This window comes from Mirounga angustirostris, unplaced genomic scaffold (genome assembly GCF_029215605.1).
Source record: "Mirounga angustirostris isolate CCGP_5_RB_7025 unplaced genomic scaffold, mMirAng1.0.hap1 SCAF_1, whole genome shotgun sequence".
Taxonomy (NCBI): domain Eukaryota; kingdom Metazoa; phylum Chordata; class Mammalia; order Carnivora; family Phocidae; genus Mirounga; species Mirounga angustirostris.
In genome coordinates, this window is record NW_026991709.1 from 200,574,440 (window position 1) to 200,818,232 (window position 243,793).

Here is a 243,793-nt window from a genome sequence, read left to right on the forward strand (position 1 = left end):
TACTGATTTTTAAAAATAATTTCCTTTAGGACTTTTAGATAGATAATCACATTAGCTGTGAAACAGGGCTGACATTAATTATAACCTCCTTGTTCATATTCCTCCTTTGTTTTTCTCACCTTGTTGCTTTGGATGAAATTTACACAATGATGTTAAGTAACAGTGGTTCCTGATTTTAATGGGACATGATCCCCCCCCCAGGTCTTTCAAAGACCCCGAAGCACAGACTAATTAACAGTCCCTTCATTGTCCTCTAGGATGTCCTCTAGGATGGTCTAATGTTGATCAAAGCTCTTAAGAATTTCAGTAAGGCTCTCCAAGAGTGGATGGCAATTTAAAAACTAAATCACTGGACATAAGCCTGAAAAAAAGTAAAACCAGGAGGCTTTCTGAATACTTGGGGCCTTTAGGGGATGAGAAAATTAACATTTCTTTTGAGTTATACCTGTTTAATATTTTTCCCAGAAACTTATTTCATATGATTTACTTATCACGACAGCTGTGGGAGGTAGATGTTTTTATTATTCTTATTTTATGGCTAAAAAAAAAAAACTGAGTTCAGGAAAAAGAAAAACTGAGCTCAGAGCAATTCCATAACTTACGATCACATAGAGAGCAAATGGCTGAGTTGGGACTTAAACCCATGTGTTCCTGACTCAAAGAAACCTAGGCTCTCTAGAGCCACACCTACCCGTCAACATCCACTCATTGGGTGGGGACCTTCGGTGAGACAGTGAACACCTTTCTCAGTTTCGGCATCACTTCCTCACTGTGGACGTTTACCGTATGTGAAAGTCATGACCCCCCAAATCTCCCCCAGTCCCACATCCCTGTAGCATCAATGCTACAGCCTGGAGTCTGTCTATGGCAGCCAAAGCCAGAGATACTCTGAGCTGATCGTTTGCAATATTTCTCAGGCTTGTCTGAATGCTTTTAGAAGTAAATATCAACAAGCTCTAGTCAGATAGGTGAAAAAAGATACTGCTAATTTAAGATCCATTTTATAACAAAACTCCACTAAAATGGAAATCCATTATGCTGCTAATGGAGAGTACTGATCCTTGACAATAGGGGGAGTTTGGTTAAAATCAGGCATGTCTGATAGAAAACCACAAGCTGAATGATATCCCAGTTTAGTGAAGTCACTAATCTGGATTGTATGTGCGTGCGTGCGTGTGTGTGTGTGTGTGCGTGCTCTTGCGTGTGTATGTGTGAGTGCTTTGTCTCTTTGAGGGGATCAGCCTCTCAGGGGAACTTGATAAATCATCCAAAGAATATAGAGAAGAGAGCAGGTGTAAAGTCACTGCCTGTCACTCTGACTCTACCTGCCCATCTGGAAGAGCCCTGCCCACAGATGACTCCTAGTGGTGATCATTCCTGCAAGAACCACCTGGTGTTAAGATCAAGTCCTGTGCCCAAGACCCTAGATACTTTTGACTTCATTGGTATCTGGTGCCAAGGGAATCCATAACTATAAGATTTTCTTTCTGGGGCGCCTGGGTGGCTCAGATTGTTAAGAGTCTGCCTTCGGCTCAGGTCATGATCCCGGGGTCCTGGGATCGAGTCCCGCATCGGGCTCCCTGCTCGGCGGGGAGCCTGCTTCTCTCCCTCTGCCTCTGCCTCTCTCTCTCTCTCTGACTTTCATGAATAAATAAATTAAAAAAAAAAGATTTTCTTTCTTATGTATCCCTCGTCCTCTTCAGTGTAGGATAATGATTCATTACTGTGTCTGAAGAAATGACTATGTGACCTAGAACAAGTAACCTCTCTGTGTCTCAGAATTCTTAGGTGCAACATGGTAATGAGAAGAGTTACTGCCTCATGGGGCTCCTCAGCCATTCATATTAGCACCTATGATAGGCAAGGGGACACAGGAAACGTCACGGAACAGAACAGACCAAACTTCCTGACTTCATGGAACTTATTTTCTAGTTGGGGACACAGAGAATAAATAACTAAAAATTACAGGGTCTCAGATGGTCATGAGTGCTACAGAGAGAGATAAAGTAGGAGATGGGGAAAGGGAATAAGGTGGGGTTGGAGGTGGGCACTTTTAAATTGGACGGGGGGGCGTCAATAAGGAGCCCACTGAGAAAAGACTTGGGGGAAGTGAGAGAATGAATTGGAGAGGTATCTGAGGGATGAGAGCCCCAGGCAGAGAAATAGCAAGTACAAATGTCCTGAGATGGCAAAGTGCCTGGATATGTTCTTAGAGGAGCAAGAAGCCTAGTGTGGCCAGAGGAGGAGTGAGGGGTGAGTATCCAGAGAAAGTGTCAGAGAGATGTGGGGGAGGGGTGGGCAGGGGTTCAGTGTAACTGTGCAGCCACTGAAGAATTTTGGCTTTTCTCTGAATGGGGTGAGGACCAATGGAGAGTTTCCATTGAAGGTGTGACATGATCCAATTTACATTTTATAAAACTGCTCTGGCTGGAGTGGAGGAGAGACTATGGAGAATAGTCTATGGAGGAGAATAAACTATGGAATTAAATTCGGAAACAGGGGACCAGTAAGGAGCCTGCCATGATAATCTAGGCAAGATGTGATACTGGATTGGACATGGTAGTAGGAGTAGAAAGGCAAGAAGTAGACAGATTCAGCATAATGCAGAAGGTAGCACCAAAGGATGTGTTGACAGATTGGATGTGAGTGAGAAATGGTCAAGGCTTAGAGGCTCCAAGAGTCTTGACCTGCACGACTGGAAGGATGGAGTTGCCATCAGCTGGGATAAAGAAGGCTGGGGCATGTCAAGTCCGAGACGCCTGTGTGCCATCCAAGTGGAGACGTCTAGCAAGTAGGCAGTTGGATATATGGCTCCAGGGGAGAGCTCTTGGCTAAAGATCTAAAGTTGACAGTTGTTGTCATATAGATGGTGTTTTAAGTAATGAAGTGAGTATGGATAGTAAAGGGTGGCTTTCTCAGGTATATCAAAAATCAGTGGTCAGAGGAACAAGGAGGACACAGCAAGAGAGTCTCAGAAGGAGTGGACAGTAGGAGAAAAACCAAAAGAGCTGGTGTCCCAGAAACCAAGCGAAGAAGGTGTCAAGGAGGGAAGAGTGGTGCGAGGATAACATGAACTAACACATGCGAGAACATCTAGAACATAGAGACAGGCAATTGTATGTCAGTTCTTCTCCCACTCCCACCCATTGACCTTCTTTATCTTTCAAGTTCTCAGGCCTTTCCAAAATTTCTTAGGTTCTTGTCCAACGTAATATAATATGACTTCAGAGGAACAAGTGTCTCTTCCACCTAAACAGAAATGCTTATCTTCCTACAAATATCCAGTCGGTAGTCCATTACCCAAGGTTCTAGGAAACCTACAAAGATTTGGCATCCGATAATTTGTTTTAACCAGACTTTTCAGCCTTCATTAAAATCTTTAGTTACTCTAAATGAGGAGTTTGAATTTTTACAAACAAGTTTGGATCTCAACCAAATTACAGAACCTAATGGGAACCCCGAATTATATTAATCCATTTACTCACTGACATGTCCAATGGAAAGATAATCAGAGGTCGGATTATCTTTCACAAAGATGACAGATAGTGATAGGTAGAGATAGATGATGATATAGATAGATAGATAGATAGATAGATAGATAGATAGAAAGATAGATAGATAGATAATAGATAGATGGATGAATTCCCAGAAAACTGAGGACAACCAGGAATCAGGGGGAGTTCTACTGGGCACTTCATTCTGACCACCTCAGGATGCTGAGAAATGATCACTTCCCGTAATCTGCATACAACACTTCCATTAACTTAATCTATATTTATATGAAAGAAATTGTTTTCTTCACAAGGGTAACATTTTTATTTCAAATTACATGCTATTTATGATTGAGTAGGTAATACACACAAAGGGTTCAAAACATAGTACTATGAGAAGATACACAATAAGAAGTCTCATCCTACTTCATCCCTGTACACCTCTTCCACATCAAGAACTGTGAAGGGTCTAAGATCTTACCCTACCTGCAGGCTAACAAGCAAGACTGCCACTTTTTCACAGATACCAGAGGAAGGCACATGACAATTAGATAAGGACAAAGGACTTATAACGGCACAGCAGGCATGTGGCTGGATGTCCTCATTGGTTCTCCATGCTGCCAAGTTGCAGGGGGGCCATGTGGAGTGGCCCAGGAGGCCCCTGCACACAGCAGGCTTGCCTCACAGCTGAGGAATGTGAGTGTAGGAACCCCCAAAATTTTACACTGGGTTGACCACAAGCCCGCCCACTCTTTGCCTGGGAGGGAAACATTTCCATATGCAACTATAATCGAATATAAATATATTTTTTAATCTTACCCTGTTAGTTGCATAAAAACAGAACATTACATTCATCATCATGCACCTTGCTTTATCCACCTCACAACATAAGCTTTTCTTATTCTTTGTTACAGCTGTCGAGAATCCATTGTGTGGATATACCAGTTTATTTAGCTAATCCTCTGTAAACAGATACTCTTTGTTATTTCAAATAATGCTACAATTGATGATCTTACACAGGAAGTTTTTTTAAAAAAAACAAAAACCCAGGGGCACCTGAGTGGTGCTGTAGGTTAAGCGTCCAACTCTTGGTTTCAGCTCAGGTCGTGATTTCAGTGTTATGAGCCCTGTGTCGGGCTCCACACTCATCTCAGAGTCTGCTTGAGATTCTCTCTCCCTCTCCCTCTGCCTCTCCCCCTTGTGCTTTCTCTCTCTCTCTAAAATAAATAAATAAATCTTTAAAAAAATAAATAAAAATTTAAAAACCCCCATCACATGCTAACTTTATGGTCAACTAGAATTACAGGTTAGCACATGACGGGATTTTCAAGTGGTCTGAGACTACATCCAAAGCACTGTGCTAGGTCCCAGTTAAGACATTTAATGTGAAAGTTGCCCGACTGAAATGTAGGGGAGAGGAAACCCTACCCAATAAAGATGAGTTGAAGGAGACAGAGGCGTCCACCCACCCAAGAGAAAAGACACTGCACGTAGGAAAGAGAGCAAGATACTGGTGTGTAGATGAGAATCAGAACGTGATTCACAAAAAAAAAAAAAAAAGAACGTGATTCACATCAGTGCCCTCCAGAACCGGCAAGAGGTCATTCCAAGAGGCAAGTTCAAACACTACATAAGAAAGAGCTTGAATGGGATTACCCAAAATGAAATGGGTGCCTTATGAGTTGCTAAGCAAACTGTGCCTGGAGGCATCCAAGCAGAGGCTGGGTGACTGCCTGGCAGGGACATTGCAGAAGGGGATTTCCACAGTGAGAAGAAGTTTGACTCCAGTGGTGGTTATCAGCCCGGGCTGCACATGGGAACCATGGGGGGGAGATTTTGAAATCCCAATGCTAGGCTGTACCCCTGAGCAGTTAAATCAGAATTTCTGGAGGTGGGATCCAGGACCCAGTGATTCTTCAAGCTCCCCCACTCTTGGATGAAGTGACATGAAGTCTCTCCTAAATTTTATGAATCTGCTTTCTGTCTCTGAGTTACATACCCTCCAACCTCCTTAAGCTCAGGTGAGAACAGGGGGAATTTAGGACTAGACTAAAGATTGTCAACACTGTGACACAGCAAGCTAATTCAATTTTAGTCTGTATTAGTAGATCATCCAGAACAAGAGAAATCTACCTACCTGATTCTCCATCCACTTCTCTACCCAGCTCCCCTTCATTTATCCATCCAATTACCCATCCAACTAGCTACTCAAATTGCTTCCCGCTTATACAGTTAAGCCAGGCCTCCCTCCCTTTTCACTTCTTTTTTGTTTTGTTTTGTTTTACAGAGAACCTGGAGTAGTCAGAAAAAAAATAATTATCTGGCACTGTGCTGTCCAATAGAACTTTTCAGCAGTGATGTAAATGTTCTGTATCTGTATTGTTCAACAAGGCACTACTGGCCAAGTGGCTGTTGGGCATTTGAAATGTGGCTAGTGCTATTGAGAAAGTGAACTTTTCATTTTATTGAAATTCAGTGAATTTATTTTTTTATTTTTTATTTTTTTTAAAGATTTTATTTATTTATTTGACAGAGAGAGACATAGCGAGAGAGGAAACACAAGCAGGGGGAGTAGGAGAGGGAGAAGCAGGCTTCCCCGCGGTGCAGGGAGCCCGATGTGGGGCTCGATCCCAGGACCCTGGGATCATGACCTGAGCCGAAGGCAGACGCTTAACGACTGAGCTACCCAGGTGCCCGAAATTCAGTGAATTTAAATTTAAGTAGCCACATGGGGCAGGTAGTCACCATACTGGACAGTGTGGAACCGGTGACTAGTGTCCATATAATGCCTGACAATTAATAGCTGCTTAATAAAGACTTCTGAAATGGACAGAAGGATGGACCAGAATAATTTTCACTCTGCTTTTTACTGTGCAGACTGCACATTGGAAATACGGTGTTTTGTCCCAGGTACCCCATTTTAAGAGGGTTAGTACCCATCTTGAGTACGGGACAGCCTAGGATGATAAAGGTCCAGGAACATCAGAACATCAGCTATAGTTGACAGAACTCAGAATGTTTTGTATGAAAAATACAAGTCTTCTAATTCTCAGATTAATTTCAGTTCCTCTTTTTTTTTTTGCCAGTATTTGTATCTCTTTGGTCTGGACCAAAGTTTTCTGATCTTTTTATTTTTTTAAAAGATTTAATTTATTTATTTGACAGGGACAGAATGTGTGCACAAGCAGGTGGAGCGGAAGGCAGCGGGAGAGAGAGAATCAGGCTCCCCGCTGAGCAAAGAGCCCAACTGGGGCTTGATTCCAGGACCCTGGGATCATGACCTGAGCCAAAGGCAGACACCCAACTGACTGAGACACCCAGGCACCCATCTAATCTTTTTAATTCAATTTAATTAATCTTTGAATTAGGCGATGTTTTAGGTCCCTTTGAGATGGAAGAGTCCCTTTGAGATAGACTGATGTGATAGCTTTTCCTGCAGAAGAGGAGGTAGACTCCCCAGAGCACAGCAATCTGACAGCATTGGAGGAGACCACATTCACATGGGGAAGGACTTGCCAGGAACTACCAGGTTCAGAATGGGCTGCCTGGAGAGCCAGGAAGCTCCCTCCCTGGCAACACACAAGCACCTCCCAAGCTTGAAATCATGATTAATGCAATCTTCTTGCTAGCTGCAGACACATCCCAGCACTGTATATTAGGGCAGCAGGTAGAATTTCACAACGGCCCATAATTATCATGAGTTACTAGAGCAAAGGCTACACCCCATTCTTGGAATGTGGTCATTTCGTTTTAAGTGACTTGGTTTTATCCACCTGCCAAATGATTTTGGATATTTTTACCAACATCCTTGTAAAAGATTAGATTTACTCCTTATATTTCAACATCAGGTGTTTCAAATGTGGTTGAATTTTCATTGGATACAGGCTGACATGTTATTTAGTTGAAAGAGATGATTGTGAAGAGTATGTTTCCATAGGTAAGGCATGACTATGTGGTCAAAATAACGTGGTTGGGGGGTGTTCAGCATGACCGGAGGGCTCAGCTTCCTGGCCACTGGTACTACCATCCCTACCTGGGTCATGGAGAAAGAACTGCTGACTCTTGCCTCCTTTCTAGGTACCACGTTTGTTAGAATGGATATCACACTTTTATATCATTTTTTTGTATTCTGGTATTTTCAGTTGTATATTCTGCACCTTGTTCCATGTGGTCAATAATTGTTGGAAAATGTAATTTGTAGGGGCACCTGGGTGGCGTCCAACTCTTAACTCTTAGTTTTGGCTCAGGTCATGATCTCAGGGTCCTGGGCTCCATGCTCAACGTGGAGTCTGCTTGAGATTCTCTCTCCCTCTCCCTCTACCCCTCTCACTCATGCTCTCTCTCTCCCAAATAAATATTTTTAAAAATGTATAATTTGTAAAGACTCCAAAATATTGTATAGATATTCATGGTTATATAATCATTGTCTTATTATTGTGTGACCAAGTTGTTCCAGAAATACACTTTTATAAATAATGCAATGAACATCTTTGTTATTTTTAAAATTATTTCCTTAAAGTAGATTTCCCATAGCACAATTTCTACCTGTGATCATATTTCTAAGTCTGTTGATGCATTTTTGCCATATTGCTTCCAGAAAGTGCGTAGCAATGTATATATTCTTGGCACTCATAGATGATGGTGTGGGTCTCAGCAAGCATCCATCAACACCAAGAAGACAGAAAAGAAAAAAAAAATTGGCCAATTATATGGGCAAAAGAAATGTCATTATTTTGTAACTAATATTTATTTAATTACTGAGAAATTTTTTTTAACTGTAATTAGTAGCCATTCATATTTCCTTTTCTGTGAATTACCGGTTTGTGCCCTTTACCCATTTCATTCTGCTAAATACATCTGCTTTTTTCTTATTGAGTCATATAATTCTTACCCCAGGAGAAATAACTCACCCTGCATGGTTCAATGTCATCCTTACCACCTTCTTTAAAGAGTGACAGACTAATACCCCTATCACTTCCACATACCAAAGACGCCATTTTCCCATCACCGTTCCTGGAGACACTTGTCAAACAACAGTTAACTTCCATCCCCATCAATCCAAGTTTTCCCAAAAGATTAGGAGGGATTTCTATCCCTGTCCTCTAGTTACAGGTCCAGGAAAAACAAACAGTCAACCTTGTAAATCCAGACACAAAGACCAAATCCGTTGATTAACTGATTCATCTCATAGTCTTAGAGTGGATTTTCAATGAACACTTTAAAAATACACACACACACACAAACACACACACACAAATTATATACAAATGTAATGTATAAATGCATATACACAACACATACATATGTAAATTCTATCTTCACTGACTGTTTCTTACAAGTCAATATCCATAAACACAAAACTATTTAGTGTAATCCTTTTGGAGTGGTCACCTTCTCAACAGTTGAGAATTTATGAAAGCACAGGGAACACACCGGGGGCACAGCCACGTGCATGTTGACTAAAGAGGTATAAAGGGCCAAGTCGGGATGACTGGGAGAAGCAAGCACATCATGGTAATGGGTGGGAGAAAAGAAAGGAAAATGGGAGAAAAGCAATAAAAAAATGGACATATGTCACAACAAACTTTCCCACTCTGGCCCCACACTACCTACTAAATTGCAGTTGGGCCCCTCTCCTCTGCCTCCTCAATCCAAGAGCACTTCTGGGAGGTACTGCTCCCACCTGCCTAGACCCCTCTCTCCAACTCCTTGTTCCTAGAAACCTGACAGTTTACCCGGAAATAACGTCTAAACTAACATCTATTGCATTTAATAAGTTCTTGCCCAGATGAGAAAAGAAGACAAGCAGTACCTGCTACTTTAGCAAAGTCCGTTATGCATCCAGTGACAGCTAAGGTCTCGCCACTCATGAAATGAAGATACCATCTGATCAGAGACATTAGTAAGGTAGGAAACAATACAGCTTCCTCTTTTAAACAGACTAGCTGCTCAGTTTTGCAAGTTTTCAGAAGATATCAAGTTTGGTACAGTTCTTCTTTTCTACCATTGACATGACATTCTAAAGCACTCAGTTGAGTAATCCTTGAGATGAATTCTGTTGATGTTCAACAGCTATTTTAAGGGTTCTGCATTCTCTTGGCATTGTTCTTTTTCTTTTTTTTTTCGGAAGGTGGAGATAGTTCTCGAATAAGCATTGCCTTGACCCAGGGGAGGCAGGGTAAAAAGTAAAATCAATCGAATGACAGATGGTGACTACATCTGACAGATGGTGGTGAGCATTATAACATATAGAATTGTTGAATCAGTATGTTGTGCATCTGAAACTAATAGTATGTCAATTGCTCTTCAATACTAAAATGAATTTTTTTTTAAGATTTTATTTATTTATTTGAGAGCGAGTGAGTGAGAGCGAGCGAGCACGAGCAGGGAGAGGAGTGGAGGGAGAGGGAGAAGCAGACCTCCCCGCTGAGCAGTGAACCTGACGCAGGGCTTGAGCCTGGCACTCTGGGATCACGACCTGAGCTGAAAGCAGATGCCCAATCAACTGAGCCACCTGGGCATCCCAATACTAAAAGGATTTTTTTTAATGAAATCAGAATTTTCCTGTGAAAGGAACCATGTAGACTGCGGGATAACCGAATTATTCTACAGAACTCAACAGGAGACTTCGATGAGTCAAGGTGGAGATGACCCAAGAAGAGCCAAGAATACCTTTCAGCTGTGGCCCCCACAGCAGCATAACCTTGCGTTCATCATTAGGTCTTGCTGGACCTCAGCCTTCTCATCTATAAATCATAGGGTAGACATGGAAACAACTAGAATATGGGAAAAGGCTCTGTGGAATATATAGGGCTAAACAAACATAAGCTCTGGGTAGAATACCACTGTGACACATGCCTGCTCTGTGTGCTGGTGTGTCTAGGGGACCTGTTCTGATGCTGGGCACAGAGAACATGTCACCCAACATTTGTGGGAAGAGCTCCGATAAACTGGCTAAGTGGACATGTCAATGAAGTTCACCAAGTGTTTATCACGTATCTGTTATGTATGCAGGGCTGTGCTACATGCTTCAAAGGATAAAGATGGGGGGAAAAGCAAGGACTCTGCCAAAGAGGGCTCACGGGCATCCTGGAAGCTGGAGTTTGAGGGAGCTTGACAGCCAGCATTCAGTGTCAGGTGGGTCCTAGAAGCCCTGCCAGAGAAGAGTTAGAGGAACTGGAAGCTTCTAGTCTGAAGAAGAAGATAGGAAGTTGTTTTACATTATAATGGAGTTGGCCTTTCCCTTCAGCTCTCTGAGGCCAAGGTGGAGAGGCTGCTAGGAGGCAGATTTCTGCCCCAGAGAAGTAGAGGTCCCTACAGGGTGTCCTGCCAGGGGGGCCCATCCTAGGAGCCCCCTGAAGGAGCTGGGGACGCATAGCTTGGGTCCCTGGAACCAGGGGCCAGGCCCCCCCACAGCTTACCCTGCCTCCCCTCGCCTGCACACTAATGGCCTGGGTGAATATCCATTGAACAAGTCAAAGAGTAAAGGAAGGACCTCATTTTTGTAAATGTTCTGGGGAAAAGGTTCACAACAGCTGTGTTTTCGCTTTTGAAAAGGAAAGAAAACTGTATTATTATTATTATAGAAACCTAATAGAAACAGAAGAGGAAAAGAATCTACACATAGATGAAGGGAATAGCAGGTAATAAATGAGAACAAGGCAAAGTTACATCAAATCGGGTACTTACTACATCCCACCTCATCAGCTGAGGAAGCCAGGTGGAGACAGCCAGCCTGGAGTCCAGATAGAGAGGCTTGGGCGGAGCATCCTCCCCTCAGGTGAGACTTCCCAGTGACCACTCCCAGAAGGGCCATATTTATAGGGCAAATGAGAGGGTTTGAAGTTAAACATTTGTTGGCCTACTTGCAGTTTGGAGCGAGCTGCCTTTCTATGTTATCATGTTTTTATAGTTTCAAGGTGCCTGGGCTCTGTGTGTCTGCACCCCACTCTTGGATTCCATTCTGTGGGGGCCAGCCCAGCCTGGAGCAGGAGGGGACATGAGACCAGATTTGTAGTTCTTGGCAACGAGAACAGAAGAGCCAGTTCTGACCTGGAGGCCAGATAATATATTTTAAAGAACCAGGCCCCCAAGGTCAGTGACACAGCACGAGTCTCATAAACAACATTGCTCAGCCTGCTTGTGTACGTGCAGGGCCAGGTGGTCGGTTATGCGGGACAAATCACAGAAACAGCCATCCATGTAGAACAGTCACGCAAATTTTGAGAATAAGGACAACTCTCTCTGCAGATGGGAAGCTGGACTGGAAAATGCCAGGGTTTCCAGCGGTGTTTCTCAGATCTTTCTTTCTGCCCCCAAATCTCCCATTCAAGCCCCATGGGGGACTCAGACCTGCCTGAGGCTGTCCCGCCCTCTCTCCCCTCTGCTGGTCTGCACCCCCTCTTGCAGTCAAGGTCCAGCTCCCCTAGGAGGATGTCCCTTTCTGCTTAGAAAGCCTGGACTCGGAGTCCAGGTGGTTGGCACTGTGCTTGGCTTCCTCGTCTGCAAACAGCACACATGGACAGGAGCTTCAGGAGAGGTGGCCCATGAAAGTGCCTTGCACGGTGCCTGCTTGTGGGAAAGGCCTAACCAGTGCTGACCAGGACTACAGTGTCTCACCCCATAGCAGGTGCTTGGTCCTCACCTCCTCCAATAAATTTCTGCAGCATTTATGGCCGACCTAGTTTTCTGGTGCTCAGCATCATCTGAAGAGAAGTCAGCACCCCTGCACTCCCCACCTGTCCCCTTTTCTCTTTGGTTCTGAGCAAGTGAAGACATCGAGGGGCCACAGATGACCCTGGTCGCCAAACCGCAGAGCTGAATGCTTTATCTACTGAGGCAAAGGCAACACCAAGAGCCACGGGCAGCTCCATGGAGCTGAGCCAAGGCTTCCTTGCTGTTCTTCCAAACTTTCCAAATTCAAAAGTCACTGCACCTCCTGCACCGGGGAGATGGAAGCTGGGTGTTCACCCAAGTGTCTTTCAGGAGGAGGCGGGTGGGTGGCAGAGATAGGGCTGGGTAGGGAGTGGGCCCTCTGTCCAGTACGCGGCCAACCACCCCTGAGCTCCGTCTTCCCCCTTCACTGTGGACTTAGAATTCTTCTGGAATGATTTAAGCAACCGAAGAACTTCCTTACCTTGTGGAACAAGCCGAGTGCTGGCAATGGTGGTAGAGGAAAGCTGACAGGAAGAGGTCTAAACAGTTTGGGGGCCATTGCTGGGGTGTGTGGAATCCAGCAGTGGCTTGGATCCTCTGGGGAGAGACCCCGCAGCGCGCTCCATGGGCAAGAGACGAATCTTGGGAGCCCTTCCACTGGGGGCTCTGGTCAGGGAACTGTCTCCTCATCAATTGAGACATTAAGCTTTAGAGAAAGTTACGATGGGGGTTAATTTATGTGAGGATAAACACAACCACATATGATGTTGATGGAAACAGGACTTGGGAGCCTGTGTGGGCTGTGGAAGGGCACGTGGTGACTCTGGGAGAACTCGGTCAGATTCTTCACACATCCAGGATTCTCCTGGGCTTGTTTTGGTACCAAGAACCTCAGGTCCTACAGGTTGTAGCTCCTCATTACCCATCTGTTGGTTAAACTAACTAATCTCTCTCAATGTGTTTGATGTCTCCTATGGTCCGGCATTAGCGTGAGAGCTGGCCCCAAATCTGACACCTATGTCCTCCAGGAATCGCTGTGTTATCTCATACGGCATTTCCACTAGAGGGTGCGAAGATCCTCTCATACACTATTGGAAAACACTCATGGAGATCCGCAGTACATGGAAGTCTCTGAGAAATCCTCTAGTGCAGAACCAGTTTAAATTTTGTTAACTGAGCATTTCCCAAACTTATTTTTAATGTAGAAAAAAAATTGTTTTCTTTCAAATAACACCTGTTCATATTCTTTAAGACTGGGATTCCTTGGAGCTCTGGGAGATGCTGGTCTGATGATTGTTCAGCACAAGGACACAGCACAGGGCAGCTAGCTGCAAACTGCTTTCTGGCCCATTCTATCATTTTGACAGGGAGTCTCCAGAGCAGTCCATAAGGCTGGCAGGGATGCTCTTGTTACCCCACGTTGTAGATGAGAAAACTGAAAGATGTCAAGGGATTTGGCAAAAGCCACAGGGAAGGTGAAGGGCAGAGCTGGGCTCCACCCTAGAGTGTAGACTACCCACTGAGTACTCTCTCTTCCTGCAGTCCCACCATCTGAAGGACAGGTGCCCACTGCACTTCAGCTGACCACAAGGATGACATTGTGACCAAATGTACAGGCAGAACCCAAGGAGGTTTCCCTGAGGTCCACAGGGGCTTGCTCTGTCTTGACTCTTCCCAGGAAGGGCAAGAGACTTCTGGTGCGTCCTTCAGGCCACTCAAGGCACTAAACTCACAGGAAAACCTAACCCCAAACACTAATGCCCTGTGATCATCCAGATTCTCAATGTCACATAAACTAAAGCAGAAACATTTCAGAGGAAAAACAATCCAAACCACCACCCCCACCATAACAAACCCAACAGAGGACAGCTTAGGAATATAGAAGCAAGGGCGGGAGAAACAAACAAACCAAGAACCTTCAGACACAAGGAGAGGGCCAGAAGTGTCTCGCAGGAGAGGTCAGGTCAACCTCAGCCAGGAGCGTGTGAAAGGAAGTGATTGCCAGAGCAGCAGAGAGCGTGAGCTTCCTTGAATTTCACCCAGCTTCCAGTCACCAGCTCCTGGGTACAGGGTCTTGGGGCCCACCTGGGGCACGGAGGCTGAGCTCTGACCACACACCTCTTGTCGCCAACATTTTCCCAGTGGGGTTGGTGGAAGGGCTGAGGTAGACGGCTCGCTGGTGGTCCAGTGTTATCTCCGAGTTCCCTCCATCCACAGCGCACCACCCTTCTGTGAAGCTCAAAAATCTACCGAAGCAAGCCTTCACAGACGTGACCTGCCCCTCCTAGACAGTTCACAAGAAAGACTGGAGTGAGCGCGTGGAAGCTATGATTTGGGGAGGCAGTGGACTTGGCGGGATGTGCAGAAAACAGAAAAGCAGAGTCTAGCCTCAGCACTGGCCTCCAACTCAAATCCAGAATTAAAGCAAAGCTGGAGCAAACCCCACCCCAATGCGGTGGCCATGAGCATGCCCCTGGCGCACCTCTGACTGGGGGATCGACCACGGCCCCCTGCCAGGCTCTGAAGCCAGTGCTGTGCTTGCCCCAAGGCCCCACGTCCTATGGTCCCCATCTACCCCTCACCTAGGGCCGTGGGGATGCTGAGGCAGGCCCATTCCTGGGACACCTTTCTCCTCTGGGCTGACTTCAGAATGAGGGCTCCCCAGTGGGACGTTAAACGTCCCTCTGTCTGCGTCTACATGATGGCCAGAGCGCTTCTACCATCCTGCCCTGCTCCGTGGGGGGCCTGAGAGCTCTCCCAGCCAAACCCCCCCTCAGTTCCCCTCATGGCGCCTCCCCTCACAAACCCTAACAGATATAAAACCTCCTTGGTGTCCGCTTTTCAGGGATCTGGACTAGCACTACCTGCGTATTCCGATTAGCCTGGAAACAGACCCCGGGGCCCCGACAGGCCATTCCTGTGAGGCTCTGGGGTGCCACGACTGTCCCTCTAACCATTTTGTGTGTTTCGCTCTGTTCTTTTTTATTCATCCGTGTAAACATCAAAACTCTAATGTGAAAATGAGTAAATAAATAGGATGGCGAAGAAAAAAACATGCAATGATTCAGAAATGGTGCAGAAAATACAGTTTTCTCCCCCCACCCCCGAGGTATGGGCTACAATACACCCCTGAATAAGCAGGAGCAAACTTGCATAATGTCAGTGGAGTAGAAAGTGAAGTCCTTTCTTCCATGTTCCCTTATACTCTGCGATGGGCTGCCCTTGGAAATGTGAGGGGGGAGGGGAAGGGGAAGAGGTGGAAGGAGAAGGAGGAGGAGGGAGAAAATAGATAAAATAGACAAGAGAAGCAGGAGTTAGAAGGGATGGTAGATTATAGATCCTCGTGCTCATTTCTTTCTCCCAACAGCAGCCGGAAATGTTTCTCCCATTCGAGAAAAGTTCATTTCTGCTTTGTTCACGACCCAGGAGTATGGCATCTGGGGGCGTCTAGGCACCCCAAGGGCTGCAAGGACACCCGAAGTGGGACATCAGAGTGGAGAGGACTGATGGTTTGCTTTCACAGAACAAGATTTATCTGGATCTATTTTTTAAACGTGTTGAGCTTCTGTTTGGCAAGGTGCGAATCCTGCCTGAGTTAAAAAATGTGCCCGAGTCTCTGCTCTGGAAATGGAAAAGATAAAAGAGCCAGTGTGGGGATTGGAGGAAGGGCCCATCAGTCCCGAATGCAAGAGGACATAAGGGACTCACAGTGGCCATGAGTGACAGGGCTGGGGAGCTGTTGTTCACAGTGGGGAAGTTGGGGGAGGGGAGGAGGGGCAGAGAAATGATGATTTAATAATAAAAAAAGCTTTTCCTGAGCACCTGTGTTACACCAGGGCCTCTTCGAAGGACTTCATGCGCTTGGTGTTGAGTAAAAGGTCTCTCCTTGAGCCTGTGAGGTAAGTGAGTTTATTTTTAATATTTCTCAGAGGAGGAACTGAGGTGAATTGGTTGAGCAATGAGCCCAAGATCACACAGCCAGAACACAGTGGGGCTGGGCCTGGACCCCCTTGCACTGGATCCCAGCCCCCCCCCCCCCCAATTCGCTGCCTCCCTGGAGGTCAGGGTGTGGCACAAGGCTGGGCTGGGGGAGTGTGCACCTGGCCTGGACTCCCAGCCCACTCCAGCAGCCCATGCCCAAGATCCAGCCGCTGACTTTTATATCCGAACACCTGTGCTTTAATTCTATATTCCTTAAAAAACAATCGGAAGAAAATGTGCACATTATGCACATGGGGCGGAGGGGGTGCTTTGCCTGTGGTCACTCATGCTGACTTCCTCCTGACCTGTCCTGCTTTCTCACTCCGTTGCTTTCTGGTTGCTTCTGAGAGCACTCAGAGAACAAGCTGAGGGTTGATGGAGGGAGGTGGGTGGGGGGTGGGCTAGGTGGGTGACGGGGATTAAGGAGGGCACTTGTTACAGTGAGCACTGGGTGTTGTATGTAAGTGATGAATCACTGAATTCTACTCCTGAAACCAATATTGCACTCCATGTTCACTAGAATTTAAATAAAAAAAAAAAAAAATTACTCGCATGTGAATCCTCACCTCAAGGGTCTGGGAACCTGACAGAAGATAGGGAATTTACCACAGATGGCAGTTGCTTTTTTGCATCAACTTATTAAGATACCATTTTTGGACAATAAACTGCATCCATCTGTTGAATTTTGACACTCGTATGTATCTGGGAAGCAACTGCCACAGTCAAGATATGGAACATTTGCAATCACCCCCAGGACATTCCTTGTGCCACTTTGCTGTCCATCCCCCCTCTGCCCCCAACTCCAAGCCACCACATCTTTCCAGTTCTTAAGATCATATTCTCTGCAGCCCGCCGCCTGAACATGAAGCCAATACGACATATTTGAGGTATTTGAACGGCACTACTTCAAGGTACCAATTTCCACATCAGTTAAGAAAATGCTAGTTAGGGACGCCTGGGTGGCTCAGATGGTTAAGCATCTGCGTTCGGCTCAGGTCATGGTCCCAGGGTCCTGGGATCGAGTCCCACATCGGGCTCCCTGCTCGGTGGAGAGCCTGCTTCTCCCTCTCCCTCTGCTTACCTCTCTGCCTACTTGTGCTCTCTATCTCTGTTAAATAAACAAATAAAAATCTTGAAAGAAAGAAAGAAAGAAAGAAAGAAAGAAAGAAAGAAAGAAAGAAAGAAAGAAAGAAAATGCTAGCTACTCACAAACATACTCCAAAATGCGTAATGAGCTTAGACATGGATTTCTGGATCATGTGTAGCTAATCAGGATCACTCACTGGTGGCGGTCTGCCTCCAGTCATTAATTCAGGGAGGGAGACACCTTACATATCACTCTAGCTGGCACCAAGATCACAGTGTATACAGCCGTCTCACCCAAGAGGTAGGGGAAAGAGTATGAACAGACCTAGAGGTTGCTCACATCGTGTTTGTCCAATTCCACGGGCTAGAACTCAGTGATAAGACCACACGTAAATGCAAGAGAGACTCGACGGGTAGTCTATCAGTGTGCCCAGGAGTTACTAACTCTCTCGGGCCTGCATAGAGCTCTCTGAAGGTGAAAGGAAAGCGAGGAAGAAGAAGGAGCAAGAGATACTGACGCAAGGTGTGACAACAACACCTAAACAGCACACGATGAGAAGAACAATCCTCTTTTGAACAGTCTCATGCCAAGTGTTTAGCATGGTTGGTCAGGTTCTCGTCACGATTTAGAGGTGTCCAAGTTACAGGTGAGGATGAAAGCCATGTGAGATTACATGACCCACCGGGGTAGCACGGCCATCCAGTGGCAGAGAATAGGTTTGGGGCCCAATCCTTCTGGACTCCTAAGCCTCTGCTGTTAGCATGAGGAGAACAAGTCAACAACAGCCTTTTCCCACTCCTGTGGGAGCTATGAAATAGCAGCAGCAGGTTTCAAAATAACCCAGATCATCAAGAATATCAAGATTCTGTTGTTGTTCAAAGATTCTAGAAGGATTCTAGACTCTAGAATAAGCTTCCCACAACTTAGACCTCAGGGCAGGTGGTCAAGAAGACAAGTGCACCACAGCCCCAGAGGTGGGGAGTTTTATTCGCTACTTACAGTCCCCTCTGCATTCGAAGGAGGATGAGTCACAAAGAAGGTTCTTAATGAGATGATGGGGGCGAGGAGGGCACAAATTTTTTAATTTGAGAGAGGAAAGATTTCTGTAGGTAAGAGAAGGATCAAGTGGCACGGGGAGTGGGTGCGATGTGAGGTCTGGGAAGAAAGATGCAGCTTGGCACCCCGGGGGATTGGCAAGGCCTTGTAGAGCCCAAAGCGAAGGGACACTCAGCAGTGGGGCAGCAGATTGAGAAAGAGTTTGGGAAAAGAAGACAGAAAGTGCAGAAGGGATTTCAGGAGGGATTGCTATGTGGTGTGGGATATAACCATCCTATATCAGTCAGGGTTTGCTCATGAAAAAGGCCTCTGCATGTAACTTTGGCCAGGAAGGGAATTAATATAGGATTTCAATGCCTTCACAATTAGTCAATATTTTCCAGTGCCCATGGAACATTCCCCAAGATAAACCACATCCAGGGCCTCAAAAATTTTTTTTAAAAAGATTGAAATAACACAATACATTCTCAGACCAAAATGGAATCAACTAAAAATGAATCAAGGAACGTTTCTAAACATTTGAAAATTTAAAAATGCACTTCTAAATCATCCATGGGTCAAAGAGGAAGTCTCAAAAGAAATAAAAAAAACACATAGAGGGGCGCCTGGGTGGCTCAGTTGGTTAAGCGACTGCCTTCGGCTCAGGTCATGATCCTGGAGTCCCTGGATCGAGTCCCGCATCCGGCTCCCTGCTCGGTGGGGAGTCTGCTTCTCCTCTGATCCTCTCCCCTCTCATGTGCTCTCTGTCTCTCTCATTCTCTCTGTCTCAAATAAATAAATAAAAATCTTTAAAAAAAAAAAACACATAGAACTAGATGAAAACAAAAATATAATGAGTCGAGATCGGCGGGGTGCAGCTGAGACAGCTTTGAGGGGCCAACATGCAGCACGAAATGCTTAGGTTAGAAAAGAACAGTCTCAAATTGGTAATCTAAGTTTCTTTCTCAAGAAAGTAGAAAAAGGGCAAAAAACCCCCAAGGAAGTAGGAAGAAGGACGAAACAAATTGATAAAACTGAAAATAGAAACAACACACAAAATCAATGAAACAAAAAGCTGTTTTTTCCCAAAAAATTGTTAGAAGTGGTAAACCTCTAGCAAGACATGAAAGACAGAGACAGAGACAGAGAGAAAACACCAATCACGAATCCATGTCCGGACTGAAGAGGGGATATCACTACAGATTCTTCAGCCGAAAAAGGGATCAAGAGAGAACACTATGAACAACCTTATGCTCATAAATGCAAAATCTTACAGGAAATGGGTCCATTTGCCGAGTAGTAACACAGAGAAAACATTTGACAAAATAGTTCACCCATTCATAGTAAACAGTGAACTATGAATATAAACTTCCTTGACATGATAAACAGCAACTACAGAGAGCAAGCGACTACATCACACTTGCTGGTGAGAGGCTGAGCACCTCCCTCTAGCATCTGGAATGAGGCGAGATGCCCATTCTCACCACTCTTACCCAATCACAGATCCTAGCCAGTGATAAGGAAGAGGAAGAAATAAGAGGTGCATCAACTGAAAAGGAGAAAATAAAATGTAGTCCCTGTTTGAAGATGACATGGTCATCTGCAGAGACAATTCTGAAGAATCTACCAAAAAACTCAGAACTAATAACAGAGTTTAGCTAAATTGCGGGGGGCGGGGGGAGCCCTAACAAACAAAAATCAATCACATTTTTATATATTAATGGACACTTGGAAACCAAAACTGAAAACACGATACCATTTACAATTGCTCCAAAAGGCTTTAAGATTATACTTGGGTATCATTCTAACAACACATTTGCAGGACTTGGTGCCGGAAACTGCAAAACGCTGGTGAAGAAAACCAAAGACCTAAATAAATGGAGAGAGACAGACTATGTTCATGGTTTGGGAGACTCAACATAGTAAAGAGGTCAATTTTCCCCCCAGTTGATCTATAGGTTTAAACCAATTTAGATTAAAATCCCATCAAGGTCTTTTTGTAGAAAAAGACATAGATAAGTTGATTATTCTTACATTTACATGTCAAGTCACAGGACTTTGAACCGCTAAAAACAATTTTGGAAAACGAGGACTAAAGCCAGAGGAATCACTTTATCTGATTTCGGGGTGTCATACAGAGCTACAGTAATCCAGGCAGTGTGGTTTTCACAGAGGGACAGATAGATGAATGGAAAAAAACACAAAATGTAGAATTGGACTCACAAAGATGCCCGACTGCTTTTTGACGAAGGCGCCAAGACAGCCTTTCCAACAAATGGCGCTGAAGCAAGTAGATATCCATGGGCAGGAAGAAAATAATAAGCCTCAGCCTCAACCTCACATCTTACACAAAAATTAATTCAAGTCTATCACAGCCTTCATTGTAAAATGTAAAACTAGAAGACTCCAGAAGATGACAAAGGAGAAATCTCTGGCATCTGGGCCAAGGTCAAGCGTTCCTAGACTCAATGCCCAAAGTGCCAACCGTAAAAAGAAAAACCGATAAAATTAGCCTTCATCAAGATGAAAACCTTTCCTCTGTGAAAGACTCTCTGCAGCAGATGAAAATAGAAGCTCCAGGGCGCCTGGGTGGCTCAGTTGGTTAAGCAACTGCCTTCGGCTCAGGTCATGATCCTGGAGTCCTGGGATCGAGTCCCACATCGGGCTCCCTGCTCAGCGGGGAGTCTGCTTCTCCCTCTGATCCTCCCCCTCTCATGCTCTCTGTCTCCCATTCTCTCTCTCAGATAAATAAATAAAAAATCTTTTAAAAAAAAAAATAGAAGCTCCAGACTCAGAGAAAATATCTGTAAACAACATACCCAGCAAACTATTTGTATCTAAAATGTATAGCACTCTTAAAACTCAAAAGCAAAAAATCCAGTTAGAAAACGGGCAAAGACATGAACGGGCATTTCTAGGAAGAAGACATACAGATGGCAACTCAGCGCATGAACACATCTTCAATATCATTAGGCATTAGAAAAATGTAAATAAGGGGCACCTGGGTGGCTCAGTTGGCTAAGCTTCTGCCCTCGGCTCAGGTCATAATCCCAGGGTCCTGGGATCGAGCCCCGCATCGGGCTCCCTGCTCGTTGGGAAGCCTGCTTCTCCCTCTCCCGCTCCCCCTGCTTGTGTTCCCTCTCTCACTGCCTCTCTCTCTGTCAAATAAGGTCTTAAAAAAAAAAAAGAAAGAAAAAGAAAAATGTAAATGAAAACTACCGCGAGATATTACCACCTACCTGTCAGAATGCCTGAAATAAAACACAGTGACAAAACCAGATGCTGGATCACCCACACATTGCTTTTGTGGATGTAAAATAACAAAGCCACTCTGGAAAAGAGGATGGCAGTTTCTTACAAAACTAAAACATGTGCTTACAGTGCAGCCCAGCAGTCACATTCTGGGTGATTTATCTCAAAATAAAAATTTAAGGATTTTTAAATTGAAATGCAAGATCCATCTCGTAAAATGCCTGAAGCACAGTGTAATCTTAGTTTTTTGCAGACGTATACACCCTTGTAACCACCAGTCAGGACATTGCCAGAAGCCAGAATGTTTCTTGAGTGGGTACTTCCCAGTCAGTACCCACAGAGGTAATTGTTATTTTATTTCTATCACCATGGATTAGTTTCGACTGCTCTTGAACTCAATAGAAAGGTAATGTAGTACAGAGTAGCAACAGATTATTCTTTTATATTGTTGTGTAGCATTTCATCATATGAATATACCACAATTTACCCATTTATTGTTGATAGGAATTTGGGATTTTCAGTTTGGGACTCTCCTGAATAAAGTTACTAGCAATATTCTTGTGCATATCTTTTGGGTTCATATGCACTTCTTTCTCTTGGGTATATAGCTTGCAGTAGCATTCCTGGCTCATAGAGAAGCCACATGTTTCGCTTTACATACTGCTAAACAGTCTCCTAAGTGGTTGTACCGATTTATACTTTAGCCAGCAGTGCGTGAGAGTTCTGGTTGACCCACGTTCTCGCCAACACTTGGTATTGACTGTTAGGAATCCTTCTTTCCTTCCCTCCTTCCTTCCTTCTTTACTTAGTCATCCCAGTGGGTATGTGCTGCTATCTCTAAACTACTTATCTAAAACTGTGGTTTTAATTTGCATTTCTCAAATGATTAGTGATATTGAGTACCTTTGCCCGTATGTGTTGGTTAATTAGATATCCTCTTCTATGAAGTCTTTTGCCTATCTAAAAGAAAATTAGATTATCATTTCCGTACTGACTCCTGGAAGTCTGTAATTTATTCTGTCTCTGAGTCCCTCCTCCAAGAGAGGTATCCTGGCCTGTTTCTGGATATGGGCACCCCTGCCCTTTTCTACCCAGCTCCTGGCATCCCCAGTCACACTTGATGCTGATTCTAGTTGCAACAATGCCCAGGCTGAAGCTTCTGGGCCCTGCTGGGGACACCAGTCATTCTCTGCCAGGGTCTCAGCCTCGTGCCCACCCCTGCCCAGCTAGATTCTGGGCCAGTCACGGGACACAAGTCTCTCCCATTTGTTCCTTCTCCCCTCACCCTCTTTCTCAGGAGCAGGAAGATTTCTCACTCCCGACACTGAGGCAGGATGAAAAGGGAAAATGAATTTATTCAAGCAGATGCCTGACAATGTCACTCTGGACAAGAGATGTCAAACTCCACCCTCACCTGTGGTCTCGTGCACACACAAACGCCTCCATCTTAATGAGCAGGTTTGGATCTCTAGCACCTCTTGTGCGTGCAGCTGGGTGCTGGGCACCATGCAAAACCCACACGGAAGGACGGAGCATGGGTTCAGCTGCTGAGAAGCCCACAATCTAGTCGGAAAGAAAAGACGTAATACAGGCTCCATGATATAATAAAATCATGTGTCTTAGTCAATACATAAATAAGTTCAGAATCCAAGTTTTGAAACAAGGCATGCACCGCCATAAATGCTAATTTGGGCTGATGCAGGAAGGAAGTTTCTAAGGTACTTCCTTGAGATACTCTCTCCTTCCCCTTTTCGGCATGGAGGTGGGGGGAAGGGGGTCTTTGGATGGTTTTTTTGCACACAGGAGACACTCCACCCACGTTTGCTGGTTTGATTGAGGCTTGGGTTGAAGACAGAGAGCTACATAGCTCCCATCGGCCGAACACCCACCAAGTGCCAGGCACATAGTAAATCACATTTAATTCCTTGCAACAATCCAGAGAAAGAAATACTATTATCCCTGTTTTACAGATGGGGAAACTGAGGCTTGGACAAGTGGTAAAGAAAATTGTCCACGATCACACGGTTGGCATCTGATAAAGCCATCATTCGAATCCAAGTCTGGCATGCTGCAGTGCTTATTGCTCACTGGGAGATGCTTGGACAATGAGGGGAGGCAGGAACAATGTGCAGTCAGAAGGTAGAACCTAGGCCCCGGGGAGCCAGTTCTCTGAGGCAGGGGCCCAGGAGAAGGGTACCCTGCAGACTTTTCTCCTGAGCTCTCCGCCAGCCTGGTGGCACCCTTCGAGGGGAAGCCGAAGGCTGCCTGACTGGTGCTCTGGATGGCAAGGCAGCAGCAAGAGAGAGACAAATGAGATGAGAGCAACACAGCCAGGCTGTCAGTCCCTCTCCCTGTCACATCCCAGACCGGAATGCCGGATCCCTCACGTGCCCAAACAGGCTAGAAGTCCATCTGTCCCCGTGACACCCCCATCAACTCCCCTCTACCTTGCCCACCCAGGAATGCCTGGGGCCATGCTTTGGGGCTATGGGGAGGGGGCAGGGCTGCTGCGTTGATGGGGATCCGTGGTGATGGCCTGGCACACAGTCCAGCCCTGGTTCCTCCAACCTCACCGTTCTGAAACAGGAATTCTCCTGCCCAGACCTCAGGAGGACCTTCAGTGTCAGGGCGCTGGAGGAAGCCTCTGCCAGGGTCCAAGACTGCTCTTGAAAGGACTGGATCTTGGCGGGCCCGGGAGGTCATGGCCCTTCGAGGCAGAGCCACTGTCCTCTCTACTCTTGTACAGCTCTGGGGAGGGCAGTCCCTTGACTCTGTCTCTGTCTCCCAGTGGTAATTTGTTTAGACCCCCAGTAAGCCATATTGACAGACTCCCCCCTCCACCTTGAGCTCCAGGAAGAAGGATTGGAGGTCTTTGCCCCTTCTTCCGGGGAAAGTCCCTCCCCAGAGCTCCGTATAACTGGGACCACTAAAAATGAAAGCCCAGGGTAGAAAGGCCCAACGGGCCTCAAGTTCACCCAACCTGGGGAGGTCCCCCAACAGCCATCTTTGTAAAGGCCTTTGAAGGGACTCTGGGTCCTCCTTACAGAGCCATCATGAAACAGGCCTGACTGGAAGCATCTGAAAGAGGATAGGACGCTCCAAGTGGGAATTAAAGATCAGAAAGTAGCGCTGTGAAGTGCAGAGACCCTGGAGCAGGAGGTGGAGGGCATGCTGGGTGGGGAGGAGGCCCTGGAGAAGGAGGTGGGGGGCATGCTGGGGGGGAGGAGGCCCTGGAGCAGGAGGTGGGGGGCATGCTGGGTGGGGAGGAGGCCCTGGAGCAGGAGGTGGGGGGCATGCTAGGGGGGAGGAAGCCCTGGAGCAGGAGGCCAGGGGGGTATGCTGCGGGGGGGGGGAAGGAGGCCCTGGAGCAGGATGTGGGGGCATGCTGGGGGGGGAGGAGGCCCTGGAGAAGGAGGTGGGGAGTGTATGCTGGGGGTGGAGGCCTTGGAGCAGGAGGGGGGCACAGGAGGCCCTGGAGCTGGGGCTGGGGGGCACCCTGGGGGCACTCTGGGAGAGGAAATGCTGGTGCAGGACAAAGGAGGACGGAAGATGCTTCCCTTCATGGACCTTCCCTTTGGCTGCCCTTGGGGACCTTGGGGAGGCGTGGTCTGCAAGGGGTGAAAGAACACAAGATTCGCAGACGAGAAAACTTAAACATGCTCTTCAATGATAGGGAAGCTGGCAGCTGGTGCTGGTGGGCAGAGTAAACACCAAAAATGAAGGCCAGAAAACAGAACACAATAGCACCATCCCCTCTTCACTCCCCTGCAAAAACCCACAGAAGAAAAAGGAAGACAGGAAGGAGACTAGAAAGTCCAGAAAAGGGAAGTACAATATGGGTACAAGATATCTTGACCAGAGGCACAAACCCAGGGCTAGAACTTCTGTGTGTGTGACATGACCCAGAGCCCCTCCCCACCCCGCACAGGGCAGTGGGCAAGGCCAGGGCCTCCCTCCACGGAGATGACCAGGCTGATGAGTGGTAGTCTTGCGGTGTGGGTGGGTGCACCTCCAATGGGAGGGAATCCCCCTGCGATTAGGGAACTGGGCCCCAGCTAGTTGTGCAAGGGGCAGACATTCAAATAAAAGCTAGTTTCTGCCCAGACCAAAGGTCTGTACGCTCTCAGATACAAAATTTCTTATTAGGTCCCTATGCGCTCAAAGAGATATGATTAAAGCCCCGCAAACATTCCCCACCCCCCGCCCCACCCTGTATGTGCATGGCTTGTCATTGCCCTGCAGTGGTGAGCTGGTTCCGTATCAGCTCTCTGGCAGGGAAGAATGCAAAAAGCATTGACGTTGTAGTGTTGACCAATTCCCAGTGTGAAGGCTCTCAGTGGGGTCAAGGTCAAGCTGCCAACTTAATGTCACTGAAAGTTCAGTTGAGAACCCTGAGTTGGCTGCAGGGTTTAGGGACCCGTCATAACAGTGTTTTTTGAGTATATACCATGTGTTAAATACTTTATGTGCATCATCTTATTAATGCACACAGAGCAAGGCTCAGAAAAATAGTTAACTTGCCCTGGGTCCCTAACTACTAATGGGTGGAGTCAAGGATTCAGAAGAACATAACTGTATCGGTCTGCCCCGCACCTGCACCTGGGGTTCTGTCTCAGGAATGTGTACGCTCTCCAGTGATTGCAGATACCAAAGAGCTTTTTGTTTACACGGGTTATTAATATTTACTGTCACAGTAATCAAAACTGAGAACTTAAAAAGTTTTCAGTAATTCGCTTAAAATAACACGAATGAAAACTGTTACATAATAACATAAATAATACTTTCATGAAAATAATTATATTTTCCCAGACAAAAACAAAATGTCAGTGGGAAGAGTGGCCGGATCCCCAAAGCTGCTTCGGCCCCCGTCTGTTGTGATTGCTTCGGCTGAAGTCTGTGGAGGAAAACCAGCTGCACACAGCTATATAGCTGGAAAAAGGAAAGCGTTAGGGGCCCCTTGGATGGGTTTGGGAGACCCCTAGGGGTCTTTTGAGCACCTTTTGAGACCTGCCAGGCAGATGCAAGCCAAGAGGTACAAAATAACATACAGTGAAAACGAAGCTTCGTCTCTCCCCACGTCACCTGTTTCCCTCACCAGAGACCAGGAATATTAGCGGTTCTCTGTGCTTCCTTCCAGACACATGGCACCTGCCCTACCGGCGCCTCCCCCACTGGCAGCATCCTGCCCACGACCTGCACTGGGTCCCTCCAGCCTGGGAGCATTTTGTACCAACACAGAAGTTTGCACAATATTCCTGAACCAGCCCCCAGGGAACATCCTTGTCACCTGTGTCTTCTGCCACCAGTGTAAATATTTGTAAGATGAATTCCTACAAGTGGAATTAGAATGAAAGATGCACACATTTCAGTTCTGATAGACATGGCCAAACATCCCTCCCTGGAGAGGTACCCGATTTCTACTCCCGCCAGCAATGGGTAGGCATGACTTCCTTCCTCAAACTCACCAACACAGTGTAGGGACCAGATGTGAGGTCAGGACCCAGGGCGTCCCACTAAGCCTCAGGGTAGGGCTCGGAAGTCATGTCTATCTGGGCAGCCCAGCTAGCGTGTTCCTTCTGGGCGTCAAGCAGTCACCCAATGTTTACTGAGCGTCTACACCCTGAGGGTCATCCTTCACCCATCTCCTGTCCCTGGTCCTGCAACAGACTCATTTCTCTAGCCTGGACGAGGTGTAAACGTCTCTGTAGGATGCTTTTGACTCCATCCCCCTTCCTCTGTGCATCTCTTCAACCCTACACAGATACCCCACTGGACCGTGACGTCCTTGAACCAGGGTGTCTCACACCGTGATGTGCAAACAAATCTCTGGGGGGATCTGGTGAAAACGCAGTTTCTCCTTCAGTGGGCCTGTGGTTTGCATTTTTGGATGCGGGTTCAGGTCTCGCCATCACATTAATCAGCAAACGTCCAGCAACGATTCTCAAACTCCAGCATGAATAAGATGCCCCAGAGGGCTTACAGCTTCCTGGGTCCAACGCCAGATCCTGGGGATTCTGATTCGGCAGGTCCGGGGTGGGGTCTGAGAATCTTTGTTCTTAACCAGCTCCCAGACCTCCCCTGGAGTGAACACGAGTTCCAGGCCCTGCCTCACTCATCCAGGGCCCCTAACCACCCTGGGCGTGACAGAGACAGAGGGCACGTCATGGGTGGGGCATAGATGAAGGGGGGAAGGAACCAGTGCCAGCAGGAGCCCACCACAGGGTTCAGCTTTCAGACGAGATAGAAGAGGCGACAGGTACACACACCTCACTGTCTGCAGCTTCCATCTGAGGTACGAAGGGTTATGATCGCCTTCTTCACGCCCCCCTGCCTCCCGACAGTGAGTTACTACTCAGTTCTCATGGGCGCTCAGCCCTGCAACCTGCCGTGGTCTGGTCAGCAGCTTCTGCAGGCCCAGCGGCCAGGCTCCAGGGGCTCTCGAGCAGCCTCCTCTCCCCGGAGACCTGGCGGTCGGGTGGGCGGGACGGGGCGAGGAAAGAGGCTGGGTGGGGGATCATGGGCTCTTCCTTCCCATTGTTGGGTGGTTCTAAGCTCTCAAACTCTGCCCTCCAGTGTTTGCTTCCTGCTTAGCATCGCCCTGTGACAGAACAGCGAGGAGGCGCTCTCCCTCTTGTGGCCTGCCTCACCCAGGCCCTGCCTGGAAAAGGCCAGGGGAGGGGCTGCCCCTGGTCGCCCTGGAGAGATTCGACCTCTCCAGGGGCTGCTTTCTCACAGAACTCGTCAGAGCTTCCTTTCTCTTCTAAATTGACAAAAGGAAGAGGCCGCCCTGTCTTCTGGTAGAGGTCATGATGCCTAGAGGGGACACCAACAGCCCTCTCCAGGGCCAGGAGCAGAGCTGGTCTGAGCATGTCAGAAAGTCATAGTGCCACCATACTGTCCACGGGTGACCGTGGACCCTCCCGTGGGGCCGGTCATTCCTTTAGCACAGTCCCGGGCAGGATGCCTGCGGGATTCCCTCCGGCTGCGTTCAACTTTGTGGGTGGGGGTGCGGAGCTGGCTCTGCCCGGGGCCTGGATTTTGCTGGACGGACACCACAGGGTCAGAAAGGAGCCCAGGACAGGATGGGAGGGAGGGACTATAATGATGGACAGCAAGGACAGGAGGAGGCGGACAGTCTGTGGAAAGCTGACAACCCCCTGGGGTCCAGGAACCACGGGAGCCGAGTGGCAGGAGGGAGGAAAGATGGGAGTGGGGTCAGAGGCTGGGCTGCTGGGGACCGAGGTATGAAGGGCCGCGGATGGTGTGATGGTGAGAGCCAGGAGTTAGGATCACGGGGGTGAGCAGCTGGGGAACATGGAAGACATGGCCGAGGGGGGGGGGGAGTTCAAGGAACCCGTTGGCCCCAGAGCTAGAAAACCCGCACTTCGGAGGAAGGTAAAACAGGGCTTCCAAGCCCTCCTGGTCCTGGGGCACACATGGCCTTCTACAGCGCGACCCGACGACTCCAGCTGAAACAGTCCTTCCATTCCCCGGCTCCTTGGTTGCGGCTGGGCTCTGTGACTTGCTGTGACTGGCGGGTGCCTGCCGAGGAGACATCAGGTAACTTCTGATGTTGTGCCTGAAGACGCTCAGCAGTCCCTGCATATGCCTGAGACACCCCCTCCCCCCATGCAAGGAAGCCAGAGGACAGGAGGCCGTGTGGAAAACTGGGGCACCCCCATGGAGCACCAGCACCTACTGCCACAAGGGGACACCCATGAGACCCACAGATTCACACCCACAATGTCATCGTGATGTTTAGCTCCTAAGTGTGAGGGCATCGGGCTGCAGACAGAGACGTGTGGATTGTGAAATCATCGACAATTATTACAAGGGAATGTTAGAGACTAATAACAAATCAGAGCTAAGATCTAGGTTTGTGAGAAAAGAATAGTTTCTATTCTTTTTTTAATTTTTTTTGAGCTATTTTGAGGGGACTGCCTTGCTGTTTATTGTCAAAAGTATCCAACATATGCAATTAGGCGTAAATAAAGGGACCTCCACCCCCCCCCCAAAAAAAACACATAAAACTCTCAGAGCTCAAGCATCTGCCCCTTCTGGATGACGTCTTGCTGCAGAGTGGGAAGGCTTCAGGGAGGAGGTGACGTCTTGGATGACTCAGGCAGGACGAGAAGGGTCATGGGTGTGCTCAACACCCTCGTTGGCGTTGGGACATGACCCAGCATAGTGGGGCAGCCAAGCAGAACAGAGGGGAGAGAAGACGACACGTTGGGCAGCAGAGAGAGCTCTGTGGTCCTATTCCCTCTGGAATAGCGCTGCTATTCCCTCTTGGAAATTCACCTACAGGTGTAGCACTTGAACCTGAAGGGTGAGCCTCCATGAGAACCAGGCTCCACGCAGTCAAGGAGCCTGGCCTTGCCCTGTCTTGATTAAACAAAGCATGAGATTTCTGGGATACTGAGGTTGAGACAGGAAGGGAGCGGCAGGAACGGCCGGGTCAGCATCAGATGTCAAAATTCCACACAATGGAAGCGTGCGAGATGAAAGAAGAGGGTCAGCAGGCTAGGTCAGGGGTTGACACAAATTAAGGGGGTGCCAAATGAAGGAATCAGAGACCTAGGCGAAGTCAAGGTTAGAATCTTGGGGTGTGCGTCTTACTGATACTTCTACCTGTCCCCACTACATCTAGGGCTACGGCCACTGCCTGAATGGTCAGCCCTGCACCCTGGTGGAGAAGGATCTCCTGGGGATGATATTCAGTGACACAAACCAGCGAGAAGCAGCCCTCCGCCGGTGGTGGGCAGGTAGAGATTTGATAGATACATGCCCGGTCTCCTCACCTCTGGCCCCACAGTGGGGGTGTCTCTGGGGGGCTCCCTGAGCTCCCCAGAAGGCCCGGGTGCCACTTGCCTTCTTCAATGCTGCCCTCATCACCACATTCCCTTCCCTGGCCCACTTTCCCCTCCCCTGCAGTGCTTCCTGGGATCCCGTGTAAATACACTACTTGCATCTGCATTCCCCTCCAGGGTTTGCCCCTGACAGGGAAACCCAAATTAAGACAGGCATCGATAACGTCTCAAGCACTCCACCAAATCATTCATTCATAGGCATGTACATATCTTCATTTAATCCTCTATAAAGCTGGCATCATTAGCGTCGTTTTACAGAAGAGGAAGAAGACGATCAAAAGCGTAAGTAATACACCCAAATTTACCAAGAGGTGGACCCAGGACGTGAAGCAGGACCATCTGATTTGCTGGGTTCATCACAGTGCTCTCCTCGCGCCCTGCTCTCTGCATAAAAGCAGCAACTTCTTAGGCCCGTATCCCTCTTTGTTGGTCTGGTCACCTTTGGCCTCCCTCTTCCCCCATCTCTCTGTGGAGACCCGAGCCCAGAAAACTCATGGGATATTCCTTTGAAGACCTTGTCTAAAGTTTTCATTTTACGGGTGAGGAAACAGCCTTGAAGGGACAAGGGACGTTTCCAAAGCACATGGGCATTCCTTTCTGAAACGGTGCTTTGCACCATCTGTGAAGAAGGCTAGCGGGGTCCCATGTTATGGAAAAGAAGTGGAATCCGAGGGGTACGCAAGTGGCAGAGCAGGTGTGGGCGGCCGTGGGGAGAATCAAAGGAAGCATCCTTTATCAGACAATTTCCCTTGGGCCAGGTGCTCTGTGACGCCCTTCACCTACAAGCTGACCTTGGGCATACGAGCGGAAGTGTTCAGCATTCTATGGAGCGCCTGGGTGGCTCAGTCGTTGGGCGTCTGCCTTCGGCTCCGGTCATGATCCCAGGGTCCTGGGATCGAGCCCCGCATCGGGCTCCCTGCTCCGCGGAAAGCCTGCTTCTCCCTCTCCCACTCCCCCTGCTTGTGTTCCCTCTCTGGCTGTGTCTCTCCCTGTCAAATAAATAAATAAAATCTTAAAAAAAAAAAAAAAGTGTTCAGCATTCTCATTTGTTGGAGTGGGAGCCCAGACTTATGAAGGCATAGTGATCTGCTCTTATCTCCAGGACAGAGCTGGGATTTGGCCATGGCCCCTGGTTGGACCAGAGCATAAAACAGGAACCTGCGATCAGAAAGGAATGGCTGGAGTGGTGGGGGGTGGGAGGGATGGGGTGGCTGGGTGATAGACATTGGGGAGGGTATGTGCTATGGTGAGCGCTGTGAATTGTGTAAGACTGTTGAATCGCAGATCTGTACCTCTGAAACAAATAATGCAATATATGTTAAAAAAAAAAAAAAAAGAAGAAGATAGCAGGAGGGGAAGAATGAAGGGGGTGGAAATCGGAGGGGGAGACGAACCATGAGAGACGATGGACTCTGAAAAACAAACTGAGGGTTCTAGAGGGAAGGGGGTGAGAGGATGGGTTAGCCTGGTGATGGGTATTAAGGAGGGCACGTTCTGCATGGAGCACTGGGTGTTATGCACAAACAATGAATCATGGAACACTTCATCAAAAACTAATGATGTGGGGCGCCTGGGTGGCTCAGTTGGTTAAGCGACTGCCTTCGGCTCGGGTCATGGTCCTGGAGTCCTGGGATCGAGTCCCACATCAGGCTCCCTGTTCGGCAGGGGGTCTGCTTCTCCCTCTGACCCTCTTCCCTCTCGTGCTGTCTCTCATTCTCTCTCTCAAATTAAAAAAAAAAAAAAAATCTTAAAAAAAAAAAATCACAGAAAACTGATGCAATCCTTTAAAAAAAAAAAACTAATGATGTAATGTATGGTGATTAACATAACAATAAAAAATTTTTAAAAAGAAAGAAAGAAAGAAAGGAATGGGTGAAACCCAACCCAGAGACCTGGGCTCACTCCAGGCTGGAGGTTCCCTGAGGTGAAACTGTTCAGTGGCGCTTGGTGCGGCAGAGAATGGGGTGCAGAGAGAGACAGCAAACGGTCAGAGGTGTAGGACTTAGGAGGCGCCAAAGAGAAAATGTCGCCTCTTTTGGGCTATCACCTAGCTCATTTTGAGGAACAGGATCTGGGGTTCTGGTTTAAACCCTTCCATTTGCAAACTTTAAGAAAAAAAGGCTACTCAGTGACCACGAGACCTCCATGCCCCGCCTTCCTTCAACCCTCAACACACACGCATAATCTCAGCCTTCAATTGCTTCACAAATTCTGGGAACACCTCATACCACCTCTCCCCCACTCAACTCCACCCAACCCCACCCACCCCAGTCCCCTTAAGGCAGAGCTCCCCAGGGAGAAGCATAGCTGAGTGAGCAGAGAAAATCCTTCGAGCAAACCCAGCCTCAAGGAACAGCCACTGGCGGGTGTCGTGGCCACTCACGGACACCCAACTAGATACAAAACGAAGAACTTTGTCCCCTTCTTGTCATTCTGAAAGACTGTGAACCCTGGAGTCCTCAATCATCACACAGGAAGCTGAGGACTTCCTGATCAATCAGGACGTTGAACCTTGAATTTATAAAGATTCTAAAAGCTCCAGAAACAAAGACTTCGTGGACAAAATCCCTAGAGACCAGAGTAAGTGGCACTTGTCTTTTCTGTCTTGTTGGTTACTGTGAGGGCAAGCTGGTTTGCAGACATGCATGCAGCCAGGTGGGACTGTGGTCCTCATGTTGCAGGACATTCTTTACCTGTCTGTCTCCCCAAAGGTGAGGAATTCTTCAAGGCCCAAGCAAACACCTAAGTAGCCCATCGATGCATCTGTAAGGTAATTAATTGTATAGCAATACTGACAAGGGGTGAATTTATAAGACTGGGTGCTCAGATGTAAAATGGGTTTTTTTGCTAAAGAGGGGAAGCTTTCCTGAATGGTTGTTGGTGACTGGTTGAGAAAATCAGCCTTTCTAAAGTCAGTTAAGAAACAAGAGGATCTCTGTGAAAAACCATTCAAGAGGAAATCACTTGCTAAACTGCCCTGTGTAAGCAAAAACCAAACATGGTGTATGAAGAAATTATAGCAAAAGGGAAATATTAATTAGAAAAAACGTTGCAGACGCCAGGATGATTTGATACTGGACCAATTTCTTGAGAAGACTAGAACCAAAGAGCCTCACAATCAGGCCTGATGATTTGTCTTTGGAGGAGGTAGGATTTTACCCTCCCGAAGGCAGGGAGATGTCCTCTTGGGATGCAACCATTCTGTTCTACTAACAAAGAGGCAGGTCAGAATTTGCTCTGAAGAGAGAGGGGCATGGAGGCTACTTGGAGGTCTCTATTTCAACTGTTCCTCCATAAACTCTGGAGTGGCCCACATTTTCAGAGTTAGAAACTCTCAGAAGTTTGCATAGCTTGTCACCAGGCTGTGTTATCACTTTCTCACCCTTGAGTCCCCACTCTGACTAGCAGGACAGCTCTAGGCTATGCATACTGTGGGGAGTGAAGGGCCAATAAATGTTTAACAACTGGCTCTCTTGAAAAAAAAAAAAAAAAAAAAAAAAAGAGCCCTGATTTCTCATGTTTGTCGATTTCTATGGTGTAAATATCCGCACTGTGGTTGATTTCAACCTACCTACCCCCTGAATGCAGAGTTGGGGAGAGATGCACAGGATTGGTCTCTATAAACCAGGATGAACCAGCCCCTGTACACCACCAGGCTTGGGTGTCTTATCACTGCAGACTGCTTTTTCTGCTTAAAGACTTCACCAACTCCCAGGCTAGAGGACGCTGCCACTGCAAGGTTCTGGGGGGCGCCAGGGCTCCAGCTGACCTATGCCCTTGGGGCAGACTTTGCAGCAGATTTCAGCGGGGCTAGGTGGCAACAGGGTCCTTCTGCCTCCCTCCATGGCCCCACACCAGGCCATCTCTCTCCCAGAGTTGTTAGGTGGTGCCTGGCAAGTTGGCAAAATAGTCAGTGGAGTTGGAGGTGGACGGGGGGAGGGAGCTGGTGAAGGCGATTCTCTGTTCAAATGGCACGAGCAATGCTGACTCAGTTTGCCTTCACCTTTGCCAAAATTCCCCAGAAACCGGGCTCCTGGGCTCAGTCATGCACCAGTTGCTCTTTGTGCTTCCAAGCTGCTTGGAGCTTCTGCTATAAACCTGCCAGCCCATCCAAAAATGCTGTCTGCCAAGCCGACCCGTCCACACCGGCAGTGGCAACAGAAATCAGAAATTGTCCACACAGTTTGGTTAAGTAACTGCCAGCCTGGGTTCCTCCAGAAGGAGGGCTGGGGGGCTAGAGGCAAGTCCAGAGCTGGAGGAGTCAGCCATAGGGATGGATTTGACTGGAAATGACAGTCCCCCAGCCAGGGTGTATGACATTGCCCCCTCCCCCACCCCGGGTGCCTTACTTTCCAATGGCCACTGCAGAAATGTGAATTTTGTAGGAAGGAAACATTCATTAAGCAATTTAGAAGGAAGAGTGCTAGAGACTCCAGATTCAGGGTGGGAATTATGATGTAGGTACCAGCTACTTTTCGAACTGGTGGCAACCTACTGAAAATTTCAAAGTGCAGTTCGCATGGAAGGGACTGTCCCGGTCCACCACTGTTGAGCAGAATTCGTTTTCCAGATTAACTATAGAAAGAACTGGTGGGGGGACTTGGGGGAGCAGGTACATCAGCCAGAATAGGATCAGAGCCGGGGACTGGCCTCAGAGAAGGGTCAGTGCAGGGAAGGAGGAACCCTAATATTTACTGAGGCCCCAGCAGGTACTAGGGGGTGGTTTTTCTCATACATTACGTAGCCCTGCAAGGTGTTACTTTCTCACATTACAGATGAGGAACTGAGGCTCAGAGAGGTAGGTTAACTCATCCATAGTCACACAGCTGGTAGATGGCACGAAAGCCCATGCTCCCTTCTGGGAGGTGTCTGTAGTAAGTGGAAAGGATTGAAAAGGAGTGCTGAAAATGGGAGGCTGGGGAGGTCCTATGAAGGCAAGCTCTCTAGTGGTTGTTTTTTGTTTTTCTTTGTTTCAAGGGAACCCTGGTTAAAAATATCTAAGAGCATTTCTCAGCAGAACTCCAGCTACCACCTGGTTGCTTCACGATACCTCATGGCTCGAGGCTGTCCCGAGCTCTTCCCCTTCCCCCCCATCCCTTCTTCTTCCCATCAGGTCACCCCACTCCTCCCAGACTGTACTGTCCTCTGAATCCTCCTCATGGCCCTCACGGGAGGCCTACTGAGTGACCTGTAGATCCACGTGTATGGCGTGAGCCAAGCTGACCCACTCTGGTGCCCTCAGGGTCCTCATCTACTAAGGGATGGGGCTAGCCTTCTAGAATTTCACTATGACAGCCCTATGGATCTTTGGGGTAAGATAATTTTTGCATTACAGGACATCCTCGGCCCTGCCTACTGAATGACCCGACAGTAGCATCCCCTAGTCTCTATGGCAACCAAAAAACAAAATAAAATAAAATAACCCTACACATTTACATGTGCCCCCACCATGCTCCGTCATCCCTGGCCATGAACCTTTTTAGCCCCCCTAGCCCTGAAGATCCATTTGTAAGTTTTGGACTCTCAGCTTCCTTCTGGAGACCCCACAGTGCAAAATCGTTGCTCCATTATTGGCGGCAGGGATGCACGTGAAAAGAAACTCCAGCTCTCATTCTCAAAGATATGTGTCCTTACCATTTCAAACTCCCGCATCATCACCTCTAAATTGGGGAACAGCAGTGGCACCCCCTCTGTGGCGGGGGGTGGCCGGGGGGAGTTGTCTAGCACTAAGTCCAATGCGAAAACCGTGGGCAGGACTGGTTCGGAGCAGTGTGGCGAGGTCTCCCTCCGTCTGTGCCAAAGTAATTGACTTAATGATCGGTGGGCTCATATGCTTACTGCCTACGCCCTCTGTTAGACTACAGGGCCCATGAGGGCAGAGAGGACCCAGATCTCCCTTGCTCAAGGTTGCATCCCAGGGCCTGGTACACAGTCGGTACTCAGCAGACAGTTGTCAGGTGGTTGAGGACCTATAATCACTGCCTCATCTTTGTTGTCCGCAGCCCACTGCCTTTCCCAGCAAAGTACACAGAAACCATCTTCCTTGACTCATGCAAGAAACCAGGATGGCAACCTCAGCCCCCACAAAGGACTATGACATGACAACAGAATATGACTATGAGGGCATAACCCCATGCCAGAAGGAAGAGGTGAGGGCCTTTGGAGCTCAGCTGCTGCCCCCCTTGTACTCCCTGGTGTTCATCACTGGCCTGGTGGGCAACATCCTGGTGCTCCTGGTCCTCATGCAGTACAAGAGGCTCAAGAGCATGACCAGCATCTACCTCCTCAATCTGGCCATTTCAGACCTGCTCTTCCTCTTCACGCTGCCCTTCTGGATTGACTACAAGCTAAAGGATGACTGGATTTTCAGTGATGGCACCTGTAAGTTGCTCTCGGGGCTTTATTACACAGGCTTGTATAGCGAGATCTTTTTCATCATCCTGCTGACCTTCGACAGGTACCTGGCCATCGTCCATGCTGTGTTTGCCCTGCGGGTTCGGACTGTCATCTTTGGGATCATCACCAGCATTGGCGCCTGGGGCCTGGCCATCTTGGCCTCCATCCCAGGCTTCTACTTTTCCAAGATCCAGCAGGAGTTCTCCCATAGCACCTGCAGCCTCCACTTCCCTCACAGAAGCCTCAAAGCCTGGAAACAGTTCCAGGCTCTGAAACTGAACATGTTGGGGCTGGTTCTGCCTCTGTTGGTCATGATCATCTGCTACACAGAGATCATACAGATTCTGCTCAAACGACCCAACGAGAAGAAAGCCAAAGCCGTCCGTCTGATCTTTGTCATCATGATCGTCTTCTTTCTCTTCTGGACCCCTTACAACCTGGCAGTGCTGGTCTCTGCTTTCCAAGACAGCCTCTTCACCGATGAGTGCAGACAGAGCAAACAGCTGGACCTGGCCATGCAGGTGACGGAGGTGATCGCTTACACGCACTGCTGCGTCAACCCCATCATCTACGCCTTCGTCGGGGAGAGGTTCCGCAGGTACCTGAGCCAGCTGTTCAGCCGGCTGCTGAACAGGCTCCCCTTCCTCTCCACCGACAGGCTCGAGAGGGCTAGCTCCGTGTCCCCCTCCACGGCGGAGCATGAACTCTCCGCTGGGTTCTGACTCGGGCCCCTGGAGGCCGGTCCGGGACCCAGCAAGGGCGACCTGCCCGGCACGCTGACCCAAGCCGAGGCACGTTGGGACACCTGGCGCAGCACGGAATTGCAGACGCGTGGGGGTGAGGAAGTTTAATGGCAGTCTAGACTAAATCACTCCCGGGGCGACTGAGTCCTCTCCAAGAACTCCTCCGTGGTAGGAAGGAGGTGAAGGAGTGGAATGGGACATTCCAGAAGACCGGGATGGAGGGTGCCAGGGAAGCGCTTGGGCCCAAAGGGGAGTTCAGACTTGTGAGCATTACCATTTGTAAATAGAGCCACCGAGCATGGGGGGGGGGGGGGGGGGGGGGGCGCCCCTGCCCCCACCGCCAGTGAACTTGGAAGTATTGATTTCCTGCTGACTCCACTCTGAGCGGGGAGCCAATCAGGAGCCAGCAGCCTCCTCCCCAACCTCACCTCCCCCCCACTCCCCCACCCCCACCCCCACCCCCACCCCCACTGCAGGGTTTAGGCTCTTGGAAACCCTGAGGAACCAGGAACTCTCTGATGGGACAACTCGAGCCCTAGTGGGAAATAGGATTGGGGAACTGCCCTCGGCAGTGGAACGGAGAAAGCCCTTGGGGAGAATTTTTATATTTGCAAAAATCAAAACAATTCAGGTGGTGGGCTAGACACAGATTGGGCGAATAATACGTTTGATTTCTTGAAATAGCCACAGAGGGGAGGGAGTCTTTATTTCCATTTACCAGTTTCTTCTTTCTGAGTATTTTCCCAGAGTCTCCCTTCCTTGTAAGTTGGATGAGGCGGGAGTACATTCTGATGGCTTTATTGCAGAAATTAATATCAGGCAAAAGGAGACAGGGTCCATGTCCCTGTTCTGCTTCCCCACCGAAGCCTTCTGGTTTTAAGGATCAGAGTTCTGGCTGTTAGGTTGGGCCCATCCGCAGGAAAAATGACCTGGTGTGCAAGCTGACAGTGTCTGAGGCTGAGAGGGAGGGGGGCTGAGGTGGGGACTCACCCACCTTAATGTGGAAGGTTGAGAGGACCCTTAATTAAAAGAAACATATTTCCCCTAAATGTCCTTAACACTTGATCTCTCACCAGGGACCTCCTGGTCATCACATCTTTCTTCCCTTTTCCCTAGGATGTGTATTTCTTTAAAAATCATTTTCCCAATGACAAAAACACAGCTTAAAAACTCAAAGGGAAAAAGAGAACACCCAAAGCACCAATTCTCACTACCCAAAGACAACGACTGTGCGCTCTTCTATGTATTCTCTTTTAGTTTGGTGTTTGTTTTCTCCTGTGTGTATTTACAACGATGACAAATACGGACTTCGACTGTACTCTTGTTGTTTTTGTTTTTGAGTAGCAGTATGTTGGGGTCTCTTTCCCAGGTGAATAAATCATGTTAAAGCACTGTTTCTGAAGGCTGCACTGAATTACACCCTCATTTATTCTACCCATTTCCCCATTATTGCTTGCACAAATCAATTCAATCTAGCAGTGACCAGTGTCGACTTCTCTGAGTTCTCTGAGCCCTGGGAGGCACGCAAGCATAGGGACGCACGGAGACCCCGGGCGGGATGGATGGAGCTGCATTGGAGCCCATGGCCCTGGGCAGCAAAGGGGAGGAAGGACCCCATCAGTCAGAAAGTACCCTTAGTGAGTGGATGTCCCATCTTACACATAGTGACATCATTGGGCTGACTGTTCTCTTTTTGGACCCTAGAATTGTGCTTTTATCCAGCCACCCTCCCCTTCAGTCAGGGACCTACTATGTGTGCACGCTTTCTTTGTGTAAAGAGGCTGGTATCATGAAGGTTTGGACAGTTTTTGTCTGGGGAAGGAGGCGGTCACACTGCCCTGGGCTTACGTTTCCACACAGAACATGGCGACAAATCCAGACTTTGGGAGTCAAGGGGGAAGTCAGCTTTCCACTCGAAAACCTGCCAGTTCGTCTCTGCAGTGTGGCGAGAGGGCATAACGGAATTAGGAAATATTTGTCTACCACTTTGGTCAAATAAGACTGCATCAAGAAACACTTTGATCCCCAAAAATATCCTAATGAGAAAGATTGTCATTATAATGTCCTCCAGGTCCATTTTTGAAATAATGCTTATGTTTTAACTTGTCACAAAGGCAATAATGTTCAGTGTAAAAAAAAACACAAAAAACTGAAAACAGATAAAAAGGCCAAAGAAGAAACTGGAAACATTTGTAGTCACTAGCCACTACCCTCATGCAGCCTCTCTTAGCACACTAATGTTGCTGTGCATCTCCTTCCTGTGTGCATTACACACACACATCTGCAATCACATTTAACATTTTTTGTGTAGCCATGGTAAAACTGGACTGCAGTAAGCACTTAGTAAATGCTGGTTGAATGGATGAATCTCTGAGCCCCCAATTTCTTTATAAAGTGAGGATAAGACAAGTATCTACCCCTGTGGGGCAGATTTAACCTGAGGATTAAATGAAGCAAAGCAAGGAAAGTGGGTTATTAAGTTTTTATTTTAATTCCAGTCAGTTAACATACAGTGTAATATTAGTTTCAGGTGTACGATAGAGTGATTCCACACCTTCATACAGCACCCAGTGCTCATCCCAACAAGCGCCCTCCGTCATCCCCCATCACTTATTTCATCCACCCCCCACCTATCCTCCCCAGCAGTGTGTTCTCCATAGTTAAGTCTGTTTCTTGGGTGATCTTGCTCCAAGTCTATCAGATAAGAGATCTGATGCCCCCTGACAATGCCTCTCCTCAGTTACTCCAGCCCTTCCTCAGTTATACCTCCAGCCCTTCCTGAGCTGCCTTCCTGCCTCCAGCTCCGCTCCTTGCTCCTGTGTATGCGAGCCATGCCACGCCTCCTTGTTATTGCTGGTTCTAGCATTTCATCCTTCAGAAAGGTTGCCAGAAGAGTGCAAAGAACTTTCATATCTCATCCAGATTCCCCAGCTGTCAGCATCTTGCCACATTTGCTCTAATTCATCATTCTCTCTCTCCCTCCCTTTCTGTCTCAAAAGATAGACAGGCAGACAGATAGTTATAAATGTACTATTTTTCTCCAGGACCACTTGAGAGCAGGGTGCAAATATGATGTCTCATCAGCCTTTTGTAGTTCAGAATGATTTTACTAGCAACAAGGATGCTCTCCCACATAATCCAAGCAGAAACTAACTGACACAATATCACCAGGTTATCTGTAGCCTTCTTTCCAATTTAGCCCGCTTTGCAAATAATGTCCTTCATAGTCCCAAGACCTAGAATCGTTTACTTAGTTGTGATGCCTTCCTTCAATCAGGAACACTTCTTCAGACTTTTCTTGTGCTTCCTGACCTCAACATCTTGAATGCCACGGTTACCTGGCAGATGGTTCCTTGTTGTGGGTTTCCTGATGTTTCCTGATGATTAGGGTCAGGTTATGCAACTAGAGCAGGAATCTCACAGAAGTGATGCTGTGTTGTTCTCAGTGCATCATGTGGGGAGGCATTTGGTGCCAACCTGTCCCATCACAAACGATGTTAAACTTTATCGCTTGCTTTAGAAAGTCTCCACCAGGTTTCTCCACTGTAAAGTATATTGTATTTATGAATTTATAAGTGCCCATTATTAGTGGGCATTTCACTGTATAATAAAAGCATCTTTTCTCCTTCACTTATGTATTTATTCATTTATTTATTTATATCATCATGACCTCATAGATTCCCTTTTTACTTAATGGGATAAAATCTGATATTATCTTTACTGCTTTGACGCACAAATTGTCCCAGATTTATCTAGTGGGAGCCCTTCAAGCTGGATCCTATGTCCTTTTGCTGTTCTTTCTACCAATTTTTGAGTCCTTTCTTACTTTTTGGCACATAAGGTATTAGGTTCTGCACAGCACAAGAAAGCATCAACAAAATGAAAAGGCCACCTATGGAGTGGGAGAAAATATTTGTAAACCACATATCCGTAAGGGGTTAATATCCAACATATAAAAGGAACTCATACAACTCAAAAGTAAAAAACTAAATAACCCAATTTAAAAATAAGCAAAGAACCTGAATAGACATTTTTCCAAAAAAGACATACAAATAGCCAACAGATACATGAAAAGGTGCTCAACATCACTCAGGGAACATCATCATCAGGGAAATGCAAGTCAAAACCACAGTAAAATATCACCTCACACCCATTAGAATGTCTATTATCAAAAAGACAAGAGATAACAAGTGTTGGTGAGGATGTGGGAAAAAGGGAACCCTGTGTACTGTTGGTGGGAATGTCAATTGGTAGAGCCACTATAAAAAACAGTATGACGGTTCCTCGAGAAATTAAAAATAGAGCTACCATATGATCCAGCAATTCCACTTCTGGATATATATCCAAAGGAAACAAAATCCTTATCTCAAAGAGACATCTGTATTCCCCTGTTCCCTGCAGCATCATTCACAATAGCCAAGGCATGGAAACAACAGAAGTCTCCATCAACAGATGAGTAAAGAAAATGGAATGACCCAAAGCAGAAGTCCCATTCTAATGGTTTTTTTCCCCCAGTTTTATTGAGAAATAATTGATATATAATCACTGTATATGTTTAAGGCACACAGCATGATGGTTTGATTTATGTATATTGTGAGATGATGACCACAATAGGTTCAGCCAACATCTACCCTCTCATACAGATACAATTTTAAAAAAAGAAGAAGAAAAGAGGGAAAAATTTTCTCCTTGTGATGAGAACTCTTAGGATCTACTCTCTTAACACCTTTCCTGTATATTCTACAGTAGTGTTATCTGTGGTCATTATGTCATACATCACATCCCTAGGACTCATTAATCCTTTAACTGCAAGTTTGTACTTTTTGACCCCCTTCCTCCGATTCCCTCTTCTCCACCCTCTCTGCCTCTGGTGACCACAAGTCTCATCTCTTTTTCCATGAATTTGTTGTTGCTGTTGTTTTTAGATACCACATATAGGTGAGATCATACAGTATCTATCTTTCTCTGTCTGACTTATTTCACTTATTGTGATGCCTTCAAGGTCTATCCTTGTTGTCACACATGGTAGGATTTCCTTGTTTTTAATGGCTGAAATATATATATATCACAATTCTTGATCCATTCATCCACTGATGGAACTTAGGTTGTTTCCATGCCTTGGCCATTATAAATAATGCTGCTATGACCATGGAGGTGTGGATATCTTTTTGAGCTAGTGTTTTCATTTCCTTTGGATATATTCCGAGAAGTGGAATTGCTGGATCATATGACAGTTCTATTTTAATTTTTTGAGGAAATTCCATATTGTTTTCCATAGTGGCTGTTCCCATTTACAATCCCAACAGTACACAAATGTTGTCTTCTCTCCACATCCACACTAGCATTTGTTATCTCTTGTCATTTTGATGATGGTTTTTAAAACAGGTGTGAGGTGATATCCCATTGTTATTTTAATTTGCATCTCCCTGATGACTAGTAATGTTGAACATCTTTTCATACACCTGTTGGCCTCACATACATCTGTTTTGGAGAAATATCTATTCAAGTACTTTGCCCATTTTTTAATTGGGTTGTTTTTGTTTTTGTCTTGTTTTGTTTTGTTTGTGATTGAGTTCCATGAGTTCTTTATAGATTTTGGATATTAACCCCTTATCAGACATATGGTTTGCAAATATTTTTTTCCATTCTGTAGCTTGTCTTTTCACTTTGTTGATGGGTTCTTTTGCTGTGCAGAATCTTTTTAGTTTGCTGTGGACCCACCTGTTTTTTTTTATTTTGTTGCTTATGCCTAGGTATCGTATTAAAAAAAATCATTACCAAGACCCATGTCAAAAAGCTTTATTCCAGTGTTTTCTGTTCCATGGTTCAGGTCTTATATTTAAGTCTTTAATCCATTTTGAGTTAATTTTTGTGAGTGGTGTAAGATAGAGATTCTGTTTCATCCTTTTATGTGTAATATCCAATAAGTTCTGGTACGTTGTTTTCATTTTTGTCTCAGGAAACTTTTGTATTTCTCCCTTTAATTTCTTCCTTGATCCATCGGATGTTCAGGACAGTGCTATTTAATTTCCATATGTTTGTGAATTTTGCAGTTTTCCTCTTGTTGCTGATTTCTAGTTCCGTGCCATTGTGGTCAGAGAAAATATTTGGTATGATTTCAATCTTCTCTCATTTGCTAAGACTTGTTTGTGTCCTAACATATGGTCTGTCCTGGAAAATGTTTCATATACACTTGTATTCTGTTGTTGCTGGATGGAATGTCCTGCATATGTCTGTTAGGTCCATTTGGTCTACAGTGTCGTTCAAGTCTGCTGTTTCCTTATTGATTCTGTCTGGATGATCTACCCATTGTTCAGAGTAGGGCAACAAAATCCCCAACTATTACTGTATTCCTGTTTATTTCTCCTTTTAGCTCTGTTAATGTTTGCTTTACATAATTAGGTGTTCTGATGTTGGGCACATAAATATGTACAATTGTTTTATCTTATTGATGTATTGACCGCTTTGTAATTATATAATGACCTTCTTGTCTCTTTTTGACATTTTTAGTTTAAGATCTATTTTGTGTGATAGAAGGATAGCTACTCCTGCTTTTTTTTTTTTTTGGTTACCATTTGTTTGAGTGTTTTTTTCTGTGCCTTTACTCTCAGTCTGTGAATGTCTTTAAGGCTAAACTGAGTTTCTTGCAGGCTGTATATTGTTCGATCTTGTTTTTTTATACATTCAGCCATTCTATGTCTCTTAATTGGAGAATTTAATCCATTTATGTTTAATTATTGATAGGTAAGGACTTACTATTGCCACTTTGTTTTCTGGGTTTTTTTTTATAGATCCATTGTTCCCTGTTTCTTATACTGCTGTCTTTTTTTGTGGTTTGATGTCCTTGAGTATCAGTATCTTTGATTTCTTTATCATGTTCTTTTGTGTAATTACTTTAGGATTTTCCCTAGTGATTACCATAAGGCTTACATAAAACATCTTAACCTAATAACACCCCATTTTAAACTGATGACAACTTAACTTCAATAGAATTCATAAACATTGCACTTTTACTTCTCCTCCCCCTCACATTATAGGTTATTGCTGTTACAATTTACATGAAGTTACATGTTTTTTATATTGTATAACTAATAACAAATTATTGTAGTTATAGTTTTTTTCCCTACACTTTTTTTTAACTTTTAAACTAGAGTTGTAGGGGAGTTATGCACCACTATTACCATATTGTAGAATCTAACTGTACCTTTACCATTACCATGAAATTTATGTTACCTTTTTATGTTTTTATGATGTCAATTAGCATTCTTTTACTTCACCAAAAGAACTTCTTTTAGTATTCCTTATAAGGTAGGTCTGGTGGTAAAGTTTTTAGTATGTATCATTTTCTTTTCTTCCCCATTTAAAAAATTGTGGTAAAATACACATAAAACTTACCATCTTAACCATTTTTAAGTGTACAGTTCCCTGGTATTAAATACATTCCTAATGTTGTGTTAGCCATCACTACCATCCATCTCCAGAACTCTTTTCATTTTGTAAAAATGAAACTCCAAACCCATTAAACAACAGCATCCTATTCCTCCCTACCCCCAAACCCTCATATATCTGGAATCGTGCTGTATTTTGTCTTTTTTGTGACTGGCTACTTCACTCAGCATAATGTCCTCAAGATTCATCCATGTTGTAGCCTGGGTCAGAATTTCCTTCCTTTTTAAGGCTGAATAATATTTCCCTGTATGGATGGACTTCTTTTGCTTATCCATTCATTTTTTGAAAAGATTTTATTTATTTATTTGACAGAGAGAGACACAGCGAGAGAGGGAACACAAGCAGGGGGAGTGGGAGAGGGAGAAGCAGGTTTCCCGCTGAGCAGGAATCCCAATGCAGGGCTTGATCCCAGGATCCTGGGATCATGACCTGAGCCAAAAGCAGACACTTGACGACTGAGCCACCCAGGCACCCCTCCATGCATTTGTTGACAGACACTTGAGTTGCCTCCACACTTTAAGTATTGTGAATAATGCTGCTATGAACACAAATGCACAAATATCACTTCGAGACTCTGCTTTCAATTCTTTCAGCTATATACTCTGAAGTTGAAAGGTTGGTAATTCTATGTCTTTTTTTTATGTATTAAGAATAGGTATTTTTGGTTTTTATGTGCAATTTTTAATTTAGGCAAATGATATGTTTATTGTTTTTCAACATAGTATGTGGTTTGCAAGTTCATCTATGTTGCTATGTAGAATATCCAGTCCATTTCTTTCACCTGCTACACAGTTCTCCATAGAGTGTAACTTGCAAGTTTTACTGATCTACTCTCCTAGAGATGGGTGCCAAGATTGCCTCCAACTCAGTGCTCTCATAAATAAAGCTGCAATATCCTCATACAGACTTGGACTTGAAATGTTGGATCATAAGGGAGACATAAAAGAGTTTGGTCTACATTGCTACTCCCTGTGCCTGAAAGTTCCTCTCCCCACATCCTTACCAATACTGTGTTATACAGTTTTCTAATCTTTGCTGGTCTAAGTAATGGGACACTCAAAGTTGTTTCATTTTACATTTCTCCAATCACTGATGAATTAGAATATCTCTTTATATGTTTGCTAGGCTATGGGTTTCTTCTGTAAATTCCTTGTTTTTATCATTTTTTCAATTGGGTTTGCTGTCATTTCTTATTGATTTGCAGAAGTTCTTTGTATATTCTGGATTTTAATTTCTTATGCTTTAGACTTTGCAAATGACTCCTATCATTGTCTCAGCTGTATTACTTTATGTATAGCATCTTCCATTGAATAGAAATTCTTAATCTTGATGTAATAAAATCCATGAAATTTTGTCTTGTGGTTTATGCCATTTACATGTAGTTTAAGAACTCCTTCTCTCCCCTTAAGTACCAGTGTTTTTCCGTTTTTTCCTATATATTTTTTCCTTTTAGCATAATAGTATTCCATTTCTTATTTAGGTCTTTAATCAGATGTGTGACTATGGCAAGTTGCTTAATGTCTCCCAGACTCCACCTTTGAAATGGAGATAATAGTAGTATCTAGCTAATAGGGTAGAAATGAGGATGAAATGGGTCAATGCCTTTGAAGTGCTTAGAAGAGTACCTGTCACATAGTACCATATAAGGGATGGCTATTATAATGAAAATACATTTATTATTTATTTATTTATTTATTCACCACATTTAGGAAGTTATTCAACATGTGAGAATGTAGTAAAAATTTAAAAGGTGATTCTAATAACTAAGTGTTGGTGAGAAACACCAACAAGATGGAATACATTTTGATTTTTTCCATATGTAGAGGACTAAGTATTGGCAGGGGCAAATAGAAACCCTGATATTGGCTGATTTTACATTTCTCTTCCTGTCACACTCACTCCTCCTCTTAATGAGGCACCCCAAACTCAGTGCAATAACTAACACCTTCTACCATGAAATTCTCTGGGTAAGATTTTGAAAAAAGAAAACGGATTTTTAAGTCCATATCTGTCACTCTGTTCAGACATAGTTCAGTGCAATCAGATTTCTGTCATGCAAGAATCTGGATGGAGCAGGGTTTTCCTGCTCTGAAGTTGTCCAATCTTTATTTGTCCTTCATTTCCCATTCCCACTTTCTGTGGTAGGAGCTAAGAAATGGTGTAAAGACTGATACCTGGATGGCAATAAAGGAACAAGGGTCATGACTGTCTAAGGAGATTCAGTGGAGCTTCCATTCTGTCCCCACTCCTGGGCACTGTGCTTCTTGGAAGAAGGAGGGGGTTATTCAGGTTCCCCCATCCCTTTGCCATGCCCTATGGGAGGGAGCACCTGCCCATGTGCACTTGCTCAACTAGAGTTTCCCTCCAGCTTTAGCTTCATGCCGCTGCTACCCTAACCCCCTCCCTCTGGAGCATTTCCATCCTCCGGCCGCCATGGGTGGGTGGGCTTGCTTGCCTTGTGCCAAGGCTTTGGGATCACAGGGACCCTGGAAGCCTGGAGCTGTGAGATGTCAGCCATCAGCAGAAGTTTTGGACACAGTTAAATTATAGAAACCTTGTAAGTCTCCTTTGCTACCTGTCCTCGTAGGAAAGCAAGAAGAAACAATCCCTGGAATAGGGCATTGAAGGGGGAAAAGAAGGTCTCCCAGTAAATTTCCTTTATCCATTTATGTGTTTATTCATTCATCCAAATGCCACTACTCATACATGCATTCATTCATCCCTTCGTTCAGTACAAGCTCCTTGAGCCAGACCCCTGGGGTACATAGACCACTGGAAGAAGCACCTGCCACTCCCACAGGCACTGGAGCCTTCCACGTGCCAGGATGGGACAGGAACTGCATGGTGTGGTCAGCTCAACAGGGGGAAAACAGGCCCAGTGAAATGATTTTGGCCAGAGACTTGGAAAGCCAGCTCCAAATTACTTTGTAGCTTTTGTTCAACCTCCAGAGCATTTTGTCTTGGTTCTTAATTTAACAAATCTAAAATTCACTTGGAGATACAAGGTGTGAGACAGTCTAAGTAAGTTTCAAAAAAAGAGAAGTATTTTACTGAGGGAGAAATGTGCCTGCTTGTAGAATGACACACAATGCAAAGCATGTGATACAAAGATGCTATGCAAAAATCAAAAACAAAAACAAACCCACCAAAACTAAAAATTAAGACAAAGATGCCAAAGGTCAAAACCCCTAACACATAAGGCAATCTTACAAAATCGATAGGAAAACCATTGAGATTTTCCTATCACATAATTACTCCGTATACCCAACTGTTTTATGAAATGAACAGAGCTATAAATAGAAAGGTCATAGAAGAAATTCAATAGCCATTAATATAAAAATACTAATCACAATAGTAACAAGAGAAATGTTAATGAAAATGAGATATATCTTTTGCCTGATTAGGCAGTGGAGAGAATTTATTTCATTCCATTAAATGAAAATACCCAATGCAGGTAAGGATGTGGCAAATGGTGTTTAACAATCATCTATGAAAGACATCTGCCCCAGAGCGTCCCCTTCTTTTCTTTGCACTTCTTACAAGTTTTCCTCAGAAGGAAGTCTTGGTGCATTTTCTCTGAAACAATGTCACACTCCAGTGATTTCCTCCTGTTACTTTGATGCCTGAGACACCTTCCGGAAGCTGTCCAGGCACTGTAGCATTCACACTTGACCTCACCCTGGTGCCTTGTCAAGACAACTCTTTCACCCTGCAGCATTTGCTTTACTTGGTTCCCAAAAGGGAGAAAAAAAAGGAGAAGGTCACTCCCATAATTTAAATTTTGAACATGTGTCTTTATAAAATTGCAAAAGTTCAAGCAGCTTCGTACTTCTTCTGTTTTGTCAAAATTCAATTTTCTTCATCTTCACCAGGAAGCAAGGCTCAGAGTTGTCCTGAAAGTAAATATAATGGGCATCACTAAATGTGACCACAGAAAAACTGCAAGGATGTTGTCCACAGCTGTACTCATCATGAGGGAGAACTAGAAACTCCCTGGAGGGCCAGCATTCATTTATAGCAGTGAATAAAATAGACTGCTTCTTCCTGCTTTGGGGGGACACCTTTTGTATATTGATGGTAAACAAGGGGACAAACAAGAAGCGAACAAAAACAGAAACAAAAAACCCACCCCATAATGTGCTATAAGTCAACTTGTAACAGTTCATAAGAACCAACTGTGCGATCTCTTCCCAATTCCGTGATTAGTTATGTAACATCAGTATCTTGAAATCAGACATGGGTAGAGCACTTACACCAGGGAAACTGGCAAATGCTACAATCAGGAATTATTTTGAAAGCCAGTTGTTAAACACTTCCCAGGCCCCCAGTGTTTGTAGTATGTTTGTGAAATGGAATATTAAGCTGATACCGATATTCACATTATGGAAAAAAAAGTCTCATCATAAAACACTATGTGCATGCAAAAAAAAAAAAAAAATGAACTTAGACCCTCACCTCACACTATACACAAAGATTAATTCAAAATGAGTCATAGACTTAGATGTAAGAGCTAAAATAATAAACTTGTAGAAGAAAACACAGAAGGAAATCTTCAGACTTTGGGCTAGGCCAAGGAAATAATCCCATTTATAATAGCATCAAAAAAGAATGAAATACTTAGGAATAAATTTAACCAAGGAGGTAAAAGATCTGTACATTGAAAAGTACAAGAAACTAAAGACACAAGTAAATGTAAAGATATCCTATGTTCATGGATCAGAAGAATTACTAATATTAAAATATTCATTCTGCCCAAAGTCATCTACAGATTGATCAAAGAAATCCCTATCAAAATCCCAATGACATTGCTTACTGAAATAGAAAAAAAATTTTTTTAATTGGTATGGAACCATAAAAAACCCTGAATAGCCAAAGCAATCCTGAGAAAGCAGAATAAAGCTGGAGGCTTCACAATTACTGATTTCAAACTTTATTACAGAGCAATAGTAACCAAAACAGTATGGTATTGGCAAAAAAACAGATACACAGACCAATAGAACAGAATAGAGAGCTCAGAAATAAACCCACATATATATGATCAGCTAATATTTGACAAGGGAGTTAAGAATAGTCAATACTTTAATAAGTAGTGCTGGGAAAACTGGATATTCACGTGCAAAAGAATGAAACTGGACCCCTACCTTACACCACTCACAAAAATCAACTTGAAATAGATTAAAGACTTAAACGTCAGACCTGACACTGTAAAACCACTAGAAGAAAACATAGGGAAAAAGTTCCTTGATGTTGACCTTGGAAAAATGTTTTGGATGACATGAAAAGCACAAGCAGCAAAGCAAAAATCAACAAGTGGAACTACATCAAACTAAACAGCTTCTGCACAGCAAAAGAAGTAGTCAGCAAAATGAAAAGGCAACCTACTGAATGGGAGAAAATATTTGCAAATCATCTAACTGACAAGAGGTTAATATCTGAAATATACAAGGAACCCATATAACTCAATAGCAACATGAATATTCATATGTAAGAGGTATCTGCTCAGGTTATTGACAGGAGCCTTTAGTTAAAAGTGTGGAGCCCTTTGCTTCTTATTCTATCCTGCTCCCTTCCTTTCTGAGAAGGATGCATCTCACCTGTGTGGTACAGGGTCTGAGCTGGGGGTCCAAGTGTCCCCTTCCTCCCTTGACTGATTTGGATTTACCCACATCTACTTTCATGCCTCTACCTCCCCTTCTCCCTGAGTTGATCTCTCTGCAAAGGATCTCAGAGTCGAAGCGCTCCTCCTCTCCTTCACTCTACAGGACCTGAAAAAAACCAGACTCCTTTCCAAAGACTATTACATACCAGAACACAAGGAAACAGCAGATAAAATTAACATTGTGAATAATGAGCTGATAAATAAAACGTGGTATGTCTATACAAAGCTATATTATTCAGCAATCAAAAATGAAGTTCTGATACATGAAACCTTGAAATATGCTAGGTGAAAGAAGGCAGTCACCAAAGACTACTTATCGTATGCTTCCATTTATGCTAAATGTCCAGAATAATTGGCCAATCTATAGAGACAGCAAGTAGACAAGTGATTGCCTAAGGCTTGGGCAGGGGTGGAGGGTTGTTGATGAGAAAGGAGGTGCTAATAGGTACAAGGCTTCTCTCTGGGATGATAAGCATGTTCTAAAATTGTGGAAATGGTGGCACAACACTGAATATACTAAAAGCCACTGAGCTTTATACTTCATATGGATGAATTATATGGCTGTGAGTCATATATCAATAACGCTGTTATATTGAAGGAAGGGAGGGAGGGAGGAAGGAAGGAAGGCAGGAAGGAGGGAAGGGAGGAAGGAAGGAGGGAAGGAGGGAAGGGAGGAAGGAAGGAGGGAAGGAAGGAAAGAAGGAGGGAAGGAAGGAAGGAGGGAAGGAAGGAAGGAAGGAAGGAAGGAAGGAAGGAAGGAAGGAAGGAAGGAAGGAAGGTAGGTACGGAAGGGAGGAAGGAGAAAAGGAAGGAAGGAAGGAAGGAAGGAAGGAAGGAAGGAAGGAAGGAAGGAAGGAAAGGGAAGGGAAGGAAGGAAGGAAGGAAGGAAGGAAGGAAGGAAGGAAGGAAGGAAGGAAGGAAGGAAGGAAGGAAGGAAGGAAAGGGCACCAGCTGGCAGGAGCTGAGATTAAGGAAGAACATGGCAGTAAGTGGGGTGGAGTGAAGGATGTGTCACATCAGCAGATGCAAAGACTTGGAAGTGAGAGGGAGCTTGGCTCATTTCAGGAACTAGAAGTAGCAAACAAAGACAGAAGCACACAGTGGAATGGCATGAGCCAGGAGAGAGAGGGGACCAGGGGTCCAGCAGGAGCCTGACCACCAAAGTCTTGTAGACCAACTGAAGGTTAAGACCTTACCCAGTCAACAAGTGAGTCTTAAGCTTGGGAGTGCCTTGACCAGATTTGCATTTTAGAAAGACATTTTGGTTGTAAAAGGATTAAGAGAGGGTAAGACAGGAGATGGGAACTCTTTATCAAGAGGAGCTTGTGGTTCCCAAGGGATGGAATGATGGTGGTCCGACATAGGGAAGTGGCACTGAGGATAGAGCCAGATAGATAGGAATTTAGGAGGAAGGATCAGCAACACAGTGCTGATGAGGTGGGTGTGAAGGGCAGGGACCCCCAGGTGTCTGTTTCTAGTGGAGGGTGTCGCCATTTGCTGAGACTGCGAACCCAGCTGGGGGGCGGGGCTGTACTGATGAATTGAGTTTTGGGTGGACACGTTTCCAGTGGCTGAAGATGCTCAGACGCTCCCAGAAGATCTTCTAAATGTCAGCATTTGGTAACCAAAAGATTTCAAACAAAAACTGGATTTCTGGCTTCTCTGGAAAATCAGAAGGTCTAGCCACCATGGGCTTGCATTCACTCTTTACCAGGGCTCAGCAAACTACAGTCTGCACACCAAATCTGACCTTGGCTTGTGTTTGTATGATTTGTAGAGCTAAGATTTTTTTTATATATAGGGCTGTTAAAAAACAAAGAACAGTGACAGAGGTGACACGTGGCCCATACAGCCTACAGTACTTGCTCTCTGGCCCTTTAGAAAAATGTTTGCCTACCCTGCTCTTGGCAGTCATCTGCTCATGCTGAGTTGCCGACACCACCTTTCCAAGGCTCTCGTGCTCCCCGATTGCCTCAGTCCCCACTGCTCCCTATCACTCCCATCCAGCCTGACTCACTCGTGTACGGTTTCTTCCTGGCCCCCGGCTGGACCCTGATTAAGGTATCATGACAAGTGAGAATAGGGCCAGAAGCCAAGGCAAACAACTTTCCAGAACTAGGCAGGGAGAAGGCTGAAAGAACAGTCAGAGAGGTCAGAGGAACATTAGGAGGGTTTCCTAGGTAAGAAGTTAGAGCATTTCAGGACATGAGTGGCGGACAGGGTGTCAGGTCAGCAGAGCAGCTGGGCTGGGGGAGGCTTGCAGAGGGAGTGTGGGGCCATGAGCTTCTCTGGGTTGGGGAAAACTGGGAATGCAGATGTCAGATTGGACTGGGCTGGGGAACAGGTGGCTTGAAGTGTAGCTGTGAAGAGGAGGGCAAGAGATGGGGAAGCACCTGGAGGGATCGAGGGAAAGACTTCATCAAATGGGAGAGGCTTGAGCCCAGAGAGGGAGAGGCGGAAGGTGGGGGGCAAAGTTGATGGGGCGGAGTCTGCAGAGGGGACAGGGAAGGCAGGACTCGCCCTCACCATGAGCCCGGTGAGAACAAGGCTGGGAGGGGTGGAGGTTCAGGTGAAGTGGGAGGATTTCTAGCAAAAGTTAAGAGTGTTTTATCCTGATGGCTTCTAATTTCTTGGTGAAATAAATGATGGGGCCACCTGCTGATGAGGGCAGGGGGACAGCTGGAGAATTCTAGACTGAGAAGGTTTGAGACACATGTGCCCCAGAATGGGGAAACTCAGAAGTGTTGCTGGGACTTCTGAGAAGTCCACCAAGCCTGGAGGCTGTGGCTCATGGGGACTCCAACTCTTCTGGCCTTCTCTATGTTCCCCTGTGCCCAGGGAGCAGCCTGGGCATGGTGGACAGGAACCTGAGAGTCACCGAGGCATGACCATCTTCCCCTCCTTCCCTCCAGGGACACTGTACACGTGAACTGGTAGGAAGTCAGAGTTCTTGGCCAACACAAACATTTGAATCGCATACTCCAACCAGAATTTTCAGCAGAACAGGAGATACAAGTTTTTCCTTTGAAATGTGCTATATTTACCACCTAAAAAGCAGAAGAAAAGCAAAGCAGAAGGAGCCTTCTTAAAATCTTGCCTTAAAACCAATGCAATTAAACATGAGTTCCAATTTATCATTTGCCAAGTAGCTCATCATTTTTCTTCAGTTTGCTGTATATCTTTTAAGTTGGTCTTCCTATGTACAAATGGTTGCTTGTATTTATTTATTTGTAATTCAAGTGTAATTGACATACAGTATTATATTAGTTTCCAATGCACAAATAGTGATTCAACATTAACATACATTAGGAAAGGCTCATCATGGTAAGTATACCTACCATTTGTCACCATGCAAAGTTATTACAGTAGTATTTATTATATTCCCTACTCTGTACTTTACACCCCTGGGACTTAATTTATTTTATAACTGGAAGATTACAGCTCTTAATTCCCTTCCCTTATTTTGCCCATTCCCCCCAAAACCCTCCCCTCTGGCAACCACCAGATTGTTCTATCTGTGAGTCTGTTTCTGTTTTGTTTTGCTTATTCATTTATTTTTAGATTCCATGAGTAAGTGAAATCATACAGTATTTGTTTTTGTCTGACTTATTTCACTGAGCATAATGCCCTCTAGTTCCACCCAGATTGTCACAAAGGGCAAGATTTCATTCTTGTTTATGGTTGAGTAATATTCTATGATGTATATACCACATCTCCCTTATCCACTCATCCATCGATGGACACTCAGGCTGCTTCCATAATTTGGCTACTGCAAATAATGCTGCAGTGAACATGGGGGTGCAGATAGCTCCTTGGGTTAGTGTTTTCATTTTCTTGGCATAGATGCCCAGAAGTGGAACTGATGGTATTTCTCTTTTTCGAGGAGCCTCCATGATCTCTTTGCTTTAATGAGAGTGGTCACACTTACTGACAATCACACAGATCTTGTAGCAACGACTTTCCCATTTCACCTCACAATGGCATTGTAAGGCAGAGAAGGTGGGGGGGGCCACAGGTGAAAGGGGTGTGTAAATGCCACAAGCCATGTGCCGCAGCCAGCTATGTTAGGCTTCGGATGAACCCGAGTTATCCCAAGCTACCCTGTGAAATCAGAATTCTGAACACCCCCTTCTTGTGACATAGGAAAAGACGGGAGGGTGCCGTCGGCACTGGGAACCCCAAGGTCAAATTCCAGCTCCGCTTTCTTAACTGTGTGACCTTGGTCTGAGGCTGGGTTTCCTCATCTGGGAGGTGGGTATTGACCGCAGGTATTGATTATAGAGCGTACAGGGAGGTTCAAAGGTCCTGGAGCGCACAGCGTGTGGCAGTCAATAATAAGGCTGATGTTTCGGATTATGATATGGAGACAGGAAAGGGGGACTTCAGAAGGCCTGGCCCTCATGTAGCTTTAACAACAGCTTTGTGACCTGAGGGGTTCCCTTTCCTGCCCTGGGCCCCCGTTTCTTCATTTACAAGAGGAAGCAGCTGGACCCAGCACTGACACCTCTGGGTCTCTGAGCCCCAGGTTCGGGAAGCTGCAGATGAGGGAACAGAGATCAGGGGTGTCCTGAGCCCTTGCAGGTAAGTAAACTGGTACAATCTGTCACTGAGCCTTAAGCGGCTCTTACTGACCTCTTCAGTTAGGCTTCTTTACGTTCTCAGTCTCATTCACCTGACCCGCTTACAGTATGTGTTGTCAGTCACCGTGCTAAAACAACAACAACAAAAAACCCCTAAAACTTCGTGGCTTAAAATAACCAAACTATTATCGGTCAGGATCCTGCAGGTGGCCGAGGGGTTCTTCTGCTTCATGAGGTACGGGCCAGGGTGCGGGGATGGCTGAAGGTCCAAACTGGCCTCCCTCACATAGCTGGCAAGTTGGAGCTGGCTGTCTACCAGGAGGTCGGTCCTCCGCGTGGCCTCTCTGTGCGGCTAGCCTGGGCTTCTCACAGCAGGGCACTGCCTTCCAGGGGTAGCAACTAAGAGCGAATGTTTTAGGAAGGCGAAAGCAGAAGTTGCCAGCCCTGCAACCCAGGGCCCAGAAGTCCCACCACGTTTGGTCAAAGCGGTCACAGGGCCAGCCCACGTGGAGGCAGGGGAAATACGCTCCATGCCCTTGATGCATGCGGGGAAGGACAGAACTGATACTGACCTCCTTTGAGGATGAGCCACCACCTGGGACATATGCATTTCCCCCATTAATAGTCAAGAAGACTCAGACACAGCGTCTCCTGTCTGAGGCTCCCCCTTGAATCAGGCACGAACCCTGAGGACTTGAAAGGCTTTCGTCCCTCTTCCAAACCCAGGCTGGGAGAGAGCTGAAAGGGTCACACTGGCCACGCCACATCTCTGTTCTAAAGATACCCCACAGGTCACTGTGGGAGCCCGATGGGCTCAGCCCCGGGACACCTGCCTGTCTATGAAGGGATGTCCCGGCTGCTCTGGGTCCATCTAGACCTCTGTACAGGTACCACACACTGGCCTCCAAGACTGTGGCTCCTTCCACTCACACGTGCTCAGCCGTCGTTCCCAACACATGACACTGTCACCATGCCACGGTCACTGGTCCCCAGGGCTGCTAGTCTCAGCGGCATGCTATTCCAGAATCACACACACACACACACACACACACCCCAGAGCCTTCGTCTCTTGCATTAACCTCCCATCTCCTTCCCCCTGGTGAATTTGCCTTTGACCTTGGAGCTTTTGTCCTTTTCTGTCATCCTGGGCCACTCTGCCAGATCTTCTCAACCTTCAAAATCTGCTATTCGTCCCCTCCCAGGACTGCTGGCTCCTTATATGTATTCCCTACAGCTCCAGGCACCAAGGAGTCCCACCAAGGAGTCCCAGAATGGGCTGCTTTCATCAAGGCCTACAAAGCACATGTATGTTGCACCTTCTCCAAAAGCAATGCTCCTTGTGGGCACAAGTTTGCCTGATTAAACAGGGACACTCCAGAAAAACTGCTCCCAGTTCATCGTTCTGGAAGCCTCTGGTCAGAAACTAATACATAATGTAAACTTTGTGAAAACGATAGCATAAACAAAACTACATGGTAGTCAGTAATTATTAATATCTGCAGAATACATTTATTTATTTTATTTTATTTTATTTTATTACGTTATGTTAGTCACCATACATCACCAGTTTTCGATGCAGAATATATTTAAGTTGATCTTCCACAGAGGAGGATTTTTAAGAAAACAAAGCAAAACAAAACAAAACAAAAAAAAACAGCATTGGTTCTGTTGTCCCCTCATAAATTTAGCTTATTCTCAGCCCGAAGTTGAAGCCCCAGCCATAAACAACCCAACCCCGAGCCTTGCTTTGTTTCCTCATAACTTTTACATTTGAAGTAATTTCACATTTACACCCAAGTTGCAAGAATAGTTCAAAAAACTCATGTTTAAAGAACATTTGGTCCAGATCCACCAACTGTTAATATTCTGCCTCCCTTTGTGTGTTCATTCTCCTCCTCCTCCATATTGGATAGGCATAGGATTTTCCTGGACTGTTTGAGAGGAAGTTGCACACATCGCGTCCCCAAAGACTTTCTACCCACTCCAGCATGTAGTTTTGAAGAGCAAGGACATTCTCTTACGTAGGCACAGACTGATGATTGAAATCGGGAAATTTAACATTCATCCAATGTGGCTTCCCAACCCATAGTCCATATTCACATTTTGCCAGTTGCCCTAAAACACTCCTTTGTGACGGGCATCTCCCCACTATCCAGATCTGATCTGGGACCATGTTTGCATCAAGCTGCCCTGTCTCTGCAGCTAATGTCCATCTGGAAGAGCCCTGAGCCTCTCTTGGCTCATACCTTGTCTTCAGGCAGATGGGTTTCTGTGCTCAGAGCCCCTCACCTTCCTGCCACACCTGCGGCTGGCCCCAGTTAGAGCTGATGCACCTTCTTAGTCCCCTAATCTTTCTTGGGGCATGGCAGGAAGTCCCACCTAGCAGGCTCCCCTTGGGGTGAGAGGAGAGATACAGACCCAAGTGTTCTGCATTTTGCTATGACTTTTTTCCAGCCAGGAACATGTGATTTTGGTAACCCTATGCTTGTTCCTTTTTTACTTTAACCACATTTTGTTGTAGAAACAATGAGCTGGCCATGATGAAGGAAACTTCCTGAAAAGGAAAGAGAACATAATCCTCCTCTATCAACTGGTCTTGTATTTTATATAGTTGGTCCCTGTGCTTTTTCGTTGTTGTTATCTGCTTTTTTACATTTTCTAAAATGCACATTGCTCCCTGTTCCTCCCCTCCACACCCAACACTCAGGCTAAGGTGCTGACATGACCTAGGTGGCTTGCGACGGCCTGTCCTCATCCTCCAGCACATGGCTCCTGCGCAGGGCACAGCCCACAGAGGCGCTGGGACTGAATGGTACAGATGTGAGGTCCAGTCCCGGTACCATCCTGATTTCACTTCCCAGTGCTGCTTACAAACACGCCTCACTTCTGAGAATCTCCATCGGCCTGTGCCTCCCTCCCCTGCTCTCCATCATTCCCACCCGCTCTTCACCCTTCGACAGCTTTTTCTGCATTCCCAGTGGGGTTTAAATCTGACAAAGACTCTCTCTCTGCTTGACTGGATTTTGCCAGGCCCCTGGACCTTCTCCTAGGCCCATCTGTGCCCTTCCTTGTAAGATCCAGTTTGAGCAAGAACTGCAAAGTCATTTGAGTAAAGACCTCCACCCTCCCACATCTGATTGAGCCCCTCTGCTGCATCATTCCCCAGGTGGCATCTGATTATCCTGAACTGCCTCAGCAAGAACCCCCCACCCCGATGTTTCCTGTTTGTAACTTTCCACCCACCTGCCCCTGCCCTGCTCCTCCACTCTAAACTCCCACTTGCCCATGCTGTATTTGGACTTGAGCCCTATCTTTCTCCCTCACTGCAAAATTCCATCACATCTGTCTGGATAGCCTCCCCTGGAGTAAAGTCTGCCTCACTATGCTCGAATAAGAGTCATCGAATGTTCTTTATCCTCTTCAGCAAATCCCACCTCTCCCAGTGAACGGCTGTGAGTTCTTGGGCAAGTGACTTTACCTTTCACCCTTGAGCTTCTTGACCTCAAATCCTGTGCCTCCCCCACCCTCAGCCACCCACACTCTTAAACCTTGTCACCTCCAGAATCTGCCTTACCAAGAAATCTTTAACTTAACCTCTTCTTCTCTAACCACAACTTCCTACGGTTCCTGTTCTCTCATACCCATACCCTTATCCTCCCACCTATTTTCCACCCCATCAGGAGTTCTGGCCACTCGGACCTGCCATTTTCCTTATTATCATCCCCTCACTGTCTCGACTTACTTCTTGATCCAACCGGGACACACGATCACTACCTCAGTCCATCTCTTGCCAATATCCTCTGCACACTGTCCTTCTGACACATCCGCCTGGAAGAACCCCAACCTGGACTCCGTCTAGCAATTCCACCTCTGTTTTTACACCCAGCCTCCTAGAGAAATTCACCCAGGTGTGAGGACACCACAGATTCACGGTGTCTAATGTCAGCTGGGCCCTCAGCACCCAAGAGAGCTGGGTCTATAATTGGAAACCACGTGGTCAAGTCCCAGCTCTGCCATTTCAGGCCATGAAATGCTTGTTACCTCATCTCTGTAAGGCTTGGTTTCCTCACCACCAAGTGGGGATCCCCCAGACGTGCTCCTCTCTGGATCAGGGCCTGGCACACAGCCCACCTTTGGTGATATCAGCATCCGTGACACCGTGATCACCGTGGCTGGCCAGCCTGCTCCATGTGAGCAAGCAGAGGTGTCCTTGAAACTCCTCACAGCTGTTTCAAAGCTTCATCATTGATCCTCAGCCCCTCAGCCCGTCTCTGCCTTCGTCCTCTACCATCAGCCTCTGCCTTCATGGAGGAGACAGAGCCACTAAAGCAAGGTTTGGCAATCTGTCTCATTCCGTTTCCCTGCACCCTCTGCCCATTCTTATCTCCACCTTCAGGGTTTATCCTTCCCCTGCCCAAGGTTAATCCCTTCTCGTGGTCTGCAGATCCAACCTGCCCATTTCCCCCGGCATTGGTTCCAGCGGCAGACCCCTAGTGTCTTGTGCCTTCAAGCTCTCCCTCTAGCACGCGGAGTAGGCTCACATCTCTCCTAACAAAAAGCAAACACTTAAAGAGATTTCCACGTCTATGAAGATGGAGTCAATATACTTTTTCTTATTCTCTTTTCTAAGTACAATGGAAAGGCCAGGGCGTGGTATATAAGACAGACATAAAATTCTGGAAGGTGTAGAGAAGAAGGCAGACTGACCAGGGAGGCCAGGACTCCAGGAATGACATGGTGGTGAGTTCTTGGGTTTTCTTTTTGACTCATATATCCCCAGATTAAAGCTGAAGAAGCTGGCAACCAGGAAACACCAACAGGCAAGGAGGAAAAAAAAAAAAAAAAGTCCTGGCCAAAGTCTGCTCTCCCTAATTCCCCTACTGGGGTGGGGTCAGAGGAGGCCAAGCAGGGAGCAGGGGCTCTCATCCCCACTGGGCTGTCATGAGACCCCCCTCCCTTAGGTGTCAGTGGAGACTGTGTAGGGATCCTGGAATTCCACCCCATCTGACAGGATCCAGGTGGCCTTTCCACTCCCCACCACCCTGACAAAGGGGGCCTCCTGGAGAGTCAGGACTTTCATCATTGCCCAGGGGTAAGGAGGCTACCACCCCATCCTCCCTGCTGTCAGTGGAGGCCACATGGGGCCATAAGGAGGCACTTCTATTCCTCTGGGCCAGGGATATCCGTGGAAGCTTGTCGGGCTGGAACTCCCACCTCTGCCCACTAATGAGGAGCCTCACCCCCTCTGGTATCCACAGAGGCCTAATGGGGAACCTGGGCTTCCACACCACTTGGTAGAAACCAGGCTGTGCTCTCCCTCCCCCTGCCAAAGCCAGCTCACACAGAAGGTTCAAATAAATTCCAGAGTCTCCTAACATAATGCCCCAAGTTTTCAGGTTTTAGAAATTGTGATAAAACATATATAAGACTTACCACTTGACCATTTTTATGTGTAGAGTTCAGTGGCATTAAGTACCTTCACATGATTCTACAACCATCACCACCATCCATCCCCAGAGCTTGTTCATCTTCCTGTATACCCATTAAACACTAACGAGTAAAACTTTAAAAGTCCCCATGACCAGCCCCTGGCACCCACCATTCTACTTTCTGTCTCTATGAAAATGACTATTCTAGGGACCTCACTTAAGTGGAATCAAATGGTATTTGTTTTTTGTGGTCAGACTTAATGTCATTCAGCATAATATTTTCAAGGTTCAACTATGTTGTAGCCTGGGTCAGAATTTCCTTCCTTTTTAAGGTTGAATGATATCCCATTGTATGTATATACTACATTTCATTTATCCATTCATCCACCTGTGGACATTTGGGTTTTTTCTACTTTGGCAATTATGAATAACGCTGCTATGAAGATGGCTGTACAAATCTCTGAGCCCCTGCTTTCAATTCTTTTGGACAGAAGTATAATTGCCGGACCACAGAGTGTTGCACACCCCTCCCCCTCAACCTTCCCATGAATCTTCCTCTTCTTATAAAGGACACCAGTCATGTTGGATTAAGGGCCCACTTTAAAGGTCTCATGTTAACTTAATCACTTCTTTAAATACTTTCTTTCCAGATATAAAGTTACCTTCTGAGGTACAGGGTTGGGGGGGGCAGTTAGGACTTCAACATATGAATTTGGAGGGGACAGAACTCAACACTCTTGTTGAAAAGCCTTTGTGAGAATTTAATCTTAGGTTCTCTACTCTATTCAACTGATCTATATGGCTGTCTTTATGCCATTTCAGTCCTGTTTTGATTATTGTAGACTTACAGTGAGTTTTGAAATCAGGAAGTGTGGGACTTCCAACTTTGTTCTCCTTTTTCTTCAAAATTGTTTGGCTATTCAAGGTCCCTTGAGATTCCATATGAATTTTAGAGTAAAACATTCTGCTTATGCAAAAGAAGTCTTTGGGATTTCTATAGGGCTTATACTGAATCTGCAGATCATCTTGGGTAGTACTGACATGTTAACAAAATTAACTATTTCAGTCCATGACCATGGGATGTCTTTCCATTTTTTTGTATCTTCTTTAATTTCTTTCAGCGATGTTTGTAGTTTTTAGTGTGTAAGTCTTTTGCCTCCTTAGTTAATTCCTAAGTGCTTTATTCTTCTTGATGCTACTGTTAAGGCAGTTGTGTTCTTAATTTCATTTTCAGGTTGTTCATTGTTAGTGTGTAGAAGTGCAGCTAATTTGGAGGCATTGATTTTATAACCTGCAACTTTGCTGAATTCATTTATTAGTTCTTACAGTTTTTGTGGGGGGGGCATCTTTAGAGTTTTCTACATATAAGATTATGTCATCTGCAAACAGGTAATTTTAATTCTTTTCCAGTTTGGATGGCTTTTAGTTCTTTCTTTGTCTTGCCTATTTGCTCTGGTGAGGACTTCCAGGACTATGTTAAAATGAAGTGGCAAAGGCAAGCATCCTTGTCTTGTCCCTGATCTTTGAGAAAAAAAGAGTCTGAGTCTGATGTTAGCTGTGAATTTTTCATCACTGAGTCTGACGTTAGCTGTGAATTTTCATACATGGCCTGTGTTACGTTGAGGTACTTCCATTTCTAGTTTCTTGGGTATTTTTATAATGAAAGTTGTTAAATTTTGTCAAGTGCGTTTTCTGCACCAATTGAGATGATTGTGTAGGCTATTTACTTCATTCTGTTAATGTAATGTATTATTATTGATTGAGTTTTGTATCTTGAGCCATCCTTGCATTCCAGGAATAAATTCCACGTGACCGTGGTATATAAACTTTTTAATATGCTGCTGAATTCAGTTTGCTAGCATTTTGTTGAGGATTTTCACAGCATAGATACACAGGATATTGGTCTGTAGTTTTCTTGTCTCTTCTTCTGGCTTTGGTATTGGGATGATGCTGGCCTCATAGATATGAGTTAAGAACCATTCCTTCCTCTTTAGTTTTTTTTGAAAAGTTCAAGAAGGATTGGTGTTACTTCTTTAAATGTTTGGTAGAATTAACCAGTTAAGCCATCTGGTCCAGGGCTTTTCTTCATTGAGAGGCTTTTGATGACTGATTCAGTCTCCTAACTAGTTATAGTCTATTCACATTTTCTATTTTTTCATGATTCAGTTTTGGTAGTTTGTGTGTCTTTAGGAATTTATCCATTTCATCTAGGTTATCCAATTTGCTGGCATGCAGTTGTTTAGAGTACATTCTTATAATCCTTGTATTTCTGTAAAATTGGTAATAATGTCCCCACTTTCTTTTCTGATTTTAGTTTTTGAGCTTGCTCTCTTTTTTTCTTGTCAATGTAGCTAAAGATTTGTCAATTTTGATTTTTTTTAAAGAACTAAATCTTGGTTTTGTTGATATTCTCTATTGTTTTTCTATTCTCTTTTAAAAAAATTTATCTCTACCCCTAATCTTTATTATTTCCTTCCTTCTACTAGCTTTAGGTTTAGTTTGCTCTTTTTTTCTAGTTCCTTAAGGTATAAAATTAGGTTGTTGATGTAAGATCTTTCATCTATAGCTATCAAAACTTGTAGGTTTTAATTAAAAATCACTGATCCTACCAAGGACCAGGAAGATCTGAAACTGAATTTTTAAAGAGATATTATAATTATCTGACAATGATTTCAAGCAGCTATCATAAAAACGCTTCAACAAGCAATTATGAGCACCCTGGAAAAGAAGAAAAAAGAAAGTCTCAGCAAAGAAATAGAAAACATAAGAACCACATGGAAATTTTAGAACTGAAAAATACAATAACCAAAATTAAAAAAAAAAAAAAAACCCTCAGAGGATGAGTTCAACAGTAGACTAGTAGATGTCAAAGAAAAATTGCCAGACAGAGGTAGAAGCACGAAAGATTTTATTCAAGACAATTCTGTTAGAGATCAAAACTTTTGCACTAGGGAAGATTGATTGAACTCAACTCTATTGAAACAAAAAGCGGGTGAGTTTTTAAGTGCTGGAGTGAGACAGTGAAAAAGTACTGGAGGATATAAGTTGGGTGATTGGTCAATGGGATTAAGACCATCTATGTTTGCAATTGGTGCTTATCAAGGTTAAGTTCCTACCCTCCCACAGAGACTGGGAGATGGGTGCCTTGTCTTTCTTGATGATAACATTTCAAAGGGATGACTCCCAAGTCCTCGAGACAGACATTCCTGGTTTATAAAACACATGAGGCTGGGAGCAGATTTATATAAGAAAGTTTGTCTATGTAGTTTGTTTCAGCATATTTCTGTTGTTGACGTACTCATTGAATCATGTGTTGAGACTTAACAATGCAAGAAAGCAGGCATCAATGAGGGGGGTCGTTTCTATGGAAAGGAAAAGAAGACTAATGATTGGAGCAGTATAAACCCAGTTTCTGGGTTCAGAGGACAGTCAGTTGAGGAGATTTTTGGACACTGGACTCAAACAATCTTTGGACAGTTGAATGAGGGTGGCAATGTGACAGATTTCCCTATTTGCAGCTTGAATGCTTTTGGTGATGTCTTTGACATTACAGGAATTTTGATAAGATTGTCCACAGTCATGAGTATTTCCTGGCACAGAGCATGCATCGATGAGGTGGGAGGTGACCTTCTTGAGTGGCCCACAGCACAGTGGATCCAGGCACAAAGACTATCCACAGGATCTGCTGTGGTGATGAGTCCTATATCAAGCCATCCAGCTTCAGCTCGTGGGGCTTCTTTAGATCCTGAAGGGAAAGTCCATCTACAAGGCAATAGAGACTCCCAATAAAGATCTGGGCAGTCACGTTTTAGTTCTCATCAACACCAATTCAGGAGGATGGGAGAAAAATTGGAAACATTAGTTTGGACAGCTGTATCCAGACACTGAAGTATAGTAGAAGAATTGAGAATTTGGTAATGACTGATAAAATGTCTAACAAGCTCCAGTCCAATTTACAGGTAGGTAACAAAGCCACTTAGTTTACAAAGAGGTAAAATATAGCTCAAAGACAATGAACAGAATGAGGATCTGAAAACCCATAGGGTGTGCTACAGTTTTCTATTAAAACATAACATTTTTATGGTCACTTCCCCTTTGGATCAGATAATCAACATAAGATTGTTCCTGTTTACAAAATATGTACAGTCTCATCAGATAGCCTGATTATTTACACAAGGGCAGAAAGAAAGTTATTGACCACATAGGCTTTTTAAAGCTTATTTTGCTATGAGAAATCTCAGATTGAACTTTTAAAAGCCTCTGAAGGCTAAAACATTAATCCAAGAACTCGACACTAGACTTCACCTGCCACACCTACAAATTAGGTGAATTCATCACTTCTTGGGCCCCCAGAATATCCTGGGCCTGCCAGGAAGTGACCTTTTTCTCACTCACACGGCTTGAGAACACTGTAAGCCAAGTTTTCCCAAGAGAGTTTTGTAAACCAAGACTGTTTTCTCAAGAGGTCTTTGTAAACATGGATTCCATAAAGTCATCCTTCGTTCCTTAAAACCATCAGGTCATATCCGATTCTAGCCATCCTTCTTAAATACGGCATTCCAGTCCCAAGTCTTGGTTGTACATTCATTTTTTCCCCAATGACTACAAGGAAGACAGATTCTTATTGAACCTATGCAAATAATTGTATTGCTATGAAAATAAGAATACTCAATAAGAGTTTCTGAATTCTGGCAAGGAGAAAAAGATACATGTTTCATTTCTGCTTACAAAAGTATAATCTACTAAATTGTCACGAGTTATAGGTAGTTTAAGAAAAAAGAGAAAGGAATTCTTTATATCCAGAAAATAGAACACTAAAGCATCACTGATATTCCAAACAAAAGTGAGAGATCATCCTTTATCAGTTAATTTAGTCTTGTGTTATTAATGCTTGCTATGCTTGATCTTCAGTTAGCATGTTCATGAAACCATCAGTTTCTGTTTGAGAGTTCTGGAAATCCTGATTCAGTCCAATGGTACAGGTCAAAGTTATTTAAGTAACCATCAGAAGCCTGTGCCCCAGAGTACCTGACATAGTTCTTTCCATGTGTTTCTGAAATGAGACAGTCCCTTTTGGCTGATGACAAGCACTTTGGCCTATAGTTGATTGTAAATGTTCTTAGGGAAGCATCAGAGTAAAATAAAAACTGTCTGTAGATAACAGAAGACTTAAAATGATGTGGTTAAAGATCTGATTAGTGTTCCTTTGGCAAAGAAATATGGTTGTTTCTGCGGCATTCAACTTCTAAAAATAAAAGCTGTAATTATGACTGGCAACTATTGTCTAATATCAGACAAAGCAGCCCATGGATATATCATGGACTGAGAGGGCACTGACAAATTTCTAGGAACTTCAGACCATTTATACAATATTTATATATATTTTTTAAGATTTTATTTATTCATTATTCATTTGAAAGAGAGAGCACAAGTGGAGGGGAAAGACAGAGGGAGAGAGAGAAGCAGACTCCCCACTGAGCAAGGAACCTGGCATGGGGCCCAATCCCAGGACCTAGAGATCATGATCTGAGCTGAAGACAGACATTCAACCATCTGAGCCACCCAGGTGCCCCCAATATTTATATTAATAATATTTTACCCATACAAATATAACCTAGTGAAGTTTAAACATCTTTTCTTATTTGACAATGTTTCCCATGCAACTGAACATATCAAATAAATCTAATTATTTTTAACATCTCTCTTTTTACAAAGTGAAAGAACAAATTCTTTTTGATTTCCCAGGGACCCTCTAGGAAGTCTCAAGGTCAGCTTGAACCAAGATTTCATTTAGGATTTGATTTGGGAAAGCAAAATATCAAAAGTTGCAAAAGTATAAAAAAAGTTTGAATACTTGGAAACTAGGATCATGGGTCACGAAGAAATTACCTGGCTATCTATTTAATCAACTTGATAATATAAAACTTCAACATTTGATAAAATTCAACACTTGTTCATGGTAAAAATTCTTAGGACAATAGTAATAGAGGGAAATTTCAACTTTATAAAGAGCATCCATGAAAAACCTACAGCTAACATTATACTTAATGGTGAGAGACTGACTGCTTTCCCTATAAGTTTGAGAAAAAGGCAAAAATGTCCACTCTCACCACTTTTAGCTAACATAGTACAGGAAATGCTACCTGTGGACTAAGCCAAGCAAAGGAAATAAAATGCACATATATTTGACCAAAAGAAATAGAACAGTCTCTACTTGTAGATGACATGATTGTCTATGCAGAATATACCCAAGGAATCTACCCCAAAACAAACAAACACCTCTAAAACTAATAAGTGACTTCAGCAATGTCATAGGAATCAAGACAAATATACATAAATAAATTCTATTTGTGCATATTAGCAATAGCAATGGACCCCCAAATTAAAAATACAATACCATTTATAATCACTCAAAAAAAAAAAAAAAAAACAGCAAATACTTAGGAGTAAACCTAACAGAGCCTGTATTGGATGAGTATACTGAACACTACAAAAAGCTGAGGAAAGAAGTCAAAGATTTAAATAAATGGAGAGACTTACCATGTTCATGGACTGGAAGACTCAACATAGTAAAGGTGTCAATTCTCCCCAAATTGATATATAAGTTTAACATAATTCCTTTCAAAATCCCAGAAAGATTTTTACAGACAAGATAACTTGTCTGTACAGATACAGACAAGATTGTTCTACAATTTATATGTAAAGCAAAGGAACTAGAATAGCTACAATATTTTTGAAAAAAAAAATAACCAAATGAGAGGAATCACTCCACCCTATTTCAGGACTTATTATGTAAGTACAGTAATCAAGATTGTGTGGGATTGGCAGAAGGAGAGACACATAAAATAATGTAGGAGAATAAAGAACTCAGAAAGAACCCACCCAAGTATAGCCGACTGACTTTAACAAAGGTGTCAAGGCAATCATTCGAAGAAGGACTGTCTTTTCAACAGACTGAGGTTGAGTAATTACATATCTACAGGCAAAACACTAACCTCAACCTAACCTCACATTTATTTAAAAAATAACTCAAAATGGATCCCAGATTTAAGGTAAAACATAAAACTATAAAACTTTTAGAAAATAACATAAAAGAAAATCTCTGAAACCTATGACTTGTGAAGTGTTCTCAGGCATGACACCAAAGCATAATCCATAAAATGAAAAACTGAAAGGCTGGGTTTCATCCAAATGAAAAAACTCTTACTCTTCAAAAGACCCTGTTATGAGGATGAAAAGTCAAGCTACAAACTGAGAGAAAATCAGCAAACCACATATCTGATAAAATTCCTATCTCCAATATATAAAGTTCTCTCACAACTCAACATTTAAAAAAAAAATCCAATTCGAAAATGGGCAGAGACATGAAGACACAGTTCACTGAAGAGGGCACAGAGATAGCAAATAAGCACATGAGAAGATATTCAACATCACTAGCCATTAGGGAAATACAAATTCAGACCACGAGAAAATATCCCCATACCTCCTGCTGGCCAGGATGCGCAGAGAAACTGGATTAATCGTATAATGCTTGTGAGAATGTTAAATGTTGTAACCACCCTGAAAAAGAGTTTGTTAGTTTCTTTAAAAACAAAATATGCAACCACCATACGACATAGCAATGGAAATACTTGGCATTTATCCCAGAGACATAAAAACTTATGTCCACACAAAAACCTATATATGATTGTTAACAGCAGTTTTATTTGTAATAGCCCCAGATTAGAAAAATGAATGAATGGTTAAACTGTGGTCCGTCCACACTATGGGGTGCTACTTAGCAATTACTAGGAATGGACCACTGATACATACAACTTGGATATATATCTCAAGGGCAGTACGCTGAGGGGGAAAAAATCTCAAAACATTCTACGCTCTGTGATTGCATTTGTATAACTTTCTTGAAGGGAGAAAATTATAGAGATGGAAAACAAATTAGTGGTTGCCAGGGGTTAAGGGTAGAGAGGGGGATGGAGGGAGGGGGGCTCAGTGTGATTATCAAGGAGTAGCCATTTTGTGGTTTGTGGTGATGGAACAGTTCTGTATCTTGATTGTGATGGTAATTTCAAGAATCGACACAAGCAATGAAAATGACATAAAAATGTTACATAATTTAAAAAATGAACATAGGGTTGTACCAGAATCAGATTCCTATTATTGCTATTATACTACAATTATGTACAATGTAACCATTGGAGAAACTGAGTGAAGGGTCCTTGGACTTCTCAGTACTTACTATTCACTACCTGGGATCTATCATTATCTTGAAATAATTTTTTTATTTATTATCTTTTAAAAAGAATAATAGTTTTGGAATCAGGTAGACCTAATTTAAAAAAAAAAATCACCTTCCTTTTCCCCTAAGTTGCAGTGCAAACTTTGCCTTTTTTCTTTACATTCAGTGTTTCTAAAAGACTTGCCCACATTCTGCCTCCACTTCATGACCCACCGACTTTTCCACTCTCATACTCAACATTTCACTGGCAACTTCCTTATTGCAAAATGGGACTGAAACTGCTTGGTACTTGTTGCACCCAACTGGTACAGTAAAAGAAAAGAAGAAGCAAGCCAGAGAGAGCTGCCTAGAGTGCAAATCCAACTGTTTCTCTTCAAACTAGAATCTCTTCAATGGACCCTCGTCTTTATGACAAAATTCACCCTTTTGTTCAACAAATTTTTATTAAGCACCTACTATGCATCAGACAGTGTTGTAGGCACAAGGAATAGACTATTTGGTAGATTTTATTTGGTTGAACAATGAAAAAGCAAAAGCCCCTATCTTCGTGGAGCTCCTGTTCTAGTAGATGGTAGGCACGGAAGACAGAAAAGAAACAGAAGAAAATTAAAGCAGGGTTAGAGGACAAAGAACAGTAAGGTAGGGGTGGCAAGCTATCTGATATGCTTGTCAGAGGAAGTGTCTCTGCTTCGGCGATGACATTTGGGGCAGAGGCCTGAGGGAAGTGAGGAAGAAAGCCTTACATCTACCTGGGGGAAGAGCATTCTGGGCAGAGAGAAGAGCAAGTGCAGAGGTCAGGATGGAAGTGTGCTTGCAGAATAGCAGAGACACCAAGGTGGCTAGAGCAGGGTTTGGGAGGTGGGCGGGGGGGTGCACGGTGGCTGAGGAGGGATGGGCTCAGAAATGTGGTGGGACCAGATCAGGTAGGGCCTGGAAAGGATACAGGGGAAGCCATAGCAAGCTTCTTATGACCCAGCCTCTTCCAGCAAGCTCTCCACCTTATACCCTGCAGTCTGGCTGTCCTGTAGTTACCTCAAACACCTGTTCCACTCTTGCCTGGCCAAGCCATACTTAAAGATCCACATGGACATGCACTCTTCTAGGAGGCTGCCCCTGATGCCAGACTACGTGGGGGCACCCCTCCATGTGCTTTCTTAGTTTCCTACAGTTGGATCCTATAAGAGCTCTCATCTCTGTGACTTGGAAGTTTCTCTCTAGGCTGGTAACTTTTGTGTTCCCAGCCTCTGGTGCAGTGATGGCTAATAACAGACACTGATATGTTTGAATGAGTCACCATTTGGCCCCTCTGGCCTCTCCTGAGCAGAGAAGCAGATGTCCCAGTGCGTTCCTCTTTTGCCCTGAGCAATGGCTCTGTCAGAATCCTTCCTATGTCCCAAACATCCATGCCTGGCTCTTGATTCAGACTACGTGTAGCAGGGTGTTGCTCCAGGCAGGAATAGCCTCTATGTACCAGGGCAATTTTTTGTTTGTTTGTTTGTCAAATAAATCTAAGAGGAGGAACTGAAGCTGCTATGTTAATAAATTACTACAGACTTTTCCTCTAGCTATGTGCTTCTTCCAAATTCTGTGTTCTCATTAGCATGTGATCCTGTTCTGACTCAATGAATCATCTGAGATTGAATTATTCCTTTATTTCAGCAAAAGTATGAGGATGAAGCATGGGGCTGAATGGATCTATTCATGCACAGCCGGAGGAGGCAGATGGGAACTGGTATGCTCTCTCTAGAGAGTGTTTTTCTCTGAACTGCACTTTAGATCTTAAAATTGTTCATACTTTTTGACCCCAAAACTTCGTTTCTAGATATGATCCTAAAGAACTAATCAGAAATATTTGTACAAGAATATTCAGTGCTGTGGGGCGCCTGGGCAGCTCAGTCAGTTAAGCATCCAACTCTTGGTTTTGGCTCAGGCCATGATCTCGGGGTTGTGAGATCGAGCCCCAGGTCAGGCTCTGTGCTCAGCGAGAAATCTGCTTGAGATTCTCTCTCCTTCTCCCTCTGCCCCTCCCCCCACTCGCATGTGTGCACTCTCTCTCTCAAATAAATAAATAAAATCTTAAAAAAAAGAGAATAGTCAGTTCTGTAGTAGCATTCATACAGAAAAGTAGGAGGCAGCCTAAGTAAGTGCCTCACAGTAAGTACCTGGTTAAGTAAATATGGTATACCCATGGGACAAACTATATGTAATCCTTAAAAATTAGCTTGGATAATTTGGCGATAGGGAAATACAATGTGATGCTAAGTGAGAAAAATGGAAAACAGTTTGAGCTCAATTTTACCCCTCCCCCTTCACAACATTATAAGTGGTTATTGCTAAGTGGTGTTATTGGTGAAATTTTGTTTCTATTTTTGTTGTAAATCTATAATAGCTACATCTTTTGTAAAAATGACTGTTTATTATGAAATATTTCAAATATTAAAAAATACAGAAAAAATAAGATTAGCAGAAATGCATTAGGTCTCTACCTCACACAATAAAAAATTAATTCCAGATAGATTATAGTATGTAAATATGAAAAGCAAAATGGAGAAACCTTGAGAATATAGAAGATGCTTTAGGATTTCAACATAGGGAGGACTCTCTTTAACAAAACATGTCTTGGGATGCCTGGGTGGCTCAGTCGGTTAAGTGTCTGCCTTTGACTCAGGTCATGATTCCAGGGTCCTGGGATTGAGCCCTGCGTCAGGATCCCTGCACAGTGGGGAGCCTGCTTCTCCCTCTCCCCCCGCTCATGCACGCTCTCTCTCTCTCTCTCTCTCTCAATTAAACAAATAAAATCTTTAAAAAAATGTCTTGTTTAAATATTGCTGCCTAGCAAACCAGCCCAAAACTTAGGGGCATAAGAGCCATTTTTAATTATTGGTGATTCTGTGGGTCAGCAATTTCAACTGGGCTTAGCTGGGCAGTTCTTACGGTCTTTGCTGGACTCATGCAGGCAGCCATGGCCAGCTGCCAGGTTGGCTGGGAACTGGCTGTTGGCTGGAGCCACTGGGGTGACAGGGCCATATATCTCATCATCCAGTAGGCTAGCTTGGGTTCATTTACATGGCAGCTGGCAGAGCTCCACGAGGGAGCAGCACCAAGGTCGTCGGTGCTCAGAACAGCCTCAGCATCACTTCTGCCGCTTTCCTTTGGCCAAAGGAAGTATAGAGACTCAAGGATAGAGAAAGATAGTACCTCCCAACAGGAGGAGTTACAAAGACACGTCGCAGGGACATGAATACCTACAGTGAAAATATTGCAGCCATTTATGCAATCTACCAGGAGAAGTAAACATACAGACCACAAAGGGAAAGATGGATATAGTCAGATACATTAAAATTTAAAACTCTTGTATGAAAAATGATACCATGAATATATATTACTTTTATAACCTTAAAACAAAGTTAAAATTAAGATTTCAGGATGCTGTACTAGACCACATTATTAATTAAAAAAATAAAAAGCACTGAAGAAAACATCTATGTAAATATCTGAACTTCAAATGGGGGAAATTATTGGATCAATAACTTCATTATACCTGGATGCTTTCTCCACAAACAGGTATATCATAAGACTAAATTAAATAGTAAAGCCCACTTCCTGCATTTGAAAGAGGATTCCTTCCACTGAAATTGTTACTCCAGGGCATATCTAATTTACATAATAAGGTGTGCCTATTCGAAATTGTGGGTTTATCTTAATTCTTCCAAAAACCAGAATCTCGGGATGAAGTTCTCTTTTTAGAGAAGCAGAAAAATAGAGGGAATGGATGTTTTCTGTCTCCAGGAGAGAGCGAAGAGCAAGGAGCTGAGTCGAGAAGCAGATGGAGGGAGCCACGATATTTTTTTCCTCATCTAGTACTTAAGACTCCAACCTCACCTGTTTGTATGACTCTGCATATGTGCCCCAAACACCAGACCCCCAGTGGCCACTCTGAGGCCGGGTATGAACAATTTGAGATCAGATTGTGTAACGAGTCATCCTAGTGGCTTATGCCCCTTAACAGTGTGAGGAGAGGAGGAGGAGGTTTCAAGGACATTCACACAAAGACACCTCTGTGGGGTAGCAGAAAGCTTCTGGGTGTGTCCGAATGACTAGAAGGAAAACTTCTGGCTGAGAAAAGCAGCCTTGGTTCCCATTTGGCTTCTCACCACAGCAGAGAAAAGAGAAAGGAAAAAAACAGAGAGAGAATGAGAGGCAGCGGGGGGGGGGGGCACCGAATCTTCCAGACGCCTCTGTTTCATCTGCCCTCCCTTCCTATTGACCCACCGCAACAGCCAGCATCCTGGGAAGAGCCAGGTTTAGGCTCAGAGACCTCTACGTAAAGAACACACAGGGTAGTGAGTCACCTCTGACTCTGAAGGGCAAACAAAGGTGACAGCTTAGAGCCAATGTGGTCTCTTTACCCAGCTGTACACAGCCCCTTCCCGCCAAAGTGGGATGTGACACCCATCACACCCCCTTGCTACCTGCAGGCCCAGTCTCCGGGGCGGAGGGGGGGGGGCGGGTGGAGATGGGCAGGTGCTGCCTCATTTGTATATGTCAGGGCTCGGTTTGCAAGGATCCTTGGCAGCATCGTGGCTCTAGGACAGCTGGCCCAGGCCAGAGAGGCCCTGAAGCACGGTGGGGAAGGCCTGGGAAACAAAGGAGGGCCTGGTCACTAACCCAGACACAGAGAACTGCTCGCAGACACACGGTCCTGTCCTCGCGGGGCCAGGAAGTAGGGGCCCAGGGCTGGCCCCAGGGGAGCAGGCAGATAGATGGATAGAGGGATTCACGTGCTCAGAAACAGTTTGCTGGAGAAAACTGGCCACAAATTGTCACTGTTCATACCAGGTCATGGACAGCCTTTGTACCCAGCTAAAAAGCTGGTGCTCATCGGTGTCGGGGGCAGTGTAAATCCTGCCCACCCAGAGAGCCTTCTCCACAGAGTGAGAAGAGAAACAAAACCGTTTTATTATTGAATAAGCATTGAAGCAGATAACAGTGCGGGTACACATAATGCTCTGACAAGATCGCAAAGCCAGAAAGAGAGCTTGCCATTTTTATGCCGCCAAGCAGCCACAATCCATTATGAACGTGTGGCCAAGACTAAGGGTAACCTGTCTTCCCACAGGAGGGCCTGACAGCGCCATGTGAATCTCCCATGGTTCACCTGGGTTCATCTGCCAACGGCGGGGGGGGGGGGGTGGTCGGGGACCGTCTGCGCTAGCGAATTGCCTTTGCCTCTATGACAGGCAGGTGGTTACAGCTTGCATCGTGGTGACAGGCAATGTCTGACCACAGACACTGAGGTTTGCATTTCAAAGAGATATAAGAAACATTAAGCCCTTAAAGAATATGCCAGGGTTTTAAAGCTGGCAAGAAGTTTACCAAGATTTACCTACATGTCAAAGGAACAGAGGAAGAATTCACAAACACTAGGTTTTCCCTGAGAAGGCTCTGTGAAAGAGAAGGGAAGGCTCTCTTTCCCTTTCGGCCACTAGGAAACAGTTTTAAATTTACTTTTACACAGCTGATAGCAATGTTCTGAGACATGGGTGAGGCTTGGGCCTCCTTCCCCAAGTTCTGGGAGATTCCACAGCCATCTACCTTACACATTTCCAGAAGCAAATGACTGGGAAGCATGTGATGACCAACAGCTGACACAAGGGGAATTTCTTCTGACCTGGGAGGTGGGAACTGCCTTCCTGCTGGAGAGATGGATGCTTCTGGTTTGGTTAGCAGTGATGTTTTTTTCCAAGGAACTTGCCAGATACAGTTCAGTGTCATCTCTGTGAACAATGTCTACAGTCCTCTATGGGGTCCAGGGTTGCTGAGATGATCTTGTGGGAACTCTGTGCCCCAGAAGTGCTTGGCCAGGTGTGAAACTGACTCTTATCACAGAGCCAGCCTCAGAAGGACCACTCCATGGGCCCCTAGAGGGTCTCTTTCTGTGGGCTCAGAGTTCCCGTGGCGGGGTGTGCTTTTTGACATTTAAGCCATCCCACTTCTGTGTGGATTGCAGTCATTTCCAGCAATAGGAAATTGCAGATGTTTCTAAAGTGGCTTCTGCAAACCACAGACATACCCCAATCTACCACCTTGAATCATGGGTGTCACAGAGACCACCGTGACCTGAGTAGGGGGAAATATTCTCTCTCAAGGACCAGGGGAGTCCCCACCCCCCACCCCAGGTAATTATGGAAATCACTCTCTTGAATCCTGGGGGCCCCTTCCCCAAGAGAAACCATACCTTGGCAGCATAGACACTCAAAGATCCCAGGGGGACAATATGGCCCTAGGACTCCAGAAACAAGAGGATGTGTTCAGAAGCAGCAGAAAACCATCATTCTGTCCTTGGTTTTCTTTTGCATTAATTTCACATCACTTCAAGGCCCAATTCAAACACCCCCTCTTCCCTGAAGTCCTCCTGCTTCCCCCCATCTCCCCACCCCTCATCCCAGAGCCCGCATTTGCCCTCCTCTATGGCACCCTCATATCAGCTGAATAACTGAAGGTCAGTGATACTTTAAAATTTTTTGACTTCAAAAGCAAGAAATGGTCACTAAAGAAACATCTGGAAAAGCACAAAGAAGAAAATTAAAATCGCAAATAATCCCCCCATCTTGACAGATGTTTTCTTTGTCCTGTGCATTTTATATATACTTTAAAGAAAAAATGTAAGAAAGAAAAAAAGTAAGAACCAAACTGAAGTATTGCTTTATAAGCTGCTTTTGTCCTCTTAATCTTACTATGTACATTTTCCTGTGTTCTTCTATAACATCATTTTGTTGATTATGGACCACAGTTTATTATGGGCAGTAGAGCAAAGCAGTTAAAAGTGTGGGCTCTCGAGTTTGATCGCCTGAGTGGAAATCTTGGCTCAGTGACCTTGAGCAAATCACTTAATGTCTTTGAGCCTCAGCTTCCTTATCTGTAAAATGGAGATAGTCCTCAGAGCAAGTGCAAAGAAGAAAATGAGCACTGCTTACAATCTTTTGTACAATATGCATTACAATATAATATGTGCATTTTATCAGCTTATTAACCTCTACTTTCATAACAACATGAGTGTCCTCTCCCTTTATCAAAATCTACAGGGAAAGGCAAAGAGAGAAGTGTATCTCTGGAAAACCATGGGTAGGACACAAAGTGGTTTACTGATGAGTTATTTATAATATTGAAAAATCAGGGATAACATCCAGCAATCAGGAAATAAGTAAATCAAGGTATAGTCAATGAACACTATATAGTTCTTAAAATGATGTTTGTGGATAATTTCTAATGATGTGGGATAATTTTTAGGATGGACTACTCAGTGAAGAAAAGGATATAAGATTGTATGTCAGGGCGCCTGGGTGGCTCAGTCGTGAAGCGTCTGCCTTTGGCTCAGGTCATGATCCCTGGGTCCTGGGATCGAGCCCCGCATTGGGCTCCCTGCTCAGCGGGAAGCCTGCTTCTCCCTCTCCTACTCCCCCTGCTTGTGTTCCTGCTCTCGCTGTCTCTCTCTCTGTCAAATAAATGAATAAAATCTTAAAAAAAAAAAAAAGATTGTATGTAGCACATGATTTTGGTGATGTGGAATAACACATGATAATGTTATCAGTGAGGGAAGAGATTACAGGCAATGCTTGTTTCTTCTTTGTACCTGCTGTGAGTTTGTTTTTATCCTCAATATGCTGGTAGGAAGGGTGTCTACTCTAGAACTTGCCCTTCCCTGTCTGCTGCCTTAAAGTTGGGGATTTCACTAATCCTTTTCAGAATCTGTGTGCTCAGCTTCCCATCCACAGTCTCCTGCTCCCCCATCCCCCACCTCCCCCCACTCCCATTCAAACCATTTCTGGGGGGAAGCCACTTGATGATGTCAAGAATTTTCCAGCTCTGCTTTTGACAGCACTTTGCAAAGTACCATTTACTGTGGCGTTTGCACCTTCGTTGGTTTGAGACTGGCAAGAGTACTTCTGCCTGTTTAAAAAAAATAAAACAAAATAAAAACCTTTGGTGCTTATTAGACTTGTAGGCAAGGGAGAATTTCAGAGCTATTTCAATTCCCATACCTTCCCTGCCACATCATATAATTAATATTGAAAAGCATAGACAACTCTCATTTCCCTCTTTCAATGAAAAGAAGCCTTTCTTATGTTGACTTTATTTTGTTTGGTTCTCTTTGTGTGTCATAGCTGTTTACACAAGTATTCTGGCCTGAATGGGGTCTTGATTTGACCTATAAATAAACAGGTGCATGAGCGGGACACTAAGCAGCTTTCTCTTGATTACAATAGGACTTGGTGGGTAGGTCTGTCTAGAGAGTTGGGCCCTTCCTCTGGGTCTGAAAGATGACCCGTCCAGGGCAGGAAGTGATGAAATGGAGTGGCATTGGTCTGGAAACCTGGGTTCTAGTTCTGTGTCACCTATTTATCAAGTGTGCAACACCAGGGGTGAGGGGGACATAATGTCAGTTTCCTCATCTGTAAAATAAGTAGGTTGGCTCTGATGTTCCCTTAGATTCCTTTCAGGTTCTAAAACTTCATGAGTCCTTCTCAAGCAAGAGAGTAAGGGAGCAAGTATGGGGTGGGAGAGGGTGTGAAGTGGAAGAATTTGAAGGTCTTAATTTGTTTAGTAGGGTTTCATTAATAATGGAAATAACGATTACCATTGATGAGAACCATTTATGTTTCTGGGCCAGAAACAATTCCTACTCGTGGAGTTACTGCTACCAAGGGAGTAATTTTGCCTGGCGTTATGGACAGGGAGCTCAAACCAGAAGCATAGAGAAGGGAGTCCCAGATTATAGGACACTATTGTGATTTTTTTCTATAAATATAAACTATTATTAAATGCATGAATAAGGCGTGTTCTGATCAGCTATTGCTAACGTGTGCAATGTGTAACAAACCATCCCAAATGGTGGCTTAAGGCAAAAGCAATCTGGAGGGGACTGGGCTAAGCAAGGTGGTTCTTGCTTTGTCGGTCATGCAGTTGCAGAAAGACAGAGGCTGGGCCAGAGTCATCCTGAAGGGTTCTTCACTCACATGTCTAAGAGCCTAAGAAGACTGAAATAACTAGGGGTTCAATCTATTCATCTAGCCACCCATGGACCTAGCCAGCCCCCTAAGGATCTATCCATTTCTTGATCAACTGATCTACCTACCTACCTGTCTTTCTATCCGGTCTCTCCCCAAAGAGGTTTCAGCGTAGCCAGACCTCTTAAGTGCCATGTGGAGCCCTTGAGTCTGTGTCCTAAAAAGAAACTGGCAGAAACTGCATGATCTTTTCTGATCTGACTTCGGAAGTCACACAGCACCACTCCTGTCACATCTGTTCACTGAAACAGTTGTAAGAGCTTGCCCAGGTTCAAGAGGAGAGGACACAGACTGTACCCCTTCCTGTGAGGAGTGTCAAAGAATTCCAAGCATGTTTCAAAACCACCACAAGGTGGGGCGCCTGGGTGGCTCAGTTGGTTAAGCGACTGCCTTCGGCTCAGGTCATGATCCTGGAGTCCCGGGATCGAGTCCCGCACTGGGCTCCCTGCTCGGCAGGGAGCCTGCTTCTCCCTCTGACCCTCCCCCCTCTCGTGTGCTCTCTGTCTCTCTCATTCTCTCTGTCTCAAATAAATAAATAAAAAAAATCTTAAAAAAAAAATCCTTTAAAAAAACAAAAAACAAAACAAAACAAAAACCACCACGAGGTGTAAGGATGAATTAATCAGTATCAACTAATATCAACATTACAGATTTACAAAATGAAACCTACAGATTCTGACAATCATGTAGCAATTACGCCAAAGGTGAGGCTGGAAAAACAATTTTTAAAAAATAAACAAAAGGGGAGCCTGAGTGGCTCAGTCATCAAACATCTGCCTTCAGCTCAGGTCATGATCCCAGGGTCCTGGGATCCAGCTCTGCATCGGGCTCCCTGCTTGGCGGGAAGCCTGCTTCTTCTCCCTCTCCCACTCCCCTTGCTTGTGTTCCCTCTCTCGTTGTGTGTCTCTCTGTCAAATAAATAAATAAAATCTTTAAAAATAGTAATAATAAATAAATAAAAATTTTTAAAAATAAAAAATTTTAAAAAGCTGCAGGGCTGGGGTTTACAGCACGGTGAGGGTGGGGTGAGGTTGAGTGGTGGAGTGGTTCTGGAGTGGGGTGGAGGCTACATGCCTCTGCCCACTCTCCAGCTTACACTGAAGCCTGTTGGTCAATGCCTCTTCCACGGCTGGAGAGCTTACAATCAGCTCTCTTACTCAGAGAAGAGGAAACACTCCCCAGTTAGCCCAATTGTAACACCCAGCCTGGCATATGTAAATAGGTAAGGGCTGCCCCAAATCACCATTCACACAGGAAAATAAAAGACAAGGACCAAGATAAGTAAGCAGAATAAATGAACCTCAAGGAAGTAGAGCTAAGTACTGGAAGAATTAAATAAAAACCCCAAACTCTAATTATCCTCATGGAGGGTCAAGATGATACATCCACAACAGTCTATTTAAAAGAAGCAAAAACAGTCTATTTAAAAGGAGCCCCCCTTGGAAACTAAGAGCCTATTTTAAATCCCTTTTGAAATGTACTTTTAAATTATTATAATAAATCTTATATTTTATTAAATAATTTACTATAAAATAATGTATTTTAATTAATTCAAATAAATTTAAATAATTTTAATTATATAAAATAAGTTATTAGCTTCATTATTATAATATACTTCATGCAATTAAAAAAACCTCAAACAATAGAAAGATGACACCAAAACATCAAGAAAATCTCGCAGAATAGATAGTAAAATGACAAAAGGCAGATAATTGGAGAAAAAAAGACAGAAAGTGTCAGTGGAGGTGGGCCAACATTTATGGGACAGGGGCTTCAGAGAAGGAGAAAAGTGAAAATGGAGAGCAGGAAATTATTGAAGAAATAATTGAAGAAAATCTCCCAGTGTGGAAGGAAGACAAACATTTTAGATGGACAGAACCCAGGGACCCAGCACAGGGAACAGAGAATGACCCACAGAAACCACCTCATGGAATTTCAGAGCACGGATAATAAAGATGATCCTAAATATACTCTGAGAGAGACAAGAAACAGATAACCAACGAAAGAATAAGAACAAGATTGGCATTATTCTCAGCAGCAGTACCTAATGCTGGAAGCCAATGGAACCATTACCTTCAAAGTCCAAAGAAATCATTTTCTACCTAGAATTTGACGTCTTGCCAAACTATCCATCCAGCGTAGAGGAGAAATAAAGGCTTGTTAAACATGCAAGAACTCAAAGAATTGACTCCTATATATTCTCTGCGGAAATAAATAAAATTACTTGATGATGTGCTACTTAAGAAAGAAGACGACAAGAGAACTAAAGGGAAAAAAAAGGAAAAAAAAGGAAACCAGCCTAGAAATACAATTAAAAGAAACTCAAACTTCAGTACAGATGTGCAGTTGGCTTAGTCAAAAGTCCGTATATTTTGGAGTACTCAATAAATGATATAATTAAAAAGGTAGAAGGTATTTGTGATATGATGAAGAAGGCATATGCTTCTACTGTCAACCAACTAAAAATTTCAGAAAACAGTAAGCTGTGGAAATATATATATGTTTTATTTATAATATATACTATATACTTACATATAATATATATTTATATATTAGAATATAATGTATATACCTACGTCATGGCCCAAATATAAAACCAACCCCCCAAAAATCATGATTTGGTGTAGCTAATGGAGCCTAAGAAGACCTACTTGACCCAGATATTGGAACAATCCCCTCTACAAATCTCAACATAACACCTGCTTCTTAGGGAATAATATTTACACTATCTTTGTATTTTTTTTTAAGGATTTTATTTATTTATTTGACAGAGACAGAGACAGCGAGAGCAGGAACACAAGCAGGGGGAGTAGGAGAGGGAGAAGCAGGCTCCCGGCCGAGCAGGGAGCCCGATGCGGGGCTCGATCCCAGGACCCTGGGATCATGACCTGAACTGAAAACAGATGCTTATTGACTGAGCCACCCAGGCGCCCCAATCTTTGTACTTTAAATATTGTTTGTTCACTGGCTTTCCATGATCAGAATTAACTTACTGACAAAGCATGGAGGACAAATTTACTAAAGAGAATGTCTGTGTTATAAACTTGACAAGGTAAAAGAAGTGGTATAAGTGAGAGAGGGTGGGCAGCAGACGAGAGAGAAGTGGAGGGAAGTAGGGAGTATTAGTTAACCTGTCTTACATTGTGAGGAGCCAAGAATTACTACCTGCAATTAGCGGGTCAGTAAAGAGACTGAATGATATATAAAATCATAAGGTTAGCCGTCAGAAAAAATAAAAATACAAACCTATCAATGATTTAGAGGTGGGAGAAGGGGATTATAAGTGAATAAGTTATTCACCTGTCACAGCTGAAAGTCTGTAGACAGTGCTTAAAACTGCCATATGAAGCCTTGGATGGAGTATGTTATTTAGCATTATCAATCGAGGTAAACACCCAAAGAAACAGAAACAGTCAAAAGAAGGTACCAATCAGAAGGAAAACCAGCAAAGGACTGGGGAAGACTTACTTTATATGGCATTCTATATTTTTGGAATTTTTATTTCCAAGCACCTATATTTTAATAATTAAAAAGCAAAATAAGAAAAATAGTAAAGGATTTGAAAGTAATAGATAGGCATTGGGTCAAAAAGAGATTGTGTGGGTGATTTATTTCCCTCTGTTTTCCAACAGACTGTAATATGGTTTGTGTTATTTCCACAATGGAAAAACTCGTAAAAAAAGAGAGAAATGGTTACCACATTACTCTTATCACATGGTGGCTAGAAGTTGTAGGAAATGGGGGTGACCAAGCAAAGAAATTCACCTGAAATATTTGTGGAGTGATTCTAAATGACCATGAAGGCCGGGCTAGCTGTGTGACCTTGGGCAAGTCACTTGACCTCTCTGGACTTCAGTTTCCACCTCTGGAACATAGAGGAGTTGGCTTTAGAAGTTCTCAGGTCCTGTTCAGCTCCAGTAGCTTATGAATCTCTGAATTTCTAGCAACTGTGAGCACTGCCATTGAAATCATGTGACCCAGGCAATATCAACTACAAAAATGGCTGGCTTCTACTTCCTGTCATCATTGAGGGGCTGAGCAAGATTTCCACTTGAAATCTGAAGCTCTGAGGTGCTTCTAACTTCATGTTCCTCTAACAGAATTGCAATCATTTGCTCCAGTAGAAATTAAAGTCCCTGCTAATCTTAACCCCGTTTTCAAATAGAAAAAGCCCAAAGGCCTCACACACTGAGGACCAAGGATGTGCCCCCAGGCCCTGCTCAAGCCCTTGAGGAAACCTGTAATCATTTGGGCTTTGGCCACCAACAGGGGGTAAGCAGTCTTTGTTTTGCAAGAAAAGCAGGAAGTGTGTTGAAAGGCAAAACCACAGCAAAACTGCCACATCAAACTGAGAGGTAGCCTCTAAACATGAGGAAATCGTGCACCACAAGAAACCCAGAGAGAGCCAAATCCTGCTGTCGTCACTCCCTGTCTTAGCTAGGATATAGGCATTTTATCCAAAATGAAGTTCTACCTTTAGTAGGTTATTAACAACAAAACAGAAACAGAAAGTTTGTGGCGGGCCCAGGCAACAAGTGGCAGTCCTTTGCTTTCTGTAACTATAGTCTGAAACTGCAGGGCCAAGGTTTGAATAGCCGAGGAGCCGGGACTAAAGAATACCCACAGGTCGCTAGTAGAGCGTCTACAATCTTGCCATCTGTGGTGGGGTCACCAGCAGATGGGGGAAGCTTTCAGATGTCCACGCCAGACTGCAGAATCAGAAACTGTCTTTTACCAAAATCTCCAGGTGAAGCATTTGGGCATTACTGTTTGAGAGGTGCAGGTGTACCAGACCCGGGAAGCTAACACATCTGCCCCTAAAGCTGAGGATTTAACAACGCACAAGGTCAAGTACCTGAGGCCACAACAATCCTCCAAAGAAGATGTTGTTGTTATTTTATCATTGTTATTACTCCGTATACAGATGAGGAAAACCAGGCCAACTTCAGCAGGACTGGGATTTACTGAAAGGCTACCCGGTGCTCAGAGAGAAGGCTTAGTGAAATTAGAGACTTGCCCAAGGTCGGAAGGGAGTAAAGGGCAGAACCAGGGCTTGAAACCAGATCTCCTGGAATCCTAGACTCATGTTCTTAACCATTACTTTCAGTAGCCTCACTAGAGTTGGATGCCCTTGAGTGATCCATTTGAACAGTTGCATCCAGTTGGTAGCATGTCAAGAACCATTTTCCAGAACATCATCCTCAGGAGCTTCCTTTCCACCCCTCCCCCGCCCATCCGGGCAGCTATGGATGAACTGGGAGTTCTGTACCAGAGGGTTTGACCCTCCCAGGCAATCAAGTCTGAGTCACAGAGAAGCTGAGTGTGACAGCAGCCCCAGAAACAAAGCCTAGATACGCCTGTGTTTAAAAACAGAAGGCCAAGGCTTCTGGGAAGGATGATCCATTTTGTGATGCCTTAAGGTTTCAGAATGACTGTGGGCCCCCTCACCTACCTCCTCTGAGCTAACACCATCATCTGCCCTCTGACACCCTTTGGTCTGGAGACAGAGGTTGGGGTGATAGCAGCTGACAGCACCCGTGCTTTTCAAGAACAACCTGGTCAGAGCTCCCCGAGCCCCTCATGGTAAGACTTGGGGAAATGAGGGTTTTCTGGAAAGTCATGCATGCTTTTCCTGGAAGCAAGGAAGCGACAAGTGCAAGAGCCCTGTGGTGAGCTTCCCAGCAGATTCATTCTTTGGCCCCATTTTCTTGGTGACCATGCTTGGTCACCAATCATCTTCTCTAACCACAAGAATGAGATTCAGCTACAAACAACAAGATAAACACTAATAATAGTGGCTTAAACCAGTGCTTCTCAAACCATACATGAATCACTTATGGACCTTGTTAAAATGCAGATTATGATTCAAAAGGTCTGGGGCAGGCCCTGAGCTTCAGCATTTCTAACAAGCTCCTGAGGGATGCCCACGCTGCTGGTCCACAAAGCACACTGCGTAGTGAGGGCTTCCACAAGATAGAAGTTTATGCCTCACTTAGGTATGGAAAACCTGGAGGCTGACCCCCAGGCTATGTGGGGCCCATAGCAGCTTCAGAGACTGTGACTCTGACCTCTCTGTTCCTCCATCTCAGCGTGGGGCTTACATCCATCAGATCACCTCGTGATCCCAGACGGCTCCTGGAGATGCAGCCCACCCATCCATGCTCCAAGCCAGTTGCAGGAGGAAGTGGGAGAGGGAAAAACAGTGGTTCTACCAGCCAAGCCAGCTTCTCTGAAAGATTTTTCTAACAGGCCATTCCTTCTACTTCATCCCTTGGCCACCCTGAGCTGCAGAGAGGCTAAAATTGGGTTTCTCTTCCTAAGAAAGAAAAAGAGAATGGGTAGGGCTGTTGGGCAATTAGAATGTCTGTCCCATCTCTCCACCCTACTCGTCATCATTTTGAAACCTTAAGGTACAGAAGCAAGAGAACTTAGTAGTCTCTCTGTTCCAGCAGTTACTCTGAGGAGGAGGAAGCTGGACTGCACTGTGCCTTGTATGGGTGGCCGGTGAACCATGGTTAGGAGCCACAGTGAGAATAAATGAAAAAACACTGGCAGCAAGGCAAGAGGGAGGATGAATCCAGCAGAGTGGATTGGACTCTTCTGTAGTCTTTCTTCTGAGACTTAGACTTATCTTGTACTCCAAGGGGTGGGCCTTTTTCCCTGGGCCTGACAGCCTCTTTAGGTCCCCCTGGGACAGAATTCCTCTCTGCAGTGTTCTAGCTAGAATCTTCCATCCTCTCTCCATGCTCAGAGACAGGGCACTACCGTGCATGCTCCAGCTAAAGCCAGGGGCTTCACTCTTGGCTCATGCCACGGACACCTGGCCTCATCCACTCCTGGGTCACTTCTCTTGCTTTGAATAGAACCCGCTCAGTGCTAAAACCTGCCCGAATCACCGGATGTGGCTGCTGCCAATTCCTTGATGCTTTAGGTATTTTTCATGCCCAATGTCTCCTTTAACTGAACTACCTGGCCTATAGCCCCACCCACCCACCCACCTAGAGAAAACAGTTCTGGGATGACGTCTGGACAGGGGTGCCCACTGAGGGGACCAGGAGTGGACACCCCACCATAAAGTGCTAGTGGCTCATGACACGACCTGATGCAAAGGGAACTGACCAAACCAAGGTGACAGCATTAGCTAAGCCAATCAGAGTTCTCACCAGGCAGGAGGACATGGAGTTAGTTATAGGACAGAAAGAGGCAGACATGTGGCGGCCACGGAGTCAGATTAATGATGCCCACCAATTCCTGTTGCTGATGTCCCCAGCCACTGGTGCCATTAGGCCTGCATTGCTGGATGTCCAACTTGATGGCGTTTCATCCTGCTTGCCATCTGGGAACTCCAAAGATTTGCAAATAAACCCAGTTGACATCCTTTTCTAGTCACCTAGTGAAAATGACCCATGACATCTTGCAATGTGTGACTAATGCCACGCAAGGTTCTTATTTGGATGCCTGCCCTGCCGTGCTATGTATCCCTTCCTGGCTGTAACTGCTCTTCCCACCACCTCTACCCCAGGAAGCCGTGCTAAACTGTTCTCTGTGCAAAGGTGGCCACTGATGGGGTCTAGGGTGAGTATTAACCCAAGAGAGTCCAACCGTAGGTTTTCCAGTTGAGGAAGCCAGCTTGAAGGCAACAATGATTTTCTAAATGTAACAGTGACTCAACTGCCCAAACCAAACCCCAATGACATGGCTGAAACAAATGTATGCTTACTTTTTTCTCATGTGAAGTCTAAGCTGGTATGGCAGCTCTATTCTGCAAAGATGTCAGAGGCCCAGGCTCTTTATATCTTGTTGCTCTGCCAACTGTGGTATTGTCCTCATCTGCACTCTCCAAGATGGCTTTCCATAACGTTTTCACTTTCTGCCAGGTGGGAAAGGAAAAATGACCCAGAGGACATGCCTCTTCCCTTTAAAAGCACAGCCTGGAAGTCACACAGATAACTTTCACTTGTATGAATCACTGGCCAAAATGTGGTCACAAGGCCACACGCAGGTGCAGGGAAGGCTAGGAAGTATTAGTCCTAGGCTAGGCAGCTATGTGTCTGGCTAAAAGCCCAAGACTAGATCATATGGGAGAGAATGAACGGCAGGGGATATCTCCAGTGTCTGCTGGTCAGACCACCTCCCTCTGGGATGCAGGGCTGGAGAAACCAGAGATGATTGTCTTCCTGGGAGTAAGAGGAGAAGGAGGTTTACCGGCCGTGGTTCACCGGCCACCCAGACAAGGCACAGTCCAGTCCTGTTGGAGGTGAGGTCCGAGCAATGTTTTCAATGTTTTCATGCAGCCATGAGGCCATGAGAGAAGTCAAGAGCATGGATGGACTCCAAACCACCTGCAACACCAGACCCTGCTGTCCTCTCAGGAAACCCCCTTCTCTCAAGGGCCCTGAGGCACTCCAAAGTTTCTGTTGCATGTCCAGGATATTCAGTCCTGTTGGAGGTGAGGTCCAAGCAATGTTTTCATAGTGGTTCCATTCTACAGATGGGAAAACTAAACCCTAGGTTCTTCATCAGCTGTCCTGGGAACCCTGGCCCTAATCCATCGAAGGAGAAAAGATGCAGCAGGTATGTTGCTTTCAACCTCGTAATCAGCGAGATAGAAACAAACCATTGACACATCATGCTATCTGGCTTCCTCTGTGTGGAAAATACAGATACAGATTGAGAGGGTCCTGCTTGCTGAGCCCACAGTTCAGGGTGCGTTAGCTGTGTACTGCATCAGTGGCAGAAACGTGAGGCTGGGGTGTTCACACGGGCACAGAGCACCAGACACATGGGCCTCACTGAGCTTCCATAGTATGAGGCTTCTCTTGGAGATCACAGGTGAGTTAACCACGGTGCACACACTGAGTCTGGGGACACATAGGAAAGGAGAGTAGGCTAGCACTGAGGGGATAGAATTAGCCTCAGGTCCTGGGGGGAGGACATCCCTCCCAGGAGGCAGAAATGGTTTCTGAAGAGGATGACAGGGTGATACCTTTTCTGGCAATACAACTTTTGAAAATAAGAAACCAACATTGCTAATCAGGACTTCATGGATCTACAATGTGTCTGAATTAGTTGTGGGTGAGCCCAGAGGTGTGCACACTGTGCTAACCCCAAGAGTGGGCGTCTACCAGACACGCTGGCCACAAGCCAACTGCACTGCAATACTGGGGTCTCTGTTTTGGCCTAGATGGTCCTCGGGTTCGGATGTGGACATTTTGGGCAGCATAGGAGGACAGGGTGGGGGACTGGTCTGGAGCAGCAAGCACCAGAGGCCCGGCAGCACGGGGGCTCCCACAAGGAGTGAAAGTTTTGTCCTGTAAAGCAACTGCTGACTGGTGATGGTGGACAAATTAATCAGAAACTTAGCTCAAACCAGCATGAGCAAAACAGGGAATCTGTGGGCTGCCTAACCAAACCACACAGAGTGCAGAGGTACAGCTGGACCCAGGGAGGACTGGATTTAGAGATTCAACTGTTGGGAGGACTTCCTCTTTCCATGTACATCTCCTTTCCAGCTGGGTGCTATAACAAAGTGCCACAGGCTGGGTGCTCTGAAGAGCGGGCATCTGTCTCTCACAGCCCTGGAGGCTGGGAAGTCCCAAGATCAAACACTGGCACACTCATTCTGGGCGAGGGCCTGCCTCCGGGCTTGTAGACAGGCTCCTCCTCGCCTGCCCTGGCAGGAGCTCTTCTTTGCATGAGTGCCCGCGGTTGCAAGGACAGTGAGCGCTGGGCTCGCTTCCTCCTCTTGGAAGGGCACTAATCCCCTCTTGGCGGCCCCACCCTCTTGACCTCATCCAAACCTACATACCTCCCAAAGGTCCCGCCTCCTAATACCATCAGTCACCTTGGGGGTCAGGACTTCAACATGTGAATTCGGTGGGGAGGACACAAATATTCAGTCCGTCACAACCTATGCCTCTGATTCTCTCTCTGCTTACTGGATTCATTCTCACAATGTAGCTGACCCCACAAGGCCAAAGTCCCCCTGAACAGGGAGCTCTGGACCCGAACCCCAGCCAGGTGGCCATTCTCCCCAGCACTAGGCTGAGAAAACCAGGAGCTCTCCTGATTGGCTTTGCAGACCACATGCCCTTTCCTGGCCAATCACTTTGGCCAAAAGGACGACGCCCCTATGATTGGCTGAGAGAGGTCATGTGTTCATGTGGTCACTGGCCACAGGAAGGGTTGGAGTGGGGAAGAAGCAGCCGGCCTCGGACATGGTGCTTGTGCTTGTAGGCGCTTCCAGCAACGCATGCGGGTTGCAGAGGGGAAGGGGACGAAGTGGGGCATGCGGAGCCCTAGCTAGTGACACTGTTGGTGAGTCCGTGTGAGACTCCTGGGTGGGGGGGTGGGGGGCGAAAGGAGGCTTAGAAATAATTCAGGCCACTTACTTTGCAAGGGGCAGAAAGCCGTGGCATGGCATCTCGTAAAACCAGAAATGCTGTTTATTATTATTAATATAGAGGCCGGGTGCCCTGTTACCGTGGTATCTGCAATTTACTTTAAAATGCTTCGGCACCAAAAGTGTGATCTAAATGTGAGTCTGTCCCGTTTAATCTACACCCTAGAGGAGGCCAGTTGCCCCAATGAAGGCAACGCCAGGGGTGGTAATTTGAGTTTAATCAGAAGCCCAGAGGGCCCCCACAGTGCTTCAGCTGTCTTTCTGATCAGTGCCAGAGGTGTTGTTAGTTTGCATAATATATGGAGGGATGGGTTCTCATTGGTGAAGCATGGAGAAACTTCGCAAACACGTGGACAGGGTACTAGAATCTAGGGAGACTTTCTTCCTTCCCACTTAACAATGTTGCCCAGGGCCTATGTGTGTAGCTGCTGATTCCGGAGGATGTGGACCAACCTGAGTCTCACCAGGTGGCTCGCCAATCCCACTAGTAGAGAATTATCACATTTGCCTCTGGTGAGACTTTCTTTCGTGCGCGATCTTGTTGGAGCGCCCTAAAGAACAGGGAGTTTGGATTTCATCAAGCCCACAGGAGGCGGTGTGATTGATTTGTGCCTACTTGCTAATCAGTGTCTGTTTGGAGGGAAGAATTCAGTCTGAGACATGCATTTATTGGTAACCTGGAGTGTGAGAAGGAGCTAGCCCTTGATTCCTATAACTAATGGCAGTTGCTAATATTAACCAGACGAACCTCATAGTTGTACGTGACCAAACTGGGAAGTGAGAGGTGCCCTTGCAAGCCCAGGGGCCCATTAGTTTTCATCAGAAAGATCTGGCATCCATCAAGTCTCAGCGTCCCAGCTGGGCTGGAGTCTGGAGTAGCAGTCCAACCCCCAAAGACGTGGACAAGGGTGTTGGGGATAAGGCAGAGCCTGTTCATGGTAAGACTGGAGGATGAGCAAGCTTCTATGGGGGAGAGAGAAGATCTAAGAAACGAGGCCAAGACGTGGCAGCCAGAACTGGAGCATGGTTAGAACCAGAGCACAAAAAGGACTCCACGGATTCAAGCCTCATGGTCTGGGCTGCAGCCTCCTTAGAAACCTGGCAGAAGGGGACTTGGGGGTGATGTCAGCTGCAGAAAGGAGGAGGCTGCAGAGATGGGGAACCAGGCCAAGCCTGCCAGCCTTCTATCCATCGTTGACACCCCAGAACCACTACGAGGAAATGCAGAGAGATTAGAACTCGTGATGCTTCAGTCTTTATCAAGAAGTTTGAATCATCACCCTTTGTTTTCACAGATCAGCATTTTCAAGGTCATTGCAAAGACCACGAAGCTGGCATGAAAGTTACTTTGAGAAGTTCACTATTCAGATGGTAGAGAGGGAGCTTCTAGCCTGGACTTTTAGCTGCAAGTTTTCTGCAGAAGGAAGGATTTTTTTCCAGAACATGAAAGAGGAAGAAGGAGGGTAGGGCTGGGTGCTATGGGCCAAAGGCCAGGAAGGAAGAGAGGACATGCCACCATAGCCCAGAGGAAGATTTCAAGGGACTTGCTGGACACACACCTGTGAGGTTGTTTCCCTGGGCCCTCCCTCACCTCGCTGAAATCTTGAGCACATTCCCCACTGCTCATTAATGCATGTGCATCTCCTACTTCCCAGTGTTAGAACTGACCTAAGCCAGTTTAGTCATGTACAACCATGCAGTTCCTTTGGTCAATACCAACAGTTGTCATTATTTAAAGGAATTAAAAGTCCCCTACCATCCTGTAACCTCATTCCAACTCCAAGATTACCATAAAAGCAAGTCTCAGAGTGAATTCTTCCCTAAATGCAGACTTCTTTTTAGCAAGCAGGCAATCATACTTCCAAGTGCAGGGGGATCATTTGGGGCCACAAAGAGGTGGTGAGGATGCAAGCAGAGACCTCAAGCAAAACATATCTTAGTGAGAACTGACATAAATGGATTTTCTTGTTTTGCTTTCAAAATCCCCATGTGACCTGACTCCCCAACCAGCAGGGATGAAATATGATAAAACGTGTGCCTCATGCACTGTGAAATATTTGCAGGTATAAATATGAGATGTTGTACCTCCCAAACCAAGCATTTTCTCCCAAAGTTCTACCAGAAAGATCTACAAGGAGACCCCCTCCCATGAAGATACAAAGGGAATTGTGGGAGGGACAGGTCTCATCTGCCCAGCTACAGGTGCAGTGAGGAAATCCAGTCCAGCAGGCAGGACCCGGGGTCTGCACGGTACAACAACAGACCTAAACCAGGTGAGTGTCCAGCCAACCATGTACCAAGAGGGGCAGAACTCAGAACTCAATGCGGAGGACCCCAACAGTGGTGATCCTCACAAATCCAAGAAGATGGACAACACGTAGGAGGGAAGAGGAGAGGACTCCAGCCCTGAGCAGGAACTGAAAATAACAGTAATAAGAGTGGGTTCTGGAGGGACTGAGCCACTGTAGGTAGAGACGGCACAGAGAGTGAGAGGAAATCCCAGTTATCAGAAACCAAGTTCAGGTCAGGACACACTGGCCATACCTGAAGATTAAGCCTGGACTGTTGAGCTAAATCTCCTTAAATGCCCCTTCTAAGGTCAGGACTAATCCTAGAAATAGAAGTATTTTAATTAGGATGCATTCAACGTAGAGGGAACCTGAACAAAGTGGCTTTAACAATAAGGAGATCGTTGATTCACAAGATGGGAAGTTCAGCAGAGCAGGCCTGCGGCTGACTTCATCCAGCAGCAGCAGCAACAACTCCATTTTCCAGTGACATTCTAGACTCTGCCTCCCTCGGGATGGTGGCTTCGTTTGCAGCCTGATGGCAAAATGGCTCTTGCCATGCTGACCTTGGGTGTAGAAAGAGCAACACCACAGGGTGAGCTCCCTTTGGGGCCATAAGCCTTGTGGGCAGGGTAGATACCTGAGTAAAATCATTCTCCTGTTAGAAAGAAGGAAGGGGACTGATGCCAGCAACTACCAGAGTTTGCCAAGGGCAGGATGGAGCACAGGTGGATAGGAGACTGGGATTCCCAGTGCTGCTTCCCCCCACCCCCCGACCAACTGCAGGGTCCAGGGCAAGCCACTTCAGCTCTTGAGTCCTCAATTTTCCTCATCTTAAAATGATTAAACCAGAGAATCTTTAAGACTCTATCCAGCTCTAAATAGTCTTTGACTCTATGGAACAAGTTGTTCATGCAGTGCTCAATACAGGCTTCAAGTGTGGAAAACGTCCTTTGTGGAAGATTATACCTTCTAAAGATGGCCACAGTGACTTGTTCCATCCCACATGCCCGTCCACAGTGGGACCTTGTCACTCTGCCCTCGGGAAATGGAGTCTAGTTCTCATCCTCTTAAATCTGTGCTAGCCTGATGGCTCGCTTGTACCCAGGGGGCCATGGTAGTGTACCACTAATAAACTGTGGGAGAAGTTACCCTGACGGCCTTCCCAAAAGGCTATGTAGATGCCACTTCTCTCAGAACACTAGCTGCAGAAGAATCCAGTACCGTATAAGAAATCCAACAACTCTGAGACTGCCATGCTGGAGAGGCTATGTGTAGGCATTCATGTGGACAACCCAGCTGAACTTCAGCCCACAGCCAGCCTCAGCTGCCAGCCATGTGCATGTGCCATCTTGGACATCCAGCCCAAGCTGACCTTCAGATGATTGAAGCCTCAGCTGACATCGTACTGCAACCACATGAGAAATCCCACAGGTGAAGGGTCCAGCTGAGCATTTTCAGAATTCCTAATCCCAAAAAATCTTGAGCAAAATCAAATGGCTACTGTCCTACACCCCTATGTTTTGGAGCAATTTATTATGCAGCAGTGGTAACCAGAATATCCATATGGAGAAGTGGGCATCAGTGAAACATGAAAGATTTAGGGTCAACTTAGAGAAGTTGTTTCCGGTCGTTGCAAAACATTGAAGGCATCTAATTTCTTTTTTTTAAAGATTTTATTTATTTATTTGAGAGAGAGAGAGCACAAGAGGGGGGAGCGGGAGAGGGAGAAGCAGGCTCCCTGCCGAGCAGGGAGCCCGATGCGGGACTCGATCCAGGGACTCCAGGATCATGACCTGAGCCGAAGGCAGTCGCTTAACCAACTGAGCCACCCAGGTGCCCGAAGGCATCTAATTTCTTTCTGTGGCTGTTTAAAAAATTGGGTGGTGAGATCCTTTGAGGAATGATCTGTCAGAGACTTGCCAGGAGGTAATGACAATGGACCTTCCCATTTATGCAGCCCACTGAATTTCGTGAAGAACATACCAACTCATCTGAATGTCAGAACTAAGGGCTAAGGCACAATTCAACCTCCGTCTTGGCCTAGCCTCCCTCCTGGAATTTGTGAGACTGTGACCCACCTGTTTTCCTTAGAGAGAACACTAATGGATGAACAAAGCCTCCCTTTGGTGAGCACCCATATATAATGAGTACATTGCCAGACAGATGCATCCTCTGGTTAATGGTTTTCTTTGCAGTGGGTATGCAAACAAAACCTCACAATGACTCCGTGAGATGGGCACGGCAGATATTATTAATGCTGCTGTAGCATTCAAGATGACCTCCAATGGGTCATTGTGATATTCACATCCTTGAATAGGGTTGACTTGTGTAACAAATAGCATAGTGCAGAAATGACAGGGCTTGACTTCACAGGCTTGTTCATACAAGATAGCATGGCTTCTGTCTTGCTCTCTTAGATTGCTCACTCTGGGAGAAGCCAGCCGTCATGTCGGAAGGACACTCAGGCAGCCTCATAGAGAACTCGAGTGGCCAGGAACTAAGGGCTCCTGCTGGCAGCCATGTGAATGAACCGTCTTGAAGGCAGATCCTCCAGCCCCAGTCAAGCCTTCAGGTGACTACAGCCCCAGTAAAGATCCAGGCCTCATGCCAGGAAAGCTCATAAGCCCATACTTCCCAGCTGAGTGGCTCCCAAATTCCTGAGCCACAGAAATTGTGTAAGATAATCAGTGTTCATGGCTTAAGGCACTAAGTTTTGAAGGAGTTATTTTTTCAAGTTATAGATAATTAATATAAACATCATCTGAGAAACTGAGCCTCAGAGATGTACAGTGACTAGCCCAAGATTGCACAGCTAGAGTTGTGGCAGAAATCATGAGAACCATCATCTTGTGATTGCTGATCCAGACGGCATGGGTCCGCTTACAGCTTCATGATTCAGCTCTTCTCTCTGTGGCCCTGGAGCCAGGAGAGAGGAGGTTGGAGGCACGTCACAGTGACCCTGGCCAAGCAACCCTGGCCGTGCTCAGGGCCTGGACCCACACGGCAACCCGACCCAGAATCTGGGGCCAGGGGGCTGGCTGAGACCATTTGTTCCCCCTGCATAGGGCCTCTGTGATGAGGAGGACACAAGCCAGCGACAGGGAGGTCTTCTGACCTGGGCGTGCACGCGTGCGCCTACACACACACACACGCATTCACACATGTGTTCTGAACTTCAGCCCCTACCACAAATACCACTACCCTGACCCACGATGCTGCGGCTCCACTGGGCTGTGGGGGAGGGAGCTAGTGCTTCACGTCCCCGACTGTGACTCGGGGCCAGCCTCACCTCCCTGTTTCCCTGCTGCTGATTCATGTGTCTGCTTTCGAGAAGTCGCCGCAGCAAGGGGCACTTTCAGTTCCTATGTGAATCACTGGCCATGTGACCACTGGTCACCCCTCTGCAGGCAGGGTGGATGGGCTATGGGAGCTCTCCGCGGTGGCACAGCGGGGTGGTCATGGGGTCAGCCAGTGGCCCTCTGGCTGGCTGTTTCCCATCCTTCCAGTTGGATTGAACTTAGCCCGGCCAAAGCTACCATGGCCCCTGGGTAGGGCTGGGATTGGGCAAGTCAGAAGGAGTGTTAAGACAAAAGGATGAGGAGGGCTCAGCAGTCACGGCTTGTCTTCAGGGTTTCCAGTCGGGCTGTGAGCAGTGTAGGGGGGCAGCCAGATAGAGCCCTAAAGCATGGACTGGGGTTCCCAGAAGGAAGCAGGGAAAGGCTCATGCAGCAGAGAGCAGCCCCTTGGCATGCAGGAGACATGCAGGAGGAACCAGGGAGAGAACCTGAGGTGGTGACATTTCACAATAAAGGATCTTAAAGGCCCACTGCGCCTGTGTCCCTATGTGGCATTCAAGGACCTCCAAGATAGAAAGGAAAAAACAACAGAGTGTAGGACACGCTGTTTCTAATCTAAACCCAAGATTCCATCACTTGGATGATCTTTGAAAAGTTGTAGGTCAGTCTGGGCCTCAGTTTCTTCATGAGTAAAGTCAAGCAAATGGTTTTCAAACTGGGTTCCTTCGAGCCCTAGGGTTTTGCAGGGCTACCTAGAGTTTGCCATCAGGAGGGAGCCTCTAAGTCAGGACTGTCCAATAAAAATATAAAGTGAGTCACATATGCAATTTTAAATTTTTCAGTAGCCACATTTTTAAAAATCTAAAATAGGCAAAATTAATTTTAATCTATCTAAGATACCAGTTCAATGTGTAGTCTGTTTATTACACTTATTAGTGGGATGTTTTACATTCTTATTTTTGTACTAAATCTTCAACATCTGTAATTTGCACTTAAGTGCATCTCAGTTCACACATATCCACATACCCACTGGGCAATAGCCAGGTTGTGTACTGGGCCTGTGAAGAGGGAGGAATGGAGGCTATAAGAAGCGGAGACCGCCTCCTGGTGGACATGATAGGGAAGCACATGGGAAAGCCCGGAGAAGCCATGTGTATTTAGGGGTGCAGGTGACTTGGTCCAGCCAGGAGGTGAAGGCAGGGGAATTCAGCAGAGGTCATGAATTCATTGGGCCCTCCCTGCACCATGAGATTTTCGTGCCATCTCGCCAGGGTCTCAATTTCTGTGAAAATGCCTTTGGATTTTGAACTACCACATGCATTACCTTGGTTTGATGCTGGCGTTATTTGTGATTATGAATCACAGACCAGAGTGAGGGCATTTGGGGAGAGCGCATAGAAATCAGAGAAGCAGGGCAGGGCCGGACTCCTGAGGAATTTGGAAGTGAGAACTAATGACAGACCAGCTGCTGGTGAGTGTGGATGTGGACTACCCTTCCAAGGAATTTTGCTGTGAAGGGGAGGGGTCCCCCTGGGGTGGGGCACAGACTTGAGGGTGTTTTCAGTGGGGAGGAAAATACTTGGACAACAATAGAGGCTGCAGAACAATTGTCCTGATCAGATCAAAGGAATCAGAGGCATGTGAGAGGCAGAAGAGCAGAGCTGGTTAGGAATAGACCCTGGAGCCGGGGTTGTTGCTTTGCTGCTTCCCAGCTATGTGACTTTCAGCAAGTCAGCTACCTCTCTGTGCCTCAGTTCCTTCGTCTATGTAACATAGATAATAGTACCTGCTTTTTGTGTTTGCAAGCGTTGAGTTGTGTTCAAGGTGAGGATTGACATATGTCAAATGTCTAGAACAGACATAAGAAAGCATCCTGTATTAGCTACTATGATTATAGGAATTCCTTTAAGGGGCAATATTTTCTGTGAGTGCTCAAGAAGGGGTCAGCCTTTCCCCGGGTGAGCTGAAGTTCAAGTGGAATTATATGGCAAGTCTGAGTATTCTGTACTCAGAAGTGACAGTATTATTTCAATAGGGGGCAGTAGCCAACGGTAAATTCTCTAGCATCTTCAAGCTGTAACTGCCAAGAAGGCCAGCTTCCTGACCTGGTGGGGACATTGAGAACCGGTGAGGTCCAGCCCCTCGTTCTACCAATATAGAAGCTTTCCTCCTTCCCAGGGAAATACGTGAACTGACCAGGATTCTGGTCGTTCAGTACAGTTGGTAGTACAGTTCTATCTTTTAATTTGATGTTGATGATTTCAATGATCTCCTAATTTTTTTTTTTTTTTTTCAAAATAATGCTTACCATTTGTTGAGCCCCTAAGTGGCAACCAATGACCAACATCAGGTCTAACCCATCTAACTTACTCTGCAAGATGAGTGTCTTCTCCATTTTACAGCTGTGGGAGCTATAGGCTCAAGTGTCTTCCAAACTTGCCTAAATTACAGGATTATCTGGAGTAATGGTTTTACTTACAAAATCTGAGCCCCTGGGCAGTGGCTCTCAACCTCGGCTGCACTTGGGGAGGGGGAGAGAGGGGGGGAAGCGACTTTTTAAAAATCCTGGTGGTCCAGGCCCACACTCCAGGCCAGTTAACCTGAAATCTCTGGCTGTGGGGCTCAGACGTCAGCGTTTCCAAACTCCCCCAGTGATTCAGCATAGCCCAGATTGAAAACCCACCGGCCCTGAAGATGTGTTCCTGGCTCTGGATCAGACCAGTCCTCAAAATCATGCCTGAAAAGTGGAATTTATATTTATATTCTTAAAAACCCCAGTGTGCATGCATTTAGCTTACCTGAACGACACTGTGCCGTAAATCTAATCTAGAACACTTTTTCCTGCTCAGTGTTTTCGAGCTACAGCCATGTAGCTGTTGTAAATCTATTTCCGGTTCCTGTTCTGATTTAGTGCACGTGCACGGACCAACATCTTATATATCCATTCCCTAGTGACAGACACCTAGCTTGTCTCCAGTCTTTGTCATCAAACACAACACTGCAGCTCCATCTCCCTATGGCCTGTGCAGAGTTTCTCTGGATGAGGACCCCCAGAGTGACACTGAGGGATCAGAGGGTGTTTGCAGCCCTCACTCCTCCCCGGTTGTCCTCCAAGTACAACTCAGGTCCTCACTCCCGCCAGCCTTGCGCTGAGGATCCTCACCACTGTTCTCCATTCTCGTCAGCCTTTGATATTACGAATTTCTAATGTTTGCCGAATACATGTGTAAATAATGATGTCTGTAGCTTACTTGGCATATCCCTGATTGCTATCGAAATCTGGTATTCCTAGAGCCATTCCGGACTTGCACTCAAAGGGCTGTGGCAAAAGGAAGCTTCGATCCGAGAACCAGTAAGACCTCCTGACAGATGGCTAGCGCTTCACCAGGTGACTACACGTACTTGTGTGTATTTATGGCTTCCACTAGCCCTGGAAGGACTCACAGCAGAGGAGGGACCTGGGACTGAGAGAGTCCAGTGGGTCATCCACTGTTATAACTAGAACCAGCATGAGGATCCAGGTGTCCTGACCCTTCGCCAAGGCTCTTCCTACCCAATTGGGCGGTACCCAAGCCCACCAAGAACAGAAGGCCTTCCCTGCAAAGCCCAGGGTTCGGATGTATGTGAAGCAACTGGGGGTTCTGTTTGTTTTTCTGTTCTATTTCTTTCATCAGCTTCACGGAGATCTATAACTCACATGGGATAAAATGTACCCACGTTAAATGGACATTTCCACACATGTACATCAGCGTAACCACCACTAGTCAAGAAATGAAATATTCCTGATGCCCCAAACAGTGCCTTTGTAATCACCTACCTGCCTAGACAAATCACCCACCCCAGGCACCCACCGATTTGCTTTCTGGGAGTATAAATTATGTTAGCCTTTCCTAGAATTTCTATCACTGTAGATTGGTTTTGTCTTTCCCAGAGTTTCCCAAATTTTGTTCGGAATGTGTCCTCTTTTGTGTTACTCAGCATACTGTTTTGTGAGAGCCACATAAGTCGTTGCATGTATTAGAAGCTTCTCCTTTTCATTGCTGACCACTATTCTGTCGTATGACTATACCACAATCTGTTGATCCATTCACTAATTGACAGACATTTGGTTGTTTCCAGTTTGGGGGTATAATAAAGAAAGCTGCTACGAACCTTTCTGTCCAAGTCCGTGAGTGGGGAGCAGGGCCAGGACCAGGTGGAGGGAGCTAAGGTGCCAAATTTCAGCAGGCACTCACTCTCAGAGTCAGGAAGCTGCTAGCTCTGCACTTGCAGGGACCTGAGAGTGAGCGCCTCCTTACATATCACACCCTCCACTCCTTGCTCGTCTTACCCTGGTCCTGGAACTGGGGAGCAGAGGTTTTTGTTACACAGCAGGGTTTTTTACTGTCAGTTAAGAGTTCAAGGGCAAAGCCAGAGTCTGGGTTTCTCAGCATGTGAGCTGAAGACCCCCGCCCCCTCCCCGGTGCAGCCCAAGCACCTGCTGAGGTCATCAGAGGGGCAGACCCCCACCCCACCCTGCTACCTACTGCATTGGGATTTCTGGGCCCCGGGCCTGGAGACAGGCATATTTAGTACAACAGAAGTAATACACAAATACTCTGAAGTCGTAAAACCACGGCTGTGGGCTATAAATAATTGTTGAAGCTTCTAAAGCCAAGCAGTGGCAGGATCATCGCTCGTTTGTTGAGCTTCGAAGTAACTGAAGATTCACAGGAAGTTGTAAAAATAGCAGAGAGAAATCCTGCCTAACCCTCATTTTCCACCAATGGCCGCATCTTCCATCGCTACAGTGTGACATCAAACCAGGGGGTTTGACATTGGTACAAAGTGTGTGTGGTTGTGTTCCGTTGTATCACATGTGCAGATTCCTGTGACCAGCCCTCCATCAAGATGCAGAACTGTTCCCTCCCAGTGCCATCCCGATATCCCCTGGCAACCACCGATCTGCTTTTCGTCTCTACCATTTTGTCATTTCAAGAATGGTATGCAAATGGAATTGCACAACAAGTGACCTTTGGAGATGGCAGTTTTTTACTCACCATAAAACCCCTGCAATCTGTCCAAGGAATTGCACACACCAAAAGCCTGTTCCTTTTTATTACCAAGTAGTAGCCCACAGTGTGCAATTGAGCCATTCACCCATTGGAGACATTTTGATTGTTTCCAGTTCAGGGCTCTTAAGGGTTCATCTTCTATAAATATTCACATACAGGTTTTTGTGAGAACGGGAGTTTTCATTTCTCTGGGATATATGCCCGAGAGTGTGTGTTCAGTTTGGTGAGACAAAGAAGACATATTCTTTTCCAGAGTGGCTGGGTCCTTTCACATTTCCAGCAGCAATGAACGGAAGACCTAGTTTCTCCACATCCTTGCCAGAATTTGGTTTCCGCTGCATTTGATTTTATCTATTCTTATAGGTATGTGGTGGTATCTCATCATAGTTTCAGTGTGTATTGCCCTCAGGGCTGGTGATGTTAAATGTCTTTTTGTGCCCTTGTTTGCTCTCTGTACACCCTCTTCGGTGAGATGTCTCTTCCAGTCCTTTGCCAATTTTTAACTGAATTGTTTGGGTTTTTTTTACTACTGACTGACGAGGATCCTATATATATTCTGAATGTATATATTCAGAATCCTTTGTCTCATACGTGGTTTGCAAGTATTTTCTCCCACTCCGGGGCTTGTCTTAACAGGGTCCTTTGCAGGGCAAACATTTTTCATTTTGATGAAGTCTCATTTATCTGTCTTAGGCTTATTACACTTCGATGTTATGGTCTGAGAGTTCTTCACCAAGCTGTAGATCCCCAAAATCATCTCTTGTGTTTTTACAATTTTACATATTCATGTATGTCCATGGGTGCATTTTGAGTTAATTTTTGTATAAGTCCAACATTAAATTGAGGCTTCTTTCTTTTCTTTTCTTTTCTTTCTTTCTCTTTCTTTCTTTCTGTGAATATCCAATTGCTCCAGCACCATTTGTTGAAAAGATTCCTTCCTCCATTGAATTCCTTTTGGTCATTTGTCAAAAATCAATTGGCCATCCTTGTGAGGGGCTATTTCTGGGTTTTCCATTAATCTTTGAGTCCACCCTTCTGCCAGTAGCATACAGTCTTGATTACTCTAGCTGCATAATAAGTTCTGAAATAAAATAGAGCGATTCTTCCCATTTCTTTCTTCCTCAAAACGTTAGAGCCATTCTACTTCCTTTGCTTTCCGTATCCACTTTAGAATAAGCCTGTGTATGCCTACAAAAAAAATCTTAGGGCATTTTGATAGGAATTGCCTTGTAACTATATCATTTTGGAGAGAATTAACATTTTACTGCGATGAATCTTCCACCCCATGAACATGGTATCTCACTCCATCTAAAAGATCTCCTTTGATTGATTTCATCCACATTTTATAATTTGCAGGATACAAGTTCTGTACATGTTTTGGTGATTTATGTGCAAACTTTTTTGAGAGAGATTGTAAGTGGTATTGTACTTTAATTTTGCTTTCCATGTGTTTATTGTTAGTATACAGAGATATAATTATTATATGTTGACCTTGTACCAAGCAACTTTACTAAACTCCTTTATTATCTTAGGACTTGTTTAAGTCTTGTTTTGTTTTTGGATATTCTTTGGCATTTTCCATGCAGACCATCATGCCATCTGCAAATGAGCTCAATTTTTTTCTTCCTTTCTAGTCTGTATGCCTTTTATTTTATTTTCTTGCCTTATTGTACTTCCTAGGGCTTCCAGTACTATATTGAGTAAGCGTGGTGAAAGCAGACACCTTTCTCGTTCCCAATCTTAGTCGAAGAATTCAGTCCTTTACCACTCATGTGATGTTAGCTGCTGGTATTTGTTGTAGATATTCTTTATCAACTTGAGAAAGTCGCCCATCCCTAGTTTTTTTCTGAGAGTTTTATCATGAATGGGTGTTGAATTTTCTCAAATGCTTTCATTGTATCAGTTGTTACGATCACATGATTTTTCTTCTTTAGCCTTTTCACATAGTGAATTACATTGATTGAGTATTGCTCCAACCTTGCATCTCTGGAACAAACTCCATATTCTGTTTGCTAATATTTAAAGATTTTTTTCACTTATATTTGTGAGGGGTATTGGTCTGTAGTTATATTTATGTATCTTTTGTACTGTTTTTGTCTAGTTTTAGTATCAGGGTAATATTGGTCTCACAAAATTAGTTGAGAAATGTTCTCTTCTGTTTTCTGGAGGGGATTATAATTAGTGTTCATTCTTTACACATTTGGAAGAATTCTCCGTTCAAATTATCTGGACCTGGAAATTTCTCTCTAAGGAGTTTTTAAGTTATAACTCCCATTTCCTTAATAGTTATAGGGCTATTCAAGTTATTTATTTCATGTTGGGTGAGCTATGGTAGCGCTATATAATCAGCCTACTTCATTTAAGTTGTAGAGTTGTGTATAGGATTTGATTACTATCTTGTAATGTCTGCAGGGTCTGTAGTGATACCTTGTTTCATTCGTGATATTAGCAATTTGTGCCTTTCTCTTTTTTTTTTTTTTTTTTTTGGTCAGCCTTTCTAGAGAAGTATCACTTTTATTGACCTTCTCAAAGAACAAACTAATCCTCTGTTGTTTTTATGTTTTCAATGTTATTAATTCTGCTCTGTTTTTTTTCTTCCTTCCACTTACTTTGAGTTTATTTTTGCTTTTCTTTTTCCAGGCTCTTAAGATAGGAGCTTAGATTATTTATGTGAGAGTTTCTCTTTTCTAATGTAAGCAGTTAGGGCTATAAATTTCCCTCTCAGTGCTCCGTTACTGACTCATTTTTATTCTATCCAGTGTTTTGTTTTGTTTTTTTAATTTCCCTTGGACTTCTTTGATCTTTGGATTATTTTTAAGTATGCTGTTTCTTTTCCAATAACTCTTTTGGTGAAGATTTTCAGGCACAGGAAGTTGGTTTACTATTTTTATTATATTCTTTTCAGCCATTGATTTCATAGTAAGGGTGTGCTGGAAGGAGAGCCACATCTTTATTATTGAAGGATCCCAGAGCTTTGTCAGCTAACTTGTGTTGACATGGAAATATATATGAACCCCCCACATACACACACATGAACACATGCACGCACACATGCCCATGGTACACTTATCCCACACCTGATCAGCAGAGCTAATTTTCAAAAACAAGGCTAGTGTAAGACACCATGGTAAACAAGAAACAGGAAAAGGAAGCAGTTTAAGGAAAAGGTATCAAGTTAGCATTGCATTTCTAAAAGAACTAGGTCAAACCAGAAACCTCCAGCGGAAGTATCAGAAACATTTCAGGGTCTGTGTTCATGGTAGACAAGGTGTATTTCTTGTATATTGGTGACACCTGCCATCAGGATCCATCCCCTCCTCCACTCCCCACCATCACTGCCCTTATCATGACAGGTCAGTCCAACTTCCTCTGCTTTGACAAATTGAAAGGAAACAGAGACACTACATTTAATACAACACTGGAATGGAAAGTATCTTTAGTACAACTAAAGAAGTATCAGGGAGAAAGAAAGCTATGTCCTGCAAAGCAATTCAGTGTGTGACAAATGATAATGCCCTTCTCGAATGGCCTGTACTGAAGGTCATAGACATATTGTATTTATGATTTTATGCAATAGATGTAAACATATAAGTCTTTCCCCATCCATGTGATAGCTATTTCTGTTTTCCAGGTTTTATGCTTTCATTCCTTACATTTCAGTTTAACTGGAACTTCATGTGACTCTAGCTTGATCACACATTTGTGTACCTAGTAGTGTCTAGGATGCCTCAGCAGCTGAGCCACGAAACTAGATCTTTGGGCTCCAAGATCCCAATGTACAGTGAGGGGAGGCAGCTTCACCTCCCCATATAAGCCAGAGGCACCCTATCAGTTGAGACCAGGGTTTCTCAACCTTGGAGCTCTTGCCATTTGGGTAATTTTCTCTCATGGGAGTTTGTTCTGTTTGGCAGCGTCCCTGGCCTCGGCCTGCTAGATGTCAGTAGCTTCCTCCCAGTTGTGATAACCAAAAATGGCCCCAGACATTGCAAAATTGCTCCCAATGAGAGCCACTTGTTTAGACTTATGCCTCCTTCTTACCTGCTCTGGATGCTCTACAAAGCCATGATGGCTGGTGCCACAGCAGCCATTTTGTAATCATGAGGAATGATTCTACAGCGGCGCTGAGATAGAAAGGGCCTTGGCTCTTGACGACATTGCTGAGTTGCTGCACCACCCTAGCATTACCTTCCCATGGGCAATTAACAGCCTCCCATTACTTAAGCCACTTTGGTCGTGTGCTTTGTCACTTGCAGCGAAAAGCATCCTAGTGAGTCCACTGATCACCTTATTCCTCTGCTTGAAACCCTTCACTACTTCTCCATTCAGGATGAATTTCAACTCCTTAGTTTTGCCTCCCTCTCCTGTCTCATCTCCCACGGCTCCTGCCAGGACACACTTTCTCCCCTTGAGCCATAATTAGAGTCCTTTGAACCAGTCCTGAGGCTTCCTGTTTCCTGATTTCTGCATGTGCTGGTCCCCAAATGCCATGTTCTTCCTCCTCCTCTCTCTGTTCACTCCTACACACCCTTCCAGACTTAGCCCATGTCATCACCTCCAGGAAGTCTTCCCTGAATCTCCATGTGGTAGTTTTGAAACAAGGACCCCAAATTATTTAGCACTCCTCCATTTGAAGAGGATTACTTGTTTCCTCAGGCAGGGATTTGGACCTCTATGACTTTTCATACTCTGAGCACCAAAACAGTGCTGATTAAATAACCCAGGGGGAGTGTTATTCAATGACACATGAGATGACTTTTTTTTTTAAGTTTTTATTTAAATTCCAGTTAGTTAACATACAATGTAATATTAGTTTCAGGTGTACAATATAATAATTCAGCACTTCCACACATCACCGGGTGCTCATCGCAAGTACGCTCCTTAATCCCCATCACCTATTTCATCCATCCCCCATCCACCTCCCCTCTAGAACCAGCAGTTTGAGCAAAGAGGAAAAAGGAGAGAGAGAGAAGATGACTTTTGTGGTAAGGATGCACAGTTCGTGAGCTGAGCTAACCAGAACTGAAGGCATCGGGCAACCCAACTCAACCCAACCAGCTGATGCTGTTCATCTTTCAAGCCGCAAACCCTGATAGCCCTGCCTCTTATGCACATACCCCACTCTGAATCACTGCGTGGTCCAGAATGTGCGCTATTGCATATGCATTCCCTGCACCTGGCGTTCAGCCCCCTTTCCCTGGATAACTTCCACTCATCCTCCAGATCTCCCTTTGACATCACCTCCTCTAGGAAGTCTTCCTTGCCTCTCCAAGGCTGGTGTGCCTAGAGCCTGTCCCTCACATCACGCTTAACACACTGCACCCGAATGTCCATTTCCACATCTGTGAGCCCATGAGCATCTCAAGGGCAGGGAGCAATGTGTTCTTTTTGGAACACCCAGAACCTAGAATGATGCCAGGACTGGGCCGCCGGGGTGGCTCAGTCGGTTAAGTGTCCGACTCTTGATTTTGGCTCAGGTCATGATCTCAGGGTTGTGAGATGGAGCCCCGAGTTGGGCTCTGTGCTGTGTATGGAGGCTGCTTGAGATTTTCTCCCTCTCCCTCTGCCCCTCCCATGCTCGCTCATGCACTCTCTCTCTCTCTCAATTAATTAATTAAGCAAATAGAAAATAATGCCAGGGCTGGCTGCAAAAATAAATGCTCATGGCATGATCGGGCCAATGGTGTGGCTGAATATGTTTTGTTCTTGTCCTCCATTCAGACATGCACTGAGATCTGACTGGGCACTGAAGGTACAGCTTCCTGCCTTGCATCTACCGCCACCATCCAGGTAGTTGGATCTAGCAGCTACTGAGCACTCACTGGGCATTGTTCAAAGTACCTAACTCATGTACTTGACTTCATCCTCATTACGAGTCAGTGAAGTTGATGCTGTCATTATTTGCAAAGCATATAGGGGAACTGAGGCACCAAAATTACATGGCCCCTGTAACCTGGGGTCTGAGTTTGAACCCTACAGTCCCAACTCCAGAGCCCATGACACTAACCTCTACGCTGCCTGACTTCCTTCTTCTGACCCCCCTAGACGCTTGTTACAAATGCAGAGGCCAGACCCCACCCAAAGAACTTGTTTCTGTAGGTCTGAGCAGGGCCTAGGAAATTGCATTCATCATGAGCCCCACGTAGGGCAGTTTCCACACTGACTTTCCACTAAGAAACAATGGCTGTGCCCCGGGAGCATCAAGGAGTGTCCAAGACTCTATGAACTTTGGCCCTGACGTGCCAGTCCTGCTGCATCATAAACACATCCTGTACTTACTCTTCTCCAAACTCTGTGACCTCTGCCAGGAATGCCGTCACCCACACCCACCCACCCCTGTGTGTTTGAAGAGCCCTGAGGGGGGTTCAGAAGAGGGTAGACTTCCTGCTCAGAATGAGCTGGCAAATGGCCCGCCCCCCAGGGGCAGCCCCACGCAACCCCTTCCGGAGGCCCTGGAGAGGCCAAGAGCCCTCAAGCTTCTTAAATGTCTGTTGAGTCTTTGGTACTGCAGGAAACCTTCAAAAGGCTCCATCTAGAACCCTTCACACTGTCAGAGCCCACCCACCAGTCTCCAGTCCTCCCACTGCACCCCGCAGCTGTCCCCTGAAGCTCCTCACAGACAAATCCTGGTGACTCCCAACTGGGCTTTGCTCTGCCTGGGACAGGTCCGACCAGGGGAGCAAGGCAACAGTGGACCCAGGGGTGGCCCCAGCCAAACTGCCTGTGCTTCCCCAACTCTCCCTGTGAAACTGCCTCATGAGGCTCGAGCGTGGTCAGGTGGGCACAGCAGGCTTCAAACAAAAAGGGGCCTCCACCTGGGAGTCGGTAATTTCATTGTCACCCAAGGTTGAAGGGGGCCATTTGATGATGGGGCAGGTGACCCGGGACAACGAGGCTGTTGGAGCTTTGCCACAGAGCAAGGCAGGTCTGCACTTAGGGTATTTCCTGGCAGTGTTGCAAATGGAAGCTGAGTAGAAAAGACACCTCTCTGCAACCACATCAAAGGTAAGTTGCGGGAGAGTTAGCAAGACTCTTGGTGATGACAGTCCTCGAGGGGAACCCAAGAGTGTGGGATGGGTGAAGGTGAGATGGAAAATCAGCCTGGGGATTTCCCCCTCACCAATATTTTGTATTCTGACTATTGCTGTGTAATGAAACGCCACTAATAGAGAGGCCAAAATAAGAACTATTTAATGCTATCTCATAATTTTGTGGCTCAAGAACCTGAGCAGGGTTTCTTTTTCACCTGGCTTCAACAGAGACCCCTTGGAACTGTTGAGCTGGTCAATGGGCTACTCCAGGGCAGCTTTCCTCACAGTATCCAGCCTTCTCAGCAGAGAAGGCTGGATACTGGATAGCTGAGCTCGGTTGGAACGACCAGCCATCCCACATGTGGCCTCGCCAGCATGGTGGCCTCATGCAGTTAGACTCTGTAGGTGATGGTTCAGGGTGCCAACGAGAATGTTCCAAGGGACACAACTGGAGGCAGCAAGGCTGCTTATAACCTAAAAATCCCAGAATGTCACTTCCAGCACATTCTATGGGTCAAGCAAGTCACCAAGACCAGCCCACATTCAAAGAGAGGGAATTAGACTTCGCCTCTCAATGGAAGGAGCAGTAAAACATTTGCAACTATATTTAATCTCCCATACTACAAAAACACTAGGAAAGGCTTGCTAGGTTCATTGTGGGGATTTTTACTCCACACTTGTTTGTTGAGCTTCTAGTATGTTCCAGGCACTGTCCTAGTCCCTGGAGAGATAGAGACACAAACAAGACAGAGGATGGTCCTTGCCCTCATGGAGAGTATAGTCTAGAGTAAAGTCTAGCAAATAGTTACACAGTGCCTGGCATGTGGTAAGTGCTCAGTAAGTGTTGGCTCCTGGCATATGATGATTAAAGTCATTATTGGATAAAAATGTTGCCATCAGTAGGGAAATGCCTTGCTACAAAAGACCACAATCAACAAAGAGCCTGACATGTTCAAGAGGGTGAAGTTTAAGTCAAGGAGGGATGGTAATGAGCTAGAAGAGAGGGAAGCAAGAGCCTTAATGCAGAGGAAACAGCATGTGTGGTGGAGTGAAGTGGGCAAGTGCAAGCATGCATCAAAGGAGGCTGGACTGGGATGGATCACCCAAGGCTCTGAAGGGGAGTCTCCTGTTCACACCTTCAGGTCCGCCTTTCACCTTCTGCCTGCATGGGCACCAAGCCACCCAGCCAGAGACAGGCTGGAAGTTCCAGCAGAGAGGTGGGTGGGCCTTCTGAATGCTGTCAGTCTCTTCATCCTGTTCCTTGCCCAGGGCCCTATTCCTCCTGAGAGAAGGATGACCCCATGCCAGACTTGAGACCCTCAGATGGCCCTTGAGCTTCTCCTCCCTTGGAATTTCAAAAACAGACACCAACTGAGGATCAGATGTACAGGAGATTTATTGGGGGAAATGCCTGGAAGGATAAAGGGAGAGGGAGAAGGGGTTGGCTGGGAGAGACCTTAGACCACGATGTACATGCTTCCATAGGGAGACACAACAATGATCCCACTGAACCAGAAAGTTGAGATGACAACCTGGCCACTTTGGAATTCTCTTGCTTCTGAATCAACAGGCAAAGAAGGGAGTCACTGTTCTGGCTGGGTGATTGATCCTGGCCACCAAGAAAAAACTGATCTGCTACTGTACCGGAGAAGTAAGGCAGACTATATCTGGAGTACAGGAGATCAGATCCCTTAGGGTGTCTCTTATCATGTATTACCAAGTCCTGTGATTAAAGTCAGTGGGAAATCACAACAACCCAATTCAAGCAGAAATGTTAATGGTCCAGGTTTTAGGTATGAAGGTTTGGGTCACCCACTAGACAAAGAACCATGACTGGCTAAGGGACTTGCTGAGGGCAAAGGGAATATGGAACAAGTAATGGAAGAAGATAGCTGTAAATACAAGCTATGACCATGTGACCAGATACAGAAATGAGAACTATAACTATTATATTTCTTCCTTGTTTCATTATGAATATGTTTATATACGTATATATGTTATATACATATATATTAAGCAAATATTTTTGTTTTCTTCCCTCTCTTACTCTCTTCTAACATGAGGTCTTATCATAATAATAATTAACTTTACATCACATATTCAAGTTACACAGTATCAAGGAAAAGAATGAATATCATCACCCAGGGACTTTGCAACCTGTCTGGGGGAAGGGTTAGCATATTTGCAGCTGTATGCAAGACAGTTGTATCATGTCAGCTGGAAGTATGACTTTATGATTGTAAATATATGCACATTTGTTATTATAAATGTATATATCCGTAAATGTACAATCTACTTTACACATACCTCAATTTGTACTGAAGGAAAAAACCTTGGAGGGGACATTGGTCATGAGTATTCAGGCCTCAGTCAAGTGGAAGTGAAAAATGGGTAAGCACACTTTCCTCTTTTTGGTAGAAGTAGGAAATGAACCTGTAAACTGCATGTTCCATAGAAGTGACAGAGTTCTTTACCTCTCTGTCCCCAAATATGGAAATCAGGGAAGTAAGATTTTCTTTCTGAAGTCAACTAGCAAACTTGCTCTGTACAGGACAAGGTCTGTGGGAATGGAACTCAGAGGCTGTAAATAGCAGGACTGGGCATTTGAGTACCTATTTCTCCTTCCAAGCAAAATGAACAGCCAGGTGCAATGCTCAAAATTCTGCTCATGGAGAGGGTTGGCCTTCATCACTGTCATCCAGGGATGTCCCAGAGAGGGATGCCAGCATTTGTGGGTGGTACCTGCATGTCATACAGAGCCAGCTGTAAACCAGACATGAGTCTTTTTCTTCTTCATTCAGCGGGTCCTAGGAAACTGCTCATGAGGTCATAGGTGTGTGGCTGGAGAGAGAAGGCAGTGCAGCAAGAATAAATAGGGGCCATGGGCATTTGGGCTACATCCTCATATGACTTACTTGTGCCTTCAGGGATTGCTTGGGCCTCATCTCATATATACCACATCCATTTGATGATGACTTTGTGAGTCGGACAGAGGTAGAAGGACTGCTTCTACTAGCAAAGAAGAATCAGGAGGATTTAGGGATTCTATACCCCCAGCTTCCCTGAGATCTTCCTATATGTCCACATTCCAATTTCCAGAATCCCATGACTTCCCAACCAATGCCCTCACTTTAACAGAAGACACCTTGCAATACTGTGGATTTGATTTACATTGTAATTCAAACACTTGCAGGTTGAGAGTTGGTTTGGCGTTCAGAAATCTTAGCCCTGTGGCTTTGGGAAATAGCATTTCTTTAAGGACAGATACGGAGTTTTCAGGTCATTTATGCAGAGCTTGAGCTGGTAAGTGGAAGCCCTGAGCTCATCCTTTTCTTTGTCCTCTTTCTCATTATATACCTTAGTTTGACTAAAATGTCCTAAGATATCAAATACATGATCACCCTGAACTTTACCTGTATAAGTATTTGATTAAGAGTATATATTAGTGGGGCACCTGGGTGGCTCAGTCGGTTAAGTGTCTGACTCTTGATTTTGGCTCCAGTTATAATCTCAGGGTAGTGAGATTGAGCCCGGCATCAGGCTCCACACTGGGCGTGGAGCCTGCTTAGGATTCTCTTTTTCCCTCCCCCACTCCCCCTCCCATTTAGCTACTGTTTTCTTGCTCTTTGACTGTGGGCAATTGACTTCACATCTGGGCACCTCTGCTGGCTCATGTGTAAAATCTGAATATTGATAAATGCCTTCTTCAGAGTGTTGCTTCTGATCAGGTCAATACTTGGCAGAGTGATGGTGGCTCCCTAAACAGATGTTTCTCTATGTATACCCTCCCGCTGGACAGGGGAGGATCCCAGCTACTTTAGACACCTTGCAGTTACGGAATCAGAGTCTCCAGAGGGGTGTCTGAGGATCTTGGTTTCCTTCTTGCTGGCTTGAGCTCCATGTTTCGGAAGACACCAAGGAATACAACTTAGGAGAAACTCTTTTTCTGACTCAAGTTATGCCTTGGCTGCCTCATTTCTTTAGGTTGGCCATTCCAGCTTTTGGCTGATTATCAGCTCCCAAGATTCACTTGATGACTCATGTGTACGGCCCACTGCTTTAGACTGGCCCATTACTTCCCCGGATGAACCAGAAGAGCTGTGGGTCACTCGCCTCCACGGGGAGGAGGAGAAGAAGATGTCATCATGACTTGGCATTTGTTTTTGTTGACTCAGCAAAAGGTTGACACTCCTGCATGTTATGCTGATAACAAAGACTTGTGGAGAAATTAAAAAGGAAGACCCTATTGGTATGGCTTTTTGAGAGGCTAAAAATCTCTAGATTGTGACTTCATGCAAAAATAACCTGAACGTAAATGTCCACGCTTGTGTTTGCAAAAGGACACTTTAGAAGGGAATGCAAGAAATTAATACAAGTGTTTGGGGCATGGGGCGGATTGGAAGGAAGTAAGATTTTGCACTGCATACATTTGGTTTTTTAAGCTTTTACACTATTCATTTGAAAATAATTTCAAACAGAAAAAATGACAAGTGTAAGAACCACGCCAACAGCACTTCCAAACTCTTTTCACAGATTCACGTATTATTAACATTTTACCCCACAGCAGTATCATGTGCACCTGGTCCGGACCCTCCTTTCTGAGTTATTTGTAAGTAAACTGTAGAACCCATTACCCCTACATATTTCAGGGTGTGCTTCCAATGAACGGGAACATTTTCTTAAGTAACTACACTGCAGTGATCAAGTCAGTAGGCTCAGTGTTGACCTAGCCCTTGTATCTAATCTACTTATGGGTGTCCCAGCTTAGTAGGTTGATGCGATCATGTTCTTCATAAGACTTTTTCCTCTAGCACAGAATCCAGTCTAGGGCTCCGTGCTGTATTCAGTTGTCATGTCCCTTTACCTCCTTTAATCAGAAACGTTCCTCAGCCTTCTTCACCTTTCTTGACACTGACATTTCCGAAGAATAGAGCTCTCTGCTTTTTAACACGACATTCCTCACTTGGGTCTGTCTCATGATGCACCATCTTCAGATTCAGGTCATGCATCCCTGTCTGGAATATTACATGAGCCATATTGTGTCCTCCTCCAGACATCACACATTACATCCACCTGCCCCTCATTGGGGATGTTAAATTTGATCATTTGGTCAAGGTATTGTCTGATTTCTCTGCTATATAATTACTATTGCCTTTGTAACTAATGAGTAGTCTGTATGGAAACAATTTAGAATCCTGCCCCTCATCAAAACTTCCCACCCCTAGAGTCAGCATCCATCAGAGGCTCTTGCCTGAATCAGCCTTCTCTGTGACAGTTGTACGGTGATCTTCCAACCCCCGCTCCACCTCCATAGTTACCTACTGGCCTCTCCCATAAGCAGAGCCCTCCCCGCTCACCTACTTACTTACCTATTTATTATTAATATGGAGCTGTGGATTCTTGCTTTTTCAATATGGATTTTTGATTTTTGATCTATGATCCACATTGACTCCTGTGACTCTATTACCTATTCAGTAATAATATAATAAATTTAACTTTTAAAAATAACTTTGAGGCCCTATTGTGCAGTGACATACTATGACCTTCATGGAATCATGTCTTCCTGTAACTCTTGAAGCTAAGACTATTTAATTTCTCTCATTGATCTAACTCTGCCTTAGACTCTGGCATAACTAGAGGGACCCCAAGCTCTCCAGCCTCAATTTCAAATAAGATCATGCTAACCTCAAAGTCCAGATTACAATGGCTCTAGCACACACTCCCCCCGCCCCCATCTGACAAGACCTCAGCACTGTCCTCCCCACCCCCCAAAGCTGACTTCAGCTAATGATGAGGTGCCTGAAGTGGTCTCCTGTGTTGTCATCCACAAACTGCTGTGCTCTTCCCTTCTAACCCCTCCATGAGATGCGTGGCCTCTGTGGCTACTCAAGGTGGCCCTCATCACTTCCATGACTGAAGATGTTCCCTGTGAATGTACCACCCAGTGAGGCCAGGAGGCACTTCTCAGGGCTCCCAAAGGTGCAAGACCTTTGATGTACCTAGGCTTATCCCTGGTCTCATGTGTATGGACTCAAAGAGAATCATCTCTCTTGTACTTGGCCCAGTTAGATTGTGGGACCGAGGGGATCTAGAGTCAGCCATTCCTGTTACAACAATAAATTCCTGCCAAGGGTCCCACTCTGATGCTGATGCCAAAGGCCTCTGATGCTAGTCTCTGCCCTGAATCCCACTTCCCCACAGATGGGTCCAGACCTGAACTGTGGTCACCAGGCCACTGTCCACGTTGTGCTGTACCCAAGATTGGACTTCCCCTTCTGCCTGTCACATCTGCCTGAGGCTGGAACTCAGTTCCACCTTCATCCAGCCTGCCAGTGTTTTAGAACTTTCTGTTTAAGGCAAAACCATGGCTTCTTTCTCACACTGAAACCAAACATGAGGAATTGTGAACACCTAAGTTTCAGATTGTGTCTTCATATTTAGGGAATAAACATTTGTTGAACACTTCCTATATGACTCCTCTCAATAATTACCTACTTTGACAGAAGAGCAATCACACTCACACACACACACACACACACACACACACACACACACACATACCCGTAATTGGCCGATAAAGCTGTGGGGGAAAAAATGCCCAGCTAAAAATAATATAAAGTTTGAATCAAAACAACATGATATTTCTCTACTCCTTTCAGAATGACTAAAACTTTTAAAGCCAGTAACATCCGATTTTGACCAGGTGCATGGAAATGCGGACACTTGTACACTATTGTGGAAATGTAAATAAATACAACCTTAATAGAGGGCAGTCTGGCAATATGTACCCAAATGTAAAATTCACATACATTTTCACATACACAAAATGTAAAAATTCACATATGACCCAGAAATCCACCACTTCTGAAAATCCATCCTAGAAATATCAATACCAGTGCATTAAAGGTCTATCTTCATTGATGTCCCCTGTACCATTGGGGTAATTTTAAAACTTGGAAGCAAACTGGGTGTCCGTTGACAGGGAAAAAGTAAAATATGACACCACAATGCAGTGGAATCTTTTTCAACTGTTAGAATAAAATAGGCTTGGAAGGATGTTTGTGCCACTTTGTTTAACGGAAAAAGGATAAATCAATGTGCATATCATCCCATTTTTGTAGAGAAAAATCAATAAAAACCAAAGGTGGTTCTTTGAAAATTTTGATAAAATCAATAAGCTTCTAGTCAGACTAAGAAAAAGAGGATTCAAATTACTAATACTAGAAATGAAAGAGGAGACATCACTACAAACTCCATCAACATTAAAAGGTAATAGGGGAATATTATGAACAATACTATGCCCACAAATTTGATAAACTATGTACCAATTCCTTCAAATATACAATCTGTCAAAACTCAACACAAGAAGAAACAGAAAATGTGAACAGACTTATATCTATTATGAAATGGAATCAATAATAACTTTCCAAAAGAGAAATCAGCAGACCCAGATGGGTCCATGGGTGATTTCTACCAAACATTTAAAGAAGAAATTACATCGAATCCCTACATTCTCTTTCCAAAGATAGAAGCAGAGGGAATACTTCCTAACTCATCCCGTGAGGCCAGCATTACCCTCAAGAATTTACCACAAGAATTAAAAATGTATATATAAATGGGTTTTCATCAAAATTAAAAACTTTTGTGTATGAAAGGACACTATCAACAAATTTAAAAAGTTCTCACAAAATGGGAAAAGTTATTTGCAAATAATATATCTGAGAAGACTCTAGTATCCAGAATATATAAATAATGATTACAATTTAATAATAAAAAGCCAAATAATCCAAACTTGAAAAAGGCAAAATTTCTGCATGGACACTTCTCAAGGAAATACCCAAATGACCAATAAGCACATGAAAAGATACTTAACATTGTTATTCATGAAGGAGATGTAAATCAAAATCATGGTGAGCTACCATTTCATACCCTATAATTAAAAAACAAAAGAGAGGGTCCCTGGGTGGCTCAGTTGGTTAAGCGACTGCCTTCAGCTCAGGTCATGATCCCAGGGTCCTGGGATCGAGTCCCGCATCAGGCTCCCTGCTCTGCGGGGAGCCTGCTTCTCCCTCTCCCACTCCCCCTGCTTGTGTTCCCTCTCTCGCTGTGTCTCTCTCTGTCAAATAAATAAATAAAATCTTAAAAAAAAAACAAAAGAGAGAGAGAAAATGAACAAGTGCTGGTGAAGATAGGGAGAAACTGGTATCCTCATGCGCTGCTGTTGGGTAAGTAAAATGGTACAGCTCTGTGAAAAGCAGAGTTCCCCAAAAAAGTTCAAACAAAGAGCTACCATACAGCCCCACAATTCCACTCTTGGGTACATACACAAGAGAACTGAAAATATATGTCCACACAAAAACTTGTACGTGAATATTCAATTATTATTCATAGTAGTCCCAAAGTGGAAACAACCCAAATGTCCCTCAACTGATGAATGGGTAAATGAAATGTGCTGTATCCATACAGTGGAATAGTATTCAACCATAAAATGGAATGAAGTAGTGATACATGCCACAATATGGATGAGCCTTCAGAACATTATACCAAGTGAAAGAGGCCAATCACCAAAGGTCACATATTGTATGATTCCACTTAGATGAAATGTCCAGAATAGGCAAAACCATAAAGACAGCAAATAGGTTAGTGGTTGCTGGGGGGATGGAGGGAAATGGGAAAGGGATTGACTGCTAACAAGTATGGGATTTCTCTTGGGAGTGTTGGAAATGTTCCAGAATTGAATAACAATGATGGTTGTAAATACTGTGAATATGCTAAACACTACAGAATTCTACAATTTAAAATGGTAAATTTTTTGTTCCAGGAATATTATCTCAATTTAAAATCATCATCATCATCATCTTATGTAACTGGTATGTTAATAAAATACAATTTTTGCTAAAATCCAAATACAACTTTTTAATAATTTATCCTTTAGGCTTCCTTCCAACTCCAAAATTACCTGACTCTAGTCTCAGTGGGACCCAGGGACTCAGATGACCCTTAAGTTGTCGACCCCACCTGCCTTTGGAGACGGCACGGGTGACCAGTGATGGGGCCAGGTTCTTACATGAAGGCTTGGGTGGGAGTAGGGAGGTTGGGGGCGGGTCAAGCTGGGAAGCCAGGAGAGGGAGAGGAAGGATTAGTCAAGGCTCCCTGCCTCTCTCTGAGACCGTACACAACAGTCTCCCCTTATCTTCCTCTAGCCTTCCGGGCAGGGCAGGTGTTTCAGTTTCTTGAAGTGCAATATGCAACAGAGAAGTACCATTTCTGCCTCGAGACGCATGTGAAGAGGTGTAGATCTAGGTGAGTTCCTTCACAAACATTTCTAACTTATATTTTCCTCTGATGTTAATAGCTTGTACCAGGGGTTCTTGAACTCTAGGTGGACATGAGAATCAACTGGAGAGCTAGTAAATATGCAGAGTCCTGAGCCCTACTTCCAGAGGGTCTGAGTCCCTAAGTCTTGGGATTCCCCCAAGTCTGCATTGCTAAAAAGCTGGTACGTGCGCTTTGAGTAGACCTATCGTGTATGTGTTTTGCTTTTTCTTCTGCTGAAGAAAGTATAGGGGGGTTATCTCGTTCCTAGCCTTTAGGTCAGGCGTTGTTATTATCAGTGGTTGTGTTTCTCGATCCAGAAATCTATTGTAGACTGGAAAGCTAAATTTGCTCTTTTGGGGTTGAGGTGGGCAAGCAGAGACAGGGAGGGAGAGCAGCGACAGGCAAAAGGGGACAAGGCTCCTAGAATATAACTCACAGTGGTTTGGGGTTTGGCACCATTCTCCCTTGTTGTCCCTGAGACCTCCCAAGCTCAGACCAGAAGCACCTGTGACATTTTGTGTAAAGGAATGAATAACCAACATAAAAATGGAATAGCTTTTGTAGATGCCCAATATCCCTTTAATTCCTGATTTGCTCAGAGTTTACATCATGAATCGGTATTGGGTTTTGTCCAGTACTTTTCTGCATTGATCAAAAAATGTAATATAGTTTTTGTCTTTATTCTGTCAATATGGTGACTTAAATTGTTCGATTTTTTTAAAGATTTTATTTATTTATTCGAGGGAGAGAGAGAGAAAGAGAGAGAGAGCAAGTGAGGGGAGGGCAGAGGGAGAAACAGACTCCCTGCTGAGCAGGGAGCGCAATGTGGGGCTCGATCCCAGAACCCTGAGATATGACCTGAGCCAAAGGCAGATGCTTAACCAACTGAGCCACCCAGGCGCCCCTAAATTGCTTGATTTTTCAAATGTTAGACCATTCTCATATTTCTGGGATAAAAACCACTTAGTCGTGATGTAGTTTATCCTTTTAAAATATATTTCTGGATTTGACGTGCTAACACTGTGGTTAAGGAATTTTGTGTCTACGTTCATGAGGGATATTGGTTTTGTAGTTTCCTTTATTGGATGTTTTTGTCTGGTTTTGGTATCCGGCCTGTGCTGGTCTCCTGAAATGATATGAGAAGTATTCCGTCCCATACCTCAGATCGTTTGTATAAGATTGTTGTTATTTCTTCCCTAAAAGTTTGATAGAATGCATGAGAAAAATCTAGTTCTAGAGTTTTCTTTGTGAGAAAGTTTCTTTTATAGTTAATTAAATTTCTCTAATAAAGGTAGGACTTTACAGATTTGCTGTATCACCTCGTGTCAGCTTTGGTAGGTTGAATTTTTAAAGAAATGTGTCCATTTTATTTAAATTGCCAATCTAATGTAAAATTGATCATAATATTTCTTTGTTAGCCACTTAAAATCTTCAAGATCTGTTGCAATGCCCATTCTTTCATACCTGCTACTCAGAATTTGTCCTCTCTCTTTTTGCTCTCAATCTAACTAAAGTTTTCTTACATTTTTAAAAATTCTTTCCAACAACCAGTTTTGGTTTTGTACATTTCTTCTCTTTTTATTCCTTATTTCTTTGTTTCTTCTTTTATCTTTATTTCCTTCCTTCTACTATCTTTGGGTTTCATTTGTTCTTTTTTTTCCCCCAGCTTCTGAGTCATTGATTTTAGATCATTAATTTTAGACCTTTCTTTTTTCTAATATAAGCGTTTAAAGGTATACATATCTAAGTTTGCTTCGGTTGTGTGCCATGAATTTTGATATGTGCTATTTTCATTATTATTTGGTTCCAAATATTTTACAATTCACCTGTGATTTTTTTTCTTTGATTCAGATTCTTTAGAAGTATGTCGTTTTGCTTCCAAATTATTTTGGCTTTTCCAGATATCATATCGTTATTGGTTTCTATTTCCTTTTAGGTCTTTCATAGAGTTTGCCTTTCTCTGCTGAGATTTTATCTTTCCATTCATTAGGGATATATTTTCCTTTAGTCCCTTGAGCACAGTGAAGAGAGTTGCATATCCATGCTTATTCACAAATTCTAACATCTGGGTCATCTCACGGTCAGTTTCTTGATTGGTTTTTTTCTTTTGAGGATGGACCATGTTCTCCTATTTCTCCACATGCTGAGTGATGTTGTATTGTATGTAGCCTGATCATTATGGATGCTATGTTGTGCAGACCGGATTCTGTTTCATTCTTCTGAAAAGTAATGATTGTTTTATATGTTGTTTGTTTCATCACACAATTATTGTGGGCCGGCTCAGTCTCTAAACTCTGCCTCCCCTGAAGTGGGCAGCAGCTCAATTTCAGTTCAGTGCCTCCGGCGTTCACGGGGCATCCATGGTTCAGAGGTCAGCCAAACATTTGGGCAGAGTAAACACACGGATCCTGGGGTTCTCACTCTCTAACCCTTTCCTCTCTGTGATGTCCCCTAGTTCCCTCTTCAGTGGCTCTAGTTGCCCAAAGCTCAGCCATCTGGTTTTTCAAGACCAAAATATTGTGACTTTGCTACTGGAATTTTAGCTGCCCCTTATGACTGGCTCCTGCCCCGAGGCCAAAGCCAAAAAATGAGAATCCCACCTGTGCCATTCAGCTGCTCTCCTTTTTCAAATGCCTGGTCCCTTCCAGTATTCACCATCTTTTGGTTGCTCAACAGTGCCTGGAGGAAGGTTTTGGGTTCAGGTTTGGTTTCTGTCCCAGGGTTTATAGTTCTTATCTGTAGAATGGTTGGTCACATCTGAGCTTACTCAACCATTACTGAGAAATGAAACCCACTTATATTATCTTCTCCATAGTAAATAATTCAATACTTGATAACCTCTTACCAACCCATTCAAGCTGCATCATTCAGGACCACAGATCAGGAAAAGACTAGGTGAAGTGGGAGAAATGGAAGTTGAATAGACTGGCCACTGGCTCCCTGTCATCCCAGACCAGCGCAAGGATTTCTTTTATTCTGGAGAGTTGAAGAGAAAATATGAACTCTGCTAAATATAGAGACATGTGATTATCTTGTCTTGGCGATGCAACACAAATCATCAGCCAAGGAAGCCAAACCAGCTCTATGTTGATTTGTTCTGTATTCATGAGAGATGTTACAACACTGAGAGTTTATAAAGCTACTTGTTTTTAGTAAATTGAAATAAAAGTGGGACAAGATATCTTCTTTGTCAGGAGAAGCCACTTAATTTTGAGAAATTTCCAACCATGTTGCTGGGCTGCTGATATTAAGAAGATGGGTCAGCCTACACTGGCCCTGGGTCAGGGGAAGACAAGAGCTAGGCAGCAGACTTTGGGGATCACCTGTATGACATGAGGGGTGCTTACAAGGCCCCTGTCCCAAAATACCTGCATTTCCAACTAGTCACACTACAGGAAATCCCAGACATTTGTACAATTTCTATTCATTCTATATTATAAGCCTCTTGCTGATAGAGACTATTTATCAGTCATGTTTCCACCCTAGAATCCAGCATCTGTTGCAGGGCCTGGCATGTGTCAGAAGTCATCAAGCGCTATTGGATTGACTCAGATGAGCTCCTCTTTAAAATGTAGGCTCCCACTTTCTAAGTGTCAAAAAAAAAATATGAAAAGGCATGGACAGAATTAAAAGCTAAGAAGCACAACAGGTTGACAAGACTAAAAAGTGCTCTTAAAAATCCATAAGAAAAACACTATTATTCCAAGGAGAAAAATGAACAAAATCCATGAACACTTTCAAAATAAGAAACACAAGCGGACAGTAAACATGCAAAAGCTTATGTAGTCCTCTTTGGGAATCAAAAGAATACAAAAGAAACCAACCATATGTATATTTTCAAGCATCTTCACTTTGGTGTTTGGAGACACAAATTGACTTACTACCTAGACTAGGACATGTCTGAGACTCCCTTATTATTCCTCCCATCCCAAACTAGGTAAGTGAAAAACTCAGGCTATTTCTCTGTTTCTCCTCCTCCGAGTACAAGGCAGGAGGGCCTAGGTTTGGCTCCGGGCTTAGCTCTCCTTCCTACTTATTGGCTTTATACCGTCGAGAAGGTCACTTCACTAGTCTGAGCCTTGGTTTCCTCTTCTATAAAGTGGGGGGGGTGCCTTACAGACAGTCACAGGACAGAAGGAGCTGGTGAGTAGCCTGTGCTAGCACAGTGCCTGGCACGTAGTAGGTCATTAGAAGGCTCTGACTTGGTGCAGGCAGCTCCAGTCTCCCATCTTCCTTCACAAAGGCTCAGCAGCTTCACTCACCTCCTTCAGCCAGAGTTCCGGCTCTTCAGTCACTCCCTTTCCTCTCCTTGGCCTTCAAGTCTCATGGTTTCCCAAACCTCACTAACTTGGAGGATTGAATCAATGTGACTCAGTACAGTTTCCTTAGCTACTCCCCCTCAACTGGACACTTAGGTTATTGCCATTGTTTGTCTCTATAGGATGTTCTGTAAACCAAACTCCCAAATGAGGCAGCTTTCTGCTCGGAGAATTAATCCTCTGTGTTAACGAGTGTGTGAACCAGCCTGATGCCATCTTGGACAAATCTGCCGTGATGACCGCTCTGTGACCTGGAGTGTTCTTGAGCACAGTCCCCCCCCACACACACACACCAGCACCACCATCACTACCACAATTCTTTCCTTTCGTCTAACCACTTGCATAATAAATTACCCTTAAGTATACACTTGGGGCATAACGGCCTTGATCTACTCTGGAGATATGGCTATGACACACAACTGTTCTCAAACATTTCCTCCCAGTCATCTCCCATTACGCACTCCCCAGCCTCTAGGACTACAAAATCAGGTCTTACGGGAGGTGGGGGTGTAGAGATCTACTCATCTTGCGGCCACCCAATGAGACACACTTCTGTCCATAAGGCCCCTTTAATAAACCATTTCTTGGCAAGCTGGACTTCGTCGGCCTTTTTCTTTGGCCTCATGGCTCCTTTGGCCTTTGGAGGTCACTCTACATATACTTTCCTTTCAGGGAATGTTTGTGTTAGTGACGATTAGAGACTGTCCCAGAGTCTCAGTGTTCATCGTAGTCTTGAGGTTATTTCATACATGAGTTTACATGAGAGATGTTTGCTTCTTTCTTTTTGGACCTGTTTCAAGAGACAGCAAGTTTCCTGAAACAATCCTGCCATCAGGATTTCTGTACTTTATGGAAGAAAGGAAAGGAGGGAGCAGAGGCGGTAAAGAAGGGAGGGACAGAGGGAGAGACAAAGGGAGGGAGGCAGGCAGGCAGAGTATATGCTCACTAGATATTTGCTAAATAAATGAAGGAACAATTTGGGGATCATTAGCCTTATTTTATAGACGAGGACCTGAGGTTCAGAACGCTTAGTTAGCTTGCCCAGAAATATAGTAATGGGGCCCAAATTTGACCTCAGTTCTTTGAATCCAGTTCCATTGCTCTTTCTCAAACACCTACTGGGAGACCCATCTAGCTTAGTGCTACTCAAATGCCAGTCTCCAAGGAGAAAGGGGGCATATGACAGAATGTAAATGAATACACCACTTCCTTCATCAGGAGAGCCTTGCTAAGAAAAAAAACCTACCAAACTAAACAGTATGCTTAGTGACTTCATGTTCTGGCCAAGTTCCTAGTCTCCTTACAGAGAGGTCACCACGGGTAGCTGGACCATGGACCACACACTTGTTTTGTAATACGGGTCCTATGGATCCTAGCCTAACCACGTGGTTTGAAACTCTGCCTCTCTGTCATTTCAGATGCTCTCCTTGTCTGGATGGAGCCCTCAGGCACCCCAGAGTCCAGCACCTCTTTTGATTATGATTATCAGAGCTTTCTGTGTGAGAGCAAGACCTTCACCTTTGCCACCTTCAGCACCACCATCCTGTACTTCCTGGTGTTCCTCCTCAGCCTAGTGGGCAACAGCCTGGTGTTGTGGGTCCTGGTAAAGTATGAGAGCCTGGAATCCCTCACCAATGTCTTCATCCTCAACCTGTGCCTCTCAGATCTGGCATTCTCCTGCTTGTTGCCAGTGTGGATCATGGCGTACCACTGGGGCTGGGTGCTGGGGGACTTCCTCTGCAAGCTCCTCAACATGATCTTCTCCATCAGCCTCCAAAGCAGCATCTTCTTCCTGACCATCATGACCATCCACCGCTACCTGTCGGTGGTGAGGCCCTTCTCGTCCCTGCGTGTCCACACCCTCCAGTGCCGTGTGCTGGTGACCACGGCCGTGTGGGCAACCAGCATCCTGTCTTCCATCCCTGACGCTGTCTTCCACAAAGTGTTTTCTTCAGGCTGTGACTACTCAGAAAGCAAGTGGTTCCTAGTCTCAGTCTACCAGCACAACGTCTTCTTCCTGCTCTCCATCGGGATTATCCTGTTCTGCTACGTGGAGATTCTCAAGACCCTGTTCCATGCACGGTCCAAACGGCACCCCCGGACAGTCAGGCTCATCTTCACCATTGTGGCAGCCTACTTCCTCAGCTGGGCGCCGTACAACCTGGTCCTGTTTCTGCAGACACTGCTGAAACTCGGGGTGATCCAGAGCTGCAAGCTCAGCCAGCAGCTGGATTATGCCTTGCTCATCTGCCGTAATGTTGCCTTCTCCCATTGCTGCTTCAACCCAGTGCTCTACGTTTTTGTTGGGGTCAAATTCCGCAGACATCTCAAACGTCTGCTCCAGCACTTCTGGCTCTGTGGGCACCAGGCAGCCAGCATTCCCCATCACTCTGCAGACGCCTTCAATTGTGAGGGTGCCTCCTTCTATTGAAAGGGAGTTTGGTGGTGCCAATGGAGGTGGACAGAGCTGTTGGAGAGGGAGCAGGGAGAAGTGGGGCAGAAAGGAGCATCATGGAGGGAATGCCATGGCCATGGGGATAGGGGTGAAAGAAATACCTTCCACCAGCAGGTCCTCCACGTCTCCTCTTCTGCAGACAGTGGCTCCCATCTGGAAACTTTATATTGCCATCCAGAAAAACATTTCTTGGATGCTGAGTTCATCATTCATTCCTTCATTAATTCATTCATTTAGACATTGCTTAGTCCAGAAGCCTCTAAAACTTGGAAGGATTCCCAGAAAGGAGGATCCTCCAAGACTTTCTGAGGGTCTGAGACTCAATGTGTTTGCTAATTGTGCAGATGCAGGCTGATGGTAGATGGTCTGTCCCCTGCCCGCCTGGAGGGTTGTGCCAGCTGACTTTGGAGGGGTTGGCTCTGCACTCCTCAGTGACTGCTGGGTGAGACTGTTCTGCCGGGCCAAGGTAAGCACATCCTCAAATAAGTAAGTCAGAATGCAATCTGGATCATGAAAACCCACAACTAGACGGGAGACATGTTCCATGTCATAGCTCCAGTGTCTGCCACATGAACCAGCACCTGAATATTCAGTCCATAAATAATCTTTTGTGGAAAGAATGAATGCAATAAGCACCACCTTCTGCATGAAGCATTTGTTTGCAGGACATAAAGATAACGAGATACCGTCACGACCCTCCAGGTACCAACAGTCCAGGTCTGAAGGTCCAGATAAGTTAACACCCAACTTGGCCAAGGCATCCAGGGTGAAGATTCCTGCAACATCTCATCTTCTCTGGATGGATATTGAGCTGATACTTTAAATTCATCACTTTCTACCTAAAATGTTCTCCACCTGCTTGGTTGACAGCACCAGCTTCCCCCAGCCACCGACACTCCAAACCTGAGTCATCTGAGTCCTGCATTTCCCTTTCCTCCACTCCCACAGTGAAGTCTTGTTGACTCTGCCTTCCCCATGTCCCTCAGAGTTGCTCTTGCCTATATTCATTGCATGCCCATGATTCCATCCCCAAATGACCTCACTTCCTCAGCATCCTCCTGCTGCTCATCCCTTTCCCCACCAAGTGTCCTCTGAATGGACACCAGGGTGCTTCAGAACCCTTAGTGGCTCCTCATTATATGCAAATAAAGCCCAAACACCTCAGCAAGTCTTTCAGGGCCCCTGCAATCTGGTGCCAATGAACTTTTCCATTGTTATTCCACCTTCTGTCATCACCCCCATGTAGCTCAGGATCCAACCACAAAAGACTACACCCTTCTCCCATCCTTCCAGACACCCTTCACCCAGTCTCCTCTGGGCCTCCATCATGCGGTCACCGGGCCCTGGAACACTTGTCCTTCTACTCCGCTACCTACAAGCCCCAGCTGAAAGGCCAGCTCCTCAGGAAGCCCTCCCCTATCTGAAAATCGGAAGAGCACCCTCTGGCATGCTGTGGCACTCTGCTTGTCCCCTCTAAAATAGCATTTGTCACGCTCTGCCATGTGTCATAGTTACACTTGTTCTTGTCTTATCTTCCTGCCCCCTCAGACTGCAGAGTGCCTGAGGGCAGGAACCTGGTCTTGCACCCTGCCAAGCATGGGTCTTAGTGTTCTATCACTATGTATTGAGTGGGAGCAAAGAATGACAGCTGTCACTATTCTTCTAATTTATGCATTTTGGGGACCCATGCCTAGGGAACACAGTCTACCTTTCTTGCCTCAGGCTGCTAGTTTATAAATATTAACCTTTCTTCCCTAGTCTACGCTCTCAGAGCACCTTGCTTATCCCTCTCTGTGGCAATGGCTATACTTGACCTTCCTTTTTAGTTAGCGGTACACATGCCTGCCTCTCACACTGTCCCATAGTGTCACATCCAAGGACATAGATAAAACCCATCTTTGAAATTTTCCCATACAACACAGACTTTGTCCCAATCTGATTTAGCTCTGAAGTGGGGCCATTGTGATTCTGACCTGCACCCCAGTTAGGTATATTTGGCTGTAAGTCCTTGAAAATGAGAATTCCAGAGTCTTCCCCAGTCCCTTGAGCAGGACTTTGCACACAGTAGGCACTCAATATATGCCTGTTGTATAAAGTAGCTACTATTACAGCCCTCAGCTGGAGCCTAGAGAACATGTAAAGCATTCACCCCTTCACTTCCAGCTATGGTTTCAACGATGCATTTGCAACTGGGTGGCCAGCTTTAGAGGCATTTTACCTGGCTGGGGAAGACTGAAGGTCTAATTTTAAAAATTAGGCCAGTAGCACCTGTTGGAGAGGACTGGGTAGTGTACCAGTGAAGGGATAAAGCTCTCATGGACTTGCCAACTAATAGGTGGGAACGTGACTCAGCATGGATAGAAGAGACAGCAAAAGGAAGGAGACAATGAGGTAGTTGTGGGCTCAGAGCTAAGCCCCTTTCAAACTTAATACTCTTAAAGTTTTGTTCAACTTTTATTCAGAGGGCAGGCTGAGCCCAGGGAGGAGAAGGGCAGAGGACTCCAGCTCCAAAACCAAAGCAGTTAACCCCACTCTTCCTAGAAGGCAGGTTTTGGGGTCTTGCATTACTACAGAGCATGCCTTTTGAGAGGTTCGCTTCATTATCTCATCCCATCCCATTCCTTCACATCCAAAGATGTTTCGCTATTTCTTTCAACACATTCAGCCATACCCCTGAGAGCATGTCACTAAATACAATCATATCCATCTCCTTACATTTCTAGTGATGTTTTGTCATCCCCAAGGGTAGAGAGTGGAGCGTCTTCTCCTAATCTAGTTCCTTGGGAATCCAAGGGGGAAGGCACAGAGAAGCAGAGGTGTGAATGGGAAAACAGAGGGGCATCCTATCAGAGAGGGAGACGTGGGCAAGACAGCTGCAAAGCGCAACCAAAGAACTGCACACGAGTGGCCACTCTCTACATACCTTGACCACACCCTTGTTGGCCACAACCTCCTGCTTTCCCCCTCTCCACCCACAGAACCATGGTTCCACCTCAGCTAGACTCTTGTGGGCCTGTCCCTCCCCCTCTAGTCAATCAAAAGTGATCTGGACACAGGATTGCCGATCTCCTGCCGCTCCAGGCACATAAAACATCCACCGTGGTTCCTAGGGAAGATGTCTTCACAGCATTTCTACCTCCCCGATCTCTCGGACAAAATCAGGAAAGGAGGAACCTTGCTGGTCTCTGACTAGGAACTCCAAGCGCAGGGCAGCCCCAGACCTCAGATGACCCTAGCCAGAGTGGAAGTTCCTCAAGGGCACAAGGCTCCTGTTGCAGCTCTAGAACCTCCCTCGGTGCCCCGTGGTGTTTGTGGTTGGTTGAGTAAGTGGATAGGAGACCATCTTTTTGGCTTTTTTCTACTTCTGTTTTTTCTTTCCACACTTGCTTACATTACATCTTCCGGTCAACCCCAGGCACCACCCAATGGCTTCCCACGAACACTTCCCTAGAGCCCATCAGCCCAGACATTGCCTGGTTTGCTGAACTTCTGACAGCTCTCATTTGTGGAACCTACCTGTGACAGGACAAGGAGGCCCATGAGTCTGGAAAAGCCCAGCAGAAGATATCCCAAAGTAGACTATCCGAGAAGGCTCTCAGGATCTGAGCCCTAGACCCAAACCCCAAATCCAAGCTCCTTTACTGACTCACAGTGACCTTGGGCCTCTCAGACCCTCAGTGTCCTCATCTGTAAAACTATATATATGCCAACAACACACAACAACAGACTCTACCCACATGATGGAGGTGCACATGAGGTCATATGCATAAAAAGTACTTGCTTTGCCAATGATTCAGCTCCAAATAGGAATTACTACTGCAATCGTCTCTTAAAGACAGAAAGCATCCTTGTATCATATGCGCAAATAAAAGATTAGCACGTATGGACACACCTCTGGCTGTGTTCCCCTCATTTCTACCCAAGGTCATTATATAAGACTCCTACAATTTCTCTGCTTATGGAGGATCTGGGTTAGGATTTAGGGTGGAGGGAGGAATACAGGAGGAGGATTGGAGATAAAGTGTGGAACAAGCCTTGTGTGGCTCTGGATGGTGGGAAATTGGCTCTTTTTAGGCCTTAGGCAAAATCGTCCAGGAGGCCAACTGTGTCTTGAGTGCTCCATGGCTCATCTCTCCCCTGGCCTAAGTTGGCTGTCTCCAAGTCCAAGGTTTTTTCCTATTTCATGACCCATTCTGTCAGAATAAGGACTTTTCAGTGATCAGCCTTCCAATCAGAAGGAATGATACCCTTCATGCTGGGAATTTGGGGGATCCTGAAAACTTGGTGGGAGATACTTTGAAGGTTTGGGGGAAGTTTGGGAAGGGGAACAAGGGTTATCCTGAACTCCCCTCTCTACCTTGGGGCCAGCCCAGATTTTAGGTGTAAGGTGGCTGTAACCTTCTCTTCCATACCCCTAGCCCCTCCACAAAAGAAAGTGTGGGACTGAAGGACAATGGCAGCTTGGTTCCTTGACTTTGACCATATCAGAAAATCAGACTTGAGCATCACTCATAGTTAGAGAGAGGATATGGCAGTGGGTGGGCATGGAGAACTGGATAGTTGCAAGGATTAGAGATGGGGCCAGGAGGTAAGAGGGGGTAGGTAGACCTCCAGAATGTTCCTGGCCACACGTGGAGGCCTACTCTGTGTGAAGGCAGCGGGAAGCCCTTGTTGGGGGAGGGGTGTAAGACCGCAAAGACCAATTAGCCCCATTCTCAAGTTGGCCAGGCTCTGGTCATTCCTATTTGGGGAAAGATTTCCATAGGGTTACTCTAGTCCCAGGGAATTGCTGGCCCTCTTTCCAGATGACTTGGATGAACCTTCTTGACGCAGAGAAAATTACATGGCTCGATTGTCCACACAATTGGGAAGGCCCACCCTGAAAACATCACCTTAAACGTGTCATTAAAACCATTTCAAAGCACTTTGCAATGAACTACGGGAGTTTGGGGAAGAAGTACCCACCTATATCTTTCCCCTCACTTTGGTTATAATTGGTTCAACAATCTGCCTCTGATTTTTTCCAATAGTAAGGATAATGTGAGTTTAAAAAAATCAACATTGAACATTACTAATTTTTCAAAGCATCTTCTGTTTATTTAAAAATTAGAGGAAACCCACAAATATTGGTCTTTATAGGAAGTCACATTCACCTTTCTGGCTGTATCTTTAGCAAACCACTTCCCCTCCTTATTTACTCAGCGTAACTGGAGAGGTTTAAACTCAGTTATCTCTAAGATCCCTTCCTGTAATTAAAAAAATGAAGTGTATGGGTTTATAATTTCATGAGTTGCATTTCCATGAGGTTCTTTAGGGGATACAAACCTATAGTTTCTGGCACGTATGGGTTGAACTGTGTCCTCCTCCTACTCCCCACCAAATTCTTATGTTTAAGACCTAATTCTCAGTACCTCTGAATGTGACCTTCTCTGTAAAGATGGTTACTGCATACGTAATTACGTAAAATGAGGTCATATAGGTGAGGACAGGCCCATAATCCAATAAGACTGGTGTCCCTATAAAAAGAGGACATTTGGACACAGACCGGGACAAAGGGAGAATGCCATGTGAAGACTGGAGTTATACTCTCATAAGTCGAGAACACCAAAGATTGCCAGCAACCACTAGAAGTTAGGAGAGGCATGGAACAGGTGCTCCCTCACAGCCTCAGAAGGAGTCAACCCTGCAGACACCCTGATCATAGACTTCTGCCCTGGATACCTGTTTAAGCCACCTAGTCTGTGGGACTTTGTTACGGCAGCATGAGCAGGCTAATATAGGGCACCAAACTCCGTGGGTATGCAGGGAAGTCTTGTGCATCTCAGAGCCCCTCGTGAGGCTTCAGTGTCTACCCTGCCCACACAGAAGATTGCATCTGACTGAAGACACCCACAGGAGATTGGAAACAGACTTTTATTGAGATCTGCTCTGTGCCGGGCCCCATTTTTACATCTCATAACCACCTTGTGAGGTTTCTGTTTCCCACTTAGACCAAGGAGGGCATCAGGGCTCAGAGGGGTCACATTCCAACATTCATAGCCCCAATCACGTGGGGTCACTGCCTGAGGCAAGAGGTCACAGCTCCGAGGATGTGGGGTCACAGGCCCTGGCGCAAGGGGTCACTACTCAGAGGACATGGGGTCATGGACCTGAACATGGTGTCACCGCCCCGAGGATGTGAGCTCACAGTCCTGATCAAGTGGGGACATGGCCTCAAGCACATGGGGTCACGACCCCGGGGACATGGGGTCAAGTCCTCTGGCACGTAGGGTCATGACCTATTCACTGGCGCCACGTCTCTGAACATGTGGGGTCACAGCCCCAATCACGTGGAGTCACAGTCCCGAGGCTGTGAGGTCACAGTCCCGAGAAAATGGCACTAAAATCTGACATTAAAATCTCTCCCATCCATAATATGTCACAAAACCTTTCAGACTGTGGTTGAAACAATGACTTTCCCTTTGCCATCCTCCCCCTCTTTCCTCTTCCTTTCATAATTTTTAACAAGAAGAAGGGAAGTCACTTCCCTGCCACCCTCACAAATTGGCTCGTCCATCCATCTAACCACTGACTTATCTATACCTAATTCATTTATAAAAGAGCACTAATGACATGCCATAGCCTAACCTTAACTAGGAAATCTATTTCCTTTCCTGTATGATCCCACCCAGGCAATGCTGGGGCCATGGCACCTGACTGGACACCGCCAGCTAAATCCTGTGAGATTGAAAGTTATTTCTAGATTGAATGGTGGGAACAAGGGCAGACAGTAAAGGATGGTGCAGCCAGAGCTAAGGAATGACAAGAGCCCAGGCTTCAGTCACAGGCTGAAGTACGCCGCGTCCGGATGCTCTTCTGTCTTGTGTCCATAGCAGACGTCATGAATGAACAGGTTTTGTTCTCGAGTCCATCCTCAGAATACCTTGCAACTTATAAATAGAAAATAGAACTTATAAATAGAAATCGGGCCGAGAGTGGGGCAGAAGTCAGGGATGGTAGTTTATTCATTAACATTTACTTTTTGAGCACTGAATTCCAGCAGGTCCCGGTGTTAAGAAGTGAGGGGATCAAAAGATGGGAAGCCCAGCAATACATAGTGCTTTTCATTTAGCCTGCCCAACGTATCAAAAATATTATCGTTTCAACATGTAATCCGTATAAAAGTAGTAAATAAGCTATTTCATATTATGTTTTTCATACGAAGTCTTTGGAAGTCAGGTGTATTTCTGCACTTACAGCCCACGTACGATTCAACTCGAACTAGCCGCGTTTCAAGTTCTCAAAAGCCGCACGGGGACAACGCTGCTTTCAAGGTGCCACATTGACAATCTGCGGACACACGAGTCCGCGGCGACCGCAAGGCTTAAGCTAGGGCCGGTGGCACCGCGGCGCCAGTGGGAGATGCAGGGAGCGAACCAGGAGTCGTAATCGGAACCCCGGTGCTGTGGGGTCCGACGGGACTTGTAGGCATCGGCCCCCGCGGAGCATGACGGGAGTTGTAGTCCGCGCCCGCCTGCGGCGGCTCTGCGTATCATGGCGGGCCACGCCGCGCTACCGCACTCTTCCGCTGGGCCCCAGAAAGTTTCGCTTCTGCCCAGCGGTGGACCCACGAGCGCGTAAGTGCCGCGGGGGGCCGGCCGGACCTTGGGGGAGCCTGGGCCGCTGTCGGCCTGGGAGCTGAGAACTTCCCTCCGGGCGCGGCTTCTCACCTGTTGCCCTCACCGTCCCCGCCCATCCCGGGTCTCCCCCAGACCCCGCCCGAGACCTTGCCCTTATCCAGCGGGTCTGGGAGGCACCTCGGGCCGGGGCTGAAACGAACCTGGAACCCAGGCTGCCTCCGGTGGTCAGTTAGAAAGACCCCCAAACACCAGCTCCAGGACCTCCGATGCCGAGGGGCCGGCAAGGAGCCCACCATATGGGAGTCTCAGAACAAGCCTTGGATCCCTTAGGCACAGGAAGACAGGTCCCCGGAGTTTCTGCTTGCATTGTCCGGGAGGCTGCTGACCTTAAAAAGCGAAGTTCCTGGCTTAGCTGGGCCGGGACAGCCCAGACCTTTTCATTTCGCCCTTCCACCCATAAGGGGACAGTTCGTTCATCCCGGGCCATCTTCAGGCCTTGGTCCCTTCTCCTTACCTCGTGTTCAGGTGCAGGATCTCGAGCTAGCCCCCCAGTGATCTTTCCTGAAACACCTGTGGTTTTGGGCTTGTGGTGTGGCCGCCTGGGTCTTGGGCTAGATAAGAGTCCGTGCTATCCAGAACCTAGCGTGGGGGTTGTTGTAGGGGGAGGGCTGGGTTTTATTTTATTTTTGTGTAAGGAAAGTGTGTTCGGTTGACACATTAACCACGTGGTTCCCTGTTAATGCACATGTGTCCTCTGATGCCTCTTATCACTCCTCACAGCTCCCATTGGCTGCCCCCTCTAGAGAAAAATAGAACACTTACAGAAACTGCTTTGTGTTGGCAGCGGTCTCTGCCCCTCTGCTTGTCTTACTGCCCTTACTGCGGGCAGTTTCCTTTCCCACAGAGAAATGGGTCAGCGGCTCTTTGAGGGCAGAGGATCAGGCTGTAATCTGCTCACTGCCCTCCTGCGCCTGCAAGCCCTGTGGTCTGTGTAGAAAGCTTTACTCGCTTGCCATCTGCCTAATGCGGCTTCCCCTGCTTGTTGGTGCCGGGAAAGAGCCATCTGGCTGAGGTCTAATGCTTTCTGTGGCTCCCACCTTCGCAGGTGGGCCCGTGTTGAGTGGGTTCCACTCGACCCTCCCTTCTGTGACAGCCGCTCTTCATCAATTACTGAATGCCCTGTCCAGTTGTGGGCCATCGTTGTGACCATCCTGGAAATCAGAGCTAATTGTTTCAGTGAAGGGACGTGGCCTTCTGTGATTACAAGGATCTGAAACGGCTCTTGCTTTAGGAAACAGATTTCCTGCTTCTATTAAAAGTGTTCATCTTTGTGTAGTGCTTCGTTTCGCTTTTAAATTGTTTTCAGTATTTTATTAGGAGCACATAATCATTGCAAGAATTGTGTAGTGAACATGTGCCCACCTATTAGAGTCCACAAGTCGTATTCGACTTTGATTATTTTTGTAGTTGCTTTAGAGTCGATCCTCTAGCTACTCCTTGGACGGTTCTTGCTCCTTGTGGCTGGTTCGGGGGCAATAGCAAGGATTCGGGACCCATGCTTTTAGCCTGGTCCTTTTAGGGGAAGATGGCCCCCACAGATGTTTGGGATCAGAGGAACCGCCCCAAACAGACAAGATCAGAGCAGCTGGTGACATTGACCTGTATCAGTCACCGAGGCTGTGGGCTGCCGCCTCCAGAACGCGTAATAGGCACCCGAGAAATGGCAGTCCCTCTCTTCCCTTTAGGGCAGAGGTTTGGCTGATGGGGAACCTGTATTTTCTGGTGATTCCAAGGATGACTTTGGTGAGCCAAGACTGGAATGTCTTTAAACACGAGGCAGAGGAAGCATATTGCCTAGCTGTGGTCTCGTGGTGCAAATCACTGGTAGGAACTCAGAGTTTGGGGCCACATTCACTGGAGCAGCCCCACGGCACACAGCAGGTCAGGGCATTAACGGTGCCTCGTAACCAGCCAGATGCCGCCGGTGAGCAGAGATGAGTGGAGTTTGGCCTTGTCCGCATCTGCTCACCTAGTGCGGAATGTCACTGTGTCACTCCAAAGATGAACAGTATTTTCTGCTTGTGAGCTCAGTGCCAGTTTTTTGGAGTTTTTGTTCGTTCGTTCGTTTTTATTTTTAAAGCTTTTGATTGGTATGAGAGTCTCTGTTTGAACAAGTAAATAAATCAGTAGGGTGGATATTGAAATGTTTCCATGGGTCTGTCTTTAACCTTTTGCTGCTTTTATTTTTTTTTATTTTTTTTTTATAAATTTTTATTTTTTTATTTTTATTTATTTATTTATTTATTTTTTTGCGAGAGAGAGCATGAGAGGGGGGAGGGTCAGAGGGAGAAGCAGACGCCCTGCTGAGCAGGGAGCCCGATGCGGGACTCGATCCCGGGACTCCAGGATCATGACCTGAGCCGAAGGCAGTCGCTTAACCAACTGAGCCACCCAGGCGCCCCAGCCTTTTGCTGCTTTTAGACATACTGTTTGTCACTGGACTGACCTATAATATGAGCTTCGGCCTCAGAGCACATGGGTTCATGGCTTTTACGAGATGAGGATGGTTGAGTGTGCTCAGTGGGGCAGGAGGTGTTTTCCCCTCTTTCAATGTTGGAGCCAGTCAGCCTGATGGTTTTTGTGACCACCAATGGTCCTCCCTGTTCACAAAGGCCTTTGTGGCATTTGAAAGACACCAAGCACCTGTTTCTAGTTTGGCCAGATCCTGTTTGCAGGGATGAGGATGTGTACATCAGCGTGGTTCTGAGGGGACTCTGTGCTCTGGTTCTGGGGCCCTGGTTCCTGCAGCTGGTTCTGGGGCCCTGGGGCTGGTCTGGCTGACCACCTCAGGAGCCTGGGGTACTGCATCTTTGGCCTGGGGCAAAAAACCGAGTTAGGGGAGCCTGTGGAATCCAGAAGAAAAACCTGAGGTACAAAAACAATCCAAACAAGCCATAAGTATGCGGCTGGGGCGGGGGCGGGGGGGGGGGGGCAGCTAGGCCAAGAGGAGGATGCCGGGGGAGGTTCAGGGTGGGCTGGACAGCTGAACCAGGGGTGGTGGTTTCACAAGGAGCCAGAAGGAATTTCCTCAAGCTGAACCTGTAGCCCCATGGGCTGCTTCCAGGGCTCCTGGAGCCTTGGTCAAGAGCAGGGAGGGGGCACTTAGAAGCCTCCAGGGAAGTTAGCCACTGGGAATGTCTGCTCCTCTCCTTCCCCGCCTCTTCCTTAAGGAAGATAAAGGGTAACCTCCCCACATTGCACGTGGGGGAAAAAACAAAACAAAAACACAGGGAAAAAAGGTCAAACAACTTCCCCAAGATAGACAGATTTGCTTAAATTGCCTTGAAAAGAGTTTGGTGAGCTGAATATAGCAGTCTCACCCAATCATGGCACGATCTTTATTGCATTACCCATTGCATGCTAGGGAATGGAAATTTCACATGACTAGTCGGATTCCAAAATCTGAATAGGGTGCAAATTGGCAAGCCTCAGCTACAGTTGGTAAAAGAGAGGACAGTTTTCTTGCCCATTGCCAAACTCCAGCTTCAGAGCCATCCTGGCTCTTGCTCGCCCTTCCTGTCTGCCAGCTTAGCCCCACCCCCTGCCGTCTGCACCCGGATGCTGCTCTTGTCACCCAAGGAGCACAGCGGAGCTCAGACCCATCAATACCTCCCCGACCCTGGGAGTGTTCCTGGTTGATGTTCCAGATCCAAAGTCCCAGGGATGCAGACAGGGAAGGGCTTTGGGAGGGTTGGGTGAGTGGGGGAGGTGGCCAGAGCGGCCGTGGTTACCCTTGTCCGGATAGGGTGAAGGAGGCTTCTGGGTAAGGCTGTCTCAGGCCGGAGCTGTGGGCACACTTTTGCCCGTAGACATGCTTAATCCATCCAGTCCCTAAGTTACATTATTCCATTCCTTCTTGGGATAATAATTCCGTAGTATTTCTACAATAATGACGGTATTAACATCTGTAATTACAACGTGTTTTTTTAATGCATTATTTTAGTCAACATAAAAGTAATTTGTGTCCAGTAAAGGAAAAATGAAAAATCAGAGAAATCAATTTTTTTGAAAATTTACCCATGTTTCCTACCATGGAAGGATGATTAGCATTATTTACATGTTGGTACATTTCTATGCCTAAAATTTAGTTTGGTTTGTGGAGCAAGAGTCTTGGGGTTGGTTTTGTCTGACTGATTCATTCCTTCAACAAGTAATTTATCGCGGGCTCTCCACGAATCAGAAGTGTGCTAGGTGCTGGGGAAATGGTGCGAAGCAATGGAGCTTACAAACAGGTGGGAAGAACAGGTTAAACGAGAAATTACCATACTGGCAAATGACCACAAACGTGGAAGAAAGGCAGTGGGGGCTTAGAATCATGAGCAGAGTAGAATCGGGTTGCCTTCTGTGCTCACCTCCTTTTCATCCAAGCCCTTCTGAGGCCTTAAGTGATCTCTTATTTGTCTCTAAGCTTAGTAGGGTGTATGCTGTCCTCCCCTCTGGAGTGTGGGTTCCATGAAGGGCAGGGCCCACCGGCCTTGCTCACGGCTGTAGCCCAGCTCCTGGGTCAGGCCTGCGTCTTACTAGTGGGGCCCAGCAAATCCTTCTTGCCCGGCTGGCAGTCTCTTAACACATACGGGTTACACGTGGTCTTCCTCAAGGCTGTGTTTAGTGCTAAAGCACATTCTATCAGAGTTTCAGTTCGTAATTCGTCCCTGGCTGGACTGACCCCCTTGATACTCGGGTCAGGAGAGTCGCCCAAGCATATGGTTCCAGAGCTCTGCAATTTTCTCCATCCGGGTGGGGTTTGTGCTGTGTGGGGGCTAGGAAGAAATAGGTGCTCCAGCTGAGCTCTCAAGTGTTCAAGCAACTGTTCTAAAGACTGCCCAGAGTTCCACATATGCACTCATAGTTTCTCTGGGCTTTCCAGTGGCAAGACCTCAGGTATGGTTGTGTGGCTCCTTTCAGAGCAGCTGCCCCCCTTCCTAAAAAAAGAAAGCTTCCCCCAGGCCCCCAGAGGCAACACTTCCCATCCACAGGTCTCTCGACCCTGCCTTTGTGGGCCAGTGGGCTGGAACTGGAACCAGTTCTCTGTGTGTTCCAGGGGCAGTGACCGAGAAGCCTGGAATCGTTGGTGGGAGGGCCGAGGCCAAGAGAAGGTTCAAGAAGTGATGGCAAAGGCTCAAGTCTCCACTCCCTTTACGAAAGATCACAAGCAAGAAGGAGTGTGTGGGAAAGATGGCCCAGGCATGCAGTTGATCAACACTGTAATTAGGTCTGAGGGGTTGGGTCGCCTCATGAGCCTCTGTTGACGTGTCTGCCTCTGAGCTGGGCTCTGACAGACTCCTGAGCACTCTCCTCGGCACCCTCGTGAGGCTCTGCTTGAGGGCAGCCTGCCTAGCGACCGCTCCAGGGCTGAGCCAGCAGGACCGCCGCGCCTCAGAGCTGCAGGTACCAGCCAAGTGCTCCCCCTCTCCAGAGGTGGCAACTAGTTAGATGCTGTTGGGTGTGCTGAACCAGGCCAAGGCAATGGACTCTTCCAGAAAGGCTTTCTGCCTTTGGCTGATCTGAACCGCCCTTGTTCACATTCTTTCTCGGTCTGGGTGGAATTCACCGGGAGGGGGGGGAGGAGCCCAACTGTGTGGGCGTCTCCGGGGCCCTTCTCAGCTATTGGGTTAGGAGCAAGTACCACAAATTCTGAAGACAGGGCAAGGTTGTCTTCCACGCCCCAAACCTCCTCCTCCCCTTCGGACCCTTCTTTCCTTAATGTGACTAGTCAGATGCTTTACTGCTCCTGCCAAAGCCGATTTCTGGGCAACATTATGAATCTGAGTCATTAGCACCAGAGTCTAAATAAGTTTACACGAGTCAGTTGGTGTTTCTGTATCTTAATTTGGGACTAAACTGCTCTCTCTATTGTTAGGGCATCTGGGCAGGTATAGGAGGAATTTGGAGTTTGGGGAAGGTTCTTTACCTCTAAAATAATACCGAAGCTATGACTAGGAACTCAGGCAATAGGCCCAGGTCATAAATAAGTTTTTAAAAAATGCATTTAGCCCCTTTTGCACTCTATCAGAGTATCAGATGCTTTTAGACGTGCTGGATAAGCTTAAACATAATTCTGAGTCGTTGACAAGAGGATTCAATGTTCTTTTTATAAATGTTATGAAATTTTATGAAATGAATGTCTCTGGTATTTGAAAGAGCTTGCCAGAGACACGCAATGGAGGTTTTTACAGGTCCTGCAGCAAGGACCCTGGGTTCATGGAGGTGATTTGTGCTTTGGGGGTCTTGGGAGGTGTGGGAGTCCTGGAGTCATTCCCCTGGTGCTGAAGCAGTTGTGGGTGGCCAAGACGGTGTGGTTAGAAGCTCTGTCTCCTGAGTTACGAGAGCCGTTTGCTAATGCGTTGTCAGGATCAGGCAGCTTCATGCCTGAAGTCTGTGATCTCTGTGATACAATAAGAAATAGATATTTGGTGTTTGCCTCAGGTTCCCGCCACAGAGCTTCTGGAACTCTAGGAATTTCCTGAGTAATGGGAGTGTCTTTTGTTATTCATAACAAGCCTCTTTTAACCACACCTGAGTTTATGCTAATATGGTGACTGTGTGGGCCCCTGGATAGCTTTGGGATGGGGCTGGTTGCCGGAGGAACCAACCATGTGATTAGAGATTTGGACCTTTCAGCCCCACCCCAGGCCTCTGGGAGCGGAGAGGGGCTGAAGATGGAGTTAATCTCCAATGGCCAGTGTTTAATCAGCCGTGTCTCTGTAATGAAGCCTCCATTAAAACTCCATAAAAACTCCTAAGTGATGGGGTTCTGAGAACTTCTGGGTCAGTGAACAGCTGAGGTGCTGGAGGGTGGGGAACCCTGAGGGCATGGAAGCCCCACACACCTCAAACCAACCCCTCCCTCCCCAAGCTTTGCATCTCTTCCCCTTGGCTGTTCCCAAATTGTATCCTTTAAAGTAAACTGGTGATAGTCATGTTTCTCTGAGTTTTGTGAGCTGTTCTAACAAATTATCGAACCTGAGGAGGGGATCGTGGGGACCCCCAATTTATAGCCAGTTGGTCAGAAGGACAAGCAGCCTGGGACTTGTGACCAGCGTGTGAAGCCAGAGCAGTCTTATGGACAGAGCCCTTGACCTGTGGGGTCTGTCTGCACGAACTCCAGGTAGTTGGTGTCAGAACTGGTTATTGGTGTGGAAAAAAGCCAATGTTGGTGTCAGGAGCATTGTGAATAAAAAGTCTCTCATCCCTCAACCAAAGGGCAAGTTTATCTCCAGACACAAGGAAGTGGACCACAGTGTGGGAGACATGGTGCCTCGTTCTGTGCCTTCCAGTGGTTAATAATGACCTCAGACCAGGGAAGAGGGGGGCAAAATGCTAAGAGCCATCCTTCCCACGCCCAGGAAAGTAGCATCCCGATGGTAGCCATGGTCTTCCAAGGAGGCTCCGATTAACTTCGTGAAACCCTATGAGGTGGGACCCGTATCCGCCGTGGGGAAGCCCACCGGGACCTGCAGCCCCAGCAGCCAGTTTCCTGGGGCGCATTACCTGCCTGGGTGGTGACTCAGGCTTTTTGGAAAACCAGCTTGCGTCATCGGCAGCTGGGCCCAGCTCACCCCGTGACCTGGGAACTTGGCATCAGCGGAGCGCGCTCTGAGGGTCAGGTGGAGGAGGCCTCCCGCACGCATGCGGCCACAGCTTCCCCAGAGGGGCCGGCGAGTCTTGAGCCCATTTCTGCCTGTTGAGGCCTGTCATGCCAGGACGCCGCTTTGGTCTGCAGACCTCGTTTTCCAACTGGCCAGGCCTCAGAGAGGGCTGGTTTCCACTGTTGGTGCGTGGGCCCAGCCGGAGCCCGGGTGAGGCAACTCAGAACCTGTTGTTGGGGTCACTCTCTGCCCTCGTCCACCGTGCGGGTCTCACCCTAGTCTGAAGCGTGCACACGGCCCGGGGGCAGGGGGGGGCTGCTCTTGAGGACTTGGGGGGTATGGGTCGTCTTCCTCTCAGTTTATTTCTCCCAGGAACAAGGCCCTCCACTGACCATAGTCAAATGAGAGAAGTCAGGGAGAGAAGCTTCTCTGGGCTTGCTCCCTGAGCCCCCATCCTGGTGCCGTTTCCTCCTTGGGTCTCTTCAGAGACTTCACCCTCACTTTGCAGGCCTGGCCCAGCTCCATTGCCACCGTCTCTCACCCTCTCCCTCCCCCAGGCAGCATTAATTTTCCCTTCCTTAGGTCCCATGGCATCTTTCCAAATTCATCAAAGGGCTGCCTTTTTTGTTGAGGCCCCATTCACCATCTGTGAGTTTTGACAAATACATGTTTAGCAAACACATACGGTCACGTAACCACCACCATAAGCAAGGCACAGAATGGAACTGCCTCTCCCAATTTCTGGAGACTCTCAGAGTCAAGCCCTCGCCTTCACCCCCAGGCCTTGGCAACTACCCAGGGGATCTCTCTTCCCACGTCTTGCCTTTGCAAGAATAGCCTGCAAATTGGGGCGCCCGGGTGGCTCAGTCGATTGAGTGTCTGCCTTCAGCTCCGGTCATGATCCTGAGGTCCTGGGGTCAAGCCCCATGTGGGGCTCCCTGCTCAGCGGGGAGCCTGCTTCTCCCTCTCCCTCTTCCTACCGCTCCCCCGCTTGTGCTCTCTCCCTCTCTCTCTGTCAAATAAATAATTAAAAAAAAAAAAAAAAGAATAGCCTGCAAATGGAATCATCAAGTATATAGCCTTTCAGGCTGGCTGTTTTCACTCTGCAGAAAGCATTTCTTGCATGTATCTGCGGCTCAGCCCTTTTCGTGGCTGAGTACCCATCACTTTTTATTCATATCTCTGTATGGACCTCTCCTACCGTGTCCAGATATCTGGATATTTTTCTGTCTTTCTCCTTGGCGCACAGCTCAGCTCCTCCAGGGCTGAACGGTGCCTTGCGTGCCTCTGTGTCCCCAGCCTGCACATAGTAGGCACTTGACAGTGTGGTTCTGGGACAGCTGTGCTTTGACAGCGAGGACCCTCTACCTCTCCAGAAGGGGCAGAGTGTCCTCCGGAGCCTCAGAGCCCCTGCAGATGTCTCTGTAGAGCCCTGGCTGGTCCCCACTTAGGCTCTGTGCTTAGCAGGTGACCTGGAGAGACGCCCAGGGATGGGTGGGCTGGCTTCTCGAAAACCACTCCCACCCTCGGTTTGGTGCCTGTGATGGGCAGGGTGCTGTCCCTTGTGAGGGGCCTTTGGAGGGCTCTCTGTGGATCCCCTGCATCTCTTGGACTCCATGTCAGGAATTACTGGGAGTGTGGTATCGGTGTGTGCCTGTCATTCCCCCTAAGCCAGAGAAGCCCTCTTTGGGCCTTGTTTGCACCGAGTCATTGCTGTGCTGGTTTTGTTAGTTAAGGATAGGCCTTGGCATATCCGCCCAGTGACAGGCCCTTCTCACTTCTGGCCCACGCTGGAATGCTTTTGTAAATATTTGGAGGAACTTGAAACCTGGGACCATTTCTATCCCAGAGTCTTCTCTCCTGTGGACACTTGGAGCAGGAAGGGTAATATGGCTGTGAGAAAGTGAGGGCCAGCACATGTTAGAAACACTCGGGGTGGCGGCACATTATTTGGGAGACGCTGGAGGGGGCGGTTCCTAGAAGCCAGGGGAAGTGGTTGGTCATTTGCAATAGTGACGACAGCTCAGCTATGGATCCACAGGGTTTGGATCAGACTGACCAGGGAGCAAACCACGATTCTACTCCTTACTGGCCCATGGCCTTAGACAAGTCACGGGACTTCTAGAACAGCAGGTTCTCCTTTGCACTTTATCTACCGCACTAGGGTGATTGTGAGATTAAAATGATCACATGTGTCAAGCACCTAACAGGGCCCAGCACCCGGCACACAGTAAGCCCTCATTTAGTGGTGGCTCCCCAATGGCCACCTTAGTCTTCCTGTCGGCTTTTGCCAGCAAGCATTGCGCAACCTCGCAGTGGACATCTGAGGAAAGAATTGGAGATTCTAAAGGAGGGACACAAGAGCGTCCCAGTACATATCCAGACTTCTTCCCACTGCCACTCATGTCTCCTCACCTCCATTGGTCTTCAGCCACTACTGTGTCCTTAGATCACTTCAGCAGCTGCCCGAGCATGGCCGGTAACTCAAGGACTCACCAGCTACAAGAGGACCGTAACCAAGCTTAAAATAGAGATGTGTCCCTAGACTGGACCTGAGGGCTGCGCCAGCCCCCAGTGCAGGCCAGGCAGTGTCTGCACAGCCAGGCTGAGCTGGACTTGGGGCAGCTGGAGCTGCTGAGCCCCCACGAGGGAGCTGCTTCCCCCACCAGGCAAGGCTGGCTTTCCTTGATCCCGAAGCCCCAAGGGTCCTCAGCCTCCCGCCTCCCCCGCCATCCGGCCAGAGGTTACTGACCTTCCTCGGAGGAAGCAAGCTGGGGGAGGACATGGGGCCAGGCGTGGGGGAGACGGGTCTGGTGGTGGCCAGCATCCGTCGGCTCAGCGGGCCCTCTGAGTGTGGCGTGTGGGTTGGGTTGGGCTGGTTCTGGCCTTGGTGAACGGGGATGAGGGGAGCCCCCGGGAGGCATTTCTAAAGGTAGAAGGAGAGTGAAGCCATCCTGCCCAAGAGGGTAGAAGAAGAGAGAAGCTCAGAAGGAATGGGTCATGCTGTTCGGTTGAACTTGCTGCTTTTAAAGCCCCAGCCCAGGTCATTGTGTCTAAATATAGGCACGTCAGAAGCCAGCCAGAGAAATGCCCACCGAGCAAGGCCCCCGCGGAAGGTCAAGCCCTGCCCATGGAGGGAAGATGCCCAGATGGGGTGACCTTGTGCCCAGGGCAGCGCTCCTCTCCCGCTGTCTTCACGGTGCGTCTGTGACTGCTTCCTCCACGGCCTCCCTCTCCCCTCGTGCAGGTGCTGCCATGAAGTCTGACCTCTGCTGACCGGACCCAGGCAGGAGGCGCACAGCCGAGAGAGGCGGCCTGCAGCCAGTCACCATGGCTTCCCCCATGGCAGAGAGCCAGCTGCAGAGAATCATCCGCGATTTGCAAGGTGCGTCTGTTGGGGGAGGGGGAGGCACATGGGGCTCGGCTCCGGGGGGAGCTGGGGCTGTGCTCCTGCTGTCGCCCTCTCATGCTTGTCACGCGGAGAGTAATGGGAGCCCTGGGGACACGGCGTGTGGAAGTGTTTGGGGCCCGGGTGTACACCCCAGGTCAGGCTGGGAGAGCTGGCCTGGCTCTCCTCTTAGGGTACTGTAAAGTCAGTTTGTGAACAAAATCCACTACCCTTTTCTGGGTCTGGCTCTGCTTTCAGTATGTGTGTGTGTATGCATGTTTTCAAGCCACCTGTTAAGTCTTTGGCTGAATCATGAGCCTTCAGGCTCTGATGGAGTTGGCTCACTTGGGGAGGCATGTTCTCCTTCCCTTTGAGCAGGATGACCAGGCACCCGCCTTTCTTGTTTTGCTGTCCTCCCTAGTCCTGGCAGGCGGACAGCCTACCTCCTATGACGCACTGTAGTTCTGGGCCTGCTGCCTCCCAGACTTCCCTGAGCTCAGCAAACCCACTGAGACTCGTAACTCTCATCTCCCTGGGGAAGGGCAGGGGAGGGGAGGTACACGAGAAGTGGAGTAGAATCAGGAGGAGAGTCCAGGGCCCGAGTTCACCCTTCTAGGTGATATCCCAGGGGTCAGAATTCTGGCAAGTTTCCCACCCCCCTGCAAATCACTGGCTAGCACATTGGCTACCACACGGTCTGAAGCTGACCGCTTCCTGCTTGTCGCAGGGATTACAGTGATGCTCTCCCGACAGACTGAAGGTCCAGGTTCCTACCTGCTCAGGCCCAGTGATGACCAACTGCAGTCTGTCACACCCAGGGCCACTGGGCAAGTGGTGGCCACTGTATGCTTCTCATTCTGCACGTCAAAAGGCGCTAAGATAAGAAGCACTCTCAGGCTTCTCTACCCATTTATATAGCATTTGGGGCCTTGAATAGCTAATAATCACATGGCATTTCACATTTACCAGGCACTGTCCTACACATGCCTTATGGATAATGACTCATGGAGTCCTCACATTTGGTCTGTGAAGTAGGAACCATTACCCCAATTCTGCAGATGCAGAGACAGGCACAGAGAGGTTAAGTGACTTGCCTAAGGTCACACATCCAGTCAGGCAGAGCCTGGGTTTGCACACACACCAGGTGCCAGAGTCTGCACTCAACCACACCAGCCTACTTCCAGCTAAAATATTAGCTGGGTTTTTTTCTTAAGCCTACACACATGTGCACACACACACAGAAGCAGAGAAAGTAAAATGACAATCTCTGCAAATCTGAGTTCACCACTGGCCTTGAGAAGTCTCTCCACAAAGTAGGCCCTTTTTTCTGCGTGTCAGTCTCTGGTTTTCTGGGATGACTTTGGGACCCAGATGTCTTTATTGGGAGGGAAGAGAGAGGAAGAGAGGACCCCCCTGCTAGTGCTCCTGATCCAGGGAGGAAGACAAGCATTGGCATTGTTCAGGAGCCCTTTTCACCCCACATCCTGGCTGGTCTCATCGTCCCCGACATCCCAAGGCCGTCTCAGTGTCCCTCACCCAGCCCGCGGAGCGCTTTGACACACTGCTTTCTCAACCCTTGCATCTGTTGGTAACTGTCCTCGTCGGCACACACGAAATCTCTGGCATGGAGCATAGGAACGGTGCATCCCTAACTGAGGTGTCCTTGGGCAGCACGTAGCCTTCGTGCCTCTGCAGGGCAGCCCACTCATCCTCCTGGTGACAGCAGTGACGAGGGCCTTGGGGTCAGCTCCTGGCTCCGCCTTTTCACCCTAGAAGAAGTTGGACAAGTCCCATCACCTTTCCAAGGTCCTGTCCTCTTGCTTCTTTCACATGCTAGATCAGCTTGATGATGACACCCACTTCTCAAGATTGTTGGCAGAGGCAAAAGTATAATTCACAGAAAACTAAGATTATTCATAAGTAATGTACTTGGATTAGCAGAGATTAGAGCTGAACACTTCCTATTCCATACGCAAGGCTCCTCCTTTCAGAATTTCAGGAGTTCCCAGATCAGGTTGTGAGCGTTAACCCCGCCTGAGGGTGGGGGAGGAAGGCTGTGCGTCTTCCCTGGTCCTGGCCCCCCCGCCCCCTGGCTCTCTCGATGCCAGCCACAGCAAACACTTCTAGAGGATGCCAGTGCCACTGGGTAGCAGTCATTTGGTCTAAGAATCAGTCCCAAGAGCCTGTCTTTGCCTTTTGCTGACCTCTGCCCGAGGGGTCAGTGTCGATGAAATTTTAGCAGCTCAGGCTCAGCTTCGGTGCTGGGCAGGTCTGCTTTCCAGCCATGGTTCTAGAAAGCGGGGGCTGGGGGCGCCTCTTCCTTATGGGCCATCACAGAGCAAGATGGTTTGTGCATCGTGCCCCCACCATCTCGACTGGGAGCATGCTTCCCAGTATCTACACCAAACCCAGCTTCTCGCCGTCCCTCTGTGCCACAGCAGAGGCTGTAAGTGAGAATAAAGGTGGTTTTCCCTCTTTTCTGCACAGGGAGGTCGATTGTCTTAGAAGTGGAGAGGCAGGCTCCAGAGTCAGAAAGCCGTGGAGAAAACAGGCTTCTCATTCCAGCTCTGCCGTTTGCAACCCGTGGTCTCTGGCCAAGTGCCCTGACCTCTCCCGGAGTTCCTTATCTGCCAAACAGGGATGATGATATCAGCCTTCGTCATTCTCCACTTGTACTTTTCTTCCCCCCACATTTTAACCGTTCTGAAATTGGAATCTTCTTAAAACCAGTTGCTTGTTGGATTTGTGGAAATAAAACCATGCCCCCCTCACAGTGCTGTATTAAATGAGAAAGACATGCAAAGGCCTGGCCCCTGATGGGCACTCAGCTCACAGAAGCAGATTCATTGTTGTCATTCTTGGGGTTGTTCTCGTTACTCTTATTTGCACATTCTGGGTCTTCTTGAAGCCAGGACTTAGCCTGTACTGAGCAGTAGGGTTATAGTGAGGAACAACAAGACACAGGGCCAGAAGGAAGGATAAAGCTCTCTGGAAGTCAGTATGAGGGGCCTGCTGAGTGATTCATGCACGTACCAAACCTTCATTGACCAAATCCTGCATGCATATTACAAGGCCTGCAAGGTGAGCCTACAGGGAGGACCAAGAAATGTGCCCAGTCAGGGAACAGTGGTAGAGTACTTGTGGGCTCTCTGGACCCCTGAGCACCTTCAGACTCAGCATTCCCTCCTTCTAGGGTTACATCCCACTTTCTGCTTCCCAGGTGCTCCGCCATCACTGACCACTTACTCCTCGTGCTTCCCGGGGTTATTCTGCTTCTCTCTCTGAGGCCAGTTACGTGTTCCCATTTGTTGTCTTAAAGATGCTGTGACAGAGCTAAGCAAAGAATTTAAGGAAGCAGGGGAGCCCATTACGGATGACAGCACCAGCCTGCATAAGTTTTCTTATAAACTTGAGTATCTCCTCCAAGTAAGTGACTCCTGTACTGCGTTGATTTCTGCTCTGTTCTCTTGTTTCCCTCTCGAGTGACTCATCAGCATTCAGGATGTGGTTCAGACAGCTGTGGGGAGCCAGTAAGCCCTCCTGGTTAGACTGAAGGTCTGACAGCCCCAGGTCTCTTGGAGCTTGAACCTCCCAAGTGCGAGCCTCTGGAGAATCGGAATGTTGCCCCTTAGGATGATTGTGGGCATCAAGAACATTCTTTAGAGATTTAGATCATCTTAAGGCAGGTCACAGGGTCATTGACTAGCAGAGATCTTAACTTTGGGGCAGTCGCATCCGCCTTTGAGAGTCTGGTGAAAGTTGTGGGATCTCTCCCCAAACAGACATGCCTGTTATGTGTACACACGCAGTCACCCACTCTCTAGGAGTGTGTGGACTCTCTGAAGATGATCTAGAAGCTCCCATTTTGGAGCCTTGCTGCTCCGAATGGTGGGGTCCACAGACCAGCAGCATCAGCGTCACCGGGGAGCAGGTGAGAAATGTATTCTCTGTGCCCACCTGACCTGCTGAATCAGGATCTCTGAGGTCAGCCCAGGAAGTTTTGTCTGAACATGCTCACAGTGTAATGCTGATGTCTGCTTACTTGAAGCATGGATCTAGAGAGCTCTGCAGATGTGGAAAAACACAGGCAATCACAGGAGGCAGGAAGGAAATGGACCAAATTTTTTTTTTTTTTTTAAAGATTTTATTTATTTATTTGACAGAGAGAGAGATAGCGAGAGCAGGAACACAAGCAGAGAGAGTGGGAGAGGGAGAAGCAGGCCTCCCGCCAAGCAGGGAGCCTGATGTGGGACTCGATCCCAGGACCCTGGGATCATAGAAATGGACCAAAATATTAATAGAAGTTATCTTAGGGAGGGGGTGTTGGGCATTATGATTTTTTTTGCTTTTCTAGTTTTATCCAGATTTTTCCAACAATGTATGTATCTTAACTTCCATAACCAGAAAAAAAACACTATAAAATGTTATGTTCTAGAAAGACACACCTTTATCCTTTTGAACACCGAAGTGTGCAATGTCATATCCCAGCAAAGCCCAGCTAGGGAATGAGCGCCTGCTGGAGGCAATACCCCAACGTGTTGAGAGACTCACATTTCAGTCCCTTTTCAGCTGCTTCTGTCTTCCACTGGGACATGATTTATGGACCGTTTTTGTTTTCAGTCCGCCCGTTTTGGTTTTGGATTTGAAACGACTGATAGCTGGCATTAATTTGGATTTATTACATATATATTAAAATAGTGTTGAAACTTAAATAGCCAGGGTAAGATGTGTTGAACTCATTTCCCTAAGTTGAAATAAAGTTGACAGTCTTCATGTTGTCCTCGAGACTTTTTCTCAAATGTCCTCATCCTGTGTGAACAGCCCCTTTGGTGGTCTTCCACCCAGCTCTATGCACAGAGGTCCTTCAAGGGAAAGTCTTTCTGGGGGGCTGTTACTCCTGAATCCCACTAGCTGTGTGACCCTGGGCCAGCTACTTAACCTTTCCCAGCCTCAGTCTCCTTATCTGTAAATTGGGGGTTGAAACACCATCCCTCTTTTGCCAGTCAATAAAAATGGCGCCTGTAAAGGGCCTCATCCAGGACAGGGTGACTAAGAAGCTGTTGCTGTTATTGATCATTTAAATGGTGGGATGATCAGCCATGCATCTGGCCCTCCTCTCTCTGTCCCTCTGTCTCCACAGTTTGATCAGAAGGAGAAGGCTACCCTTCTGGGCAACAGGAAGGACTACTGGGATTACTTCTGTGCCTGCCTGGCCAAGGTGAAAGGAGCCAATGACGGGATCCGATTCGTCAAGTCGATTCCAGAGGTAAGCAGAGTGGCCAAGGTCCTCGCATCTTCCTCTCTCTGCCTTAGCATCTCTTGCCCGGACCTGTGCTGCAGACAGCTCCGTGAGGAGGTAGGGGTGGACAGCTGGTGAGGAAGTAAGGAAATCCGGGCACACTCAGTGCCCAGTGCTCGCTGAGGGAAACCACCAAGGGAGCGCTCACCAAGCAAGAAATGGCTTGGTCCTGACTCTGTTCTTCAGACCACGAGCATGCGCTGTCTCAGAGTGGGCTGCTCACACTGAGGCTATTTGTGGGGCCCATCGAGGGCGTACAGCACAGGACCGCCTCCGCCTTTTCAAAAGAATTAGTTCCTTAGATAAAATTCTTAGAGTTTACTAGGTGCTTTCCCTATAATTTGTTCAGGAAACTTGTATTGATAATGAAGAGAGTGATGTGAGACCTCAAGGAACATTTCTTAAAATGCTGGTTATGCTAAGCAGCTTCCCACATTCAGTTCTGTGTCGCTTGAGCAGCCAGCCATCGCTTTGCTGTTTTAGAAAACTCCAGAACAACACATTCTCCCCCCTCTCCTTTCTCTCTCTCTCTCCCTCCTTCCTCCATCTCTTGCTTGCCCTCTCTCCTTCCCCCCCCCCCCCCCACCTTCAGCCTAGTCCCTCTGGGAGTGAAAAACTGCACACTCAGGAGTGAGTAAACCCCTAGGTTTCAGGCAGGAGGCCTATAGGGTTTCTCCATTTCGTCTCTCTTTCCTATGTTTGGAGTCACTGTAAAGCCGGCAGCCGTGCTCCTTGGCCGGCCTCCCACAAAGGCCGTAGTCAGGTGCTCTGAGATCTCTTCCCGCTCCCTGCCATCTGGAGCCAGACGGGCTGCTTCTTCTAGAGAATGACGGTGTTAGGTACACGGACAGCGAGGGCCGAGCATTTTCCAGTCTCTGACATCTGAGAAAATGAGGAAAGACCTTCGCTGTGAAGAGTCTGTTCCTTGGATTTCTTTAATGTCTGTGCAGCGCCACGGTCTTGTGAGAACTTGCCTGGCGGGACCGCCGGGTCCCTGACGTAGAGCGTTTTGATGCGTCACACACCTGGAGAGGGGTCTCATCTCCTCTCCAAAGGTCTGAAAGAAGTTCCTAGCGTCACTGTCCTATCTTCCACTCCTCAGAGCAACAAAGACCTTTGACTTTACGGCTTCAGACAGCTGAAGTCTGGAAATAAGCTTAGCTTAGTCCCCATGGCCCAGGGTTAAAAAATGCTTAAATCTCCTTTTTGCGTAAGGCACAGACCTCTAGACAATCCGAGGCCAGGGAGACCGACTTCTTGAAGCAAAAAGCACCCCCTGCTTGCACAGACATTGCTGGTTCCTGGCGGCTCTGTGGGCTCTGCTTCCCACAGGCTCCAGTTGTCTCATCCCCGTGCAAGGCTCTGCTCTCCTGGGCACCCTTGGGTGGAAGGACTTGGAAGGGCACTGGGCCACAGGGCTGCTGGGTGCTCGGGCTAACTGTAACAATCAAGTGTTGTCCAGGCCGCCAAGCCAGAAGGTAAAAGTGAATGGATAAGATGCCTTGCTGAGCCCCTCAGGCCCTCATGGGCTCGGAGGCAGCCTTTTGGGCTAAAATCGCCTAAGGCTATATAATCAGCCACTTCTAGAAGTTCAGAATAAGCCTAGCCCGAGCTGTGTGACTTTTCCCCGAGATGGACAAGGTCCGAACCAGGGTGCAGCTTGGCGTCGGGCTGTCTGCACAGTGATCTGACTGAAAGCAGAATCCGCTCTTGTGCACCCTGCAGACTACCTGCCCTTCACTGCTATTGGGTAGCTTCTTGGTATAGTACAGGTAGATGGGTTTGGGCCAGATGCTAAAAACATGACCTAAAAATTAGGTCATGAACGTGGACCCGTGATCTCAGAACATAAAAAATAAAAAGCTGGGCAGTATTTTCACTTGCAGTACGAAGGAACTATTGATCCCCTTCCCCAAAGGATGTTTCAAGATGCCTCTTAAAATAAATAGCTCCATGTATATGTACATATATCAAATCAATTCGGTTAATAGGGCTGATTAAAAACATAGCCTCAGATGTTTGGCACTGAAAGGGTCTTAATGTTCTAAATGCTGTTACAGTGGCCATTTTGCTATTAAGGACAAGCCCATCCCTGGGGAGCTCATGGACATGGGCTGTCGTGTGAGGGTCTTATTAAATTCTGCAGGGCCTGTGTGTGGACGTGTCTGTCTGACCCACACACTTGGCTTCACAGTGCCTTGCTCAGCTGTTCCGAGCTGCCCTGAGTTTGCTGGGCGTCACCACTGAACACTCCATTCGCCCTCGCTCATCAGTGGAAAAAGTATTTGGACGTGGGGCTGTCCTCACGATTCTCTCCAGGGCGTCTGTCCTGACCGGCTCTCTGCATACATGCCATTATGGTTTTTCTAAAGCCAGTATGTCAGGCTGCCACCCACCTTCACTTCTAGGTGTCCTGACCAGGCCCTGGACTCACAGAGTGCACACAGAGACACAGCTTACAGCCCCTCTACTTCATGACACTTCACACCTTTTTATTTTTTAAAGTGACTTCATACCGCGGTATCATTTCCTTGAGTCAGCAGTAAGGAGACCTACAACTCTGAGGTAAAAGGTGCTGTAGACCGGGATGTTTACACCTTCATTAATGTGTCAGTGCTTGAGGCTATACCACACATTTCCTGTCTCAGTCCAGTGCCATGACTGGTTTCTCCATAGTATGGGGTGTTAGGACCATCTGTCCCCGGTCCCCCTCCACGAAGTTAAACGTTTCTGACCTTTGAAGAGGCGAGGAGGGTATATGGGTCTTTACTTATCCGACCCAGACCCCGAGCCTGACAGAACTGGTAGGTTGAGAGGTTTTGAATTCGTGCCCACTTATCTTGAACTTCTGGAGCTGAACCATTGGGAATGAGTCCTGTTTGGCAAACTGGCTGTGTGTGCCCATCGCTGGCAGAGTCTCTGGCCAGCACACCCCACTTCCCTCCCAAGAACCTTCCAGAAACTTCTTTAGAAGCCACGTTTTGGCACTATGAGGTGAGGTTTCAATGGCAGGCCTGCACCTGGACCCTCCTGTGTTGTCCACCTCAGACTTCCTGAAACAGAGCCACACCCATTTGTTCTTTACCCCGGTGTTCCCCGGGCCACCTAGACACCTCTGCTCTCGCTCTCCTCCTGGGTACCTTCTGACTAAGTGCAGTGAGCTGGCATATCTTAAGCAAATCCAACCAGGAAAGCATTGACACATACAGATTTTACTGAGGGTTTCAGAACACCGAGAAGGCCGTCATACATCCATCAGAACTTCTTAAAAGTCCCCCTGACGCACCCCTGCCCTTGCCCTCCTCTCTCCTCCCCCTCCCACTGGGGCTTCAGCCCAGCCCCATGGCCTCTTCCCCTGATCCTCTTCTCCCAGCACCTCAAAAACAAGCCCAGACATTAGCCAAACTGAGACCATCTCTTGCTCAAGTTCACTTCTGATGCGAGGAGCATTTCATTTGACCTGCCTAGCTTTATTCTAAATAGTCCAAATTAAATCAAACGCAGTTTCACACGTGACTCTAAGCCCAGAGCTTCTGATGGAGCAGGGGAGGGAGAATGACATTCCCTGGAGCACCCACAGATGTTTCAGAGCCTCTCATGAACAGGTCTCCCTTGACACACGTTTACTGGAGTCTACAGGTTACTCTCAGATGGGGGCCTACAAGAAGTCTGCCTGCTGCAGGCCTCACCCTCTGGGGTGACGTGAGGCCACGTCTACACCTGGAGTTAGGCTAACAGCTCTTCTTTTCAACATCATCTGCTTTGTCCAGCTCCAAACATCTCTGGGAAAAGGAAGGGCATTTATCCGCTACTCCTTGGTGCACCAGAGGTTGGCGGACACCTTACAGCAGTGCTTCATGAACACCAAGGTGACCAGGTAAATGCATGGCAGTGCTGGGCTCTACCCAGTGAGCTTGAGTCCCCTCATTAGTACCGAGGAGCCCCCAGCCGTCCTCGGTGTACGGGGGGCGGTAGCATGGTGTGTTGACAGGTGAAGAGACGAAGCTCAGGGGGTCTGAGTGCCTTTCTCTAGGCCCCACTTATGCCGGGTCACAAAGCAGGAGGTTGGAGCCAGACCTCCGAGCTCCTGAGGCCATGTGGCTTTCCCTCACGGATGGCATGCCCTCGGTGCCGGCCCTAATGAGTGGACAGACCCCACCGGCCAGCGGGGCCAGTGGGCTGCAGCCTTGGCTCTCAGGAGAATCAGCTGTGGGGTTTTTAACACCTCCAAGCCCGGGGCCTCACCTGAGACCCTGAGTCAACGCCTGCTGGGTTTGTCAGGGCTCCTCTGAGGTTGTGGTGAGCAGCCAGATTGGAGCCCCACTTATTCGTGGGTCGGCCTTTGTGCGGCTGGTGCTAAAACCTGGGTAGGCAGCGGGCGGGGAGGGAGGGGTTTGAGCATGTAAATGGGGTGTCCAACAGAGAGCTGCAGCTCAGGCCCCTGGCAGCCGAACCTCCCTGGGTTTCCCACACCCTTTTCCAGCGCTGCCTCCCCTCTCCCCAGGGAGTGTTCTTCCAGTCAAAGAAATCACTTGTGGATTAAAAAAAAAAAAAAAGTACTGGTTGGGGGAAAATCCTGGGTTTCATTTTGTCACCTCTAAGATTGATTTGCATAAAGACGTATTTCTCAAGCATGTGATAGGCTCTGTGAATTCATGTGAGTCGAGAACCTTCGCACATTTGATCTGAAGAGTATTTCGTTCTAGATGTTTGGTGAGAACCGTCACCAGCAGCTTGACTTCCAGTGCGTCACCTTTTCACGGACGCCAGCCAAGTAGCTCTTTAGGCCCAGCAGTGTTGCCTTTCTCAATTCTTACTGCTTCACACCTCAAAGTGTGGCTGTTTGGTTTCTTGGCTTTAAAATTGGTGTCTGGACAGACCTTAGCCACGAGCTCACCATCCTATATTGAATCCTCTAGAGGAATAGAAGATGAGGTTGTGTTTTCACAGAGGAAGTGTTCTTTCCCCTATAACTGCCCCTTTCCTGGCAGATAACTGAGATTTAACTTTTCGCATATCCTTTTTGGGGAATAGATATGATGTAAATAATAAATGAATAAGCATCTAGTTCGTTTCAGTGATTTCCTTGAAGAAGAGCAAGCTTAACTGAAAGTTAGGTGCTCCTATAGTGAAAATAAAATTGGGGAGTGAGTGTGTGTGTGTGTCCGTCCCCGTCCGTCCCTGTCTGTCCCTGTCTGTCTGAATTTAACTTGTTAGTAACCCGAGTGAGAATTTGATAAGCCATATCAAATTCAGTCTTTCCTTACCTTTAGTATCCTTATCATCAATCCCTTTTTCTGCTTCCCTGCAGTGACTGGTACTACGCAAGAAGCCCCTTTCTGAAACCGAAGCTGAGCTCTGACATCGTGGGTCAGCTCTATGAGCTGACCGAGGTTCAGTTTGACCTGGCGTCAAGAGGCTATGACTTGGACGCTGCCTGGCCAGCGTTTGCCAGGTATTTTGAAGAACTGCTTGGTTGAAAAGACTGGGGGAAGAGGTGTTTGAAGTTTCAGAGGTTGCCGCCAGTCTACTCAAAGCAGCTTGGTCACTCAGTAAATTACATAAGGCTTTGCAACTCTTATGCCTACTAATTTTCTAGACTTTGTTGAGTCGTGACTAATGATAATATCAGAAGGCTTCAACTCAAAACTCTCCTAACTCTCCTAACTCTCCTAACCAGCCAGGTGGTATGAGTCAGTGGAAATGCATACGCAAAACCTGAGGTTTTTTAAGTGTGTTAAGGGACTTGGGGGTGGCCAGTGGGGGAAGCCAGCGGGCTTTTTCCTAGTCGTGTTCTTGCAGAGTTACCACGGAGGCCTTGCAGGCAATAGGAGAGGGAACTACAGCATCCATGGAAGGGTTGCTGGAAATGCACGCTCACCTGCCACTCCAGGAGGGAGATGGGAAGGGACAGTCTCAGACAGTGGGTGACTTACCCACAGTCGCCCAGCACCGCCAGGGTGCCAGACTCGAGTTCAACTCCAGTTCAGCATTTATTTATTTTTTTGAGAGAGCGCATGCATGCGTGAGAACTTGCGCATGTGCACATGTGTGCGCTCTTGGGGGTGGGGGAGCAGAGGGAGAGGGGGAGAGAGAATCTCAAGCAGGCTCCATGCCGGGTCAGAACCTCAATCTCACAACCCTGAGATCATGACCTGAGCCGAAATCAAGAGTTGGCGGCTTGGGGCGCCTGGGTGGCTCAGTTGGTTAAGCGACTGCCTTCAGCTCAGGTCATGATCCTGGAGTCCTGAGATTGAGCCCCACATCGGGCTCCCTGCTCATTGGGGAATCTGCTTCTCCCTCTGACCCTCCCCCCCCATGCTCGCTCTCTCTCACTCATTCTCTCTCTCTATCTCTCAAATAAATAAATAAAAATCTATTAAAAAAAAAAAAAAGAGTTGGCCCAGGCACCCCCTGGCCCAGCATTCTTTGTTTTGCTTTCTGTTAATACAGATTGTTTTAAATGTCAATTTTTATATTTTTTATTAGGAAATATTTTCTATATAGAAAAGAGTCCTGAATATGATGACACCCATGTGCTGACCACCAAGATGAAAAGCTAATATTCTGCCATATTTACTGCACATGTCCTTTTTAAAACTTTTTAATTTTGAAATCATTTCATAATTACAGCAAAGTTGCCCCCCAAATGCCACAGAGCATTCATCCAGCCTTTACCTCGACTCCCCAATTATCAGTATTTTACTGCCACTGTTTTATCACTCTTTCTCTTTATCAATACATGTTGGTTTATTCCCTAGGCCATTTGAGAGAAAGTTAACACACTTGATTCCGCTTGACTCCTCAGTACTCACTGTGTACTTCCTAAAGTCAAGGACACCCTCTTATGTTTAACCTCAGTGCAGATATTAAGATCAGGAAATTAACATGGATAGAATGCCACCGATTTACAGATTCTAAGAATTATGCCAGTAACGTCTTCTATACTCCAGGAGCTGGCCCAGAAATGCAAGCTGCAGTTAACGCCAGTCTCTCTGGTCTTCTTGAATTTGGAACTGTTTCTCAGTCTCTGTCTTTCACAGTGTAGATATTTTTGAAAAGCACAGGCCAGTTACTTTGTAAAGTGTTCCTTCCTTGGAGTTTGTCTAGCGCTTTCTCATTGTTAGATTCAGGTTAAGCATTTCCAGCGGGAGTACCCAGATGCTGTGTCGTCCTCAGCACATTATGTCCGGAAACCCACAATGTTGATTGGTTTCATCAGTGTGGCGGTTGACCATGACCATTAGGTTAAGGTGGCATTTGCCAGATTTCTCTAAAGATACTCTCTCCCTTTGTAATCGGTATGTTTCATATGGGAAGATACTTTAAGATTAAGTTGTTGGGGCGCCTTGGTGTTTCAGTCTGTTAAGCATCTGCCTTTGGCTCAGGTAATGATCTCAGGGTCCTGGGATTGAGCCCCACATTGGGCTCCCTGCTCAGTGGGGAGTCTGCTTCTCCCTCCCCTGGCTCGTGCTCTCTCTCTCACACTCTCTCTCTCAAATAAATAAGTAAAATCTTAAAAAAAAAAAAAAAAAATTAGGTTGTTACCTCGCTTTTTCCTTAATATTTATGTATGTATGTATTTTTGTGAGCTCTGCTCCCAACATGGGGCTTGAACTCACGACCCCAAGATCAAGAGTCACATGCTCTGCTGACTGAGCCAGCCAGGCACCCCTATGTATGTATGTATGTATTTATAGCAGAGTTGACTCATGGATTCTTATTTTAATCAGTGGGCTACATTCTGTCACTGCAATCATTTATTTTGATGCTTAAATTGTTCCCTATTTGGCCAGTAGAAGCCCCTTTGAGCTGGATCTTTTGGGTTTTTTTGTTTTTGTTTTTTTTTTTGGATGTTACCATGTCTGATACCATTCGTTTAGAAAATAAAAGATCACGGATCCAAATAAAGCCCTGTGGGGCCCCACCCCACTGTCATGCTCTCCCCTTTAATTCTAGAAGTAATCACAGCCCTGTAGTTGACACACGTCATTCCTGAATCTCTGTGTGTTACTACCTGTGCAATCATACATATTTTAATATGTGTGGTTTTATTTTGTATGTATTTATAAATTTTGCGTACATTGAATCATAGGTAGCTATCCTTTTACAACTCGCTTGTCTCATTTCACGTTGTTTTAGAGATTTTTATCTGTGTTTGTACATGGATTTCTATGGCTGGAGAGAGCAGGTCAACCAGCCACAGCCCAGAGGGCAGCACGGGCGGTGGCGGGGGGGGGGTGGTCACAGAGCTTCGCCCGTTCTTTACCTGTTGTCCGCGGCGGCTGATGTGCTGCCACTGTAGCCTGAGTCGTTGTGACAGAGACCAGAAGGCTGGCAAGCGTAAGGTATGTCTTGTCTGGCCCCTCATAAGAAAAGACTGCCGACCCTCCGTGTAGAGTGTCCCGCTGTACGACTGAAGGCCAGTTTACCGGCTTCCCGGCGGGACAGAGTTAGGCTGGATCTGCTGCCTTCACTTCCACAGTGTGGCCCCCAAGCCCGGAGTCACCTTGACTTGCAGACTGACCGCTGCTCTCCCCTCACTAGCAGACAGACCGTGACAGGCACCAAAGGTGTAAGGAAAATTTCAACCCCAAATTGGAAAATGCCAGGTCCACTTAGTTCTTCTTTGGCAGCAGATGGAAAGGCCTTACATTCAAACTTGGCAGTGAAGCCCATCAGCCGCGGGCCAGCGTAAATGTGCTCTTCGGTAGAAGCTGTTGGGTTTTTGGCTTTTGACTCTCTCTGGGAGGGCAGTGCCCCCTGCCACCACCTGGGTGCCTTGTGATAATCAAGGCCTCTGTGTGTGTCCTGATCTGATACCGTCTGTCTGTCCTGTGGCCCCGCAGGAGGACACTGGCCCCCGGCTCTTCTGCTTACCTGTGGAAACCCCCCAGCCGCAGCTCCAGCATGAGCAGCTTGGTGAGCAGCTACCTACAGGTAATGCCGGAAAGGCTGGGGATTTCCTCACCGACGCGTCAACCAGGCTGTGCCCTGGCCGCTCGCAACTCAGGGCGATATTCTCAGACACCTTTTGTTCCAGCTCGAGTAATACAAACCGGGTTTTTATGACCCAATAGAACTTAGGCCTTTTAAAAATTAAATTCTGTTAGAAGCTTTTCAAGTATTTTAAAGGAAGCAATTTAGGTCTTGGGTTAAAAGCAGCGGAGTCAAACGCTGTCACCCACCAGTCGTGTGACCCCGGGCAGACCACTTACCCTCTTGAAACTGGAGTGCTCTCATCCAGAAAACGGGGGTCATAGGAGTCATTCTGGCTCAGACGGTGATGGTGCAGCTCGAGCGAAGGCGCCTTAAGGGCTTGACACAGGCGAGTAAGTGCTCAGGAAAGTGCTGGGGAAAGTTCGCGGGTCAGGTGAATTTTGTTAATTGTGTCACAAATGTGAATGTATCATAGTCGCATATAGTTTCAAAGGTAAGGACAGTGCAGTTAAAATTAAAATACAATGACATAAAAATAGTAGAAGATTACGAGTGGAGAATAAATTGAGCTTGAGCCCTGTTGTGTGGTTGAATCGCATCAGGAGCTGTAGGTGTGGTGCAGTGGTGAAGAGGAGTTTAAATGTAACCTAATGAATCTAAGCGCCAATGTCCATTATGCTCCCAACACTCCAGGAGGCTGGATGGGACGTGCAAGCTCTGAGAGCCCGGGGAGCTCACATGCGTGGCATCGCGTCTTTAGGATGTTCTCTGACCTCCTTTGGCGGGTTCTTCCAGCGAAGTGCTTCTAGCCTTTTGAAGAGCTCAGTAGACTCGCTCTTTAATGACTTCTCATTGAGCTCTAAAGCTTTTCCCCGTGGCCATAGAGCTTCTCTCCTGGGGCCACTTGTGTTTTGTTTTTCCTCCGCAGACTCAGGAGATGGCCTCCAGCTTTGACGTGAGCAGCCCCTTAAACAACGAGGCACAGGAGGGCTTTGATGAGATGCGGCTGGAGCTGGACCAGCTGGAGGTGCGGGAGAAGCGGCTGCAGGAGCAGATGCAGCAGCTGGACAGAGAGAACCAGGAGCTGAGGGCGGCTGTGAGCCTGCAGGGTGAGAAGCTGCAGACAGAGAGGGAGAGGGGCCGCGCCGCTGCTGAGGACAACGCCCGCCTCACTTGCATGGTAGCCGAGCTCCAGAAGCAGTGGGAGGTCACCCAGGCCACCCAGAACGCCGTGAAGGAGTTCCAGGAGTGCCTGCAGGCCCTGGAGCTGGGGGCAGCAGAGAAGGAGGACGATTACCACTCGGCCGTGCGGCGGCTAGAATCCATGCTGCAGCCCCTGGTGCAGGAGCTGGAGGCCGCACGGGACCTGCTGGGCGGGGAGGACCGGCATTCAGCTAATGTCCCAGCCCCGCCGGGTACGGCCGAGCAGAAGGCAGATGCGGCACCAGACACACGGGGGCAGCAAGAGCTCCTCCCCAGCGCCTCGGCCCTGGAGGTCCAGGAGCTGCGGGAGAAGCTTCGAGCCCTGGAAGGAGAGAGCACCAAGGCGCAGGAGCTCAACAGGCAGCAGAGTGGCCAGCTGGAGCAGCTGGCCAAGGAGCTGCAGCTGAAGGAGGAGGCCCGGGCCAGCCTGGAGCGCCTGCTGGAGGAGACGGCCCCGCTCCGGGAAGAGCTGGCCGGGAAGGGGCACGAGGCAGCCCAGCTCCGGCGGCAGCTACAGGAGTCCCTAGGCCACCTGAGCTCCCTGGAGCAGGAGTTGGCGGAGGTGAGGCAGGGGGAGCGGCAGCGGCGAGAGGAGAAGGAGCTGCTGCAGCAGGAGGCCAGGTTCCTGGCACGGCAGCCGCGGCTCCTCGAGGCCCAGCTGGCCCAGCTGAGCCGGCACGTGAGTGAGCTGCAGGAGCAGAAGCGGCAGCTCATCCGGGACAAAGACCACCTCAGCCAGAAGGTGGGGGCGCTGGAGCGGCTTGCCGGGCAGCCGGGCCCAGATCTGCCCACGGCAGGGGAGAAGCCCGAGGCCCAGGGCCCCCTAGGTTCCACCCTGCAACAGGTCTTCAAGAAGCCGGAGGAGGAGCAGAGAAGCCCCCAGGAGGGCCAGACAGGTGATAGCCAGATGCGAGGGAACGGTCAGGAGGAGAAGCTCCAGCAGGCCAACAGGGAGCTGGAGAAGGAGCTGCAGAATGTGCGGGAGCGCAACCAGCTCCTCGAGGGCAAGCTGCAGGCCCTGCAGGCTGATTACCAGGCCCTGCAGCAGCGGGAGGCAGCCATCCGGGGCTCCCTGGCCTCCCTGGAGGCTGAGCAGGCCAGCATCCGGCACATGGGGGACCAGATGGAGGCCAGCCTCCTGGCTGTGAGGAAGGCCAAGGAGACCATGAGGGCCCACATGGCTGAGAAGGAGGCCGCCCTGCGGAGCACGGAGGCCAAGCGTCAGCAGCTGCAGGAGGAGGTGGGGCTGTGCCGGCAGCTGGTAGAGGCCCGGGAGAGGGAGCTCGGGGCTCTTGAGCGCCAGTGCCGCCAGCAGACCCAGCTGATCGAGACCCTTACGGCAGAGAAAGGCCAGCAGGGACTCGGCGCACCTGAAGACCGTGCAGGCCGGGAGCCAGCAGCCCAGCCGGCCCTGGGGCAGGCCCAGGGGGAGACCCAGCAGGGGGAGGCTGGGCACCTGCCGGCCGAAGTGCTAGACCTTCAGGCCAAGCTCCAGGCAGCCCTGGGTGACCGGGAGAAGGTACAGGGCCAGCTGAGCGTGGCTGAGGCCGCTCTGAGGGAGCACAGGGCCCTGGTGCAGCAGCTGAAGGAGCAGAACAAAGCCCTCAAGAGGGCCCAGGGTCGGGAGCTGCTGCAGCTCTCAGAGCGGGAAGGGGCGCCGCGGGAGGAGAGGACTGAGGAGGAGGAGCGATCACGGGCCGAGAACCCACCAGTCCCAGAATGCAGCTCCCCGGAAGCCCAGCTGGAACAGGCCGAGCCGCAGGGGCAGATGCCCGGGGCTAGCGCAGCCACCGACGAGCCCGGCGTCCATGTCAGTGCGCAGCTGGCCGAGAAAAAGCAGACAGAGGAGGCCCTGGCCTGCGCCTTGCGGGAGCTCCATGACGCCAAGGAGGCAGCCTCGAGGCAGCGAGAGGGCCTGGAAGAGCAAGTGGCAAGACTGCAGCAAGAGAGGGACAGCGTGCAGGAGAGGCTGAAGGTGGCCGAGGAGGCGGCCCACTCCTTGCCCGGCCTGCAGGCCCAGCTGGCCCAGGCCAAGCAGCAGGCCCAGAGCCTCCAGGAGACTGCACACGAGGAGCTCAATGCCCTCAAGTTCCAGCTGAGCACCGAGATCATGGACCACCAGAGCCGACTGAAGGTAGTCCTCCCTCGCCTTGACCCCCCGGGCTGCGGTGGTCTCCTGCGGTGGGGCCCAATGGGTCCACGAGAGGATAGGATGTGCCTTCAGCCATGTGGCACGTTAGGACCCAAGAATGTACTGGGCAGCCGGGCAGACGCGACTGTCCTGCTCTCTAGGTCCCAGCACCCTTCCCCTCTCAGGGACACCTTAGGGGCACATGTCGGGGGCAAGGCCCTAGCCCAGAAGTCTAAACTCAACATGGTTGCAGACAGGTTTGGTTCATAGAGTGGCTCTTTTACATCAGTAACCAACACTTAAAGAGCTGGATGTTTACAAATTCAGTTTGGGGGCTCCCTTTGAAATCTCAGGAGATCTTAAAGACTGTGCCCTCATTCCCAACCTGCAGAAGTCACCAGGAGCTGGGTAGTGGGTGCCCCCTTCAAAGGAGGTGTGCATCCTCTGGTGTTTTCCTTAACGCTCGTTTATGTACATGTCCAACCCCTCTGAGCCTGTGAGTTTGCCCTAGACCCTCTCCTAGCCTCTAGAACCTCTAGCCTGTGAGTCTCGTCTGTGGGTTTTCTGTCCCTTCGGGTGCCATCCCGATGGCAGGGGCTGTTGTGGAAACTGGCTCAGTGCGTTTCACAAAGCCTTTGGAGTAGACAGGCTTACGGGAACAGTGCTGACCATGAGCCTCGGTACTGCATAAAGGAAAAGGGTTAAGGGTGGCTGAGACCGAGGACACAAGCAGGATGGCCATGGGGCTTTGGTTTCCAGAGCTTACCACTTGCCCATTAGCACTGTGTTTTGTGCTCACCCCCAGACACACAACTATTGCATTTCTGCAGATGTGCCTCCAGTACCGTGTCCCCCATCTGTGCTGTTCCCTGTGGCTCATAGAGCGCTTGTGTCCTTGCCAAAACTAAATCCTAAGTGTGAGGACCAAGCTGAGTCTCTTAGTAAACTTGAAAGGATGTTGTCACCAGTGAAGCCCAAAGCTTATTGAGTTGGGTGAAAAAGAGAGAGGTAGCTTGTTTTTACCCATCTGGGGGAATGGGGCTGAGGGCGTCTCCATGCCAGGACCCCACTTTCACGAGCCCTCTCTCATCATCTCCAGACTGCCAGTGAAGAGTGCCGGAGCCTCAGGGACCAGCTTGAGGAGCGAGGCCGGCAGCTGCAGGCTGCCGAGGAGGCGGTGGAGAGGCTGCAGGTAGGCCCTGGGGAGCATGCTGGTCGGCAGCCTGGCTGCCTGGGCGGGGAAGACAGGCGTGCCCGACTCGGCCTGGTCATTCCCACCCCCAGGGTGCGGGCCTGTCGGGGAGAGGGGTCTGGTTTGGTTTCCACTGGACCCTTTAGAAGGGTCGTGTGCAAGATTCCCAATTTCTAAGCCAAAGCTCCCATCCATTCACCTCTGTAGACGTCTTGAGCTTGCATCGCAGCCCCTTCTGCCTCCCGGGTACCTGGCTGGAGCCACCAGATGTGTTTCTCAGCCAGCCGTGTGGACAGGATACGAGGTGTCCTTCTTAGCTGCCTCCGCAGGCATGCCTGAGTCGGTGGTCCTGTATCGAGGGGGCTCACGGGGGAGGGGGGTGGTGCTGCAATCACCGTCTCCAGGGAACCCCGCTCCCTGCCACCCCACCTCCGCCCCCACCCCGAGATTTGATTCCCGCTGCCCCTCCTCCAACCTCCACCGCCAGTTGCAAGTAATACTTGACAGATAGGATTACAAACAGGAGTGGGTCACTCAAAGGTTCTCGGGCTCTTGAACTTAAAACAAAACCCTCTCCAGTTAGAAGTGACCTGGCCAGGTGGGGCGGAGAACCCACCAGTCCCTTTCTGGCCTGCGGCACAGGCTGTGGTCAGCTGAGTGTCTTCTCCCCGCTGTCCCATGCCAGGCCGCCCAGGCAGATCTGGGAGAGCAGCTGCACGGCACCAGCAAGCGTCTTTCCGAGAGCCAGGCCGCCATGCAGAAGAAGGATGAGGAGGGGGCTGCCCTGCGTGACAGCTTGGACAGGTTAGTGATGCACTTCCCGCCCACAGGGCCCCGGCCGCGGAAGCTTCAGGGAAGGGGGTGTTTGGTGCAGTCATTTAGAAACTCAGCCGCTCATAGCAGGTTAAAGAAGTCCTCTTGCAAGAAAAGCCACAGACTCGGAACGCACTTTGCCAGGAGCACGCCACAGGGGGCGGGCAGTCCGCCTCTCACCCCCCTGCAGGCAGTCGCTGAGCCTTTCTTGATGCCATTTTCCTCCATGCAGGGCACGCTTCTGCTTTGGAAGAGCTGACATGAAATAAAAGTTGGAATATAATAGTGGTAATGATAACAGCAAACACTTAAATAATGCCCCAAATGGGCCAGGTACTATTTTAAACACTGCATCTCTTTGTCCCTTTTTTCCTCCTAACTCCTTTGAGGAAATTATTACTTGTCCCCATTTTATAGACAAGGAGAGTGAGGCTCAGAGGAGTTAAGTTGCTTTCCCAGCATCTGACAGCACGTGGGTGGTGGTGGGAGGTGCGACCCAGGTCGCTTGACTCCAGAGTCTGTTTCCTCAACAATTACCCTGAAAAGCGCACAGATACTTCTGTGTCTGCTCTCGTGTTAGGGTCTTGGGGGGTGTGTGTGTGTTTCCCTGCTACGAGTTGTGACTCGAGCTCTTTCTGGTTTCCTTTATGAAATGAGAGGCCGCAGGGCTTGGGGGGGGGTGGTCTCACAGGCAAGTGCCCAGTGAAGGTGAGCGAGTGTGCCCAGCACCAGGCCGGCTGGTCTGCCTGCAGACATCATGCTGTCACCCTTCATCATAGTTGTCCTAACCTTGGAGTATGGCCCTGCTTGTGCAGCCCCAAGACTTCCCTGAGCCCCCTCATCTTCAGGCTGGGGGGCCACCTGGAGTTATGAGCGGGAGCCCACCCTTTGGTGAGGAGGCCAAGGCAGTCCTGCCAGGGATGCTGCCACCCAGTCACCTGTGTGCCGCCAGCAAAGACTGGCACACCAAATTGTCCCAAGCCTTTACCTTTTCTGCCCATCCCTCATTGCCTCCTACCACCCGGCTTCTAGGGTGGGTCCAGGCTCAGTGGGAGATCCAGAGCATGTTGGGTGTTCAGTAACCCAACATGCACATTTCTTCTCATCTGATTCTTCCTGAGTTCAAACGCTGTAGGGCTTTGGCTGCCCAGGTCGTATTCACGTGACGATATAAATAGCAAGAACCTCCTAAGTTGGTGGCATTTTTTTAAAAAATGCTACAACAGTACTTATTTGTAAGATCTCAGAGCTGTTGCTTTAGCTGTTCAGTGTTGCATAATCTGTCCTGGATTGGGTTTTACTTTATTCACTGTGTGTGTGCGTGTGCATGCACGTGCATGTGTACACCCATGAGATCATTTTGGTGGACAGTGTCTCGTAAACAACCTTCCGACAGCTTTATACTGGGTATGGGAAGGCTGGATTAGATACAGATTACTTAGTCTCTGCAGAGCCCTGTGTTTAATGGAGCTTTTATGAACACCCTGCTGGACCTTGGGGTTTGTCGAGCATTCCTGGAGCACCACTGCCCTTGGGGACAGGCAAGCTGCAAGTAGAGCGGGCAAGGGCAGGAGGACCGTGCTTCATTAGGCCAGCCCTCGGCCATAGACTGAGCCGAGGGAACAGAGCTCCTTAGGGCTCCGGGCTGTCGGTCAGCACCTGGCAGTGCACATCAAGTGCCCTCTGGGTAGCCCAGCACCGCGCCCTGTGCACAGAGCCCCAAAGACACGTGGGAGACAGGTCCTCGTCCGTGTGGTCGCCTCCAGAGAGATACGCCCGTGTTCTTTCTATCCCAACTCCATTTTCCTCTTGCAAAGCCCCCATCACCAGTGCCCCGCACTCTTGGGCTTCCCCCATAACCTCAGCCCCTGCCCCAAAACCAAGTGGTGCAGAGTTCAACTCACCTGGGGTGCTCCTCCTGCTCTCCCAGAATACCATTGTATTTGGCGTGGGGGGGTGGTGTGTGAAGAGTTTGGGGTGTGAGGGGAGTTTTGAAGGCCGGGGGGATGCACAACTTGTGAGTGGGTAGTGCCGAGGGGCACCCCCACTGTGAGAGGGAAAAGGCTCAGACGGCAGCAGGATCCCTCGTTAGAGGCCCGAGTTAGCCCAGAGGCACAGGGGATGTTGGAAGCAGTGGCTAATCAGTAAGCTTCCCACTTCTCCACCAGGACCCGGAAGGAACTTGAAAAAGCCATGACAAAGATCCAAGAGTATTACAACAGACTCTGCCAGGAGGTGACAAACCGGGAGAAGAATGACCAGAAGATGCTCGCGGACCTGGATGACCTGACTAGAACCAAGCAGTACCTGGAGGAACGACTGATTGAGCTGCTCAGGTGAGAGTCGGCACCAGCAACTGGCTGGGGGCCTCCTCTGAGCTGGGGTTTCTCTTTAAAGAAATGCAGCTACTCTTGGAAGGCCTCTCAAGGGAAATGGGCCCGTGTCTGCTTGCGTTATGTTGTGGAGGCCCTCCCCCACACAGATGGGGTCCTCCCAGGCCCTTGGCAGCCTTGAAGAGTAGATTTCTCTGCTCCCAGTAGTGGTCAGCTGGGTTTGTGTTGTCATAGTGCTGGGGCATTATTTTCTTTTCTTTTTCTTTTTTTTTTTTAAGATTTTATTTATTTATTTGAGAGAGAGAATGAGAGAGAGCACATGAGAGGGGGAGGGTCAGAGGGAGAAGCAGACTCCCCGCTGAGCAGGGAGCCCGATGCGGGACTCGATCCTGGGACTCCAGGATCATGACCTGAGCCGAAGGCAGTCGCTTAACCAACTGAGCCACCCAGGCACCCGGGGCATTATTTTCAAAATCTCTGTGTGTTTAGCCACAGGTATGACAGTAAGTGATGTCTCGTGTCTTTGGGAAGCTCTCCAGTCCCTTGTCCCTCTTTCGTGAGCCCCTTTCCCCTTCTTCTCCATTCTGCTTTCCCCCAATACCAGACCTCCCCAACTCCAGCACCCGCAGGTAGCAGACAGCCAACGTAAGTGTGTGAGCGGGGCCAGGAGGGCACTCAGAAACTGGAGGACACACGTGCTCTGTTCCTGACCCTTGTCGCCACACAGGCGAAGGGCCCAACTTCCCAGATCGCCTTACTTCCAATGAGAATATCTCTAACGAGGCTCTAGATCAGGTCCATACATTGCAGGGTGGTATGTTAGATCTCTCTTACTTAGCCTGTGATTTGGCCACCATCTCTCTAACTTGTTTTTTTCTTTGCAATGCACTTTTGGGGAAGCTAGGTCATGCATCTGATCGAGTTTCCCACAGCCTGGATTTGGCTGATTACATCCCCATGGTGCCATTTAACATGTTCTTCCAGCCTTCATATGTCCTGTGAATTGTTAGTTGAAACCACAGCAGTGGTTCTCCCCCTAACTGCACATTAGAATCACTAGTGATATGATACCCATGTCCAGAGCCTGCCCAGACCAACCCAGTTGGAACTTACCGGAGTAGGGTCTGGGCATCCGTGAGCCAGAGTGGAGAACCACTGCCCTACTAAAGGCTTCCTCAGACCCAGGCTCAAAATTTTCTCAAGAACGCTTCAGAGAATTGGTTTATAGTTTGGGTCTTTCTTTCAAGAGCCACATAGGATCTGATGCGCCCATTCTCTGCAATGTAGGCAGCCATGGATAAGCAGTGCCTGAAGCTACTAATTCATTTGGGGTTGCAAACTGGTGGTATTTGGAAGTGTAAAACCTCTGCCCACATCATGTCATCAATTCGCAGACTTGGAACTCAGGGCATTTATGACCTCTGAACTCAGACATCTTCCTGAGGTGTGGGGATGGAAAAGCCCTGGTCCTGACAGCTTCCCACATTCCAGGGTGTGGGTGCCTGGCCTCCTGGGGACAGAGGGATGAAGGGCTAGGAACCAGCTGGGAGGACGACGCTGGTCCAGGGCGTGAGTCGTCCTGCTTCCTGACAACTTAAAGCATCCTTGAAGAGCCAATCAATTCCTGGCTTTTGTCCTGGCTTTCGAAGATTTATTTAAGAGAAAGAGAGAAAGAGAGCAGGGAGGAGGGGCCAAGGGGGGAAGGAGAGGAAGAGGGCAAGGATCCCAAGCAGACTCTGTGCTGAGGTCAGAGCCCAACTCAGGGCTCGGTCTCACAACCCATGAGATCATGACCTGAGCCGAAACCAGGAGTCGGATGCTCAACCAGCTGAGCCACCCACGCGCCCCTGTCTTGGCTTTTGTATTTAAGGGGAGAGGTCTGTGGATTTGGAGTCTCTGGCTGGCGATGGTGTCAGTTTCTCGTAGGACTTGGTGGATCTGGTGCTGGTCTTTGGGACTGAGGTGCTGCTGGGGCTACAGTAACCTTAGGATGGTGGCTGGGGCTCCATCTCAGAAAGAACAAAACCTTCCCAAGTCAGAAGCCATAAGCCTCGAAAATGACCATGAGCAACAAATACAGAAGCCTCTGCGCCCATCGGCGCTGGGGCGTTGGGCATGTTCTGACGCTGCCAGAGCTTTCTGAAAAGCCTCCCTCTTCCTTCATTCTTGCTTCCTGGAGCATGTACTGTCTCTCTGAGGGGCAGGGGAGATTAACATCCCATCAGACTCTCCGGCGCAGAAATCTTTGGTCTTCTCCAATGATCGCTTGTTGCTTTAACAAAGCATAAACACGTAAAGGTCCCTGAACACGTTTAAGTTTTCTGTGGGCAGTACCTTCATGGTCCTAGGGCTCACAGCACTCAGGCTGTCATGTAACTGTGACAGCCTGTTACAGCTTCCACCCCAGGCGACCATGTGCACTGTCGTGTGGACACCTAGCAGTGTGTGGCCCTTGTGGGCGTACATACATCATGGGCGTACTCTGCCTTCACACGCATGCCATCAGCTGAGTCTAGGGCTGATGCCGGGGACGGACGAGGCCTAGAGTGGGGCTGTTTCCAAGAAAAGTAAGTTTTCCTTCCATGTCTAGGGAAATTTGGAATCAGGCTTTGAAAATGAATCGGAGATCATCCTATTGTTTTCTCGCATTCTCCTCTTTTTCTAATGTGGCTCTGTCTCAGGGACAAGGATGCTCTCTGGCAGAAGTCAGATGCCCTGGAATTCCAACAGAAGCTCAGTGCTGAGGAGAGGTGGCTCGGGGACCCGGAGGCGAGCCACTGTCACGACTGCAAGCGAGAGTTCAGCTGGATGGTGCGGCGACACCACTGCAGGTCAGCGGGTGGGAGCCAGCACTGGAGCGAAGGTGCTGAACCGGGCTGTCTGTCTGGGAAGAGCACATTGTCACTTGGTCCTAAGGGGGCCAGGCGAGGGGGTGTATTAGGCAGGGTCCTAGCAGGACGTGCAGGGATCCCTGAAGGAGAAGAGGGTTTGATACAGGGGTATGGGCAGAGTCAAGGGGACCCACAGGGCTGTGGAGCACCCAGAGACCAGCAACCCTTGGCCTCCCTCAGCCCGGAGGGACCAGAGGGGAAGCGGCATTACTGAAGCCGAGGGAGAGCGGGGGCGGAGGCTTGGCTGGGGGAACGTGGACTCTCCTAGGGCCCAAAGAAGGGTAGGCAAAATAAATCTCGCTTGGGGCCAAGGCAGATGGAATATCGTCAGCACAGGCCCAGGTGGGTCTCTGGTCCCTTAGAGCCTCAGCCCCTGAGGCATGGAATGTATCCCTGTGTTGTTGGGGCACAGAAGGTGGACTCAGCCACATACTTTATCCCCCTGCCTCCCAGGACCTTGGGAAATAAAACCTTTTCTCCCAGTGGAGAAAATCTTACAGATTGACCATAAGGCCACACTCCTCAGAGGGGGCAGAGCCAAGTCTGAAGAGAGCCACGTGGCATCTAGAGCCCAGTGCAGATCCCAAGACTCACGGTGCATCACCCTCACGGCCCGTGCTCGTTTCACCCCAGGGTCTGTGGCCGCGTCTTCTGTTACTATTGCTGCAACAACTACGTCCTGAAGCGCAGCGGCAAGAAGGAGCGCTGCTGCCGAGCCTGCTTCCAGAAGTTCAGCGATGGCCCTGCATCGCCTGACAGCGCCAGCTCTGGCACCAGCCAGGGGGAGCCCAGCCCTGCACTGTCGCCAGCCCACGCTGGGCCCCAGGCTGCCAGAGGCCAAGGTCAGGCTCCTGCTCCTGCCCTCTGTCTTCTTAGGTGCCACCCCCCCACCCACCCCCCCACCACTACCCCAGTGTGGCTAGTTAGCTGTAATAGGCTGAATTCAAGGTTTTCTAAACTTAGGCATTAAAGAGGTGCTAAAAGTGTATTGCACCAATTTGAGACTTTCTTTTTTGTGTAATTAGGCTTGAAAGAGAATTGAAAAGGGAATACCTTTCTCCTGGTATGATTCAGTGTTATTTAATGTGAGGTCTGTGTACCTCTTAACTTACATGCTATCAGTGGAATGTACCCCACACCTTGGGAAATACCGTCTCCAGAGCCTCAGCCCCGATACCTAACCCTTCTACCAGAGTAAACAAAGGCCAAAAGTTGTGTGTGGAAATGACCACATCCTTCACCTTCTCCCTGTGGCTCACATTGTCTCTCAGTGACCAAGGAGGATGTATTCTCCTCATCCTTTCACTCTGCTCAGTTAGAGGAAGTGGGATCTGGTTCCTGCTCTTCCTGCTCCAAGCCCAGTCCTGCAATACAGGCCATGCTGTCCTCTCATGGACCAGACTGTGGATGTAGAATACCAGGGAGGCAGAGCTGAGATGGCAGGTCTTGTCTTTGCTCAAGCATCACCACCTTCTGCAGCCCGTCCCTATGAACTCTTCCTTGGCCTCTGCCTGGATGCAGTTCAGCCAGCCTTCAGAGATACCGTTAGTTCCACTTTTGTTTGACTGGATCATCAAGGAAGTTGTCAGGCCCTATTATTTATATTTGGTACAAAGAACTGCTCAGGGATGGTGGAATGTACTGGGCATAGCATTCCCGTATCTTCTTCAAACGCATTTAAAATTCTTTTTTTAATTCTTAAGTTTTGAGAGTCTTTTATATATTCGGGATAGAAGTTATTTATCACATACGTGTTTTACAAATACCTTTTTCCCAACCAAAAACCTCTTTTCACTTTCTTTCAAAGAGCAAAAATTGTTCTTTAAAATGCAGAAGGTTTTAGTTTTGATGAAGTCCATTCCATTTTTTTCCCTTATGGATCAACTTTTTTTCTTTTCTTTTGGTTTCCTAATCTATCTTTGCTTAACCCAAAGACACAAAGATCTTCTCCTGTTTTCTTCTAAAAATTATATAGTTTAGGTCTATGATCCATTTTTAGTTAAATTTTTGTATATACTACAGGCTATGCATAGAGATTCATTTTTTTGCATATGGTTGTCCAGTTGTTCCAACATCATTGGTTGAAAGTCTGTTCTTTTCTCATAGAATTGCCTTTGCACCTTTGTCAAAAATCAGTTGGGTCTGTGTCTGGAATTTCTGTCCTATTCCATTTATCCATGTGCCTTTTCTCTCATCAATACCACACTGTTGAGATCACCATGGTTTTCTAATGAGTCTTTAAATCAGGTAGAGCAGGTCATCTAATTTTGTTCTTTATCAAAGTGTTGGCTATTCTAGGCTTTTTTGCTTATCCATATAAACTTTAGAATTATCTTGTCAATTTCTATAAGAAATCCTGGTGAAATTTTGATTGGGATCACATTGAGTCTCTAGATCAAGTTGGGGAGAATTGACATGTTAACAAAATTGAGTCTTCCAATCCATGAACATGGTATAGCTCTCCATTTAAGTCTTCTTTGATTTCTCTCCTGATGCTCATTGTCCCTTCCTTCCTTGTCCTTCCTTCCTTCCCTCTGTCAGCCTCAGAAGGCAGGTTCAGAAGCGTGGCTGGGCATATGGAAAGAAACCAGTCCTTGGTCCTGTTTTTCAGCCTGTGTCTCCAGCCCTCCATTATGCAGACCTCAGACAAGAGGAAGGATATTCCATCTAAAGCACGGCCTGTACCAGTAGCCCTGTGGCGGGGCCAGCTGGAAACTTGTAGCTCGCATGAACTGTTCTTGGTAAACCGTCCAGGAATCTCCCCTGCCCTGACTGGCAGGTGTTACAGCAAAGACAGAGGGTGGCACTGTGCCAGAGTACTGAGGTCACTTGTTTTGATTTCTGACATTTCCTGTCCCCTTGTCTGTCTGCATTTCTTTCTGTCTTTCCTTCTCTCTGCCTTTCTTTCACCTCAGGCCTACCATCACATTTTTCGTGACATAGGCAAGAGAGTACTTGCAGGTGGGTGACCGGCACAGGAGTGTCCACACAGCCTCCTTCCCCCTGAGTGGCCTGCAAAGTCAGACACCAGGCCCCTGGTCAGAAGCACAGTGGTTGCTGCCACCTTGAGCAGAGGGAGGTTCTTTCCCATCCGCCAGTGGATGGAGGTGAAAATGCAGGTCAGACAGAATCTTGCGTTCAAAAAGGCATGAATGTCGTATCTGTGTCTTAGGGAGCAAGACTCAGCAGCACAGAAGTGTGTTTACTCTTTTTTTAGGTTCCTGCCTGATAAGGATTTGACGGGGTGTTTTTTCTTCTTATAAATAAGAGGCCTCAGAGAATATGTAAGAACTTGAAATCTCTTTAAGGCCCAACTGAGGAACCACCAAGAGAAATCTTGTAGGTTGTGTGTGCAGTTTTACCTGTAGTCCCCGCTGCTTTCTGGAATGTCCTGGCAGCCATTTCTCTCGCACCCAGACAGAACAGCTGTAGGTCGAGCGGGCCCTGAGGGTGTGTCTTGGTGGCCCATCCCGCCCAGCGGCAGCCCCTCACTTCCCGGAGCGCCCTCCCTATCCTGCGCATCACTGTGTGTGTCTCTTCTCTCCCCATCTGCCTCCGTGGCCCGGGTGTAGACGCCGACTGCAGGCCGCCAGACGATGCCGTGTTTGACATCATCACAGATGAGGAGCTGTGCCAGATCCAGGAGTCAGGCTCCTCCTTGCCTGAAACACCCACTGAAACTGACTCCCTCGACCCGAACTTGCCCGAACAGTGAGTAGACATTGCCTTCATTTCCTGCGTGCTCCCCCGAGTGCTGGGCCCTTGTGCCTTCTGAGTAAAGGACCAGGAAAGTGAGACTTTGGAAGCAGGATCGCCCGACTGTGTTTAAGGCAAAGTGCCTCAGAACAGTGCTCGGGACCGTTCTGGAGACTGGAAGGCCAAGGTCAGGGTGTTGGCAGGGTGGACTTCTCTTGGTGCCTCTCTCCTCGGCTCACAGAGGGCCGCCCGCTCTCTGCCTCTTCACACCCTCGCCCGGCTGTGTGTGCGTGCCCCGGCGTCTCTGTGTCCTGACAGTCCTTTTGTCCTTACTCTCCGCTGGCCCACTCATCTGTTTTCCAACAAGGTTTGTGAGGAATGAAATGACCACACAAAGTGCCACCACACTGGAACGTCGAGTCGACTTTGTTCCCCGGGGACCTGTAGGGACAGGCCACGCCCCTCCCCCCACCCTGCCCCCCACAGCAGCCTTGCTCAGCGTCTCTCAGCCCCTGGTGTTCGGGCCTAAATGCAGTTTCTATAGCAAAGCACCCGCTGTTCAAAAGCCAAGAAAGAATTTACCCACTTTCCCTCCAGTTGGGCAGTTCCGTGATACTCCTGCCAACACCCACATTGAGATCTCTGTCCCTCTCTTCCTGCCCAGAATTCAGGAGGGCTGGGATTAATCAGCAGGGTATCTGCTGTGTGGGAGGAGATATATTTAATCCTCATGAAGCTCTCAGGGCAGGAGAGTTTAGGCTTAAGTGTATCCCTCCACTCTCCCCTGTTCTCTGACGAGAGGGTGACTGAACTCCCATGTTGTGGCCTCACGGAGAGCGCCAACACAATCACCCAGCCCGTCAGGCCCTGTGCACTGTTGCTTCCTCAGCTTTGGACCTTGCCTTTTCCTTCCTGGAACCCCCTGCCTCCCCTTCTGAATCGCCCCCTGACCGCACAGCCTGCAGTGTTCTCCTGAGGGCCTGCTCTGTTCCAGCAGCACCGAGCCAGTCTGCCACCATCACCTGGCCACCGTACTCCCTGCCGGGTGGGTAGGTGGTGAGGGGAGTAGGGCTGGAGCCTCAGTGACCCCCTGCAGCTCGCTCTCTCCCTCACCCCTCACCTTCCCCTGTCCCAGTAAGAACAAAAACAAAAGGCACTCTGACCGCTGACAAATACCTGTGTTTTGGTCCTGGGAAATCAGGAAGTGTTCCAGGGAAAGGAAACTGCCAGCATGCTGGCCTGCAGCCTCCAGGGTGGATCCGGGCCTGGTGGATGGGAGCCCGCAGTCCCTGCACTCCGTCTGTTGGGGGAGGAGCCCGCCGTCACAGTCAGCTAAGGGCCTGCGCCCTCACACACCATCTTTGCGCGTTAGAGAAGACTCTAGTAGCTCTCTCGTACGTTCTTTTTCTTCCTGAGTTTAAGACCAATCCGAAACACCAGGACTCAGAAAACGTGAGCTGTCTGGAGCCCTGGATTTGTGTAAGACTCCCTGACAGGAAACTTTGAGAAAGAAATGAGCAAGTCCAAAGTGAGAAGTGAGCCAGAAGGGATTAAGCGCCATGTGTGTCCAGATCCCTGAAGGAAAGAAGGCTGCTTGGCAGCAGTGTTGAAAGCACCTCTGTCAGGCCCCTTCCCTGCGCCGGTCACTTCTACATGTGGCCTTGCTCAGTCCCTGCCCAACCCTTCCAGGCATAGGAGCTAAAGCTGCGGAAGCCTCCAGGGGCCAGAGAAGCCGCTCCCGGTCACGTGGCTCTAAGTGTCAGCGCTAGGCTTTGAGCCCAGAGCCCCTCCCTCCATCCACAGGCTGTAGGTTAGTTCTGAAGAGTTCAGCTCTCTTCTCTGGGTCCCACCTCCCCATTTGCACATCAGAAGCCTGCCCACCCTCCCCTGCCCCGTGTCCACTCCTCCCCACATGGACACATTCTTAGGCTAATGAAGTTGTCTGCCTCGCCCCTCCTGGTACAGGGAACGGACAGGGAGAGGTCCCCACACCCTTGAGCAACCGCCCACCGGCCCACCCGACGTGGTTCAGAGCTAGGATAGTGGCAAGAAACAGAAGCACAGCCCCTTCACCTGGGGAGAAAAGATGGCATTCTTCAGAGCCCTCCAGACATGCCTGTTCGCACCTGCTCCCCACACTCATCCAGGCCCACCCTGAGCCTTCTCCATGGGCCAAGTGTCCGTCTGTGCTCAGGACTGAGGTGGCAGGCAGAGACAGAAAGAAAGCTCTCGTCAGCCAGTAGCAGGGCTGGGCCTTGGGTCCCTTGGCCTCTGCTCAGCTTCCACCCAGGCCTGGCCTCCCCTTCTGGTTACCAGACAAACAGACCGTATGACGTCAAGCACTGAGCCCAGGGCCTGGCGCCTGGGAAGCCTTCCATGGAGGCGCATTGTGTCTGTGATGCTCCGCATGCATTGTGGTGTCAGGGGCTGAGCTGTGCCCTGTACCTTGTCTCTAGTACCCCAGTCCTTCTCCAAGGAAGACCGCTCAGATGCCCAGTGATACTGAGCCAAACTCGTAGAGACTGTCCCTGCGCCTCCGAGCCCCTTTGCCAGTAATTGCTTCATGACTGGCCCTTCGTGGTCACAGTGCTTTGTGGGGGCTATGGTGGGTTTGTCACCAGCCAGGAGATGTGATGCCTGCATCTCAGAAACAACACGAGAACAGGATATGGTAAGGATGGTTAAGGTTAGAAAGCCGCCTTGTGCTTGGGGTAACCCACCATCTCCCCCTTGATGACTCCAGAGCTGGCGGGTACCTTGAGTCCATCAGCTGCAGGAACCCTCCGTTGGCCAGCAGAGAGAGAGGCTGCTCCCTGGAGGCCTAGCCCTCGCTCTGCTGTGTGAGCTTCGGCAGGTATTCATCTCTTTGAACTAGTTTCCTCACCTGAAAAAGGGGGATGATAGTGCTAGGCCTCCCACCGAACGGTGTTGGGAGTTACCCCAGACCATGGAGGCCCAGGCCGCCGGAACAGGCGCTGCCTGGAGGGGCCCTTGGTGGAGAAGGTCAGAGCGAGCACCCCCTCCACTCCTGGGCCCCGTGCTCCCTGCCCCTTCCCCTCCCCGCCACCCACAGGGGCAGCTTCAGCCCTTTCTTCCTACAGCACCTGTGCCTCGTCCCGAATGCCTACTGAAGTCACCTGGGCTTCTGGCTCCCAGGCAGCCCCTGGAATAGGGGTCCCCCTGTGCTCACCACGTCTCAGACAGTGTGGCCGTCCAGGGCCTCAAACCGCTCCCCCCCCACCTGTACCCCGTCATGTGCTGGTGTGTATGAGCAGAGTCAGGGGGAGGAGCCCAGGAGGGTTGAGGCTGGGAACTTGCCCTTATGGGGCTGTTATGTGGACAGAACAAAATCAAGACGTAACAGCACTCTGTAACCTCCGTGCGCTGCGCCCGCCTCTGTTGGCAGCGATGCTGTATACGCAGGGGAGGGCTTGGGAAAATATCTACTCTCGGGTGTAGCAGATAAGGGCCCAGAGATGCAGGGGCGATGAGTGACTGAGGATACAGAGAAGATAAAGGAGGAGTCCATGGCTGTGCCGTCCGGAGCTTTCCTAAGCTGTAGAAGGAGGGGCACAGCATTTCTGCAGGGAGCCTGGAGAGAAGGCGTGTAACACAGGCCTGGGCCGGGACATGGCCTGATGGGTGCCCGGTCTTGTTTGGCTCAGCCTGGTAGCCACCTGGTTAGGGGGAAGCCAGCGATCCCCGCAGCTGCCCCTCTGTTGCCGTGGCCAGGCAGCCCCCAGCTTGGCCCTCCTAGTGCACTGTCCAGGCCTCAGGAGCAGTCCTGGAGGGAGGGTGTGGTGTGCTGTGGGTGCTGAACCGGCCTTGGGGAGGCTGAGTGGCTTGCCCAAGGATGCACAGAGTTGGAGCAGCCACTGAGCTGGCGTCTGAGTGACCTCAGAGCCCTGCTGTGCCTGTCACACCGCACCACTTCCCTCGTGGGAACGTGTAGCGGTCCCGCAGGGCCCCTGGCTCCCTGCCTCCTCACATCCTCCTTTCCGGGTAGGGCCTCTCTGTCTCGTTCTGTGGAAGCCAGGGGCTGGTGGCCCCGCTGTCAGAAGTGCTGACCCTCAAGGTGAACTCACAAAGGAGGGTGACAGAAACTCCCACTTTGAGGCCAGTTTTTTTTTTCCTGTTTTTTTGTGTGTGTGTTTTTGTTTGTTTTGTATTTGAAGCCAATTTATTTATTTATTTATTTTAATTTATTTTTTTAAATTTCAGCAGGGCCACACTACTTCTATTTTTTTTTTTTTTAAGATTTTATTTATTTGAGAGAGAGAGAATGAGAGACAGAGAGCATGAGAGGGAGGAGGGTCAGAGGGAGAAGCAGACCCCCTGCCGAGCAGGGAGCCCGATGTGGGACTCAATCCCGGGACTCCAGGATCACGACCTGAGCCGAAGGCAGTCGCTTAACCAACTGAGCCACCCAGGCACCCTTTTTTTTTTTTTTTAAAGATTTTATTTATTTATTTGACAGAGACAGACACAGTGAGAGAGGGAACACGAGCAGGGGGAGTGGGAGAGGGAGAAGCAGGATTCCCGCGGAGCAGGGAGCCCGATGCGGGACTCGATCCCGGGACTCCAGGATCATGACCTGCGCCGAAGGCAGTCGCTTAACCGACTGAGCCACCCAGGCACCCTGAAGCCAATTTAAAGACGATGAAAGTCAGCCTTGTCACCACAGAAAGGGCAGATTTTGTTGAGCGAGGAAGCTCTGGGTCCACGTGGCCTGGCTACCCTGGAAGCAGCTGCTCTCGTGGGTGCATTTAGGCACGAGCGGGAGACAGTAGGGAGGCTCATGTGGGCCTGCGCAGCTGGACCAGAGTGTAGGGGACGTGCCACACAGCCCTGGAGGCACGAAGCACACACTCCGCGCCTTGCCAGCTCACAAAGGACGACCCGCGGCCTCTGTGTGTCGCTGGTTCTCGTGCTGCTGTTGCCATCCTTGCAGCGCCCCCCCCCCAATGCACACTGTGCTGAGTGTATTTTGTACACGTCATCTCAAGCCCTCCCCTCGCCAGCCCCCAGAGGCGGTCCTGTTATGGCCCACGTTTCACCAAAACAAAAGAGGTTAAAGAGATTACCGACTGGTCTAGCCAACGAGTGAGAGCCAAGCCAGGATTCCACTCCGGTCAGTCCGGACCCCAGAGCCACACTGCTAAGCCGGGTCCGGCCCACCGCCCTGTGCGCTCCCTTTCACTGCTGGCGATCGGTTCTCTCCGTTTTGGTGAGTGGTTTTGTAAAGCATGAGCCAAAAAGGCAACTTTACCTACTGAGCAGATTGCTAGGATCTAATAAACATACTCAAGTGCCTGACATTTAGAATTGCCTCATCCTGTGACCATTTTGAGGAGGTTATACAAATGTACTTCACAGTTTGGTCAGGAGGTTGAAAGCCACAGTGAAGGAGTGATCACTGGTATATTCCATTTCCTTGACAGAGCAGTGCCCTGAAAGGTTGCAATTTTAACTTGCTTCCTATGCTCCGAGCCTGTAAGTAATCACTTTTCCGTATATTCCAGGCATACCACAGTAAAGTAGAAGGTGCCTGGGACGCCTGGGTGGCTCAGTTGGTTAAGCGACTGCCTTCGGCTCAGGGCATGATCCTGGAGTCCCGGGACCAAGTCCCGCATCGGGCTCCCTGCTCAGCGGGGAGTCTGCTTCTCCCACTGACCCTCCCCCCTCTCATGCTGTCTCTGTCTCATTCTTTCTCTCTCAAATAAATAAAATCTTTAAAAAAAATAATAAAGTAGAATGTGCCAAAGGATAAACATAGTTTAGAGACTTTAAAAAGGTTTTATTTCTTCGTCATGAAAATCATATGCTGTTTGATACAGGCGTGATTGTATTCTATATACACTGATACATGATTTATATGTGCGTGCGTGTATCAGGCATTGGACAATTTAGTTTTTAAATGAGCAAACCCACCAAAGAATACATTTCAGAAATGCCGCTTAGATTCACGATTGTCTGAAATGCTGCTCTGCACATTTTCCTAACATTCTATGGACCCCTGGAATCCTCAGCTGACTAATTTGTTTGGGCCCATTCATGTTCCCTGGTGTTCCTCCTTCCAGGATTAATCAGAGAGAACATAAGCATCTCTCTATATAAAGGCCCAGCCCCCAGGTGAGGCAAAGCCTGTTCTCATTTCTGTCAGGTGCCTGGTGATTGAGGTCCCAGCCATGTGGCCCAGGACTCACTTTCATGGCTGTTCTAATCTCCCTGCTTCCCAGTGACCAGAGGAGTCTTCTGAACTGGGGAGCCTGGAGTATCACCTGCCCTCAGCAGCTGTGTGGCCAGGCTCCCCTCTTCAGCGTTTAGTCCCAGTCCTCAGGAAGGAGAACCTAAGGTCTTAAGGGTCACACATCATTCCCTGGGAGCTAGCGTTCTTGGGGCTAGAGGAAGGAAAGCCCTTCCGGTTCTTAGAGCTTCCCCCCCCGCACACTGAGCTTTAGGCCTGGGGGTTCAAGAGGAGAGCAGAATGTGTTCATGCCTGAGAAGCAGCGTCCCACACCAACCACAGGGTTGGGTGACTTCTCCATGAGAAAGCGCAAGCCATAAACAAAGCCTCCCTCATCGCATCCAGAGCACACAGCCGTACTCCTGCAAGCTCCCGAGCAGCTCTCCAAGCCCAGGCAGGGCCTACAGCTGGAACATGCTGGTGGCCTCCACGTTGTGACAGGCAGAACAGGTCTTGGAAGCATCCTCGGAAGACTTCCATTGAGTCGAGACCCCCAGGTAAGGGAGGCAGCCAGTGTCCTTCATGAGTTTCCAGAAGTTCCTCCGGAACTTCAAGCCAACAAAGGCATAGAGCACAGGATTAAGGCAGGCCCGCAGGTAGGCAATGGCCTCTGTAACAATGACAGCATAGTGGAAGCTGGTCATGGTGGCGTACTCCCAGCTCGTGCTGTGGATGAGCTTCACAAGGTTGAAGGGCGTCTGGGTCAGCAGGAACACAGCCACCACCAGGAAGATGATCTTCAGAGACTTGTGCTTCTGGAAGCCTCGGGCGTGAAGCAGGGTCTTGATGATGACGGAGTAGCACACCATCATGGTGAGCAGTGGCAGGAAGAACCCCAGTGTCATCTGGGTAGCAAGAACTACAGTGGAAATCTCCTCATTGTGATAACCACAGACAAGCCTGTCGAGATAATGGACGTTGCCGTAGATGATCTGTGGCAGGGAAACCAGCAGGGAGATCACCCAGATGAGCAAGCAGATGGCCTTGCCCCAGGCCATCCGCCTGGCCTGCTGGTTGTAGGCCTTGGTGGCCCGAACCACTGCAGTGAAGCGGTCCATGGTGATGCAGGTGAGAATGAGCATGGATGTGTAGAAGTTCAGAGTGTAGATGCCCAGCAGGGTTTTACACACGACCTTGCCAAAGACCCACTCGTGGATGCTTGCGTAGGCCCAGAAGGGCAGAGTGCAGACAAACACCAGGTCAGCCAAGGGCAGATTCATCAGGAACACATCTGTCAGGCTCTTCAGCTTCTGGTAGGAGATGTATACGACCAGCACCAGCGAGTTACCCAGCAGGCCACAGATGAACACCACCAGGTACACGGAGGGCAGAAAGAACTTGCGGAACTCTAGGAAGCGTTTATGCCCCTGGCTGCCGTCACTGGAAGTGTTGAAGAACCCGAGGTCGACATATTCGTTCTCCTCCATGGCGCACATTCTCGTGAACGTCTGGGAGGCAAACACAGGAATTATAGTCGGTGCCGAGGGGGACACCTCCTGTTCTCCTACAATCCTGTTGCCCCACTTTTAGGGGGCAGATAGTTATCTCCTGAACCCACCTACGTTCTGCTCAGTGACCACGCAGTCCAGTGTAATGGGAGACAGACAGTGCTGAGGGGTGATTGCTCAGACAGGACGAGGGGCCCTTAATTAGCCCTAAAATCCCTTTTTTTTTTTTTTAAAGATTTTCTTATTTATGAGAGCACGTGCACAAGCAGGGGGGAGGGGCAGAGGGAGAGGGAGAAGCAGGCTCCCTGCTGAGCAGGGGGCCCGATGTGGGGCTCAATCCCAGGACCCTGAGATCATCACCTGAATCGAAGGCAGACGCTTAACCGACCGAGCCACCCAGGTGCCCCAGTTAGTCCTGAAATCCCAAGGCTCTCACCCACCTGGGAGACAACACGTAACTGACCCCACGCACAGTCCAGAAAATCCTGTGCCGACTGGTCTTGAAAGCAAAGGTCCCCATGTGGTAAAGTGGGGGGTGGTGCCTTTCTGGAAGTATAGAACTGCTTTGTAGCGGGCAGGCCTGCCTTTGTCTGCCCATCCTGTGCCTCATTTTCTATTAAATTAGACCCCTGCTCTTTGTGGAAGCTAAGGCGAGTATCCCCCATTGAGGAGACTTCTGGAGACCAGAAGGGGTTTGGGGGATGACCAGGACTTCTCTGCCTGGGTAGACAGTCTATCCTGTCTTTCCTTGCCCTTCACTGCCTAGATCTGGATGCGAGAGAAACCAGGCACAGAAAGCACCAGGCTGGCCAGCACTGTGGCAGAGCCGGCCGCGGCCAGGGAATCGGGCAGCTCTCCTCAGAGCCCGGCCCAGCCTGCCCCTTCGTGCCTGGCACGCCCCGTTCCACCACCAGAGCCTGGTTTCTGGAAGACTTCCTCATCTTCGGGAATCTTTTAAAAGGAGCACTTCCCCAGAAGGGAGCGTTACTTTAGCTTGTGTGACTAGCAGCTTAGGCCCAAGGGGTCTCCTTTTTAAAAATGGAAGATGTGGCCGAAATGGGACGCCAGATGGGTGGGCTACTGCAACGGGGCCAGGGTCCAGCCTTGCAGCGAGGCTTGTAGCAACAACCAAAGAGCTGCCTTTCCTGCCTGGGGCTTCCAGCCTTTCAAGGCCGTCCCTTCCCTCTGCCCCGTGACCGTGCCAAGGAGCACAGACAGGACATGAGGGTGAGGTACTGTGGCGTGGGAGCAGGGGCGGCTTTGGCGGGGTGCCCGTCCACTGACCTGCGGAGAACTCAGCACACACTGGCCCATTTCTGGCGACCCAGGGCCATATCCTGCTAATACCTTAAGAAGTCTCAAGAAAAACAGGCATTTGGTTTAGCAAAGTCAGAATGTCAACTGGCCATTCAGGGATCTGTCCACGGAGAGAGCATGTGTCCTTTCTAATCTACTCAAAGACTTCTTGTCCTGTCTGGAGATGGTATCAGTCCTGGCACTGCCCCCTCGGTCCTCGTGGGGACAGGGCACACTTTCTCTCCAAGGAAGGACCTCACGTCTGGGATGAGACTACTCAGTGAAAGGTCCCTGCTCTGAGACCACGAAATGTGAGGTGTGGAAGGGTGATAGGCCAGCCGCAGTCCTCAGGCCCCACCAGCGGGCTGCTGGGTTAAGTCAGTCAGAGGAGGGTGTGTATGTGGTACTGCTTCATGCGGACACAAAAACATTTGCTTCATCACTTAGACCATGAAACAAGTGGCTTTGCTTTCCTGGAGAGTACTACCAAGTCTCCATTATTAACCGCCTGACTCTGGCCTGTTTATAAGAAATCCTGTTACAGCTGCTGCAGATGCCACACTGGGCCCGTACGGATTCATTTGTAATCAGGTATGTCATGCTAACAGATTGGGGCCACACAGTTCTGTGCAGAGAGAGTACTGAAAATTAGTTTCCCTCTGGGGCGCCTGGGTGGCGCAGTCGGCTAAGTATCTGGCTCTTGGTTTTGGTTCAGGTTGCGATCTCAGGGTTGTGAGTCTGAGCCCCATATCAGGCTCCCTGCTCAGTGTGGAGTCTGCTTGGGATTCTCTCTCCCTCTCCCTCTGCCCTTCCTCCCTGCTCGTGTTGTCACTGTCACTATCTCTAAAATAAGTGGATAAGTGTTTAAAAAAAAAAATTAGTTTCCCTTCTAGAAATGTTAAAATCACTCCTGTCTTTATCTTTTTTAGCCAAAGTCCTATGTTGATTGATTGCAGTTTTTTAAAAAAGTAATATATTCAACTTTGGAAGCAGTGTAAATGTCTGATCATAAGTAAAGTAGCAAACTGCAATTCAGATATAAAATAGAACATAACTCAAATGTTTAGGAAGTGCTTTAAATGATTCTGGAGAATGTACTACCTCGAAACGACCCCCAGCAGTGGAAGCACAAAGTAAATGTGCACAATTAGCTTTGACTGTTACTGTCACAATGAGTACATGACCAAAAGGATGTAAAATTGATCATGATTCTTAACTTTCTTTGATCATAAACCCTTTTGAGAGTCTCCTAAAGCCACAGACATTTTCCTCAGAAGTAATGTGCATACCTGCCTGCATTTCTGAGGGCTTGTGAGCCCTTTGAGTCCCTCTGCCACGTATTCTGTGGACCCTTGTTTAAGAATCCACGATGATGGCACACCTGGGTGGCTCAGACTCTTGGTTTCGGCTCAGGTCATGATCTCAGAGTCCTGAGATCAAGCCCCACGTGGGGCTCTGCTGGGTGTAGGGAGCTTATGATTCTCTCTCTCCCTCTCTCTCTGCCCGTACCCCCCCAAATTAAAAAAAAAAAAAGAATCCACGATGAGCTATGTGATTTTGATATATATATATATTTACATATTTTAAAGTAGGTTCCACGTCCAACATGGGACTTGAACTCACGACCCTGAGATCAAGAGTCGAATGTTCTACCAACTGAGCCAGCCAGCCACCCCAATTTTGACTATATTTTTTAAAACATAAAAAAAACCTGCCCAGAATTTATCAACAGTTTGCCTCTAGCTGTGGAATTCAAGATGACTTATTTCCCTTCTCCCTTTATGTTTTTCTACCTTTTCCGAAGTTTTTGCATTGGTATATTGACTTACATGGGGAGAAGAAACAAGACAACTATCTGAGAGCCTGTGTTCTAAATTATAATGCAAAAGAAACAAAAACCAAGAATGAGAGATTATTCAGCGGACAGATGTGGCCAGTGGCTAGACTCTCCCATCTCCCTGGGACGGCACTACCAATACCATCAGCTTACGAGCACTTGCCCTGTGCCCAGAACCGTGTTAAGTCACTTCACAGTTCTCAGGTCGTGGGGCAGAGGCAGAATTCGAACCGAGAGCAGCCGAGCTCTAAAGCCTGGGCATTTTACCCCACACTGCACCGCAGGCAGGGATCAGAGGACCCCAGCAGCCTGAGATTAGTACTTGCCTTTGAACTCTATAAACAAGAAGACAAATGACTCACCAGCGGAGAGGCTCTCAGTTTGTCCCAGAAATGAGCTTGTTCGAAGCAGCAAGGTCTGCCTCTGTCTCTGTGTGATGTGGCCGTGTTTCCGTTGACTGTCTTCTGAGCGCCCTTGGTTGGTGATCATAAGAGACCCAGCCCTACCCACCCCTGCCTTGTGCATCAGAATCCACATGACCAGCCTGCACCCGTGTAATTTGGGGGTGAGAGGAAGCGGTGGCTCTCATCTCCTGCACTCCCTGCTGGCTGGCCATGGACATAATCACCGGCGAGGACCTCAGAGGGTTTTTATTTGTAAACAAAGGGGAGCAAGAAGTAGGTCTGGCTCAGGCAGCCCACTGAAGACGACGGCATTTGTACCATTTCCTTCACTAGTCATGTCTGGAGCCGCTGGGGCCTGACCAATGCGAAGTCCGTGCTGTGGCCCGGGTTCGGGGTATGCGCACAGCTCCCACATGGTGATAGCCCCTGATCCTCACCGCAGCCCTGCAGAATAGGTACTCTTCCCATTTTACAGATGAAAACCCTGAGGGCCCCAGCTGAAATAACAGCCCCACGTGCACAGAGCTAAAAACTGGCGCTTCCAGGAAACAAACCCAGGGCTCTGTCGTTGCCAGAGCACCGGAGGGCTCCTAGGGGACGGGTCAGCCAGGCGGCCTGACGCAGCCCTGCCACCTAAACCCACACGACTCGGAGTCCTCTGGTTCCCCGAGGCTGTCCCCACCGCTGGAACTCCCCAGATATGGACCACCTGGTGACAGCACAGTTCTAGTTGTCGGACTCCCTGACCCCGACATTCTGACGCTTCCGGGGAAGAACGCCCTGGGAGGCAGGAGCTGGAGGGATGCCTGCCGCGCTCCCGTTCCTCTGGGGAAGGTCTGCTGGGTAGAGGCGTGGACTCCCATCTCTGCTTTCCCAGAAGCAGCTGCCCTCATGCCCACTCACCGGGCCCCCCCCCCTCCCCTGACTCTGCACCCCATTCAGCCCGTTCCCCGTCACAGCTGGTGTGCATCTGCTGGGCACAGCGGCTCCTGCAGCTCTTTCTGAGGGCAGGGTGTCAGGCACTGGGAACCAGGCCCTGTGCCGGGTGCTTCCCACCTAGCTGTCCAGCCTTACTCCTTTACAGATGAGTAAGCAGAAGGGTCGAGAGATGAGCTCACTCGCCCAAGAGCACGCACGCCCCTGGGGTCCCCCAGGATCTGTCCAGGTGCAGAGCCCATGCTCCCTGCACCACTTGCTGAGCACGGAGCTCTCCCAGGGAGCCCTAGTAGAAACTTTGAAGAGCGCTCGTGGATTTTCGAGGCTTTTCTGAACGGACTAGTTCAAACCCTTCCACCACACTAGTACAAATGAATGAGCTGTTCCCTGAGGGCAGGACCCGTGAGGCTCTGTAGAGTGTGTGCCTCTAGACAGGTGGTGGGTGGACGCAGGGGCCGGTGGACAATGACAAGTGCAGGGGAGGTGGGCCAAAGCACCCATCCTCTGAGAGAGACCGTTTAAGGCAAGACATCCCTTCGGAGCGAGCCAGCCTTTCATTTTGGAATCTCTTGTGCTTCGAGAGATGCGCCTTTCCCAGGGACAAACCAACTGTGGCATTTGGGACCAGTTCCCAGAGCAGAGAAGAGCCTGAGCCTTGTCAAACACGCTCACGCGGCGCCCTTGTGTCTTGGAAGGACAAGCACACTTGTACTCCATGGGAAGAAAGGGGCCTCGCCCTGGCCTCCTCCACGACTGTGTGCGGGCTTGTGGGGCGGGCGGGTTCGTGTGTCTGAGAAAGCACGGCTGCATTTGTCATCACCGTTCTCCAGCGGAAGGTTCTCCAGGGAAAGACTTGCAGCCAGATTGGAGGGAGCCACTCACCCTCTGGGGGCCAGAATCTTACTTCAGCCACTTTACAGAGTGCCAGTGGATCTTTTTATCTGCCAATTTGTAGTGCTCCGTGTTTCAAGGGCATCACTTTTCTTTGAAACAAAACTCTGAACTTGCCAAGGGCAACGGCCCAATCGCATGTCTTAGATTGCCCCTGGAATCCTTAAACGTTTTCTAAACAGAACCGGGGGAAGGATAGACTAAGAAGCAACATCCAGGTTTATCTTGGAAGTCAGAGTGCAATGACCTGCTCACCGTTCCAGAACTCCTGCCACTCCCGATCCAGAGCCCTGGGTGGAACGTCAATCCCAGGACCCAGGATTGAGGCAGTTCCTGCTGCAGGCAGAAGTCTCACTACAAAGCACTGGTGGTCGATGGGGGCCGTTGAGGGTCAGTTAGGACCGAAATTCTCAGAAAAAGAGCCTGACCAAAAGGCTGCTCCTTCTAGAGCCGGGAAGGCGTGCCCAAGTGCTGCCCGGCCGTTGGTTTTGAGGTCGGGCATGCAGGTTTGGGTAATTGTGGTCGGACCATGGTTACTGAGTAATCAGAAATCAAAATACCAGAAGTGCTCTTCATCACTCGGGGTTTTTTTAGGCAAAAAGGAAGCCAATGACTGCAAGAAAAACTAGCCAGAACTTACTTTTAATAGTAAAATGGGAAAATGCCCCCAGATCCCACAGAGAGTGGTCTCGGCACCACGTTCCGAGCCCATGCTGCTCACGAGCACGGTCTGCGAGGCCAGACCTGTCCTGGGTCCGCACCGTCCCACACAGTGGCCCTTGAGCCCCTGAGGTGTGGCCGGTGCTGCCGAGGAGCCAAACTGTGATGAATTTGAGTTCAAGCGGCCCCGTGAGGCCAGTGGTGGCTGAATTGGGCAGCGCATCGTAGAGTCGTCTGCTGACCACAGATAGAAGCTGGCCTGGGGACCCTGGGTAATCGGGGGAAGCAGCCTTTCTCACTGAGCTGCTTAGCGAGGCCGAGGAGCAGGTGGAGACCTCTGAGGAAGGCAGTCGGCAAGACGCTCGGGCCATGGGGGCTTTTTAGGCATCCTTTCTTCTTCTGCCGATCCCAGCAGCCAAAGGATCTGCCCCCTGGGCAGTCTGCAGGACTGAGGTTGTACAGTAATTACATGAAAAAGCATCTGAGGCATTTTGATTTTTGAGAGGAAGCTATTGTAGAATCCAGCCGTAGAGACCAAGTGGGGGGACCCCGCTCCCCCATGACCCCTCATCCAGGCAGGCGCGGACCCCTGGACTGCACTGCCGGGGACTTCCTCACCATCTGCCTTGTCTGTGGACACCACTTTATTCTCACTTGGTTCTCAAATGGAGCCTTGGGCATGTCCTGTGTTTGGGGGCATGTGGGACAGAAGGCCAGCTCTCCGTGGGGCACACAATCTGGATGTTGATTGAGCACAGACAGTGTGCAGGGCAGGATCTCCGGGGGTGCCAAGATGACCAGCCCCAGAGGGTGGAAGGAGTTAACAAACAGACATGTACGCCCCAAGACAAGTTCAGCTCTCCTGACCATAGGCTCAGGGACGGAAGCTCAGCAGGAAAGGGTGACATGCCATCAGGGGTCACCATCGCCAGCAGGAGGCTCCCATGGCCGGAGCAAGGGGAGGAAGGAAGGGCACTGTGGGCAATCAATGTGTCTCAACTTCGCAGGAAAACACCCCAGTGGCAACAAAGGAAATGGTGCTGGCAGGAGAGAGGGTGCCCCCTAGCGGCCTTGCTTTTGTTCCCTGTCCTTCCCAAGCTTGTTTGCCCTCCTCTGAACTAAGGGAGATGCTCTTCCACTGCATCCCACGGAAAGATACGAGTTTTAACTGACCGTCCACGGATGTGCGCGTGTAGACACGAAGGCAAAGCCAGAGCCCCTGACAACACGCAGTATCCTGTCACTTTGGCGTTTTCTATTCAATTTCTTCTAATGTGGGTCGTAACTTCCTAAGTTGATTCATGACCCACTAAATGGGTCGCAACCCACAGTTTGAAGAGCCATTGAGAAGAAACCTCTGGGCCCCTAACCCTTATCCTCGGGATGGCATCACCCACCCATGCCCGCCTCACTCCGCTCCCCCCGCCCCCCGTGCAGGGCCTCAGCCAGGGCCGGGAGGGGCTGGGGGCCTACCCTGGGAAGCACGTACTCGCAGGTCATCCGGGCTTGTCTATAGTCGTGGCCAGAAAGGGGGAGCTGGAGGAGGAGAGGCAGTGATGGGTTAGGACATCTTTTATCCTCAATGCTGGAAAAGCGAGAGAACCAACTACAGCTTCAGAGTTTGTTCTATCGGATGTTATTTATCTTTCTCTTGTACGGTATTTGCAGTTTGCCCAAGGATGAAGACAAGTAACCTGAGGCAGGCCTGAGTGGCCTTGGGCCCATCTTGGCTCCTCGGACCCCTGTATCCGTGTCCGTCAAGTGGCAGTGGGTGGGGGGGGGGGTTGATCCCTTGAACAGCCTCTCACACTGACGTTCTATGATTCTGTTTCTCCTGGGAGAAGGATGGGGGATGTGGAAGCTAGTGGTCACAAGAGCCACGGAAGGAAGTGGGCAAGGAGGAGGTCGAGGGGTGGGGAGGAAGAAAACAGCGAGGGACCAGGCTTGCCCTCAGTGGCAGCAGGTGGGTCAGGCGTATTCTTGCTGCACCTTACTTGGGAAGTGCGGAGAAGGCCGAGGAGTCCTTCGGAACCTACAGTCTTTTCCAGCCAAGCCTGGAGCTCAGAGCAGAGCCCGGAGTCCATCTGGTTCCATCACCTTCTCCCATATAGAGAAGGGAGAACAGCCTCAGAGGAGGGAAGGGCACCCAGAGTCACAATTAGTCATAAAACCAAGACTGGAACCGCCTTGGAGTGACGGCCCCACCAAGAGCCACACGGCCTCTCCTGCCCCCTGGAGCCCCAGGGAGCTCCGGCTAGATAGATGGAGCCCCCACTGCTCAGGGTTCCCGGCGCTCAGCCCCTGAAGGGCAGGGTGTTCATGAAGATGGGCTCCCCCACTTACCGTGGGCTGACGGGGACTGTGCCCAGACAGCCCCCGGCCGGGCAGCGGGGTGCCAGTGGGTGTCTGGTGATCTAGCAGCCTGTGCCGGCCACACCCTCACAGTGGCACCCTGAGAGCAGAGTCTCACCCCCAGCGGCCTCAGCCCCACAGCAGACGGGGACAAGGCAGGGACAGGGGAGCTAAATGGTGGAGAGCAGGTGTGATGTCAGGGCCGGTCCAGTGACGCCCCGTCTTGTGCTCAGAGGTTTCCCAAGAAGACGAAGGCCTCTCCCCGGGCAGTACCTGTCCCCCTCTGGGCAGAGCGGCCTTGTAAGTTAGCAGCGGGCATGCTGCTGCTGACCCCGCATCCGTCACTCCACGCGTGACTCAGGGTCCTCATCCTTCAGGGATCCGGCCTCGGTTCTCTCTTTGACTTTGTCAGCATTCCTCTGCCCTCTTCCGAATTTCCACATACTTCTCAGCAAGTGGCACATACATTGTTTGGTTCCTGCAAAGGGCAGTGGCCAACCCGCTGCGTGCCGGTCCCGTCGGGCAAGGGACAGCTCAGGTGCAGCTCCTACTTCCAAAAGCCACTCAGCCTAGGGGAGAGAGCACCCGAAAGGGACAAGAACTTGGTGCCCAAATGGGTGTGAAGGTGGTGGTGGAGGCGGAGCCATCTGAGCGCGAGGTCTGGATGCCTGCTGCTGGCCACCGACCTTGCCCGGGCCGCTGTGTGTGCTGAGACCCCCTTCTTCCAGCTGCTTGTGTGTGTGTGTGTGTGTGTGTGTGTGTGTGTGTGTTGCTGACTCGGGGCAGGGGGAGGCGTATGCCATGCCTGCATCAGTGTCCTGCACAGCGCTGACCTGGGGGGACATCTCTTGGTACAGCAGTGCATGGGGTGGGGCTGGACTGCGTTCATTCGAGTTCCCTCGGGGCCTCAGAGGTCGAGCGAGTGTCCCCAGGGCCAAGCTGGTGAGAGCCCAAGGGGTACCTAGGGAGGGGGGCAGTTTGGTTCACATTGACCTCACCCCAGAGACATCTGGGGAGCGCCCCTCAGGGCAGTTGAGAAGAGGGTTATTGCGACATTTGGGGAAGAAGCTGTGCTAGGTGAGAGATGTTCCTTATTAACACTTGCCCGTGGGGCAAATGGTTCTTCTTTTCTGGACGAAGTTTCCCTGAGCAGACCTGGGCACTCGAGCTGGTTGGGCTTGAGGCTGCTGAGATCACACAAGCCATTGGCTGAGCCAGGTGTGGGGCTCTGGCCTGCGTCTCAGGAGCTGACTGGGCCCCCGTGTCCCTGTCAGTGAAGGAGGGGGACTGCAGTCTGCCTTCCCAGAGTAAGCAGTCCAGTAGGAGTTTAAAACGTTCTGTGATGGAATAAACACATGGAACGCTGGAGTTCAAGTCCAGTAGATGTCTTTGCTGCAGGGCTTCCTAGAGCCTCGAACTTAGGTTGCACGGTTCCGGGGCTCTCTCAGAGGGAGCGTGTGGTGCCCTCCGCCCCTGGCCCTGGGTTCCACGGAGCACGGTGGGAAGCATGTGTCTGCTGGCTCGTGGTGCAGCCAACCGTGGGTTGTGAGCGAGAGAGGCCATGTGGCTTAGGTCCACTCTCTGTCCATGGCTCTGTCCCACCGCTCCCTCTTCGCCCACGCCGTTTCCTGGGTGTGTGTCCTTGCTCCCTGGAGATGAGCCAGAGCAGGCTTGGCTAGTCACGGCCAGGCAGGACCCCGGGCTGCTGCTGACAGCACTCAGCTGGCGTGGGATAGGAGGGTGGCCCGTCTGAGTGGTGGGCAGGCCCTCCCCACGGCCCCTGGAAAGACGCAGGGGAAGTCATGGCAGCCCTGTTGTATTCTCCCCATCCTGCCTGCTCGGCCCCAGCCCCTGTGCCCCTACCTGGAGAGCCTGCCGGACCTTCTGTCACGGCCTCTGGGACTGAAGGATCCCGTGCATTCTGAGGTTGGCTACGTGACTCCAAGACTGGGGACCCAGGACGTGGGACTCCATGTGCCGATGGCTAAATGGCTGTGTGTTCTTGTGTGTGGCATTTCAGGGACACCATGTCAACCTCGCTAACCCCTGAGGACACTGAAGACATGCCGCTGGGACAGGATGCCGAAATCTGCTTGCTGAAGTCCGGGGAACTGATGTAAGTGACAGGTCTCCGAGCGGGGCTCCCCAGGCTGTCACTTTTGGGGAGGAGGAGCTGCACCCCGAGGCTCTGACTTGGCACCCATGGTGACTTTCATTCAGTCTGTGCTTTTTTTTTAAAAGTACAGTTTACATACAATAAATTCCCCCTTTATGTGCACGGTGCTTAGACTCTGACAAATAACAGTGCAATCACCAATCGTGGCTTATGTGGGCCACTGGCTTATGTGATCTCAGGGGCCTCTGAGCCCAGACGGCTCCGTAGCCCAGTGCTGCCAGACGGGGGGACCCAGGCCCAGAACAGAACAGTGTCGCCCCGTGTGACCACAGTGAAGACAGAGACCAGTTCCCTCACCCTCAGAAGCTCCCCGTGCCCTCTGTAGCTGTCCCTTCCTCACACCTGTGCCCTGTGTTCTTCTTTTCTGACCATAACTTTGTTTTGTTTTCTTACTGTAAGAGCAGTACCGTTTCATTGTAGAAAATAGGAAAATAGAGACAAGCAAACCACCTCAGTGTATAGCCTTCCGGTTTTTAAAAATACATATGTACATCATTTTCAACACAAACAAAATATGCTACATCTTATTTCATGGTCTTTTAAAACTTACCACTGCGTATTTTCATATATCCTATTCTTTTTCTCCTGTGTTGTGTCTAATGGCTGGGTAATGGCTTAATAGTCACTGAGTAGATTCACTCCCTCACTCACAGATACTTACTCAGCACCTAGGAAGCACCAGGTAGGTTCTAGGTCCTTGGAGTACATCAGTGAGCAAAACAAAGATCCCTGCCCTCATGTTTAGTTTATATTCCAGCAGGGGTGGACAATAAACGTAAGTAAACAAGTGAATTACATAGTGCATTCATTACAAGGTGGTGTTGCTATGGAAGAAAAGCAGGATGGGGAGGGTGGAATTTGTCATTTTGAATAAAGTGGCACTAAGAGGTAAGACTGGAGGGAGTTGCCATGCAGCTGTATGAGGGAACAGCATTCAGGCAGAGGGAATAGTCGGTGCAAAGGCCCTGGGGCAGAATGGTGTCTGTCATGTTCAAGGATCAGGGAAAAGGCCAGTGTGGCTGAAGCAGAGAGAGCGAAAGAATCTGAGTCAGAGAGGGAAGGGCGCCCATGTCACATCAGGCCTTGTTGGCCATTGTGAGGACTTTGGCTTTTAATCTGAGAGAAATGGGAGCCCAAATATGAGGTTTGGAACAGAAGAATGACTTAATGTAATTTACATTAAAAAAAGATCATTCTGGTTGCCATGTGGAGAATGACTATGGAGGGACAGGGCAAAGTAGGGAAACCAGTAAAATTTACATTTATGATGTGAGCCCTGTAGACAGTGGACTCCTTTTACTTAAGATTATATTTGAGGCGTGCCTGGGTGGCTCAGTTGGTTCATCATCGGACTCTTGGTTTCAGCTCAGGTCATGATCTCAGGGTCGTGAGATCGAGCCCTGCATTGGGCTCCATGCTAGGCGAGGAGCCTGCTTAATATTCTCTCTCCCTCTGCCCTTCCTTCCGCTTCCTCCCCTCTGCCCAGCGCTCATGTTCTCTCTCCTTCTCTCTCTCTCAAAAAAAAAAAAAAAAAAAAAAAGATTATATTTGAGCAGAGGTGGCAAACCCTTGATTTGTTTTTATTAGCCTCTCCTTTGGGGAGACTGAGTAATGTCCTGTCAGTGAACAGGTAACGTCTAGAAAGGTTAAAAAAAAAAAAAAAAAAAAAAAGACTAGAAGCACAATCTAAAGGACTGGATGCGAGAGGAGAATTCTGGAACGTAAAATTATAAAATGGCCCAGAATCGGTGGGGCCTTCTGTCAGGGTGACTGCACACACGGCCGTGCAGTAAGATTTCCGCCTTACAAGAAAGACCTCTTTTCCAAAAGGGACCCTTCTGCCTACTCTCAGATTCTTGAGAATTGTAAACATTGGACAAGGCTTTTTGTACCATAATTAGAAATGACGCTTAAATGAACACATGGGAAAACGTTACATGGAATGAAATCTTCACAAAAGTGGAATGATTTTTGTCAGAGCTGTCCTGTAGAGCATTTTGGGTGTTTTCATCCTTGATTACTCTTCTCATTAGCATAGCTCTGGGGAATATTTCCATCCATCTCCACAGCTTTGAAGGCAGACAGCACACTCGGCCCCATTACTTACTTGCTGTGCGGTCTTGGGCGAGTTCCCTAACCTCTCTGAGCTTTAGTTTCTGCTGCTGCTTTCAGGGGGACAGTAGTAGATTTTGGCCATGAAAGGCAGTTTGGTGTAGGAGACAGGTAGTGGCCTCAGATCAGACCTGGGTGGGCCTGGACCAAGTTTCTTAATCACGTCTTGGCTCCCTCGTGTGAAGTGGGAGCCTCGTGCTTCCTTCCGCTGCCATGGGGCCAGCACGTGAAGCCTGTGAGCAGAGGGCCCAGCACGTGGTGGCCGCCACCTTCCTGGTTCACAGTTGAGGAGACAAGACCCGCCCAAGGCCACGCCGCTGGCTGAGGTGGCCGCTCTGCACCCGAGGCCCTGTCCTGGTGACCTGCGCCGGCACGCACCATCCAGGCAGCCGCGGGGAGAGGGGCCCGTTCCCGCCCACCCAGCTCATCCTCTGAGGCCCTGCTCACACCCGTCAGCAGGCGGGCAGAGGAGGAACCTCAGGCTTACGAGGGGGTGAGCCCTGTAGCAGACGGGAAGCAAGGCAGGCACTGGAACCCATTTAAGAAAAGTCAGGGTGCCCCTTGGAATCTTCCAGCAGGCCCCAGATTTCCACCGAGAGGGATGGCCAAGAGGGTGGGAAGTTTCTAATGATGGGTGTGCTTCCTGCCCATGCCAGTTAACGTAGAGGGCAGCCTGGAGCTGGAGACAGGAATGGGCCAGCTGGGCAGCAGGAAGCTTCGGGGGAGCTCCTGAGAGCCGAGGCCTCTGTTAGCTGCTTCCCATCCATGGGCTCGTGGAGCACCTCAGGCCGGCGTTCACCCCCGACCGCCTGCGGGGACACGCCAGCCCCATGCGGGCAGAGATGGTCATCCCCACGTTTGCCGTCTGGGTCTGGGTCCCCGGTGCCGGCCACCGTGCCCGGCACCCAGTCAGTACTTGCTGTGGGCGGGAGCTGTGCATCCAGGCTTCTCCCGTAATTGAGCACGTCGGGCGAGGCTCCCCAGGGTTCGGCCTCCCAAGAGCCTCCAGGGCTTCCGGCCACCTCAGAGCCTCAGGTGACCTGGCCGGCAGACTCAGGCACGTTGCCTGTTTGATCAGGGCCTTCTCTGCATTTGGATTTTAGGATAAAATTACCCCTCACGGTGGACGAGATCGCCAGCTTCGGGGAGAGCAAAAGGGAGCTGTTTGTGCGGTCCAGCACCTACAGCCTCATCCCCATCACTGTGGCCGAGGCAGGCCTCACCATCAGCTGGGTCTTCTCCTCCGACCCCAAGAGTATCTCCTTCAGCGTGGTCTTCCGGGAGGCAGAGGACACGCCGCTGGATCAGTGTAAGGTGAGGCCGGCTCCCCGCCCGCGGCCCGCTTGCTCATACAGCAAGGTGCTTGGGCAGACCTTTCCCTGCGCAGGGCTGCAGCCATCCTGCCTCCTGCTGGGCGGGCCTCACCTGGAATGTGAGAGGGACACGGGGAGGAAGCAGGTGGGCAAGCCCTCTGGGCTGCGTCCCACGGGGCAGGCAAAGCACCTGGCCTTGGCCAGCATGGGGAGGGAAAGGCCTGGTGGCTGGAGAGCGCTGTCTTCAGGTGTCTGAAGGTTTGCTCCTGTGTCAGCTTCCGTCTGACCTTGGGGCAGATCACTAGGTAAGACCTAGAGGATACAGACGTGCGACCCAGTTTAAGGATCATTTTTTACCAGAGCCATGCAGAGCAAGAATAGGTCACCGTGGAGGCGGTTATGAGCTTGGGGTGTTTGGCATCTCACCTCAGAGATGTCAGCAGAGACACCTTAGCCATTGTGTCACTTGGGTGGTGGGGCTTGAAGTCTTGGTGGCAGATTCCAGTTCATAAAGTCCTAAGACATTCTAAGCATGGGATGCTGATGATGGCCTGGACCATGGGTCCCAGTCTTGGCTACACATTAGAAATACTCCCAAGGCCACAGCCACACCACTCAGTCAGAATCCCTGGGGCTGGGACACAGGTGTTCCTAGGTGAGTCCAGTGAGCGACCAAGGTTGAGAGCCATGGGTCTAGCTCAAGGGATTAGAAGCCAGAGTAGAAAGGATAGGGTGGGATCCAGAGCCCGGGACAGAAGGTTAAGCAGGACTCAGTGGGTGGCTGACTCAGTGTGAGGGGAGGGGGGAGCTGGTTTGGGTGGAAACTCAAGTCCCATTTGAATCATTGTGGGTGGAAGGACCAGTGAGGACAGACAGGCCGGCCTGGAGCTTAGAGTGGACCTCAGGCTGCTATAGGTGCAGAAACTTCCACGTTCCGGCAATGGCGAGAAGCAAGGTGGGGGAGAGCAATTTGAAGTCACGTGGAAGGAGACTCCTGTGCAGTGTCTGTGAGAACATCCCTGAGTCCCTCCTGCGTGTGGGCCGAGGGCCGGGGTTGGGGGGCCCGGAGCTGAAGGCCCGCGGGCTCGGTGCAGTGCACATCTTCGTGCAGGGATGCGTGTCTGGCTTGCTCTCCTGCCATCTCCACCCTGTTGGTACCTTCTCGTAGAGACTGCTTTGTCATTTTTGTCCTCTGCAAATTCACTCCGAAAATTGAATTCTGGCCTCCTTGAGTTGGCCTTGTTTTGTGGAGTTTCGTGTTTATTCTTATTTAGAAACCGCTCTGCCCCTCCTTTCCTTTTGGGGGGCTCCGCGCCATGTTCCCCGCTTGGAGCCCTTTCTGAGGTTCCGACCCTGCCCCCGGGAGGCTGATGTGGAGCAGGCCTCCGTCCTCGTTTGCAGACGGGGTAACCGAGATGCCCAGTGACTTGCCAGGGCAACTAGTCCAGCGGCAGCATAACCAGCATGCTTGTCAACTCTGCCCTGACAAGGAGCTCGCCTCGGTGCCTTGGCTGTTCGTCCTCATAGTCCCAAGGCCCACCAGGCACCAACACCGCGTCCTCCCACACTGGACACTGGTGTCGGTGGCGGGGAGTGGGGGAAGGGACTCAATCCCGTGTCCAGGCCTTTGCCATGACACCTGCCCACACGTGGCCGAGCTGTGGGCCTCTCCCCTTGCTCAGTCACTCACCCACCAAATCCGCATGGCCCTGGGAGATCCACGCGGTTCCTACCAGGATTCGGGGCTTGGGCTCAGAGACCTGGAGGAGGAGCCTGCCTCATCTCCAGCTTCCCGGGGCCTCTGGGGGTCAGGACTACCAGTGTGTTTCTCAGAGTGGACACCAGGGGGCAGAAGGAGCCCATATACAGGGTGAGCAAGAAGGGCATTTTCAGGGGCCGCCGGCCTTCATAAGCCCTGCATCACCAGCCAGCCGTGGGATGGCTGTTTTTTCTGCCTGAGGTCCCGGGAACAGACATCAGCCTAGGAACCTGTTCCCAGAGGCACGTCCTCAGCATCTGTCTGGAGGACTCCCCCTGGGATCCCCTGACCAGCCTGGGCCTTACAGGAAACCACGTGCAGAGCAAGTGACCGCACTCAAGGGTATGATTATGGGAGTGTAGACACAAGGGGCTTGTGGTCTCTTCAGAGCCATCTGCTGAGCTTCTGCTCAACCCTGGGCTCTGTTGCGCCCGTCAGAGCTAGAAAGACAAGGGACAACGTGGCATCCGCCCTTGAGGAGAGAGGCCCTAGTGAACAGACGACCATGGTTCCAGATAGAGAGTGTCATGCTAGGCGGAGGGGGGCAGCCATCAGGGGGAGGAGACCTTGGGCCAAACCAGGAGATACGCCCTGATAGAGGGAGCCGCAGGGACAAAGGCCAGCCCCATCTCTGAGGCACCCAGCAGACACTGCCCAGCCCCCAGGGCCACCTCCTCTCCAGGGTGCTTCCTCGGTCAAGGTCGCGTCTGAGCAGTGAGGTTAGAGGTTGTAAATTTAGGAAGACACTCGACTGAAGACACAGTCCATCCAGGACATGAGGCTGCCCGTATACTGACCCTGTCCTGAAGCCTGGGGACGGAGCGCAGGGAACAGGACCCAGGCCCTGCCCTCTCTCCGGGCAGAGGACCCATGTTTGGCCAGAGAAACTCAACAGCCTGCCTGGGGCTGCAGGGAGTTGGAGGAGGAACCAGGACTGGGAGCAGGAACCCTTGCCTTTGTGGTTTTTTAGACAGCCTTATTGAGATGTAATTCATATACCAAATAACCGACCCATTTAAGATATAGTGTATTCACCGTGTTGTGTAACTGTCGCCATCTAATTTAAGATCGTTTTCATCATCCCCAAAGGAAACTATACCCATGAGCAGTCAGTCTGCAACCTTCACCCCCAGCAACCAGCAACCTGTTTGTGACTCACTTCTTCCATCGAGCCTAGAACCCTTGCTTTGCCCAGAGCCCCCGGCCACAGGAGCCCATCCAAATACCAATAAAACCAGCTTGGACTGTCTTGCAGACACATGTCATGACTGAGGGCACAGCTGCCCAGGCACTGGAGGCTGGTGGGAGGCGCTCCTGGAGCTCACCCAGCGGAGACCCCCTCATCTCCCCACCACCTCAGCTGTGTGAGCTTTGGCACCAGGGAAGCTCTCCTAGATTTTGACCATGGTGGGAAAATGGAGCTGAGATGAATGAAAAGTCTATAGTCTAGAATGTTCTAAGGAAATGAAGCATACTGTTTTAGACATACCCTCTTCCGAGGACCTGCCTAATGAGCTCTCGGTTGTTGCTTTGCAGTCAAGGTAGTAAATGCAGAGGTTGAGGTGTGGGGTGCCCAGACGCCCCTGTATAAACAGCAGACCTTCCTGTCCAGCGGCTCCTTCCCACTGGTGCTTGCTGGAGCGTCCAGGCTCAGAATTGTTAGATTACGGACCCCAGGAACAGACCCAACCTCGCAACCTCCAAGAATTCTCAGTCTTGGGTGGAATTAGAATATGATAGAACATTAAAGGAACGTAATGAGACCAAGCACAGAAGTGGCTAGCCCCAGGTCCTATCCATAGTGGGTCCTCGTGCATCTTTTTCCCCTCCAGGCTTGTCTCGGGCCCTTCCTACCCCCTCACCACCGCCAGCTCCCAGCCAGTGCAAATGTCCTGTGGTATCAGGAACACGCTACACACGCTCTCTCCCATGCCTGTGGGATCTCCCTTTTGATGTTTGATCTCTCCTTGATCCATGTGTTATTTAAGAGTGTGTTCTTCAGTTTACGAATATTTTTGGTATTTTCCAGAGATCTGTTTATTTCTAATTTAATTCCATTGAATTCCATTGTTGTCAGAAAACAGACTGTATAACTGAATCCTTTTAAGTATGAGGTGGGTTTTTGTTTGTTTGTTTGGTTTTTTAATGGCCTAGAAGATGGCCTACCTGAGTGTTCCCAGTGCACTTGAAAAGCAGGTGCGTCCTGCTGTGGTCAGGTGGCGCATTCCATTAAGTGGCAGGTGGGTTGAGTTAGTTGATACGGTTCTTCGAGTTTTCCATCTTCTTACTGAGTTCCTGTCTATTAGTCCATTAATTATTGAGGGGTATTGAAGTTTACTCAACCATTAATTGTGAATTTACCTATTTCTCCTTTCAGTTCTACCACTTTTTGCTTCGTGTGTTTGAAGCTCTCATTAGGGGCATAAATGTGAAGGATTGGTCCATCCCCCTGATGCATTAATACGTTTATCATTATGAAGTTATCCCTGGCCACATCCTTTGATATAAAATCTATTTTGTCTGGTATTAATGTAGTCATTCCAGCTTTCTTTGGATTAATGCTACCACAGTATATCTTTTTATGTGCTTTTACTTTTAACCTATTTGTATCTTTATATTTAAATTGTCTCTTCTTCTGGGCATGATGGGGTTGGCAAAGATGGATCATCTTTGCCTTTTATTTGGGGTGTTGAGACTATTTATATTTAATGTGCCTATTGATCAGGTTAGGGTTGAGTCTGTCATCTTACTGTTTGTTTTCTGTTTGTCCCATCTGGTTGTTCTCCTCTCAAAATGGTGAGCTGGGGCAGTTGTGGGGCTCACCTTTTCCCTCAGAGAACACTCTCCTCCATTGCCTGATGTCCAGTGTCTTGTATATTTTGTCTGTTTTTGGTTATCTCTTGGGAGAGTAAATCTTTGCTCTTATCCCATGTCTTTGAATATGTTTTCCCCTCTGCCTGGGACACCCAGACCTCTCTCGAACTACCTAACTTGTCCATGCTCAGTGTCACCTCCTACAGGATATCTTCCCTCACACTGTGCCTCTCTCCCCTCCTCCTCCCCCCCGCCCCCCGGGGCTGGGATGGGCACCCCTCCTGGTTGTCCCCTCGTGACATGCTCACTGTTATTATAACTGAATGGTTTTTTGTCTGCTGTCTCTGTTAAACCACAAGATCTTTGAGGGCAGAACCTTTTGTGGAAACTTACTTTACTTTGGGAACTCTGTGGCCAACGTGTAGGGTTTCCAGAAACGTACCTCTGTATTCAAGTGTAAGTTGAAAAAGCCATCACATCGTTAGAAGCATTTTGGATTCAGTCATTTTGTGCAGGGTGAAAAATGTTTAAAAGGAATAGATAATGGAATTTCACAAAGTTGTGTTTCTGAGAAAGGAGCAGCACTTGATTTTGTAAAGAATAAAGATGCTCACTTGTGGGGCAGCTCCCCACACGAGGAGCTCCGAGTTGCTAAGGTGTTAGCCGTGGTCTGCAAAGCCTCTGATCTGTGTGACCATTTACGTGTAGTCAGCCCTATGTGGTCAGCTGAAGGATGCTTTCTGAGACCACACCCACTGGGGCATTGATCATTTCTAAAATCTTTCTGAATTTTGGTTGGCTCTGTCTTGTTTCCCATTTCCTCATTTCCTATCAGATGCTCTACTGACTGAGCCAGCCAGGCACCCCTCCATATCTTCAGTTTTAAACTGTGTCTCAGTTGGTCAGCAGGTTGCAGACGTTGCCCTCATGGGAAAGACTGGCCATCCAGAGACCCCCACACACACCGTGGCCCCGTCCAATGCTCATCCTGTGCTCAGCTTTACCCCCACCGATGGTGAGGCCCTTAGAATGTGTCCTGAGAAAACAGATATTTCTTGGGACTAATCTCTCCTTCTTGGGGAAGGCAGAGGGTAAATAGGAGGCTGCGGCTTGGGCCAGGAAAGTTGAGAGGGCCCTGGGGCCCGTGGATGTGCACGGTGCAGCAGGAGAAGCAGAGCCTGCCGGGGCCAAGTGAAAAGCCACGGGTGGAACCGGGCCTGTTCAGGTCAGAGCGGGCAGGGCTCAGCAGCTTCACAAAGCGCTTGAGAGATGTGGGTGGGCAGGGGCTCGGCCTGTCCCCTGAGACACCCCTCACCTCAGGCAGCACGAGGCCCAACAGGAGCCAGACAGACAGATTTCACCTCGAATAAGCCCCGGCTTCCTGAAGCCAAAAAAGGCCTGCTCCTCTAGATAGTGGAACATTCTGGCTGTGGTCAGAGGAGGCTGGGGGCCACTCCTTCGGGGCACTGACTCGTTCATGATTCGGGGTGAAGTTCATACCCACAGCCTCCTCCCCGGCCACAGGTTATCAACAAATGTGGGGCATGTGGAAGATACCCCCACTCCTGGGGCTGATCCCGGACATATGCCCCCCACTCCTGGGGCTGATCCCAGGCACCCTCCCCACTCCTGGGGCTGATCCCAGGCACCCCCCCACACTCCTGGGGCTGATCCCAGACATACCGCCCCTCCACTCCTGGGGCTGATCCCAGACATACCCCCCACTCCTGGGGCTGATCCCAGGCATAACCCCCCCACTCCTGGGGTTGATCCCAGACACATATACCCCCTCAGTCCTGGGGCTGATCCCAGACATCCCCCCGCCCCACTCCTGAGGCTGATCCCAGCCCCAGCCTTGCTCAGCTGTGACCTCAGACAGGGTCCCTAGCATCTCTGGGCCTAGTTCCCTCCCCAAAATAAAGGGTCTACCCAGAGGACCCATATGCCCTCTCGGCTTCTATGACACTTTTTCTGATCTGCTCTTCCTCCCAGGTCCTTATCCCCACGACCCGATGCAGCTCTCACAAGGAGAACATCCAGGGCCAGCTCAAGGTCCGCACACCGGGCATCTACATGCTCATCTTCGACAACACCTTTTCCAGGTAGGGCCACCTCACTCGTCAGCATCTGGAAGAATTCACCTGCCACCTGGCCATGAGAACAGAGCTGGACATTCAAAAGAGACTATTTAATTATCAGTAATTTATTAATAATAATTTTTTTTTTTTAATTTTAGAGCCCTATACTGCGGTGGTCTAGTGTGTGTTACAGATTTTATAAGACACAGGCTACTACTTACACAGTCTTAGCACATGTCAGGTGAATCCTCGGACCTCCGCTCTTACTGACTCACTTAAGCCCCGGGGCACACCCATGTCATAGGAACTACCATTCTCCTCGTGGCGCCGCTAAGGGACTGAGGGCCAAGGGACTGATCCCAGGTCACACAGCTCGTAGTGGTAGAGCCAGGTTGGAACCCAGAGGGCCTGCCTCCAGGCTGTGGACTTAACCAGTGTGTCCTCCTGCCTCTCTCGGATGTCCAGGCTCCCACTGCCCAGCCCAAAGGAGGGGCTCAGTAGAAACAGTGGAAGGATGCATGGATGCATGGATGCATGGATGCATGGACAGATGGATGGATGGATGAATACATGGATGGATGGATACATGGATGCCTGGATGCGTGGATGGATGAATACATGGATGGATGGATGAATACGTGGATGGATGGATGAATACATGGATGGATGGATGGATGGATGGAGGGATGGAGGGATGGATGGATGGATGCATGGATGCCTGGATGCCTGGATGCGTGGATGGATGAATACATGGATGGATGGATGAATACATGGATGGATGGATGAATACATGGATGGATGGATGAATACATGGATGGATGGATGGAGGGAGGGAGGGAGGGAGGGAGGGAGGGATGGATGGATGGATGCATGGATGCCTGGATGCCTGGATGCGTGGATGGATGAATACATGGATGGATGGATGAATACATGGATGGATGGATGGATGCATGGATGGATGGATGAATACATGGATGGATGGATGGATGCATGGGTGGATGGATGGATGGATGGATGGATGGATGGATGGATATATGGATGGATGGATGGATATATGGATGGATGGATGGATGGACACATGGATGGATGGATGGATGCATGTGTGGATGGATGGATGGATGGATGGATGGATATATGGATGGATGGATGGATGGATGCCTGGATGGATGCATGGATGCCTGGATGCCTGGATGCATGGATGGATGAATACATGGATGGATGGATGAATACATGGATGGATGGATGAATGGATGGATGCATGGATGCCTGGATGCATGGAAGTATGAATACATGGATGGATGGATGAATACATGGATGGATGGATGGATGCATGGGTGGATGGATGGATGGATGGATGGATGGATGGATACATGGATGGATGGATGGATGGATGGATACATGGATGGATGGATGGGTAGATGCATAGATGGATGGAAGGATGGATGCACGGGTGGATGGATGCATGGGTGGATGGACAAGCAAGAAATGAAGGCCAGGACTAGAGCTGTGAGAGGGAGCCCCTGGGCCTTCTTGTCATGGCAGCAGGAGCAGTGTATACTGTGTCGGGGAAGCACAGCATCAAAGCACCAAATACAGGTGCAGGAGTGAAGGGCTGGGGGGCAGGAAGTTGGGAATATAGGGAGACAGCCTGAAGGGGCAGCCAAGGAAGGAAGCTGGGAGAGGAACACATGGGTTGAGCATCTGCCATGAGCCTGGGCCCCCACTTCATGAAGACACGAGACAGGGGTGGTTAAGTTTGCTGGGACCCTTCCCTTGGGTTCTTCTGGCTTCAGCATAAGCCCTTTGTTGGGGCCGCCTTTTTAGGAGACCTGCCTGACCAGCATGCAGCCACTTCTTCCCTGAGTGGGGCCCTGAGCTAGCGGCCACATCCCCCCATACAGGGACCCTTCCCAGCCCACTTGGCTTTTGGTGGAATAACTAGTGAGGATACTCTAGGGGAGAGCTGTGCCGCCCCCTCAGCACCTCCCAGCCTTGAGCGCCCAGGGATTGTGGACAAGCACGTCCACTAAAGGAGGGGCTAAGAGGAGGAGCTTCCCATTCTCCCCCTCTCCTCCCCCTCCCCTGCATGCCCCCATGAGCACAAACATACCTTGAATTAGCTGGACTCATGGGGCACAGGCCCAGCATATTCCAGAGAGCTGCCCTCCGAGTTCTAAGTGCCCCTGAGCCCCATCTCTGCAGAAGCAGTGAGCACTGTCACCACCTCACTGGGACTCCCGGTGGGTTATCAGAGAGGCCGAGGGCAGAACGCAGTCCCATGCCCCAAGCAGGCCCCTAGTTCCCACTGGAGGCCACCACGGTGCTGTGACCTACCCCGCCTTACTCCGTGCCGGAGATTTCTAAACCATGGGTGGCAAAATGGCTTTAGGCGCCCAGCGGGGATGAAATCCATACTCGTCTCCTCCAGAAACCTCTTCTCAGGGTCCACTCCCTGCGCTGCACCCCCTGCAGCCCCCACATCCCCCAGCAGCTTCAAAGCAGGTGTTTGTGTACCAAGCCCCAGGGAAGTCCGTACTGACGTCCCAGGACCCCCGGACCCCTGCTTGAGGGAGCTCTGCTGGGCAGACAGGAAACGGGGTGAGGGGCCCAGGCCCCTGCCCCCACAGAAGGCTCCGCCGCCAACCCGCCCACACGCCCAGCCAGGCCGCTGCAGCACCCCCCCGAGGAGGCCCCCCCAGCCGCCGCTGCTGCCCTCTGGCTTTCGGCGCTCCCAGTGACACCCTCCTTTCCCACTTCTGTTTCCTCAGGTTTGTCTCCAAGAAAGTGTTTTATCACTTGACGGTTGACAGGCCTGTGATCTACGATGGAAGTGACTTCCCGTAGCCTCAAGCACCTGGATTGTAGATTCTGATAGCTTCACTTTATCCACAGGAAACACTACTCTTGCTCACCTGTCACATAAAGCACTAAAAAAAAAAAAAAAAAAAAAAAAAAAGGCAGCCGCTCCAGATGTGACCAGTGTAGAACTGGGAGCTGGGCCTCCGGCCGCCCCTCAAAGCTGCATCGTCTGGAGCACTGTGTACTCAGCACTACGCACCGTCACTCTTAGCCTCTGTGGCTTTTAAGGGCTCAAGCAACGTTTCCAGGGATTAGGGACCCAACTGTCCTCACACCCAAAGGGACACTCTGCCGACGGTTTAAACACTCAGGCGACCTTGAACCTCTGTGGAGCCACAGCTGGTTCCCGGCCTCCGTGGAGAGCTCCACAGGCCAGAGTCAGTGACCCCAGCTTCTGCCCGTGGAGAGAGATGCCCCACTCTGCCCAGCAGGGGCCAGGTGTCCTGGGTGACCATGAGCCGGGACGTCCTGGCCAGAGCCTGTGAGTCCTCAGGCCGCGAGGCCACAGGGCCATCGTAAGAGTCAGGGCGTCCCGGGTGGGGGCGGGGGGGCCTCCTGAAGCCCCAGCCAGCCTCTTCCCGTCAGGCCTCTGTCCCTTCCTGCCCCAGTAAATTCAGGGCTGCTCCGAAACAGCAATTTTGGAGGGGTCTCTAGCTGCACTTTCTTCCCGGCCCTTCTGTCTGGGAAGTTCTGTCCTCATGCAAAGCCCTTCACTCAGGCAGTCCCCCCAGTAGCTGAAAACACCGGCCTAGAAATCAGAACTGAAGATGGCTCGGGGAAACCAAAGCCAGCGCACGGAGGACACGTCCCGCAGTGGCTGTCTGCGCAGATGGCAATGCCGGGACCACTAAGCAGCACTGTGTGTTGGCCCTTAGGATTCACTGCTCGGCTGCTGGGCTGTCTCTGTTTGTATAAATACGAGCTTCTGCCTCATCCGCAGGCATGTTCACTAATGATCATAATCAGGGTAAGAACCACTTTCCAAAATCGGGGCCTTCTTAAAAAAAGTCTTTGGTAATTCGGGTATAACAGGCATAACTCATGAATTGGCTTTGAGTTCACTTCTTGGTCCTTTCTCCCCACCCGTCTGTTCCCTGGCACCCCTTTGCCCACTTCCTGTGGCTCAGCCTACACCTGACAGCCGGGAGCCATCTCCCCTTGGGGCCGATGAATCCTGTTTCCCTTCCCTGGCCAAGGAGAAGATGGTCTTCCTGTTGTCTGTGGCCCTTTTCTCCTCCCACCATAGGGAGCTCACCTTTGATGGCCTCTTGGGGCCTTGTTTTCACAGAGGCTGGAGCCTGAAGTCAGGGCTCAGACACTTCACAGGTGAGCAGGCCATCTGATGACAGGGCCCACTTTGGCCAAGGATGAGGGAGAGCGCCAGGCAGGGTGTCTGGGGATCTGAACGCAAGACCCAGCCCGTCCCCCAGCTTGCCTCGTGACTGGTCAAGTCCCACCACACGGAAGCTTCATTCCGTCACCCACAGGCTTGGCTGGGCTGGTGTTGAGAGCTCAAGGACAGGTCAGAGCCCCCAGGCCGGGTCCAACACAGACCCCACAGCCACCACCCAGCAGAGGGGACTCGTGGGGCAGCGGGGAGGGGGCTCAGAGCTTCCACTCAAATAGAGGACTTGGCCACTTGCAGTCAGTTTAGGCAGGGCAGGGGAGGGGGTGGTGAACAGAACCTTCCTGAGACATTAACGCAGAGAGAAGCTAAACCTCTTGCGCTCTTTCCTCAGAGCAGCCAGCTGCCTCTAGCAGAAAGCCACTGGGGTCCCTAGCATCTCCCAGTGGCCAAGGCCTTGACTGTATTCAACACCAAGGCAAAAAGCAGCCAGCCTCCCAGAGACTCTCCCTAGCCTCATGCTTGTCCTCACAGGTGTGCCACACGGCCTAAGGATTGTTCCAGAGCAAATTATCCTGCCTTTGAGCCCACCCTCTCCTCTGAAAAGGGTAATCGGGATGGGTGGTTTACCACAAGAAAGAAACTAACAAAAGAGAACCCAAAGCAGTCTGGAGTCTTGTTTTGAGTACTCTCCCAGGATGCCATGGAGACGGCCAGCCGATGGTATCACCACCATCCTGTGCAGCTAACAGCTCCTGTGTTTCCTACAAAAGGCCTGGAACATTCCATCCAAGCCCCCTGGTGAATCTCTGTCACTCAGCCCAGCAGGAAACCAACTACAGCTTAAAAACCACTTGGCTCCTTCGAAGCCAGCCCAGAGCCACTCCTCCCAGAGAGCAGAGGCCCCTTGTGGTGTGTACCCCCTGGAACATTGGCTACATTCAGAGGACTGCCCGCTCCCCCAGCGGTCATGTCCTGACTCCGCAGCCTATTTATTTTCATGCTGGACAGACTCTTTTTCCTTTGTTACTTTGCCGTGTGAGCTCGAGTTTGCTGTGCATTATGCAACTAGAGAACATGGTGGCCTATTTCAGCGTGGCTCGTATGAACAGCTTTATTCTTATTTTGAATAGGTTCCCGACTTTACTGAGGTTTTTTGGGGTTGGGGTACTTTTTAAAAAAAATGCAGATGACAATGAAGAGCAACTATTGAAGGCAGTAGCCCCAGCCAGTAGACTGAATTACACTAGAAATCATCAATGGGACCCCAGATCACTATTCAACACAAAACAAAACAACAAAGCAAAAATCCAGCAGCCCCCAGATGGCCCAGCTCTCTGAATAACAGCCGCTCACTTTCCAGCACTGATCCCACTGCCTTGTTCACCTCTGCCTCAGAAGCCACTAATCAACCTTGCCCGAGAACGTGGCCCCTCAGACACACTCACCCGCAGCGAGGAAGGGCGGGCGTCACGATAAAGCGTGGCCTCTGCAGTGTGCTCGTGGCTGGAGCCCTCTGGACTCCAGGTCAACCGGATCAAGAAGGAATCTGGAACTGAAAAACCCTACCGGGTTTGAAAAGTAGAAAAGGAAAAGCTACATAATACAATGGAAAAATCAAAGGGATGGTTGTTCTGAAATGTTTCAGTTATCCACTCCTTGGGTGGGTAAGCCATTCTAGACTCAAATGAAAGGAAATGCCCATTTGGAGGTGGTATCTCAGAGCCAGTGCTCTATCGGATACTGGTTAGATGGCCGCTGATCTTTAAGGTTTTTTTTAGGAGTTTCATTTCTTAAAGTCCACCTTCGTAACTACACGTGAGAGCCCCCATCCCTGGCTCTGAGGGGTTGAGAGTGAAAGCAAAAGCCGTCGGTGATTCGGAGAACCAGGGGTCGCCTTGCAGACACCCGTGAGCCAGCCAGCCATGTTTACAAAACACTTAGCGAAAGGTGCTTCTTAGTGGAAACCAGGAGAAGTTTTTTTCATTGCATTGTGATTCTTCCAAGGAGACAGGAAAGACTGAATTAATAATGCCTTTTCCTTCGTAATCGCTTTTTTAAAATAATAAAGTCTATCTTTAGATTTCAGGAGACATGGCCGATGAACAGGCTTCGTCAGAACCTCGTGATGAGTGTTATCCAGGGACGCTCCTGCCTCTGGGGGCTGCAGAGCCACACCCACGCCTCCGCTGGGCGGCTTCCGAATCAGAATTGCACTTTCATTGACGAATCCTCAATTCTCGAGGCCTTATGGGATAGTGGGTCTGGGGACCCATTGCATTCTTATCTGCCAAAGAATTACCCAGAAGCACATCAAATGCCAACACCCGCCCTGCGAGTGGGGGTGAGAAACTTTTGTATCCCAAAACATATTCCTCTATAGCATCTGCTGCACTATTTGGAACAGTTTTATTTTTAACCTCAGGATTTAAATAAAGCAAACACTATGATTGGGAGTAGCATTGTCTTTCATTCCACTGGGACATAAGGCCCGTTGATAAAGTTACCCAGACCCAGGGCCCCTGGGTGGCTCAGTCGGTTAAGCATCTGCCGTCGGCTCAGGTCATGGTCCCAGGGTCCTGGGATCGAGCCCCGCATTGGGCTCCCTGCTCCGCGGGAAGCCTGCTTCTCCCTCTGCTTCTGCCTGCCCCTCCCCTTGCTCGTTCTCTCCCTCTCTCTCTCCCTCCCTGCTCCCCACTTCCCCGGTCAAAAAAATAAATAAAATCTCTTTATTAAAAAAAAGTTACCTAGACCAGACTTGGAGTTGAGTTGCCCTGCCTGGAGATAGAGCATCAGCTTGTACTCTGGTTTCTCAGAAGGGCTCAAGGTTGCCATGTGGCCTGGGATCTGGATACTTCCCCACCTACCCCAAGGTCAGTGTTCAGACCTGCTGGAGCCAAGGTATCATTCCAACCCACTGCCCTCCAGCACATGAGCTGCCTGGCCCTCCTGGGCTACTCACAGAGCTCCGTGAGCACAGAGCACACTGCTGACCTACCAGAACAGTGAGGTCAGGGGGAAGGTCATGGATGCCCTAAAACCACCATCAGTCAACCTTTGGTACAAAATTGGGCAAGACCACCAAGCCAAGACAGCAGGCAGAGGAAAGAGTCACATTCCCACTGCCACTTAGCTATTCATGCTGGATCAGCAGAGACCAGACACAGACCCAGAGGGGCAGGACTGTCGCTCCTGGACTGGTCAGATTGAACCCAGGCTGGACAGCCCATCCACACTCACACCACACCCCACATCCAGGGATGATGTTCCTTCCCTTGAGTGCCTCGAGCCCCACAGAACATCCCCAGCCCCCCTTCCCTCCATCTCCCTCCCTTCCTCCTCCACTTGTCCCCCTGTCCTCAGATTCTCATGTGGCCTCTTCTTTGAATCAGTTATGCAGGAATAAGTTATACTTTCTGTACCCATAGCCACACTCTCCCTCGAGAGCAAGGACCGTGTTTCCTTCATCTCCCTCCCTTCCCTCGCCTCCACAGCGTCGAGCACCATGCCAGACACAGAAGTGCTCAACAGTTATGGAATCAGTGAGGATACTGGTCAGTCCCCATGCTGGGTCTGCTGTAAGGCCGTCAATAATCCCATTGGCCAACTTGGCCAGGCACAGAAGCTCCTGAAACTCTCACAGCAGAGAAGGGCAAAGGGCGAGCCTGCAGGGGAAGGTGTGGGGAGGATGGAGGTGAGCTGGTCTCTATCCTGCCCCACTCCGTACCCCTCTCTTGTACTAATGATGCCCTAAGTCGAGCCTCTTACTGTCTGGTGAGCAGGTTGAAGTAATGGAAGGTTGGTTTATCCAAGCACCCAGAACAACGCAGCGGGAGTTCCTTAGTAACAGAAGGGTCCCTCCAGAGACTTGGGAGCCACGTGGGCTGGGGGCTGGAACGAGAACCAATGGAGACCCACATGGCTGAGTATGCTGCACCAGAGGCTGGGATCCGGGGGCCTCTGTGTCAAAATCCCCATCACACCCCACCCCGCTCACTAAACCACGGAATAACCCGAGATGCCCAAAGTCTGCTCCAGGCTCTCCAGAATCGGGGCCCAGCCTAGTGTCTGCAAGCTCCAAGGCCACTGGGGGGTGCCCTGCCTCTCCTGGCCACGCTGCCCGGCGGGGCTGGAGGATGTAGAGGTTCCCCAGGGGACTCAGAAAGAAACTCTCGGCAGGTCAGCCCTTTCGGTTTGAAGATGCATGGGAAAAATCTGATGAGAGGAGCTTGCCACCCACACAGCTCTGCAAAGCAAAGAGATGCGTGAAACCTGTCACCCAAGATGAGCAAATGGACTTTTTTTTTTGAGAGAGAGAGAGAGCAGTTGAAGCTGAAGCTATCAGAAACCAGGGGGAGAGCATAGCTATTATGAAAGCCATTCAAAGTGGGTTAGGGTTGACAGAAAGGTCAGCCTTCTCCGTTTCCCACACCTGTGGTTTCTGGAGGATGGTGAAGCTGAGCACGAGTGTGATCGCCAACCTCTGGCCTTTGATGTCTGTCCGCCGTCCTTCCCCCTTCCTCGAGCGCTGGGGGAGGACGGGGCCTGGTGTGGCTTCCTCACACCTCCTGGCACGGATGGACTGCGGTTGTCTCTGACACGGCTGCCCCACCCAAAGCCTGGAATCAACTGTCTTCTTAGCTCAAAAATGAACAAAGGGAGCCAGGCGTCGCCAAACATGACACACGTGAGTGTCCTCAGCGAAAGGAAGGCCTCAGTGCTGGGCCATGCTTGACTTTGGGCCTGGGGCTCCCTAGAGTCATCAAAGAGAAAGCGATGTCAGGTCAGGGTGGGGGGGCGGGCATCCCCAGCTTTCTGCTCCCAAGGAGGCCTCTGAGGGAGCCTCGAGGAGAGAAGGAAACTTCCCGGGGAGGCCGGAACAGCCGTGGGCCAGGTCAGTGGGGCAGGCTCTGTCTTCTCCCCAGGGAGGAAGGAACGGGGTGAGGGAGGGATGCGGGGGACAGAGGATAGGAGAGCAAAGAGGCGGGGAGGAAAGAGGGATGCGTGGGAGGGGCCTTCCTGGAGGCCTCAGGGAGGGCCAGGCCGGAGTCTGGGTTAGCAGAAGTCCCCTTTCTCATGGGCGGAAAAGCACCATGGGGAAAATGGCAGCGTCAGTGTGGCCAAAGCCAACCACCACATCCGGCGGAGGCAGCATTTTAGTGGAAGCAAGACCTGGACGGTTGGCCACACACAGAAGGCGGTAGCTGCAGACATGGACAAGGTCGTCGGTCTGTACCTCTGGCTCGGGGTTGGCCTCAGGACTTCCCATGTTCTCACAGAAGGGCCCTGAGGTGGGGCAACAGCCGCAGTTGCCCCCCACACGAGGCCTCTGCACAAGACACGGGTCCCTATGTGCGGCCAAAGGTCTTCGGAGAGACAGCCCTTCACCAGCTAGGACCTCCGCCCCAGAACTGCGGGGTGTTCTCAGAGGATCACACGTTTACGCCCATATCAAGTCCAGTTCATCAGGCTGCTTCCCTCACAAGTCACCGAGGAGGTCCTTGAAGGTCGCTGCTGCATCCCCGCTTTGGTTAGAACTTGAGGAAAGGGGTAAACCGAGCTCGTGGATCTGTCCCCAGATTTATTTCCGCCAGTGACCCTTAAATCATGGAACCAGGACTTCTCCCTCAGCCCACTGGCCCAAGCACTGGGCGGGGAGGAAGAGGTGGAGATTTCAATCTTGGAGAAGAAACTACTTCTCCACAAATACCTGGAAGGAAACTGTTCTGCGGGTCAGATCTTTCCATGACCACGATTTCGTTTATGGCTTGTTGTGTTTGTCTTCGAGGACATACTGCTAACTGGCAGATCATCTCTGAATGGACAAACACTCCCTTCCCCAAATCCAAAGTGGTCCCACTCCTGTCCAAAATGTAAGGATTACAGGAAGAAATAGGAGTTGGGTACTGATGGATACATGTTGGAGGAGATCAGGTCAAACATGGTCTCCTCGCCTGGTCCATCCCCAGAATTCAGAAGGTCCATGAACGTGGATGGGGGGCAAGGGGGAGGAAACGGCATCTTTCCCCCAACTTCGAACTAAAATTTAGATCTTCCCTCCATGATGAATATAAAGACCATGCCACACTAGTATATGTCAGCAAGACCTGTGACTTTGTCACCAAGGAAAAGGACAGACAGTTCCATATGACACAACAGCTATGACTCTCAAAATGCCATCACCACTCTGAAGTGAAGATTGTCGTTAGACCTACTGGTAGGTCCTACGTAACGCATTAATAATAAAAAGGCACGTATATGACTAATTCATACATTTGTTCTAATTTTTAGAGAATTGTATCTCAACTGAGGTTTCCTTTGTAATCCTATATATTTTATTTTATTCATTTTACAACATTCTGAGAAGGAGGACAGTAGGCTTTATCTGAGGCCAAAGGAGTACATGAGATGACAAAAAAAAAAAAAAAGTTAAGGAACTTAAGGAACTTTGGGTTCTGGCAGGTCTTTATGCAAAAAAAAAAAAAAAAAAAAAAAGAGGCAGATCCCCTCATCGCAGCACTGGTTTGTTAATAACAGTCGGTAGCAAATATAATCAATCTCACAGGCTCTCGCCGTAAGTCAGCCCGAGACCCAGGGGAGCTGGTAAGGCTGAACCATTTATAGAGCTTGTTACTCCTACTGCATCGTGTGGAGACAGCTGTGGGAGCGGTTTTCTCTCAACCGGCTTCATTTTACCAGAATGTAGATTATCCAGTGATTTTTATTTTTTTAAAGATTTTATTTATTCATCTGTCAGAGAGAGACAGAGACAGAGAGAGCACAAGCAGGGGGAGTGGCAGGCAGAGGGGGAGGGAGAAGCAGACTCCCCATGTAGCAGGGAGCCCGATGCAGGGCTCGATCCCAGGACCCTGGGATCATGACCTGAGCCGAAGGCAGACGCTTAACGACTGAGCCACCCAGCTGCCCCTATCCAGTGATTTAAAAAAAAACAAAAACAAAAACAAAAATGGGTGCCTGGGTGGCTCAGTTGGTTGGGCGACTGCCTTCGGCTCAGGTCATGATCCTGGAGTCCCTGGATCGAGTCCCGCATCGGGCTCCCTGCTCGGCAGGGAGTCTGCTTCTCCCTCTGACCCTACCCCCTCTTGGGCTCTCTCTCTCACTCTCTCTCTCTCAAATAAATAAATAAAATCTTTAAAAACAAGACAAAACCTCTTGACCTTCACAACCTGCTCCTCATGGTGTCCACACACTGCCCCCCCCCCGCCCCCGCCGGCAGGATGGCCCAGGCTGGTTCAGGTGAGTGCTGGGCGGGTTTCCAGAAGAGCAAATGCACATGCACAGCTTCGTGCTCTCTCAGAACTGTCACTTGGACCGTAGGCTGTTGGCCAGAGCAAGTATTGAGACCAGCCATGGGAAGAGAGACCGCGCTCGACGGCTCGGTGAGCGGTGCGGGGACCACAGAGGGCAGAGGCCGCCTCAGAGCCTGGCGATCTGTCCTTCTTGTACCTTCCCTTCCGCCCTGGTCCCACCTCCCTCGGGAAAACACTTGCCTTCTCCTCCAGACACGCCCATCCACGTACACCACGCCACACTCGAGACTCTCCGTGGACGCATGGTCTGTGACAGCAAGAGCAAGGAAGATGGTGTCACGGGGGTGGCAGGAAGGAGCGCACACCCGCCCACCAGAAGATGGGGACACTGTTGTACATGTTTCTGGATGAGGGCGCTGGAAACTTCACAGTGGCCGCCCCTGGAAATGGGGCTGGGGCGTCTGTCCGGGCTTTGGAGGTGGTGCCAGGGTATATCCTTTTATACCATAGAATTATTTTTATTACACACCAGTTTAACTTTTAAAATACGAAAACAGAGGCACCTGAGTGGGTCAGTCGGTTAAGCATCTGCCTTCATTCGGCTCAGATCATGATCCCAGGGTCCTGGGATCGAGCCCCGCATCGGGCTCACTGCTCAGCGGAGAGTCTGCTTCTCCCTCTCCCTCTGCCCGCCACTCCCCCTGCTTGTGCTCGCTGACAAATAAATAAATAATATCTTTAAAATTTGAAAACAAATTCACATCAGCTCATGGCTGTCTCAATTTCCCAATAAATAACCAAATGCCCAGTTCCTATGAGCTCAAGTCATCACAGTGTTGTTTATCTCTCTCTACATTCACCTGAAGGGTCAGCTACTCTACAGTAAGCGTGACCACATGAAGCCAGGAGGGGAGGGCCCAGGCGGAAGCTGAAGCCTGGGCAGGATTCCTGCTCCCCTGCGTGGGGGCCAGCCCGGCCACGGCCACCCCGCCCTCCTGACTCAGGGCCTCTGCGGGAAGAGAGCCACGCCTGGATTCCAAGGTGTGAACTGACCGCTGGAACGAAAGTGCCTGCCCTCCAATGGGGGAGAAAGTATAGCAGAGCATCTACGAGGTCGGATTCTAGTATCAGGAAACCACGAATGCATTCCGGCTGCCACTACCTCCTAGCTATGGCTTGAGGCAAGGGACAGAGTCACTCTGTGCCTCAGTTTCTCCACCTGTTAAGTGGGAGACATAACAGTAACTACTTCCTAAGGATGCTGTGGAGACCGCATAAGATCACAAAAGGGCCTTGCTGGGGCGCCTGGCTGGCTCCGTCAGGGGAGCCCGAGATGACGCTCGATGTCCGGGTTGTGAGTTCGAGCCCCATGCCGGGTGTAGAGATTAGTTACAAAATAAGGGCCTCGTATAGTGGTTCCCGTAAAGAATCACTCAAAAACGTGAGTGCAGTGATTATTAAGAAAGTCATCTACCTACAGCTTTTCCCCTCTTCGGCTCTTTTCTCCCTGGGTACTAGTCCTCAGGGCAGTTGGGGGATGGAGTGATCGGGGTCGTTGAAAGGCAAGTTAACGTAAAGAACAGCAGCTTGCGACAGTTTTAACACATGACCCCAAAGTTACATGACACCCTTCCCATAAGAGGTGGGTAGCTGCTCCCCAGGATTCTGGGCCAGCCCGGCACCGTTCAGACCGGGGGAGAACAGCCAGAGGGATGCTTTGTGATTTCCAGTGCCAGGTCCGAAAAAGACCTGCAACTTCCCCCTGGTTCTCTGGGACCCTTGCTCAGGGGGCAACCAAGTGCCATGAGCCCCCCCAGGCTGAAGAGGCCACACGTTGGTGCCCTGATGGCCGCCAGCCCACGGCCTGACCTCCCCGTCAAGCTTTCGGGGGGGACCGCAATCCCGCCCGGTGGGTGTCTCACCACAGCCAAGGGACCGACCCCGAGCCACAGATGCCCAGCCGTCTCCAAACCCATGCCCCACAAAACGGTAAGCACGAGAAAGTGGCTACTGCTTTACGCCACCGAGTTCTGTGGCGACAGTGACGAGGACACAGCTGAATGGAGCACCAGCGAGTTTGTCAAATCATTTCGTTGGTGTAATTGTGAATGAACCAAAAGAACGCTATGTCAAAAAATATATATATTACAAAATCAATTCCCCCAAAACTCAGAGGCTTAAGACTGTAGTAACGATTTTATTACATGTCCTGATTTTCTGGGTCAGGAGTTGGAGCAGGGCTTGCCTGGGTGATTCTTCTGTCCCCTGGGGTCTCAATGGCGCCACTCAGCGGTATGCAGGGGGCGGATGGGCAGGTCTGTGAGGGAGTAGCCAGGAAAGACGGAGGCAGGGGCGGGGGTGGGGAGGGAGCCCAGGGGTGCTGTGGCCCAGGAGTCGGCCCGGTGGGGGGGGCATGCTCTGCTCTTGCACCTGCACACACATGCACGCACACCTGCAGAGTTCGAGGCCCCACAGCTGTACGTGTTCAGGGAGGAGCCCCAGGAGAGGGAGCAGGTAGGAACCTTCTCAATTCTGTGAGGATGATGACATTGTCCTTTGCTGGTTCAGCCTCCCAGCCCACTTCTGAAGGAGGCATCAGCAGGGCCCCAACAACTGTCACACGGCATCATTTAGAGCTTGCATGCTGCGGTGTCTGTCCATCTGTCCTTGCATCCCCTGGTACTCAGCCTGGCATTTGGCCAATTGTTGGTCAGCCCTCCAAAGCAATGGCTGGTTTGTCTGCCCATGGCAGGCAAGGTGGGATGGCATCACGGGCAGAAGCCACGGCGTGAGGAGGGCCTGGCATACCCTGTCCGTGAACTTGCCTCACAAACCCCGTGATCTTGGGTGGGTCCTGGCAGGGAGGCTGTTTCTGCCCCTGGGTTGGTGCCCAAGATCTCCGACCGCTGCATTAAGATCAGACACGACCTTTGCCCCCAGCCTTCTGAGACGTGTTCTGGGACAGATGCTCACCACGCTACGTAGCTCATGGACACCCGGTGCCCTGCACCCATCTGGCCTGAAACGGGCTCTCGGAATTGGCAGCCGCTGGTGGAAAGGTTGTTGTGGAGTGACTTCTCCAGAAGCAGATACTGAGCTGGAGTTCGGGGTGCAGGATGTTTATCAGGGATCAACCCCCACGAAGGGAAGTGGGAGGAAGCAGGATTGAGCAGAAGGAGACTCAACAGCGAAGCAAGCCTGACGAAGCTGCGCCAGCCTGGCAGGGAGTCCCGGAGCAGATGCCGCCTCCCAGACGGCCTCCGTCCCCCGCCTCTCAGGCCCTGGAGGAACTGGCAGCTGGAGATTACGTGCTGACCACATTCCCCGCGAGCTCGTCCTTGAGGGGAAATCCAGCTGGTGCACCTCCATTTGCCCACAGAGATTTCTCACTTAGCCTGCGGTCCCAGGACTGAGTGTGACAAGTGCATCAAAGGTGGAGGGAACTCATAAAGAGTCAAATGGAGAGACACATTTGCGTGTCTTTTGTAGGTTTTTATAATAGAAAAAGCCAAAGAAAGACATGGAATGGGACATTAGCTCTGGGGGGGCATCTGAACCAATAAAACAGAAATGATGAGAGGCACTCCCACTCCCAGGAGGATGCAGGCACAGACCTGAAGTGCAACAGGAGGGGCGGATGGGGTGGGGGAGAAAGAGACTGCCCTGCCGAAGCACCGTGGGCATCTTGGATGTGACAATGACCACACTCTACAGCCCGGTATTCACCGATCGTGTGCAGTAAACGACCTGTCGAATGAAGAGGAAGATTCCTTTTGAGCATCTAAAATGTGTAAGGCAAGGGTGCTGGAGGCCATATTATCTCCCTTGCTTCAAAGTCATGTAGACCCCCTTGACCAGAGTGTAGGAGAAGGAAGAGGTCAGTCCAGCGTGGGACAAAGGTCCTCGCGCACCCGAGCCGGGGTGTAGGGGGAGGATGGGGATGCTTTGCTCATCCCTTGACCTGGACCCCATGGGAAGCTTCAACTTATGAGGCCAAATCAGAATTGGGACACCAAGCCACCATTCAAAACACCGAAGAGCCGTCTGGACTCGGGTGACAGCTTTTCATTTATCGTGGCAGGAAGTCGGTGTCCAAAGGTTTCATGCTTCATGACAGCTTTCACGGGGCCTTGCAGCCCATCGTGGACGCACTACCCATCACCACCGCACCACAGCGGTGACGGCCTCCAGCGAAGGGCCACCAGAGCAATGGAAGGCGCTCACTGGGACTGGTCGCTTCCTTGCGCAGAACCACTTGTAACAACGGCTATGGCCCAAGGGAAGGTATTCTGAGCACACGCCTCTCTCATGGGAGCCAACAGGGAGCGACCCGAGCCCTCGCCAGGCCATGGGAAGGCACTGTGTCCAGTCCCGCTCTAGCCAGCCCTCCCTTGACCACCGGTTCCTCGCAGCCTGCCCTGAACAGGGCAGAACTACTACCCTAAGGACATAACGTGACGTTGCTCAAGGTTGCCAGTCTCTATTTTTTCCAAAGTTCTCCAGCAGCCGCCTTCTGATATACGAACCACACATTTGAGAAATGGCCAGTTGTAAATTTTAACAAGGTTGTTAGTTCCACGCAGTGTATCTACCTCGCGCAAGGCATGATGTGTGCGGTGAGGGTGTTTGGCCCATACAGCAGATCTGGAACACACGCAAAGACGCTTCTTCAGCGGCTCACCCAGAGAGGCTGCCACAGGGAGCTTGTCCTCGGTACTATCTACAAACCAGTCTGTAAGCCATACGAGGCCTCCTCACGCGCCTCAGCCAAGGGCTGTCACCTGACAGAGCCTTGCGTACTGTCCTTCATATCTGAGTCCACATGGCGCTTGGCTTTTCTATATTGCCAAAAGGTTAGCATCTTGAGGGAAAGGGCTACTGTGAACCTGTTATAGCCTTGGTGAGGAGAGAGGGTCTGGCTCATAGTACATACAGAAATGTTTGCCAAGCGAATGAATGTTCCACAGCCCCAGAAGAACGAATCTCCAGCCATTCACTACTTCAAAACAACAACCCCACTGGAATGTCCATGTTGTGATGTGTGGACTTAAACTTAGTTTAAAAAAAAAAAAAAATTTGGTAAAAAAAAAACAAGACGATTTCTTTTTTGATCATGAAAACACACCATCTTTCAAATTCAGTTTCTTGATTTTTCTCATTTATGGAGTTCTCGTCAACCATAATTTGATATGATAACCCTTTTTTAACTTTATTTCAAAAAGTACTCACACGGCGTATTTTCTAGAAATGTCGAGTGAGTCACAGTTCCTCATGGGTTTCCCTGTGTTGGCTCTTCCAGCGTTTTTATCTTTGGATAAATCTGCTACCAAAACCTAGATTCGTCTGAATGTAAAATGGTCCTATTTATGCAATCATTTAAAAACTAAGACAATTTGCCATAAAACATACTTAAAATCTTTACCATGTGGTCCAATGGCAGCCTGTCTAATCCCATGTTGGAGCTGTGTCCCATGTAGGTCTGGGACAGTAGGGACAGTCATGTCCTAAAGGAAGCCCTTGGAACTAGGCATGACCATTGTCAGATGCGACCCGGGTTTGTCATTCTCAGGGCATCGCACACCCCCTTTCGTAAAAATCAGAGGGGAGAAAGGTGGAGTCCCTAGCATTTTTTTTCCAACTAACGTGCGTTGGTGAAAAGTACATGACCTCTCAACTCCTATAAAATCTCCATTCTGGTGTGTCTTAAGTAACTCTACGCCAAGTGTAGACCCAGCAAGCACAATCAGGGCTCACCCCCTTCCCCTCCACCCCTCCCCACGTCCTCAGCTCCACCGGGGTCCCTGTGACACATGGTCTCAGAAGCACAGTATCAGAAGAGCACTGAATGGAAAAGCCAAACTCAGTAGTGTTCTTTCCACCTCACTGCAACCGTGCTTGTTGCTTATTCTCCCGAGTTCCTTAAAAGCCACCTGGGGTCTCCTGGAAACGGTAGCTGAGCGATGGCTCTGTCCATACACTGGCCTCGGGGACGTCACCCCCCCCCGACTGTAAGCAGCGCTTGTTATACTGGGGCCCATGTCGCTTTGCTGGTCCCAGACCGATTGATGCTTATTTACCCCCAGCCGCCTGCACACGGGATGGGTTAGCAAAGCCTTCATATTACTGCCCATTTTGCGCTCCCTTTATTGCTCACGAACATGTACTTTAGAAGTGGACAGGGAGGAGGAGGAGGATGTGGCAGAGTCCGGGGCTTCTGTGCCCCCTTTGGAAGCCATGCTGTTGGGACTGAAACCCCAGTGGTGATTCACAGCTCTCGGAAAGAATCAGATGCCTCCTCGAGAGCAAGTGGCAAAGCCGGGTGGTCTGTGTGCCACTCGAATAGCCCCCCTTGGAAATTCCACTGGACTCATTGGGACAAACCTGGGAAATAAGCTTGACCAGAGGAGAGATAAAAACTGGGCACCCAAAGGGAGGTGGTGGGGGGAGTAAGTGGGGAATGGGCATTAAGGAGGGCACTTGTGATGAGCACTGGGTATTGTAGGCAAGTGATGAATCACTGGATTCTAGCTCTGAAACTAGTAATACACTATATGTTAACTAACTTGAATTATTTTTTTTATTTTTGTTAATATTTATTTATTTATTTGAGAGAGGGGAGCAGAGGGAGAGGGAGCAAGAGAATCTTAAGCGGACTCCGCACTGAGGAGGGAGCCCCATGCAGGGCTCGATCTCACAACCCTGAGATCATGACCTGAGCTGAAATCAAGACTCGGATGCTTAAATGACTGAGCCATCCAGGCGCCCCTAACTAACTTGAATTTAAATAAAATCTCAAAAAATAAACAAACAAATGGGCAGTCAAGATGGTTTTAAGGTATTTTGGAGATTTTATTTCCTTATCTTGGCCTTATTCTTCACACTCTAATAGGGCTATTGGACCTTTAATGGGACACTTCTAAAATACAGAAATGATGAAGAAAGTGACAAGTAATGGGTATTTTACACAGTCATCAAAAAGCACTTTTTCCAATATATAAAATGTTTTCACACGTGAGAGCCAGATAGTTAAAAGACACAAAGCAAAAGTGAATTGTATTACTTTTTTTTCAGCCTCATCTCTCAATTGGAAGCCTTTGAACACGTCAGCACTATATAGTAAGAAAAGGAGAAGCAGCGTGGAGGCAGATATCTTTCCAGCAAGCTCAGAAACAAGAGGCTCAATAAAACCAACCCGCTTTATAGGGAGCAAAGAGGACCATCCCAAAAGCCACTCGGCAGAGTGAGCCCATGACAGAGCTAGGGCCAGTTCTGCCAACTCGGGCTCTCAGGGTCCCTGCACAGTCTGGCCAACCCCTGTGACACGAGTGGACAAGCAGAGTCCTTGGGCAGGTCAACCCTGCATTCAGCTATGGAGTCACAGAAGAACTCCAGAGGTCAGCTGCATTAATGCTTGGGCAAGTGGCAAAAAGCCAGGGTGGTCTGCAAGATCGTCTGTTGGTCCTCCTTTGAAAATTGCGGCCATTGCTGCCAATGACAGTGACAGTCTCATGGGACAGCCAGTCAATTTGGAAAACTCTGGCTTGGAAAGTCTAAATTAAGTAATTGCCCAAATTCATCTTTTTCTGGGTTTTTCTTTTTCCACACTTCCTTTTTCTTCTTCATCATTGGTTTCCCTCCAGTTGCATCCGTGGGGCAGCCGTACCTGGATTTCTCATGACTTCCGAAGAGGGCCATCCATGTTGGAGCAGAGACCCCCTCAGTAGGAGAGAGCCCCCGAGGTTGTCTCCAACAGCATGGATGACAGCTTCACGCTTCCCTCTCTCCTCATGAACGAGACCCACTGCGCCTGGCTGATGCAGCCCAAACTCTTCAGGGTCTTCATAAGATCCCGGCGGAATCTCTCACCCACAAAGACATAGAGGATGGGGTTCAGGCAACTATGGAAGAAGGCGATGGTTTGGGTGACCTGGAAGCAGATGTCAATGTTGGTGGAAATGGCACAGTTGGAAATGAACACGGTGTAGGCATCGATGGTCTGCACCAACAAAATGCAGTTGTAGGGGAACTGAGATAGGACAAAGACCGTAAGGACAGTGATGGTCACCTTCAGGGCCTTGTGCTTGGATGACTTCCTGGCTTGTAACAGAGTGTGAATGATGATGGTGTAGCAGCACGCCATGACCACGAAAGGGAGGAAGAAGCCCAGGACGATCTTCAGGGTCAAGACAGTCGACTTCACTGTGGCACTCTGCTCACTAGGGTAAACCATGGTGCAGATGGTGATGTCAGATTGCTCTTTGAGTTGACTGTACATGATTTCTGGGATGCAGAGTGCGGCCGCCAACACCCAGACAGTGAAGCAGATCATTTTGCTGTACAGGAGTCTTTTCTGCCTCCAGGTCTGCGCTTTCATGGCCTGAGCGATGGCGATGTACCGGTCCACGCTGATGCACATGATCAGCAGCACGCAGCTGTAGAAGTTCATCTTGTACATGCTGTTGACCATGCTGCACAAGAAGGGATGGAATCTCCACTGGTCAGCGGCGGCAATGGCCCAGAAGGGGAGGGTAATGAGAAAGAGAAGGTCGGCAATTGCCAAATTCAAGAGGAACATGTCGGTCATGGTCTTGACTCGTGTGCAGTACCAGTAGACAAGGATGACCAGACTGTTGCCCACAGCGCCCACGATGAACACGAGCCAGTACAAGGGTGGGAGGAAGTGGCTCGCAAACTGCCTGACATTGTTTTTCTTACAGAATAAATCTGGAAAGTTGTAGTTCACGTAGTCATCCATGGAAGACGTGGAGTGGTAGCTGTAGTCATCGGATATGTTAGAGATGGGGTTCTGCAAGGAGATACCAGACACCGTTAGGTCAAGGACAATCCTTTGGAGGACTGCAGGATGGCAGAGGTGTGGACCACATGACCCTCCCCATCCCAAAAGTCTATGACAAGACAGAGACATGTATGCATGGAAAGTAGGCATGTCTTTTTTTTTTTTTTAAGATTTTATTTATTTATTTGAGAGAGAGAGTGAGACAGAGCAAGAGGGGAAAGGGTCAGAGGGAGAAGCAGACCCCCCAGCCGAGCAGGGGACTGCTCACGACCTGAGCCGAAGGCAGTCGCCCAACCAACTGAGCCACCCAGGTGCCCCGAAAGTAGGCATTTCTGAGAGCGTCTGCTTGGATCACCTGGCAGATTTATATGTTCAACGAATGTTTATCGCACACCGAGGCTACGTCAGGTACTGTATGCATGCTAAAAATGCAGTAGCGGCTAAGTCAGACAGGGTTCCCCGCTCTTGTGGAACCCATCTCCTAGTGGAGGGCACACACAGGCAAACCAACAGTGACAGGACATGTGACAAGTGCTCAGACAGGGTATGACCCCTTTGGGACCAATGATGGGCACAAAACTTTTATCAAACTCTGAATGATTCTGATTTCTCCTCTCTATTCCATACTCCCAAAAGGTTCTTTAGAGGCTCCTTAACTTTTCCGGGTCCAGATTCCTCTGAGTCTTCTGAAAGCCATGGATCCTCTGCTCATGAAACACCAACACACACACACACACACACACACACATTCATGCCCTCTCCCGTGCATGCACATACACAAACACTGGGACAGGCGACATAATTTTCAGGATCCCTTGTTCAAAATTTGTTAAGAATTTCAAGACAGCAGAGCATTAAATCAAGCAGGTGGCACTTTTAGGTACGGGCCCTGTGCAGCTGTATAAGTTGAACACCCATAGACCATTCTGTGGTTTCTCTAAAGGCTCTGTCCTGTTATGCAAGAAGCCCAACCAATGGGCTCACCAGGGTTTGTTTTTTTTTAAAACCACATTATGGATTGTCCCTCACCCTTGTTTGTCTTGATTTCAGAACAGACACAAAGGGGGCACCTGGGTGGCTCAGTCGTTAAGCGTCTGCCTTCAGCTCGGGTCATGATCCCAGGGTCCTGGGATCGAGCCCTGTGTCGGGCTCCCTGCTCCGTGGGAAGCCTGCTTCTCCCTCTCCCACTCCCCCTGCTTGTGTTCCCTCTCTAGCTGTGTCTCTTCTGTCAAATAAATAAATAAAATCTTAAAAAAAAAAAAAGAACAGACACACAGAACCAAGCTCATCTAGTTAAAAATCATAAACACGCTTACCTGTTAATAAAACCTCAAATAGCATTTTCCTCTCACTTCACCACATACCCCAAAGTTCTTCTGGCTTTGTGTGTTTGCAAAGACCTCTGTGCCAGGGCCAGTGGCCCCTCTGGGGCACAGCTCAGCCGAGATCTTGCCCCAGGGAGACGGCACAGAGAAATCCCTCCCCACCGCGGGTTCCTTCCCACACTCCCCAAAACAGGCAAGACGACGGTGCGTTTGGAGGAGACTGAGGAGCATGGCTAGACTCACTGTGAATTCTGTGGCCATCATGATGGATCAGAGATGCAAGCTCGCTTCTAGAAAGAGAGGACAAAAATCAAAAGGAGGTCTGTCTTACAAAAGAACAGTAATAAACACCTAAAGGTGGAAATTGAATGTTAAATTCATTTGTTCTTATGAAAAGAAAGAATCCCAAGCAAAAGTTAGAGTCCACAGGACACTGATGTCAAGCTGAATATTCTAGATTTCAAAATGATCTTGGTCATTAACAGAGGAATGAGAGAAACCTCTCCTCTGAGAGCCCTTCGGGACCTTAATGTTTTCCCAGCACGTACTTTTTACATTAGCTCGTTCTCTCTTGACTCAACTTCTCAATCAGAGCTGTTTTGCTAAATGCCCCCACCTTTCATTATCAACCAGGGGGCTCCTGAAGATCATAGGACAGAGGTTGACTTGAGAACCCTCTGGGCCCAGACTCCGCAGGGTAACCAGGTGGCAAGGACATGGGGGGACAAGGGCTGGGTCCCTCTCCCAGAGGGGTTCAGAGCCCCAGCGCCTACCTACATGCTCCATTTACAAGCCCAGGATAGGAAACTGGGCCCTATTTTCTCTGTCCCCTGACTCCAGCAGGAAAAGGAGGTCCCAGGATTTGTTAAGCAAAGAAGATGACGTTAGTTCCCTAACACAAAGAGCCTCCAACCTGACTTAAATAAATCTTGGCTATTGTTCGTATGTGCTTTGAATCTCTGTAAACCCACCCCGACATGACTCAGAGAAAAACGGCTTGCCTCTCTTCAAGGAAGGGTCTCTGCCTGAGCTGGCCATTTTTTTTTTATACTTTTAGCCAGCATATTCCAAAGAACCATGTTCAGCACCACGCCCTAAATTTCTAGAAGAAAACAATTCCCCTACATAGATCCAACCTTAACCTTTTGGTTTCCTTTCCATAATACAGCATCGTGACTCAACCTCCTTTTCTGAAAGTACGGTGGTTTTCAGTACCTGATGTGTGGTACAACTACTTTGGAAAACGGTTTGTCGGGCTCTGAAAAAGTTAAACATACACTCAGCCTGTGATCTAACCATCCTGCTCCCATGTACTTACCTAACAAAAACACAAGCATGTGTCCATACAAAGACTGATATACGAATGTTCACAGCAGCTTTATTTATAGTAGGAGTTACTGGAAACAACCCAAATGTCTGTCAAGTCTCGGGAAGGGATAAGCGAACCGTGGCGTGGCCACACAATGGAATCAGAATGAGCAACAGATACGCACAGAGCCACGCGGATGACTCTCAAAATAATTATGCTAAGTAAAGAAGCCAGACCAAAGCAGCACATACTGTGTGATTCTACTTACATAAAAATTCTAGAAAATGCAAACTAATCTATTGTGAGAGAACGCAGACCGGTGATTTCCTGGTAAGAGAGGGAAAGAGGCAGGGGAGGGTGTGCTGAGGGGGAGGGGGGAGAGGGAGGGGCAGAGGCACACCAGGAAGCCTGGGGGGTGGGGGTGAAGAATATGCTGGCTCCACTGATCCTATGAAGGTTTCATGGGCATATACGTATGTCAGAACTGACATTCTGCACTTTAAATATGTGCAGTTTCTTTGTAGTTGGACCCCAATAAAGTGGTTCAACTGAAGAAAGGAAAAACAGTGAAATCTCGTGAAAACTTTCTGGTTTTCTTCCTTCCTCAGAGTCCTCTCTGGCCTCCAGCAGGCGAGGAAAAAGGTGGCCAGAACTTGTTCCTTGCGACCTTCTTGCCAGCAACTTCTCAAAAATGCCTTGGGAGTGCCTTGTGCTGGTTATTGGAATTGAGGGCTCAAGATGAACTCGTGTTTTTATTTTTTTATTTTTTGAAGATTTTTTAAATTTATTTTGAGAGAAAGAGCGTGAGAGAGAGAGAGAGCATGAGCAGAGGGGAGGGGCAGAGGGAGAGGGAGACGCAGGCTCCCCGCCGAGCGGGGAACCCAATGCGGGGCTCCATCCCAGGACCCCAGGATCATGACCTGAGCCGGAAGGCAGACACTTAACGACTGAGCCACCCAGGCGCCCCTGGACTCATGTTTTGTTTTTTTTTTTAAAGATTTTATTTATTTGACAGAGAGAGAGATAGCAAGAGCAGGAACACAAGCAAGGGGAGTGGGAGAGGGGGAAGCAGGCTTCCTGCAGAGCAGGGAGCCCGATACAGGGCTCGATCCCAGGACCCTGGGATCATGACCTGAGCCAAAGGCAGATGCTTAACAACTGAGCCACCCAGGTGCCCCTGGACTCATGTTTTTAAAGCTTAGATAGATAGATAGATAGATAGATAGATAGATAGATAGATAGATAGATAGACAGACAGATGATTTGTGTGTATATGTACATGTATTGTCTCCTGAAAGGACCCAGAAGAAATGACACAACAGAATAAGCATCCAGTGCCCAGATCTTAGTTTCTAAATACCTTCCTCTACCAAAAGGAAGCAGGACTCTAGAGAAATGTCTGACTCCGGAGCTGGGGCAGAGACACTAAGATGAACCTGGAACTGACTGTTTTTTTGTTTGTTTTTTGTTTTTGCATCAGGAAGCAAGTGTTTGAAGGACCATGAGGACTCGTCAAAAGGACATAGGTGCCAACCTGCTGGGGCTCCCACTAGCCAAATCGGAGGTGATTTGGGCACCAAATTAAGTAATGGTGGCAATCATTCTAGCACATCCAATTACGTGAGGCTCCAGGAATTCATACTGATGCAAATAAATGAGAAAATAAATGAAGAGGCGAGAAAGCTCTTCTTATGGTGCCAGCTACTAGCTACAGAAGGAATCCTGAGATTGGAAACTCACCAATGGATGCTGAAATTAGTGGTGGATGTTTGGGAGCAGGGATGTTGGCCTCATCTCAGAGATTCGCCCCGCCGCCAAATTCCATATCATCCCATTGACTTTACCGTCCTCTATTTTGTTTCTGAAACATGCTCTTAAAAAATAAATTCTTTTTTCAGGGCGCCTGGGTGGCTCAGTCATTAAGCGTCTGCCTTTGGCTCAGGTCATGATCCTAGGGTGCTGGGATCGAGTCCCACATTGGGCTCCCTGCTCGGCGGGAAGCCTGCTTCTCCCTCTCCCACTCCCCGTGCTGTGTTCCTGCTCTCGCTATCTCTCTCTCTCTGTCAAATAAATAAAATCTTTTAAAAAAATCTTTAAAAAAAAAAAAAATGCCCAGTTAAACGTGGAAATTCCCAAAGCAGCTCGTGTAATTCTATGACAGCTTGGGGAACAGGGAGATAGGTTTTTGAGACATTAGCCAGAAAACACTTCATATATTTCTAGTACCTGGGGCTTCCTTTCTACCTGCATAAAAAGCCTGAATATGAAGAGATAATATCGAAGAAAACAAACTCCCAAGGGAAAAAAGTCACATAAAGAAGAAAGAATGGCTTTGGTATGGTTAGTTATAGCTAGTTAGTGGGGAGTGGAAATTGCGTGTCCCCACACTCTCCAGCCTTTAAGAGTCAGCAAAAAAAAAAAAAAAAGTCACCTCCTCAGTGAAGCCCTTTGGGGTTTCCCCAGTGCTGGAGACAGGATGGTTAATATTTGCACCCCTCCTGCCCTCTTGCCCTTGCCCTGTGCAAACTTTTCAGAGGATGAAGCTATCTGTCAAAATTTACAAAGCACAACAGCTCTGACTCAGCGCTTGATCTGCTGGAAACATGCCCTATTGTTATTCTCACAAAAGAACATAAAGACACACCTTGGGAGATGCATGTGGCAGTATTATTTTGCAGAACAAAAAAACTAGAAAGAACCTAAATACCCAGCAATTGGTGATATTTTGATACATCCTTCAATAACACACAAGTAGTCCATAAAGAGAATAAATTAGACCTCACACTGATACAAGGAGGTCACCAAGAGCATCAGGTAGAAACGCAAGGTAGAAGACTATGTTGCATGATCTTTAAAAAAAAAGTATGTAAAAGTTACACACTTCACTGCTCATCAGTACTGAAACATTTTCTGGAAGGAGACTGAACAATTATGGCCAGTGGAAAGTGAGACTTTCATTTTTTTCCTTTAGGTTTTGTAAACCATTTAAATATTTTACTTTGTGCATGAAATTTTATTTTAAGAACTATCGTAAAATTAACTTGTCGCCTTTTTTTTTTTAAAGAAGCCCCAGGGTGCTTCCATTCCCTACACCATACACCTGTTTGCAAAGCTCGTCCCCAGAAGGTACTCACAGCCTGCTCCAGGTGGCCTGAAAGGTAGCCAGGACTGGTAATTAAATTCTCTGTGGCTACTTTTTGCGACTTTGAGATCCTACATTAGCTTTTTGTGAAGCTTGTCTTGTTGCTGTTATAAATGTGTGTCTGGCTCATGGAAAATTTAGAGAGAGTCAAAGAGTAAAATCAAAACCTATTCCTCCCTAGACCCACCATCAAAAGACACTGCCGAAGTCCCTCCATCTAGTTCCCCTCCTCCATCAGAATACTCTTGGGAGATTTTATTGCACCCATTGCAAAGTCTCCAAGCTCGCTTTCATTTTCTTCTCGCCCCTGAGAAGGAGGCAAACACCCACACATAACAAAGCATACGGAAAGCAGGCCCCTCTCGGGTCTGCTGGGAGTGCTCCAGTGCCTGGCTCAGCACCGCACCAATCTCTTCTCGCCCTTGGAAGGGTGGCCTCTTTATGGGGCTGCAACTGCTCAAGTCTGAAAAGCCTGCCCATGTCCCGCAGCATAACGGATGTGGTGAGGGGAAGCACGACAGACCCCCAGCTGTCCCTGGGTCCATCCCTTTCTGCCTGTGGGACCTTAGCAAGAAGCGACATGCCCTCAGCGAGCCTAGATTTCCTTGGCTTGCAAGGGCTTGTGGCAAGGGTCAAGTGCAATGCTCTTTGCAGAATGCAAAGGGCTGTGTGAGAAGGAGGGAACATTCTTCATCCCCCAGCTACTCCTTCAGTGTGTCTTGACACCAGATACACCTGCTCGGCTTAAACACGGTATGAGACATGATCCATGTCCTCAAGAAGCTCACATTCAAGTACAATGGATACGTCATTGCTGCAAATACCAACAATGCTAAATGCTACCAATCGCTTTGGGAATTAAGAGGAGGAAATCATGACTCCAGCGCTAGGGAAACCCAGGAGGGCTTCACTGAGGAGGTGACATTTTTTTGCTGACTCTTGAAGGCTGGGGATGATGGGGAAGTGCAATGAGGGGAGAGAACACTGCTCGAGAGCAGGGAAACGTATCCACAAAGGCATGAAAGCCAGAAAATAGGAGATAGGTATAGGAGCTTTGGTGGTGGTAGAAGGAAGAGAGAGCTGTTAATTTACCAAAAAAAAAAAAAAAAAAAAAGTACCTCTGAGAAAAGTTAGGCTGGCCTCCGTTACTATCCAACCATTATTTTTCTGTTCTCCTCTGTCCTTAAGTAATCGACACAAAAATCATCATGGAGGGACGCCTGGCTGGCTAACTCAGTAGAGCTTTGGGATGCTTGATCTCCAGGTTGTGAGTTCAAGCCCTATTGTTGGGTGTAGAGTTTACTTTAAAAAAACATCATCATGGAACCCCAGCCTCCCTGCCCACTGGAGCCGGTGAGCTGGATACAGATACTAATGCGAGTGAGGAATGTGGGTGTTACTTTGATTTTTGTTCACTTTGCTACACCGAGATTGAATCATCTCTTGCATTTTTTTGGTAGCTCTGCTTTTTTTAACACAGCCTGAAAGCAGGGTCTCTGAGCTGTCTAGCAGGCTGCAAGCCTGGGTCGGGCGCCCACCCCTGCCCCGCAGTAGCCTGTGAGTGGGGAGTCCTGCTGGGGGGCTTCAGAGCAGACAGACAGATATGGAGAAAAGAGATGTCAAGCTCCAGGGGCTTGTTCAGCAGAGGGAGGAGGAGACGGGCTCCGGCAGGCTGGTGGCCGCCCCCCATGTCCAGCTCCGGGCTCGGCGACAGCTCGCCTGTCGCACTGGTCAGCTACAGAGCCTCGGCTGATGGGAAACTGCAGAGGGTACGCGTGTTGGAAAAGACAAAGCCGTAGTCACTGAGGAGTCCTTGAAAATAAAGGAGCTTTGCTGTTTTCTGATTATAAAGGAGATCTTGTACATTTCATATTGCACAAAAATAACAACAGCAACAACCCCAGAGCAAATCAATACGATGACAACAATTAAAACTGCTCAAACAACTCTTTCTTGGGTTGGCTATTAGTCACTTTCTGAGATGCATCCTTTTAGATGTTTTCTCTGCAACATAACCTCACACACACACAGTTAATGGGAAGGGAATCGGACTGCACAAATCTTTATCGATCCAGCTTTCTAGTTAACGTTCTTTCCCAGCCCACTTTTGCGGATTAACGTGGAGCTCTCGTCAGACTGGATAGCCGTGGGGTATTCCATTGTCTGGTTATGTCACAGTTCACTTAACCAGTCACCTCTCGGTGCAAAGTTTGCTTGCTTCCAATTTCTCACTGCTACAGAGAATGCTGCCCTGGGCATCCTGTCCATGGGGCAGTCTCTCAGACCCAAGGCCCTCCTGGGGGCTTCACTCTCCTAGTGCTGACCACCTTCTTGTCACCTGTCCCAAGTGCCTGCTTCTCCCTCCTGTAAGGAACAAATCACAAAACAGACTGCCTTGAACCTTTACTTCACATGTGTGGGTGGGAGGGTGTCTTATTACTCATCCTAGGAAGCCTGGACAAGCCACTACCTAATTCACCTTTGCCTCCCTGGAAGCTTCTAGCAAAGCACCTGGTGCTCATGACCGCTGGACAAATGAGCAAAAGCCTGGGTTTTAGAAGCCATCAAAGCAATGCACAGTGAGGGCACAGGAGACCCTGGGATGCGCGGATGAGAAGGGTGATACTCACCGTGGAGCGCAACAGGAGAGGGTCCAGGAGAAGGTGGCCCCACCAGCTGTGTGTGGGAGGAAGGCTGGTCTGCTCTCTGCCTGGGATGAGGGGCAACGCTTCTATGCGTTCTGTGCAGACAACATCGGCAAAAACACTAAAGGAAGTCAGGCCACCCCTGCCTGTGTTGTCACTGGTGGGGTGGCCCCGGAGGGTGGGGATGGGGAGTCACCAGCTGCAGCTCCAGCAATCAGCAGAGTTGATGATTTGCAACCAGAAGTGAAAAACCAAGAACCACTGGGTTAAGGGAAACCATCTTTCCTGAAGACTCATCTACAGACGGGAGAGGCTAAGAACAATGTCTTTTCCTAGACAGCACAGCTACTTACAGGGAAATTGGGGGGTGGCGGGGGGAGGAAGAGAGGCTGTTGAGAGCGATCAGCTTTGCCAGGTTGCTAAGGTCTCCCCCAGGTCTGGCTGGACTTGCAGGGGACCAGCGCCCCCAGCACTGTCCGTCACCATGTCACCCTCTTTGGCCTTGACAGCTTTGCCCAAACCCGTAGAGCCCTCCCACCTGATGCAGACACAGTCGCTCCTGGCCACAGGGCCCTTTTCAGATCCAAACTGATTGAAATGTAACTAGTTCCTTGGTCACAGCATCCATGTTGCAAGTGCTCAATGGCCCCACGGACATAGGTGGCTTCTGCAGCAGGCAGCACAGATCTCTGAAAACCCTACTGAAGGGCGCTGCTTTAGAAAGTCATGTGTGTGATGTCTAGGAAGCCAGGGAGCGTTGGAGGGTCACAGACACCTTAAAGTTGGGGTCAGATACAGTAAGCTTTCATCTTGACGTGACCACTATCCGTCCGATGCATGGACACCGACAGCACATTTCATCTGGTTAATGATGGCTATTTCAATGACATTTTCGTAAAAGCCCAAACGTATGAAATATTATGTTCTTAATGAAGTCCACAGATGAAGGTCTGCAGCCCATGGCTCTGGTAGGGCCTTCGATCACGACATAATTGCACCCCTCCCGGGTCCCAGGGTCAGGTGCTGCGCCTGGCCGATGGAGGGGCGTGTAAGGGCATAACCCTGGAACAGAAGTTGCAGCCCATACCCTCTGCTGCCTGTAACAGAGAAAAAGACCCAAGTCAGTTCCTTGTCATTACGACGAAGACCCCTCTTTTATCTTTGTTCTGGGGGAAAAATCACAGCTACACGCTTGTGGAGACCGGTTTCCTCTCTTCGGGGCATTCGTCGCCCCGTGGACTCCCCAGGGCGGCAGAATGTGGCCCTCCGCAGACCCTCGGCCCATCTGTCACTGTCCGTTCACGCAGAGCACAGTGATGCCTCAGATGCGGTTCCGTTTACTCTCTCCATGGGAAAGGCCGACGAGCAGCACGTTCGAGAGCTACCGACCGTGAGCAGTAAGAGTGAAACCACCTGTTGATTCATCAGAGCCTTGAGGGAACCATGACTTCCCTGCTCTCGGCCCAGAGTCGTTGAGTATTGTGTCTAAAATGGTCCCCCAGCCAAGGGCTCTGGCCTTTCACTTCTCCCTCTGCATTTGCGATTCTGGACGGAGAAAAGAAGGCGCAATAGAGAGGAGAAATGCTCCCTGAACTGGTTTTGGGCCGTTCCTCGGGCCGGGGGAGCAGAGTGCTTGCTTCTCCCCTGGGCGGCTGGCCCGGGGGCCTGGGAGCGCTTTCAGGAGGCTGAGACACGTGCTATGGGTGCAGGAACCCCCTGGCTGGAAAGATGCTGTCCTTCCACGTCCTCGGGACTCAAGCCATTTCTTCACCAGGTAAGGGCATCCCAGGGAGACACTGAGGGTTGGGGTGAGGCTGGTGGGAGGAAGGGAAGTCGGGGAGGGGGTCAGGGAAGAAGAGAAGGATAAATGTGCTGTCATGGGGTGATTGCTTCCGTTGTGTGGTCCCTCGTAGTCCAGGCGAGGTAGGGAAGCTCAGGCAGCACCAAGTTCTAGAAGGGCTGCTTTAGAACACCCAAGCCCCTCCCCAGGGATGCAGAGAAGAGGCTGGAGGCTGGGGAGGCAGGGAGACATGAAGAGGAAAAAGAGAGAACTGATTTCTCCAAGGAGCCAAGACCAATGTGATTCCTTTTGCTGTCATCCAGTGTAGGTACATTCCTCGTGGGGAGGACCCCCGACTTCTGTCCCCTCGCCGTGTTTCTCCATGTGCAGGTGGAATTCAGAGCTGGGTGATTATGAGGTTGCAGGTGTCCTTGGACAGAGGGCATTTCTCTTTTTGTGTTCTTACCCTGTCGAAGGAGAGTTCTAGAGGGCAGGGCAGTACGTGCATGTCCTCTGGTCCCAGGGCCAGCTGAGGGAGTACCTGGGGGAATGGATGCTGGAGCCCACAAGATCTGCTGCCTGCAACAGAGGAAAGACCCGCATACCTAGTTGCAGGGGCCAACAGGAGCACCACGTCTGGGTTCCCTCCTGCTTGTCCGCCACCTTCCACGTGTCTAACACTGCCTCTGGCAGAGAGGAAATGCGCTTTGCTTGCATCCTCTGCTTCCCAGATTCTCCGTATTTAAACTAGAGTCGTAATCCTGCCTCCTTCCAGAACCTTCCATAGAGTGGGACAGTCATATTCCAAAGGCACGGTGGAGTCTTTGGAAGAAGCCACGCTAGATCTCTACTCTTCATCAATTAAGGAAGGCCTTACTAACTTGGGAGCCCAAAGCATCTTGAAGGGGTTCACAGCAGTTTGGTGGTGAGGGTCTGATCATTGCAGGTACAAGGAGTCCCAGGGCAAACTTCCGAGGGAAAAAAATTGGTGAGGACCCCTCTTTGTCCACTAACTCCACGAGGATAGGGACCGTGGGTGGCAGCCCAGCAGCGCATTCTAGGCACTTACAAATAGTTTTTTGACTACATTAATGGAAAAGACACACCTCCTGTAAGTGCTGGGGGTCCAGGATAGTGCCGTCCAACAATAGAGCTTTCTAGGGTGGGGGAAATGTTCTCTATCTGTAGGTTCAGTGGGCAGCGGCCAGCCACAGGTGGCTGATGAGGACCTAAAGTGTAGTTAGTGTGACTGAGAAACTGATGTATTGTATTTATTGTCTTGCAACTGGTTTCAATTTACACGTAAATAACTACAGGTGGCTAGTGGCCACTACAGTGGCCAGCACAGGTCTACGCTGCTGCTAGTATCTGTACCTTAGGACGGCTCATTCTGCTACAAGCCAAGGGCAAAGCCACTCTCCTCTCCTGGAGCTCAGAGGGGCTTGAAAGGGGACGGGGGTGGGGGGGGTCCCTCCTGCCACAGTAGGCTTAAAGCCGGCACTGTTTTTCCAGGATACCTGTAGATTCTTTTTTTTTTTTTAAGATTTTATTTATTCATTTGAGACACAGAGATACAGAGAGAAAGAGAGAGAGAGCATGAGCAGGGAGAGAGGCAGAGGGAGAAGCAGGCTCCCTGCTGAGCCAGGAGCCCGATGCGGGGCTCGATCCCAGGATCCCGGGATCACACCCCGAGCCGAAGGCAGACGCTTAACCATCTGAGCCACCCAGGCGCCCTGATACCTGTAGATTCTATTTTTTTTTAAGATTTTATTTATTCATTTGAGACACAGAGATACAGAGAGAGAGAGAGAGAGAGAGAGAGCATGAGCAGGGAGAGAGCATGAGCAGGGAGAGAGGCAGAGGGAGAAGCCGGCTCCCCGCTGAGCCAGGAGCCCGATGTGGGGCTCGATCCCAGCACCCTGGGATCACACCCTGAGCCGAAGGCAGACTCTTAACCGACTGAGCCACCCAGGTGCCCAAGAGGTGACATTTAAGACCCGAATCCCAGGACCTTCCCACGAAGGTGAAGCTTGGGATGACCATTCCCAGCAGCAGGAACAGGTGTCAGGAAGAGCCTGATGTGTCCAAGGATGAGAGGACGGAGCCGCTGGGGGACAGAGAGGTGTGGGGGGGCAGCCAGAGAAACAGGAAGGGCCCAATCTGTGGGGACTCGAGGCCAGAGGCTGTCGTTTTGATCTGATGCCAGGTGTGATGGAAAGTCCCAGGTTCCACTTCTAATAGATCATGGGCTGCGGTGTGGGAAACTTCAGGAGAAACAGTAAAACCAGGTTTCTGGGCAGGCTTTCAGCACGAGCTCCCACCGGCCAGAAGCCTTAGAGCTTCCCCTTCACTGGGCCACCGCAGGAACCCGCTCTGCCACCACTGTCCCTTCTCCCACTTACCCCGCTGGGAGGCATGGGGTGAATTCAGAGCACTCACCTCCTCCCTCCCTCCCTCCCCATACCCCAGATGGAGGGAGGGCCCCTGCTAACTGCTGGGGAATCTTTGTAGTGAACGATGATGATAACTGACAACGATACAGCCAGATGCGCTGACAGGCTTTTTTTTTTTTTTTTTTATAAAAAGACCATTTTTACAGCGGTTTTAGGTACACAGAGTTCCCACATATCCTCAGTTGCCACATAGGAGCAACACCCCCCCCACCCCGCCAAGATCAGAAGCCTGCACCGGAGGATACATTTGCTACAATCAATGAACCTACATGGACACATCCTTACCCCCCAAAGTCCACAGTTTACCTTAGGGTTCACTCCTGGTATTGTACTCACTATGGGTTTGGACAAACGCAGACTGTAAAGACATGAACCTGAATCATCATCCTACAGAATCATTTCATTGCCCTAAAAATCCTCTCTGCTCCCCACCTCCCTTCATCCCTCCCTCCCCCGCCCCCAACCCCAGGCATCCGCTGACCTTTTGTTGGTTCCATAGTTTGCCTTTTGGGTTGGAACCCTCCTGGATGTAGACTTTTCAGATTGGCTTCTCTCACTTAGTAAAATACATTGATGTTTCCTTCCTGCCTTTTCGTAGCTCGTTGGCTCCTTTTTTTTTTTTTTTTTTTTAGCACTGAAAACTGTTCCACCGTCTGGATGGACCACAGCTTATTTATCCATTCACCTACTAAAGGACATCTTGGTACTTCCAAGTTTGGGCTTATGAACGAAGCTGTTATAAACGTCCATGTGCAGGTTTTTATGTGGACATAAGTTTTCAGCTCCTTTGGGCAAATACCAAGGAACTCGATCACTGCATTGGGTGGTAAGAGTATGTTTAGTTTTTCTTTTAAGAAAGCACCAAACTGAGGCGCCTGGGTGGCTCAGTCGTTAAGCGTCAGCCTTCAGCTCAGATCATGATCCCAGGGTCCTGGGATCGAGCCCCACGTCGGGCTCTCTGCTCAGCGGGGAGCCTGCTTCTCCCTCTCCCACTCCCCCTGCTTGTGTTCCCTCTCTCGCTGTGTCTCTCTCTGTCAAATAAATAAAATCTTTAAAAAAAAAAGAAAAGAAAAGAAAAGAAAGCACCAAACTGTCTTCCAGAGCGGCCATACCATTTTGCATTCCCACCGGCACTGAATGGGCGGTCCTGTTGCCCCATATACTCACCAGCATCTGGTGCCGTCCGTGTTCCAGATTTTGGCCGTTCTCCTAGGTGCGTAGTAATACCTTGTCATTTGAATTTGCATTTCCCTGATGACATATGACATGGAGCATCTTCTCATATGATTATCTATCATCCATAGATCTTCTTTAGTGAGATGTCTGTTAAGGCCTGTGGCCCCTTTTTAAATCAGGTTGTTTTCTTATTGGTGAGTTTTAAGAGTTCCGTGTATATTTGGGGGTCATAGTCCTTTACGAGATGTGTCTTTGGCAAATATCTTCTCCCAGTTTGGCTTATTTTGGCTATCTTTCCCAGTTTGGCAATTTTAGTGGAGTCCAGTTCTTCAATGATGTCTTTCACAGGTTGCACCTTGGTGTTATGTCTAAAAAGTCATCACCATGCCCCAAGTCACCTGGGCTTACTCTTGTGTTGTCTTCTAGGAGTTTTACAATTTTGCATTTTACATTTCGATCTGTGGTCCATCTTGAGTTAATTTTTGTAAAAGGTGCAAGGTCTGTGTCTAGACTCATTCACTCGTCTTTTTTTTTCGCATGTGGGATGCCCAGTTGTTCCAGCACTATTTGTAGGAAAGACTATCTCTGCTCCATTGTATCTCCTTTGCCAAAGATCAGTTGACTGTATTTATGGGGGTCGATCACCGGGCTCTCTATTCTGTTCCATTGATCTGTTTGCATATTCTTTTCCCCAATACCACACTGTCTTGATTACTGACAGGCTTTATACACTTGGGTGCTTTTTGGTGACGCTAAAAATCAGACCATTAAACTTTTCACTCTTTTTTTTTTCCTGTAAAAAATGTAAATAAAAATGGGCCCCCATCCCACAGCCTCATCCTGTCCCTTATCCTCCCCACAATGTTGACCCTCGCCCTGTCCCTGACCCCATGCCACACTGATACGTGATAATTTTTTTCAAAAGCTGAATGTTCAAAATGGCTGGTGTTTTTAAAAAGTCAGAAAATTTCCACGGCATTAAAATAGCTGTGTCAAAATGTCCTCAGTTTCAAAATGGCCACATCAAAACAACCACATCAGAGGAGCAGGTCCCTACAATGGAGCCCAAAGTAGAGCTTCTTGGGGGTGGGGGAGGGGCAGTTGACCCCGAGGCCTCCGGGCTCCTGTTTTCTTCTCAGCCACACACCTGCCAAGCACACCGTTGCTGACTGAGCTTCTACCTGCTGGATGCAGGGAATCACGAATTAAGACGCCATCCTGGGCCTCAGATTGCTCACAGGGTTTCGTCTAAGAAATAGTCATCCAGTTTTCAGTATTAACCACATTTAGAAAAATATGCCCCAGAACAACATAGTTGAGTCCCATGGCCCAAGGTGTGAGTAGGTATTCAGCAAAAGGTGAAACTGTTTGCAAAACAGGCAAAGCAACATATTGAAGGTTCTGAGGAGTCCTGCAGGAGAGAAGGTTGTGAGGAGTCCCTCAGGAACTGAGGTTCTGAGGGGTCCTGCAGGAGAGAAATTTCTGAGAGGTCCTGCAGGAGAGAAGGTTCTGAGGAGTCCTTCAGGAAACAAGGTTTTGAGGGGTCCTGCAGGAGAGAAGGTTCTGAGGAGTCCTGCAGGAGAGAAGGTTGTGAGGAGTCCGGGAGGAGAGACGGTTCTGAGGGGTCCTGCAGGAGAGAAGGTTCTGAGGGGTCCTGCAGGAGAGAAATTTACTTGATATTTTTTAAACGTAGAATTTGTTTTTCCATGGTGTTGAGCATTTTATTCAATATATCTCAAGCTGCAGGAGTTTGGGACCCCTCTTCTTGTCCCCTTCTCTGACACGTATTGATGAAGACTTTCCTCCCTATATTCCAAACGACATAAGAGGGAGACGTCCGCTGTCCTGCATCCAGGGAGCTCTGAAGAGAGGCTGCAGGGAAATAGGTCCCCTTCTACTCCTCAGTCCCGCCATTACCTCTGAGATGACCCATTCTTCCTTCCTGTTGCCCTCAGAGATTTCACTCATTTCTCTTTCCTTTTTGAGGCTCCTACTACCTACCCAATTTCTCAAACTCTCCCCCCACCTCTGGGGATAGCCAAGAAAGCGAGTGAAAGGTCCCCACTCAGCAGAACGTGCTGGGGTGACAGCCGCTTACTGTGTGTCCCAGGCAAGTACTTTCCTTATCTGTAAAATGTGGCGATAGCCGCCCCTTGGAGGGTCGCTGTCAGGTCAAAAAGAGCTAACACGGGCAAGAACCATGCCAGGACCTGGCACCTGGCCCTAGCTCATGAGCAATGCTTGCTGTCAGAGGGTATCATCACAGTGTTACGGTTATATCTGGGTCCGTCCGATGCTACACTTACTGCATGGTCTGTGTCCCAGAGCCTCAGTTTACTCTTTTGTATGGTTGCCTGGCATTCTGCAGGTGCCAAAGCAACAGTGCTCATCCTTCTTCTGTTAAAAGACTTCATTTCTGGGGTGGCTGGGTGGCTCAGTCTTTAAGCGTCTGCCTTCGGCTCAGGTTATGATCCCGGGGTCCTGGGATTGAACCCCGCATTGGGCTCCCTGCTCAGCGGGAAGCCTGCTTCTCCCTCCCCCACTCCCCCTGCTTGTGTTCCCTCTCTCACTGTGTCTCTCTCTGTCAAATAAATAAATGAAATCTTAAAAAAAAAAAAAAAAAGACTTCATTTCTCAACACTACAGAGAAATCCGATCAATGACAATGCAAGAACATCACTCCAATTCAATGGAATTAGCAGGTTTGCTAGCTTTGCTCTCTCACCCTGGGTTCCCCTTCCCCCACACACACCCTTTCACCTATTGTGCCCAACGCCCCCCCCCCCCCCAGCAACCGTCAATTTGTTCTCTGTACTTATGGGTCTATTTCTGCTTTTTGTTTGTTTCTTTGTCTGGCTCCCTCTTTCCAACAACCTTTCTTCTTATGGTTCCAAAGTCTCTCAGGGCTTTCTCGGGACTTTCTCTCTTGTTCCTCAGGGAGAGTAGCTCAGGCTTCCTCCTGACAGTGATCCTCAATCTTCTCCAGGGAAAGAGAAAATAAATAAATGTCCTGAGCACCTAGTTTGTGCAGGAGCCTTACAAATATCATCCCATTAAGTACCATAATAATTCTACAAGACAGGGTGTGTGCTTTTTAAGGAAGTGGAGTCTTTGAGCAGCTAGCTGAATTTCCTGAGAAGTGCTCTGAAGGAAATAAACCAGGTGTACCAGTTGGCTATTGCTGCTTAACAAACCACTCCACAATGATTATTATCTAGCTCTTGATTCTATAAGTTGCAGTTTAAACTGGGCTCAGCTGGGCAGTTCTGGTCTCAACTAACCTCAGCTGACCTCAGCTGGGGCTGCTCATATATCTGTGCCCACTAACAAGTTGACCGGGGCTGGCTGTGCACTATGGTCTTCGTGCTCACCCATGTGGTCCCCCATCCTCCGGCCAGCTAGCCTGGGTCTGGACACATGCTGATGATAAGGTCCTAACAGAGAAAGTAGACATGCACAAGTCCTCTCGAGGTCTGGGTTCAGAACTGGCCATGGCCACTTCTGTCCACGTCCTAATGGTCAAAGTAAGTCATAAGTTTAGCCCAGATTTAAGCAATGGGGAAATAGACTCCACCTCTCCATGGGGAGAGCTGCCAAGTCCACTTCAAAGGGTATGGATAAATGGAGACTATTAATTAGGGACACTAGGTGGTGTCATTTATGCTGAAGTATGGAAAGAAGAGCCATTCCAAGACACAGGGAGGAGCTTCCTTTAAGAAGAAGTTATTATAAAAGACATAGTCCCTATCACCAAATGTCCATATCCTGTACACGGACTTATTGGCTGGACATATATTAAATGAAGGATTTAACAGTGGGCACACAGGTGAACAGCATGGCATAAACACAGCATCAACATGCTCACCCCTTCACCTCCCTGCACCACCACATGGCTGCTGAAAGCCTGAAGGCTTTCCGGTGGCTGTTATTTTCATGAATTAGTTTTGGTTCCATAGAGAAAGATGTCTCTTAAAAAAGAGACATGGAGGAGAGGAAGAAGCAAAAGGTGTCTTCATGAAGAATGAAGACAGCGGAAAATGGTAACAAGAAAGGGGGAGGAGCCAGAAGGAGAGAAACAACCCTGATGTGCAGTAAGCCATTGATAAATTCTTATAGCCGTCACTGTCTATTGCATGAGATAGAGCAAATACCAAGTAATTAACATAAGACAGAATAAGAAAACATCAGGAGGTATACACATGTATGTATATACACAGTATGTATACAAATATACTAGTGTGTGTGTGCCTGAGCACATACACATGCAGATGCACAATGGAGGACTAAGGGAGATACAGAAAAGCAGAGAGAGACATCTCTACTGATGGGGGTAAAGAAGCTAAATGGCTTTGGAAGGTTGTGTTACAATTGAGCAATGATTTGCACGTAGATTGTAGGATAAGGAGGAGCGAATGGCTTGAGGGCTGCTCAGAGGCAGAAAGGGTTTGTTTTTGGATTTGGCGAAGAATTAAAGTGAGTGGAGGTAGGGAAGTCTTCCAGAGAAAAGGGGACTTCATAGAATATCTGCTATGGTGAGCTTTTGGAGGAGAAACAGGATTATTATGAGCAAGACGTTGTTAAGAAGAAAAGAAAAGCAATTTAAAACTCTGGGTAAAACAAAAGGCTTTGTAAGAAATGAACTGCAATGACAGTTCACTATACTTGGCTCTTCACTGAACAACTTTACATTGTCACTGTAATATAAACATGGTTTATTAATATTGATAAAAATACTGACTAAAAGTATATCATAAAGATGGAAAGATAAATAAGGCTTTAGGTATAGGAAGGAAATCCTCATGTATTACAGCAAGAAGCATATGAATAATGTCTAAAATTGATTACCAAAACACAGAATTAAAAGAATGATTTAAAACCTTCCAATACAAAGTCTGGCCCACAGACCAACATTAGCATAACCTGGGAAATGGTTAGAAATATAGGATCTCTGGCCCTGCCCCAGAGCCACTGAGTCAAACTGGCATTTAAAAGGTTCCCATGGGATCTGTGCACCCAGAAAAGTTTGAGAAGCACAGAAATGTTTGTTTGGGGGACTAGGACGGGAAGCCAGGAAAAAAGGAACAAGGAATAGGAGTCTCTTGTCTTTAGGCTTCAAAGAATGACTTGACCTTTATTTAGCCACGTGCGTAGTATTTATTACTTTAATTTTACGGGATTTTAATGGTTAAAATAATAAATACCTGGGTGGAATGTGGTCTCTCTCTCACTCGTATTTTATTCTCCATCCCAGCTTAATCTAATCCTGGCCCTGGCCCTCAGTTTTGACTAGGGTGATCCTTCTAAGACATCACAGCTCCGCAGTCGGTACCACCAAGGACTTGAGCCTCCCTTGCCTTTAGAAGCTCATCAGGCAGACCTGGTCCCTCATCTGCCATCTGCAGACTTTGCTGTAGAGCATTTGTGTCCATAGACCTTTCTCCTCTGACTTCCCTCCCCCAGCAGCCGAAGGAGAGATCACAGACACAACCATCTAAAACACCTACCCGGCATCTGTTTTCTCCCTGATTAAAGGTTTCCCTGGCAACTCTAGCCCAGTGGTTGTCAAAGGGTGTTCCCCAGACCACCAGCAGCAGCGCCCAGACATTTGTTAAAGCTGTGGGGGTACATCACACCCGGCGAACCAGAAACTGTAGGGACGGGTCCAGCAATCTGTGCTCCCCAAGCTGTCCAGCGGGGTCCTGCTGCTTGCCAAGCTGTCCCCTGCCCCTTCTTGGGTCTGTTTGCTGCAAACTTCGCCTGGGCTTCCTTTTATCTCGCTAGCCACTTCCACAAAGGCTGGAAACACTACCTCTCCCAAGCCTGTTTTGAAAAATGGCTGGAGCCTCACCCCTCGAGAGTCTTTTTGAACGATACATAAAACAGAGGGCTAAAGGGATTCTGTCATACATCCCCAGCGCTCTACTCCACACCACACCCATCTTTGGAGATGATCTTTAAATTTGCTCCTGGGCCTCATCCACACACACCCATCAGAACCGACTACAGAGAGGACAGCTCTCCTGCCCCCTTCCTCCTCAGCCCTTCTGCACCCCCTAAGTGCCCTGCTTTCTCAAGCACCCAAACTTTAGCTTTCACCCAGGAAGATGCCTTGTGGAGATAAGTTCCCTTGCGGTTGAGGGTAAGTCAAGAAGCCCGGGCTGCCACTCCCCGTTGTCATCTGGCACTCCTCTGTCTCTGTCACTACCATGGGCGATGAGCCTCTCAGATAACCCCAGCTGCGGGCCACAGACTGACGTCACTTCCTTAGGTGGGCAACTGGTGGGCACGAGCCCAGATCCCAAGCTACTGGTAGCGAAAAGATTTCTACGGAAAGGAGCCGAAGGAACCAGCCCTGGGATTGCAAAGTGAGCCTTTGGCGGAACACGAAAGCCACATTTCAGCTGTTGGCTGAAAATTGCCCTTCTTGTTATTAAGCGTCTGATAGAACGACTTTACTTTTCTTTGTCTTTCATCTTTGCCGTTGCAATCTTTGGGGGCTTCACTCCGTTTTTACTAAACATGTGTGGGTGTTGAAGTCACGCTATGGAAAAAAACACAGACACAGACACACACCACAGGCTTTTTTCCCCCCTCCGTTCCTATGCAAGCAGATGCTTTTATGACTTTCTGAAAGAGAGAAAACTGTCTGTCACCACTTGCTTTTTGCAATATCTCTTTGGAAAGGAGCGTTGCTCCCACAAATCCCAAAGAAAAAGACAAATAACCCCAGTTTTAAAACGCGCGAAAGTGTGCAGAGGCCTTTCCCAAATGAGGGAAGCAAAACAGCTTGAAAGGGAGCTCTCTCTAACTCATAACCAGGGAAATGCACGTTAAACAGCAGTATTTTCACTCTTTAAAAGGCAAATCTCCACAAGTTTAATATTGAGCACTGGGGAGGGGACCTAGGATCTCACACTCCTGAGGGTGTGGGAATTGGTTCAGCCATTGCAGGGGGATCAGAGGAGGGTGTTTTAACATACGAAGCTCGCATCCCCATGTCTCAGCTGTCCCACAGTGCTGTCCCCTTTAGAGAATATTCACGCATGCTCTCGAGGAGGTATCACAGCAAAGGTACTTGTGTTGGTGAAAACGGAAAACAATCTCCATGTCCATCAATAAGACAATGATTTTGTAAAGGCTGGTATATTCATTCCATGGAATCCGATGCAGCAGTTGGAAAGAATGAGGTGGGGGCGCCTGGGTGGCTCAGTCGGTTAAGCGTCTGCCTTCGGCTTGGGTCATGATCCTGGGGTCCTGGGATCAAGCCCCACATCAAGCAGGGAGCCTGCTTCTCCCTCTCCCTCTGCCTGCCGCTCCCCCTGCTTGTGCTCTCTCTCTCTGTCAAATAAATACATAAAATCTTAAAAAAAAAAAAAAAAAAAAAAAGAACGAGGTGCATCTATATGTATTAGCAGGGAGAGATCTCCAGGGTCTGTTTCTGAATGAACAGAGCAAATTCCAGATGATGTGTTTAATATAATGGTATTTCTGTTGGAAACAAAATAACTATCTATTTGTCTGCATGTTTATCATTGCAGAGAAAAGACTTTCATACCCAAATGACCACAGGGCTTACCTCCGGAAAGAAGTTAGGGGGTGGTGGGAGGTGGTCAAGGAAGAGCTTCTCTCTGTCTGTAATCACTGAATATTTCACCAGGAGAGTGTATTTAGGACTAAATTGCATAGTTAAATAATTAATATTAAACATTTTAGATTCTAGTGTTTCTATCTGTTGAAGAGCACCCAAAAAATCCATAACTCGTCTTAAATATACACTTGGAATTTGGGCGAATATACGATTAGTTCTCTGTAGAAAGTTATTACAAAATTATCCCATTTGTCAGAATCTCTCATCATTCATCTGATCATTAAGAACAAAGGCAGGTTCTCTGTGTTCAACCACAAATGTGTGCATGCACACACACATCCCATCACTCATCCTGGGCATAGCAATTTCCACCCTATGCCACATTGGGCTAGCTTTCAGGATGTCTAAAACCACATCCAAGCACATTTTTCTGATTAGCTGATAACTTTGTTGACAGATTTCCGTGCCACCCGATTGTCGGCTCGTAATTTCTGAGCTGCCAAAATGAAGAGGCACCTGACTTGGTAGTGAATAAGTTGGTGGGTGTAGCCTGACAGCAGGCACCTGGTTTCCTGACCCCAAACCACATGGCTCCCCATGTGGCCTCATGAGCATCGTTGTAACATTCTCGCCCATCCCTCCCACCAGCCTGAGCTGCAGAGCCGGCCCTGGGGCGATAATGGTAGTCCTAGGCAGCAGCTGGTCTGGCAGAAGTAGTCTCCAGAACATCTTCAATACAGCTGTCTAATGTGTATCCCATTTAATGAGGCTCATGGAAAGACGTGGAGATTTGGAGGAAGATGTAAGACCACGTGTCTTGAGTATTTTGGTTGGAATAAGGGCTCTCCCCGAGCAGACCCACTGGGGAAGCCAGATGAGAAGCCTGGAGGAAATGGTTTTAGACAAGAGGTAAGAAGATGATTTAAATGTCAGCTTTGGTTCTACCAGACTTTGGAATGACCTCCCCTCTCTGCCTCTGACATATCTGAATTCCGTTTATTTCAATGAGTTGGGGATTTTAAGGCACCAAAGAGAGACCCATCAGAGCCTTCTTGGGATCTTCATCTCCTACCAGGGCAGTGTTCAAGCCACCTCCAGACATGACCCACACAGCTTCCCGCCACCTTCCACAAAGGAGGGGCTCATGAATGATGTGAGCGATCGTAAGCTCAGAGTTGGCCACATTCCCTTAAAAATGAGAGGTGAACCACAGGAGGTCCGCTCCCTCTTGCGGCTGTGTTCCATCCCAGGTAGGGGAGGACAGAACTCGTGGGCGCAGGGTGACATCCAACCACTCATGCATCACTTGAGACATGGGAAATGTCCTCCAAGAGAGACACAAACGAGTAAGCAAATGTGATTTGTAAACAAAGAGGAGCTTTAGACTGATACCTGGCAGACATGGCATCTTCTTTGCCCTGTCGTCTAGGAAGGTCTTCATGAAGCTTGAACAATAAAAATGGATTCGAATCTGCCTATCCTATGATCCCAAGGTCTGCATGACAAAGGTGTGGTGTCAGCAGGCTTGGATGCCTGATGCATCCTTCGCACGGCACGACTGACCTTGCCCCTGACCATTAGCTTAAAGCCTCCATCCGTGAGCACAGCTGGGTTGGCCTGTCAGTGGTCACCTCTGTGGCATCCCTTTCTAGTCCTCCCTGCCTGACCAGCCCGATTCAATGCACGCATGCTTTCTTCAGCGTTTCAACCAGTGTCACGCAAGACCTTCCAGGCTGGGGGACCCTCTCTGTCTTAGTGACTCTGGGTATCTCTGCTCCGGCCAAGATGCAGACCTTCGGTGGCTTTTCAAACTGTAATGTGCCTAAAGTCCCCTGGGGATCTTGTTAAAATACAGATTCTGACTTGGCAGATCTGGATGGAGCCCAAGAGTCTGCATTTCTAAGAAGCTTCCATGATGTCTGTGTTGCAGGGCCCAGAACCACACTTCAAGTAGCATGAAGTCGGAGAACAGTCTTCTTTCTTTTTTTTTTTTTTTTAAGATTTTATTTATTTATTTGAGAGAGAGAGTGAGAGAGAGAAAGAGCACAAGAGCGGGGAGCGGGAGAGGGAGAAGCAGACTCCCTGCCGAGCAGGGAGCCCGACGCGGGACTCGATCCTGGGACTCCAGGATCATGACCTGAGCCGAAGGCAGTCGCTTAACTGACTGAGCCACCCAGGCGCCCAACAGTCTTATTTCTAACTTCGGGAGATGTAGAGAGAAGCTCTGTATCATAGCAGCCCCCTGGCAGAGCACAGCTATCAGGGCCCAAACAGACAATGTCCCCAAAGGGTTTTGCACACTGTGGTGTGCGAGGAAAATGTTGACTGTTGTTACCTTATATGATGTAAATTATATACTTACTTTGGATTCAGAGAGAGCTGGATTTCCTCCCTCTGGACACTTACTAAGGGCAGTTTGAACAAGTCACTCGATTTCTTTCTTTTTTTTTTTTTTTAAGATTTTATTTATTTATTTGACAGAGAGAGACACAGCCAGAGAGGGAATACAAACGGGGAGTGGGAGAGGGAGAAGCAGACTCCCCGCCGAGCAGGGAGCCCGATGCGGGACTCGATCCCGGGACTCCAGGATCATGACCTGAGCCGAAGGCAGTCGCTTAACCAACTGAGCCACCCAGGTGCCCAAGTCACTCGATTTCATTAAGCTTCAGTGTCCTTAGCTATAAAATGGGAGGTGATTGTTTAAATAAAAATATATTTGCAGATATTCTGAGTCAATATATATTTATATATTCCTCTTCTCTGCGTTAATCTAAAGGAACAAGAACCTTGTTTGTGTGTGCGTGTTTAGCTCACTAAAGATTTCTGCTCATAGCTGGGGATCTGGAACCAGCGGTTGACTAAAAATCCACTCCAAAACTATTAAATCAAACAGCTCTGTCAGGAGTCACCTGGTTTTCTAAGGTTTACAGAGCTTGAGAAACCCAGAATGATTTACCGTTTGCTACCATGACTCTATGAAGCTGCTGGTTTCAACCAAGAATCACCTAGCCATGAAATTCAGCAGAAAGCTGGGGAATTCCACTCGAAAGAAAATCGCTTCACCGAATCCTTCTGATCACCAGAGCTATCTAGATCTAGAACTTGGAATCCCACTGGGGCCAGTGTTTATCTTTGGCTAAAATGAGTATTCTAAAGTGGTGCTAAATGGAAACAATGTGAACCGCAGGGCTGGATTATTTGATTCCAACCAAGCCAGGCTGACAGATGCTTTTAGACTGGCAGATCCCAAGAATTTGAATTGAGGGAACCGAGAGGGTACCATGGACAATTCTGGCACAAGAATGACCCTTAAGTGCCTGTGCTGTCCTACACACTGGCTTGGCACGCACGCCTTTCACACTCGAGAGGTAAAGACCATTATACTCCCATTTTGCAGAAGAGGAAACTGAAGGAAGAAGTTCTTCAACAAATGAATTTAAAAGATGGGGACTGTAACTGTCTTAACTTTTATTTGTGCCATGTAAAATTGAGCCTTTAGCCCACTTCATTGGGTCCATTCATGGTTTGGGAATTGGCTGCACTAGGGACGGGCCTTCCATGATATACCCGAGCAGGTGCACACAGAGTTGAACATCACAGCACACAACTGGTTATACTGAAACATGGTAAACTACCCAAGTCCAAAATTAATATATATCCAGACAGTGGGACGGCGTGGAGCCACAAAGATATTTTCAAAGAATTTTCAGTGTTGTGAAAAAGTTCTAAGGAGATCATATGCAATAGAGTAAGTTTTTCTTTTCTTTTTTTTTTTTTAAAGATTTTATTTATTTATTTGACAGAGAGAGAGAGAGCGCGAGAGAGGGAACACAAGCAGGGGGAGTGGGAGAGGGAGAAGCAGGCTCCCCATGGAGCAGGGAGCCCGATGCGGGACTCGATCCCAGGACCCTGGGATCAGGACCTGAGCAGAAGGCAGACGCTTAACGACTGAGCCACGCAGGCGCCCCTAGAGTAAGTTTTTCACCCGTTCACTTATTTATTCAAAATAGTTGTCGAACACTCGCTCTTCCAGCATAGTCCTGGCAATCCAGCCAGTGACTCATCCTCGTGGGGCTTACAGTCCGGTGGGTATGGAAAAGCCCCACCTGTCAGCTGTTGTCTTCTCAAGGGAGTAAGAGTACTATTTCTTTTTCTTCTTCATTCTTAGGTTATTTCCAAATTTCTTATATTAAACATGCATGACTTTTTTTTTACAGATTCATTGGTATAATTGGCACATAGTCAACCACGCCTATTTAAATTGTACAGTTGGATAAATGTTGGTGTAGCTACACCAGTGAGACCATCAGCCCAGAGCGGGGTGCAAGCATATCCAGCACTTCCCTAGTGCTTTTTTGGAATTAATTCCTTCCTGTCACCCCGCACCACTGCCCCCTCCCCATTCAACCACCCATCTGCTTTCTGTCACCAGGGTCTGGTTTGCATTTCTAGAATTTTCTATCAGTTGAAATCCATGGCATGGACTCTTTTTCGTCTGGCTTCTTTGACTGAGGGTCATGATTTTGAGATCA

At 48.3% G+C, this 243,793-nt stretch overlaps 5 protein-coding genes and 2 long non-coding RNA genes across 11 annotated transcripts; 3 read left to right on the plus strand and 4 right to left on the minus strand.

Moving 5' to 3' along the window:
- Positions 1-32,630: 32,630 nt before the first annotated feature.
- Positions 32,631-38,899, plus strand: LOC123833872 (C-C chemokine receptor type 1-like). Of its 2 annotated transcripts, none has more exons than XM_045862586.3 (2): positions 32,631-32,951; positions 36,374-38,899. In XM_045862586.3, exon 2 carries the CDS (start codon positions 36,422-36,424, stop codon positions 37,487-37,489), a length of 1,068 nt encoding a protein of 355 aa, XP_045718542.1. In that variant the 5' UTR covers positions 32,631-32,951; positions 36,374-36,421; the 3' UTR covers positions 37,490-38,899. The 2 variants fall into 2 exon arrangements, with proteins under 2 accessions (XP_045718542.1, XP_054360791.1); XM_054504816.2 differs by lacking the exon at positions 32,631-32,951 and adding an exon at positions 35,275-35,683.
- An 82,175-nt stretch (positions 38,900-121,074) lies between these two features.
- Positions 121,075-122,070, plus strand: XCR1 (X-C motif chemokine receptor 1). Its single transcript, XM_045863823.1, has one exon. The coding sequence runs from the start codon at positions 121,075-121,077 to the stop codon at positions 122,068-122,070; it is 996 nt and encodes a 331-aa protein (XP_045719779.1).
- A 5,920-nt stretch (positions 122,071-127,990) lies between these two features.
- LOC123833875 (uncharacterized) lies at positions 127,991-130,398 on the minus strand. The gene is made up of 3 exons (XR_006788359.3): positions 130,228-130,398; positions 129,914-130,099; positions 127,991-129,023 (listed from the first exon to the last, which is right to left on the minus strand). It is a non-coding gene; the product is annotated as an uncharacterized LOC123833875 (long non-coding RNA).
- Positions 129,566-204,229, plus strand: FYCO1 (FYVE and coiled-coil domain autophagy adaptor 1). Of its 4 annotated transcripts, none has more exons than XM_064597029.1 (18): positions 129,566-129,710; positions 140,610-140,747; positions 144,070-144,176; positions 145,891-146,016; positions 149,820-149,926; positions 151,361-151,504; positions 154,899-154,989; positions 155,918-158,326; positions 159,423-159,515; positions 160,201-160,319; positions 162,497-162,664; positions 165,343-165,492; positions 166,186-166,394; positions 169,125-169,263; positions 187,340-187,435; positions 190,711-190,921; positions 197,486-197,595; positions 200,340-204,229. In XM_064597029.1, exons 2-18 carry the CDS (start codon positions 140,693-140,695, stop codon positions 200,413-200,415), a joined length of 4,410 nt encoding a protein of 1,469 aa, XP_064453099.1. In that variant the 5' UTR covers positions 129,566-129,710; positions 140,610-140,692; the 3' UTR covers positions 200,416-204,229. The 4 variants fall into 4 exon arrangements, with proteins under 4 accessions (XP_064453099.1, XP_064453096.1, XP_064453098.1 ...); XM_064597026.1 differs by having other exon boundaries at positions 203,858-204,229; XM_064597028.1 differs by lacking the exon at positions 129,566-129,710 and adding an exon at positions 134,945-135,161 and having other exon boundaries at positions 203,858-204,229.
- On the minus strand, positions 136,072-140,397 carry LOC123833876 (uncharacterized). The gene is made up of 3 exons (XR_006788360.2): positions 140,115-140,397; positions 139,778-139,861; positions 136,072-136,158 (listed from the first exon to the last, which is right to left on the minus strand). It is a non-coding gene; the product is annotated as an uncharacterized LOC123833876 (long non-coding RNA).
- Positions 175,897-176,922, minus strand: CXCR6 (C-X-C motif chemokine receptor 6). The gene has a single exon (XM_045862590.1). It carries the CDS (start codon positions 176,920-176,922, stop codon positions 175,897-175,899), a length of 1,026 nt encoding a protein of 341 aa, XP_045718546.1.
- Positions 204,230-216,227: 11,998 nt separating the features above from the next.
- CCR9 (C-C motif chemokine receptor 9) lies at positions 216,228-219,432 on the minus strand. The gene is made up of 2 exons (XM_045863824.2): positions 219,412-219,432; positions 216,228-217,852 (listed from the first exon to the last, which is right to left on the minus strand). The coding sequence occupies exons 1-2, from the start codon at positions 219,430-219,432 to the stop codon at positions 216,764-216,766; spliced, it is 1,110 nt and encodes a 369-aa protein (XP_045719780.1). The 3' UTR covers positions 216,228-216,763.
- Between the last annotated feature and the right edge of the window lie 24,361 nt (positions 219,433-243,793).

Excerpts from the sequence above, each read along its gene's own strand:
- CCR9 (XM_045863824.2), bottom strand. The coding sequence starts at position 219,432 with ATGATGGCCACAGAATTCACA. Across the intron at positions 217,853-219,411 it reads TGATGGCCACAGAATTCACA|AACCCCATCTCTAACATATC; the intron begins GTGAGTCTAGCC and ends ATCTCCTTGCAG.
- CXCR6 (XM_045862590.1), bottom strand. The coding sequence starts at position 176,922 with ATGGAGGAGAACGAATATGTCGACCTCGGGTTCTTCAACACTTCCAGT.
- XCR1 (XM_045863823.1), top strand. The coding sequence starts at position 121,075 with ATGGAGCCCTCAGGCACCCCAGAGTCCAGCACCTCTTTTGATTATGAT.
- LOC123833872 (XM_045862586.3), top strand. The coding sequence starts at position 36,422 with ATGCAAGAAACCAGGATGGCAACCTCAGCCCCCACAAAGGACTATGAC.
- FYCO1 (XM_064597026.1), top strand. The coding sequence starts at position 140,693 with ATGGCTTCCCCCATGGCAGAGAGCCAGCTGCAGAGAATCATCCGCGAT. Across the intron at positions 149,927-151,360 it reads ATGAACACCAAGGTGACCAG|TGACTGGTACTACGCAAGAA; the intron begins GTAAATGCATGG and ends GCTTCCCTGCAG. Across the intron at positions 169,264-187,339 it reads GACCCGAACTTGCCCGAACA|GGACACCATGTCAACCTCGC; the intron begins GTGAGTAGACAT and ends GTGGCATTTCAG.